Below are 288,358 nucleotides of genomic sequence, written 5' to 3' on the forward strand. Positions count from 1 at the left end.
ATTAAAAAGTCATAAAGTACAGAAGAAATGGCCAGCACTGAACCAAATTAATTTACCAGTAAACAACAGCAATAAAACTGCTAGCACACTTGCAAAGCTAAGGAGGGTCCTGTATGGTTTCAAAATAGGTGGGGGGGGAACCATGTGTTGACATTCCTGCATTGCAGGGGGTTGGACGAAATAACCCTCGGGGTCACCCCCCCCCCAACTCAACAATTCTATGGTTCTAATCTTCACTATTACGGATGTTTTATGGTAAATGTGGTAGATGCTTTAGGTAGCTCTGTGAGATGATTTAGGACTGTTTTGCACACAAAGCACATTTGCCACTAAGTACATGGTCTACAGGGAGCCAATCACAGTTCTCCGTGGAAGGCACCCATTTGAAACAAGTTTTTTTTGTTGCCATCACACATTATGTTTTAGATGTAGGCTCAATGGCTCACACGGTAATGTGTGGAAAGGACATCACCTCTGTTAAACTGCACTGAGGTGTCAGTGAGGAACTGCAAGGAGTCAGGGTTTTTTTGTAACTAGCAAGCACTACAGTGGTACTTGGGGTTAAAAACTTAATTAGTTCTGGAGGTCCGTTCTTAACCTGAAACTGTTCTTAACCTGAGGTACCACTTTAGCTAATGGGGCCTACCACTGCCACTGCGCCATCGCCACTCAATTTGTGTTCTCATCCTGAAGCAAAGTTCTTAACCCGAGGTACTATTTCTGGGTTAGCGGAGTCGGTAACCTGAAGCGTCTGTAACCCGAGGTACCACTGTATTTTTTAAACTATGCTATATTTTAATAATCATAGAATTGTAGAGTTGGATGGGACCAATCTTAAATGCAGCTCACATTTCAATATCTGTTCACATTTTTAAAAAATGTTCACACCAGCATTTATTGTATACAAATTTTGTTTGCAATTCTGTCTAATATGCACATTTTTTTTGCAATTTTCCCAATCAAATGTATTTTTGTATACTATTTGAACTAATATATGCATTTTATGCATGCATTTTTTGTAATAAAATTTTGGAGAACTGCATTACAAATTTCAGAGAAATGTGAATTTTAATGGATGATGGTGTTTCATTCCACATCTTGTTTTGGAAACTGCAAACTAGGTAGTTTCACTTTTAAATGTCAGTCCTGCATCCTATCTGCCATGTGCACAGCTGTCTCCAATAATAAAATACCACTCAAGTTAGCATCTTGCAAAACAATGCTTTCAGGGACATAAATATTGATTATGCCATTCTATTTACCTCCAGCTCTTTTAGCACACTGATGATCGGGCTCACATATATTACCATATGACAAATCTGATGTTTCTATATACATCATGTTAAATTACTTCTCATTCTCATTACAGATTGCTAATATTGCTACTGGATATTGCAGGGTATCAAATATTGATGGCAAATGTCTTCTGTATATTCAACATCAAAATCTAAAAGGATTAGCAGGGGTGTGTGTGCATATGGACTCAGCTATACAGCTGCAAATTAAGCGTTTTAAATGTGTTGTAAAGTGCAGTATACAAATGTGACACTGGATGGCGATTGTGAGCTATGGCATATTAAATATATTTTTCAAAACTTTTATTTTTTTATTTTTTTTTAAAAAAAACATTTTCACAACGTTTTTAATATGTGTGTAGATTCCACCCCAGACTCAGGTGTGCTAAACATCAACTGTATTAACTATTTCCAGCTGCTAGGTGTAGAGGATCCTCACTTACTGAACTGGAGACTGCATCCATTTCTTCAAACAGTTTGGATTAATGGGACATTACATGGAGTAGTTTTGCTTGTGGGACAGGAACCACATATCTCTCCTGCCTGCTGTTGATGAATGTTGTGCCCTCACTGCAGTAGGTGGGCAAGAGGGCAGGCAGTGATGGCGGGACACCCCACCCACAACGCTGCAGAAGAACACAACAAGAAAAGAACCTCAGGGTCGTGAGCTTGAGCTCCAGGTTGGGCAAATGATTCCTGCATTTCAGGGGGTTGGACTGGATGACCCTCATGGTCCCAACTCTACAGGTCTATGATCCTAAATATACTTTCTCTGAAGGGCATCCTGGTGACTTTATCAAGTTTACTTTCAAATAAGCATAGAACTGCAGCTGTATTTTAATTTGGCATTACGATTGAGTTACTATTTGTGTCTGGAAAGTACCTTTCCTTCAAATAACCACAGGGGTCAAGAAATCTGAGTGGCTGACTGCCCCCCTTTCACCCCACCTATTTGTTAAAATGCAATTCATTGCAGGGCTGAGGTTTTTGCTATTACAAATTGCTGACAGTTTATTTTGTGCCCCCCCCCATTGTGCAGTCTGTAACATGCTAGAACAAATGTTTTCAGTCTTGCCGTTCTGCCCCCATCAGACATGATAGCACTGTGTGCTTTCTTTCCTTTCCTTTTTCTTTGTGCTGTTTCTTCTGTATTATGCGCCCAGCCAGTTGCAACACTTAACATTTAATGCTGCACCATAAAACTACTGATTAGCAGGAGATAAATGCTGCACTCTCATTTGACCTTTGGTTGTGTTGCTTTGTAAACAGAATGCACCTCAAATGCCTCAACTTACAAAAATTGATCCCCCCCTCCCAAAAAAATCAAACTGCTTTTAATCCTTTACGCCCAGGAAAATTCCATCTGATAGCAATCATTTCCTTCAGATTAGAGTTTTACAGTGGCCTTGTACAATTAAGGAGGGGGGGTGCACCATGGCAAAAGAAATGTTGATCAGAGGAACAAGAGTGAAATTTGTATGACAATGTAACATTTTATAGTTGTTGTTTTTTTTTAAATAGCCTTGACAGCATGGGAAAGAGGATATAATATTACTGAAATGTGGAAACTCTTACATCTCTGGTCTTTCATAATTGCATGCACATTTTGCTTATGAGCTCAGCAATGGCTGGGGCCCGTTTATCAAATGACAACATACTGGAGGGCTAAGGTCATCAGAAATGCTGTCAAGAAAAGGTAATAATGGGAGCTACTGGGCATTTTTCAAAATCTGGTGAGATGTGCCGCTTATTCAGAGTGATTGATAGCTGGATTGTTTGAGTGGGTGTTGTGCAGTTTGCTCTTTGTAGCGACTGCTTCGTACTGAGTCAGACCATTAGTCCATCGAGCTCAGTACTGCCTACACTAACTGCCAGCAGCTGTCCAAGATTTCAGACTAGCGTCTCTCCTAGCCCTATCTGGAGATTCCAGAATCTGAGCTTGGACCATCTGCATGCCAGGAGGAGGGTCTTCTGCTGAGCTGCGGCCTTCCCCCTAAGGGAATTTTGTTACCAACATTATTTCTCTCAATTAACTCTCGCAGTTCCATCACAGGCTCCTCTCCTCTCTTGGTGAGCCCATGGGGCAAAGGCACCCCCAGCAGCAGTATGTGTGTATCATTGCAATTGTCCCGAAATCCTTCCTTATGTGATTGCAGAGCCTAATGCTTGGCTGTTGGGCATCACCTGTAAGGCCCTCTAGGTGACAAATTATGGGTCACTCTATTTGGCTTCCTTCCCACATTTCCCTTCATCTCGGAGCTCTGCTGCCAGAGGATTCACATTCACAAACTATTCAAGCTCTGCTTAAAACCACTGCCTTCTTTAATAAAGCGGTGATTACCAACAGACGAAGCACAGGAGACAGCTTCTTTTGGGTAGAGTCAGCTGAAGATGGGTATTGGCTTACAAGCTGTCTTTTTTCCAAGAATGGGAAGAACATGGCTTCCAAATATATTTCCTTAACAGGACACAGCTCTGCTCCACTTTGGGTTTCATTTGCTTAAGCCTTGCTTTGCATGAAGTACCGTACTTACTTTGCCAGCTGTAGTGTAACCTGTAACTGAAAAAACAACAACAGGGCCATAGGGTTGGAGAGGCCATGTAGCCCAACTCCCTGCAGAAAACCCAGATTCAGAGCATCTACAAGAGAGAGCTGTCCAAGTTCTGCCTGAAAACCCCTTGAGGCATCTGGTTCCAAATGCTCCTATGGTCAAGACAGCTAATGTTCAACCAAAATCTACCCTCTTGTAATTTAACCCCATTCAATCTAATCCTGCAGTCTGGAGCACCAGATAAGAAGTCTTTGTCATCTTCCAGATAACAGTCCTTCAGGAATTTGAAGAGTGCTGTTTTCATTTCCTCCCTGAGTCTTTTCTTTCTCCAGGCTAAAGACACCTGGTTCCTTCTACCTTTCCTAACAGAATGTGCTTTCCACGCTGCTGGCCAACTCTGTTGTCTGTTCCAATTTGTCTATGTCAGGAGTGGAAAATCTTCCCACCTACCCCCCCCTCAAGGGCTGTCTTTGCTTGGAGGTACTGTGTTATGGACTACATGCTGGCAGACAGATTGCCCACACCTGATTTTGGTGGGGGTTTTTTGGAAAATTTATTTATTTGGTTTTTCAAATTAAAATTTCACAGAGATATATCAAACATAAATAATAAAAACAAGAGTCCAGTGAATCTCCTGGACTTCCATCCTCCCATTTGTGGGTCCTATTATTAATCGTTTCCTCATGAATCTTTTAAGATAATCCAAATCCTTTACATCTTCCATTATGTCCAGAATTCAACCTTAAACTACAAGTGATATTCCAATGCTACGAATGATTTTAACTGTTTACAATGGTATTTAAGATAAATTATAAATTTTCTCCATTCCTTATTATAATTTTGGCCTTCCTGATTTCTGACTCTTCTGGTCATTTTCACTATTTCAGCATAGTCCATTAACTTCATCTGCCATTCTTCTCTCGTAGGAACTGTGTTCTCACTCACTGTCTTATGGCTTATTGATTGACATTGATTGAGCATTGATTGAGTGACCTTCTCAGCGTGAACTCTGGCGCCCCCTCTGACCTACTAGGGCCAGCAACACTATCCTCTGCTACCTGTGGTAGCACCACCTCCCCTGTGGTGCTACCACAGAAACTTTACCTTCTTTCCATCTCTGGGCCAGTAACATCCGTGCAGCCATGGTCATGTACATAAATAGTATTTTCTGCTCCTTTAGGACTCCAGCACCTAGCCCACACCTGGCCCACACCTCCTGAAAATGCAGTGCTCAAACCTGCACACAGCACTCCAGATGCTGACTAGGGGAGCATCAAACCTCACCTGAAGTACAATGTCCAGTTCTGCATACTGTATTCATCCTCATTCATCCTCCATTCATCCTCATTCACTCCTGCCTCCACTCTCGCCTCCTGCTGAATTTTAGATTGTAAGCTCCTAGGGGCAGGGGCCTGTTCTCTTGCTATGTGTAAAGTCTTATGGACATTGATTGAGCTATATAATATGCTGTCATACAACAGTTATGACCAAGTGGAATTTCTATAAACAGGCTCCCAAGCAAACAGCGACACAAATGTGATAAATTCTCCTGTATCGCAAATAGAGCTTCCCTGTCAATAGTATTACTTTCCTTTCTTTCCTTTTCAATTGTCTTTTACATAGTTGGGGTGCAGGGCAGGTTAATGATGATGATTTTAAAAATCAAAATTAAATCAAATTGACCCGGGGAATTTTGCATGGCATGGTTAGCCTGCTAGTGTGGTGTAGTGGTTAGTGTGTCAGACTAGGACCTGGGAGCCCAGGTTTCATGTCCCCACTCAGCCATGAAACTCACTGGGTGAACTGGGCCACTCACTCACTTTCAGCCTAGCCTTCCTTGCAGGGTTGGTGGGACGATAAAACAGGGAGGAAGAGACCCATGGCACGTCACCTTGAGCTCTTTGGGGGATAGAAACCAAATAATAAACAAATAACTTGGGCTCCTTTAAGAAAACAACTAGGATGCTCAGCACAGCCGGCTCTCTTAGTACTGCAAAGCACAACAGTGTTATTGTTCCAGTGTGTGCGTCCCATCTCTGCATTCGGCTGCTGAAAGGAACGAGCCTTTCTGGTCTGTTCCTTGCGAAGAAGATGCTGTAGCCTCTCTTGGGAGAAGATGCAGGCTGAGAGCGGAAAGAGGGACAGACCTGACCCACCTCTTTCCCTTTCATGCCAGAGTGAAACAGTTCCAGATCCGCGGCCCCCCCGCACTTTGCTTTCACTTTCCCCACAATTCTGCCCCCCCCCCCCCGCCGAACAATCAATGCGGGGGCGTGGGTGGAATCGGTCTGCTGGAGAAATTCATATATATATATATATGTGCATTTCGTGTTTCTCCCTCTCACGCACAAAGTCCTGCGTACGTCTCCGTCCCCATAAAACTTATCCCGCGAAACAGAACAGGAGCGAGGCGTTATCCCCTGATAACTCAACCAATACAGCAACGCTGGCTTTTCATGGAAAGGTGATGGGGCGGAGGAGGGCGGGGTGTGTGTGGAGAGATCAAGGGGTCTCCGAAGGCTTTGGCATCAGGGTGTAATTATCGATGATTGATGGGCCACTGCCTCCGGGTTTCAGGTTAAATAAACAATTCGTGCAGTTGGTCAACTTCCCTGTAACTTTTTTTTTGGTGTTAAAAGTCCCTCCTCCTCCTCCTCCCCTCCTCCTCCTCCTCCTGGTTTCCAAAATATCCCCCTTTTACAAGGCAGTGGAGGTGGCGGCAACAGCACACGCCGATTGCGCCTGCATTGGGGGGGTAAGTCTTTTTTTGTGGAGCAGCTAAGCGACCAAAGGGGTGGGCGTGGGGAGAGACCAGTTTGTGCAATTGACGAGAGAGGGGGCGGCCAAGGTGGTGGGAGCCCCTGATGAGGGACAGATGGACCTTCAGCAGATCCGCGCAGGCTTTAGAGCAAAGATCAATTCCAGACCCAAAGTTATGTCTCCTGATCGCCCTGCTGTTCTCCATTCCTCCTCTCCGCCTCCTATCCAAGGCTGGAAACACACTCCCTGGCACTGTGTCTCAGAGCTCCTTTGCTCGGCTTCTCCCTGTAAAGTTATTGGTTTTATTTTTTTTCCAACCCAGGTGTAACGAACAGAATTGGAGCACCAAAAATCCTCATTGTGGCGCCTCGGGTGCGAAATTGGGCTCTCCTTTGTAACCCTTTAAAGAGGTGCCTAACGTAGCACGCTCTGAACTCGTGAGGCTCTGAGCCTCATAACTTGTAGCACCGTTAAAGCGATTGGCCCTCCCTGAAGTGATGGAAACCCCATTGGCACGTAGAAAGTCTGCTGCAGAGCGGCAGAATGTATGAAATTACACGAGCCAGGAAAAGATTGTTTCAGGGTTCTAAACCGGGGGAGGGGAGGATGTGCAGCAATATTCCCTGACGTTATTTAGGAAATACATGCACAAAAAAAAGGGCGGGGAGAAAGAAGGGAACAAAACAAAACAAGAGCACTTCAAAATGTTTCTGAGCTGTTGCTTTGCTGCAAACAATTCCCTGGGTGGAGACAGATTGGTGGATACGGCATTTGTAAATCGAGCGATGCTTCAGAGCTGGGGGCAGGGCAGGGTTGGGGGGGAAATAAAGCTCCCTTCTTTGTTTCCAGCCTGATTAGAGGTTAGGGTGGAAAACTAAGGGGGAAAGGGGACTCACCCCTGAACTTGGAGGAAATGGCATGGCGACCAGTCAGCTGCAGGGTTCCTCATCCTGTAATGTACTGTGTGCTATCCATGTCACTTGTGAGTGGTCTCCAACACAGAAGTGACCCAGAGACCCCGGAGATGACATCTCTTTTCTTTACTTACTTACTTACTTTATATTCTGCTTTTCCTGCAAGGAGCTCAAGGTCAGGTGTGTTGAGATATGAATCTATAATCTTTTCCTACTATTCTTCTGAGCAGAGCAGGGAAGACAAGGGCAAAAGGTATGCTTGAGAATCCCACTTTGTGATATAATCCCTCCCATTTGTGATATAAGTGATAATGCCACTGGTCTACCTAACAGGGTTGTTGTAAGGATTACAATATCCAGGAAGCACCAGGTAATTCTATGTAGCAGTATTACACAGGAGCATGGGCCATTGTGAAGACAAAAAGATGATATTTTTTACCTTCCTCTAGCTACGTTACTCTTCCAGGAAGCTTCTCGTCTCTCCCTCACTGTCATAAAAAGTATTCTTTTAACCGGAACTTCTTCTGGTGAATATATCAGGGAAATCTGAGGAGAGAAAGCCAAGGATGCCAGTTTGATCTCAGTTGTTGACTTCCTGGCCAATTCTTACATTTTGGCCTTTGATATAGAGCTGGCTCTGCCTCAAAATAGGGTGGTGTTGTGATCGTTCAAGTGTGTGTGTTTTGCTATACACAGGTAGAATGGGACATCAGTATAGGCAGTGGTTCTCCAAACCATGCGCAAGAGACTAGTGCCCAGTTAACAGAAGGCCACTTCTAATACCACCAATATAGCTTGCTACTTCTCAGAAGTCCTTCCTGAAATAATACATCCCAAAAGACACCTTCTCTAGCATTTGGGGCTGAGGAATTCACCTGGGGGAATCCAACAGATGCTGAGAAAGTCCTGGGTGGGGATGAGTCACCCCTTAGGCATTAGGTTCTAAATGTGCACCGCAGAGACAGATAGGAGCTGACAACAAACACAGCGACATGAAAGGCAGTCATTGAAAAATACAAACATGGTGTAAGTAGCACTCGTAATGCACTCTTGCATACACAAACACACATAATATTTAAAGAGAGGTACTATATGGTCTATTGAAAAGTTACAGTAGCCCCAAAGCCAAGATGAGTGAATATGAGTACCATAAAAAAAAGACAACAGATCATGGTGAGCCAGGTAAAATAACAGAAATACAGCTAGATACAAAGTGTGTGTGTGTATCAAGAGTTGGTTACACAGAAACTAGCATTGTACAGTGCTGTATGTCACAAATCACTGATAATGTCCTCCTTGCTGAAAGCCTGTATTGGACCCACATTCCTGACCTTTACACAGCCTTTGATATAGTTAACTACTCTCTCCTCCTTGATTCCTTTTGGGTGTCTGTGACTCTGTCCTTATCTGGTTCTCCTCCTACCTGTCTACTCATTCTTTCAATGTCTCCACAGGTGGAAACTCTTCCTCTGCTTTCCCTCTCTGTTATTCTCTTCTCTCTCTGCACGCTGTCCCTGGATGACCTCATCAGATCCCAGAAACCCCTAAAACACTGATGACAACCAACCCTCTCCCCCTCTGAACCGCCCTCCTCACCCCACATCTTGAAGTGCCTCTCTGATCTTATTGCTGGAATACTCAATATGTCAAAGATCAAATGTCTGGTCTTTCATCTCAAGCCGCCTTCTTCATGCATTCTTGGCTTTTTCTTTGACAATGTTACCATTCACCCTTAATATGTCCTGTCCTTGTTGTTCTTCTGGCCCATGCTCTAGTTATCTCTCACCTAGACCTCTACAGTATTTTCCTTTCTAGTCCTCTGCAGGGTCAGCCTCATCTCCTCATACAGGCAAAATAAAACCCTTTCTTATCACTCTTATCATGTGATGCCCCTACACTGGCTTCTCATCTACTCTAAGACTAATGTGATTGCCTTCACGGCCCTCCATGGCTTCACCCCCTAATCTCCCTGCACATCCCAGCTGGTGATCTTCATTCCTCTGGTTAATGATGTTAGGTGTGCAAACATGATCATTCTGTGTCGTAGTGTTTCTGTCCCACCTCTGCTGTGAACATGGTACCCACCCACCCATATATATAGATCCCACATCGATTTAGGGGTATAAAAATGAATGAGCAAACTCAAAACCATTTCATGAGAGTGGACTTCTTTGAACTGTATCAGATACTCCAAAGTTAAGATTTTGCTGAGAAATCTACGAAGCTTTCCAACCTCTGCAAATTGGGCTGGCCTGGAACGCAATGGAGCTAGTAATTGCTGGTCCAGAGTTCCCCCAGGTATCTTTAATTTATTTTATTATAACCAAGTGTAATAAAAACCACTGCAATTCTCCTGGTGTGGTTCTTTTGTCTTTAGCTGATGCTAATTTTAGTTCCTGTGAACCAGAAATGTACTTTGTGCTCCTTCCTCTCCTAGGCTTTTCTTATGCCTGGTGAATGTGCAACAAACCAAGCATCAATATGTAGACATGGATCCTGAGAACATGCAGAATGAAGGGGGAAAGGTTGCAGCTCAGCAGTAGAGAATGTGCTTTGTATGTAAAAGGCCCCAGGTTCATTCTGCGACATCCAGGTAGGGCAGTTATTGCCCCCCTCTGAAACCCTGAAGAGCCCTTACCAGTCAGGGTTGACAAAACTGAATGATACAGATAAATGCCAGTTCCTATGAAGAACTTCCCCTTCATTGTGAAGGGGTTCCCCCTTCCTTCCCATTACTACGGCTCCCTGTGTAGTATCTAGCAGAAGCATTGCAAGGGGTCTTCCCTAATGCTAGGAAGCCACAGGAGTGGAGAGAACTGCAGTAGTTGCATTTATTGATAAGCAACAGAACAGCAACTCAACATAGCAACCAGAACTTGCTAAACAGGAAAGACTAAGGTCCCAGCTGGTGGCACTGGATAAAAGCCTTAGTCATGGCTGGAGGTTGTATGCCTTACCTGCTCCTCCAAGGATTGGGGTATCCCATTAAAGGGATCCTGGAAGAGGTGTTTCTCTCTGGATGCCCAGGCAGTGGCTAGGGCCATAGCACTCCTCAAGACAATCTCTGTGGGGTTGCACCTCTTCGATGCATGTTATAGACTCCCTCAACATGTGTTCAATGACACTTGAGAGAACTGAGCTTCAGGTGGGTTGGTTGATAATGGTTGTACCCAATGCTTAAGCCTAAGCCACTCCCATCTGTAATCAATAAAGTTGTGGCCTAATTTGAACCAAATGAATGTCTGTAGTGTGGCTATTTTATTCTAAGTGCAGATGGAGGTGGTACATGGCTCCTGGGCATGCAATTGGTTCCCATTTGGCTATAGAGGGAACCGCAACCAGAGAGGGGAGAGGAGTTTCTGAATCTAAAGCACACACTCTACTAAGCTTTGGCTCTTTGCCGATTTAAAAGAAACAGAAGGAAAAATAATATTTTTGTTATTTTAATGCTAAAAAGAAATTAGTATGTTTGTGTGGTTGTGTGTAAGAGAGAGCGAGCGATGAAGAATGAAATGTGACCAGGAATCAAGAGCATTTTTATCTTTAAAAATTCATCTTATTTGAAGATGGAGATAACTGAAGCATCCCTAATGAAAGAAAGGCAGGCTATAAATATGCTTAATTAATTAACACTAGGCTATGGGCATATGTGTAGCTCCACTAATATCTTATCAGTATTGTAAACTACATTTCCCCAGCTAGACGGTACAAAGAACATTGTTAGTGAACATCATTTTAGAGTTTCTGTGCTACCAGATGACTTGTGACACATCCGGAAGAGGATCTGTGCTCAGAACGAGAAAAGGGCAAGCGCTCTGCTATGTATGCAGGAACCTTTTGAGGGGTCCAAGTGAGTTTTTAATAAATAAACAAACTGTTGCCAGATATCTAATGTAAAATTGGTTCAAAATATTTTTATTTTATTTTCTTCCCTCTTTTCCTGATACTGATAATCTTCTGAATTGCCTGCCTGCTCAATTGCACAACACTAGATATTTAGCAGGGACGTGGGTGGCCTAGGACTTGCCGATCAGAAGGTCAGCGGTTTGAATCCCCGCGATGGGGTGAGCTCCCGTTGCTCGGTCCCTGCTCCTGCCAACCTAGCAGTTTGAAAGCACATCAAAGTGCAAGTAGATAAATAGGTACCGCTCTGGCGGGAAGGTAAACGGCGTTTCCGTGCGCTGATGTGGCTCACCAGAAGCGGCTTAGTCATGCTGGCCACATGACTTGGAAGCTGTACGCCAGCTCCCTCGGCCAATAAAGCAAGATGAGCGCCGCAACCCCAGAGTCAGCTACGACTGGACCTAATGGTCAGGGGTCCCTTTACCTTTACCTAGATAATTGCCTAGACTATATTGTGAGTGCGTTTATGTTTTTCAGGAGATGGTTGCTCAGTGAACTAATTTATATGAAAGTATAAAAATTTGAAAGAGACTATAGCCCTTTTCTTGATCTATTAGCCTTGTGCTGAGAGTGCTGGGAGGAAGAAATGTTTTTCTGAGTTGTATTTATCCGTTGGTTACCTGTGTTGCATGCATCCTTTTGTGTTCTCTAACACGAAGCTGTTCCAATTTACAGTAATCTCCTGTTTTAGAGGGCTTGAACATTTCCTTTTTTTAAAAAAAATAATCTACTTGCTAATGATTGCTGTTCCTGGATTGAATCCAGAAGCACAGCGAAAATATAAACAGCCCTGATTCCATGCTGCTAGTGATGAAATGTGACTAGAAGAATTTAATTGATATTGGGAATAATTGTTCAAAAAAACACCCTACTTCTGAACAAACTTTGATTTTTATGAATGAAAGTAGGTATCGGAAGCTGTGCGGGTCCCATTAGTGGCAAGTAGCAGAAGGACATGTACTGAACTGTAACCTTGAGATGGATGGTTGAATGAGTTCTAGACACCAAGCGCATAGCCCAAAACTCCCAGCAGTAATACCAAGCAGAGAAAAAGAGCTGATATTTTCCTTTTGGCCGAGATGAGAATAATCTATCACGAGACGGGTGTCCCTGTAGTTTGATGACAAAGTGCACCAGTGCTGAGTTGCACAGGATTAAGTACTGTTGCTTTTGAGACATCTTGTACTGTGTGAGGCCCCAGGCAACTCTTTTGCTGATTACCTCCTGAACCTGTGGAGAACCGTTAACTCTTTCAGCCCTCTTTGATCACAATGGCCATAAAGTTTGAATGGTTATTAGACCCACACAGAGGTCATTCAAATCTACCCAATTACTTTAGAATCTTGGTTAAGCTTTAAGTTCGACCCAATGTACATAGGAACATAAATTAATAATAATAATAATTGTATTTTTATCTCAGTTTTGCCCAGGTGCTCAGAATACTTCACATAAGTTGAAGCAAGATGCCTTTTGATGCAATCATAATATAGGTCAGGATCAGTGTTATTTTTCTAGAAAAAGAGGTGTCAGAACTCACCATGAATGCCTCCCTTGTTCTCTTATGTGTTGTGAACTGGCAGGACAATGGGGAGGAGGAGGAAGAGGAAGAGGATCCCAGCAAGGGGTATAGCTGGGACTGGGACACACTGGGGCAAGCTGGGGAAGGTGATGTTGGTGCAGGAAGTGCTCACAGGAGGTCGGAGGATGTTGAGGGGGTGGGGGTCAGTGCACAGGAACCAGAGCAGCAGGACCCATCACCAGAGCTAGAGGGGTCCCTGTCCCCATGAACACGGTGAGTTCTGAGGCATAGGGAGCAGTCGGAGCAGCACTCTAGGAAGCTGATGCAGGCAAGGGCCCACAGCCCAGCTCCCTAGCTGGCCAGGTGGGGTTTGCTAGCTCTGGACAGAGGTGTGTGATTCCTCAGCTGGTGTAGCCTTGGGGCAGGTGAGGGTCCCATGCCTCATGGAGCCCAGATGCTGCAATAGTATAAAAGGGCAGCAGAGCTGAGGGACTGTGGCTGCTTATCTGCCCATGTTTATGAGCTTCAACTCGGATGCTCCAGGATCTCTGCAGGACTGTGCTTTGGTTTGGACTTTGGACATGTAGATTGACCTTGAACTGGGGACTTGATATACTGACTTGCTGCCAGGTAGGCCAGGGGTTCAGGACATAACGCCAATAGCACTCACCTATGAGGTGCCAGAACTGAGTTCTGGTGAGTTCCAGCTAAAAAAAAGCCCTGGTCAGGATTATCATTCCTGGTGAGAGAAGAAGAAGAAGAGTTTGGATTTGATATCCCGCTTTATCACTACCCGAAGGAGTCTCAAAGCAGCTAACATTCTCCTTTCCCTTCCTCCCCCACAACAAACACTCTGTGAGGTGAGTGGGGCTGAGAGACTTCAAAGAAGTGTGACTGGCCCAAGGTCACCCAGCAGCTGCATGTGGAGGAGCGGAGACACGAACCCAGTTCCCCAGATTACGTGACTACCGCTCTTAACCACTACACCACACTGGCTCTCTATGATATCAAGAGGGATGATATCAACATTACGTGGTCCACAACTCTGTTGATATTTGAACTTAAGGCTTGTAATAATTCATACCCTTAGCAGGGGTAGGGGAGCCTTAGGCCTGGCAACCAAATGTGCCTGGCTTTTGGAACCCTGCCCAGGTCATATCCCTCACTGGCCCCGCTGTGCACCATCCTCTAGTGCACTGTAACCTTGCTTGCCTGGATGGAAGATGGAGAGTAGTGTGTTTCTGGCCACACCTTTTGCTACACCCACAATTGGTAAGCGATCCCTGGAAGAAGGTTGATGCAGGAAGGTCCCCGTTCCCTGTTCTTAGCCATGTTCATCTTCCTCTTTTTTGGGAAGTGGGGAAAGCGGAGTGGCAAGAAGGGGCAGCAATTTTCCTGGAATTAACTGAAATCACAGCAAACTGCCTGTGAAACAGCTTCATACAAATGACTTGCCATGCAGGGTTGCGATGTTGTGTCATAAAGTATATAAATGAATCGGTGCTTGGTCATTCATATTGATTGCTGTAGCAGACCCTCTTTTCCAGGTACAGTTCCAGATTTACAGAAGCCATCCTGTTTTCTGATTTGATCCCAGTATGTCCCGCTTTTCCTTAGGATGTCTGTATTTTCATCGAAGAATTGTTGGAGGGTATGGAGTTATGCAGCCCCTGAGACAAGAATATAAGTAACTATATAACTTTTAGAAAACATCTGAAGGCAGCCCTGTATAGGGATGTTTTTAAATGTTTAATGGGTGGCATTTAAATAAAATTATTATTATTATTATTATATTGAATAGGAGTCCCTATTTCCATTAGAGAAATGTTGGAGGCTGTGCTGTAGTGCTTTTGGTTCAGGTTTAGGTGTCAGAGCAAGGTATTAATAGCTATATACATGAAAGTTGCACTCATGTGTTTAGGATATCTGAGTATTTCCGTCTTGCCTTTTTCTCATTCACTCTCATAAGTAACAACATTGACTTCATAAACCATATTTAACAAAGCCAGGTTTATTAATAAACCATAGTTTATTAAGAATGAGCAAGGGGCCCTGTGTGTTTCTCCCTCACTCCTCCTTTTTGGTGCTTCTATAACCACCACCATCATCATTGTATTTGATAGCTCAGCCAATAGAGCATGAGACTCTTAATCTCAGGGTTATGGTTTTGAGCCCGAAGTTGGACAAAAAGATTCCTGCATTGCAGAGGGTTGGAACTGATGACCCTCACAGGCACTTCCTACTCTACATTTCTATGATCCTATACCCTGCCTTTCCCCCCAGAACCAGGAACTCAAGTTTACAAAAACCATGGTTAGTTTAACCGAGGGGTGGCTTAGTCTTTTTATCCATGGGATGCATTAATCTTTGGCCAACTCTCCTAGGACCACACACACCAGCAAAGGTGGGTGGAGACACCTATCACACTCTTTCCTTTCATCAGCTGATCTGCTCATCAAATGATCAGTTTGAAAATCAGGAAGAGAGCAATTTTCATTACCATCAGGCTACTGCACTCTACTGATCCTAGCACTATTTCACCCCCCCCCCCTTTTTGCTGCTTGTTCCAAATTCATTGTGATCTTGTGTCCAGATCAGGTCTCTGAACTGTGGGATAGTCACCCTGAATTTAAACCACCATTTCCCAGAAAACTGTGGCTTATAGCCTATTGATGGATTCTCTCCATACATATTTAGTATTTATTAAATATCTATCCTGGCCTTCTCCCCAAAGAGCCCAGAGATCCTTAAGATCAGAAATAAACTATTATAGTAGGGTATTTCTTAATTGCCTGAATAAGCTTGGTGGCGTATTTGCCTAATTAGCTGGAGGGTGTTGATGTGCATATAAATATACCTGACAAATGAGGAAATGTGACTTGTGTGATGTAATTTGTATATTTCTACATGAAAACCAAATGATCAAAGCCTACAGGTATTTTTTGAAGAGGTTGTGAAGGGTCTGGAAGCACTTTGCACGCATTTGTGTAAGGCACACCTCAAATGCCAGGCTGAGTTTACAGGGCTGGCAATAAACTGAGCCATTTCCTTATATCCTAAGTGCATTCAATATGGATCTATGTGAAACACAATAAATACTGAACATCTACTACGTTGTTACAACACAGGAAAGAAATGTCTTTAAAGCATGGCAATAAATACTCTGCATTTGAAGGTGTGCAGCTAAGAAATAAAAAAAAAATGACTGGATGTGTTTTAAAAAGATGAAATGCTCTGATACTTTAAGAATCTTGTCTATTTGCAGAGGCATGACAAATGACTACGCTTCAGAATACTTAGAATATTGATACAAGCTTTACTTTTGCTCTGCTCTCAGATGTAATGCCACCCATTCCAGATTACTTGTGTAACTTCCTTTGAAATCTGCAGGGATTTCTTTTCTCCTTATTTTTGCATGTGGAAGGGATTTTATATTTGATACCAAATAGGCTTTTCTGCCTTTAATGTTCTTTATCTGCTCTTTACTTTGTATGTTTTTGGTTTAATGTAAGTATCAGAAAATACAGAACAGGCTTCCTGCCTATGATGATCAATCCAACGTTATCAGCAGAATTGATGTGCTAATGTTTTCTGGCAAGATAGGAATGTGTTCTTATTGAATCTCAACAGTATTGCTGCTTTGTCCTTCCATTCAAAACCTGTAACAGTGTTCTCAGCATACCAAGCAACCTCAGAGTTGCTTGGCAAATTCAAGCAGGTAGAGGCATTTGTTTTCTCTCCTTGCCAGCTTTAGCTATGCAGTTCAAGCCATGGTTTCCACCATAATTTGGGCAAATGATGAATGGAGACTACCAAAAAATATTTTAAAAATACAGGCAGCAACTATTTTAGGTGCATCCAATTGATGTGTGGCTTTTGCTCGCTCCACCAACGGATGCGGGGCCCAGAAATGGAACCCCCATGCAAAATGGTCCCTACCTATACCTTAGATGTAGACAACACACTTGAGGGTTCTCTGTAACTTCTGTTCCCCATGTGCCTCTTTCTCAGTCTAAGCTACATCACATCATTGTTGTGAGGATTAAATGGAGATGGGAGAGAACAATGGATGCCTCCTTGAGCTTCTTGGTGGAAAAACTGAATATAAATATGAGGGCTACTTTGTGAATGCATCCCATTGCATATGTGGACCCGGCTGCCTCTTCTGTCAATGTAAATGTGGATTATTGTGTGTTTGTATATGAGTGAGACATGGGAAACTGGCCTATACTGAGGTAGACCATTGGTTTATATACCTCAGTATGGCTCACACTCGGAAGGGATGCGGGTGGTGCTGTGGTCTAAACCACTGAGCCTCTTGGGCTTGCCGATCAGAAGGCTGGCAGTTCAAATTCCCCTGAGTGAGTGAGCTCCCGTTCCTCTGACCCAGCTGCTGCCAACCTAGCAGTTTGAAAGCACCCCAGTGCAAGTAAATAAATAGGTACTGCTGTGGCAGGAAGGTAAATGGCGTTTCCATGCACTCTGGTTTCCATCATGGGTTCCGTTGCACCAGAAGTGGTTTCGTCATTCTGGCCACATGACCCAGAAAGCTGTCTGTGGACAAACACTGGCTCCTTTGGCCTGAAAGCGACATGAGTGCCGCAACCCCATAGTCTCCTTTGACTGGACTTAACCATCCAGATGTCCTTTATCTGTTAGCTACACTCAGAATCATAGAACTATAGAGTTGGAAGGGACCTCAAACCCAACCCCCTGACTAGCATCCCTCTGTCTTGGGAGACAATGGAGGAGTGCACCTTCAGGGGTGAAGTCAAACTTTTGGAAAGTTACAGCGCCTGCTGTGGCAGTAGAGGCCAATATGGGAGAGACATGTTTTATTGCAGCTGGGGCTGATGAAAGCACCCAGTTTCACTGTTATAGATGCACCATGATGTTTCTTCTCTCTGCACTCCTCTCAGTTGTCATTTCTCCTCTGGTCACTGATATATACCCTGACTGACTGTCTCCAGGCACTGTGGGTCATCTGCAAGGGATTCCCACACAGTGGGATTAATGTTGCCAGCCTTCATGTCACATATGCAGACACCTTTATAATGCAGAGTTGGTCCACCAACAAGCCTGGTGCCTGAAGCCAGCTCCCCATAGAGCATGTCCTTGGGGATCCTGCCATCTTCCATTCTGCGGACATGACCAAGCCAGTGTAAACATTGCTGAGACAGGAGTTTGAACATGCTGGGAATGTGGGCATGGGAGAGCACATCTTCGTTTGAGACCCCTCAAACAGCAATCTCAACAGCAGCTCTTTCAGGATTCTTTATTTCCCCAAGAATCTTTTCACAGCTCCATCTGCAGATACTGGGGATTAATAGCGTGTTCTCCACTTTTGTGCTCTCCCCAGTGTAAAATCAGAGGCATTCAGGGAACATAAAATGGACAAGCATTAGGGATGGCCACTGAAATCAGTTCATTTGCTGTGGTCAAAGGGGGGTTATGCTGCTTCCTCATCACTGAATGAGTGACAAGTGTGTGTGAGAGAGTCAGAGAGAGAAAACTGTCTTTTGCACATATTCAAACTTTTTATGGAAGCAACTGGAGCATGCATGTGCCCACTGTAGAATGACTGACATCAGCTTGGTAGATAAAAAATGCAACTTTATCAAAATTCATAGATGCAATTTTTCTGTAGCAGTTTTTCAAAGTTCACATTCTTTAATTTTTTATTATTAAAGATTTCTTGGTTTACAAAAGTATGTGCTATGTCTCTTTTTTCAAGTTACATTTTCTACAAATCAGTTTCATGACATTAGTGTTATATTAGGAAGAAAAGGGGGGGAGAGGTGGAGGGGGGCATGGTGAGTGGGGCTGGGGTTGGGTGGCGATGTTTCTATTTTACTTAGTGTATGTGTGGGGTTTTGTGTCAGCGTCGCTTGTGCAGGTTCTCCTTACTATCCGCTTGTGTTGCTTTGGTGGTGAGAGAGGTTGGGGTTGGCCTAGGGGGTGGTTGTTTGTTTGTGGTTGGCTGTGGCGGTCTTTGTTTTCATGTGTGAGTGGGGTAGGTGGGTGTTTTTGTATCAGGTTAGCCATATTGATTTGTATGCTGTTGGTGGCTTCTTGTTGTTGTCTTGTTGGGCTGTGTATGTGATAAAGGGGAGCCATACCAGGGTGAAGGTGTCTTCTTCTATTTGTCCACATGTTAGTTTCAGTTTATTGGTTAATTTTTCTAGTAAGGCTGTTTCCCATACTATTTGGTACCATTGCTCCATGCTTTCTCCTGATAGGTCTCTCTAGTGTCTGATTGTGATGTTTCTGGCTGCTGAAAGTAGGTGGGTTATGAGTTCTTTGTGGTATGAGTGGGCATGCATAGTCTGCTCCTCCAAAACAACATTATACATTAATTATCTAGATTCATTTTATATTATGTATATTTTCTCATAAGCAGATTGCTATTATAGCTTTCATTGGTTATCAAGGATTTTGAATGGAAAGAGCAACCACAGTTAGCTAAACCTGCTTTTCTTCTGGCTGTTGAAAATTATATGAGAGCAGAGAGACATCTCTCACTGCTGGCAACAGAGATGGAAAATCAAATTTTAAAGGTTTAGTTTGAGCATTTAGTGGTTTTTCCTATTCTTTACCATTTCCCCTTTAAAACAAAGGATGTTGTTTCCTTTCCTTTCCTTTTCTTCTTAACCAGTGTAAAAAGGGGTTATTTCCACTAAGGTTGCTGATTTCCCCTTGTGAAGTTTGGAATAATTTATAAGGTAAAGGTTAGCTAGTTCACTGAGGACCTGAAGTGAAGAAAGTTTCAGAAAGACACACTGGTCACTATGTTTGCCTTGGCAAGAAAGTATCTGTGGACATCTTGCTTGTAACCCCCCCCCCTTTGCAAATACAGTGGTACCTCGGGTTATGTATGCTTCAGGTAACACATGCTTCAGGTTACAGACTCCGCTAACCAGAAATATTACCTCGGGTTAAGAACTTTGCTTCAGGATGAGAACAGAAATCGTGCTCCGGCGGCGCGGCATCAGTGGGAGGCTCCATTAGCTAAAGTGGTGCTTCAGGTTAAGAACAGTTTCAGGTTAAGAACGGACCTCCGGAACGAATTAAGTACAGTGGTACCTTGGTTCTCAAACTTAATCCATACCGGGAGTCCATTCCAAAACCAAAGTGTTCCAAAACCAAGGTGCGCTTTCCCATAGAAAGTAATACAAAATGGATTAAGCCAACTCTTAAAAACAACCCCTAAAACAGCAATTTAACATGAATTTTACTCTCTAATGAGACCATTGATCCATAAAATGAAATCAATAAACAATGTACTGCAGATACACAATCAATCAGTAGCTGAACTGGGTTCCACACAGTCACAAAAACAAAACAAAAAGAGCCACAAAAAAGAAAAATGCAAAATAAATAGCATAAACATACAGACCTCAGCATAACACTCAAAACAGAACTGTAGCACTCAAATCGGAAGCGTAAAACTCAAAACAGAGCATGTTTGGCTTCCGAAAAAAGTTTGCAAACTGGAACACTTACTTCCGGGTTTGCAGTGTTTGGGTTCCAAGTTGTTTGAGTACCAAGGTGTTTGAGAACCAAGGTACCACTGTAGTGAGGAATAGACATAGGGCCATTGCCAAAAATGCACGATACTGTAGGTAGCTTCCCTTTAACAGCTGAGTGGGGGTTGAATTCATTTGAAAATGAATGATAAGAATTAACCAATTGGAGCTTGCTTGATGAAATTTCTATTTGTTCTGAAATTAATGTCACGAGTAATGAATCCCAATGGATGAGTTTGTTATTTTGTACCAGGTGTGCCCGCCTCTCATTCATTTGGGGATAGAGGAGCCACAGAGCATATTTGGGTGGCTGTTCCTGATGGCCTTCCTTTTATTTTTCCAGAATGCGCTAGGTGTGTAGTTCTGAAGCAGGCAAGTAGGCAGAAGAGAATTTACCTAGATTATCCATTAGCCCATCTGCTAGCACTTTGACTAATTTGGTCTTTGGATTGGGGTGGTATAATGCTGCTTTTATCCCGCTTATTATTATTTTTCTGCCATTTATTTCAATAGAATTGAGCTGTACCCATTATGTACCTCCTGAAGCGAGTCTACCAGTTCTATTTGAGTTGGAAGTCTCTGGCTTACTAATTGGCTAACATACTTCTGTAGCTTGGCGTCCGGGAGCATAAGGTTAATTGGAACAATTTGGGACCAAGAATGTTTAAAGGAATAATTTCAGAAACACTCCATTAATGGATTTATGAACTAGATTAATAGGCTGGAATGTTTATTTTAATTTCATCAGGATGCCTGTAGTCTACAAATTGCACAGTGCTTTTAAATGCTCAAGAAAGGTGTACCATAAGATGAAATATTTTTGTCAGAAACAATGCAATTAATAGTTAAGTTTTATTTATTTGATTTATAACAATATGTTCTTAAAAAAACATCAGAGCATTTATATTCTTTAAAAAAACATCACAACAATCATGCATAAACTATACTATAAAAACCACATAAAAAGTTAGTCAGAAATATATTAACTGTTATGGAAAGATGTATTCTTAATTGCCTGCATAAAGCTGATGGAATAGAAAAGCAGGTGTTTGTAAGTTGAAACAGAAGGTGTCTGCTGAATCTATATTCCACTGATGACACTAAAGTCTTGGCTTCTTGCTGTTGCGTGGCGAATTCCCGCCCCCCCCCAGTGGAAATAAAGGCACATGACACAATTATTAAGGTTAATGGGCTAAATAAGGCACAACTTTATTGGTTACAGGTGGGGCTTAGGTATTGGTCCTAACTGACTATATCCAACTCCAGCCCGTCTTGGAAGGGTTAACCACCTAGTAGGGGGAGCCCTGCTGATGCACATCAACTAGGAACTCCCCCGGGGTCACTGCTCGGGGGTGTGCCTTAGGCCCTCACCTCCATAGGCTTCAGACAGGGCCACGCCCCCCGGAATCCTTTATTGGACTACCCTTCAATATGCGGGGCAGGTGATGGAGCTTCCTCCCCTCTTTCAACTACAAAACAATACCAATGCCTAACCGCCAATACCAAGAAAGTTCTGACGATTTGCTACGAGGTAGGCAAAAACCAAGTGGCTGGTGCCAATTTGCCAAGTGAAAAAATTTCTACCAGGCCCCTCAACAGCGACCAACCAAGGTACATAGCAAGGTCAAGGAATGGAAACCTTATAGGGTGGGAAAATCAGGAACAGCTGGCAGGCGGGGAAAGAGGGAGATCCCCGGCCGCATCCTGCATTAAATAGGGCAGGCCACGCCCCCAGAGCTAGGCTCCAACTCCCATCAGCCCCAGCCATCATGGCCAATGATAATGATTCCTGCATGCTGAATCTTGGACCATGCATTGCCCTTTGAGGAGGGGGCCTTTATCCAGTAGAGATTCCTATTGGTGGAGAAGAGGGGGAGACATTTGCCACCAATCTTCTTTCCCCTGCAGTGCCCAGTGGTACTTTCAGTGCTCTCTTCCACCTTTCTAGAACAGATTTTCAGAAGTCATGGCTGGCTTCAAGGGAAGGGCGAACTGGCAAAAATGGCCTGCTCCACTTCTGCTGGTGGGCATGTTTCATGAGCAAAACGCAACTCACAAAACATTACTGTTTTAAGTACTGTTTGGGCTGTAAGTGTGGATGGCCAAGGAGACTAATGGGTGGAATCACAGCTGCCGAGTGTGCAGAGCTCTCAGGGCTCCAGCCCACACAACCTACCCCATTAAGAGGCAGGGCACCCACAATTTTTTTGCAGTGGGGCCACGCACACTGCGGGGGCATGTGTGCTTGACATCAGCATGACCAGCAGGGAGAACATATGCTCCCGCTGGGTGTGTCCCCAAGGGAGCCCGCTCCGCCCAGCTGAGGAGAGGGGCAGCTAAATCAAGAGGGCCCTGGAGTGGTTACGCGCACTGCCACTACCCCCCCCCAACCACATGCCTCCTTACTTTCTGGAGGCCTGTTGCAGCTTCCAGAAGGTCCTTCGGGGCCCACTGTGGCTGCAGGAAGGCATGATGATGCCCATTGCGGCCTGCCTCCAGCTATGACTGGCCCCGTCAGGCCTTCTGCAGACCACAATGGGCCTTGGCATGCATTCCCATGGCCACAATGGGCCCCGTTGGGTTTTCCAGAGACTGCAACAAGCCCCATTAGGCTTTCTGGAGGCCTCCTCCTACCATGTGCCATGTGCGCAGTGGAGGAGTGGTGGTGGTGGGCAGCTGCGATGGCACCTTGGAGATCACACAGCCGGGGGTGGTGCGCTCCCCCTGCACGCCTCTTCCTCCGCCAGTTCACGTGCATGACATCACAGATCTGTGCCAAGCACACAATGTGGAGCAGGACCCGGAGCCCATGTGTGGAATGGCTTTGTAGATGGCAGAGAAGGTTTTCTGCCTCTAGTAGCTGAAAAATAAGAGATGCCTATAGGAAGTCCCAAAGCACGGCATGAGGACGACAGTTCTTGTCGTTGATTGCCAGCAACTGGTATTCAGAGGCACCATCTCTTTGATCCTGGAGGTAACCTTGTATTCTATTATTTTGAGAGAAGGAGAAAAGCTCTTGAATCAGCCTAGCTAACAGGACCAGTGGTCAGGGATGATGGGAATTGTAGTCCCAAAACATCTGAAGGGCCGAGTTCGCCTATGCCTGGCCTAGCTAGTAGTAGACTGAATGACTGAAGGTTTCAAAAACAAATATGGAGTTGCAGAATGATTGTTTCTCTCTATACACATAGAGAGCAAAATTTCAGGAAAAAACGCCAGAAGAAATGAGGGCTAAAATACAACCCTGCTGAACTATTTGGAGGATGCTAACCCAACTCAAGACATTTCAGAATTGTGCATGATCCTGTGGGGGAGACAGCATGGACACCTGTGAAGGAAGGGTGGACTCTTTCCATTCCTTTTATCGGGGACATATATTAGCAGTGTCTGCCCTTCCACAATTACCATACTTATCAGCTAAATCTTATTTTCCATGAATCTTCACAATGGACTAAGAACTGATTTCCCATATCCTGTGTCTGCCTAGCTATTGGAGCAAGCTGCTGTAATGTCATGGAATATTCACAAACATTATGATGACTCAGTGGAAATCCTCTGAGGGAAGCAGAGAGGGGTAGGTCTATGGGACTCTTAAAAACAACAACACACATTCAAAATACAGGGACCGGAAGGGATGTATGCTGTTTATGTGAGAGAAGGTTGACTGAGTCTCATTACAGCTGTCTTGCGATAACAGAAGTAGGGGAAAAAACCATGAATTCTAGCATGACCTAGAAGTGCAATGTCTTTAAATATCCCATTCCACAAGCCAATTAAAGAAAAATTGCTTACTTCTAAGGAGTCCAGCTTAACTAGCACACTAATTTTAACGAAACCATTTGTGTTTCCTGTGTGCTCTAGTTTTATATCTATTTCCTCTTATTCTGAATTGCCTTGCTGTTGCTTATCTTTAATCTCCTCTTGCAGCTGTTTGTCATGTAGCTTTCCCTTCCAGGTGTCTCTCTGGGCTATCTGGGAAGACAACGGAAGTGTCTTCATCAAATTCTGTTTCACTTACATTTTCATTCCAGACTCAACTGTAGATATGGGAGGCAACAGGGGGGGGGGGGAGCCACAAAGAGTTGTGAATCTGCATCATTCCATGATATGGATGAGAGTTCATGGGAAAGAAAAGGGTTCAGAAAAGAAAAAGCAAATCAAGATATGAGGGCAGAATGCCCATTATTATTGCTTACATTGATAGCCAATTAGGGAACTTTAGTGAAGAAATAAATTTCATACATCTCCAGATGACTTTAAGCAGCACATAACCCAACTAGCATGCAGTCGTAAAGATTAAATAGTGGGAGAAACTAGCCATTATATTTTTAGTCTATTCTTCGCACAGGCACTGCTGGCAAGTCTGTGCTTCTGCACAATGTATGACTGTTACTTTGAGTATGATTGATCTCCTCAGTCCTCTCAACTCCCTCCAGAGCCTCTAGAAAAAGTTAGCAAAAAGATCTGTACCAAGCAGGCAGGATTAGAGCTGGTCTGCATGAAAGCCAAGTGGTGGTATTTCAAGGCAGTGAATCTATTTAAATGCACAATAAAACACACACAAAAAATTCCAAAATGGCCACATATAAATATGCTGCTGTTAATTTCTAAATGCTGCTGAACAGAAAAACAGTATTTCCATTTTTGTGCTCTCCCCTCACCCCGTTGCACATCAGAGGGAGGTAAAAAGTGAATTAACCGTATCATAGGCACATGGTACTTCCCTGCTCAGATTACACCACAAAATCTAGGCAGTTCCTTTGGAATGGATGTGAGTTGAAAGCAGCACTTGGAAACAGAGGACCAGTAATATGACTGGAGACAAAAGGTTATAAGAAACTGTAACTATAGCCACAGGTCTGTAAATCTACCCACATGTGCATTGTAATAGTTAACTAAATGCATCTATTAGGTTTATTATTGCATAAGAATTTTAAAAATCTTTTGGTTTAGCTGTGGTTTTGCTACATATTGTGATTTGCTAGTTCTAAAAGTATATATTGCTGTCCTCTTTATTCCTAGGCTTTGTTCTTAAGATTTACCTCTCAGCATTTAAAGTTATTGTTAAGTTTGTTCTGTCTGACAAGGTTTGAAAACTTTTAGCAGATGTAAAATGATTTAGTGGGTATTTTTAGCTATTGACTGTAAAAACTATGGTGAAGGTTGCATACAGAGTTTTTGCATTCTACTTTTCTGCAAGGTATCTCAGATGCAGAAAGAAGTATTTGTATTATTAATTACATCTTAAATTGGTTTATGCATTCTTTTTAATGAGAAGCAATTGCTTTAGATGCTACGTCTGGGCTTTGGGCTGAATTAAGCAATGTCTTTTAAACTTTGCATTCTTAGAGAAAGTTAAGTTTGCTTTTGTTGGTACAAATCAAGGAGGAGTTGTGATTCAGTGTGACAGGTTGAATGTGAGCCATATGAGACTGACAGGGTCAGGCCCTTATAAAAGCTGATTGCGTGTGTTACAAAATATCAGAGAATAATTTAGATTCTGACAGTGTCGAGTGCTTCATGAGCTTTTTTCCTTTCCTCATTCCATTGGCTTGTGTGATGAAAAATGCTTGGGAGCAGTCATTTCTTTGCAGAATTTCTTGTGATGTGAATTCTTAAGGAATCACAACAGCTACAAAGAGTGCAGAGTAAGCAAGGGGTAGTATATTCAGTTGATGGTCATAGCTGAATCACTTCAGATCAATCAAAATTAGCTATGTTTAGGTTTTCCCCCCCTGCATTAGGAAACATGCTATGAGACACAGCATACTCCAAGCACCAGTCTTCTCTTAATAAGGATTACATTTTCACTGTGGCATGTGATGAAATGTAACTCGCACGACTCTCATTAACACTGCTTACAGAACTTGCATGTTCACTCTGATGAACAGTTGTCCCTAAGAAGACCATAACAATGAATCAATTTGCTGCCTCCCTTTTGCTTTTAGCAAAGAGAGTGTATGTGTATTTGCAATCTTTTGATGAATAGATTCTCTTCCAATCTGATATTTCTTTTTTAGAATGGAGTAATTGTCTTCATTATGTAGAAGACAAATGAAAGACATAATTGTTTTGCAAGTCCTGTTGCTGGTTAATCATGAGGTCTCTTGATACAATGTGTATGAGCACATTTTTTTTCTTTTAAACTTCACCTAATTCTCCAGGAGCTGAGAGCCGATTGTGAATGGAGGATAGTGTGTGTGTGTGTGTGTGTGTGTGTGTGTGTGTCTACACTAGTGAGAAGCAGAAAAAGGAGCATTTTTGTGCATTCACACGTGTTTCTTGCATACAATATAACAGATGCATCAGAATATAAGAGAATTAATCATCTATATTATAAGGCATTAAAGAGTTTTATAGGGGAAGTGAAGCTTTTGTCAGCAATTGCCTGAGCTGTCCTTGTGTTAAATGTGTGTTGGGCAGACAGCAGCTGCCCTAATCTTAGAGAAGGGCAGCGGCGTAGCGTGGGTTGTCAGCACCCGGGGCAAGGCAAGTAATTTGCGCCCCCTAACCCGTGGATTTGCGCCCCCTAACCTGTGGATTTGCGCCCCCTAACCCATGGATTTGCCCTAACCCCAGATGTTGCGCCCGGTGCGGCCGGCCCCCCCTGCACCCCCCACGCTACGCCACTGGAGAAGGGCAAAGGAAATCAGGGTCTGGGGAAAGGGGGTTTCAAAGGAGACCCTAAGAAAGAAGGAGGCAGTGGGTTCATAAAGCAGCATATCCAGGATGGAGTTGAATAAGATAGTTGGAATGCTAAGAAACATAAAAGAATGAGAAAAAATAAGGTCAGAGCTAGAAGAATCAGGTGGGAGAAAATCTGTAAGAGAGAATGGACACTGAAGATAGGACCATGCAGCCAATTCATGAGAAAAGGTGAGACAGGCCAAAGTTCACATACTGATCTGAAATAGGTGTCCAGCTCTTTGACTCCAGTATTTAACCAAAGTTCTAAACCAGGCTTCCTCAACCTCGGCCCTCCAGATGTTTTTGGCCTACAACTCCCATGATCCCTAGTTACCAGGACCAGTGGTCAGGAATGATGGGAATTGTAGTCTCAAAACATCTGGAGGGTCAAGGCTGAGGAAGCCTGATATAAACAGTAGTGTTACATACTAATAAATCTCTACCTACCTACAATATACTATCATAATGCATAACAGATTGAGGGTCAGCTAGAGAACTGGCCAATTTGTATCTCTGTGCACCTTAAGCAGTACAGTATATGAATTCTTAACCAACAGACAAAAAGACAACTCCTGATATTGGTTTATTATGAAGGATGTGCTAGCAGAAGTCATCCGATTCATTCTTACCTCATCTTTGTAAGAAGCTGTCCAAATTCTGTTCTTAATTTATGGAATGGTAAATAGTTCCTGGTCCTATTGTGCCCATCTAGAAAGAACAGATGGTAGTTTAAACAAGTTCTGCTATGGGATAAAATGTTCCAAGTCTTTGACAGATCGTATCCATCTGTATGGAAGAAACAGGGTTTGTGTAAAGTAAACAAGATAAATTCAAAGAATTTAAATTCTGTCTTGAAAAAGGGCTGTTTGTGGTTCTGTACCTCAAACATTACCCTTTCCAAAGGCATTATGTACACTTAAATGTGCTATTTTTGTCAGATAGGCACAAACAGCAAGGTGCAAAACACCAAGAACCTATAGAACAGTGGAGAACAGTGATCACTGCCCAAGATAATAAGCTCAGAAACTAATGATCTATTACAAGCAGCCAAAATAACAGATGTTCTTTATTTATAGAAGTACATCTGTATATGAGGCTAATTGTTGCATTTGTTGACCCAACTGGCTAGAGTTTAGCCCTAGCTGGCCCAATATATATCAGCTGAGTTAAAAATATACAAAAATAGAAGAAGTGCCCTACTAGATTGGACCAAAGACCTAGGAGGTTGGTTTCTTCAAAGATAGGAATAAGGGCCACCTGTTTACTCTCTTGTGTAGAAGCTGACCTCCAGAAGTTACTGAACTAAAGCTCCCATTTTCCCTCAACACTGGCCAGGCTGGCTGGGCTGATGGAGGATGGAGTCCAATCACATTGGGAGAGCATCGTATTGACTACTGCTGCCTGGTGGGTGCTCATAAACTGGGGTCTTACTGGGTGCTGACATTTCCTCAACATCTAGTTAGCAGCTTGTCAGTAGGTCTATCCCAATTTGGTCTTCGGCTTTTTGTACATTTGTGTTCCAGAAATGCTACACTGGGCAAGAATGGTATTGCAGCTAAGGGTTTAAAATAATGTAATATTTAACATTTTATAGGCAAGTATGACCCCCCCCCCCCGGGTCTGCGTACCCCAGGCTATGCATGGACCCCATCAAACAATTTATATATTTATGTAATATGTGAAAGTGTCCACTTAGGCCTTCCACTTCCACTAAAGAGCTACATCAGGTCCTCAGAGGGCTTTTCCTACCATTAGCTAGAGTGCTTTGAGGTGTTGTGGAAGGGCAGCAAACTCTGAGTTATATATATTGGGGCCCGCCCTGGGCTCCCTCCTTCCCTGTCAGTGATCACTGTCTATACTGTGATTCTAATAAATCAAAATGTAATCTAGAACAAATGTCCGATTCTTATCACTGGGGAAGAAGATGTGTTGCAGACATATATAGAGCATTAATTTTATTGATAACATATGGTGCTTTCTATCAGATTGAAACTGCGTCTTCTTGAAGGCCTTTCTTTTCATGTCAGTTGTTTCTTCATGTTTCCTTCTGTTGCATTAATTTTTACTGGCTCTGTTATCTGTTGTCTACGGACTGTGGGCAACGTGAGTGGATTGCTTGAGCATTAGCTCATTTTCTTGCTTCCTTGTAATAATGAGTTATATTCCCTTGCTTAATCCCGCTTGCGTTTATAATTTTCCTTTACTGGAAAACGAATAAGAAGTTGCTTGTTTTCAAAGGAATGAAGAATTGACAAAAGTAGAACATTTCACGCCGTGGCTACCATGCTCAGATGACTTGCCTTCACCCATTTATGCCAAGCGGTAGGGATATTGTATCATACATTTGGGCTTGTACTTGTCTAGGAGACTTTAACTAAATAGGACAGTAAAATGCATGTGTGGAAGTTGCTCCAGAGACCAACTTGCTTGCATGCCTCATAGCTTTCCTGGCAGCTGTGTAGTAAAGGGCCTCAGAATGACCAATAACTGCATCTCCCTTCTATCCTGAATGGATGCTAGCAGTCAGACTTGGAAAACCTTACTGGCCCATGACCGATTTTACACAGGAGTTTCTCTTCTAGTTTCTCTCACAGGAGTTTCTCTCTCTTGTCAATCTCTGTCCCTTGACCACACCCAAACCCTATGATATTAATGGGTCAGCCTAACCACAGTTGACTGAGGCATGTGAGGCTCATCTCGGCCAGCTGACCTCTGGTTGAATGTTACTGCTGTGGATTTGCTGTGTAGGCCTGTCACTTAGGACCAACCTTGAGTTTAAGCTTTGACAAAATGACATGAAGGTTCCTTGGTGATGAGTTAAAATCTGTTGGAGCAAACTGTTGTTGGAAGATGGCTTTTTGATACACAGTTCTCTGTGGACTGTTCGGATCTGTAAAGTCAACAAGGGTCAAGCTAGATGAGGACTTAGGCACAATGGTCCTGCCCCAGAAAAGCAAAAACTGTCAGATAAAGATTCAGGTAGGTAGCCATGTTGGTCTGATGCAGTCGAAATAAATTAAAAAATTTAAAAAATTGTCCAGTAGCACCTTAGAGACCAACTAAGATTGTTCTGGGTATAAGCTTGAAGAAGTGTGCATGCACATGAAAGTTTATATCCAGAACAAACTTAGTTGGTCTCTAAGGTGCTACTGGACAATTTTAGTAGGATAAGGAAGGCATCTAAGAGAATATTCCTGGCTATAAGGGCATACAAGATAGTGCAAGATTCCTAAAACAGCCAGTTTCATCTTAAAAAAGGTTTTGTGATATTAGGGGGTGCTTGGGACCACTTTTCTGGCTCCAGGAGAAGAAATAAGGATAAATATAGAAGGTAAAGCTTTTTGGGCAGCACAGACCAAGTGATTAAGAAATGGGTGTTGGATATGAGTCATATTTCTTCATGTAGTGAAATGTTTAAGAATTGCTCTGCAGTTAGGTTCTAGAAATAGGTATTGCACAGAACATTTGGACCCATGCTCAGACTTGTGCTTAAGTGCTCGTTCCTTCCTTTCAGTCTGTTTCATCTGGTATTTATGTTTGAGCAGGAAATAATGCAACTTGGGGCAATGAGACTAGCCACAGTAATACAACATTTGATGGACAAGGGCCTTCACTTTAGCCTTTTCTTTTTATTTGTTAATAAAGTACAGCACAACCCATTTGGTACAGGACTGGTTTGCAAGCCACATGTTACTTATGGAAAAGACCACAATAACTTCCTGTGGTAATAAGGGAACATAATATATAATTTACAAAAGAAACCAAAACAGATATTCTAATGTGATTCTGGTTTATGGGGGAAATCTGGTATGAAGCTCCAAGCTCATTAAGATCCTGAGAACCACACAAATACATCAAGGGCATAATGTGACTGTAAGTATTTCCCCCAAATTCCCAGAAAGACTGGCCTTTGCAATTATTGTGCATAGATTCCATGTAGTATACAAAAACCCAGACCTCAAGGGTTTGCAAATTGAATTAAGATAATAATGCAACCTATATATATTGGCTTTTTTCCAAAGGTTAGTTACAATGCATACCTAACCTGTCTACCCAGAAGTAAGTCCTATTGAAGTCAATGGGGCTTACTCCCAAGAAACTGGGGTTAGAATTACAGTCTTAGCCACCAGACAAACCCACAATTTTGTAGCTTGTAATTCACAAGCATTACCGTACTTCCTTACCCCCATGTGTCACGTGGCACCCCGCTTTGAAGACTAACTTTCAAAAGCAGTTTATTGTAAGTGATTGAAGCCTGATGTTCTGTGAATAGTAAATCTGCTAGGCATCTCTAAGCACATCTAAAATAGCATACTGGTTTCCAACATGTGTCCTGGTCTGCAATAGCCCCATGTAAGATAGATCTGGTAAATAACATAGATTTTCATTAAATTCACATTTTGCTGCTGGTGCTGGTCCAATTTCAACTGCTTGGAGATCTCTGAATGCCACATTGGCGACTGACATCTCCAACTAGCTGAGCCCTCCAGCTTTCTTAAGCAGCTAAGCAGAAGGGCTTATTTAATGTATTTAATATACTACCTTTTTCTCCAAGGAGTACATGGTTCACCCCACTCCTCAGTTAATCCCTAGAATGACCCTGTGAGGTAGTTTAAGAGACTATGACTGGCCCAAGGTCACCCAGTGAGCTTCATGACTGAGTGGGGATTTGAACCCAGTCTCCCAGGCCATAGGCTAACGCTCTAACCACTATATCACCCTGGCTTCCTAGAGTACGTCTGTTATGTGGCAGCTTTATCATTGTAGGTAAATAAATATAGGAAAAGAAAATGTTACTTAGAGAATGATCTATATATTTTCCTTGAAGCTTGAATTTGATTTATTCTGGACTGTTTTGTTTGTTTATTGTTTTATTTACTTTTTGTTTATTTTATTTAATGTGCTGTAAACCGCTTTCAGGTTTTTTCTTTAGAATACAAAGTGGTATAGAAATGAAATTAATAGTAATAATAATATTAAATTCCACACCTAGACATTCCGTTGTGGTGACCATAGCCTAGGTTTAAGGAGCCATTTGGTGATTAGCTTATATATCTGAGTTTCTAACACTGCCATTAAAACCCTTTCCCCAAAGCATATATACACAATATAGGGGGGAAACAATATTTTAAATTCCAGTAAAGTTAAGCAGCTTAAAAATAAAATTTGTCACCAAGATCTGCCCACTCAGTCATGCCCTACACTTCCCATCCCAGAAGCAAGTTGGTTGTAGAATGGTTGTGGGTTGTAGAATGCTTCCAAAGGTTCTTCAATTGGTTGCTTTCCAAGGAGAGGTACTCCCACTATAAAGCACATAACATTTTGATCTTTTCTACCTGTATACTTTGAGTTAAGGCACTCCTTTCATCAGTCTTACCCTCAAAAAGCATGTGAGATGAGGGAAAGAAAAGTGAACATGATAACATGATTGTGTAGAAGGTTTCCACCATACAAAAGTTGAAGAAACAACTGCACCCTTCAATCACTTCTAAATAAACATGATTAGGAAGAAAGTCCCACTTCAAAGGGGGAAAGGTTTGTTGTTTTTTTAAACCCCCTGTTTGGTATATCCAAACCCTTGTGCACTTCTAAAGTTGCTCTGTTATGGTAGAAAATGTCTGTTAAAGAACTGGGAAGAATCTTCAAAGTGGGGAAGAATGGAGAGCAACAGACCCACAAAGATTGATCCAGTGGTCACACATGTCTCCACAATTCCTGAATAAATATTACAATGTTATGCCCACCATACTACTTCCATTACTTTATGGAGAGAATACCATTTCACAAGATTCTCTCCAGATGTTCCCTGTGTGCCAGCCTTTTTCATACATTCATCAAAATGTGCCGATATCTGGGACTATGTCCAGAGCACAAATAATAGTAACAATAGTAACAACACTACCTACAACAACTTCTTCTCCCTCCTCCTCTTCTTCCTCTTCTTCTTCTCCTCTGTTTAATTTGTATACTGCCCTTCATCTGACTATCTCAAAGTGATTCACAGCATAAAATGTCTGGGATGTAGCTAGCTGGTGTTCTCCATGTACATTAGAGACACGGAGGAGAATATATGAAAGGGGTGGAGTCCAGAGTGTTTAGAATTCAGATCAGTTCTCATAATGGGAAATTTCTGGATTGTAGTGTAGGATTCTACTGTAGCTAATGGATAGTGTAGCAAAGAATCCTTCTTGGGCCCATTACATACTGCGCAACTGTCCCATTTAAAGTGGGACATTCCAGATTTACAGAAGCCACCCTGGCTTCTGACCCCAATCCCAGGTGTCCTGTGCTGTGGCACAAGTAAATTGGCTCACACCAGAGTGTAGGACCAAAAGACCAAAAGACAGAAGCAAAACTTACCTTGCCCCCCCCCCCCGTCACCAGTGTTCTTCCTCCTTCCACCGTGCCTTTCCAGCCAGAAGCCAGCACCACACTGGCCACACTGGTGGCAGTGACCATGGCAGTGGTGGCTGAAGGCAGTGCACAAATATCAAGGGAGGGAGCTAGAGTGAGAGGAGGGATGTCCTCCATCAAGGTTGTGTCCCAATTTTCCTCACTCCAGTGTTGGAAGGTATGCCATTAATTTTGGGTCTATTAATTTTGGTAGGTCTACTCTGAGCAGGACTTTATTGACTGAGCAACCTTTATTTGCTATCCCACATTCAGCCTCCCCCCCCCCCCAGCTTCTAAACCCTTCTTAAGGTTTCACACTGCCTCCTTGGCATCTGATGGAAAAGAGAGAGAGAACTGGGAGATGTTTGCATATTGTTGACTCCGTAGTTTAAATCCCTCATGACAGCTTCACACAGTTCTTTATTCAAAGTACAGCACACTTAAAAGCAAACATGAGTTACATGGGAGAATCTGCTGGAGAAACCTCTACAGCTGGTGATATTGTTATTTCTGAATGGCAGCATTTTACATCAAAGAGAAAGGCATGCATCTATGTATCTTAACGAATCAAATTAATTTCATTATCTTTTATGGAGAGATTTTGTACAAGCTTTTGACTGATGGTTAATGGTTGCAGACTCATTAACAGCATGACAGATTTAAGCTTCAGTTTCAAAGATTTTGCTTCCATTCCTGGAGAAAAACTAGAAAGTACTGTTTCTCAGCATGTTTGGGTTTTGTGTCATTAAAAACTCCCCTCTTCCTGAAACATTTGTCTGAATTCAATTTGTTTGAAATCTGTGGTAGTGATTAACATTTCAGTCTGAGTATTTCAAAGACGTGCTTCAGCTTGTCCTGCATTAAAACAATAATTTTTCGCCTCCAGCTAAATGACATTAATTGGTATTTATATATTATTATTAGGAAAGTTTGTTTTGTCAATTGAGTTTCATAGTAAACTAAACAAGCTGCTGGTGTGAGTGGAAAAGCCAGATGCATTTATGCCACATCTTAATTTCCAAGAAATAATTTAACCCATTCAGCTGTTATGCCAACTCATCCAATGCAGTTAAACTGTGGAATTTAACTATGTATTGGCAAGATGGCCACCAACTTGGATCACTTTAAAAGGAGATTAGATAAATTCATGGATGATGACTGTCAGTGGCTACTAGCCATGATGACTTTGTGCTACCTCCAGTATCAGAGGCAGAATGCTTCGAAACATCAGTTGCTGGGGATCATGAGTAAGGTAAAGGTAAAGGTACCCGTGCCCGTACGGGCCAGTCTTGCCAGACTCTGGGGTTGTGCGCCCATCTCACTCAAGAGGCCGGGGGCCAGCGCTGTCCGGAGACACTTCCGGGTCACGTGGCCAGCGTGACATCACTGCTCTGGCGAGCCAGAGCCGCACACGGAAACGCGTTTACCTTCCCGCTACAAAGCGATCCCTATTTATCTACTTGCACCCGGGGGTGCTTTCGAACTGCTAGGTTGGCAGGCGCTGGGACCGAGCAACGGGAGCGCACCCCACCGCGGGGATTCGAACCGCCGACCTTTCGATCGGCAAGCCCTAGGTGCTGATGCTTTTACCCACAGCGGTTGTGTCCTGCTTGCTTACTGCGAGACTAGAATGCAGGACTTCGAAGGATCCTTCTTGTGTTATTAAGTAAAGGCTCAGTATCTATGTTTAGTGCCAGAGCTCGCTGTCTAATGGAGAACAGAGACTGTCAAGGAAAGTAGGCTGGAAGGTGCACAGCTCAAGTTACTTGCTCCTTGAAGCAGAGCAGCAATAGTCTCCCCATCTCCAAGTCATGGTGCATAATGCCCAAGGCCAGCCAAGTCATTTTGGCTCCTGAGACAGATCATTCCACTTAGCAGCAAATTGCTGGTTATTTAATTTACTATTGCATGACATCTGAAATCAGATGCCTTAGGGGTGGCTGCCTCACTATATCTAATGGTAGGACTGGTCCCAGCTATAAGGGTAAGCAGAGATGTGAAGTCTAGGAGTTGTACTATATCTATATTTGTCATTCAGAAGCCAAATGCATCTTTTCTCTAAAAAGAAATAACAGGTTGAAGATTTCACCTTTCTAAGGATGACCATACACAAGGAGAGTAGTTAATTGGTTGTTAAATGCAACCTTTTATCTAAGGAAGTGTAACAGGTATGTGAGTGCAGGACAGAAAAGGAACCAGTTTAATGCATTTAAATTGCTCTGAAAAGTGTTATTTGAAAAGCAGCAGGGGTCATTCTTTGTGAAACACAATTTTTTTTTAAAAAAATGTTTTAAAAAAGCCTGATGTGTATATGCCCACATTACAAGACCACCAGCCAGGCTAGAAAAATGGTATGACTGGCATCTTATCCTCTGGAGAACTGGAGTTCTTAGATACTTCATGAGTATTTTGAAGATCAAAGCATCAGCACATTAACAGACTCCAGTTTTATCTGCCGCAATCAGTCTCTTGCTGTCAGAGTGTGGAAAATCATAGAAAGGCTGCAACCAAAACATGCTGGAGATTGATATGGAGAAAGCAAAATATGGTGCAATTAACATGTTACTGTATATTGCAATCAAATTTGACTGTTAATCATGGAAAATGGCATTGTCTAGACAACTTTGACGGACAATTTATTACAATAAATAGCAAATACTCTTGTGGTGAGATTTATTGTGATTCAAATGTCCCATGATTTTTTCAGAGTTCATTATCAGACTTGAACCAAATCTTATCTGTTATTTTGGAGATATGGCTATAGCAGAAGGTGAAACCACTAAGTATAATTGACAATTCAGGGTGCACTACCAAGACTGACATACTATGGAAGATTTCTGGATGCTGGGCTTTGATGCTGGTATTTCCCAACATGAAATTCAACAGTTTCAGGAACAGTCTTGGTTTGCTGAAAACAGCTGATAAACATATTTCTATCTTCCTATTTTTACCTGAAGTGGAAGGCTTTTTACCCTGTGGTATACCATGACTCTAGAACCAAAATCTTGAGAAATACATGTCTCTGTGGTGATGTGTTTGCATGCATGTTTCTGTGTAATGTGTGAGCTTGGTTACAACAGATACTTGCAATTTATCTAGAGAAAATTCAACAGCAAAATTGCCTGCAGTGAATTGAGCCTTCATAAATTCACATTCTGCTTAATATTTTAAATACCCAAGCCCCTTTGGAAAACATGCAAAGAAACATTAAACTTTGGGTAGTTCTTGTATTTCTGAGGGATAACCTGTGTATGCCTTGGAGGACAGAGTGGGAAAGGAAAGTATGAGAGGCAGCCTGTGGAAAAGACACAAGTAACCTTTTATACATGCAGAAGGGAAGGTCAGTGTATGTATATGTGAATGCATTTATTCATTCTGGCTTGTGGCCTGTCTTATCCCAAAGGTGGATAACATCATATATAATATATACAGCCGACAAAAATGGAGGAAAATGCAAGCAAAATATAATCCCCTGTCCTTGCCACAGCCCCTATCCTGCTACTCCTGTTGCCTCCCTGCCCAACCCGCTTGCTCCTATTCCCAGCCAATATTCCCTAGTACAGAGGTCAGCAAACTTTTTCAGCAGGGGGCCGGTCCACTCTCCCTCAGACATTGTGGGGGGCCGGACTATATTTTTTGGGGGGGAAATATCAACTTTATCATATAAATATCATTTTATATGCCCCCAACTAACCCAGAAATGCATTTTAAATAAAAGCACACATTCTACTCATATAAAAACACCAGGCAGGCCCCACAAATAACCCAGAGATGCATCTTAAATAAAAGGACACATTTTACTAATGTAAAAACACACTGATTCCCGGACCGTCTGTGGGCCGGTTTGAGAAGGCGATTGGGCCGCATCCGGCCCACAGACCTTAGGTTGCCATGTCCTAGTATATGGACCAGTTCAATTAAACCAAATTCTTTCCCAAATGCATTCCTACAGGCTGCAACTCAGGCCCCCCTCCCCCATTTTTGATTGGTTGCAAATCTGTCTCCTTTTTACAAAGTACTATAATCGATTTCATGGGATGCGGGTGGCGCTGTGGGTAAAAGCCTCAGCGCCTAGGGCTTGCCGATCGAAAGGTCGGCAGTTCGAATCCCCGCGGCGGGGTGCGCTCCCGCTGTTCGGTCCCAGCGCCTGCCAACCTAGCAGTTCGAAAGCACCCCCGGGGGCAAGTAGATAAATAGGGACCGCTTACTAGCGGGAAGGTAAACGGCGTTTCCGTGTGCGGCTCTGGCTCGCCAGATGCAGCTTTGTCACGCTGGCCACGTGACCCGGAAGTGTCTCCGGACAGCGCTGGCCCCTGGCCTCTTAAGTGAGATGGGCGCACAACCCTAGAGTCTGTCAAGACTGGCCCGTACGGGCAGGGGTACCTTTACTTTTACCTTTATAATCGATTTGACCCCTATGATGACCTTTGACTACAGGTTTTCTTGCATGTTAACATTGTTTCACTATTTTTTACTTGGTTCAGCATGTAAAATTGTTGAAAAATTGTGCCAGTTGTGAGCATGGAGATCTCTATGTTGGCTGCATCTTCCTATGCATATTGTAGAATTTTCCGTCCCACCCTTGTAAATGTTGCATGTGATGTATTTTTATGTAATTATGGGCACCAGGAATATGCTGAACTACATAATTTGTTTTTTGTTTCAGTTACAAAGATGAATAATGAACTTGGAGACTCTAAGTAAGTAAATAAGTTCCCAGGCTGTATGCTGATTTGTTTCAGCATATGATATGCTAATATATACAATCGGGATATTGAAGGAATTTTAATTAGTTCGTAATCCATCATGGCCTCAGTACATAATGACGAAGGCTGGTGTTTATTCGTCCCCATCTAAATTTACCATGTCCTAGCCAGGGGGAATCTTGATAACAAAAAAAGTGTGGTTTAAAGAGATCAGATAGTCATGGGGGAGGGGTCCTACAGCTTTGACATATTCCTAGCATTCAGCCTGGGCAGCTTGTCGAGCCAGGATAACTGGGATCAAAACTGAGATTTCCCGTGGCTCATTGACTGATCACTAATATCCTCATCATTTGCAACTAATAATGTAAAGGATTAGCATTAGTTCCAGAGGTTTTTGTTTTTTGATCAGGCTGATGGTAAACAGCAATGGAAGGGCTGCTGGTGTTGAAGCCATTGAGTTTGCACTTGGTCACCATGTGGAATCCAAAAATGTCCTTTAGGGAATATACAGGAATCATGTTTAAGCAAAGCTTGCTTCGAAAAAGAGGATTAATGATGGCTGGGTCCCCATCTCCAACAACTCAAGAACTGGCTGTTCCTTGATAGGTGGAAGTTCCTCTATCAACAGGACTCTAGGTTCTCCTTGAATTAGCCAAGGTGCTAGGCAAAAACTTAATAGAAAGCCAAACTATGGTTAATATGATTAGCCACTGTTCAGGGTTCTGATGAAATGCAGAAATTCCTATACTTTGTGGCTGCACCAGAGGCAGAAAGGGAAATTCATGGAACCTCAGGTTAGCCTAGCCTTATCCTCATAATGCTAAACCATGGCTTTGTGCTATGTGAGCTAGAACGTTTTCCAGAACCGTCCCTCAACACCACCCCCAAAACCTGTCTCCCCCGCCTCCCCCTGGCATGATCTGCGTGTCATTTTAGAACCAACTAGAAATGCTGACATCAAAATAGAAAGGATCCCAATATTTTACTTCAAAAGTCAAATTCTGAGCAAGCTCCTTTGAAAATGGCAGGTTTCAATGGGCCTGTTTGACAGTTGATCTTAATCCAGATTTGTACGTCCAAGATTTTGTCTGTTTCCAGTGAGAGAATGCCGTGAAATCTTGGATTTAGACTGGAAATGCAGCTCTTACCTTCAGTTGTAGGGTATCCTGCACACTGCACAAGGAAATTTATATGCCGTTTGGCAGGACTACAACTCAGCCCTTCTGTTTCTACATCTCTCACCTTCACAATCCATTGACTAATTTGTGGCTTTTCAAAACTTAGCAGTGAATATCTATAGCATCTATTATTAATATCTATATAGCTATATCTATCTTCCATGCAGTTTTATTCATTTCAGTAAGAACCCACCAGGTAAAATCCTACCAGAACAGTGCTAAGGATAACAGCATGTCCACATGAGTGCGAGAGGCCCAGTCAAAACACAAACTTGATTTTTCTGTGGCTGAAAATATGTGTTTAATTAGAATAGTGCAAGGGAGAGGAAAAGGAAGGGTCTCATGAGAATAGCCCAGGTGTATGATCTTTCCAGTGACACATTCCCCCAACCAACCCTGGTATAACAACTGGCTATTCATAGATGCTGGAGTAACATTCAAATAATATATTACCAAGTTAAGCACTAAAAGAAAGGGGGGGGGGGAAAGATTTATTTAAAAGCCGGCTCTAAAGATAATATTTCTAGTGGCAGAAGAATGCTATTTATTTTACATTTACGTTTTCCATTCTCTTCAGAAGTTCCCAGCAGAAAAAGAATGTAGGCCGCACTCTGAACTGAAGGCACGGCAGGCAAGTTCACAGATAGCAAGCAGGCGTGTAAGTCCTGAAGGAGAAATAAGGAGGATAATGAAATTAGATGAACATTGTATTTTAAGGTCATAATTACTAAATGGCTCCATTTTTCTACTCAAAATTTGCCACATAAGCCTGAAATACTGGAACTAAGCACATTCATACTCCCTTGCATACTCAAGTTGTCCATGATATTTATCTTTTCTATATATGCAGGTAAAAAGGTAAAAGGCAAAGGGACCTCTGGACAACTAAGTCCAGTCGAATTTGGCTATGGGGTGCAGCACTCATCTCTGCTTTCAGGCTGAGGGGGCTGGCATTTGTCCACAGACAGCTTTTCTGGGTCATGTGGCCAGCATGATTAAACTGCTTCTGGTGCATGGAACACCATGATGAGTGCCAGAGCACATGGAAACACTGGGAGGGGGGTTGCGTGTGTATGATATTGAACGTGTGTGTGTGTGTGTGTGTGTGTGTATTTCTGGAAAACTGTAAACCTAACAGGATTACCAGCATACTTCCTTAAAACTCTTTCACATAAATTTGCATGTGCATCCAGACAAGCAAACACCTATTTACTTACCATTCTCGTATAAACCCCAATTATAAAATTAAAGTGAACATATTTGTAAGCCACATAATCACAACAGACACATAAACAAAAGATGCAGAATCAGCCCCTATTGTGTGTGTTTCAAAAATTATTACTGCCATGAAAGCAGTTTTGTTTCTACTGTCTAGGACAGCAAGCCCATATGCCAATTTCTTCCATTGTTTTTCAGCCTTCCTTTCCCTCCTCCTTTTAGATTGCTATACTTTTCTGCTTTGCTCACCAATCAGTGTTCTTCGCTTCAAAAGAATGTTTTCCCCACAGCTGGTGGTTTCTTTTGTTTTTCAGATTTCCTTATCACTATGAATGTTCTGTTTAATTGTGATGGGCTATACAATTTTTAAGTGGGCATGGAAATAGAGGTCTCTGTTCACTGTTAGCATAGTCACAAAGTTAGGCTGACAAGATAATGAGTGAGTTTGCATATAATTCTAAGCCACGTTTTGTTTAACCCATGGTTTATTGAATAAACCTCAGAGCTGTCTCACAGATGATCAAACAAGCCATAGTTTGTTTCTTCAAAGTTACTTTGTTTTCCAGCTGTTCTTGCCTCATGCCTCTGTAGATTTGCAAGTACAGTGGTACCTCGGGTTACATACGCTTCAGGTTACATACGCTTCAGGTTACAGACTCCGCTAACCCAGAAACAGTGCTTTAGGTTAAGAACTTTGCCTCAGGATGAGAACAGAAATCGTGCTCTGGCGGTGTGGCGGCAGCGGGAGGCCCCATTAGCTAAAGTGGTCTTCAAGTTAAGAACAGTTTCAGGTTAAGAACGGACCTCCGTAACAAATTAAGTACTTAACCCGAGGTACCACTGTATGTGCAGTGGGGTACTCAAAACAGACCATGGTTAACAAGGTTCCTGGGTTGGGATGTAATGCTGAACCATAGTTAAAATAAGCCATGATTCATAAGCCAACAGGAAATTATGGCTTCACATCATGGATTATTGCTGGAAACAAACTGTGGTTTGTCTGTCAGACAGGGTTCAGATATTCAAACAAATCACACCTTCACTAAATGAACAATGTTTCAGTGTTAAGTGTGAACCCAGGTCAATAAATATATAGAATAGAAAGTGTTCTACAACATATAATTATTTGAAAAATATATAGTGTATAGCACAAGTATTATATTCTCTGTTTTTACCACCATAGAATTGCCCAAACTTGCTAGTTTCATTTGACTTTGGTACAAAAAGCAACCTCAAAATTTCAAAGCACAAAGGGAATTGAGGTGGGCCAGATCAGTATGAAAACATGTTTTGAACAAAAAGAAGTAATAGGGGAATCATGTTCAAAATATATAAAACCTACAACTTCAGAAAGTCTGTTCCTACCATTAGATAAGTGCTTCCTTTCACACCCTCACAATCCGGAAATGTGTGAGCTCATCATAAATTAGTGTGAGAATATTCTTGGCATTTTTACCAAACCACACTGTCAGAGGTAACTGAAGTGCTTTTCAGAACATGAACGAACAACTGGCAACTGCAATAATTATGCAGTAATTATCCTATATAATGTAGAGGATAAACTGCTTGCTTGAGATGGATCAGAATTAGACTCCTGACAAAGACAGCAGAAGATTCTAAGCAGGAATAGCAAGCATTGTTTGAGGGCAAAAAATGGCATAAACTGACATCATTTAAATCCAAAGATCCCCTTCATGGATCACTGCCTTGCCGTGGCGAAGGGGCTTGAAGAACTCAGAGAAGCTATGAACTATGCCGAGCAGGGCACACAAGATGAACAGGTCATAGTGGAGAGTTTTGACCAAACGTGATCCACCTGGAGGAGGAACCGGCAAGCCACTCCAGTATCCTTGCCAAGAAAACTCCATGGACAAAGACAACAGGCATATAAAAGTTATGACGCTGGAAGATGAGCCCCTCAGGTCGGAAGGCGTCCAACATGCTACTGGGGAAGAGCGGAGGGCAAGTACAAGTAGATCCAGAGCTGATGAAGCGGCTGGGCCAAAGCCGAAAGGACGCTCAGTTGCGGATATGCCTGGAAGCGAAAGGAAAGTCCAATGCTGTAAAGAAAAATATTGCATAGGAACCTGGAATGTAAGAACCATGAATCTGGGTAAGTTGGAGGTGGTCAAAAATGAGATGGCAAGAATAAATATTGACATCCTGGGCATCAGTGAACTAAAATGGACGGGAATGGGCGAATTCAGTTCGGATGACCATCACATCTACTACTGTGGGCAAGAAACCCGTAAAAGAAATGGAGTGGCCCTCATAGTCAACAAAAGAGTGGCGAAAGCTGTACTGGGATGCAATCTCAAAAATGATAGAATGATCTCGATACGAATCCAAGGCAGACCTTTTAACATCACAGTAATCCAAGTTTATGCCCCAACTACTGGTGCTGAAGAAACTGAAATTGACCAATTCTATGAAGACTTACAACACCTTATAGAAGTGACACCAAAGAAGGATGTTCTTCTCATTATAGGGGACTGGAATGCTAAAGTAGGGAATCAAGAGATAAAAGGAACAACTGGCAAGTTTGGCCTTGGAAATCAAAACGAAGCAGGGCAAAGGCTAATAGAGTTCTGTCAAGAGAACAAGCTGGTCATCACAAACACGCTTTTCCAACAACACAAGAGACGACTCTACACATGGACATCACCAGATGGGCAGCATCGAAATCAGATTGATTATATTCTCTGCAGCCAAAGATGGAGAAGCTCTATACAGTCAGCAAAAACAAGACCTGGAGCTGACTGTGGCTCAGATCATCAGCTTCTTATAGCAAAATTCAAGCTTAAATTGAAGAAAGTAGGAAAAACCACTGGGCCGGTAAGATACAATCTAAGTCAAATCCCTTATGAATACACAGTGGAAGTGACGAACAGGTTTAAGGATTTAGATTTGGTGGACAGAGTGCCTGAAGAACTATGGATGGAGGCTCGTAACATTGTACAGGAGGCAGCAACGAAAACCATCCCAATGAAAAGGAAATGCAAGAAAGCAAAGTGGCTGTCCAACGAGGCCTTACAAATAGCGGAGGAGAGAAGGCAAGCAAAATGTGAGGGAGATAGTGAAAGATACAGGAAATTGAATGCAGATTTCCAAAGAACAGCAAGGAGAGACAAGAAGGCCTTCTTAAATGAGCAATGCAAACAAATAGAGGAAAACAACAGAATGGGAAGAACCAGAGATCTGTTCAAGAAAATTGGAGATATGAAAGGAACATTTCGTACAAAGATTACCATAATAAAAGACAAAAGTGGAAAGGACCTAACAGAAGCAGAAGACATCAAGAAGAGGTGGCAAGAATACACAGAGGAACTATACCAGAAAGAAATGGATGCCTCGTACACCCCAGGTAGTGTGGTTGCTGACCTTGAGCCAGACATCCTGGAAAGTGAAGTCAAATGGGCCTTAGAAAGCACTGCAAATAACAAGGCCAGTGGAAGTGATGGTATTCCAGCTGAACTATTTAAAATTTTAAAAGATGATGCTGTTAAGGTGCTACACTCAATATGCCAGCAAATTTGGAAAACTCAGCAGTGGCCAGAAGATTGGAGAAGATCAGTCTACATCCCAATCCCAAAGAAGGGCAGTGCAAAAGAATGCTCCAACTACCGCACAATTGCACTCATTTCACACGCTAGCAAGGTTATGCTTAAAATTCTACAAGGAAGGCTCAAGCAGTATGTGGATCGAGAACTCCCAGAAGCGCAAGCTGGATTTAGAAGAGGCAGAGGAACCAGAGACCAAATTGCAAACATGCGCTGGATTATGGAGAAAGCTAGAGAGTTCCAGAAAGACATCTACTTCTGCTTCATTGACTATGCAAAAGCCTTTGACTGTGTCGACCACAGCAAACTATGGCAAGTACTTAAAGAAATGGGAGTGCCTGATCACCTCATCTGTCTCCTGAGAAATCTCTATGTGGGACAAGAAGCTACAGTTAGAACTGGATATGGAACAACTGATTGGTTCAAAATTGGGAAAGGAGTACGACAAGGCTGTATTTTGTCTCCCTGCTTATTTAATTTATATGCAGAATACATCATGCGAAAGGCTGGGCTGGATGAATCCCAAACTGGAATTAAGATTGCCGGAAGAAATATCAACAACCTCAGATATGCAGATGACACAACCTTGATGGCAGAAAGTGAGGAGGAATTAAAGAACCTTTTAATGAGGGTGAAAGAGGAGAGCGCAAAATATGGTCTGAAGCTCAATATCAAAAAAACGAAGATCATGGCCACTGGTCCCATCACCTCCTGGCAAATAGAAGGGGAAGAAATGGAGGCAGTGAGAGATTTTACTTTCTTGGGCTCCATGATCACTGCAGATGGTGACAGCAGCCACGAAATTAAAAGACGCCTGCTTCTTGGGAGAAGGGCAATGACAGGCCTAGACAGCATCTTGAGAAGTAGAGATGTCACCTTGCCAACAAAGGTCCGTATAGTTAAAGCCATGGTCTTCCCAGTAGTGATGTATGGAAGTGAGAGCTGGACCATAAAGAAGGCTGATCGCCGAAGAATTGATGCTTTTGAATTATGGTGCTGGAGGAGACTCTTGAGAGTCCCATGGACGGCAAGAAGATCAAATGCATCCATTCTTAAGGAAATCAGACCTGAGTGCTCACTGGAAGGACAGATCGTGAAGCTGAGGCTCCAGTACTTTGGCCACCTCATGAGAAGAGAAGACTCCCTGGAGAAGACACTGATGCTGGGAAAGATGGAGGGCACAAGGAGAAGGGGGCGACAGAGGACGAGATGGTTGGATAGTGTTATCGAGGTTACCAGCACGAGTTTGACCAAATTGCGGGAGGTAGTGGAGGACAGAGGTGCCTGGCGTGCTCTGGTCCATGGGGTCACGAAGAGTCGGACACGACTAAACGACTAAACAACAACAACAACAAATCCAAAGACATGTTTCATATAATCACCCTATATTCAGACAACTCAGGAAATGTTTATGAAGAGGGAATCCTCTTGCCCTTAGGCTTCATGGAACAGTTTTTGTTCACCAGTATCATTTGAATAATTCAATAAGATGGCCACTGGAATATGGGCACTTGCACCAAAGAGTCTGTACAAATCAGATTCAGAATTACTTACTCCTATTATGGATTGTTGAAAATGAGAAAAGCAGGAAATGCTGCAAGAATTTGTAAGTCTGTTCAGTTCAAGCTCCAGTGTTGCAGTGGAGTAATGGCCTTCCCCAAGATATCTTGCATGTTCAGGTAAACAGAAGCAAAAACTGATAGTGAAAGGGGAAGCATCAGACGTTGCACTGATGTTGGATGAACATGTTGAGGCAGCCCAAGTGGTCAGTGTGCCTACTTTCTTTCTCAAACACATTGTATTTTAATTCCAAGCATACTTTCAGCTGTTGCCTTTCTATACAACAGTGGAAAACATGGCTCATAGCAAAATTACAATGTATTGTTACAAGGTTTTGGCGTTTCCATTTTTATTTTCTTCTTCGTTTTATTTGAGTCAAACCCTTAGAATAAGTTCCAGATCTACTTATTACATTCCTACTCCACCCTTTCTGTAAAATGATGAGGTTGACACCAAGAAAAGCCACATATAATTAACAAGAGAACAATGTAACAATAAAACCAAAGAATGAATATATACAAAAAATCTGCAGCTAATTAAAAATAAAAAACAGATTAGAAACACATATTAAAAGAAAGAGAAGCAGAAGGAGGGGAATTAGCCCTGTAAACCAACATGGCTCTTAGGTTCTATGTCTTGTTGCCTGTGTGTCTTCTGGAATTCCCCAGAGGGATCTGGCTAGGCACTTTGGGAAACAGGATGCAGGGATGGGTGGCTTTTGGGGTGTGTGGTGTGATAGGATTGGGGAAGGGCACAGGCCAGGATGGAGAGGCTGCATTGAATCTGTAGGGAGAAGTAGGATGGTTTAAAGAAGATAGAGGGGTGTGTATAGCAGAGAGAAGAATTATGTGCGATAAGCAGCATGCAGGCAACTCCTAATCTTCCCACCCTGACTCACCTCCATGTCCAAACACCCCATGAGCACCCTACAAGCTACAGACTTGCCCTTTCCATTGGGTGTACAACCCCGTCCAGAAGAGGTCACCCAGGTCTCAAGACTTGCAACACATAACACCTCTTGGAGGTTTAAAAGCAGAGGCGGGATGCCCATCTGCCATGGATGCTTTTGTTGAGATTCCTGCATTGCAGGGAGTTGGGCTAGATGACCCTTCCAACTCTACAATTCTATGATTCTATTAAATGGATTGCGTGCCCAAAACATTATTTCATAATGTTGTATTGCTGGTCAAGTTGCTGAAAAAGACAACAGCTCTTTCTGGCAATAAGATGGAGCAGGGTTTGAAATGATTAATGCAACCTGGACTCATTTCATCAAATGATGAATACTGCTGTGGTGAATTCAGTATTTTTAAGGTAAAAAAGAAAGACTAATGCAAACTTCTTGAAGAAGTAGTTCAAAATTTATGGCGAATCAGGGGAAGCAGTTGTGCAGTTAACTCCTGCTTCTGCTGTCTATGGTGAGACTGTAACACCTAAAGGAGGCTGGCTTTTCTTGCACTTGAGTTGCAGATGTTGTGAGCTCCAGGAGCTCTTGTTTGGAATTCATAGTCCGCATGGACAACCCTCTTCTCCTTGTTTCTCCTTGTTTTGAGCTGCTCTGGGAACACATTGTGACACTGTTGTTTCATTTCTAGGGCTGTAGTTACTTTCCTTTCCCATTAGTGCAGAAACTCATAATATCAAATATATTTATAAACACAACGTATGGCTGCTAAACATCTCCCAGTAAGATTCTGAATAGACTCAAGAAAAATGATTAGTTTTCACCGTGGAAAACATTGTTTTTGGGGTGAGACCATTACAGTTGTGGTTTGGGAAGTATGGTACCATTCCTGGGTCATGACAGATGCTTTGCTACTGTATTTCTCTACTTAGTACCTTTCCTGTTGAGCTCCAGTGCAACAGTGGCATCCCACCTCACACACTGCAATCATCCCTTTCTAGGACTGGAGTTCACTGTGCTCTCAGTGATGCCACTGGGAGAATTATTATTGATTTCATTTCAACAGTTAATATGCAGCTTAATTCCATACTCTATAAGCAGTGTACAGTAAGGTTGCAAAAGATGCAATATAGATAAAATCAGTTAAAATAAACCATAAAAACTTTCTTGAGGTGCCTTTTGAAATACAAAGGTCTCCACCAAGTGCCAGAAGTTCAGCTAAGAGGTGGTCTATCTTAACTCAGCCAGGAAGGAGTTCCTCAGCACTAGACCAATAATAATGAATGTGTGGTTCCTGGTGGATATGAGTTGCATGTCTGTGCCATGGGAGGCCTACTGACAGGGAACTAAGGAATCAAGCAGTCCTTAAGACTGTCAAATTCAGATTCCAAAGGGATCAAAATATAGTATGTTCACCCCTCCCCCATCTGAAGTTTAATTTGAAATTTAATGTGTGTGTGTATCAACTTGAGAAACTGCTTCAAATTGATACACACACACACACACACACACACACACACACACACAGGCAGCCTTCCAGGGCAAAAGCCTTCACACACAAGGCAGTTTCCACAAAGTAAAATACAGTATACAAAAGCAAAATTATAGACACCATAAATACATTCCATGATCAAATATAGGAATGTTAAAACTGAAGAAGAAAGAACTGTGTATTTGTCTGCCAACTATTATTTTTTTTTAAAAAAAAACCCAAGGCTTCTAAAATAAATAAATAAATACCAAATGTTTTCAAAATATTGTCTTTTATTTTACTATGTGTATATTTTATGAATAGATAAAAAGGCCACTTTCTTGTTTCTTCTTTTTTTAAGGGGTAGTGAGGGGAGGCAAAAGACAGAGAAATGAAAAACATGCATCTTGGAATTGGGTGTCTATAGCGCTTGGACGAGATATTATGATTAATTTTATATGTAGCTTTCCAGATGTTGGAATTTTATCCCATTTTAAAACTATCTCTAATGTCTAACAGGATATGTGCAGAGTATAGCCTTTAACAAAGTTCTCTTTCATAAACCTAGGCTCTAGTTGCAAAACAGAATCCAGGGAAATATTTCTGACCAGGAGCTGAGTGAGCAGAAATTCCAAAGGGGGAAAACGCACGAGAGAGAAAGAACGAACACAATAAAAGGCTGGATTTTTGCCGCACTTGTTTTGGAAGATTATGGATAGGCACCGAGTGCTACATTTCTGCTCGCTGAACACAGCCCTCTTGCTGCTTATTTGGATTGGCATCTCCAAAGCTCAGAAGGATTGCACAGGTGTGGAGTGTAAGCAGCTGGAAAATTGCATTGAGGAAGTGCTTGAGCCGGACGAGTGCTGCGCCTCTTGTCTCCAGCATGGCTGCACCTGTGAAGGCTATCAGTACTATGACTGCGTGAATGTCGGTTTTATCAACGGCAAGGTCCCCGAAGGGCAGTCTTACTATGTCGACTTTGGAAGCACAGAATGTTCCTGTCCCAAAGGGGGCGGCAAAATCAGCTGCCAGTTTATGCTCTGTCCAGACCTTCCGCCCAACTGCATCGATGCCGTGCTGCCCGCGGACGGGTGCCCTCAGTGCGGGAGAATCGGCTGCCTCCATGAAGAGCAGAAATACGCAGCAGGACACACGTTCCACATGCCTCCGTGCAAGGTTTGCCACTGCCCCAATTCGGGAGGGGATCTCATGTGCTACCTGCTCCCAGACTGTAATGAATCCACATTAAACCCTCATAGCCCATCCGATACCGGGGACACCGAACCAGAACGGCACTATGATGATTCCTACAGTTATGACCAGGAGGCACCAGAAGGAGACACCACTCAGGTAGAGCCACCTAAGAAGTTCTACAGTTATTCGGCTCATACAGAGCAAGAGAGCATGGGCCAAGAGCAAAGTGAGGATTATGATTACCTCGCAAGCAGCAGTGTTACTCCTCCGTCATTAACTCATCCTGCTTCAACGACAGAAGCTCTGCCACCCACGACCACAGTTGCTCGTGTTCTGCAGTACCCTGAAACTAGTCGCGCCACTGAAAAGAGTGAGGAAAGGATTTATACGACAAGCACAGTATCAACCCCCAAAGCACGGCAAAGGCATCATCGAACAACCATTGCAAACAGCGTTAGAAAGGAACAAGCTGCGGTTACAACTGAGAGGCCCAGAAATATGGCAGATGTGGAAAGGAGAAAGCCAGCCAACAAGGAGAGGAATGAACAAGAAGAAAATGCCCGCTTCAAAATCAAGTTAAACATGAAGAAAGACAACAAGCAGAAAGAAAACAGGTTGTTGGTCTTACAAGAGTCCAATATGACTCAATCGCATGGGCTAAACTCTTTGCAGGAGGAAAATGAGGAAATTCAGTTCCCCAAGGTCAAGTTCAATCCAACACAACCATCTCCCATTGCACTGAAAGAAGACAACAATAGGATATCCTTAAAACAGCCTCAGACTCTTTATCATTACACATCTGAAGAGGACATAGATCCCAACTCTGTTCAGACTTCCCCCAAGTTATCAGAAGGTAAGATTTTGTATTCAAAACCGATAAATCAGATTTTGTATTCATAACATTAAATGTTTCAAAAGAAATAGAGCAGAATATTGGTTTTGCCTGCCTTGTATGATGTCAAACATAGCTCTAATCTTCAAAACTATCGACTCAATTCTCAGTGAGTGGCCTCAATCAATGGTCAAGTCTTTGTTCCATTGTGGCCTATTGTTTTATTAGAACTATTTCTCAGAGTGAGAAGTTTAACGTCTGCATTATATATATATTTTAAAAAACAAGCATGAATAATTGTTTGTTTTTGTAGAACTTTCATTATTGTATTCCTATCCACTCTACTTTCCTTCATAGATTGTTCACAGTGGCCCAGTTCACACATCATCCTAGTAAAACCACCAGAGGAGGGTGCAGAGTATGGCCTATGAGTGGGGTATGGCCTGGGCAGAGTCCTGATGGCTGGATAGTGAGGCATGGTGGGGCACATTTGGTCCCTGAGCATGATGTACAGTAAACCATGGCTTATGTCTTACCATAGAGGTTGCTAATATGTGGCCCTCCAGAGGTTGGAGGTTTGACTACAAGTCCCATCTACCCTTGACCACTGCTTATGCTGACTGGGACTGATGGAAGTTGGAGCCACCAACATCTGTAGGGCTATAGGTTAGCCATACTGTTGTATGGAATCTGGCCAGTGCTATACATCTTCATTAGAGATGTTCAGTCTGAGAAACTATTCACCTGGTTATAAATATCTGGTCAAAATGCTAAATGATGGCCTTTTAAAAATAATGTTGCTAGTAAACCTAGTGACAAGCAAGTTGCTTATAGAAAGTTAAGTCAATCTCCATATACTGTTGAATTTGGAACATACTATCTGTTGTGACATTTCTATGCATTATGGGATATCCTCTCAATATATAACACAATTTCTCATGAACTGTGTAGAGGGAGTATCTGACAGATATGCAGATCTGTTCATGAGCTATTTGTTACCATATTTTTCGTCCCATAGGACGCTCCGTCCCATAGGACGCAGCTAGTTTTTTTGGGGGGAAATAAAGGAAATTCCCCCCTTTATTTCCCCCCAAAAAACCAGGTCGGGGAAACCAAACCAGGTCAGGGAACAGCGGTATGGCGGCGCTCCACCTCCCCGCTGTCCCCCGAGCTTGTGGGGCTGGTGCTGGGGAGAAGCACGCTTCTCCCCAGCGCTAGCCTCTAAACCAGGTCGAGGAACAGCGGGATGGCGGCGCTGCGCCTCCCCACTGTCCCCCGAGCTTGTGGGGCTGGCCGATGTCTGTCCGGCGCACGGGGCACTCTGCTTCAGGGCGCCCTGCGCGCTGGGCGGCAGGCTGCTATCCGCAGCGTAGGGAGCCCTGCGGGAACTCCCGCAGGCTCCCCAGGCTTGCTGATAGCTTCCTGAAGCCTGGAGAGCGAGAGGGGTCGGTGCGCACCGACTCCTCTCGCTCTCCAAGCTTCAGCGAAAGCCTGTATTCACCCCATAGAACGCACACAGATTTCCCCTTCATTTTTGGAGGGGGAAAAGTGCGTCCTATAGGGCGAAAAATACGGTAATTAATGTTAGCTAAATGGTTACAATTCTAAGTGGTTACAATGTTTTGTGATTAGCCTCTACAGTGTGTCAGTCAAAATGACCATTTGCCGTAGTGGCTTACCATAGTACACACATTACTCCCTGTTATCTGTAGCATCTAGCCATGAGCTGGTGGGTATTTTCTTTTGTTAGTGATATGAAGTGTGGCAAAGTAGAAAAGAGGTAAAGGTTGCCTTATTACTACATGACTGTGCACTGATGACGATCTGTTACTGATACGGCTGTAGATAACCTCCACCCAGTGCATTTGAATAAAGTAAAGTGCATATACATACGTCTGTGCTATAGAATACTTTGTGGAACTGCAAAAATAATTTATCAGTGGTAATCCACGGTAATCTAATTTTCCTTAGAGTAGTGAAAGCTAAGGCCACTGATGTGAATAGTGACCAATATGTGACACAGTTCAGGTTCATTTTCTGTCAGACTTTATGTCACCTTTATCATGGCATTAACATATTTCTTAATAAGCACACTACCATGTTTATTTGTACCTCCATTTAATATCTGAAAAACGTCCAGGAAGCCCTGATTATTTTGGAGGCTTGTCTTTGCGTTGCATTTCTTCACAGTAACAATAAGCCATAAAGTGATCCCTTCCTGTTCCCACTCTGATAAGATGAGAACTGAGATCAGATCACAATGGCTCTTGTCCAAAATAAACCATATCCATGATCTAAAGATTGGGACGTCTGCCTCTCCCTTTCCTGCCAATCTGAGAGTCCCCATGCTTGTGTTTCTCATTTGTTTTGTTGCCAATGCTGACTTAATCAGTCACGATTGCCACCCTAATCAGACCGAGACCTTATATGTTCCAAACTGTGGTAAAATAATATCCTGAACTAGGTCAAATAGCCTAGTGCCAAAAAGATAAAATGCATTCATTTGTACAGTAAATGGGCTGTATTTCTGGCTGGTGTTAAAGTTGGGAAGTTGCCACTTAACGACTTACTGGAAATCAACACACGCAAGTAAAGGAAAGTAAAGATTCAGGTTTGTATCCAACTGAGGTTGGAACTAGATATAGTTTGGAACATGTTATTGCCACCAAAGCAGCAGCCTTGTTTGTCCTGTACTTCTCATTCTGTGCTATTATAAAAGACATGATGGCATGTCACAACACTGTGAGTGTCCCTACCCCTGCAAGCAGCATCCCGTGTAGCATGAGGGGATGGGGTATAGCATGATGACATCATGTCAGACATTACTTTGGTGTTCCCAGGGGAGGGGAGGAGCAGGAGGAGAAGACACGGAGAAGGAAATCATCAGGGTTGAGGCATAGTTGGCCACTGAGTAGAGGTCAGGAACCAAGAGTCAAGCAGAAGATCAGAGATGAGAATTCAGAGCAGTAGAACAAGTTGAGAGTCAGAACTAGACAGGCATAATATAGACTACTGTTGTCTAAACAAAGCCCCAGCCTAAACAGGAAGTCTCTATAGCAGTGTTTCCCAACCTTGTGCCTCCAGCTGTTTTTGGACTACAATTCCCATCATCCCTTGCCACTGGTCTTGCTAGTCAGGGATGATGGGAGTTGTAGTTCAAAAACAGCTGGAGGCACAAGGTTGGGAAACACTGCTCTATAGCATGGGTAGGCAAACTAAAGCCCAGGGGCCGGATGCGGCCCAATCGCCTTCGAAATTCGGCCCTCGGACGGTCTGGGAATCAGTGTGTTTTTACATGAGTAGAATGTGTCCTTTTATTCAAAATGCATCTCTGGGTTATTTGTGAGGCATAGGAATTCGTTCATTCCCCCCCCCCCAAATATAGTCCAGCCCCCCAACAAGGTCTGAGGGACAGTGGACCGGCCCCCTGCTGAAAAAGTTTGCTGACCCCTGCTTTATAGCCTCTTTCTGGCAAAGAAATCAGTGGCAAGCCTGTTACTCCAGCACCTTGAGATGCTTTCTTCCTTGGCTAGGTGTAGCCAACCTGGTGCCCTTCAGATGTTTTGTTGGCCTGCAACTCTCATCAACCCCAGCCAACATGGTCAAGGATGATGGGAGCTGTACCCCATGGACAACTGGAGGGCACCAAATTGGCTACTCCTACCCCAGGGAGACACTCTCTGGTCTGTAACCCTTCTGGCTCACCACACAGGGTAGCTGTGCATAGAACTGCATGTCAGCATCTGACTTGATTTTGGGGGTAGTTTTGTTTAGTCTTTACCATGAAAACTTCTTCTACAGCACTGTTTTGTCATCAGCATGTTAAAAAGGTGTTTGTTTCATACGCACAGTATGTATACACTCAATCTTAAGCAGCACTGCCATGTGACGAACAGTGTAAAGCCCTCCCTGCTGCCACACAGCCCCCCAAGTGAAGCAGCCTGCCTACAGTCATGTATACCTAAGTGTGCAAGGGGCCTGGTTCATGTTATTCTTGACCCACAAAAAAGTGGGGGGATTTATGTGAACTAGGCCTCTGCCTGATGGGTATCTCATAGAGGTTCATAGTGGGTGTAAGATACACACATGGCTTTCCCACTTAGACATAGTAGCGCAGTTCTGGAGTGACTGCATTAACCAAAGTAAACACATGGTTATTTTTCTGGATAGCACGGAAGGAAAACAGCAAATGTAGTTGGGTATAAAGTGTTAGCAAATCTCAGTGAATCTAAAGTTCACCGAGAAATATAAATTGGTACATTAGGAAGAAATGGATGCACATTCTGGCACTGAAAACATCCATTACCACTCTCACATTTACAGGATCTTGAAATAGCTCTGAGCGCTAGAACTAAGTCATTCAACTCTTTCAGTTTCCTCCATTATATTACAATCATGGCTCCAAGGTAGCCGCGATGACTAATTTTGGCATCATTTGAAAAGTATCTGGTGATGTTTTGTGGATATTACTTTTGCTGACACAGACTGGATAGGTTTTGTGACAGCACCAGCAAATTTTCTAAACCATAGACTTGAACCATATGTTTTTTTAAAAGGAAGGCGGAGGTTGCCAGTGCCTGAAAAAGTGGGAGTTCTGTAAGTCCCACCTAACCGATCAAGCTATCATGTTTTCTGTCAGTTCTATACACTCAAACTTAGTCATAAAGCTATCCTTCACCTGTATTCTACTTACATGGGTCCTGCCAGCCATGATAGCTAAATAGAATATTGGGTGCCGAAAACACAACAGTGGAGGACCATCACCCCATTTTAAAGTTCTGTAGATGAAGGTAGGAGGACAAAAGTTCGGTGGTAGAACATCAGCCTTGCATACAGAAGGTTCCAGGTTCAAATCCTGGGGCTAGGAATGTCCCCTGTCTGAAATCCTGGTATAGACACAGATTGGAATAGATAATATTGAGCTAGATGGACTGGTGGTCTGCCTTAGAATCATAGAACTGTAGAGTTTGAGGGGACACTGAGAGTCATCTAGTCCAATCCCCTGGAATGAAGGAATCCTACTCACAGCCTTCCCTGGGTGGGCTCGAACCACCAGCCTTCTGGCTACCAGCCAGATGCACAAACCAATTGTGCCACCTGAGGCCTAGATATAAGGCAGCTTTCTATATTCCTATATGTTTGGCTGACCTCTGTTCACAGTGTACTGTATGGAGACAAGTGTAGGGCTGCCATACGTCCAGAATTTCCCAGATATATCGGGATTCGCCCATTGAAAATAGCGTAGAGGCGGAATTTTCAGAATTCAGTGGGGGTTTTTTTTGTTTTGGTTTTTTTTAAAAAAAATCTCAACTTTTTGAAATATGGCAACACTTCTTCAAAACCATGGAATACAGGATCCAGGTTTGGCCCTTAGGCAGAGAAGACTTTATATTTGAACATCAGCACTTTGAACCATGCTTAGTAGCGAACCAGCAGCCAGCAAAACTGGTGAGATATGCTCTCACCATCCCATTCCAGTTAAAATTGTATCAACAGCAGCAATCTTGAAAATTCCGGGCAATCTTCAAGGGCAGTCCCATGCCGTAGTCTAAATGGGCCACTAGCACAGCATGGATAGCTATGGCTAGACTTTGTATGTAACCCTTCTTATTCAGATAGACATGAAACTAGTGCAGCAGCTGCAAAAGACCGATGGTCAGAGCTGCACAAATGACAGGAATCAAGGCATTTGTTTTCCATTTTCCCTTTGAAAATAGGTGATATTTACACACTTTTAAAACAAGCAGACTGCAAAGGATCTAAAAAAGCATCTCATAATTAGGAATGTCTTCTGTCATTGTTGGGAGTGGGACCAAATTACTGCCTGGTAATGATAGTCGCTTTAATTGGGGGTAATAGTGACTCATATGAGTGCATCCATATGTGTTTCATGATTAAACACACATGTTGAGGGTTTTTTCCTTGGTAACTCCTTGAGCTAGTATGAGTGGTGAGTTTGAAAGAAAATTGACAAGCTGGGAATGGGGGGGGGGGGAATGGGATTGTTAAGACCACATCTAATGCAAAAGTTAGTGCAGATGCTGGAATTGCCTTCCAGTGCCTTCCAGAAACCCACAGTTACTCACTGACAAAAAGCAATGAGATAATTGTTTTAAAGAGGGCAGTTGTTAAGCTCTCTCTTTCTCTCTGTTGGTTTAAGCAAGGTGAAATTAATTAGCCACTTCTAAATTAATGGTTTCTAAAGTCAGTGAAGAAGGTGGTCTGTTTAATAATTCTGATGACAATACAACCATGCAGGGGGCTTTGAAATTTCTCAGTTTCACAGACATCTAATGGGTGGATACATTTTTCAGCTCAAAGGTTTGCGATGGAAATGTACAGTATTAGCAACCACAGAGCAGTGTGGTGTAGTCATTAGTGTCAGAGAAGGTTCTGAGAAATCAGGAGTCATAGCCCCACTCAGACAAGAAGTTCACTGGGTGACCTAGGGCCAGTCACTGGACTCCACTAGATTGGTAAAGAAAAAGCATTTTATATGTGTTGTATATGCGATACAACATTGTGACACCAGATAGCGCTGTGGAGTCCCATCTTTCTCTACCGGATTTTCCTGTATGAGCTTGTTGACATGTCTGGATCCACCCACTGTCTCTCAGCCTAAACTATCTCACAGGGTTGTTGTGAAAATAAAATGGAGGTTGGAGTGGGCAGGGGAGAGAGAAGGACGCCTGCCACCTTGGAGGAAAGGTAGGCTATATAAATGTAAATATAAATTTAAATCACCTAATAACTGAACTTCTGTTAAATCTTATTAATATCATGAGTATAAGCTGTATCAGTATGGGATAGTTCAGTCGGTAGAGCCTGAGATTCTTAAGAGGGTCACGGATTTGAGCCCCACATTGGGCAAAAGACTCTTGTATTGTGGGGGTTGGACTAGATGACCCTGCTGGTCCCTTCCTGCTTTTGATTCTATGAGAGGACATCAGGGTCGGCCATTTGCCCTAGCTGCAGTTCTGTGCAACCCAGTATGATTTATCATGTATACGTCAGGTTGTGTTGCTTATGCATATACAGTATACCACTTTTAAGGGTTATTTAATGGAGTACAACTTGCTTTTGAGTAGACATGGCTAGGATTGCCCTTGGTGGAGTTTTAAATGTTGCATGACTGGTCTCTGCACACACTTATCTGTTTCTGTAATTTTATTCTTGTTTATAGAGCTTGAAAAATCCATGCATGTATTGAAAGTTTACAGAAGAGCTAATCTACATAAATATATAAAGATAAGTTGTATAAGTATGCGTGCATGCATGAGGAGACTCTTTTCACAGCAGAAACTTTGCAAAGGTTCAAACAGATGATTATATTTCTCCTAAAGTGGGAAGCAATGCTGATCTTTCTGTTCTTATTATTAAGTTTCCTGGCAAATAATGATAATAATAATTCAGATGTGGTTGATTCCTTCATGCCTTTGGTTAAACATCTGGCTTTACTACTTAAGTTTTTGTTTTTTTTAATGTCTCCGCTTTGGTATTCAGTTTTCATCTTCTGAATCATGTGAGCTTTTAACCTGTAGAGTGTCACACCATAACATAATGCAGCTTGGGTTTCCCCTCCTTCTTTTTGTTTCCTCAATTTCCATTTTTCTTTTAATTTGGTATTTTAGTATGGTAAAAGCACACTGTATTATCTCTCTGGAAAGAATAACACTGATGGGCACGGAATAAGTTAAGAGATAATGATTGAAGTAACACTCAGAAAAGGCAAACACAATGCAAACTTTCAAGCAATGCAGGAAGCTAATCACCAAAACCAGTGAATGCAAATTGCCCTTTGTTTGTTCAGGTGGGCTGATCTGAGACAATAGAGACAAATCAAAGCAAGAAGTTCTGAAGATAATGGGGATGATCTGCATTCCAGCGAAGTCAGTGGCGAAGCTGCCATTGATGGATGACACCCAATGGAATCAGTGCCAATGCTTGTAGCAAGGAAGGGTGAAAGAACCTGGTGACCACCTGCCACATCCTAGCCAAAGGATGGCCCCTTTGCCCTTGGAAAAAGGAGCATTGGAAGTTGCCTATTACTGAGTCAAATCAGTGGTCCATCTAGTGCAGTATTATCAATACAATACAATTATGACTGACAATAGTTCTCCAAGGTTTCAGGCTGGGATTGTACTAAGGACCATCTGATTGCAAAGTGGATGCTCTGTCCCTGAGCTACAACTCTTCCCTTAGGTCAGGTACCAGCGATGAAAGGAAATGCAAGATATCAACATAAAACCCATGTTTTATGTCACACTCACACATTAGCCAAAGATAACATTGAGATACCATCCCTGCCCCACCAAAATCCATAGATGACAAAAAGTACCAAAGGTTGTTTTCCATAAAATATACATTTAGACTCTTAAATACACATGCAAAGTAGATTTGGGCAAGATTATAGCTAGCTATGGACAAGGGTGGCGCTGTGGGTTAAACCACTGAGCCTAGGACTTACTGATCAGAAGGTCAGTGGTTCGAATCCCCATGATGGGGTGAGCTCCCGTTGCTTGGTCCCTGCTCCTGCCAACCTAGCAGTTCAAAAGCACGTCAAAGTGCAAGTAGATAAATAGGTACCGCTCTGGTGGGAAGGTAAACGGCGTTTCCATGCGCTGCTCTGGTTCGCCAGAAGCAGCTTAGTCATGCTGGCCACATGACCCGGAAGCTGTATGCCAGCTCCCTCGGCCAATAAAGCGAGATGAGCGTCGCAACCCCAGAGTCGGCCACGACTGGACCTAATGGTCAGGGGTCCCTTTACCTTTACCTATAGCTAGCTATAAGTGACAGCAAAGTTTCCTGGTGACCTATACAAACCTCCTCATTTCAAGGATTTGGCTGCTCCAAAACAAATACACCTGATCTCTCTTATTCTGGGAGGCAGGCAAGTCAGAAAAGGAAGCAGGATGACAAGAGCCTGTGGCATGACTTAAGGAGCTGAGAAGAAACACCCCACAGTGGCTTTATAAAGACTGTCTAAAAATAAGTATTGCCTCCCAGGGCTGTCAGTCAGGGGGGAAAGTGGTTAGGCAGGCACTGCAACATGCCTGAATTGTTTTACTTTTGCATGAGTTTTGAATGCATGAGTTTTGAATGCATTTTCCTCCAACCATCCTGTCCACCCCGACTGTCTTACTCTGCAACTGTAGGTAGTAGCATCCAGTGGTGGCTGCTCAGTGCTTTCTGTAGCTCCCTTCTTCGTTTTCCTCCTGATACATCTCCTGCTCTCCCTATCCCACCTGAGCTTAAGGGGCAAAGGTTGCAGTCCCTATCCCACTGCTGTGATTTTTTTTTAAACACCAGTAGGACAGTGTGGTACCTTCCTGGGAAATGTGGTCTTTGCAGGATGCCTGACATATTTTAAGAACCACGTGAAAGCTACATTTGCTAGAGCATGCATCTCTTCATTAATGATGTTTCTCACCCCAGGGATGAGAAGATGAGGAAGGGTGCGAGAAAGACAGCAAGAGAGAGAAAGCTCCTTCTTTTCTGCAACACAAAGTCCTTTATGTGGGAGAGAGGTGGAGAGTTCTTTCGTGGCTTAGGTAAAAAGGAACTGAGTTTAGGACAGAACTGATCACCCTTATACTGAAGGCCAACTTTGCAAACCAACAACATTCATATTCATAGGCGCCGACTCCAAGGGGCTTGAGGGGGCCGGAGCCCCCCCAATAATCTCCGGCGTCCCTCCAGCAGAGCGCCATCGCCGCCCCTCCCCCAGCCCAAAATGCACAGGGAGGGGCGGGCTGCATGCCTCCTGCCCTCCCTCCCGAGCAAAAGCTCCACCCAATTTCCTTTGGAGCTGATTAATAGGCGCAGCACGCTCTCCCCTATTCGCTCATGAGGAGGCGGCGCCACTTTATTTGCATATTCATGAGCTTATTTATTATTCATGAGCTTTCCCGGGCCCCCCCAATATTTTTTATAAGTCCGCGTCCCTGTTCATATTAGGAGCCTAACTGTTGCAAAACTTTGTCAGCCTCACTAGTTCTCAGTGTAAAAAGGACATGAACATACAGCTAGAAACAGAAAGTTATGTTAGATGAGGAAAACTATGTCTTGTTCTTCAGGAAGGTGAATGGATTGACTTTTTAGTACCAAGGATCTAGTTGATTTTGACCTATTTGCCAACAAAATATTTCCCCCCATTTGGTAGTGTTCTTGGCTTGGTATTTGGCCAGGTTCACATGAACCTTGCAGATTGCTTAAATCAACTACTCTTTGCTTGCAGATCCTTATGACATGGCGTATCTCTAGGTTTTCAAAATGTTCTTTAGCTATGGCCATAGATGTAAGCAGAAAACATGTGTGATTTGTTGAAGGTATGAATTCCTATAGTTATGGCCCTTGTAATTGGCAGGCCCTCTCCCTTTCTCCATACCGATCCATCCAGTAAATACAAGATCATTGACTTTTATGGGGAAAGTAAAAAGGAAACCAATATGTGCATGAGGGGCACATTTAGCTCCAAAGTCCTGGGTTAGAAAGAATGCTCCCCATCAATGCTACAATTTTTAAAACAAAGGAAAAAACAAAACACTCCATCCGCTTCCTCCAGCTGATCTTATTTCTACTCCTTCCCAATATTTCCATCTCCCTCTTTTCTTCCAATCTGTGCCCAGTTTCACCTCCATGCCTTGGTGGCCATGTTTGGGCAGGTGAGCTTTGCTGTGTTACATTCCTGGAAGATATGTCTACCTAGAAAGGGCATTGCTTAGAGCATGGGGCTGCCATCATATATCCTGACAGTTTGATTATTTTGTTTTCTACTGCTCTACCTTCTAAGAGAACTAACTTTCTTTCTTTCTTTCTTTCTTTCTTTCTTTCTTTCTTTCTTTCTTTCTTTCTTTCTTTCTTTCTTTCTTCAAATTCTTGCCTGTGTTGCTGTATCACTCGTGGAAACGTTTTAAATACTTCTGTTTTGCCTATATTCAGACCCATCCTTTCCACCCCAGCAATACATTAGCCTTTCTGCCGTTCCCAGAAGGAAAAAATGCTAATTAGTACATTCCATGAGGATTTGTTGGGAACATTCAGAGTGAAGTACAAGTAGCTCCTCAGCTCAGAAGGCATAAATTAATTACTTGAGCACGTTTACAACCAAAAGGGTGGGAGGCAAGACTGACTTTGGCTTTATTCAGTTCCTTGCTTGGTGCATTAGTATTGCTCCAACCTTGTAAGTGTCACAAGAGTAACAAAAAGGGGTAGTTATTGCCATGCCATTTGTCCTCTTTCTCCATCCTAAAAAAGTCATGAACAAAGTTGGGAAGATAGAACAGCTTAGAATTGTTCTCAAGTTTTATTACAGCTTTCCCATCATTTCCTATATGTTTTCCCACAAGACAATGGGTGTTTGTTTGTTTTGATCAGCAGAACTTGTTTACTCTGCTTGGTTATATTGCTTTAATTTAGGATTGCATGTACTTGGAACAATCTTAAAAGCAACCAGCTAATTTTACTTGAATTGCATTCATTACAATGGAAGAAAATACTGTTTGCACATCATGGTGAGCCATAAAGAAATGGTCTACCATGGATGAGCAGCATGCAAAACCTCTGCTAAATCACCCCTGTTTTACTCCATCCTTTCTGGAGCTGCGCGCAACAAACTGAGAGCCTCGATGTGCAAACCAGCACTCGTTGTTTATCCCAATCTGCAATTTGAAAGTACAAAGCAAAACTCTTCCCCATCACCAAACAAAGTGTGAGTACTGGTTTGTATGTTGCAGTAAGCCAAATTTGGTTAGTTGCTACTGGCTCCAGGAGCAAAAGGATGGAGTTGATTCACCAGCATTAACTAGCATGCTGTCCAATCACAGAAAGCCATGGTGTATGTACTGTATTTATGGCTTATTGGGATGTGTGAATGTGTTCCATGGTTCAAAGAGCTCATCCACACATTGCATCAGTATATTTCCCCTGTATCAGAAAGAGTGAAAATGAAAAATAAAATAAAAATTGATTCCCACAAATGTCTGCAAGAGTTGAAATGCAGTCCTTGCATATCTCTGACCATCCCACTCCCTGTGCTGGTATAGAGTACCCACACAGCACGACAGACACGTCTTCCATTACTCCTGAAATATGTTCAGTATGAGACTTGGATAGGCTATATGGGAAAAGAATATACTATGAATGCGGAAAATGCCTTCCTGGGTGCCTTTTGTTTTGTTTGTGGATGGCAATCAATTTAGAGATGGAACATAGACAATCCCTCAGTAAAGGAGATGTTTAATTTAATTAACCACCCGCTGTCAAAAACTCTTCCAGCAAAACCAAACATAATACTGGCAGGAAGACATTATGTAAAATATTTACTCCTGCGTGGCTATGTTTTTGTTTTTGTTTTTTTAAAAATCGATTCAGTGCTTATTCATGTGGTGGATAAAAGCCATACCACATCTATACCAAGGCTGAAATCCTGTGCCACAAATCCTGAATTTGTGGAATTGTGCCAAACCGATAGCAGGACTACACCTTCAGCATTTAAACCCATAGTGGGAGGGAGCTGAACTGTTATTATTTCTTCCCCCAAACACTGGGAAATGCAGTTCCACAGCTGCAGTTGTGTAGCCAATAATGCATGGTTGTGTTTCATCGAACAAATGAGATTTGAGTGCACATAGCTGAGGGCAGGAACTGTGTAACACATGCTCACTCATGAACAAAATAGGCTGGATCTTGCCATAGACAATATCTCTTACCTCTTGAGGGATTCTTAAATGGCAAGCCAAAAGTATCTGATGGTTTTACAAAGGCTTTCAGGTGGGGGAAAGGCTTTGTATTTCATTGACTATCACCAGACTGTCTGCTTTCTCCAAGATGAGTTGTCGCCCCCTCCGGTGCCACGTATGGCTCTTAGCCAATGCTCTTTGGAGAGATAGGAGTCATTACGTTATCATTCCAAACAGCAAACCTCTATAGCATGTTGACCCCTTCCTGCCTTTGTCAAAAACTCCTGAGGAACCATTGTTTGTAGGGCATTTTTTTTATCGTTGATTGTGGAGTGCATGCTTTGAGCCTTTCGTTATTGAATTATGTTACATATAAAATGGCAAAGACTCAAGAGCTCAAACTTGGCTGTGTATTTTGCATTGTGACTGCAGAAACCACAAACAGGAATGACAAAGAATTTCCATGTTTTAAGGCTTTTCCTATTTTCTTTTTCAAATTGAAACTTGAAACTTAATTAGGTTGGAGGGAAACTTTCTGCCCCCAAGCATGACTTTAAGTGGTATATTTAGTTGTATAATGCTTAGGAACTTTTTTTTTTTTGGTAAATTACTTTAATTTGTGCAGCAAGCTAATTTGAGAGTGATAATTTGAAGTCCTTAAGATCCCAAAATAAGAGAGTTTCTGAAATGGAAGCCAGTGATGGTTTGAGGCTCCTTCAACATTAAAAGCGACTGTTGCTCTTTGTACGAACAATGGCCAGGACTTTGTGCGGGTGCCATGTTAATAAACCATTGTCATGTATAAAATTGTGCAGACTTGTTCGAATAGGGTCTGGTTTCTTGTTTAAACTTTACATGTTGTAATCTAGGAAAATGAGGTGGGATGCGTCATATCTGTTGGCTCTGTGTCTGGCCCCATACAGGGACGCGGACTTATAAAAAATATTGGGGGGGCCCGGGAAAGCTCATGAATAATAAATAAGCTCATGAATATGCAAATAAAGTGGCGCCGCCTCCTCGTGAGCGAATAGGGGAGAGCGTGCTGCGCCTATTAATCAGCTCCAAAGGAAATTGGGTGGAGCTTTTGCTCGGGAGGGAGGGCAGGAGGCATGCAGCCCGCCCCTCCCTGTGCATTTTGGGCTGGGGGAGGGGCGGCGATGGCGCTCTGCTGGAGGGGCGCCGGAGATTATTGGGGGGGCGGAGCCCCCCCCCAAATGAATTTTTGAGGGGGCTCGGGCCCCCTCAAGCCCCATGGAGTCGGCGCCTATGGCCCCATACATTAATCTAAATCAGTGATAGGGAATATTTTTTTCATCTCTAGGGGCCCATTTGCTTGCAGATAGTCTTCTGAGACCATAGACCATTGCTGGAAGGGCCAGAGGCAAAGTTTTGCAGAGCAATGGATGTAGCCTGTACACAGTAGGCTAAATTCCAGCCATGTGAATGTTAGAGGTTTCTACAAACATCTCCGCCTCTCTATTCAGGCAGGCAAAAGGCATTATCTTAGTTTTAAAACACACTCTAGCTAGGCAAAAGTCCTCCTAGAGGGTTTTGGCCTGACTGGTGATGGAGGTGGTGTGAGAGTTATTATGGGCCAGATTGAGAGGGCTGGAGGGCCATATGAGGCCTCTGGGTCTGAAATTCCCTACTGGTGATTTAAACCCCTATAGACACCATCCACATGTATAGACAAGCTGCACCAAGATTGTTGCTAGGTACTTAAAATACTAAGGGGCAAAAACAGTGTTGCCAAGTTGAATGAAATATTGGGGGGGGCAGGTAAGCACCTTCCCGCATAATTAACCACATGATGCAGTGCATGCACACCATTTGAATAGCAGTGCTCATCAACTTGGGGGGGGGGTGTCGAATATTTTATTGGAGGGCCTTCGGCCTCTAGGAGTTGGCTCCTAAGGGCACAAACCTATAGGGCACAATTTTGTATCACATTAGCATAAAATCAGAAGTAAGTCCCATTGAGTTCAATGGGGCTCACTCCCAGGTAAGTGGCTGTAGTCTATATTAGGGCTAAAGGTTGAGGAATGGATAATCTTATCCATGCATTTGAACAGATCCCAGTTAAAACACCTCAAAATATTAAACTGTATTTAGGCCATCTTTCCTCCTTTCTAGCCCCCTTCCTTTAAAATGTTTATTTCTCATGACACATATTATTTTTGCTAAGAGTGCAGAGGGGATGAAAGATGAGAAATTCAATAAGATTAATTCCACTGCTCCCCACCCCCAAGTCTTTAAAATGCCAAGCAACATTCCACCCTCTCCCCACTTCTCCATTGGCCCAAATTGCTAATAAATCACCGCAGACAGCCTTTAATTTCCCAGCAACATCACCATCTCATCTCATTTGATCTTGTTGTCTCTTCAAATAAAAGCGGCACACAAAAACAGCAACAAGCCCATTGGCAGGTCAGAGCATTGCATAGTGGCATTTTCAGTTCCTGTGGCAAGCTGTCTTTATTTCTGGGCATGCCAGACAAAGGCAAGTGACAAGGGAAGGGAGGGTGTGTGTGGACAGGAGAACATTATAGAGCACTGCAGAGCTCCCCAGGCAGTGGATGATTGATGAAAGATGACTCCCACCAGGAAGGGAGGGTGGGGCCCCTATGCCGGAGACCATTTATTCCTTGAGCAAACTGAAGTTGCAGCTGCTGCCCTTCCTGGTTGTCATGTGCTCCAGTGGCTCCTGACCACATGACTAGGCAGCTGATTAGTGGTCAGACTGGGGCTGGGTAGGCAGCAGTGGCAGCTGTGAGTTAGGCTCTTGGACCCCAGGCTTGGAAAAGCAGGTGTGGCTATATTGCAACCACCAAGCTACAGTTGGATGTTTCTTGGGGTAGTAAAATGTGGTAGTAAAACCACAAGGATGTAGTGTCAGAAGAGGTAGGCTTCCTTGGGTCAGTTTCTTGCTCAAAAAGCCATGCGGCATTCTTTAAATCTCATCATATTAATATTTTGGCTGGGCGAACAGACACTCCAGTGGTAAATACAACAACAAACAAATAAATTTCTTCAGAAAAGACTTTCTGGTCACTTAAATTGCATCACTGGATCATTTTTATTTGGTGTGGGGGGAATAGCCCCAAATGCATTACCTTGGCTAGGGCCAAAAGCAAAACACACCTACCTGTAAAATTAAGCTGGGGATATTTTGTGCCCCAGACACTTTTTGTGTATAAAAAGAAAATTGTAAATGGGAAATGGCTGAACCCTGAAGATAATGTTTCCTACTGTGCAGGTGACAATGTCCTTGAAAGTTTGTTGCAAGTCTACCTCTGTGCAAATTCTGCAACAAAAAGTGCACTGGTGTGGAATTTTACCCCCCAGACACCTGGGTTAGATTTTGGGATTTGCTATCACAAGATTTGTCAACACTGCCGACATGGGTTGCCATACGTCCAGATTTTCCTGGACATTTCAGCGATTTCTGCCCAGACACTGCTTACAATATGTCTGGGAAATTCCAGACGTATGGCAGCCTTAATACCCACTATCTCAGATGCCAAAAAAGGGAATTGATGTGTGTGATGGATAGGACAGTCCATGGATAGGGCTACCAGTGATTTGTCTTTGCTCGGAAAGGAGCAGCAGCAGGAGAGGGCTGTTGCCTTCATTTCCTGCTTGTGGACTTCCCAGCAGTATGCTGTGGGAAACAGATGCTGAACTCACTGGACTGGTCTGATCCAGTTATGTTCTTAACCTTAGATGTCAGAGCCAGCCCTAGGTAGGAAAACCTTATTTCCTCAAGGATTCTAAAAGCCAGGAGTCCATGTCCTCTTTTATCTCTGTCATATTTTGGAAGAGAGGCAGAAAACAGATGGGAGTAAACCATGGGAACTGAGTTTCTCAGCCTTGGGATGTGATGCTGGGAATGGCAAGGACTATGAGAGCTGGGTTTGTTGCAGAGTTGGTGAGCATGCTTCTTAGGTTGAGAAATGGGAGGAGATATTGTATTAGAGATACATAGAAATGTTGGGGGCTCCTGCAGTGTTTCCTTGAAGCTCAGTTTGTCTAATTACACTAGAGTGGTGCCCTCCAATTACCACCATTCTTGACTGTTGGATGATGTTGGACTGATGGGAGTTGGAGTCCAACACCATCTGGAAGGCACCACAATGGGGCCCCTTGAGTTTCATTCTTCAATCTCCATAGCAAGTCATTTTTAATTCTTCCCATGTCCATGAACCAACATTGTTTGCTTGCTAAGCACACGTGGAATCAGTGGGCTGATTTAGAAGTACATCACATTTGTCCCTTGTTTTGGGGAGATCTTGATCTTTGGAAATTTTGAATGGAAGAAGAAGAAAAAAACTTTGTTAATCTGAAATATATAGCATATTAATAGTATGAGCACCCTGATCCACTTAAATTTAATATTGAAACAAGAAGCAAATGCTGTCTAAGAGAAGGCATAATGATGTCATCAGAGAAGCTCCTTATAATTCTTGATTCTCAGTCAAATCAGATACATCAAGAAACAGAGCTCTGTCTAAACCCATTATTTGGTTAAGATGCTGGATCGAAATTGAGATCTTTATTTGCTCTGGCATGATCCTGAGTGACAGGCAAGGTGGGCTGTCTGGTCAACCGGAATGAATTATCAAATACTCTCTCATTGGAAACTTAGCTTTATTGCTGAATTTTGCAACCTGAGTTCAGGCACCACATTGCTGTGAATTTAGCCAGGTTAATGAGCCTTTCAGATTTTGTCAGTTCTTTAGTCATTTCCAACTTATTTAGACTGCATCTTGGACCAAATATTTAGTGGCTTCCACCTCTTGTTTCAAAAACATCAAAGCTCCATGGATGATATTATTGTAAGATGTTGATACTGTGTACCCAATATGGAATGATTTCCCATTGAAATCACTTGAATGGCAGGTAATGCCCGATCCTGCAGATAACAACATTTGCTCTTTCCTTGGTTCTGAATCAAAGCCTAGAAATAGTCCCTTTATGCAATTTATGGTAGTTTTATTTTTTAAAAATGAGGCATTAAAGATGTGGGAGACTGCCAAGTTTCTAAAGCCATCAATTACAGTAACAAGTGAACATGCTGTTATCAGTGTGGATTAGTTCAGGTCAGTACTTGGTCTATGATAACAGTTTCGCAAGCTCATTTTTCATTTAAAGACAACATTATCAAGGCTTCATCATCCAGTCATTTATCATGGACAGTAATCAGGGAGATACGATCCATTATTTCATCAGCATACCTTCAAGTAGAGGTTAACAGTATCAATCTCTTGCTAGTTCAAACATTTCCTGTAAGGTATGTTTAGTGCAATAAATTTATTAGTACACAATAAAGCCACATTTATAAGGACCGGGTTGTTGTTTTTAGTTACTCAGTTTAGTTCATTATTGGGCCATGGGTGGCGCTGTGGGTGAAACCACAGAGCCTAGGACTTGCTGATCGGAAGGTTGGCGGTTCGAATCCCTGCAACGGGGTGAGCTCCCGTTGCTCGGTCCCTGCTCCTGCCAACCTAGCAGTTCAAAAGCACGTCAAAGTGCAAGTAGATAAATAGGTACCGCTCTGGCAGGAAGGTAAATGGCATTTATGTGGGCTGCTCTGGTTTACCAGAAGCGGCTTATTCATGCTGGACACATGACCCGGAAGCTGTACGCCAGCTCCCTCGGCCAATAAAGCAAGATGAGCACCGCAACCCCAGAGTCGGCCATGACTGGACCTAATGGTCAGGGGTCCCTTTACCTTTACCTTTACTTAGTTCATTATTTGTGTCCCCTTTTGTCTATTACAACAATAAAAGTTGCTTACAATATTAAAAAATAAAGCAAGGGCAATTTAGACAACAACAACTTATTTATACCCCACCCATCGAAACAGTAAAATAACAAGAATTTAATACATCAGTAAGAGAGCAGAACTAAAGCTTCTACCAAATGACAAGATTAAAATTGTAAAGCAAGTACTGTAGATCAGGTTAAAAACTAGATGGGATTAAAAAGACTTTACCAGCTGTCTATGGATAGAAAGAGAATCATAACCAGGAGGGAGTTTGCTGCTTAAATTTTTTGGTGATTAAGTGGGATATAAATAATTTAAATAAATAAATCACAGCACCGCCACTGAGAAATCGCTCTCTCTTGTTCCTTCGTGTCCTGTGAGTGACAGAAAGAGATGGTTTCTGAAGCTGGCTTTAAAGTCCTGGTGTGCTCAAACAGTTTCTGAGAGCAAACAGTTTCTGAGAGGACATGTTTATTCTGTAAACAGATATGTAGGTGGGATAGGTCAATTAACAGAGCAATTCCCACAGTTACATTTCCCTGCATGCAAGCAGGGAAGCTTGATGATGTCAGGAAACAAGAAGGTGTAGTAGATCTGCAGACCCTCTTATAGTCCTCATGGCTGCATTTTAGGAAATAGCTATATTAATGCATAACATGGGTCGCATGAACATGCTCACGTGTTCCTGCTGAAAGAGAGACTTAGCTGCTCTTAAGTAGTGGGGAAATGGCTGTGTGAACTGTCTAGAACAGGGAATGAGACTCTTCTGGAGTCCAAGGGCTGCATTCCCTAGTGGATTCCCTTCTAAGGGCCACAGGGCGATGGCTTTGACGTATCTTTGACAGGAGGCTATATCCAGCTGTGCAAAACCATGTACATCTTACAATCTAGGCAAGCAAGAGGCATTATTCTAGTTCCATCCCGACAAAAGAACTGAAGGGGTGTGTGGCACAGAGCCAGTGAGGGTAAAGCCCTGAGGACTGGCTAGAGATGCCTAGAGAGCTGTATTTGGTTCCTGGGCCTGAAGTGCCAAGCATTTTGTCACATGGTGGACTCAGTGTATAGTTGGAATGCTTGCTGCAATACTTCAGTTGTCTTGCAGCTGTTGCTAGAGAAACCTCTTTGCTTCTTGGTTCCCTTGCCTTGTCTCTGGTGATCACAATCTGCTCCCCATCTTTCTGCCTGTGTGACATCTAGCCAGAAGATCTCCAACTTCTGCTCTTCAGCATCCATTTCATGCTGTTGCTGCTGATGTTGCATTTACAGTGGTACCTCGAGTTGCAAACGCCTCAGGTTACAAACGCCTCAGGTTACACACACCGCTAACCTGGAAGAGTTACCTCGAGTTGAGAACTTTGCCCCAGGAGGAGAACAGAAATCGTGTGCCAGCAGTGCAGTGGCAGTAAGAGGCCCCATTAGCAAAAGCACGCCTCTAGTTAAGAACAGTTTCAGGTTAAGAATGGACCTCCAGAACAAATTAAGTTCATAACTAGAGGTACCACTGTACTTCTTCAGATATGCACATCCGAGACAGAGCACAATCAAATAATCAAATTCTGCCTTCCAAGTCCTTATACTTAATTTATTTAAAAAACATACCTCATAGAAATGTACAATAATTATTCTCAAATGTTGCTGTAGCTATTTACCTTGGCTTTGCAAATTCCATAAGGGAATTTCTGTCTTCTGGGCAGAAATAATTTACATGAAGATGCATAAAGCAATGACAAGAAATTAATCCTGTGGTCACACTTTCAGAGTGCGAACACGGGCTGAATTTAATGAACCAAACTTTGCTTTGAAAAACAGAGTGTTTCTCACACATCCCGTGACAGAAGTCCTTTTCAGTTGTTCTCTCACATGTAATTCCCACCCTCACAGGAGTCTGCTGCAGTCATTGGCTGTGCAGAGTTCTAAATTACAAGAGGACAGCAGAGACCCAGCTGCAAAGGTTTTGCATGACTATATGGTAGTCACTTTCCTGTTTTATACTCTGTCAACTGCTCTGAGGTGTGGTTTTTTTTAACAATAAATTTTATGAAATAAATAAATACTAAAGAAATTACAAATATTAAATAAGTAATTTTAAAACATACTATAATCATGTGACTAAAATTACACGCCTGGGTAGCCTTACTGGAACAACAACAACAACAAAAAGTCTTCGAAGGCACTAAAAATAATCCAATGAAAGCATTTGTCTAATATCATTGGCCAGGGAGTTAATGGTTTTTAGCCATGATAAGTCATTGCAACCTCCAGATTCAAGTTTCTGGAAGGGTGCAAAGATCAGTGGGGAGTTCTGACCACCAACTGAGGGGGTTTCCAAAGGCATCTGGTGGTCCATCATTGCAAAGAGGATGGACTAGTTTAAAATTTCATAGAATTATAGAATCCTAGAATTGTAGAGTTGAAAGGGACCCTGAGGATCATCTAGCAATGCAGAAATACACAGCTGTCAGACTGAACTTCCAACCTTGGCATTATCAGCACCATGCTCTAACCAACTGAGCTATTCAGGCCTTGGCTAAATACAGGCAGAGCTTTCCTTGTATTTTAATACAGGTGCAAAAAAAAGCAACATTCCTTGTCCCATTAGGAAGAGAAGGTACAAAGGGGTCCCAGGGCTCAAAGTATAAAAGAGGTGTTAGTGGCAGCACACACAACCTTTTATGTGTTTGGGTTACACATGTACCATCTTAAAGAAATTGTGAAAACAGGATTCTGAATGGGGCTCTCAAACATATTGCAAGCCAGATTATCGACATCTCAGGAGGCATGAAGTCATGCTGAAGCCTGTTTTATCACGGTCAGGGATTCAGCTTTGCTGTGGAAAGAGTAGATAAGGCTTGCTGATGTCATTCTGCAGCTACTGCAGAAAGAGTTCACACTGGCAGAGTCTCTGGAAAGAAAGAAAAAACAATAATCTTCACACTTCAAGGGCTTTCTTGTCTCTTACCCCAGGAGGTCTGTCAAGCTCCAGTATCCCTGTGGTGTGCTGCTTCCTTACAAAAAAAGGGTGGGGGCCCTGACTCTCAGATTTAAAGGGTGTTTTTTTTCAGCCAAAGGGCATTAGATTATTAATGCTGAAAAGAGGCATTCTTCTCAAATAATTTATTTCCTTAAGAATATTTCCAATGTTAGAAATCATGCCAACTTTGCCTTCATCCCCTTCCAGAATGTGCAAAGAAAACATGAAAATGGTTTGGCTTTGTGCGCGGGAAGCTTTTCCAAAAGTTTTGGTTGCCACAAATGAATTTAGCTCTGGGGACTTGGAAATATTCAACTGTTACCCTATATGCTTTGAGTCGTTCACATGTGAATGCTTTTGTGGTATGATGACATTCTCAGTGATCTCTGGCTCATCCTGAGAAAAGCAAAATAATGGCTTTTCCGCATTGGGTCTGTTGCAGAGGATGTAGTATGTATGATGCTGGCTTGCGTCTATATAGAATGAGAATATGTCTATGTTGATTCTTCTGGGCACCTTGGTTGCTTTTGATCAGCTCATTGTCAAGGCTTGCAAAGCACTGGGCAAGAGGCTTTGTAGGTAGCATTGATCGGCCTGCAATACCCATTTGTCTTCAACTGTGTTTTTACCTGTCCCACACCTGATAGGTCAGGTGGGTGTAGCTTGACCAAAATGACCTCATGAGTCAAATGGGGAGGATCTGCTGGTTCCCCACTGTTGAATGAGAGTATTCTTTCTGGCAATCTGTATGGAGAAGAATTTAGAGACATCACACTGGACGTTCTAGAATCTAATGCTGGGATTTATGTTTATTTGTTCACTGTATCCCAATGACATGGAGTGCTTAAAGATTTCTGCTGCTGTTCAACTTAGTCACCTGTTTGTTTGAGACAAAAGTGCTATCAACATGCTGATGGCACTTAGCTCTGTTTCTCTTCTTTATCTCATCCAGGCATAGGCCAACTCGGCCCTCCAGATGTTTTGGGACTACAACTCCCATCATCCTTGACCACTGGTCCTGTTAGCTAGGGATGATGGGAGTTGTAGTCCCAAAACATCTGGAGGGCCGAGTTGGCCTATGCCTGATCTCATCCAAGTGTGGCAGCTGATGTTCTGATCCTCACAAGGCATTTGATGAGACCAGTTATTTAAGTAACTTCTACTGTATATGATTCGTATCATCAAGCACAACTCAGGCTGCTGACTGTGCCCTTTGAAACCCGACACTATAAATTGATTTTGAGCATGATATCTGAATTGCCTTATCTCAAATTTATTTAGAAGATTTCCGTGCTGCCCCCCTTTAAAAAAAAAATCAACATGCATGTATGCTGCCTGATCACTGGAGACCTTGTACTGTGTACCAAATTGTCAAAAGAGACATGGGGGGGGGGGGCTAGAATGCCCTCCACAGAAAAGTCTTCTTGGCCACCTCCCTCCTGTTTAGATGATAAGTGAAAGAAATACCCACTTTGAAGCAGAAAGGAGATTAAATGTTTCTTTGTTCTTCTGACACTGGGTTGAATCCAGCTAAATCATTGTTGTTGTTTAGTCGTTTAGTCGTGTCCGACTCTTCGTGACCCCATGGACCAAAGCACGCCAGGCACGCCTGTCTTCTAAATCATTACAAGAATGGAATGACATCTGCAGACACAGTGGAACTTCCCCTCCCTCTTCTCCTGTCATGTGTCCCCCATTTACACCCCAAATCTGCTCCAGAGGTTTGGGGGAGCCCCCAGAGCAGATTTGGCGACACAGTGCAGAAGGAGAGGAAGTTCCATCGCACTCTCAGAAGTGATTCTGGGCAGGCAAAACCTATCTGCATTACTCTGTGTAGACTGACAGCATTCTTTATTGGCATTAATTGTTTGCTCTTTTGCAATATACTGTGTGTGTGTGTGTGTGTGTGTGTGTGTGTGTGTGTGTGTGGTTTGGTCAGAACTTAGACCACAGTATTCAGGGAGTGTTGCTTCTGACTAAGCACGCATAGCTATAATGCTGTTGGCGATCATGGGTACATTCTAGTGGAAAGGCAGGATGTAAATATTTTTAAATCTATATATCTTTGCACACATTCACGATCTGTGGCCAGTTTCTCAGCTGGCATAAGTCAAAACAGAATTTCAGTGTCTCTCGCTGCTGTGGATGTAGCTCTGCCAATTTACACAAGTCAAAAGGCTGGTCCTTGGATTGTATAGTCTGCCTTTTGTGTTTTATTTCCTTTCCAGTCCCTCCGCCCCTTGGTAGGTGGTATGGAATAGGCATTTAATTAGTTGCAGGCTGCAAATGACAACCAACCCCCTCACATTGTTTACATTTCTGAACCAGACTCTTTCTGGAATGTGCTCTGTGGTTGAATATATTTGGAGTCTCCATAGGCCACATTACAGTTTGTATTTATGAGACGATAGCAATCTTTTCTACTGTACTGAGAAAAAAGGAATTCCGTTCCAAATAATAGACTTGACTGCATATCTTGCTAATTTTATGGTAATAAAAATCTTTGACATGATACAGTTTCCTGAAGCGCCGGCTGCGTGTAGCTGTGAGAGGTCTCCTTTGCTCCCTCCTTACCACAAATAGTGTGTAGTGCCAGCCAGGTGATGCATTGCTGCATGTGCTTGCCCTGGGTGCTAGGAATGGAAAAACTATGATGCCCAGAGGCAAGGTATATCCTGACCATTTCAGAGACAGTGTGGTATAGTGGTTAGAGTGTCAGATTAGGGACCTGGGAGACCAGGGCTCCAATCTGCCCTCAGTCATAAAACTCACTGGGCCAATCATTCTCTCTCAGCCTAACCTACCTCACAGGTCGTTGTGGAGATTAGATGAGACGGGGAGAAACCTGTATACCATCCTGAGCTCTTTGGAGAAAAATGTGGGATCTAAATGTAATAAATAAGTCAAAAAGTCAGCTGTTCTAAGATTTGCGGACTGGATGTTTATGTATTACAGTGGTACCTCGGGTTAAGAACTTAATTCGTTTTGGAGGCCCATTCTTAGCCTGAAACCGTTCTTAACCTGAAGCACCACTTTAGCTAATGGGGCCTCCTGCTGCTGCCACGTGATTTCTGTTCTCATCCTGAAGCAAAGTTCTTAACCCGAGGTAATATTTCCGGGTTAGCGGAGTCTGTAACCTGAAGTGCATGTAACCTGAAGCATATGTAACCTGAGGTACCACTGTATTATTTTTTTACTTCTCCGAAGAGCTTAGGATGCTGTACCTGGTTCTCCAAGTACACTTAGGCTGGATCTAGACACATCAAAGAAGTGTTTCAGTTCAACGTGTTTTAGTATGAGAAATTGTGTTGGCAAAAATGGAACTCCACAGCACCCTCCGGTGTCACAGTGTTAAAATGCAAATATGAAACGCTTTTTCTTTACCAATCTAGCTGAGGCCTTAGTAATATGGATGGAGCAGCTTACTTGTTTCTGTCTGATGAGTCACTGGGGCAAAACGCCTGGCTAACAGCTTGTGGCTAAGTCTTGTAGTTAAGTTTAACCAGCAGTACAACCTTGGGAGGTTGTGGACTCTCCTTCCTTGGAGGCTGGATGGCCATCTGTCATGGATGCTTTAACTGAGATTCCTGCATTGCAGGGGGTTGGACTAGATGACCATTGAGGTCCCTTCCAATTCTATGAGTCTAAACAAAGTAAACAGTCCTCATCCTTAAACCAGGGAAATCTAGACGCTCAAACTAATCATATCTAACTATGAAATTTGTAATATAATAATAATAATAATATGATGTAGGAATAACTTTTGCTCTGGATCACGGATAGCATTTCAGAGCAAAGGGACTCCTTTATGGCAAAAATGTGTACTATGTACATTTTGTAACCATCTGGTTTACATAAACTACATTGGATCCAAGGACCTTTTCTTGAGACATGTCGAAATAAATATTTTTTATTATTATTTGGCTTAGCTTTTGGTGCCTCATGTTAAGCTGGCAAAGGTGGGAATGTTTGTGTCATAATAAACATTCTGGGTTTTATCCAACTACAGTGGTACCTCGGCTTACAGACGCTTCAGGTTACAGACACTTCAGGTTACAGACTCCGCTAACCCAGAAATAGTACCTCGGGTTAAGAACTTTGCTTCAGGATGAGAACAGAAATCGCACGGTGGCAGTGCGGTGGCAGCGGGAGGCCCCATTAGCTAAAGTGGTGTCTCAGGTTAAGAACAGTTTCAGGTTAAGAACAGACCTCCAGAACAAATTAAGTTCTTAACTTGAGGTACCACTGTATGTCCTACACAGAGGAGACCCGTTGAAATTAACAAACCTGTTAGCTATGCCCAATAACTTCAAGGGGTCTACTCTGAGTAGGACCAGCATTGGCTACAACCCACAGTGATTCCAAGGCTTTGGGGACAAAGCAGGCTAGAACTCTTGCCACTGATTGATTTTTTTGAAAGGAGGAATAATACAAATACAAAAACTCAAAGCAAAAGCAAACAAGGAAAGCAAAAAAGCAATTCAACAAGCAGTTAAATGACCCACTTTGGGGGAAGAGAAGGGAACAGTAGCTGCTAAGCATGTTGCTTCAGTTACTGTGTCCAATCTCTTTTCCAGCAATGACTACATCACAAAGAACCAACTTACTTGCATTTCAATTTCCCTCCTCAAAACTTGTTCCCATTCTGAAGTCATATATGATACTTTTTTAAAACAACAATCTCTGCTTTTGTCACCATTGGCTATTGCTGCCATCGTTACGTGGGCTTGTATCTAACAAAATCATTTTGCCTGGGGAATAACTTCAGCAAGAATTACCTCTCCTCCTCCTCATGTGTATTGCCCTTCCCAATCTGCTCCAGGTTTCCCCACAACTCCCCACCGCAGACTTGGGGATGATGTAGGGTGGCGTGCAAGGGGGGAAGAGAGAGGGGGGAAGTCCTGTTGCACTCACAGAAGTTGAAAACCAGTTGCTGGGAAACACATGAGGGGAGAGTGCTCTTGTGTTCGAATCCTGCTTGCAGGTTTCCCACATGCACCTGGTTGGCCACTGTGAGAACAGGATGCTAAGAATACATGGGTTACCAGTGGCTTGATCCAGCAGGCTCTTCTTATGTTCTTAAGGTTGGATTCTGTTACTACTAGATTTCTGTTATTATCTGTTTTTTTATGGTACAGTGGTACCTTGGTTCTTGAACTTACTCCATTCCAGGAGTCCGTTCGACTCCCGAAACCATTCAAAAACCAAGATGCGGCTTCTGATGGGCTGCAGGAGCTTCCTGAACTCAAGCAGAAGCCACGTCAGATGTTCATCTTCTGAAAAACGTTCGCAAACCAGAACACTTACTTCCAGGTAAAAACACTTACTTCCTGGGCCAAAACAAACAAGATGAACTTTAACAGGGAGAAATGTAAAGTATTGCACTTGGGCAAAAAAAATGAGAGGCACAAATACAAGATGGGGGACACCTGGCTTGAGAGCAGTACATGTGAAAAGGATCTAGGAGTCTTGGTTGACCACAAACTTGACATGAGCCAACAATGTGACGCGGCAGCTAAAAAAGCCAATGCAATTCTGGGCCTCATCAATAGGAGTATAGCATCTAGATCAAGGGAAGTAATAGTGCCACTGTATTCTGCTCTGGTCAGACCTCACCTGGAGTACTGTGTCCAGTTCTGGGCACCACAGTTCAAGAAGGACAGTGACAAACTCGAACGTGTCCAGAGGAGGGCAACCAAAATGGTCAAAGGCCTGGAAACGATGCCTTATGAGGAACGGCTAAGGGAGCTGGGCATGTTTAGCCTGGAGAAGAGGAGGTTAAGGGGTGATATGATAGCCATGTACAAATATATAAAAGGATGTCACATAGAGGAGGGAGAAAGGCTGTTTTCTGCTGCTCCAGAGAAGCGGACACGGAGCAATGGATCCAAACTACAAGAAAGAAGATTCCACCTAAACATTAGGAAGAACTTCCTGACAGTAAGAGCTGTTCGACAGTGGAATTTGCTGCCAAGGAGTGTGGTGGAGTCTCCTTCTTTGGAGGTCTTTAAGCAGAGGCTTGACAACCATATGTCAGGAGTGCTCTGATGGTGTTTCCTGCTTGGCAGGGGGTTGGACTCGATGGCCCTTGTGGTCTCTTCCAACTCTATGATTCTATGATTCTATGATTCTAGGTTTGCGGCGTTCGGGAGCCGATTTGTTCAACAACTAAGCCATTCGGGAACCAAGGTTCTGTTATCATTTACCTTTTTCTACCCTGCTTAGACGTTTGAAGCAGTTTTGAAATACTTTTGAAATAAATAAAAATTGTTTTATCTTGTTTTCTGGTATCAGCTGGAGCTGTTTCCTTTCCCTTTCTTTGACGCTGCACATCTGCTCTCTTCCTCGCGGTGCATTGTAGTTTGGCTTGAGTGGGTTGACTTGTGGAAAGCTGATCAATGGGTGGCAGTAGAATTGTGGCAAGGCTGGATGGTGTTTCGATCTCTTCTAACTCTGTGATATATTTGTACAGGTGGGGTGGGGGGAGCATGAAGAAGAGGGCAAGGATTATATGAAAGAGCCTTGGGAATTGGACAGGATTATCTTCATAGTCATTCCACTTGAAGCCACTTGGAGCTGTCATTCTGTTAGCATTGCTTCTGAGAGAGAGAGAAATCTAGCACATTCTTGGTTTCCTAGGACAGCCACTTCTCATACACACTAATTGGGTCTGAACTGGCAGTGACTGACCAGGAAAATGAACTGGGGGTGGGGAGTGATGGAAATGTTAGTCATTAGGAAATGGATCCGAAATAAAACTGCTACTGTCATAATGCTTTCATACAAATCTCTGCATTTATTCCACCTGGAATAATGTGTACAGCATTTCAGAAATGGGGAAAGGGCAGAAGAGAGCAACCAAAATAATTGGGGGGCAGGAGCTACTTGAGGAAAGGTTGTAATGTTTGAAGCTTTCTAGCTTAGGAGAAAAGCAATTAAAGAGGGAACAAAATAGAGGTGTATAAAATTATGCGTGGTGTCATGAAAACTGATGGGGATAAGTTTTTCTTCTCTCATACTCTTAGGACCCAGGAGGCAGCAATGCTTCTGAATTCAGTGCCTCATGTTCCCTTACTGCTACAGTGCCTCCCAAATGTCACAACTTCCATTCCACATTGAGGACTCAGCTATAGAGCTGTAAATAAAACATTTTAAGTGTGCTGCAAAGTGTATTATACCAATGTGGCACTAGATGGCGATTGTGAGCTATGGCAAATTCAATGTATTTTTCAAAACTTTTTTAAAAAGCATTTTCACAGTGTTTTTTTATATGTGTGTAGATTTGATCCCAGACCCTGATGCGCTAAACATCAACTGTTTAAATAATTTTTATGTTTTTCCACAAATAGTAAATTTGAGACTAAACTGTAAAGCGGAGATCCATTTTATATGTTAAGTATGTTCCCAAGTGTTGTTTTATGTCTTGCAGACTATGGTTGGGGTTTTGGAATTCTTGATATGGCTGATCCTCAGGCTAATTTGTCATTTGAAGTGGTTACCCTCAATTGGTTTCCTCTTGTGGGGAATACAATTTTAAAATATCCTCCTCTTCATGTGGCCAAAAAAATGAATCATTAGGTTATTGTATTACTTCAGATGTCTGGTATTTATTATGCATACAGTCAAGGAACAAAGGGTCTGAGAGTCTACCAAGATTCCCTTTGCAATATTTACCTAGAAACTTGATTGACCAGTGCAATCTTATACACACGCACTTAGGAATAAGTTCCACTGAGTTCAATAGGGCTTACTACTATGTAAGTGGATATAGAATTGCAGCCTTAGATGTATTTCTTTAGTACAGAACTGTAGCTCTACAGATGTTCCTAGACTGCAGTTCCATTATCCCTGACTGTTGACCCTGCTGATGGAGTCCAAAAACATCTGAAGAGCCACCAGTTTCCTATCCCTTCTTTACTTGCTTTGATGTACAACTATGATCCACGTTTCTCTAGATAACTATCTGGTTCGTTATTTCTTTACCCATTTCTGCAAATTAAGGGCAGAATTCCCCCAAAGATAAACACCTGAAGTGTCACGGATTTCAAATGGAGAAAGTTCAGCAGCAACTCTCCTGCTGTAAATAATTAGTGCTTAAAAGAGCTTAAGTTTTGGATGAGTAAGGTCTATAATATCTATCCTTACTTTTTAGCAGATAGAAAGAAAGCTCCACTGTTATTAAAGTCTGGCAAAACTTCCCTAATGAGAAATTAACAGGGCACCACTTGAAGGAGTTCTCCTGGCACCACTTTTCGAGAACAGCAAATTAGCCCTAGCATACTACTGAGTATACAGAACAAAATATTGCAGCTAGACTGGAGACTGGGAGTGGCCACTGCAACCATACAACACCAGTCCTGAAAGACCTACATTGGCTCCCAGTACATTTCCAAGCACAATTCAAAGTGTTGGTGCTGACCTTTAAAGCCCTAAAGAACGTCTCCACCCCCATCATTCAGCCCGGACACTGAGGTCCAGCTCCGAGGGCCTTCTGGCATTTCCCTTGCTGCGAAAAGTGAAGTTACAGGGAACCAGGCAGAGGGCCTTCTTGGTAGTGGCGCCCGCCCTGTGGAACACCTTTCCATCAGATATCAAGGAAATAAACAACTATCTGACTTTTAGAAGACATCTGAAGGCAGCCCGGTTTAGGGAAGTTTTTAATGTTTGATGTTTTATCGTGTTTTTAATATTCTGTTGGGAGCCACCCAGAGTGGATGGGAAAACCCAGCCAGATGGGTGGGGTATAAATAAATGATGGTGATAATGATGCTTCACCAAATTTCCCTGCGAGAAATGGTTTCTCAGGAGTGAGGCCCACTATTAGGAGCTGGAGCAGCATTGGCTTCACAGATGAGGTGGGATGAAGCAGCTTCCTCATGCGGTGGGCACCCCACATGTCCTGCCTTCTCTTCTGCTGTGGAGAGGTGGCGTTGGTATTGGTGCTGATTTCTGGCGAGATCTCATGAGATCCCGCTTGGAATCTGCCACCTCTGCTTTGCACCACTGCCATGCGGCCTTGATAAGGGATGATGGCAGGGCAGGGCAACACTTCCTGTTTGGTCTCAAGAGGTGAAATGGGAAGTGCCGCCCCTGAGTGCGAGCAGCACAGCTTTTTCTTTTTCTTTTTTAAAGTGTTCATTTTGTTTTGTTTTCTGCTGTCGCTGCAAGCAGCTACAGCGGCAACTGTGTTGGCAGCCTGCCAATTTGCTTCTTTGCAACACACTGTTACATTGTAAGGGAAAAGCAGCAGTTCGCCACAAAACATGATGGTGGATATCTAGTGAAAACACAAAAAGTGGCCTCCTTTTGCTAGGGTTGGGGGATGAGAAAAAGAAACCACTGAGAAATGTGTTTTCTAAAGTGACTTGTACGTATTCAGCCAAGTCCTACTCGGAGTAGAACCACTGAAATTCATGAACTGTTCTGAATAGGACTAGCATTGCATGCCAACCTGACTTCCACAATCTCTTTGCATTAGTATATGTAAGTCGTTGCCGTCAGTTATCCCTCCACATGTTTTTAGTTCTTGATGTGTAGAGCTGGAACATAAATAAACATTCCTTAGTGTGGTTCCTCTTCAATTTTGCCCCCATGCCTTTAGACACAATCCGCTTACTGTTTGGGGGCATAGCTGTCAACCTTTCCTTTTTTTGCGGGAAATTCCCTTATTCCAGCGCCATTTCCCACTGCTTCCTGCTGCTATCCCGGATTGTTAGATATCCCGTAGACTGTCCCCGGGACAGGTGAGGCTGCTGATCCCTTATTTTCAAATCTGAAAGTTGACAGCTATGGTTGGGGGCAATCCTTTTCTAAAAAAATGAAGGCAAGGACCATATATCCAGCTGCAAATATTTGGGACATGACCCAGCCAAAGTTGAGAACATTTAATTCCCAATACTTCCTAATGGATAGTAACAGTGCAGTCATATCCATATCTACTCGGAAGTAACTGCCATTGAACTCATTGAACTCGCAGGTAATTGGTTACAGCAGGGGTCGCCAACATGGTGCCTTCTAAAGGTTGCTTAGCTACAACTCCCAACACCAATGGCATTGCTGAATGGGGTGGATGGGAGTTGTAGTCCAAAGCAACTGAAATGTGCCACCTTAGCTATCCCTTGGGTATAGAATTGCAACATTGAGCATCTCCATCACTCTCTCCCATTGAAATCAATAGGACTTAATGGGTCCTTGATTGTGATTTGATTGTGTCCTTTACTGTCCACTTTTTAATCCTTCCAGCAGTGTCTAAAGAGGGCATGAATTGATCATTCTGAGAATGCATTAGTTTTTAATAATGTGGAAATTACTATTTTGTAGGGGGAAATACTTATGCAGCACCGATTTATTTTATTTTAATGACTTGAGGTCTGCTACTGAGCATCATGTCACACTGTGTGTTGTGGTGGCCCTGCTCCCAAAATGTAAACAATGTTAGAATCAGTGCTTTGGAGGCAAGATGTTACATGCCAGAAATGTTACTATTTTGCACAATTTATCTGACAGCTCCCCTGGATGATTATATTTTACCAGGCATTGCCCACACAATTTGTATCTTTGCAGTCATAAGTATGAAAAAACTTTCAAAAGCTGAGATTCTGTGTCTAGTACCTCATTCGGTGGAGGGTTTTGTTATGAAATCACAGCATATACACTGGGTATTTTTAGGGATATGTTCTTGAACTGCAAATTATATATATGGAGCGATTCCAGTTTATTTTTGCAAAGTGTACTGTAGGGAAAGTAGTCGTTATTTTGGAAGAAAACATCTTTATGACTTAGCCAGACATCTTTGCTATATCCCACATGTTTTAAATATGTCCAAAAACAAACTCCCCCCCCTTTAAAATTCCTGCATCCCCTCTTAAGTATGAGCAAACCATTTCAAGATAATTTTTAAAATAATACAAGAGATTTGGTGCATTAAAAAAATATCTCGGCCAATTCACATGAAATAAAGTAACTGTGGTTTTATGGTGACTTCATCATGCATTATAATAAGTTGTGGTGAAATTGCAGTGGTGAAATAACTTTGTGGGTATGATACATGCTATGAATGCAGGTGGCTTCAGGCTAGATGATCTGGTGACCTGCATGGACTTATGGGGCAGCTCAGGCTCCCTTGTGCCCCTGAGAAGAGGGAAGCGGTGGTGTTAGGCCTCTGAAGATAGCCCCCAAACTGGGTGCTCTAGCATTTTAGCTTTAGAGATCAGGAGGGAGGAGTTCTGGCATGGAAGTGACCACAAGATTCACCTTTGTAAAATTTGGAAGCAGCCCCTTCTGTTTGCAACCCACTTTATGTCATTCTGATTCAAATTGTTCAATCTGAGCTCTCCCTTCTCTTCTGAAAAACAAAACAAAAAAACCTGCTAGAATTAGATGCAGATGGCAGGTGTGGTTGTCTCTCCTGTGGTGCCAATTTGAATAAATTATTGTGGGGGCCCAGGAATGTCCCACCTAGCATAATCAATCACACACACACACCATTTGAATGGCAGTGCCCATCAACTTTGGGGGGCTCAGCCCCCACAAATGCTTTCTTGGGGGGTGAAGCCCCCATGGCCCCTAGGAGTTGGCTCCTATGGTCTCTCCTCTGGGGATGAAGCCTGAAAGATAGGTGGAGTGGTTCTGCTGCAATACCAGACTTTACCATTTGGGGGTTGGAAAACAGAAATCATGTTCCCTCCTCTAGTTTTTTGTGGGTGGGGGACAACCACATGAAGACTGGGGGCAAGATGAAGGTGCTTCCGAAAATCAAGTCAAAGAGTGGCGCAGAAGCTATCATGCTTAGGTGATTAAAACTGGAAAAGTCAGTTTTCCTTGCACAATCATGCAAAGTTCATGACTGAATATAAAGATAACATTTATGACTATGGTTCTTATAGTTCCTGGTGATTTCCTCGGCTTGCTCATAACATAAGCAGACAGTCATTTCAGATGATATTTCCCAGTCATCCTACAAACACATACAAAAGTATTTCAATATTGGGAGGCAGGGGAATGTTGACTAATCCCATCTCTCTCGACCACCTCTCTCACAATGAATTTTAACAGCAATTATAGCTCCAAGTGCAGACATTTCCTAGGGACTTCAGAGCTGGCCAAGTTTAATGGATCAAGGCATAGCTTTGGACTATCAACTTTTTCCTTAATCCAGGAAATACCTTGGACCGCAATCTTAATTGCTGACATTCTTCTGCAAGCTCTGATTATGACAGCTAATAAAGTGACAAAAGTAGGAAGCCATAAGGAGCAACGGTGCTTGACCTTTTGTAAATGTTATGTTTACTTGGCCCAGAACATAGTAAGCAGACACCATCATCTGTAATTGTAAAGATGGTTCTACAGACTGGTAGATGTCTATCCTCAGCCTTTGAGCTTGTGTCCCTTCCCCCACCCCCAAAAAGAGGTTTTGACATCTTCATGTCTATTGAGAATCTGAAGCATTTCCTTCCTATTAATAGCCAGTGGCCTCTGGCCAAACACCCTGTCAAAACCTCTCTTATCTAGAAGGAACTGGGCTTTTGAGGTGTTTGGGATTTGAAAGCAAATGCTCGACTCACAACACCACATTATCTTGCCTTTGGCTCTGGCTCTCATCAGTGCAGATCATGACAGCTGAGATAGGGCACCCAAATTGCAACCCACAGATCCTGCCCACACCTTGGCTATTTTCAAGGCAGCAAGAAAAGATGCTACACTTTCTGCCATATCCCTTCACATGCTCTGCTTGTTCATCTACATTGATGCCCTAAGGCATTCTGGGCAGATAAAGGTGGCAGGAGGTGGCAGCCTTGGATGGTGATTTGCAGTGTACCTGCACCTCAACTAAAATCAGGTTAAAGGCAGATGAGAGGGGATAAAATGGATGTTGACAACTGGTGTCAGTCCTGGTGAGCCTACCTGGCCTCATGCGCCCCAGCATTTGGCAGCCATGATGACTGCTGGTGGTGGCCCTGCTCTGAGCCCTGTTGTCTTGATGCAAAGCAGCTTCCAGCACCATGCTGAGAGGCAGAAGGAGAGCAGATCTAAGCAATGTAGTGGTGCTGTCCTAAGTAATGCAGCCTCTGAAGTTGCAACCCACTGGAGTAGGTGACTGAGCCTTGTCCAGTTGCCAAGGGAAAGTGAGGGCTCCTAGCCTGGCTTCCTCCACTGTGCTGCCTAGCATGGCCAGCCTCAAACATTTTGCTGCCCAAGAGAAAAGTTTGAGGTGATGATGATGATGATGATTACTATATTTAAAAAATCTAAGTGGTGTACAAAAAAGAAGCAACAACAGATAACTTAAAACAAAATATTACAAAAGTACACAACATTTTGATTTCACCCCCTGAGGCACATTCCACTATCTCTCGAGACAGATGGATGCCAACAACAGAAGCCTGCAGCCAATGGATGCCATCTGTTGGCTGCAGAGACAGCTAACTCATAACTGCTGCCTCCTATGTTGTTTTTGCTGCATTAACTGCACTGAAGTGACCTCTCTGAGTCACAAGCTTTTGTGTAGTGTGTATGGAGGTCCTGGGTTGCCCAGACAATAAGACCCCACTCTTGGTCTCCCTGTTGTGTTCCAAAGGAAAGCAGAGCAATACATTTGGCACCAGCTTGGCTGCAGGTGTTGACAGAAGAAGGCGTACAAGGAGCCACCCAACCTTCTTAGGGACAGCACTCCAGACCATTTACTCCTTAGCCTTTTCTTCTCCAGAAGATGTCCCGCAGAGCAGGACAGGTACAGATTTTTTCCCTTGGGGTTTCATCCTGAAGCCTTTCTCATGAATGAACATAGCTGCAAGGTAGTGTAGGTTTAGGATCAGAGTTTCCTTCTCCCAGGTCGATGAGCCCCATCTGCCCTCATTTTTTCTCTACAGAGTGTGCAGTAAGCACTGCTCAATCATATATATACTCTGTGTTCAGGTAGGTAGCAGTGTTGGTCTGATGCAGTCAATATATTTTCCAGTAGCACCTATATAGTAGCACCTATGTTGTCCAAACATCACCCTGGGTAGAAAACACTTTAATGTTTGGGAAAATCCAATCATATGGCAACTCATGTTGGAAGTGTGGATTTTGGTGAATATCCTTAAAAATAGCTCAAAAACTTCATTGGTTGTGGGGGTTTTTGTTTTTTGAGATTTTGCAAACACACACACACCGTTGACCAAAGAAAGCTCAACAACTTTTGTGTCCAGATTTCACTTTTTTGCCAGCCAGCCTCCTTATTCAAAACAGTCAGATCCAAAAGCCTGCAGGAATAAAAAAGTATCCATCTGCAGTGGAAGAACAACAAGGAGTGAGCCAATCTAACATCTCTCGGGAGGGAGTTCCAAAGTCTGAGAGCAGCCACCAAGAAGATCCTCTCCCACATCCCCATCAAGCGTGCCTTTGAGGATGGTGGAACCAAGAGAAGGGCCTCTTATTTTCCTGGCACCACTGTTGGTATTGTGTGAAGTAGTAATGTATGCATTAAGCTACCAAGTTGAGGCACTGAGCATGAAGACAGGATGTAATTTATTTGAATAGAACTTTCAAGTCTGAAGGATCTTTGAGTATCAAAAGAGAGCCTTTACCTTTTCTCCATGAAAACCCGGAGCTAATAAATTATGCTTTCATGGAAACGTTATAGATTAAGCATGCTAAATTAGTTGACCTCTGTCTCAGATGGTTCAAAGTTCAAAGTAGGAGGATTATCCTACACTCTGGCCAGAGGGAATATTAACTTGCCTGTTCATTTGCATTAGGAGCAAAGTCAACCAAATCATTCAGGCTTATGGTTATGTGCATATGCTCATGGGGTGAGGAGATAGCTCTATTTATCTGCTTTTTCTAGTTGTCTTTTTTTCAGACTAACTGGATTTTTAACCTGAGAAATCAAGCCAAAGAACATTTATGCAGCAAAGTGTAAGCTATGAACAAAGAGAGCATTATTGGAATCATATCAAAGACCCAAATTTTAAAAAAATTAAAAATGAACAAGCCATTTATGAAAGCATGACTTTGGAAGCAGATATGGCAATAGCTTTAGAAGGAAAAATAAATTTAAACACAAACCATTTCTCTATATAAGATATCTTATAGATAATTTTGTATACGTGAGCAGAGGTGCTCTCAGGACAGAGAAATTACTTGCCTGTCTTAGTAATGCAAGTTATGTGATTCCGAAATATGAGACACTGTTCACAATGCTGTCCTTACAGTTTAAGGCATGGGTAGGCAAACTAAGGCCCAGATCTGGCCCAATCACCTTCTAAATCCGGCCCGCGGACAGTCCAGGAATCAGCGTGTTTTTACATGAGTAGAATGTGTGCTTTTATTTAAAATGCATCTATGGGTTATTTGTGGGGCATAGGAATTCGTTCTCCACCCCCCCAAAAAAATATAGTCGGGCCCCCCACAAGGTCTGAGGGACAGTGAACCAGCCCCCTGCTGAAAAAGTTTGCTGACTTCTGGTTTAAGGCAATGAACTTGTATACCTCTGTTATGCAAGCCTTAGAGGACAAGGCAAGAAGCTAGGCAAGAACTTTATTGTCACTAATAAAGAAAAATAGATAGTAATGGGAAACTCTTGACTCCACCCAGAAACAGCCACCTAATGTCCATTATTACACTTTCCACACAATATAGTTTCCTTCACAATTCAATCTATTATTATTTGAAATCAAATAATTATTCCATATTCACAGTGGGTTCAATGGAATGATGGTATTGTTATGAGTGTTTCAATATTGTTTTATTCTTGTGTTTTGACCATCTTCGTCGTATCAACCACAGTATGTATGTCTGTCTGTTTGTGTGTGGATATATATGCACTAATGCAATACTGAGGAACAAGTTTGTGTTACCGTCATTCCAATTCATTTTAGAAACATTGTAATTATTCTGGGTGGTATTTGACTAAGTGATACACAAAGTTGATCCACTGAAATCAGATACAGTATATAAATATAGGTACAGTATATTTAGAAAAATTCCAGGACTATGACAGGTTCATAATCAAATAAATTGTCAGAACCTGATAATTTTAGTTTCTTGGTTCTGCATATAAATATTTAGTTTCAAATGCCTGAAAGTGCGTGTCTCTATGTGTGTATGTATACAGTATGTAGGTCAAATCCACTTTACCTGATTCTGTTTCAGAACCTCCATTTGATTGCATGGAGGCTGACATGAGACATAATACAGATAAAAACTATGAGTTGGCAAGGATACTAACAGCCTCAGTTCACTAATGCAACTGTCTTACTGTCCTTGGAGTTTTTTGTCTAGATAGAAAAGTAGATCTGTATTAGTAGTCCATATATTTCAGGAGAGGCTACTCATAACTGATCTAGACACTAATGTGATCTAGACATCTGCTCCAAAAAGGATGCAGGCCACTTCAAGCAGGGCAGGATCTGGGATAGCCCCTGGCAGGTGCACCAACTCTAGGGGGTGGAGGTGTCTTCGGCCCCCTTAATTTTTGTTGGAAGCGGGCAGGGCCTCCTCAATGCGGAGGGAGCAGAGGAGGCCAAGTGTGGCGCTCAATGCAGCACAGTTTCAGTGGCCAGCTGCTCCAGAGCGCTCAGCCTTCAGAAAATGTGATGTCATACATGTGAGCTGCGTGCAGGGCCCCCTCAATTTTTTTTGGGGGGGGGGACTTGACCCCTTGTGTTAACTTCCAGGAGCAATGGAATTAGCTTTGGTAAGGGTCTGAGCTTAACTGAGCAATTAATGTGGTAACTAGGCAGCTTCCATTATCATCATGTTCTCTGCTACTTGTTAGAGCTTACGAAGGAGGGAGGGCAAGAAGATGATGAGAAACTGGAGAATTTGATTCTTTGATTGAAGTCTGAATTCCTGGGTTTGGGGAACAGCCAAGTGATGAATCCTCTAACTCTGGTCTCCTGCGTAGTGCTCTTCCTTAGACTGCATCTGAGGCCAGCTTGAAGTTGTAGGATTCTTGAGGCAAGGACCCAGTAATCCACCTCCAAGTTTGACTGAGTCATCTGGTGTCCGCTAGATTATACCTTATAGAATACATGTTCCATAGCACAGGTCTCTCTCTAATTCCAATACCAAATACACACTGTGGTGGTAGAAGGGCTGCAGTTTTATATTTTCACAATATGTACTAGCAAATGAGAAATTTCCTGTAATTTAGATGCTGTTTCTGACACTGAGATTTATAAGTTTCCTACAAAAAAATTCCTCCTGAACTTCAAACCTTCCTGCAAAAGTTCATATTACCACAAATTATCTGTAATTTGTGTGAAATCAGAATTCATCTGGCCACTTCATTTGCAAACACTGCCCAGCCAAATCAAGCAAAGATGTTAAAACCATATATATATATATATATATATATATATATATATATATATAGTTCCAACATCAGCAAGTATTTTTACTCTTCCATTATTTTCACTGTGATAGCTGATCTGTGAGTCCCTTTTGGATATTCCTGCAGAAAAAAGTTCAAAGGCCATGTAGGACCAAACATTTTCTATAATTGCCTTTGTGCTTGCAACCTACACTTGAAATAGAGGCTGAAAAAATGCCATATTGCCCCCAAAGATCAATAGTGGACAGGCGGAGTCCCCCCAACCCCAGGTGACCCCCGAGCGGAATAATGACTCAAGACATGGGAGGGGTATAAATGGGAGGGGTATAAATGATGACGATGATGCTGATGCTGATGCTGATGATGAACTGACCCCTGGCCTCACCCCAGTGTGTCTGCTTAGACAGACACCATTCCTTGGATCTACTAACCCTATTCTAGAAATCCTACAGTATGGGAAGCATGCTTCTTCTGCTTGCCTGGGCTATGAACATCATTCTGCCTCCACCCCCAACCCTGAGGTAACATCCAATTGTTTCCAGAAGCTGCACTGTGGACAACAGAAGAAACTGGTTTTCTTTCTTTCTTTCTTTTAGCTTGCGGAACAAGCTTTTACCTGTGAGAGTTTAAACATACATGAACAATGAAAGCGGATAGTGTTCAGCCTGTCTGTCATATGCTTTGTTTGCTGACAGCACTGGATTCTTAAATGGTTCACCAGCTGCATCTGTCTTGTAAATTGGGCTGGTAATTGAGCTTGCCTAAAGCTACTGGCCACAAACCACTCATTTTGGAGTCATCCCATTGACCTTCTGTACTGAACCCGAGCACTGAGGGTCTCTCGACAAGCAAAGTTCAGCTTCTTTTTCTTGGAGTCCTTAAGGCCCCGAGGAGTCTGTTCTTCACTGAATATGGTCAATACTTGACTAATGATAATTCAATAAAAGACATGGCCTTTTAATGCAATATTACTCACATGAATATTGATCAAAACCAGTAACATTTGTTAAATCCTTGCTAGATAGTTATTCCTCTTGTATGCTACATTGTTGCTTCTGCCATCAGCAATATAGAAGATTAATCAAAATTGGTGTTATGTAGAAACACCACAATCAAACATGTATTTTGTGAGTGACACAACAAAAAGAAAATAATCCATATGGCCGCTAGGAAAGATAAAACACCAAATTCTGGAATTTAAGTTTCCAATGTGTATATGAGTTTTGGTCCCTTCTGGCATTGGCTTTAGTGGTGTGGAAGCTGCTCCTCATCATTCTGTCATCTTGGAGAGTCGAAGTCACACCACAGTTCATTTCCATGATTGTGTTGCTCCTGCTCTGGTGTGGTAGGAGCCACAGAGAAAGCTCCTTCTATAATAATAATAATAATAATAATAATAATAATAATAATAATAATAATAATAATAATAATAATATCTTTATTGTCATTACCCCCTCTCGGGGACAACGAAATTACTTGACTGCTCCATAAAGACACTAATTAAAACAATACAGTATAGTACAGCAAGGAAGATTAGATGACTTTCAAAGTCCAGGCTTCCCATTCAGGGCCGAGATCGCTCTGGAGAAGAAGCTGTTCTTAAGACGGCTCGTTCTTGTCTTCATCGTCCTGTATCTCCGTCCCGACGGCAGGAGCTCAAAGAGACAGTGACCAGGATGCGATGGATCTTTTACTATGTCCAGTGCCTTCCTATGGCACCTTGTGGCATAAATCTGCTCTAAGGTGGAGAGTGGGCAGCCAACAATGCTCTCTGCTGCCTTAACAACTCTGCACAACCCCATCCTGTCCTGGGTAGTACAGCTTCCGTACCACACACATAAGCCATAAGTGAGCACGCTCTCAATGGCACAGTGATAGAAGGCAAGCAGCAGTTTCTGCGGAAGATGGTTTTTCCTTAGAATTCTCAAAAAGTACAGTCTCTGCTGCGCCTTCTTCACAAGCCCCCTTGTGTTGACACTCCAGGACAGATCCTCTTGTAACTCAATGCCCAAAAATCTGAACGTATACAACCTTGGTTCTCCAATTATACCAAGTAGTATTCAAAGCAATGGCGTTGCATGGGTTCCTGTGCCCTCAAAAGCTGGAAGGGGGTCTTGGGAAGCAGGCTTCTTTTCGAGAAGTAAAATCTGGTTAACGGATCTTAACTAACACTTGAAGAAAAATGCATTGCAGAAGTGAAAATGCAAGTGGTACCTGTATACAAAATGTTGCAGTAAGGTGTGGCAGACATCCATGCCCTTTTACAGGATACTCCATTCCACCCCCCTTCCTTGCTTTCCATTTCTCTCCCTTCCAATAATCAGCCAGCATTCTGTGACCACGGAGTATGCTCAGTCCCCATAGGGCTATTTTGGGGTTTTTTTAAAAAAAAAAAAAAATCCCCTTAACGTTTTGGTACTTCTGAAAACCTTGGCATTCCCCTAAGCCTGCTGATACATCTACCTTGTCTGTGGAAGGTGTCATTTGGCTATATAAGGATCAATTATTAAGACAATGAGCTCATTGTATAGGATGGATGACAAGGTGGGTGAAGCTATTCATAGGTTATATGTTGTTAATAGTAAATATTCGGACAGGATCTGTATCCCTCAGCTGAAACAGCTGTTCAAGAGAAGCTTAAAGGCTGCAATCCCATGTACACTTACCTGGCAGTAACTCCCATTGGACTCAGTTGGGCTTACTTCTAAGTAGACAGAAGTGTAAGAAGCAGTACAGTTGTACCTTGGTTTTCAAACAGCTTAGTTCTCGAACATTTTGGCTCCTGAATGCTGCAAACCCAGAAGTGACTGTTCTGGTTTGCGAACTATTTTTGGAAGCCGAACGTCCAACGGGGCTTCTGCGGCTTCCGATTGGCTGCAGGAGCTTCCTGCAGCCAATCAGAAGCTGTGCTTTGGTTTCTGAATGTTTTGGAAATCGGACAGACTTCCAGAACGGATTCCATTCGACTTCCAAGGTACGACTGTGCTGTAATTGTAAGCTTCTGCACAATGGAATTTTCACAGATATACCCAGGTGTGTCCCTTTGTACAAAATCCGGACACCAGGTTGCAGAACTCATCCTAGCATACAAAAATCTGTTTTCCCAAAGCGTATTTTATATAGTTGTATATCTGCTATTTTTCAGGTTCAACAAAAGATTTAATTGAAACTTGCTGTGCTGCTGGACAACAGTGGGCTATTGACAACAATGAATGCACAGAAATCCCTGTAAGTGGAGCTGATGGCGATATCTGCAGGTATGTAAACTAAAGTTAAGAAGCTGAAAAATCACAAGCAGCCTGCATTTTATAATCTGACATATGATCCATGTTACACACATACAGGGATTATCCACTCTTACCATTTGCCCTGCTCTTTCAACCTAGAGCTCCATGCTTTAACACTCCATGTCCAAGTGTGCCTTTTCTCTCTTTTTTGGCCCCAAGCTTTTCTCACAAAAACCCGTTCTTTAAAACTTAAATTAGACCAAACACCAATTCAGGTTTTCTGCAGATTGACGTTTGTTCTGATTGAGCTATAAAGAGCTAGTTTTCACCAAGAAAGCTCTGGAGGGGTGCACGCTGTCACAGAGCTTTAAATTGTGGACCATGCCTGGAAAGTGCAGAAGAAAGATATGGATAAGCCCATCTGCGCACATGCTGCATAAACTTACTGAAGTGTGGCAAGACGGCCTGACATATATATAAGGAACATTTCTCTCCCAAAATATAGAGCCTTAATGAACTTGAACCTTTTAATATGCACATTCCTCCAATTACAGGAGAACAATTATTTTGGCTTATCGCAGATCATATGATGATTTTTTTAATGCTATAGATGAATAAGATAAGGCCTTTAATTTTGCCTGATAAAAATCAAGCTCCCTGCTGAGAATCTGTGCTAAGTGCAAAAGTCTGTTTCTCATAAACGGCACACATAAAGTGCACTATGCATACGGAACTGAGTTAATGGGATGCTTACTTTCCGTCACTGCCACCTGAATCTCGGCCTTTAGTAAGTCTGTTTCCCCAGCGTAATCTCACAGAATTTGATATGACCCATTTGCTAAGAAGTGCACTATTATAGTTACATAAAGGAATCAAGACCCTTGGTCTAAAATAGCAGGAATACTGCAATTAAGAAAATGTGAGCCAGTTTCTCTCTCATTTGTGGGGGGAAATGTCTAGCACAAATGGAAACTAAATAAATAAAGATCAAATTTTAAGTAAATGAGCTCCTTACAAAGGGATTTAGAATTTAATTAATGGGTCTTTCTTCTCATTCCATATGTAAATATCAGACTGAACTCCTGCTCAAAAGATTATACTCATTTCACTGCAACTTTCTATAGCAAGTTTACAAATAACCAAAGTAGATCTGATATTGGTGGAGTACAGGAGCTTAGCGAGGAGAAAAAAGTGCGCTTGGTGATAGAAGCATGATATTTGGTATGTATTTATACGAAGAGGAGCATGTCAAGCCTCCTCATTTTATGCTTTTATAGCAGCTGCACAATCCCACCTCTTATCATGGCCTGAGCATTGTACCAATGGAAGGTGTGGACTGGATGTATACTGAGCCAATAAATAAATATGTATAAATAAATATGTATAAATATGTATTATATGTATATTATATGTATAAATAAATATGTATAAATAAATATGTATACTGAGCCAATAAATAAATAATGAGAATGACTGAATCCATGTTTGCCATGGATGGAATGGTAATGCTTGTATCTGGCAGAATAATATAACATAGGAGCCAACCCCTAGGGGCTAAGGTCCCTTTGGCCCCCTGAATAAAATATTTGAGGGGGCTGGTCCTCCCCAAGGTTGATGAGCATTGCCATTCAAATAGTGTGTGTGCACTGTGTCATGTGATCTATTACGTTGGGACATGGTTTACCTTCCCCCAATATTTTATTCAAGTTGGCACCCTGCAATATATAATATTTCTATGTTGATCAAGACCTGGAATGTATGTTCCTGCATAGGGACCATAGGAAAGTGCCTTATATTAAATCAGACTTGTTGGTCCATCTAGAACCGAACTCTCCAGGATTTCAGAACAGGGACTTACTCACAAGTCAGCATCCAGTGGATTGCAAGGCATCTTGCAGAAAACCCCCCCAGAGATGGACAGTACTAATAGTCATGTTGTTATGGATGCATTTTAAGGGCATGGAGAAACTGATTTGAGACCCACCACTTGGCCCCTAGATCCTTTTGAATCATGGTTGCTAAAATCACGGTCAACTCTAGGCAGTTGGATCATGCAAGACCAAGATTGCATCAGTTGCGCTAGTTACCAATGCATTCCCAAGCCAAATGTAAAGTGCTGGAGGGGCGGGGGGGGGGGAATCTCCGGGTTTGGTCCTGCTGGGTGTGGTGAAGCAAACCACTGCAGTCGTCAGCATTGAACCAGCTGGCAAGCAGATGGTTTAAACCTGCTGGGTGCTGCATTGCCAGCACAAAGCAGCCCCTTGCAGCCAGCAAGCCAGCAGGATGGAGTGGAGAAGTGCAATCCTGTGGGAAACATGCTGGCCAAGCAGCCTGCAGGATTGATCCCTGTAGGACAACAGTGCCATGAACCTAGAGCTCCACTAACATCATTCCACAACCTTCCTGTTGTGGCAAACACAGTACTGCCCCTACACACACACACACACACACACACACACACACACACACACACACACACACCTTTGACCCTGCTGACCTCTTGATTCAGCATTTTGAGCTGCAAAATAGTGATGCCAATGAAAGGGCAAGAAAACATGCAGAACATCTATTTGGCGTGTCCAGTGGTGTCAGTTCTTACTGAATAATGGCATTTGCAAGTAGAAACCTGCCTTTTGAGAGCAACATGTGTTTTATTTGTTGTAGAATTGCTCAGAAGCAGTGTTGTGTCTCGTATTTAAAGGAAAACAGCTGCATTGCTGGCATGATTGCTGCCAGAGAAGGTGAATTGTGTGGCCCGGATGAAAGTGAGACCTGCGGAGGATCGTTTTATAAGGCAAGGCACAATGCTGAAACCTTTGTGGCACCATTACTAATTCAAATCAGGTTAAGCTTTGGCACTTTTAAGGGTTTGGCATTTGTTCTCTCTCTCTCTCTCAATCTCTCTCTCTCTCTCTCTCTCTCTCTCTCTCTCTCTCTCTCTCTCTCCTTAATTGCAAAGCATCATGGACCAGGAATGAAAATTTCACTTAGCTAAGCATTTTGACTGCTCATATTTATTTCTCTGCTTCAGCCAGATGCACAATCTTGAATTTCAGGGCCTTCATTTTAATTTGCATTTCCATATATCTAATAGATAAGAATTTCATTAGTGCATAGCTCAAGAAGTCTATCTCCAGTATTATACTTAACAGCATGTTACTTGCTTTTTAAAAATCATATTATAGATAGGGAAGTAGATTACATCAGCCCCCTCCCCCTCCTTGCTTAACCACTTATTGGATTGAAGCTGAACTGAGCAGTTGAACAGAACACTTGACTTAGAAGAAGAAATGTTTCACTCCAGAAACTTTAGCTCATAAATAAAGATCGATGCAGATGCTAAATTAGGGGGGGAGGGGGATTTGCCCTGGCAAAAAAAATTGCACAGCTTCATTCACTTCATTGATTCCCATACAATGGAGCCTTGCCAGTTTCTGCCTGCTTAGGATCTGACTCCTTATTTATTATGTCCTTTCTTCCAGATTGTAGCCAAACTGAAGGTTTCAGAATTCATTAAACATTGATCACCATTTACAAAGTTGTTTGATACTCCCGAGTGTAATTTTCCATTGCCTCAGCAGGAAATGCATTAATCCTGCCAAGTCTTGTAATATCAAAGTGTCTTACGAATAACTTCTGTTAGTATGAAAAATGTAAGGTCATTCTTGGTGCAACACAGGGGTTAATTGGTTGGTGAGGCTTATTATTCCTACTGAATAATCTAATTTTCAGGACATTATTACAGTATTTGATTATTTCTGAAAATGAGTAAAAATGCTATGCTGAGATTTGTGTTATGGATCATTTATCTGCAATGGATGTTGCTATGATATAAACTGTACAGCCCAGTTGCCATAAAATTCCTAGTGAGTGAACAGGGAGAACTGCTTGTCAAGGACGCCTCCAAATTTCGGGAATTACTTCTTTGTGCAGTGAAGTCTTGTTCCATGCGCATTATTTCAGAGAATGGGGCTGTGATTTCATGCATGCTTACCTGGGAGCAAGTCCCGTAAAAAGGTTTGATGGGACTTGCTTGTGAGAAGATATGCACCCAATTGCATTGTAAGCAGCATTGTAAATCAGGGTGGTATTACTGGTGCACCTACACCTGATCACCTATTAAATAATGTTGAATGGTGAGCTGTTTGAAATAGGAAATCCATGCTGTGTTTGCTAGCATTCAGCCTCCTGCTGTTGGCAGTGGTGGCTGGTCCCCATTGGGACTGGGGGTGGAGGAGGTGGAGCCAGAGCCAATGACAGGTAAAGCCAATGACATCGCTTGTCCCCATCCTCCTGCTTGCATTGTTCAACAAGCGTGGCATTGAGATGATAGATCAGTCAGTAGAGCATGAGATTCTTAATCTCAGGGTTGTGGGTTCTAGCTACACATTGAGCAAAAGATTCCTGCACTGCAGTAGGTTGGAAATAATAATAATAATAATAATAATAATAATAATAATAATAATAATAATAATAATAATAATTTAATATTTATACCCTGCCCATCTGGAAACCCAGCCACTCTGGGCGGCTTCCAACAGAATATTAAAATCATGATAAAACATCAAACATCAAAAACTTCCCTAAACAGGGCTGCCTTCAGATGTCTTCTAAAAGTCAGCTAGTTGTTATTTACTTGACATCTGATGGGAGGGAATTCCATAGGGTGGGTGCCACTACCGAGAAGGCCCTCTGCTTAGTTCCCTGTAACCTCACTTCTCGCAGTGAGGGAACCACCAGAAGGCCCTCGGAGGTGGACCTCAGTGTCCAGGCAGAACGATGGAGGTGGAGACGCTCCTTCAGGTTGATGGCCCTTGTGGTCCCTTCCAACTCTACAACTCTGTCACACTAAGGAGAAGGAGGAAGTTGAGGGCCAGGGCCAGCACTGGGGCTGGTTGTCACTAAGAAGGCAGGCAGCTGGGGGCCAGCTGAGGGCAGGCTGATGTTGGCAGTCCAGGGCTTAATTTGCCCTAATGGGCCAGCCTTCACTGGCTGATGGTTCAAGGAAGATGCCTTCAAAAGAACAGTTAATAGTAAGACTGCAAAGAGTATTTCTGAGGCATAGAGAAAATGGGATTGGGTTTCCCAACTACAAATGTGCACTGTGGGGCATTGGCAAGAATGAGCAAACAAGATGAATGGGAAAGGGAGGCATATTATCATATCTGTATTCCTGGATTGGTTTGTGGTGAATGTCACTAAGACAGGGTAACACTTAGTCCTGAGGACATTCTGTTTTTTTCTGAGACAACCCAATCAGCCTTACAGCCTTAATTGTGCTTGATAAGCTTCGTACAATGCTGTAATTCTGCTTCTCATTCCTTTGATTAAGGGTAGTGTATCTATAAAAAAAGAAATAAAATAACAGATTCCTTTTATTGAGCCAATTAATGTTGGTTTAAAAGCATGCATGCTCTTAAACATCATTTAGTATTCTGTGGCAGGCTACAGAGATATGAATATGAAAGCATCCAACACACTGAAAAGATAAAACCTCAAGCCCAGATGGAGGGAAGTACAATAAAGATGACATCTGTAAGAGAAGAAGGAAGTTAGAAGAAAAGAATAAAAGCAGGCGTGGAAAACATAAAAATGCTGCAGGACACTCTGCTCATTAAAGATTCCAAGTTTAGTCCATAATGACTCTCTAGTCTACGGAAGACTCTAGGAGGAATATAAAATGTATTTATGTACATTTGAATTTGTTTACTACATTTTGACTACTAGGGTCCTCAAAGTAGCAGCTTATAAGAAAAATAAAACATCAACAATGCAAAACATTATAATATCAGTTCATAAGAACAACACAGATGCAAGATGTTAACAATATTCCATCTTCTTAAACACAAATGAACCAATCCTGTCTTCTTAAGACGTCAAAGTAAGTAGCCCTACTTCTTAGACACCCCAGTGGAATAAAGCCATCCTGACAGATCTCACAAAAACCGCAGTGGGAAGGGTCTGGTCAGTTTCTCTAGGGAGCAAACTCACAGTGCAGGTCCTGCTATGTTTCAGGTAGAGGCTAATTTTATCTCAGAAGTTTGATAAAACATGACCTTTGCTCCATGGAGACATATATATCAGAGGTGTGCATCAGATTCAGATAAATTCTAAATCCCAAACTGAAGAAGACGGCTTTTGAAAGGTTTAGGGCTTGCCAAAGGTGAACTGAGATATCTTCAAGGCAGTATGTGTTGAAGCACCTCTGAAGTGCTTCATGGCTCCAAGGCAATCCAGATTTTTAAAAAATGCTTCAGACAGGCATCTATTAAAAGCAAAAAATACTGTCTCTAAGCCTGCCATAATACCATAATGCTAGGGAGGAGTGATGGGCAATAGCAAGGAAACACCACAGTGGGGAGAAGGCAATGCAAAAGTTCCATTGTGCCTGACAAGTCAGGCTTGTAATCATCAGAGGGGGTTACTTTACCTGGAAAATGAATTATTTTTAGTTTGCACCTGATTTATTTATTACCAGGCAAATTCTTATAGGGTTGCAGCTTTAAAGTTAAAAATCAATACCTTGAAAGCAGCCTGTAATCAAAACAGCAACCAGTGAAATTTTCAGAAAATGGGTATGAACTCTGCAGGGCAGTTGTGAAGATGCCTAGCCTTTGGTGCTATTTCCTCTTTGAATTCAGGAGCACTATCCCCTTCACCACTTCCCTCATATGCAATGGGGGCAATTTTGCTGCAGACATTATGAGGCCCAGAGAGAAATGGGCCTGAGATTAAAATAATACATTTCTTGTGACTGGCTGCTTACACTGTCAATCAGCCAGCCTGCCAATGAAGGAATAGGGCGAAGTATTTTGGCACCAGCTCAAAATACACATGAGCACTTTGTTGCAGCATTAAATTAATATAAAAACACATTAAAATGTCTCTTTTAGTTGTCTTCTCTGTATTGCACCTAGGAAAGAAAGAGCTGTGGGGTGGAAAATCCAGCTCTTTTTAGTTGTTTTTGTTTGTTGGGAAATTATGTGCAGTTTTATTGTTTGTTGTGGCTTGATGTTAACAGTTTGAAAATGGAATCATAAATTGGATGCCGTAGGGGTAATTATAATTACCTGCTGCGATAAATTAAGTTTCTCAGTAAGAAAGAACAGGTCTATTATACTTGAATTTTCAGCTTTGAAACTTCTTGTTGTGGGTGATTGCAACATTTACTAGTAGGTACGGATCGACTGTTGTGTTCGTTAATGTGAATTTTGTCACAAATCATAAAGAAACATATGGGGAGGGAGGAGATCTGATATATGATCCTGAAACCTTTGTGTTGAAAACAAGGATTTGCAGAATTATGAAGTCCACCACAAAGATGCCATTTTAGCTGCTGAAGCCCAAGCACAATAGGTCTTGTGCAGCTGTATTGAAAAGCTGGTTCACACGTGAGCCTGATATATTAAATATCACATGAATTTGTTACAGTTAGTCACTGGGTGACTCAGGGCAGCCCTGCACAGATTCCAGTGCCCCTGATTCTGGTGCAGGTGAAACAAATGCACCCCTGCCTCCCTAATTTTCTTAGATTCGGGGTGATGGCTAGGGCAGCTCAGAAGCATAGCTGTCAACCTTCCCTTTTTTTGCGGGAGATTCCCTCATTCCAGTGCCATTTCTGCTGCTTCCTGCTGTTATCCCGGATTGTTAGATATCCTGTAGACTGTCCCTGGGACAGATGAGGCTGCTGATCCCTTATTTTCCAATCTGAAAGTTGACAGCTATGCTCAGAAGGGCCCTCGTGCAAACGTGTGTGTGCAATGGTAGAGGCCTAGCTGGAAAGCTTAAAGCCTGCTGCCACTACAAGGGAGACAGATTGAAGAAAATGTGAACTGGCTCCACCCCTTTGCTAGACCAACTGCAGCTAGAAGGTGGGTGGAGTCATAGATCTTAAAAAAGTGTAGACTCGCACACGCTGGCCAGCTTCCATTTTGACATGCATTGTTTGTTTTGGGCTTTTCAGAAGTACATAAAGGCAAGAAGTGAGGTGGGGGGAGAGTGCCAGCCAGCAATGGTGCCCACCTGAGAGGTGCCAGGACTGCACTCTGGCACACTCCGACTGAAAAAAATAGCACTAGGAAGTGCACATTTCTTAGGATGGCCATGCTTCAGTTCATGTATTATTGGGGGAAGTTAGTAGGTTCACTTTCAATATGAATTGAACTGAATTCCTCTCAAGTTCCTGCCCACTAGAAGAAGAAGAAGAGTTTGGATTTGATATCCCGCTTTATCACTACCCAAAGGAGTCTCAAAGCTGCTAATATTCTCCTTTCCCTTCCTCCCCCACAACAAACACTCTGTGAGGTGAGTGGGGCTGAGAGACTTCAGAGAAGTGTGACTGGCCCAAGGTCACCCAGCAGCTGCATGTGGAGGAGCGGAGACGCGAACCCGGTTCACCAGATTACGAGTCCACCGCTCTTAACCACTACACCACATCATCATGCTAGAAGCCATTTTGGCTTACAAGTGATATATAAATTAGTAAATAAGAATAATATATAGCGGTTATTTGGTGATACTGCCAGAGTTGCCATGCTAACAGTCCCCTTCTCTTGCAGCAATGCTGCGATTGCTGTGCGTTGGGCCTACGAGTGAAAAGTGAAGGTCAAAGCTGTGAGTCCAACCCCAATCTTGGCTACCCTTGCAGCCATGTAATGCTTTCCTGCTGCGAAGGAGAAGACCACCTCATCCCTCCAGAGCTAAAGAGGCACCCTGAACCACTGCCAACAGTGACACCAGAGAAACGTAAGTGCTGCATTGTTAGCTACAGGAAGCAGATATGTGAGGCATCTTCACACTCCATAAAAACCATCAACCTGGAGGTAACTTGCATTCTCTAGGCAAACCATTTCCAAGAAATTTAGGTGACTCTCAACTGCAATAGCAATTACTTGCCTCTGCACAATGCCTGGTTCTGCTCCTGTCTCTTCTGTTTATTGCTTATTGCAGTATTTGTGAGAAGTGCCACATTTTACCATGAGGCCAGGCAGGTTTTATAAGGGGTTGTTAAGGACAATGTATGTATACCTGTTTTTCCAGCTCACAGAGATGGAGGTTATTAGCATAGAGTTTTTGTTATCCACACATATTGAGGGACATGAAATCTCCTTGCTGCAGTAGTACATTTCTGGAATCAAAGTTTTCATAAACCATATCAATATATAGGTGCTATGGGACAGAGGTATTTGGAATGTGTGCTTCAATAACATTATACTTTGTATTTCCTGGTATTTTCCCATCCCTTGAGTCTATGTTCATCAAAAGCATAACTGGGGATCTGTCTGTTGTCTGTCTGCCTCCCCCTGCTTTCTCGATCAGCAGCCTTTAATATTAAACAAACACAAAAAACCCCACATATTGGAATAAGATACATTCAGCTACCATTATGAAACAAGACACTATGAAATTTATCCCCAATATACTCAAATGTAAGAGAATCTGCACCAATCATGCAACCATACTTATGATATGGTATGGGAATTTCAGTTATCAAACTACATTGTTTGAGTGGGAAATGGCTATCAAAGATTAGCTAATATCAACAGACATTTCTTACAATGCAATTACGACACATATATATATACATGAGAAATAATGTTACCAAGTGATAACCGTGTTGCCCAGAAGAAGGGGATAATCAGCCGTCTATGAATGTTGAAATAAGATAAAATAAATTGTTGCAAGAGTTGCCAAGGGAACCTTTAGACAAAAAACAAAATTCATATTCAAGGAATCTTACTTCCTGCAGCAGATGAAAGGACACAAAACAACCACTTGGACATAAATCTTAGCAATGAACTCAAATTGGGATTTATTTGAATTTCCTGGGAGGTAATGACTGAGAGGTGAGATGCTTCGCCCTTGGCAAATGTGGATTCTGGCTACATGCAGAAACTAAAATATGTTTCACAATAATACCGTTTTATTAGATCATTTCAAGTTGTTAGTACTAACATGCACAGTCCTGAACAAGCTTGCCCTAGTACCAACCAAACAAAGTTTTGAGTTCTGTAGTGGGGGTGCTGGTGCTGGTTGTGGATCCCCTGGTGAATGTAACGCAAGGCTTTTTCAGTGGTGGCATCCTCTGTGGAAATTCCTGTTGTCGCCCTGCTATTTTCATTAAGGAATCACTTCCAGATCTATTTATTTTTGCAGCCCTTTGTGACATAGTAAGAGAGACCCGATTGCTGTAACTGTATCACTGGTTGTTCTACACTTCGATTACTATATATTTTTTTTAGGTTGTGGTTTTAATTATGTTGTTTAAGCCTTTGTTTTTAGATGATGTAAGCCACCCTGGGCTCTATGAGAAAGGGGAGATTATAAGAAATAAAACTTAATAAGAAAATAATAATAATTTGATTTAAATCAGGTTTTAAAATCAGCTGCATCACATCCCTCCTGTTTTCTCATTGTAATTTTGCACAACTCATTTGAATCAACTTCTTGGGTATGATTCATTCATCTCCAGCTACTTCTCATGTGTCCAGCAGTTCCGGTCCTTCAACTGATATATTTATTAATTTTTCACATGATCAGGTGGAAAGCTACTTCATTCGGAACACAAACAGAATTATTGTGGGGAGGGAACCTGAATTGCAGCTGTTGGATTTGGAACTCCTGCTTTGTTCATTCCAGAAAACAAGTATCAAGAGCGGAGAGAAATGGAGCTTCATGAACTAGTGAAGTGACAGTGCTCCATCTAACAAGCTGGTGTCAGGGAAGGGGGTGTCCGGGGAATTCAGAGGTAACTGGAGAATACCCTGAATCCAAATAATCTCACAGCTCAAAAAAAGGCTTGGTAAAATGTAGGAATTCATATAAACACTAGTTTTCATCATTGTTGTTTTTCCAAGTCTCTCCTTGGCACAGATAAAGGGGAAAGATGGATGCTTCTGGGACACAGCCCATCCTCTGTGGACAATGATCCTATTGTGTGGACGCAGGGAGCGGGGTGAGGGGAGGATTTGCATCTCCGTGTACCACCCACATAGAATTGCATTATTCCTTTCTGCCCTTTTTTAGGGACTCTGTGGTCCGCAATCCCTCTTTGCTCCCATCCTCGGCCTGCCTAAATGACAGGCACTCCACAAAATCAATAACATTTGCTACTTGGTTTACAGCATAAAAGCTATTATAAAAGAAATTAGTCCATTGATCTGCCCAAACAATCATTTCGAGCAGATCCTCCCGGACTGTGTGCACGCACCCCCTTTCTTCTCCTCTGACTTCTGTTGAGAGTGCTCCCTGTAATTGCTAGTAATTGTAAGCAATTTCATTCTTGGCTGGAAGTAGCAAGAGAGCTAGCTGAGAAACAGAAGCATTTGCACAAGGCAGCTGGTGGCATGGGACCTTCCAAATGCCCAGTGCCTGGGGGGGGGGCAGGGAGGGCAAGAGGAGATTTGCCTTATGAGTATGTTGGACGTTGTTAAAACATGGGGTTGATGAGCTGAAAGGTTTCATCATCCCAGGTGAAATTATGTCTCCTCCAGTCATTTGCAGATGTCATTTTTCCAGCTGTCACTATGGAGATTCTGACCCTTTCCCTTTCCTGTTCTTTTTACCTTCAGGGTGTAAATTCAGTTACTTTATGGGTGTAACTGAATTATTTTGCTTTAATGTTTCATAAATTACGCTTTTGGAGATCATAAAGTAATTAATGCAGCACACTATTATTTTTGATGTTTAATTAGGTTTTACATAAAACAGAGCACAGTAATATATTACAGCAAAATTCATGTCAGGGAGTAATGCAGTAAAGAGAGAATAATATTTAATGAAACGATTTTTTTTTTAAGAGAAGGAGGTTAGCAGATTGAAACTCACATAGATTCATAATAAAGCCTTTCTTAAGTGTGTAATGTGGTTTTATTGCAGTCACACCTATTAGGGAAAATAAGTCTTCAATTAAAGCACAGAGGAAGCAGATTAGTCTACACAGTGTTTCCCAAACTTGGGTCGCCAGTTATTTTGGGACTACAACTCCCACCATCCCTAGTTGCAGGACCAGTGGTCATAGATGATGGGAACTGTAGTCCAATACAGCTGAAGACCCAATTTTGGAAACACGGGTTTACAGAATGGGTGTGGGGAACCTGTGGCCCTCCATATGCTGGAGAACTACAACTTTCATGATCCCTTACCATTGCCCATGTTCGCTGGGGATGATGGGAGTCTTCAGATGACAGCAGGACACAGATAAAGATGAAGGTTGGCCTGACTTGCTGGTTCAGGGAGTTCCATATGTGGAGTGGTGCTCCATAGAAAGCCCTCTCACAAATTGCCACCAGAAGCCAATGGCATGCTTTAGAGGGCCACATCAACTGATCTTAAAGGACCAGCAGATTCACATGGAAAGAGGGCATTCTTTGGGAAACTTGGTCCTAAGCTATTTGGGGCTTCAAAGGATACAGCCAGCACCTTGAATTGCACATAGAAAGGAACCAGCAGCCAGTCAGCTGATAAAATAAAGGGGTCACATGATCCCAACACATGGTCCCAATCAAGAGTCTAGCAGCAGTAATCGGCACCGATTGAAGTTTTCAAAAGCAACCCCTTATAGAGCATAGGATAATAGTCCAGCGAAGATAATAGTTCAGCTGTTCAAGAGTGGAATGGACTCCCTCGGGAGGTTGTGGACTGTCCTTCCTTGGAGGTTTTTAAGCAGAGGTTGGATGGCCATCTGCCAGGGATGCTTTAGCTGAGATTCCTGCATTGCAGGGTCTTGGACTACCCTCAGGGTCCCTTCCGACTCTACAATTCTATGATTCTATGAGATTTAAATAATACATGTCAGATCATGGCCAGGACTGACCATACCAGGAATGTGCACAGCTGGTATATTGGTCTGAGTTGGGCAACAGGATACTTGATTATTTTCTGCAACTAATGACTTTTTGCCCTTTAACCACCAGTCAGTCAATCTCAATTCCTCATCTCAGTGGTCATGGAGATTAAGTTAACTGGCCAGGAGTAAAGACATCTGATTTGCATTTAACTGTGAAGTTTTTCATAGGACCTTTTAGAGGGTGGAAGGAATATTTGCATTTAAAATAATATTTCTTGCCAGTTGCTTTGCTTGACTCCCAGTGAGATGTTGTGCCTCTATGGTCACCACTGAGGATTTATAGCTTCACCATAAGGTGATAAGGTGATGTAGATCAAGATTTTAGAGGGTTGTACATAGCCTTTGAGACATCGTGTCAGGGAACTGCCATCGGAAAGACAGGAGGTGGAAGGGCTCCCTGAGGTTGAGACAGACTTAGCAGCTGAAGAGGGAACCAGCAGGGGGAGAGGAGGGGCTCCAGGGGAAAGTGAGTCGGAGGGATGGCTCAGAGACACTTCCAGCGAAAACAGTGGGGAGGTTTCAAGATCTCCTATAGGGACACCCACTCCTCGCCGGAAACTGTCACGCCGAGAGTCCAGAAGACGTGTTTCCGTTAAGGAGCTTTTATGCTGGAAGAGATTCCGTAAGAGACCACTTTCGGATTCTGCTAGCGACTGATGGAGCCATGCTGGAGGGGCTCCGTCGTAGGCAGAGGTTTGAGGACTTGACCAAACTCTGAGGGACTTGCATTTTACGCACAAGCAGCTCATCATCCCTTTACAGCAATCCGAAAGTCTTTGAAAGCAGCTTGTGCAAGGGGAGGCATCATGAGCAACCCAGCCGAAACCGGAGAAGCAGGAGGAGCTGGAGCGGGTCCAAGCCTGGAAGAAAGGTACAGGGTGTTGGAGGTCCAGCTAGCGCTGCAGACGGCGAGGCTCGAGGAGAGGAGGGCTCAGGATGCAGAAAAGGGAAAAACCACCCCGCTCGCACGAAAGGTGCCAGGATTGGTGCAGAAGTTTGGGGGGGATCCCAGGAACTATCACGCCTTTAGGACAGAGATGCAATATGCTCTCAATCTGCAGTTTGATGACTTTCCCGACGAGGAGTCGTGAGTGGCTTTTGTGATTGGCCATCTCGAATCGGGGGCGAAGGACTGGGTTAGACCCCTGATGGCAGTGAATAATGAGATCCTAAAGGACACGAGGAAGTTTTTTCGCGCCATGGACCTGATGTTTTCCAGCGACATTGAGCAGGGAGTGGTGCGCAGACAGTTAATGGCTTGCAAACAGGGGAGCCGATCTGTCCATGAGTACTGGACTGGTTTACCATGTTGATCCATAAATTGGGGTGGGATCTATCGGCAGAGCCCATTCAAATGCTTTTCGAAGAAGGGCTTTCTTCGGCGGTGAAAGACGAACTTTCCCGGGCGCCCAGGGCGGAGTCTATGGAACAGCTGACCAAATCCGCGCTGACCATAGGAGCACGCCAGGAGGCGAGAGCGTTGGAAAAGCGGGAAGGGAAAGGGGAGCGCTGGAGGGATTTCCACATTCCAGAGATTCCAGAGCCACCTTTCCCGCCGGCAGAGCCGATGGAAATTGGTACAGCGCGCGCGCGCGCAGTTTCAAATCCCAGTGAAGGGCGGAAGAAGGAGGGGAAGAGCGCCAAGAAATGTTATCTCTGCCAACAGCCAGGTCACTTTGCCAGAGTTTGCCCACAAAGAAAGGAATGGCAAGGGATGGCGGGAGCTGTTGGGGAGAAGGAGGAGGAAGGCAAGGAGCTAGTAAAAGCCAACGCCTGGCTGCCACCGTCGGGGCACAGCAGCCAGGCCAAAGAGCAGTGAAAGTGCCCACGCCGGAACCTCCAAGACCTGCTTTAGTGATAGAGGTGTTACTAGAGCTGCCAAACGGACACCCACTGAAGATAAAGGCGCTATTGGACTCAGGCAGCTCCTGTAATTTCATGAGTAAGGAGTTTGCAGCTGAGCACCGGATACAAACTGTCCCTTTAAGTAACCCCTTGCAGGTGACCACGATCGATGGGCGGGAGCTACTGGGAGGAGAAGTCAGCCAACAGACGGTTCCAATGATAATGAGAGTGGCAAGGCACACCGAACGAATAGCGTTCAATGTGGCCACCTTGGGAGGAGCGCCCATTATTTTGGGGATGAGCTGGCTGGCGCTGCACGATCCGCTAGTGGGCTGGCATCAGAGAGTGGTCTCCTTTGGGTCAGCGCATTGCCTAGAACACTGCAAGGAGGGGAGGGCTCCGGAAGGGACCAGAGTCGCCCTGGCAGGGATGGAAGTAATGGACAAAGGGAAGGTGCCCCCACAATACGCCGATCTAAGCAACGTATTCCGCGAAAGGGAAGCAGACAAACTGCCGCCGCATAGACCCTTTGACTGTCAAATCAATCTACTCCCTGGGGCCCAACTCCCAGTGGGCAAGCTGTATGCCATGTCAGACAGGGAGATGCAGGAGTTAAGGGAGTTCATTGACAAAAACCTGAAGCGAGGTTTCATCAGAGAGTCCAGAGCGGTGGGGGGCAGCCCAGTGTTTTTGTGGACAAAAAAAACACAGATAAACCGAGGCTTGTAGTGGACTTTCGGGCCCTAAATGCAGTATCAGAACCTCTGGCTTTCCCTATGCCCCGAATTGATGACATTTTGACTAGGGTGAGGAAGGGAAAGATTTTTACAAAACTGGACTTGCGGGGGGCGTATAACCTGATACGAATAAGGAAGGGGGATGAATGGAAAACTACCATGTTCACCCCTTTGGGGGCCTTTGAATATCTCGTTATGCCCTTCGGTCTACAAGCGGGCTCGGCGTGCTTTCAAGCTTTTATGAACCACGTCCTGGGGCCTTTGCTCTACAAGAATTGTGTAGCCTTCTTAGACGACGTGTTGGTATATTCAGAGAATGAGGAGCAACATGTGAGGGACGTCCGCGAGGTGTTGGGCAAGCTGCAAGCCAACCAGCTGTGGGTGAAACTGGAGAAGTGTCAGTTTCATACCAAGAAGGTGGAATTCCTGGGGTACCGCTTGTCAGACAAGGGATTGTCCATGGATCCAGGCAAGGTCCAAGCGGTACTGGAATGGAAAACATCGAAAACGAAGAAGGATGTGCAAAGATTCTTAGGGTTTGGAAACTTTTATCGGAAGTTCATAAAGAACTTTGCCCACCTGACGGCTCCCATCACTGACTGTCTCAGCAGCAAGAAGAAATTTGTTTGGACGGCGGAGGCGGAGCGAGCATTTGAAGCACTGAAAAGGGCGTTCGCTTCGGAAGAACAACTCCTGCATGTGGATTTACAAAAACCTATGAGAGTGGAAACAGATGCATCAGACCGGGCGGTAGGGGCGGTGCTTCTACAACCGGGGAAGAGTAAGTCGGAGTGGAGACCGTGTGCCTTCTTCTCGCGGAAGCTGAATAAGTCCGAGAGGAACTACACGGTGTATGACCGAGAACTACTCGCCATTCACGAAGCGTTCCGGAGATGGAGGCATTTATTGATTGGTGCACAACATAAGGTGCAAGTGTGCACAGACCACAATAATTTAGAGTATTGGAGAACGGCACGAGTGCTCAACCAACGACAAGTGAGATGGGCCGAGGAGTTCTCCAAATTCCACTTTGAAATTTGTTACGTGCCAGGCCCAGAAAACATCAGGGCGGACGCTCTCTCACGCAAACCTGAGTATTTGGAGGGGGAGGGGGCAACCGAAGAGAGACATGTCATCCCAGAGGACCGCTGGGTGTGTGGGGCGGCACTGGTGGGGCAAAGAGAACTGGTAGAGGAAACGGGGAATGATGAATACACCCAGGATAAGCTCAGAGGTCTCAGGGGGGAGGGAGAGAGCCCCGGAGGCTTTGAGGAAAGAAATGGGGCATTGTATTACAAAGGGGCACTGTATATACCCGAAGGAGAATTGAGGGGGAGAGTACTCAAGCAGCTGCACGACAGCCCCACAGCGGGGCATTTTGGGCAACACAAGACCATGTGGTTGGTTACCAGGGAATTTTGGTGGCCCAAGGTGAGGGAAGATGTAAGGGAATATGTAAGAGGGTGTGACCAATGCCAGCGAGCTAAAGGGGAAAGGCGGGCGCCGGCAGGGTTATTAGAACCCTTACCCACCCCAGAACGGCCATGGGAGGCGGTATCGATAGATTTTATGACGGATCCAAGGGGAAAACAGCCATCATGGTAGTAGTAGACCTGTTAACTAAGATGTGCCACTTTGTAGCATGCTCACATGCAGTCACAGCGGAAGAGACAGCGAAATTGTTTGTAGAACACATTTTTCGGTTGCATGGCGCCCCCTTGAGGGTGGTCTCAGACAGAGGCAAACAATTTACTTCCAGGTTCTGGAGGAAGCTCATGAGCTTACTGCACGTGGAGGTCAATTTTTCGACTGCCCGGCACCCTGAAACCAACGGGCAGGCGGAAAGAGCAAACGGTATCCTCCAGCAGTACCTGAGGTGTTATGTCAATGACAGAGAGAACGATTGGGTCGAAAAGTTGGTGCTGGCAGAGTTTGCCTACAATAATGCGGAGAATGTGTCTACAGGGATGAGCCCCTTTTTGGCCAATTATGGGTGTCACCCCAGGGCATTTCCAGGGGGAGGAGGGGAGAGATGGAGCGTCCCGGCGGCCGAACATTTTGTAGAAGAGATGGAAGCGATCCATCGTCAGCTCCAGCTCAACTTAGAAAGGGCCAAAGCAGAATATAAGAGGCAGGCAGACAAGAACAGAAGGGAAGGTGAAGCCGTAAGGGTGGGGGATCAGGTGTGGCTGTCAACCCAAGGGTTGCCGTTCAAAGGGGGTTGCAAGAAGTTAAGACCCAAAAGGTTGGGACCCTTTGAGGTCATTCAGCAGGTCAACCCAGTGGCTTTCAAACTCCGGTTACCCAACCACATGAAATTGCACCCAGTATTCCATAGGTCCTTACTGTCACCGTATGGGGGGGACGTGAAGGGGAGTCCACCAGGGGACCTGCCTTAGAAGAAAGGGAACGCAGCAGCCATGTTGCGGAAATCATCGATTCCAGGTGGAAGGGGAATCAGGTGGAGTATTTGGTGGCGTGGGAAGGGGAACCGGAGTCAGAAAACACCTGGGTAACTGCAGAGGAGGTCAATGACGAGGTCTTAATAGAAACGTTCCACCAAAGGTTCCCGAGGAAAACTCAGCCTGTAGCAAGGTTCAGGAGGGAGTACTTCGGCACCACCGACGAGGAGGAGGAACTGGAAGGATTCACGGAATCGGAGTTGGAAGAAGGAATTGACTCCGATGACGAGGAGTACTTGGGGACCAGGAACAGCAACCGGTGGAGGGAAGTGTTCGAGACTTCGGAAGATGAGGGAGGTTCTTTCAGGGGCTTTGCCTCCTCACCGCCCATAGAGGAGGGGACGGGAGGGGGTGAAGGGGGCCCTGGAGGGGAGGTGGATGTCAGGGAACTGCCATCGGAAAGACAGGAGGTGGAAGGGCTCCCTGAGGTTGAGACAGACTTAGCAGCTGAAGAGGGAACCAGCAGGGGGAGAGGAGGGGCTCCAGGGGAAAGTGAGTCGGAGGGATGGCTCAGGGACACTTCCAGCGAAAACAGTGGGGAGGTTTCAAGACCTCCTATAGGGACACCCACTCCTCGCCGGAAACTGTCACGCAGAGAGTCCAGAAGACGTGTTTCCGTTAAGGAGCTTTTATGCTGGAAGAGATTCCGTAAGAGACCACTTTCGGATTCTGCTAGCGACTGACGGAGCCATGCTGGAGGGGCTCCGTCGTAGGCAGAGGTTTGAGGACTTGACCAAACTCTGAGGGACTTGCATTTTACGCACAAGCAGCTCATCATCCCTTTACACATCGATTATTGGGTCTTCTGCTATATTGTATACACATACAAAAAAATAGATAAACAAGCTACTTGCTTCTTTTAATTTTCTGGAAAAAATACTGTCAAAGTTACAAAAATATATTCTTTTATAACATCTTATAATTCCTTTGTGGGTGCCAATAACAAATGAATGGAGTCCATTGGAACGAAGTTGCCTGATGGCATCAATCCAATTCTTCCGTGAATTGTGGCTCTCCATTTCAGCAACCCCCAGAATTTTAATCACACATTCTTTGACCAAATCAGATGCAGGTCTTTTTCAATGCTGAACTCAAAACTATCATAGCAGCAAATAACTTCCTAATGCTTAAGTCTGTGGAATATTTTCCACAACCATATGAAACAATACATAGGGGCATCAACAGATATCTTAAAAATGATCCCAGAAGCTGGCAGTGGGAGATTATCTAGAATACGACTACTCACAGAGATGGAAAGAAGAAACAGTTCCAACCAAGGAAGATTGGCAACAAAAACTGATGGTGCATGCAGAAAAGGCGAAACTTACCAGAAGATTAAGAGACCAAGAAGAGAGATGTTTTAATGTAGAACAGGGAAATTTTTTAGATTATATGAAGAATTTTTGTAAACACCTTAAATCATTAGCAGGACTGACATAAAAGTGCACAATGAGAATAACCTAAATAGAGTATAAAGGATAACCAGTTAATAGATTTGAATTGGATATGTGGTGGTAAAAGATATAATATAAGTAATGCCGTAAAAACCTCCAAGGAAGGAGAGTCTGCCATCTCTTGCGGGAATCTGTTCTATTGTCAATCAGCTCTTACCATCAGAAAGTTCTTCCTGGTGTTTAGTCAGAAACTCATTTCTTGTAACTTGAATCCATTGGTTGAGGTCCACAGGACAAAACATGCTTGTTCCATCCTCCATGTGGCATGTTCCTCTGCACATGTTCCAGCTTATCAATAAGTTTCTTAAACTATGGTGCCCAGAACTGGAAACAGTATTCCAGGTGTAGTCTGAACAAGGAACTTTGTCAACAACATTACTGAAATAAAGATATACTATGTCCACGGCATTCCCCTGATCTACCAACTTTTCAACTTTATCAAAATAAGAAAAGAGATTCATTTGGCATGACTTGTTTGTGGAAAAACCCATGCTGGTTTTTGGAATCACAGCATCATTTCCCAAGTGCTCACAGACTGACTTTAATTATCTGTTCTGGAACCTTTCCTAGTATCAGAGTCAAGTTCACCAGCTGTTAGTTACTTGGGTATTCTTTTTTTCTCCTTGTTGAAGATGGGGACAACATTTGCCCACCTCTAGTCTACAGGGACCTCACCTGTTCTCCAGAAATTCTCAAAAAAATATAGACAAAGACTGTGAGTAGGAAGAGAAGAGAAGGAAGCATTTTTAAAATCTTTTTTTGGGTGGGTTATATTTATATGAATGATGGTGCAGGTGAATGCATAGGTGATATTTGGTAAGCTGATGGCATTTCCTGAGCAGATAACAATATTTTTTATTTGCTAATGTTCCCACACTTACGTGTGTTATGGAGCTATGTGCTTTTTCTAAAAGAGATGCTTCTTGTGCAGCTGCACAGCCTGACCCATCTTTTATTATAATACAACATTTTTGTCCATTGTACTTAGGCAGAGTCCACAGGAATAAAAGAAATCTCAAATCAGCTGAGACCTGCCTTAACTCTCCAGGTCAAAATGTAAATTGATACCTGCCTCTTTATTCTTGCTATTTCTCTGCTCAACTTCAAACCACTGGTAAGCCACAAAAAAGAATTGAATAGGAAAAAGGTAACAAAACACTGATTAGTCACTTACACTGGCAATGCTGAGCTTATCAGAAGCAAACACATTCCTCCCTCCTGGATTGTAGCTGCTTTGGGGAAATGCGAACAATTTCTGCCTAATATAGCACTACCCTTCAGAAGCTGATATTTATTTATTTATTATTAGCAACTTGTACAATGTCTGTCGTTACTGGGTCCCCCCCCCTCATTTTTTCCTTTATTAACATGTTCTTAGCTTCTTGTTTCTGTTTCCTTTAAAAAGCCATTTTCAAAAACTTAGAAATATTAATGGATTTTCAAACATTGCACTGAAAACAAAACCATGAAGGTGACTCACGCTTGAAAGAGCTACTGTGCTTCTTTGTGGACAAGTGGCAAAGGAAAGGCTCTCCAGTCATGTAGAAATGCATTAAAATATTTATGGGAAATGCAGTAAAATGATAGGGAACGTTGAAGTCTTCTCACTAGTGTTCCATAGCTAAAGGGGCACTCCTAATCTCAGTGCCACCACCAGTGGAAACTTGGTAAGAAATGAGAACATCACAACATTGGTAGCCCTGCTACCCAAGTGGTGGAAGGTTGGGGTGCAGGATGATCAGGCCTGATGCTGACACAAGAAGGCAGTGAGACTGACGTGAGCTGGCTCAGCTCTGCCCTGTTTCAGGGCTTTGTGTTGGCTCCCACCAGCATGGAACCTGCCAGTGGAACTCACCACCACCACCCTATCTGCACATGTGGTGGTCCAAAGGGGGAGTGCAGTGCCAATAGAGTAGCACTTGCATTGCTCTAATGGTAACGGCTGGTGGGAGGCCAGTTTAGCCAGCATTGGGAAGGTTTGGATTGCAGTGTAAAGTTGAAGTTTATAGCTTGGCTCCTCAGTTGTGTGCAATAGCACTCCATGAAATGGATGCTCCTACTGGTGGAAGCGGGGATGCTGTTTTCTCCAATCCCTCCTCCTCCTTAACCCCCTCTGTCCCTGAAATCCTTCTCCAGGAGTTGAAGGGCCATCTGGAATAGCAAGGGAGGCGTTGCTGGGGGGTTTTAGGGAAGAAGCAGAGTTGGCAAGTTCCACCTATGAGAACATCCAGTTTGTGGAGCAGGAACCTCTGCTGGATCCAGCTCACTTCCATGAATGGGAGGAGCCCTTCCATTTATAGCAGTAGTTCTCAAAGGCTGTGGCAGGAGAGGACGGCAAGAGTTGTAGGCAGATTAAAGGACACGCAACATTACATTTTGGGAATGGTTCATGTTACTGTGCAGCTGCATTGTTTTATACTTTCTGGGTGTCCCATGATCATATTATGAAGTAGTTGTGTTCTATGTTATGAATCAATCACTGCTAGGAGTGTTTTCCAATGTATTTCTTATCCATAAAAATATATGGTGTGGTGTGAGTAACTTTTTATTCTGAAAGTGTGGTCCAGAGAAACTACTGATTTATAGAATGGCAGGTGTGAGTCCAGCTCTGTTGTTGTTTTATTTCTTGTGTACAAAGGAACATCAGCATACATGGCACTTCCCCTGAATGACGCAAGAAAGGCAATTCCCTGCCTGGGGAACGAATCTAAATTTAGACAAAGGAGAGAAGGGAAAAAAGAGGGGGAGAGGAACAATGAGATCAGATGCTGTGTACTTCAGGAGAAGTGGTGCAAAGGAGATATTCACCCACCCTGTGCTTCTGATTAAAATGTGAATGGAGTGACTTGTGTTCTGATAGCAGCATCCCAAGAGGAGAGCTTTCCAAACTGTATCCCGTCCCCTTTCTGGGCAAAGTAATCACTGCCCCAAAGCACCCATTTTTGAAGTTTACCTGCACAGGTGACCGGCCTCATGTTGCCCCAGGTCCTCTCCCCTTTGGTTGGGCCTCCCCCATCCACTTATCTGCCAGCTCAAATATAGGGATGGTGGTTTTTATGAGTTTTTATTAGAGCATCTTGAAGATTGATTTATTTATATGCCAAGCATAACAGTTGAACTTTGTACCTTGCTCAAAGGTAGTAGGCGAGCTGGGTGTCAAGTTAGTTCTATATTATCTTGTACTCTGCTTATCTCTCCCTTAAAATTCATTCTCTCTCTCTCTCTCCTTCTCTCTCTCTCTCACACACACCCACACACCCACAGTGCTTTTTTCTGAAAAAAAATGTTTAGGGGTACTCTCATTTTGACTCCAGAAAATCACCATTTTATAGTTCAAATCGGGGGAAATAAATACAGTAAATGGACAAAAGTACAAAGATTCACAAAATGTTTAGGGGTATGCATACCCCTGCATCCCCCCCATAAAAAAGCACTGTATAGATATAGATATATAAACTTTAGTCATGAATCTAAAAGAATGACTTTTGGACACCAGTAGAATGATCGTGATTCCTTTTTGGTCATCTGTTTTCACTTGGCGTTTCCTATTTAATGGTCAAAGAACCAGGTCAGAATTTAATCAGCTCTGGCTACATCCATCATGCTCCAGGATTATTCTCTTAGATCATAGTCACTAACAATACAGAAGCGTAAGGAAAAAGCACCCCCTCTCCCCCTCCTTCCCCAGTGCTACTAGTAGTACTAGAAGCTGACGATCTCTGTGGAATAAACATATGTTAATCACAGGCATCTGACAAAGGGGACCGTATTTCATCCAAGCTCATGCCAAAATTGATTGGTTAGTTTTTAAGGTGCCACAAGGTTCTTTGTTGTTTTTGCTGCAAGAGACCAACATGGCTAACGCTCTGGAAATGGTTGCATTTTGCATCATCATCTGTTATGCATTATAAAGTCCATTTCTTGATAAATGGCACAGTGCAACGGAATCTGTCTCTAGACAACTGAAGTTTACACCAGCCACTGCCTATTCTGCATGACCTCCGGCAAATAGGTTTTCCTTTATTTCCTCTGTTTGCCCTCCACATTTGCTGACCAAATGAGCTGTGCACTAAGAGCTAAAGCAATTCCTTTTAATCAATGGCCATTTTAAAGTTCAATTCTCCCTCTCTCTGAGCTCTCCCTCCTCCCAGGTTTGTGATCAATTGCATTTAACCTTTAGGCTTCCTCTCTGCCCAGCCTCCTCCCCTCCTCCTCGTGGCAGGGACAGCAGAGCGGAGGAGGGCTAAGTTGTCCAATATGCTAATGTGGATGTATGCTTAGAGCTTGCCCAGAGGCAAGGCTCTAGATAGAACTTGAAACAAGATGTTCACCATTAAAAACAGATCCCCTCTCCTGGGTTTTAATATGTTCTTCATCTTCATTCTGTGGACTTTGCATGCATACACTGTGAATGAGGGAAATCCTCTGGATTTGCCTCGTTCATGGCACATGTCTTTCTTCAGCCTTTGTAAGCCACATCTGCTGCTTCTGTACGCTCTTGTCATCTTGAAGACGGTACTGTGCATTCACAAAATCTCTGAAGCTCAGGAAATGTATTACTTTTATTTCCATCCATACCCCACTCTTCTTAGTGTCGTTCCATCTCTTTGCATTTTTCTGCAGTGTTACACATTTAAATATGGCTTCCCAGAGGCCTGCACCCTTCTGTCCTCTACTGTCAGGTGTGGAGAGTCCTCCCCTCCCTTCAGTAACTTCACAGATAAGAATTAATGAGTGGTTGATAGATTTATAGGCTTTTTATTACAGCATCATGTTGCAAGCACAAGTACACAGCTCTCCGCAAGGAGGGCAGTTGGCTACTCTAAACCTTCCTTCTGACAGCATATTGGGCACCAGTGGGAAGTTCCTTCCTCCCTCTGGTACGTTCAGGCACCAGTGGGAAGTTCCTCCCTCCCTCTGAGTCCGTGGTGAGGGGGGGGTCCCCCACACTCTCAAGCAGCGTCTCAACTAGCTGCCCCCTCCCTTCTGGTTCTCTTGTCATTATCTCAAAACTGGGTAACTCCTCCCTAAGCTGTTCAGCTTCTCTCTCTCTCTCTCTGCTTCTGAACATGCTGTGGACAAGGAGGGGACGACTCTTCCCCCTTCAGCTCTCCATCTGAAAGAAGCTGTTCTGCCATAGAATGCATTCCCCAGTCCTTGTCTTCAGACCATTCCCTGATATCTGCAGGGCTAACTAGAAGGCTCAAAAGAAGTGATCAAAGCGTAGGAAGCCTATTATGATGTGTCTACAGGGCTCTTGTCAGGAGAAATGCTCCCCTTTCTGCCACCATGGCACTTAGTGACAGGAACCCTGGCGAAGAGGTATGCGTCCCCCAAAGTTTACCTGTCAGTTGAATTACTGCTACCATCGTCATTCAGAGACAAGTCAAGGTATGGGAGTAAGGCTATTCCTGCTCTCCCAGTTACAGCCTGTCAGACTAATGGGTTTTTCACTAATATATAGCAGTGCTCAAAGTCATGTAATCTGCATATAAAGAACATGTATTTCCCCTTGTCTTTACTAATGGCTTGGGCATGTTGACAGTTTCAGAGTTTGAGGAGCACCATGAAGCCTTGTCGATCAGTAATGAAGCTGAATTGTCAAACAGTTTACCTGGAGATGACCTGGACGAGTGTCTTGCCTATCCTGGAGAGCTCTGCCAACACCTTTGCATCAACACAGTGGGATCCTACAAGTGCTCATGTTTCCCAAGATTTACTCTGCAGGATGATGGACTCAGCTGCAATCCAGGTGAGAAGAAGAAACACTGGGAAAATGTGTATTGGGTCCGACTACAATAGGTTTGCTCTCATATTTAGCTCTCATAATTTGAATCCCCGCGATGGGGTGATACCCGTTGCTCGGTCCCAGCTCCTGCCAACCTAGCAATTCGAAAGCACACCAAAAAAGTGCAAGTAGATAAATACCGTATTTTTTGCTCTATAAGACTCACTTTTTTCCTCCTAAAAAGTAAGGGGAAATGTGTGTGCATCTTATGGAGCGAATGCAGGCTGCGCAGCTATCCCAGAAGCCAGAACAGCAAGAGGGATTGTTGCTTTTACTGCACAGCGATCCCTCTTGCTGTTCTGGCTTCTGAGATTCAGAATATTTTTTTTCTTGTTTTCCTCCTCCAAAAACTTGTGGTTTGGTGCATCTTATAGAGCGAAAAATACGGTAGGTACCAGTCCAGCAGGAAGGTAAACAGTGTTTCCGTGCGCTGCTCTGGTTTTGATGTTCCATTGCTCCAGAAGCGGCTTAGTCATGCTGGCCACACGCCTCGGAAAAACTGTCTGCGGACAAACACTGGATCCCTCGGTCTGTAAAGTGAGATGAGTGCCGCAACCCCAGAGTTGTCTGCGACTGGATTTAACTGCCAGGGGTCCTTTACCTTTTCCTTTTAATTTGCCAGCACACATGTACATATGCATCAGCTGTTACTGTAATCATCATCATCATCATCAACATCATCATTTTTAATTTATATACCGTCTTTCTATCTTTCAATACTCAAGGTGGTTTGCAAGCTGAAGAAACAAAAAATGTACATCTTATAACAATCTAATGCAATACAAAAATGTGATAATAAAACATAACTTTAAAATAAGCAACCTACATCAAAAAAGTAACATTCAACAATCATTAGAATAGTATAAAATAACAATATCAGCATATAAAAGTTAAACAGAAATTCACCCTTAACAGTTACGATAAATAATTTCTAAACTATAATCAATAAAACAATGGCTAGCCACAGTACATAAAATAATACAATAGAAATTGAGAAGCAGAGACTAGAGGTTGGAGCAAGGCAGGTGGAAGAAAGCCTTGCCTGATGAAGTCTCTCCCCTCACAGTTCTTCCTCCAGGCACAGCTTCCTTATGAGGAGTCCCAGGGCCAGGGGGTGGGGTAAGGCAGGTGGAAGGAGGCCTACTGTAATGATCTTCAACCAAATGTATGAAATGCGTCCATTGAAGAGTCTTGTGTGTGAGGTACTATGAAACCTTTATCTGTGCAGGCTGATATGTGATGGCTCTTTCACATGTGCCGGCCATCACATGAAAGGTGTGTGGGGATGCCCTGTACACCCAGTGTCTTCCAGCCCCATCCAGCACAGCAAACAGCTCTTGGGCTGGCTGAAGAGAGTACGGTTTCCCTGGGTATGGTGGCACATGACAATCACTCGAGAGGAGGGATCGTTGGCAAATGACTAAGGTCTCATGAGACATCAAATATGCATTGGAGGTATTGTTGTTGTTGTTGTTTAGTCGTTTAGTCATGTCCGACTCTTCGTGACCCCATGGACCAGAGCACGCCAGGCACCTCTGTCCTCCACTACCTCCCGCAGTTTGGTCAAACTCATGCTGGTAACCTCGAAAACACTATCCAACCATCTCGTCCTCTGTCGCCCCCTTCTCCTTGTGCCCTCCATCTTTCCCAGCATCAGTGTCTTCTCCAGGGAGTCTTCTCTTCTCATGAGGTGGCCAAAGTATTGGAGCCTCAGCTTCACGATCTGTCCTTCCAGTGAGCACTCAGGGCTGATTTCCTTAAGAATGGATGCGTTTGATCTTCTTGCAGTCCATGGGACTCTCAAGAGTCTTCTCCAGCACCATAATTCAAAAGCATCAATTCTTCGGCGATCAGCCTTCTTTATGGTCCAGCTCTCACTTCCATACATCACTACTGGGAAAACCATGGCTTTTACTATACAGACCTTTGTTGGCAAGGTGATGTCTCTACTTCTCAAGATGCTGTCTAGGCCTGTCATTGCCCTTCTCCCAAGAAGCAGGCATCTTTTAATTTTGTGGCTGCTGTCACCTGTTGGTAATATACCTGTAACCCTATTGGAGGTATATTTAGCCTTATTGAAGACTTCTTCATTGGGGGTGTGAATTTGACAATGGCAGTAGCTTGTTTACCTGCAGTAGTATGCATGGGGGTGCTCCAGGCTCCAGAGGATTAAATTCCTCAGCAAGCATAACTCCAGGGGCTTCTGCGGGAATGGGAGGCCAATAATATTTCCTCATCCAGGGTTCCAAAATACTTGGTGCCACAACAGTCCTTGATTACAACTCAAGTTGATTCAAAAATCTTTTCGCTTGTACTGCTTCCAGTCTTACATTTTCTTTTTCATAAGTTATTCCAGTCATTTATTTTCTTCTTGGCAAAAAACCCTTATGTTTTCCTCTCCACCCTCCCTTTCTCTTTCTTATTCTCCCTTTGCAAAACTCCAACAGAATCACTACAAAAAAGTCGTGATTTTTCTTAGAAAAAATTCGTGTTTCATTAGCATTTCAGGAGGATAACCAGCAGGATTTAGGTGCAGTCCCTCCAGCAGTGATGCTGCATTCATAAAAAACATGTGTTGCAGCATTGTGGTTCAGATTTTTGTGCTTACTCTGTCCACTGTTGGGAAACAATTTTTTCATTCAAATGTTTGCGGTGTGTAATTTCCTCACCCATCACCAAAAATAAGAATGTGGTTGGAAGGTGGGGGTTGGGCAGAGATGTGGAAAGTACAATTAACTTTCAATTTGTTTAATTTGTATAGACAGTCCTAATTAGGAAACCATGACTATATGAACCTCTCTCCCTCCTTGTGGGATGTGGGCATTCTCTTTGGCTAGAACTGCATCATGTTATCCTGCCTTTTCATTGTGCTTCATCCTCACTAGAGCTTTGGGACTTCTTAACTACTTGGCAAACTTGATTGAAAATCCTCTTATAGTAATGACAGCCCCATATTTTCACAATCAGACATATAGATCATATCCATGGATGGAAGTAAGTCACAGCTTTAAATCTATAGCAGGGAGCAGAGTCGTATTCTGTATGAAGCCGGACACACACTTAATTAAAGTGAAACAGTTCACATTTCTATGACAAATAGAAGTAACTAAATCAAAATATGAAACTCATCCAGCCCCTGCCCCACAACCACCTCTTGTTATCTTTTTAGCAGATGCTGTTCTTACTGTTTTGCAAACAAAACTAAATTGCAGCAAGAGATCCAATGTATCAAATACAGTTTTCATACTTGTAAGCTGCCCTCTAAATGTCAAATAGGACAACTTGATTTATACAAATCATATCAATTATTCTTGTGGACTTACACTGCAATTCCTTCTCTTAGTGATGACTAGCTATTCATAGTCATCTATGTCTAATATATGTGTATGCTTTCAAATAGAAGAAAAATACACTTTTGAGATGCTAAAATATGGGTAGCATCCACCCAAAGTTAAGAACCTTGATTAACAGTTGTAAATGGAAGAGGTTTAATCACTTCCTGGATCACTCCAAATAACTCAATGAGACTTTCCAGTGCTCCCCTTCAAATGGACCGTACCCACCATTTGATCAGAAAACAAATTTGTCAGCATCCATAATGACAAATATCTTCAAAATATCATTACACATCACAAATGTATCCTTACATTTTATTTTTGTATCCTTACAAAGAATTGTTTATCCCTCCCTTCTCAAATACAACTGTAGTTGTCTTTAGCCAATTTTCAATGAGCAGGTGAGGAACGGCTGAAGCTTCACCCACTGGTGTGGATCGCAAGCAATGGAACAACTGTGAATATGATTACTGAAAAAGCAGGAGTGTGTGGGACCTTGGACCTAAACAATCCGTTTATGATATCAGCTCTCTGTCTGGAAGCATTCTGTGTTTTCTTATAAGCCACAAATAATAGTTTAGTTACTGTTCATGTCCCTGTGGCTACTGAGATATATGAAGCAAATTAAAGTTGATTTCCTCCATTTTTATATAATATAAATGTATAGATTTTGAAGAAGATGGACCAAATACTGCCTTACAGGACAAAGCCACTATTGCTCCAGAAGCCTTGAATATCCAGCCCGCAACCATCAACGAAGAGGAAGAGAAGTGTAAAGGTATGTCTAAATAGGCAAGGTGGAGACATGAGATGGTTTTTACAAGTCTGCAATACATTCAAAAGCATCTTCGGCTGTTTTGATTTCAACACACGTCCACACATTGCTTGCCTCTGGTATTAGCCTGAAGAGAGCGAGAGACGGACAGAATCTCAGAAGGTAACGTGCTGAGGTAATTCGAGGTTAGCTTCTGAATTCAAGGTTATTTCATGCTATCTATTTAGGGCTGTTGAGGCAACACAGCTGTACATGGTAATTTCAAATGCACAGATGAGAATGAATGACACAGGTGTGTTTGCCTATAAAAGAAGGCTTGTACATAGTGATTAAGGTTACGAGAATAGATTGTTTGTTTCCACATTTTACATCCTGGTGCAATGACAGGGGTTATAATTAGAGGAAGGAATTCTTGGGACTTGGAAGGAATTTTGCTTTGCACAGGAATTTCATGCATTTTTCAAACACTGTGTTTCCTAGATAATGGTCCCTGCAAGCACATATGTAATACTTTGGAAGGGGCAGTTGTGTGCTCTTGCTCACCTGGATATGCTCTGATGTCAGACGGGGTTTCGTGTGAAGGTATGTGAATGCTGAAATTCTATCTACTCCGTTTCATACCTGGAAATGTATCAGGGAAGCTTCCTAGCAGCTTGTTTGCAAGAGTTGTTCATGAGAACATTAGCTAACTGGTGCAGGCCATGACACAGGAGGTGTTGGGCAGCCCAGTTGCTCAGTTCATTGTTGTTGGAGGCAAGTCGCAAACATGGATGGCCTGTTTTATACATCATGCTAAATAGCTGTCACCCTGTTGGGTGAAGGGTTGTAGATGATCTTGAACAGCATTTGCTGTCTCAGAAACAGGGAGAGTGTGTCTAGGGTCACATTCCCTTGTGGGGTTTCTGTTGAGGACCATGTGTCAACAGGGCTGAAGGCCAAACGTTAGTACAACGTGTGTGTGTGTATTCCCCCCTCCCCAGTTTTCTCTTTCTGTGCCATCTTTCCCCCACCTTTTCTCTCCTCTATGAAATTAGGGTGAACCCCATATGTGGCTGTGAGGCCACAGGCTTTGCAGCCCTGCTTTAAAATCTGATATATAAAACTGCCATTCATTATTTTCAGTGCCCTATGAAGCCCACTCCCACTGATGTTTCTGTCTTAGAGATACATATCGCTGGGTGGAAAATTAATTAATTTAAGTGCCAATTAAGAGTCAAACACCTCCTTCATTGCCTTCCTCATGATCAGACCAAAGTTCTCATTTTTGCCCATGACCTAAGTGCTGGTGTATGACCCACAGTGTGAAAACTGCATTGAAAGTCGCCTGTGGTTGCTTCTTTTATGCAAGAAGGTCTTGCTTAAGCAAGAGCATACCACAGGAATTGGGGCATTTCCTTCATGCCACCGCAAACTAAAAGAGAGCGAGCAAGCGATTTGATAGTATGGAGAAAACGTTCTGTTTCTCGCAGTAAAATGAATAGGAAACCACTCTGGCTGAGGGCCAATGAAAGTCACTTAAAGACTGTCATATGTGCTACTCTTGGGCAATGACTTTGCCATTCAGTTCAATATGTCAAAGATAGTATTGTGCAAAGCGACCTCACATGTGTATTGTGTGACTAGTCTGCTAGAACTAATAGCAGAAGCAAATATGTTTCTGTTGGGAAGGACCTCCCTCACCCTGATGACTTCAGTGTTTCACCTTCTACCTCTTTGGCATGTAAGAAGTAAGAGAAAGCACCACTAAATCCAAGGAAGCTGAAGGAGAAGTTTGCAGAAGCAATCCATAGAGATTGAAGTCAACAGCGCAAAAGGGCCCAGCTGAAGATCCAGAGACCTTCAATTCTTGAACGAGTTCAACGATTTGAAAATTTAGCACAAGAAAATTATAGCACCATAACTCAGGCACATTGTTAATTAGATTGTTTCAGTGTGGAACAAATGTTATTTCATCCCCGGAGTAATTCTAATACAATTTTGTTTTTCCCCTCCCTTTTGACTGCAATGTGTTGATAAAGACCTGGATGAGTGCCTTACAGGTATTCACAGTTGCTCCAGAAGACAATTATGTGTGAACACATGGGGATCATTCTACTGTGTCAACCACAGTGTTATCTGTGCAGAGGGCTTTGTACTCAACATGCATAGAAAATGTGTTGGTAAGAGGATATGATAGGTGGCACCATAATTCTTCATGCTACGCAATGTGCTCAGCTTCATATCTTGGGTGCTATAATCCTCCCTTCCCTCTCTGTATTTAAGTCCATGAAAAGGCATGCCCTGTTATCTGGGTTGTGTTTAACATTGTCCATTTTCTGTTGCGTGGCTTTTGCCCAAGCAAAATCTCTATATAGTCCTAAACATCCATAGCTGTGATGGCTCCATTCTGGTAGAGGAGAGGCAACCATTTCAATCACCTACCTTTGTATGAACATGATAACATCTGTGGCTTTTGTCTTGTTATACCAGCTTCATGTGTTTGTCTCATGACCACAGTGAAAGATAGTGCAACCAGGAAGGACTGTGGGAACTGGGAGGAACTGAAATGGTTATATTTTACCCATCCCTAATAGGAAGCCATGGAGCTGCATAGTCCATGGTGGGCCAGTGAGCCAGTGGAAGGATTTGCCAAACCTGGGCTGTGTTGCTGTCCTTTATGCCACTTTGATAGCATCCTGAAAATTCATGTTACCCTCAGCTGGTTCCACTCCAAGCCTACATTTGAACACAGTTGAAACCAGAGCTTTTTTTCAGCTGGAACTCACCGGAACTCAGTTCCAGCACCTCTAAGGTGGGCGCCATTACCATTATAATAGGCGTTCATGGTGAGTTCTGGCACCTCTTTTTTATATAGAAAAAGAGCACTGGTTGTAACTGATGCCAATATTCCTTATTAGTGTGAGATGTAATGCATACAATTTTAACACATACCAAAAGGTGGCTGTTCTTTCACAACGAGACATGCCCCTCCTAGTTAAGTTTTGTCTGAGCTATACTACAGCACAAATGGTTCTAGATAAATGTTGTTTCTGACACATATTCCATACGCACGTGTTTCCTGTCTTTGCATTTGATTTTGCTGTACGTGTGGTACATGGAGTACTCATTTGCCGTTATTAACATTTTCTTGACTTTTTAAGGAGGCAGGGGAAACCACAGATATATGATGGTTTTTAATTTATTGAGTTGCTGTCCCTCGAAAGAACCATAAAGAATCCTTGGCCAGCTCAACTGCTTTCGTGCTCCGTCTTGAACTATTTTGGGGGGAAATGTAAATGATTTTGAACTTAATGCCTGCAAATTATACATTTCTAATGTCTGAAGTTGTTAATAACATCAGTATGTGTAAACTTACCAGTAAGGGAGCCATCTTCTCTGGTTCCAAAATGGATCACTTAAGAAGAATATTGTCTCTTGAATTTCCTGTAGTTAAATAATGAAAGATTGAAATTCCAGCTGCATTCCTAAGTGGGTTTCCAGAATTCCTGATAGTCAGACATGCTGTAAAAGTCACTGTCTATTAATGCAGCATAGAGACACCTCTTTGGTGTTGTTCCATGAATAAGAACTGCATTTTTTTCTCTCCTAAAAGTTTCATGTTTACCACAAAAATGGATTCACTGCCCTAGTTCACACAACACAGTAAGCTCCTCTCCAACATTTTTTATTCCCACTCCTTGGTCGCAACTTGTGGTGAGTAGTGAGCATAAGTTTGGACAACACACTAAGCCAAACTTTGATTTAGTTCGCTGTGCAGTTGGAATAAAGAGCAAAGCAGCTGTGAGCCTGCCTCTGAGGTCCTGCACATTTGCACAATCCTGGAAAGCCATACATCCCAGCTGCACTATACATATACGATAGTAGAAGACCACTTTAAACAGTCCTGGGCTTTACCCAAAGTATCCTGGAAAGTGTAGTTTGTTAAAGGTGCTGAGAGTTGTTAGGAGACCCCTATTTCCCTAACAGAGCTACAATTCTCAGAGTGGTTTAATAGTCAGTTCTTCTACAAACATTGGGAACTTTAGCTCTGCATGTTTATCCCAGTTTGGATGTCTAGGCAGCAATCTTTAGGTAGCACCCTTCAACACCCCCTCCCCCCGTATATGGCCACAACAGCATCTATTTAAGCTAATGAGCAACAGGAACAAGAGACTGGTAGCAAACAAAACCCAAATTCCTCCCAAGGTCTAGATGTGTTAATGAAAATCATTTGGCTGTACTTATGGTTAATTTGAAGATGCAGCCGGTAAGGTGGTGTTCCTTTTGTGCTACATCAAGATGCAAAAATGTAATAGGCTGCAACATAAACTGTCCATCGGTTTATGTTCTTATAAATTCTTTCAACCAACAGGTGGCAGCAAAAACGATGCTGTAGATCCTTTTGGTCTCTGCCACTTTAGCCAAGAGGAAGTGCAAGCAAGACCCCAGCTACAAGTGTGGCTCACAAACCTCTCACCCTAGTAGTGGTTTCAGGCAGGAAGGACTTACAGTACTGGTGACTTCTGCCAAAGGGGATCGCAGGAAGGTTAGCAAACCTCTGTGTTTAGCATTCAGCTCAGCAATGTTTCAATGTACAGACTTAGTTGTGACTGAGTCTGTTTTTCTATACAGGTCTACACTGCCCTTTTATACTCCTTAACCGTTGATCAGTTTCATTAACCAACCTTGAGTTTTAGCGTCATGGGTGTTTTTGTGTGGGATGGCAGATTCCCTGTGTTCCTGGATGGGAATGCCGAGCGCAGTCATGAACACCTGAGGCCCTCCCCAAACTACCCTTTGTTTACTGGTGGTAGTCAGCTCTGTGCTCTGCAGAGCCTCAGGAACAGCAGAGGCTGATGCATTACATCACAAGTGTGCAGAGGTGACTCATTGGGTGGAGCAGGTGGGTCGCTATTACTTGCCAGGAGGGAGAGAGGCAAGGTGGTGGGGAGGTTGGCATGGTGCTAGTGTTGCCATTCCATAGTTCCTGCTTACCAGTTTGCACAGCACTGACCTTCCTGTGGTCTCACCACTTTCCCTTTCTCTCTGGGTAAGCAACAGTGGCCTGCCTGCCAGGAAACTAGCATAGTGGCTCCACCTCCATCTGCCAAGCCGCTTCTGCAAGTTTGCGTACATGGATACTTGCCAAGAAATGACTGCAGACAGTCGTTTTGTGATGGATAGACTGGCTAGGAGTCCACCCTTGAAGGATGGCCATTGGAGTAAAATCAAGCAGTTTACAGTGGGAGTCTTGCAAGCTCTCAGAAAATCTTTGACTCATGTCATTGCAGCAACTTTTTCTAAAGCTACCCAAATATTCACGGAAGGCAATGATGAAATGTAGCAGATATTAGAAAAGTAATTCATCTAAAAAGCATGAAAGATTCCATTAAAATCCCCACTCAGGTTTCAGTATATTAATGCAACCATATGCTGTACATATTTGGAAAGCTGACTCTGAACTGAACATGAGATTAACGTTGTTGCTTGTTGTAAAAAAACAAACAAAAGGCAGGATCAGCTGAACATTTCCGTGATAACATTTCCGTGATACTTCAAGGAGATTTTTAGGCCACGTATTTTAGGAGTGTTGAAGATATGCTATGCAGAAGATATATTCAGAAGCACTCCCCACTGAGTTTCTTTGGGCTCACTCCCAAGTAAGTATCTTGAGGATTACAACCTTGGTATTCTGAGATATGCTAACTTGGAAGTAAGTCTCATTGAGTAAACATCAGTAGAATTGGGCCACAAGTAAACTTTTCTGTGAATGTTTCCTTAGACTCAGTGAGTTATTTAATTTTTGTTGGCATTCATCAAATTTCATGATTTCACATTACAAATAAGACAATGCTGAAAATATTTGTTTCGCAGTGTGATTCAGTTTGTTTCCAGACAGGTCAGTATTTCCCAAAGAATATAGATTGCATTTTCTTCTCTCAACTAAGTTTTCACATTCAACTGAAATCAATCAGCATGCAAGTCAAACCTGTGAAATTTATTTCACTGGTATAAATTCCAGGGAGGGAGCTATTTATACATCTTGGAGATGGTGAAAATAATTGGAGTCTTCTCTGTTTTCATGTTTCCATATCATTCTAGTTTTAATTAAATGTTCAAGGTCGCTTAGGGATTCCAATTACATTCTGTTTCCTTCCATCTTTAATCTCTGACAGCTTTTTGAGAACCATCGAGAGTTGGAAGAGGCCTTGTACACCATCTCTCAGCCCCTTTGCTTGATACAGGAAATGGAGAGAGCAAGAGCATACCCTGCTCCTCTCCCAACAGATGACTTCCCAACCTCAGCTTGGGAACTTTAGTGAGTGTCCAATGAGGACATTGGATTGGAAGTTTAGTTCTTTATAAGCACAGTGCTCTATTACAACAGCTGCTAAGGTGCAAGAATCACATGCACTGTTGTTGTTGTTTACTCGTTTAGTCATGTCCGACTCTTCGTGACCCCATGGACCAGAGCACGCCAGGCACTCCTGTCTTCCACTGCCTCCCGCAGTTTGGTCAGAAATCACATGCACAGCTCCTGTTAAATAGCTGGACCTGGAGCAAATGTGCATCATGCCTCCATCAGCACATTTAAACACCACCTTCTGATGTAGTGTGTGCAAGCAACCGGTGGCTTCTCCTGTGCAGCAGCAGAGTAGAGGACAGAGGAAATTCTAACAGCCCAGTTCTCTTTGAGGCTATGTCTTCCATCTCTATGCATTCCTGCACTTCTTCTCCTGCCTCCTTTTCTCCCATCCCTGACCACCCGAACCCTGCCTCACGGGTGGTGTAGAAACCCAGAAATCACTGGCCCCTTCCCCTGGATCATCCTCCTGTTCCTCTTCGCACCCTTTGGCCCCCTTCCTGTCCCTGACAGTGAGAGAGAGGCAATTTGTTTTGTTGACAAACAGCTCTCATAATTGAGAAGTTTCTCATAATGTACAGCTGAAATCCACCCTCCTATTCCTTGAGGAGTCATCTGGAGAGTTGGAGTGTGCTGTCACCTCTGTGCAGACGACACTCAGTTCGATCTCTCCTTTCCATCTTCATCAGGAGATGTTGTGAAAGTGCTGGAACAGTGTCTGGAGTCTTTGTCCTCTTCTATATGAAGGCCCTTCAGGTATTCTTCCTCAGCCTTCTCTTCACCATGCTAAACATACCCAGGATCTTCAGACTTCTCTCATATGACTTATTTCCCATACCACCAACCAACTTCATTGGACAGGATTCAGCTAACTTAGTCCTGCTATCAGAAGCCCATGCAAGCTCTTCTGTTAGTTCAATGGTACTTTTGCCCCCTCTTCTCCTCCCACACCTTGCCCTTCCCCAAATTGTCTCAGGGAATCTGAGAACCTCTAGATCAGGTCATTATCATCATCATACTGTTGATTCGTCCCTCAGCTAGTGATTAACTGCAATCCTCAGATCATTTTCACATGCAGTACTGCCAAGTCAGGTATTCTTCCATTATATTACTTTACTGTAATACAATGTACTGTAGAACATCTGTCTTGTATGCAGAAGGCCCCAGGTTCAGTCCCTGGCATCTCCAGGTAGGGCTAGAAGAGACTCCTGACTGATGCCATAGAGTGCCACTGCCAGTCAGTAGAGGGAAATTCTAAGCTAGATGGACCATTGGTCTGACTCAGTATGTGGCTGCTTTTATAATGGCTGTCAGCCTGGCTTATTCTGTGGCTCCCAGTAGGATTTCTACACCCTTTCTGCCTTTGACATTTAAAAAAAAATCCCCTGATTTATTTTTGAGATGCATCATTCTTGCTTATGAGACGTAACTGGCTTGTTGGTTGTATTTCTATCACATAAAGCGTGTATATTACGGATGGACTGTCTGGCTGAGGATATTTTTATTTCAGGATTTATTTTATCTGAACACATTGCTAGTGTAGTTGCTCTTTTCTCAAGAGGACTGGATTCTAGTGGGGTGTACCTCAAACGATGAGGCAAATTGGGGTGATTCAGGGAAAGGTCTCACATTTCTGAGTAGGATTGTGCCATTGACAACAACAACAACAACAACAACAACAACAACAACAACAACAACTATATTATTTATACCCCATCCATCTGGCTGGGTTGCCAGACATTTCAAGACATCTCAAGGTAAATCAGGGACTACCTAAGCTTTTGGGTGGGTCTGTGGCTTCAGCTGTCTGAAGAATGCATGGCCATATTGTTTCTGAGAAACAAAACCAAGCTGGGGTAACGGTCCATGCTGCTAGAGTTACATTTCCCCACCCCAGACTTTCAGGGATATTTTTTTTCACCACTCGCTTCTCCGGTGGAAATAAATATGGAATTATATCTCTTCCAGGGATAAGATGCTGTATTTCCCAAAATCCATGAGAGGCAGAAGACCACCCACCACCACCACCAAACCTTGGAGTAACAGGGTCCCAGCTGGGTGGTGACATTTCCCCCATCTCAGTCTTTCCATGTTCTTTCCCCACCACCAATACTACCCCACCTGTCCCAAATTCTGTTGTATCCACACCAAAATGTTCTTTGCTGCTGGGAGAACCACTGCAACTATCATTCTGAATTTGACAGCCTCAGAAGGGATGGCCATGCCTGCAAACTGCACCAATTTGGATAGAAAACAAAAAAGTTACAGATTTTCCTTTGTTTAAAGATTTTTTAAAAAAACGTGTCCTGCATGAAAATCTCCAGATATACTCAGCCTGCACTGGGCAGGCTTAATTCATTTGTGGAGGAGGGAGGCTCATGTACCTGTAAATTTCATCCACTTTGGCCAAAAAGGGAGAAAGCTATGCATATTTTTAAGATTCTCTATTATAGCAAATGGGGGACACAGAACTTCATTTTAATTCGGCTCAGAAGCTGAATCACAGATCAAAATGGAGACAGCATGGACACCCACACCCACACAAGAAATCTTGGGACCTGTGAACACTCCTAGCGAACACTGCCTTCCGTAAGATCTGGTGAATAAGTCGATATACAACTGGTTGAGGATATGGAACTGATTGAGGATATGGCTATATTAGGAATTCCTGGACCTTCTCACAAAACAAGTGAAGGGATTTCACTCTGCTACAGCCTCTTGCTATGTATGTCCCTGTCACCATTACTATACCCAGTAGCATACAGTGCCTTCCCTCTGGCTGAGATGCTGCTGCATACCAGGATGGAGAAAAGAAGAAGTGAACTAGTGGTGTGGTCAGCATGGTGCAAATGCACCAGTGGAACCAATCTAGTGCTCTTGCCAGAACATCTGCTGTACCCCAGCCTTGCTGCTTCCTCACTCCTCCCCCTCTCTGTCCTAGTTTGCAGCAGTAACTCAGCCAGAGGGAGGTCAGATGAACACAGCTCCACCACAACATCTGTTACGGACTATATCTGTATTACTGTCACAGTTGAATTAGAAATGGCAAGAATCAGCTTCTGGCTTAAATCCTAGGACCTCCACAGCCCAACTGTCAACCATAGGTCCTCTTTACAGCCCTAGAGCAAACTCCTATTGTGTAGCATGAACTAGTCTTACTTAAGTGCTGGCAAAGATACCTGTCCTTCTTTGTGGTTCTTACTCCTGGTTGCATTGCTGTTCTACTCATGTTTGTCCTTTGTGCCCTGTTGCACCTAAGTGGTTTAATCTCTCTGAAAATGTTTTAATGAACATGAAATCTAAATTATATGTGCTGTCTTAACTGGGGTCATCCTGCGCATGAGATGTAAAGCTTTCCATCAAAGCCTTCCTAACTTCTGTGTCTAATCAATTCTTTCCACTGTGACCTTGATGAATGCATCATTCAGTGCAAAATCAAAAGAAGGAATATGTCTCATAACTCTACCTATAAAATGAAAGTGTTTTAAGCTTCTCTACCTTGGCAGGAAACTCTGGAAATAGCACCATGTAAACCTTTCCTTTTGGACAAAATAACTTCTACTAAATCTTTTAAGATGTTTGGTTTCCTGTAGTGAACTTAAAAGAGGTAAGTTCTTTGGTGTGTGCTATACTGACATCTGTTTCCTCTCATAGATATTAATGAATGTATAACAGACGCTCATACCTGCAAGAGAGGGGAGCACTGTGTTAACACAATTGGATCCTTTACATGTCTTCAGCAACTCAACTGTGAATCAGGTTATGAGCTGAAGGATGGTGAATGTGTTGGTGAGTTTACTTATTTTAGTATGAGTGGTGATTTGTGTGCTGGGGGTAGTATATTTTTAATTTTCAAAATAAATATAAGCACAACACACTATAACAACAACCTAAATGCAATGAGATGGGTCTTCCAAAAGAATCTTGGGTTGCAGTTAATACTTTAGAAAATGAGAGAGCCTCCTAGTAGAAGCAGATGTACCTAGTACATGAATCCGAGTGCAACTCAAATCTTAAATATGCTACACTGGGGAAGGATTGGATGTGGCGGAGATCTCCTGCCACCCAGCCCAGAACAGGTGCCTATAAAGTGGTGCTAGCACCATTCCATCAGGTTACAAGGTCTCTTCTACCTGCTGAAAGTGCAGGGTGTTCCATGGGCAGGGATGGACTGAGCTAGCATGGGATCCACTGCTGCTGCTGCTGCTTTGGTGATCACTCATAGCTGAGTAAGATTGTCTTCCATAAACACGGTTTTAACAGTGAGTCTGTAAGTGACTGTGGAGGCCAGTTCTGGATCCACGCATCCTTCCACAGTGGGGACATAGGTTTCCAGGCAGGAGCTGATCGTGGTGATGGTTTGCCAAGCATGCCTTCCTCTTAGCGCATTTCACCCTTTTATCCTGAGTTCGGGCATCTTCAAAACCCATGACACCTTTGGTAAAGGCTGTTCTCCAATTGGAGCGCTTGCAGGCCAGTGTTTCCCAGTTGCCTGTGTTAATACCACATTAGGTTCATTGCTGTCACTTGGTGTCATTGGGTCTAATCCAGTCCCGCTTGCTGCACCAGCTCTGATTGCCCTGCCAATGCCTAGAAAAGGTGTTCATATGGAAGAAATCCAAGCACCAGGCAGTAATTTACTTCCCTGATTTACTTACATTCTGCTCAGGGCTGGAGCAGGATCATCAGTTGAACACGGGTTCACTGTGGGTCCAGCAGCTACTATCTCTCTTCACTCCACGCGTTTATTGGATACATGAAGGGGAGCGTGATAACAATTGTCAAGTAAACTCTCTAACTTTGAATTGCTTACAGACATTCCAGTTTATGTTAGCTGGTTTCAAATATTTGTCATCATTACCATTTACAGATGCTTATGAATTTAACAGTGTTAGGGGTGGGGTGAAGCCCCTGATTTTAGCAAACTGATACATAAAATTGTTGCCATAAAATTGAATGGGAGACAATCTAGGAACACTGAGTTGCATTCAACTAAGCCCTACTCAGAGTAGACCCATTGAAATGAATGAATCTTAAGTTAATCGTGTCCATTAACTTCAATGGATCTACTCTGAGTAGGACTAGCATGGAAGACAACCCCCTGTGCATGCTACCTTGAGCAGGAAATTGATGTGATGAATAAATTAATTTTAATTATGAACTTGGCTGTGAAATTTTCTTTCATTTGGTAGGCGGCTGGACCTGCTGCATGATGGGAAATGTCTTGCAGTGTGACCTGCTGAGGAACATCTCTCCACACATAGTCTATGCAGCATCTTATGCCAAATTTAATATGCTAGTTCATTTGAAAGCTAATGTATTAAAAATTACAAAGCAGGTGCCTAAGTGGCCCTCAGATAAGTAAGTGCCCCTATGATAAGTAATGCCTGATTACTTGCTGTCATTTCCATGCGTTTGCATGTGGTGTAGATGCATCTTTATTATTTTTAAGATGCTTCATCCTGTTTTCTTGGCAGAATGACTAGGCAATGTGGGCAACATTTGAAAGAGTGTAGCATATGAGTCTGATACTTAACAGCAGGAAACATCTGTCTTTGGATTTCTTCATCCATGAATTTTGCTACAGATTGGAATTGTTGGCAGCCCGAGTTGGTTTTCTTTCCGTAAATATTCTTCAGATGGCTTATCTGACATGAAATGAAGATCCATGTTGTGTTTTAGAATATTTAATAAGAAAAGGTTAGCCACCATATAGCCTGTGTGAATTTTGCTCTGCCGTTACACATCCGTAATACACAGAGTAATACATTCTCCGGTTAAGTTGGATTAGTTAATAAAGGAATGCCATAAATGATCTTAGATTAAATTGTGATGCTGTACATTATTGCAGCTTCACATTGTAGAGTCACCCTCTAAAAACTTCTTTTGAGCTAATCTACATTAACGAACAAATGGAAGACATCAGAGAAGCCAAGACAACAAAATTAGGAAAGCTATCATTAGATTAATCCACTTTTACTTTTTAATTTCCTTTAAGACATTGATGAATGTGAACGAGGAACTCACAGCTGCAAGATAAACTTTGTATGTCAAAATACAAAAGGATCGTTCTATTGTGAATCAAAGCAGCAGTGCATGGATGGATTTTTACAAGATCCAGAGGGTAACTGTGTTGGTGAGTTCAACTCGAACAATATAGTTGTAGATGAATGAGCTCCACATACTCTTATATTACCCATAATTGTTCAAGTTTAATGGTCTTTCAAATTTTACTGTTCTCCCCCCTAAAACCTATCTCACTATTTTAATTTTTTTTATTAAATATATAAACGTTGGCTTTATAGAATTCCAGCAACCTAGAATTTCTTGAATAATAAATCAAAACCAAATGAATAGAAAAGAAATGACAGCTGGAAGATGGCTCCCTGATTAATTTACTAGCTGAAAGCTTAATGTATATTCTCGTCCACAGATATTAATGAATGTACATCACTTACGGAGCCATGCAAGGCTGGTTTCAACTGCATCAATACTGTTGGGTCTTATACTTGTCAGAGGAACCTCTTAATATGTAGCAGAGGGTATCATTCGAGTGAAGATGGAGCCAGATGTGTCGGTAAGACAGACTAAGTAACCTGGCTAAATTTGCTGGATATCCCCCATCCTTAAATGCCAATAATTACATTCAAATAGGGGTTTGTTTGTTTTTTGACAGTTTTCTATACATATGCACATCCCAGATTCCCATAACACATAGAAGCATTTGTTGCAAACAGTGTTTAAAGCTGGTGATGACTTATTTAAACACTTTTTAAAGCTTAAACCATTTCCCCTCTCCTCAAATCGCAGAGGTGGTGCAGGCCCTCTCCTGGCTACTTCCCCCATGAGGCCTTGTTCTGAGGGAGAACCTCCTTCGCCTTTCCTCAGAACAAGGCAAGTGGAAGTAGCAGTGGAGACGGTAGCCATGCTGGGTGGTGGTTGTTGGTGCAGCAGCAGCAAGAGGTCTGAACAATAAGGAAGCAAAGGCCCTTGGGGGGGTGTCAGTTTTCTGTACTCACTGCCTGCAGTGATTGTCTCATTCTGCCTCATGTGAAAGCCATCCCTGCACATTGCTCTTGGAGACATTTCCACCTCCACTGCCAAGCACACCACTCAATCCTGTCAATCCAGACCATTGCTCAGAGGTGTCCTCTCTTTCCTGCCTCTGCCCAACTGCAATTCATTTAGAAATTTGGCAAGTACAGAGGTCAGCCTTGTGGCACACTCAATGAAAGCACTGCGCCTCTCTCTAGAGACAGGTAAGTGATGCACCTCTGCTTAGAGTCTAAATGTTCTACTGTGTGCTCTTTTTTAAAAAGGGAGGAGCATAAACAACAGAACCAGGAGATTTTGTGGTTTGACTTTTCTCTCCTTTTTTCGTAAGAGGCATCTTTCTGGATAATTAGCTTTCAGATTGGATTAACATATGGTAATATAAATAGATCATCTGGACAAGCCTCCGCAGCAAAACTGAGTCTGTGTGGTCGCTTTCTTTTGTTTAGAAAATTCATCTTCTCAGTGATGTTCGTTCTCTCTAATTCAGTAGATTGGTTAGCAGCACCTTTATCCTATATTTAATTGAAAAATACTGTAGCTATCGTGAAATATGGTGCACTTCTGACTGAATAATGTTCTGGACATAATTAAAGCTGAATGCACTGGAACACACAATTTCACAGAAGCTAATCAAAGGGCTGGACCAATGAATTAATGGCAACTAAAGTTGCTAATTTGCAGATTTAAATCTATATTAAAATTTACTTTTCATGCTTGCCGCGATACAAAGACAGAACCAAAGGGACAGTGCTTTAATGAAAAATATCCATCCTTTCCAATATTGATTCATATATTTATTTAAAACACGACTGATTAGATAATGGATAAAACAGGAAATATTTCTAACTGTACCCAAGTTTCCCTATGGATTTCTACACTAGAGATATTTTATTTATATCATTTATTATTTGGAACAGTTTCTAGTCATGCTTCAATGCAAAATTAGATGAAGCCTTTTAGTGAACTTTGCACAATGACCGCTCCCCGCTTAAAACGGGGACGCGTGCAGCCCCTAGATCTGGAGCGGCTCCAACAGCATAGGCTTGGCCTTGCCTTCCCTCAGGTGGGATACCTGGAGGTCTCCGCCTACCTGTGGGATTACCTGCCCACACAATAGAGGGAGGATCTTACCTGGGAATCCTCAATTGTTCGGCCCGATGGCGTGCACCTATCGGACCTTGGTAACGAGCGTTGGCTGAGCGACATCAGGCATGGCCTGATTGACTGGTTGGAGGATGGCAAAGGCGCTTTTCAGATGTAGGTAGTCTTGGCGGCGAGACCGCAATCTTTGCGGTCTCGGGTGGCGGTATCAGGCCTTGGGCGGAATCCTTTAGTCCATCTTCCTCTTTGTGGCGGCGATACCAGGGTTCCCCGTTAAAGGGGTTTCTGAAGGGAGGCTTTGGCCGTGCGCCGAAAGGTTGTCATTGCTCTCCCCTGCGGCGGCGGCGGCGTAACGGGGGCGGCTATCTCTGCTTGAACATATGTTCTCCAGAGCCGGCCCATCCCCCCCCACACACTGGATAACCCTGATGCTCCCTAGGTCCCCGGCTGGGGACTGGGGAGGGAGAACGCCCAATGCCTGAGCCAAGGTCTACCCACATTTGAAATTTAATAAAGTTGTGGCCAATTTAATCCCATAGCACGTTGTCTCGAGTCGTTATTCCACATGACGGGGGGACCGCGGGGGATCTGGGGACTCCGCCTGTCCACGTAATAGACATATAAGTATTGTGGCTATTGTGCCTAAAATTTGTCCTGGATTTTTAAAAACCATTCTACATCAGAATTTTTTTTGGCTGGCCTGCTGGTTCTTGTTGTACTTGCCTACTTTTGATGTTGCCAAGGGGTGTTTCTGGGCATCCTTTCATTCATTCTCCAAATAATCTCTTCAACGGTCTGTGATGTCCAGCCTTTCTGGATGCAACACCTCCTGAAAACCCCATGACATCTTAGGTAGTTCCTATTGTGTGCCTAACAGCAGAGGCGCCATCTCCCAAAGTACATTGCAGGGCCTGTATTCAGTCTTACCAATGGGGCCCCCCCTCAAAACCTCCTCTGGTGTCTGCATCTATCTCATGTGTTTTGAACCTGCTACCCTGGCTTTCTGCACTTCAATTTAAACCCAGGGAAGGACATCATGAGGTGGGGCTTTTTCAGATCAGGAAGTTTCATGCAGCCTGGGAGGCTAAGCCTAAACTTATGCCTAGCACAACAGTGATTGGACAAGGACCTATTTTAGCTGAGAAAAAAGGAAAGGGGAAAGATGGTAAGTTGTCCAGAAGCATGTGATATTAGTTATCACTGTATAAATGGTCCAAAAAGATGTCTGTGTAGCATCCAAGTTAAGGGGGTGTGGAAACCAGAAAACAATCTTAAAGAAGGAAAGCAGTCTGGCAGACCTCACAGTGTGGGGCCTTACAGTCAACATTTATATACAAATATCATTCACCAGAGATTCCAACTAAAATGTGATGGTCTTGGTTACTTCTTAATTCTGAGTGTTAAGTACATGACTGATGTCTATCACTGAGGGTTGTTATTTGATGCTCTGTATAATTTCCATATACAGTCGTACCTCCTTTTGCGTCCGGGATCCATTCCGGAGCCCCGGACACTCGACGAAAGGGACGCTCGACAAAGCGCTGCTCTGTGCATGCGCAAAGCAACGCTTCTGCGTGTACGTGAGTGGCAAACCCGGAAGTAACCCGTTCTGGTTCTTCCGGGTTTGCTCCGGACGTTGGATGAAATGGACCCTAAACGGGGGCGGACTCAAAATGAGGTACCACTGTACCCAACTATATTTGTTTGCAGGTAAATCCCTTAGTCCATTTTATAGGAAAGCTATGCATGTGTCATTCCGCCATCACTCCCTCATCTTACAGAGTTGGTAGCTGGGTGGGACTCCAGCACTTTGTAGATTCCATACATCATGGGAAATGTGTGAGTATAGGAAATTTACGGTGGATTGTATCAAAAGGCTACAACCCTCTGTGCGATCAAATCCTCAGACTGTGTGTTGTTGTTTTTTAATAGGTGAGAAGGGGAGAAAACAGATATCAATTGTGATTATGTCAAACTATTATTGTTTGCCTAACTCGTCCATTCTCAGAAAATCCTGTTTTAATGAATCAAAGCATCACAAACCAGACAGGAGAATGTCAGATAAATGTAGATGTTATTACAATGTCAAGGGCACATCTCTTTTTATTTTGATAATCTTTTTGTTTGGAACCAACCACAGAGGGCATTCTAAGACCTTGCCAGCTGCATCTCCATTTTCATTTTGAAACACTGGCCTCTGGAAGCATAGACCTGCATGAAACCAGCTTTGGGAGACAGGGATTGCTGATCACTAATCACTTTTCCTGCAGTGTCAGGAAAAAGTTAACCGTGCTTCTGCTCCAGGTTGACTCTCATGATGCAAGCCTCTTCATTCAGTACAGCTGCCTGCAAACTGTGATATTTGGAGAATGACCATCAGCTTGGCCCTCTGCGGTGAGAGTAATTGCTACCTTTTGCTTCGGTAGATGTTGATGAATGTCAAACCGGCGTACACCGCTGTGGCGAGGGACAGATTTGTCACAATCTACCTGGAGCTTACCGCTGTGATTGCAAGACGGGATATCAGTATGATTCATTCAGCAGGACCTGCATTGGTATGTGTGGCACAGGAGGAGATGATATTGCTGATTGATGAAACATGGACCTCAGGCCAGTGCGCAGTGCTGCCGTTTCCAGCACAATTATTAATTCCATAGCACTAGAACTCAAACAAGATAATAGAATTGCTTCTGAAACCACCTTCACTCGCAGTGAACTGCTTGTCTCTTAATCAGAAGCACTAGTGAGAATATGTTCTAATTTTATTTCAAGTATAAGCAATTGATTGGATAAGAACTGAATTAGGAGGATTCCATAGGTGAAAAACCTTTCTGCTGTAAATATATCACAAATTGTGGACCAGAGAGTAGTTCAGTTTCTGACACAAGTATGGTTGGAGGAGAAATTCTATTCAATTCCCATTTAAAGGGAAATCTACTCAAGTCACACTTTCTGAAACAGCATATGAACTGAAATACGGCCATCCTTTGAAACTGGAACTTCTCTGAATTTTGCAATGCAGTTCTCCAGCCAAGTGAGGAGTACAAAAATGAATATACTGGGGTTAAGTGTGCACATAAATAGCATACAAAAATACAATATATCATGTATGTATTCTGGACCCTCCTCATGTCAAATTCTATCCAATTTAATTTTCATTGGGAGAAAAATGTTTGGCAGCTGGATATGAAAATGTGTGCATGCTAGTTGGGGGACAGACGGACAGTGGATACTCTAAAGTTTGTGCACAGTATTTTGAAAGTGCAAATGTGCAATATCTTCTGATATTGCAAGAGTTCGTAACCATCAATCCCAAGAACTGTAGCTCTGTTACATCATATGTTAATACAAAGTTAGGAAAATAAAAAATGAAATCAAAGCAATTAATCAATGCAGTCCTAAACATTTTTCCTGTTCTCTCTCTCTCTCTCGATTTATATTTTTGTTTACTGTGCATTTGTGGCAGACATAAATGAATGCTGGAATTATCCTGGCCGACTCTGTCAACACTCATGTGAAAATACTCCTGGATCCTATCATTGTTCCTGTTCTACGGGCTTTCGCTTGGCATACGATGGGAAGCATTGTGAAGGTATTGGGCTAAACATCTATTTGTTAAATCTTTATTAATTTGAATTTTAAAATATCAAAACACAAGAACATTTAATACAGACACAAAGTGAGAAAATGAAGAAATAAAGAAAAAAGAGAAAAAAAGAGAAGGGGAAAAGTAATACTATAAGTTTCATATATGTAAATGCCATATCATATTTACAAACCCACAAAAAAGAACGAAAACATTACTATGAATTAGCTAAAAAAGGCTTCCAAATATTTTCATTTACTATATCTATTCTTTCCTTTATAATGTACAGTCTCAAATGAACTTAATTCTTTTTGTACTTCCAAACATAATATCATTTCCACCTTTTATTTACATGAATCACTCTAGTTCTGCCAGGAGATTCTTATTCTTACAATAATTTTTTAGATATTCTTTAAATATTCTCCATTCTTTATATACATTCTGTTTTGATTGAACTCTTACTCTCCCTGTCATCTTTGCTAGCTGTAGATATTCTATCATTAGGGCTTGCCACTCTGCTATTGTAGGTATTGCTTCATTTTTCCAATTTCTTGCCACTAATATTCTGGCTGCTGTCGTTGCATACATGAACAATGTTTTTATATTTTTTTCCCTATTTCTATTGGCAATATGCCTAGAAGGAGGGTTTCTGGTCTTTTTTTTTTAATTAAATTTAAATATCTTTTTAAGTTCATCATAAATATTGTTCCAGAAGTCTCGGATAACTATGCAGTTCCACCACATATGCAAATAAGACCCTATCTCTTTTTTACATCTCCAGCAGATAGGTGATCTATTTTTGTACATTTTTGCCAATCTTGCTGGAGTAAGGTGCTATCCCTCCATAGTCTCTCCCATTGTTCCATTTAAATATTATACCCAAGGTCTTGCACCCATCTCACCATTACTGACTTAACTTGCTTTTTTTTCACTTCCCATTCTAATAGGAGATCGTACGTTCGTGAGATATATTTTCATTTTTTTTAATTAGATCCCTTTCAAATATAGATGTTTCTTTTGCAATACCTTCTTTCCTATCCAAATTTAGTCTTTGATTTATCTGAAAATATAGGAGCCAGCTTGTCATATACTTTTTAATTTCCTCATATTTTTTCAGTTGTCTTGTCTTGGTTTTCCTCTAGTAATATTTTATATGTGGCCCATTCACCTTCCATTTTCTTTTTTTTTAACAGCCAAGGCTTCTGTGGGTGAGGTCCACAGGGCTATTTTTTGCTCTAAAATTCCCTTAAAATTATCCCAGATCTTATATAATGACTTTCTAATTATATGATTTAGAAAACCCCTAACACTAACCAACACAGATGTGTTAGATCTAGAGGGCCACGATAACCGATATGGGTGGCACGGATACCTGATATATGATAAGGTGAGGATTCACAGGGGTATTTGGCTAAACATCTAAATCTAAACATTTCTAGGTTTTGTATGTCCTGAGGCCACAAAAAATCCAGAGATTCACATGTGCTTGACTGAGATTAATAAATTATTTTTATCTGTGTTGGTGAGCAGATGGTTGCATGAACAAATACTGATGACACCAAACTTGATATTGAATGGGGAGGTTAGGGAGTTGGTTGTGTAAAAACCTATGAAGGCAATGCAAATGTATATCTGAAAGTGCATCCCATTCAAAGCAATACTCTGTATCCTCCCTTGTATATACATTTAGATGTGCCACCAAATCTAGGTTTTATTTGTGCCGCTGATCAAGCAAGTGATTTTGTTGCATTATGTATGTGTTGATCTTCTTAGCTAGGTACATAATGAAACGACTGTTATAAGAATTATTTCTACTGTTTTAGACACAGTCAGCTCAATATGACTTTACTTTCCCTTGTTTTGCTAATTATTAAACTTTTCTTCATCAAGCATTTCCATGTGCTCATTGTTACGTGTCATTGTGAATGAAATATGTAAAAAACAGAGAATCCAACCAGCTCAATCAACAAAAATTGTAGCTGATGAATCAAATATATCATCATGCTTCAAGACACAAGACGTTTCTGCAACAGTCAATACATTTTCAATGACTAAAATGGGCCTTTTCTTTAACCTTTCTGCTCTTTGTTTGATAACAGACAATGACTGACATGGCAGTGGCTGGACTGATTAAATGTTATTTCTATACTTCTTATACAGATATCAATGAATGTGACAACAATCCATGCAGTCAAGAATGTGCTAATATATATGGTTCCTATCAGTGTTACTGCAGGCAAGGCTATCAATTAGCAGAAGACGGCCATTCTTGCAAAGGTATGTTTTGACCTTTCCATTGGGATTACTATTGCACGTTCCTACTGGAGAGCAACTTTGTTGTCCTCACATGTCTATACATTCTTCTTTTTCCTCAGATATTGATGAATGTGCACAGAGTGCAGGTATTCTGTGCACTTTCCGCTGCATGAATGTGCCTGGAAGCTATCAGTGTGCTTGTCCCGATCAAGGATATACCATGGCAACAAATGGAAGGACTTGTCAAGGTAAGAAGGAGATGGAAGTGCTTCAGATTCTACCTGCTCAGCCATCAGGTCAAACATTCTTATCGCACTGTTTGCTGTTATTACGATTGCAATAAAAATCACAGTTAGTCCAGTTATTATTGAGGTTGCACAAGGGGGGAAGGAAAGATAGCATTTGAAGGGCAGGCTCTATTTCTCTTATGTGGTTTGTGGGGGGCAAAAATACAGAAGGCTCTTTTGCTTGTTTTTCAAGTGCAAGCAGGGCTCTCATCACAATACTCCACCAGGTAGAGAGAGTTTGGCAGAGGGGAGAGATCATTTTGGACACCTTCATAGTGGGATAGGATAGCTGCCCTGATCGCTGCCATGCCCAGCACCACTCTCACTCCTGGGACACCACGCCACCCTCCTCACCAAGCTCCCAGAGCCATTTCAGAGTTGGTGTCCCTTTCGAATATGAGCCAAGCTTGGCTTCCACCCATGATGACTGCCGACGATGTTTAATTATCCAAACTGCAGTGCCCCAGCCTATAGAACTATGAAATCTATAGACTTAGTAAATCTACAGTGGTGGTATTTATAAATGAATAGAATGAGCAGCTAGTTTATTTTTTGTTTCACAGTCATCTTGAATTACAAGAATGTATACAGGTGATAAGAAAATAGCAGTGGTAACCAAGTCCTAATGGTTGCATACACACCACTAGCATTATTCTCATGTCCCAGGAGTGATATCATAGGCATGTAAATAATACTCTGCTGTCTCTGAAACGAAACACCAGCATTTTTGTTTGATTTTCCTAAAACAATTTGACAACAGTGGTAGCATATCAGTGCTTCTGAGATTACAGCATCAAAACTGGTACAAGTCGAAAGCAGCCTAGCTGAGGATCCTTGGATGGATTACTGGCCCAGTCACCTGGATGATATCTTAACCCCAAATTATCCTACTTTTGAAGGCAGAGTAAGATCATCATCATTCTGCCTTTTGAAGGCCATGCATGGGCATAAAAACCAAGCAGGACACCCAATGGTCATGAACCTGAGTCACGTAGCTGCTTCCCAGATTTGGGGGAGATACTGGCTACATGATTTATCACCGTTGGATTTTCAGCACAGGAAGCCTATTTAAACAATAAGCTCCAAAGATCTTAGACATGAGATGGGTGAGCTCACTTCCACACCATGGGGAGAATGTAGGAAAAAAATATTTTTGTATCGGGGACATATTCGCCCATGAGTCATTCCACCCCCTTCCTTCCATTTCATTCATGGCCTTTTTATAGTTGAGTGAATTCAAGCTGATCTGTTTGAACTGGCATGCTGGAGTTTTATGTTATGGATCATTGTTTTTAAAGCTATGTGGTAAAGCTTCAGACAGCCAAGATGGAGAAGTAAATCTTTTTGCAACATCGGGTTCCATATGGAAACAATTTAACCTTTTCACCTAGTTTTAAGAAACAGTGAGGAGGGGGCTTAATTTACTTTAATTTTCTTTGACTTCCTATTAAATTTTTTGCCCTTTGGGCTTTTAAACCAAGCCATGCTCCACGCAAGAGCAATTTTTGACCCTCCGGGAAGGCTATGGTATTTCTTTAAGAGCCTGCCTCCTGCATGACAACGGGCAAATTTCACCACAGGATTTTGCCACATGGTTTGTCTGTTAACATTTATTTTATTTGCAAACCTCTGAATGCTGTCTAGACATCTGAGAGTTTTCTGTGTGGCTACACACAGTCCTCAGCCAGTTTCCCCCCTCCCTCCTTGAACTGGATCCATCGCATCTGGTATCCCATATCTTCAGAACCACAATTGAACATTTTGTCATCTTATTGTTCAAAAAACCGTTATTGTGCTCAGTAACAAAAGGAGTCTTTCATTCTGATCTTAAGCACATTTTGTGGAAATAAACTTCTCTGAATGCAGGGGAAATACAGGAAGTCTGCAATCTTTTTTTTAAGCTTAATGCAACTATAAGTGCAGAAGAGGGTTCTGTTGCTGGTTTTGTTTTTTTAGTAACGTGTCCTAATAAGATGATAATCAAGTCCAAATCTGCATATGTTAATTTATCATTTTATCTTCCTACTTGTATGAAAAAATACTGATTTGGTTCTCCCTTTCCACTGTTATTGCAGAGTACACAGAGTACACAGGTGTACAGGCCAAGTATCCCAGTAGATACCTATTGAGTGATAGACAAATACTGTCACACACCATTTGCATAGCCTTGCTAAGGGCCAACCAATGAGATAGGGCTATTTGCTTCATGCTGTGCTTGTGAGCTCCCTGGGGTCTTCCAGCTGGCCACTGCTGGAATCAGGTTGCTAGACTTTAGATGAGCCCAAGCTTGTGTGATCCAACTGGGCTTTTCTCAAATTCCTATTGCAAAACATACAAAAGTGTAGCACCCAGAGTGTCACCCTGGAGGCTATTTGTGTGCAGAAGTGGAGAGGTTGGCATGGATTCCCCACCACATAACTGTTGTACTGTCCATAACTGTTGTACTGTTGTGTGGAAGAAGCAAAGCTTCAAGTCTAAGGCTGAGGTCCTGTGCATGCTCACTTGGTCTTAAGCCTTACTGATCTCAGGAGGTCTGACCACAATAAACATGCACAGCATTCAGATGCCTGAGTCAGCACTCTAAAGCTGCAGTTGTGTGCTCAATTACTTGGGATCAAGCCTGTTTAAATCACTTAGACTTCTCTGTAAGCATGACAGGTTTCCCTACTGGCGGTTAGTATTTTCCAAAGAAGCAGATGTACTTGAACCTTAAAAATGGTTACATCAAAGCAAATTTAATGCACTCTCTGCTGCTCTTAGCATAAAGTAGCACAGCAATAGTTCCCATACCTACATGTGAGTGATATTTCTTGCATAGTTTTGGAATAAAGCTGCATCTTGTGATTTGGAATAAGGCTGCAACTACACTGTTTTGTGAATATGTTACGTGATCGTTCTTATGTGTTTCATTCCCAGATATTGATGAATGTGCAATGGGAACCCACAATTGTTCCTCAACCGAATCTTGCTACAATGTTCAGGGCAGCTTCCGGTGTCTTTTGTTTGAGTGCCCAGCGAACTACAGAAAAGTGTCTGAAATGTAAGTCCAATAAGAAAGCCACTAAATCAGATGATATTTATAAAGTTCTCCTCAGTAGCTATATCTTAGAGAGTTTGTTGAACCCCTACTGTCCCTGGCCAAAAGCATAAAACAGATGCAAAAAGATATGAATGAGAGAGTTTGGGGTATACTTTGGACCCCTCCTCTTGAAAGCTCTCGTACCAAAATGTTTGCCTACAAACATTTCATCCTGACCTAATTTAATTTTAATTACTTTTACAGCGTGCAGAAGTGTGGTAATTGGCACTAGTTGAAACAAGAATGGAAACAGAAGAAAATAATGACTTTTTAAAAAGGGGATTCCAGAGCCTCCTTTCAAAAGGAAAATCACCATTAACTGCAGATAATAAGATAATAAAATTAGTTTTTACTGGACCAATATCTTTTAATTGCAATTTTTTCAACAGCTCAGTGGTTTGCTGGTAGTTTGGTTTCTTTTTTTAAAAAACCTGTATATCTTGAATTCTCTTCCCCCACCCCAAATATCAAAGTGGCTTACAACACCAAAATATGCAAACATAAATTGCATTAAACATCCATCAGAACATACCAATATTATTAAAACAAAAAATGAAAATCACCAAAAACAGTAAATTGTTTACCCCACACCCAAATTATGAACTCTGACAATCAAGGCAGGCCTAGTCCCTCATCTCTCTGGAGCGGGGGGGGGGGGGGTGCTGCAAGGGAAGGGAGAATGGGCAATCATGATCTCTCCCTCTCTGCCGCCAATGGATTTTCTACAATAGCGCAGAGTTGAAAAACCATGTTGTAACAGTATAGGAAGAGGTCTGTTAGATCTAGTCCAGGACATTGTTCTTGCAGTGGCTAACCCAATGCCTATGGGAAGCCACGGCAGCATAATGTCAAGATGTTTCCCTGGCAGAAGTGCATCCACTACAGTCATCTGGAGGTTCTGCTTGAGAATTTGCAGAGCTGTCAGGCTTGTGGGTCCTGGGACATTTGAGGTGACTTTGCATAAGGCAGCTCTTTATCCTCGATCTGTACTGCTTTAAATGAAAGCAGAAAAGGCACTCCTGGGCTGCCTTTGTAAGCATGATTCTCTGGGATTTTGTATATAGCCTGATCAGAGCACTGCACTTTGATGGTTCACAGATTCCTTTTGCAGGCAAACGGCACAGTACGATTTTGTCTGTTTTCCTCTATGCGCTCATTGTGGTGCTTCCAGAGGGGGCTTTCAGGGTTCATGATCTTTTGATACTTGGCTGTTATGCTGACAATTGCATCAGTGTAAAGAGTGTTGTAAAAGAAGAGTGAGCAGCTGTTAATTGCACAAAGTTTGCAGCTCTGTGGTGCATCTGCCTAACACATGAGAGAGGTTTTTCTGGGACTTTGCAAATTGCCCAGATGTGTATCTTTTCGAATCACAGTTTCTGCAGTGCTAACTATTTCCCTTTTCTCCTCTCTCTCTCAGGAGATGTGAGCGTATCAACTGCTTTAACTATGTGGACTGCCAAAACACTCCTTTGCGAATTACTTACTATCAGCTTAACTTCCAAACTAACATTGTCATCCCTGCGCATATTTTCCGAATTGGTCCCTCGCCTGCTTATGCTGGAGACAACATAATCCTCACAATCAACAAAGGAAATGAAGAGAACTACTTCAGCACCAGGAAGCTGAATTCCTACACAGGCATTGTCTACCTTCAGCGGCAAGTGAAGGAACCCCAAGACTTTTTGTTAGATGTTGAAATGAAGCTTTGGCGTCAAGGAACCTATACGACCTTCCTGGCTAAAATTTACATCTTTATCTCTTCTCATGCCTACTGAGGCATATGTACTCTAATGGGAGTTTATTGGTGCTATCGCCTTTGTGTTTTCTACCAAAGCTTATTATGATGCCTAGTTATAGATTTTTTTAAATAATAATCATTTTCCCCCTTATTATTTTTCTAAAAACATCTTTGTTTTTTGTAAAATTAACTTAAAACGCACAACCCGTTTCTCTTATAACTCTGGATTTTTAACTGAGCAGAAGAAGGCATTGTGGTTTAAAGCAAATATATATGTACAGTATTTACGTGATGCTCTAAAATCTTCTGTTTGTATTGCACCAGTGACAACTTCAGAATGAATTGCTGGGGGGGGGGGGAGACAATCTATCCAAACTTAAGCACTTAAAGGTCCTGTTGATTTCCCAGAGAATTAATCATGCGGCCACTGAAATTAGTTTGACTTTGTGCTTAAGTACAGTTGGATTGGGCTGCTTGGCAGGCAGGACGTCAGTCCCTGCCCATGGCAATGTCTGATGGAAGTGATCTCTTTACACCTGCGGAGCTTCTTCCGGTGCAGCTTTTAAAAAGACCTGAAGCCCTTAAAGTCTCTTTAATGTATTTACACTTATTTACATGTAATATACAAAGAGAGTTCACTATGCTTGGACTGTGTAGCAAAAAAATGCTGCGTTCTGACATGCCAGCAAATCAGATGGGGACATGTTAGTCTCGCACCTCCTCATGCAATTGCCTGCTCAGTAACTTTAGCTGCCTCGTTCTCTTCCTCCAGGCAGGAGGAAGACAAAAGGTTAATATGAGAACTAATGCACAGCACAGCAAGCTCTCCTTATAGAGTTACATGCATTTTCAGCTTTGGAGGACAAGAGGTGGAAATCCAAAGGGTTGGATGAAATCCAGCCTCCTTAGGCACTTGGGTCTTGTCCAGTGTCCAGGAAGCTTGAACATTTTTTGGGTGGGAGGGGGGAGCGGGTCAAATCCAATGTTCATCATACTCAGAATAACCCACTGAAATCAATGAACTTAACCCTAAGTCCATGGATTTCATTGGATGTGCGCTGAGTGTGACAACCAGCAAAATTGTAACCATGTCTACTCAGAAATAAATCCTATTGAATTAAATGAGAATTGCTCCCAGGCAATGCTTTCATGCATTCTCTTATGGTGCCATGGAATTACACCTTCTGGTATATCAGAGATACTGCACCAGTAGTGCCAGATCAGTGCCACACTTTACATGGGAATTGCACTTGCTGAGGGCAAACCACCCACCCATCATGGGAAATACATATAGCCAGTGTCAGCACACTGTACTCTCAGGCAAATGCTGCAGGCCTGTTGCTTCTGATCTCTGCCTCTTCATTGGGCTGGGTATGAATTTTTCTTCTCCTTGGTCCCGCATGCCATACAGCCACAGCAAATCAGCAAGGGATACAGCCTTTCAATCCACAGGTGAGCAGCATGTGGCCACCTCCTATATAGATAGGCCCATCCTCTTTCTCTCTGCAGTGGAGAAAAGATTAGTGTTGCTGCAATGCTATTTACAGCATGGGGAAATTGAAGCCCGCTGAAACCTGGAGCCAGTGTTTACATGTCTGAGGGCTCAAATTGTACATCCTGTGACCATGCAGCAATCACGTTTGCTATGTGCGGCAGTTTTTAAATGTGCAAGCTGTGGTGCTAGAGTAGGAGTGGGGAACCTCTGGCCTCCCAGATGTTCCTGGGCTGCAGCTCCCATTAGCCCTAGCAAGCATTGTCAATGGCCAGAGATCATGGGAGCTGTAATTCATCTGGAGGGCCAAGGATTCCACACTTCTATATTAGGTAACATTCAGGCTGACATCATATACACAATTGCCTGGAATCAATGGGATTTACTTCTTATTAGACATGCATAGTGCTGTCAGTCACTTACTATTAGATGTCTTTTCTTTTTTGTCCTCATAATTTATGTCTACTTATCTGCAAACACAGGTCCCTTAACAAAAGAACACAATTTGAGTGGCAGTTAATCCATGCTTACACTTAAACAAAGCCGAATAATTTTCAGATCCAGTGGAAGAGAGAGATGTGTTGTGCTTTCTTGCTGAAATTGACATTGCAGTTCGCATTACTTGCCTGGTTTTGTATTTAAATTCAGTACTGAAGGTGCCCATTCTTTTTGGGGTGCATACAAGATGTATTATATTTTTTAAGGACATGCCAAAAATGAAGCATGACAGACCAAAGATGCAAAACCGTTGTTAACACCTTATTGAATGTCATGGCTATCCAATTAGACTGTTAAGATAAAACTTGAAATCGATCAGATTTATTTTCTGCTTTTCTGGCCTAAATGACATGGCAGAAGTAGGAATCTAGTTAATTTGGCAGCTTGAATAAACCATATACTATACGAATAGGACAATGCAAGGTTTAAATTCTTTTCAAGTTCTCTTATTTTATAGAAAACTGGATAAGGCCCAAATCAAGCAGCCATGTGTACTGATGAGTAGTTTAATCAAAATAATTTTTAAAAGTTTTTTTGCAAGTGAATAGCAGAATTTTAAAATAAATATGGTGTGTTGTTGTTGTTTTTTTAAAAAAAGATAGAGCAGTCTAGTACAAATCTTTTACTTAATTTTTTTAGCACAGCTATACATAAATAACATATGAAATGTTGTTGATCAAAACCATAACTGCAACATATAGATTTTTTTGTGATATGGTTTAATCCTTTCCTTATATTGTAGTGGATCTTATTTTGTATATAAAACAAGGAAGAAGCCAAGCCTTAGGGCCTTTTTATACAGTAGTATAAAAAGTATTATAAAATGCTGCAGTATTATGACATGTAAAATACTAATTTGTACTGTGGATTAAACATGTAAATGCTTTTTATGTTTAACGGGAGCGAGGGGAGAGGGGAAAGATGTGCTGTCATCAGATTCATTGAATGTTGTTTTCCCTGCTATTTCTGTTGAGACTTCAGTCCATAGTAAAGCATAAGTATGGTTTTAGCTAATGTTATACATAGTTGTGCTTCTATAAATTCTTTTCTTGGTCTCTTAGTGCATATTTGCTTCCATTCTAATAAATAGACTCTTAGAGCTGAAAGTGAAATTGCTAGGTACTAACCTGGAGACTTTTGCTGTCACTCCAAATAGCTTATTGGCAGAAAATGCAGCAGGAATGTCTCCCACCACAATTCTCTGGTCATTTCTTCATCCATCTGTCTCAGTGAACCTGTTGGTTCCTGAAACTAGATTTTTCCTTCACAGAGCAATGGGAAAGGGATCACTGGACACATGGGGAAGGAGAGAGCGTCGAGGAACTCTAATTACTAGGAACTAGGAAACCTTACTTAGAAGGGTATAGGAACATAGGAAGCTGGCATTATCCTGAGCCAGATCATTGATCCGTCTAGTTCAGTATTGTCCACCCTGACAGGCAGAGTGTCTCCCAGCCCTACTTAGAGATGCCAGGAGTTGAACCTGAAAGCCTTCTGCATGTAAAACAGATGTTCTACCACTGAATTACAGCCCTTCCCCCAGAAAGGCATCTCACTACACCACTCAAAGGCTATCCATATACAGTGGAACCTCGGTTTTCAAATGCCTCCGTTGACAAACGTTTCGCCTTTCGAATGCCAAAAACCCGGAAGTAGCTGCTCTGGTTTCTGAACGATTTTCGGAAGCCAAACATGCCACATGGCTTCTGTTTCGAGTTTCCCTATGATATTGAAGCTTCCACTTTCAGTTTCAGAAGTCAAACGGTCTTCTGGAACAGATTACGTTCAAAAACCAAGATTCTACTGTATCATATATCATAGCAGAGTTGCAGAAGATCATGTGATACAAGCAGATTAACTACAGAAAATGTGTCATGGGTATAAACAGCCTCAGACCTAACAACTACACATTTCCTACTGCACAGCATCTTGAGAAATGAGCAATAAAAGAGCAGGTGGAAATAGGTTTACTAGAGAAGTTCTCAAATTCCACCAGAGATGGCAGGGTAGGGCTGTAGCTTCAACTGCGGAGGAATCACATTGGAACAGACTGGAAGCCTATTTGATTCAGTTATGGTCCCAGAGTCCAGTAAATTAAAAGCCAAAAGTGTCCCAAACTATGACATGAATTCCATAAGTAATGTGGAATGGTCTGCCCATCTCCAAGGCATATGCAGTACAATTAAGCACATCTTTCTGCAGGGAAGAGGAGCAGGGCAGTATGCAGTTATGAGACCTGAAAGCTTTTTTAAAAGCTCTGTGCAATAAACACATGATGGAGCGGTGGAGTTCTCCTTGCCCCGGCAGGGCACATCAAGAAACCATGAAACCCAGCATTTTCAATCAACATTAGCATTTGATTGAGTATAAATGCCATTCAAGCTCCACTGGTCTGTCCTGTCAGAGAAATAATGGACAAGCAATTTGTAATGTAGAGACCTTCCGCTGACTAGAAGCAACCGCAGTCAATCATTTTGTTAAGTCACTGGCAGGCAGTTTCCAATGACGACTCTTCATTTTCTAACAGAGGTAATTGATAAAGTCCAGTGTGAGAGTGGGGTCCCAAACAGACTCTTCTGCAAAGACTTTCTTTGGCATACCCACTCTCCTTTTCCCAACACTGAAAGCACCATTTTAGCTTTTGTGGAAATGCTAGAGCATTTTCTCCTCTAATTGAACAGAAATCTCTGCAGACATGGCTACTGTTGTCAGCTGAAGCGAGTCCCAAGATTACAATGTAACCTTGATATCCCAGTGGGCAGATCAGAATGTTACGGCTTTCATGTTATTTTACAGCTAAAATTTCAATGTCAACATTGGTTTAACAAAGGCCTCAAGCGTCTTTACTCTAGCCACCTTAACAATGCAATCCTATACATGTATACTGAAGTAAATTCTATAGGTCTGACATCCAAGAAACTGTATGTAGGATTGCAAACTGAGGATCTTGCTCATTTTAGGAGCCTTTATTTTATGCTGTAACCAAATGGGTTTAATTGATTAACTGAATGAATGAATGAATAAATGAATGAATGGTTATCAGCAGCTGACAGCCATTTTATAGTTAGACAGTTCCTCTGACTGTGGTGTGTGATGTATCCTTGAAGTCAGTATAATGTAATTTATGCCAATTTCAAAGCTCTTTCATAGAGCCACATGAGAGTCTAAATGTGAATTTGACTCACTAGTCTTGCTAGATACTCAAAAGCTTTAAGGAAGTTTGAAACTGGCTTTAGCTTTACCTTAAAATAATCCCAGATTAAGTTGCTTTGAAGAAAGCTACTGCCAAAGTGATAAATGGGTGATGGTTGCACTCCATCAATGATGAAAGCTTTTAATAAATTTGGACAATCTAAGAAAATGTTTAAGGCTCACTTCCCTATCAGTCTTCTCAGAACTATTGAGATGCTCAAAAGAATGTGAGGGAGCTTAAACTGAGGATGCTGAAGAAGCTGTCCTCACCTCCAATATCCACATGCAGCAGGTATGAGGTGTTAGGAGATGGGTAGTCCCTCTGGTGGGGGACATATCATACTCCTTCTGGGGTAGTTTGCTCACTTTTGGTCCCCACCCTGCACTCAGCTCTCACCTGTGACTCCTAGAAGCTGCTAGCATGCGTCAGCAGCCACACTCTGGAAGCAGCTTTGACTGGCTAAACCAGGTGAGCCTAGCAGATGAGTCTCTATGTGTACAAGTTGGCTTTTTGATGAAAGCAGCTTCAAAGCTAAGGAAATGATATTTTATTCGCATTATATTAGTGCCGTTGCAACAGAGGGAGAGAAGAGAAGCTAAGGAAAGCAGGCCCACTCTACCAGCTCTGCTGAAATACCAGCTCCTTGTAGCTCCTCTTTTCCCTGAACTGCTTCCACCCCAGCTGGTTATTATGAAAACCCTGTGACTGGAATAAAGGGTGCCTGAGTTTTCTTCCCTCCCCCCTCTGCAGCCCCCCTCCTCTAATTCTTTTTGTTTCATTTCCTCACATTTTTATTGATCTCATTTAAGATGCTTTGGGAGTCTGGACAGAAAAAATAAATAAATGTTAGCTTTAACCTAGCTTTTAAAATTAATATAGTTAACCTAGTTTAACATAGTTTTAAATACAGAACAATTGCTGCAACACCAAATAAATTAGAAGAATATCTTGCAAACTTTTTACCTTGAGAAAAGAAAATTCTCCACATAGACATATTTACCAAGTAAGCCCTCAGCATATATCACAAGACCCCTTGTTGTTGCAAAAGATTCTGGGAAATAGTCTCAGTTATGCACATAGTTCACCTTGGGCTTTTTGAGCAATCCTAGTTATTTTGGCTGCTTCGAGTCTTGTTGCTTGTTGTTGCTTCTTGATTTACATAAAAGGTAAAGGTAAAGGACCCCTGGACGGTTAAGTCCAGTTAAAGGTGACTATAGGGTATGGCACTCATCTTGTTTTCAGGCCTAGGGAGCTGGCGTTTGTCCACAGACAGCTTTCCGGGTCATGTGACCAGGATGACTAAACTGCTTCTGGCACAACGGGACACCATGACGGAAGCCAGAGCACACAGAAACGTTGTTTAGCTTCCTGCCACAGCGGTACCTATTTATGTACTTGCATGGGCGTGCTTTCGAACTTCTAGGTTGGCAGGAGCAGGGACAGAAGAACGGGAACTCACCCCATTGTGGGGATTCGAACTGCCGACCTTCCAATCGGCAAGCCCAAGTTTCCTGCTTGGCAGGGGGTTGGACTCGATGGCCCTTGTGGTCTATTCCAACTCTATTATTCTATGATTCTAAGAGGCTCAGTGGTTTAGACCACAGCGCCACCCATGTCTTTATGTAGTAATTGGTAATTTCAGAGTCAAGCATTCTCTTCAGTTATGGGCTGGAGTTAAGACTCCACCCTTTAGCTTGTTCTTGTGCGTACTCTCAATTTCTTATGCAGCTGTGTGCTAGCCTGTTCATCAACAAACAATCTGTTGCTCTGCAGCAACTTTGTTTAATGTTAAATAAGTAAGAACTTTACAGCAGCAACAAGTAAATTAATATCATATTATCCTATGGTATGTGCCACATGATTTATGTGCTTTATGTGTTTTTTATCTTATACTGGTTTGTTGTAATTGAGAGAATGAGTATGTGTATCCACTACTTCTACCATTGCCCTATTGCCTGTTTAGCATGCTCTATGTATGTATGTATGTATGTAGGTGCTTTTACCTTACCTTATGGCCGTAGTAAAGATTCTTCTTCTCCTATGGGAAAATCGAGGGATTTAATTCAGAAACAGCGGAATGGCAGCAATATGTGGAAAGACACTATTTTCATGCTAATGAAATCACTGAGGGTGAGAAACAAAAGGCAACAATGCTGATGGTTTCTGGCAGTGAAGCTTACTCTCTTTTTAGAACCTTAGTGCAACCACAAAAGCCAGGGGACAAAAGTTTAGCAACCACAAAAGCCAAGGGACAAAAGTTTAGCAGAGTTGCACAAGATCTTGTCTGACCACTATATTCCAAGGCCAAGCATAACAGTGGAATGCTTCAAATGCCATTTTAGGAGGAGGAAGGAAGGTGAATGTATACTGCTGGTTGCAAAAGGCTTGCCGAACGCTGTTCTTTTGCAAATGTTCTGGAGTGTGGAGTTGGTGATATTAAAATTCAAAATCAATGACTGACCTGGGACAAAGCTTTATAGGGGGTGACAGCCATGGAAGCAGCAGTGAGAAATCTACAGGATATGGAACTTAACAATAAGGACAAAATACAGACAAAATGAGTCAATAAATCCAAGCGCACAGCCCACAGGAGAAGCCTAGAGATCTAGAGATGCGTTGTCATTGTAGAGGAATGCATTCATCCTGTATAATCACAGAATGTCTTGGTGCCACAAATGCAGAAAAATTGGGCATTTAGCAAGAAATTGCAAGAGGAGCTATTTAGCGGGACAACCAAGCCAGGCCAAGGAATGGGCAAGAAAATAAGGGGAGAGAAAGCAGATCAGGGGGTTCACAATGTGCAGCTGAGGGGGTGGAGAGAGAAAGTGGAGCCTACAATTCCACAATCATCTAGTAGGCATGGAATTAGATACAGGAGATTCTGTTACAGTAGCCAGTGAAGAGACTTACCAACAATGTAAAGGAGACCTAGGACTATTGGCCAAGACAAGGGTGAATCATCATCATCATCATCATCATCATTTATATCCCACACCTCTGGCTGGGTTTCCCCAGCCACTCTGGGTGGCTCCCAACAGAATATTAAAAACATGACAAAACATCAAACATTAAAACTTCCCTAAACAGGGCTGCTTGTCTTCTAAAAGTCAGATAGCTGTTTATTTCCTTGACATTTGATGGGAGGGCGTTCCACAGGGTGGGTACCACCACCAAGAAGGCCCTCTGCTGGTTACCTGCAACCAAAATGCTTGTTTACAAAGCTATTGTACTACCAACCTTACTATATGCTTGTGAAACATGGACCACTTATAAACGCCATCTCCAACTCCTCGAAAGATTCCATCAATGGTGTCTCCAAAAAATTTTACACATCACTTGGGAAGACAGGCGAACTAATATCAGTGTACTGGAAGAAGCAAAGATCACCAGTGTTGAAGTAATGATTCTTCAACATCAACTTTGTTGGACTGGTCATGTTGTGTGGATGCCTGATGATCGTCTTCCAAAGCAACTACTCTATTCCGAACCACTGTATATAGATATACATATACATATAGGTATATACAGTCATACCTCATGTTACGTCCACTTCATGTTACGTTCTTTCAGGTCCATCCTGCAGCGACCCGGAAGTACCGGAAAGGGTTACTTCCAGGTTTCGCCACTCATGCATGTGTAGGAGCGCAAAATGACATCACGCGCATGCGCAGAAGCAGCGAATCGCAACCCTCGTGTGTGCAGACACGCTGCTGCAGGTTGCGTTCTTTTCATGTTGCGAACGGGCCTCCGGAACGGATCCCGTTCGCAACCAGAGGTACCACTGCATACTCAATGAAACAAACTTGAATTGACATATGGGAAGTAACAATTAGAATTGAAGGCACTGTTATTAATCACCATTTTTAAAAGAATTATGTAGCCTGACTAAGCTTTCGCAGCTTTAGAGACCATGGATAGGTTTAGAATATTTATTTCATTAATACAATTACTTCGTTTCTGACTTATTTAACAAAGCACCGCCTTCTTCATGCATGATGAAGTTTGTTATTCCTAGTTTCTCCAGGTACATTTATATAAAAGTAATGATGGGGAAATGTCACAAGAAGATGGCATTTTCTGTTCATACATTCAGATTTATTCATCCTTATATAGATGAGTCCTCTGTGGTAGAATTGAGGCATGAGAACATCAAATACCACATTAATTTTCCATTGCTGTATCACAGTTGGTTGCATATTGATTTTACTGGCTGGTAACAAACTGTGGGGAAATTATGGAGCAATGCCATTTCAGTGACAGTTGCCCATAAAAATGTGCAACCTCACTTGACAATGCACTACTATTTACAGTGACTCCACCAACTTTCACAAGTGCCACTATCTTTATATAATACAGGGCACTTGAGTTCCTTTCATACCACAAATGTTCCAGGTTTTGTTTTTGGAGTTTTTTTGGATCTGTTTTCATTGTGTCATAGTGCCATGATGCCTTGGCAATGCATCAAATTAACTTTGCTTCTTTGCGACGTACCGTACTTCCTATTGATGCTGGATACTGGCATTCCTGGGGTGGTGGAACCAAGCACAGCAATCACAAACTTTAAAATGTCTTAGAAGTGTAATGTGGTGACCTGGTGTTGGCATGATGTCATAGCACAAATAACCACCCTTGAAGAGGGACCAGGAAGGCGGAGATATTTGTGCTTGGATGCCCTGGCAATTTGGTGAGTTAAAATTGCTCCAAAAAAGAGGTAGCAGGCATGTGGGCACACGTACAACAAGGCACTCCATTGGCCCTACCCACTGCTTGCTTTTCTACCTGCCTGCTCCATGCCAGCTAGCCCATTCTCCCCCCCCCCCCGCTCGCCATTTGCTTGCCCCCTGTCCATTTGTATGTATTAAATAGTGGGTGGACATAGCAGACGACACAGAGATTTCTCCAAGTAGTTCTTTATAAGTAAGCTGGAACTGAACTGAACAGCAAACCGCTCAGCTGGCCGGCTTTTACAGTGGTACCTTGGGTTACATACGCTTCAGGTTACAGACTCCGCTAACCCAGAAACAGTACCTCGTGTTAAGAACTTTGCTTCAGGATGAGAACAGAAATTGCGTGGAAGTGGGAGGCCCCATTAGCTAAAGTGGTACCTCAGGTTAAGAACAGTTTCAGGTTAAGAACGGACCTCCGGAACGAATTAAGTACAGTACTTAACCTGAGGTACCACTGTATAGGCAGCTGGCTGTCAACATTGTAACAACAACAACCCAGGGTTTCCCGCCTAAATTAACTGACGTGGACCTGAGTGAAAACTATATACATGGTGGTCTGGGTGATAACTTCAATACATAACAGTATGTATTTGCCTTTCTCCACCTGTCTGTTTTGCATATTTCCCTCCTTTCCTCAGCTACCTCCGGGAGCCATCTTGTGGGCCCTGCTCTCTGGCCTCAGGTGTGTCATGATAGTGCAGCTACCTTGCAGCTTAAAAACTGGGGGATAGTGGGCAGTAATTGTATGAATGTTGCAGTCAGTCATGCTGACCTAAGAGTGGGAAAGAGAAAACACTGCCATGCAGGATTCCAACCATTCCTTTCAGCAAGGGATGGGGGGGGGATTGAGACAAGGTGTGAAGACCTCACAACTCTAATTAATGCCTCTTTTGTGGGGAGGGGTGTTTCTTTGTCCCTTTTGAAGGATTTACAAATACTGGCTGAATCTTGCTGAATACCAGGCCAGGAGATAATAGCATCATGTGACAGTCTAAATACCATGCAAGGTGATATGCCTTCATAGCGCAACTAACCCCTGCTGTTAAAAAGGGGGAAATGGAGGCAAGAGAGGATGGCAGGGATGGAAACGAAAGACTGAGAGGAGTCAAAGGACAACAGTGAGGAGTCAATAGTGCAGCAGTACAGAAAACCATTTTTGAAGGAGGAGCACCAAGTACAGAACAGAACCCCTTAAAAATACACATGAATTGGCATGACTAGTCTGATATCAGTGATGCTATAGTGCCTGACATCAGTTAAATATGTAGCCGAAATTCTTAATCCAAGCATTACAGCACAGAATTACTTCATTAAAAGATATGCATTGGATTAGATGTGAAGATTTTGATCAAATCAATGTGTATCTAAAATAAAATCATTACAGGAAACCATAACAGTACAGTATTATATTGTAACATAAAGGTTATTTCTGTGGGATCAGTCCAGAGGCTCAGTTCTCTCTTATCTTGCAAGAAAAAAACCTCATCTGCCTTAGCGGAACAAAATCAAAGGTGACATTTTGAAATACAAATGGGGATTTATGTTTCTATGAGAGCCTGATATCACATCCCAATTCGCCAGAAAAATCAAGCCAGGCAAATGAAATGAGACCAGTTAAGTCATTCTCAAGAAAGAGAAAAATGAACCGAAAGGTTCTTGAAACTGTTCTAAAATGAGGTATTAGTCTCCAAAGTTTTCATTTGATGTGTAACAAGGACTGCCCCGCAGGGTTCACAGACAGAAGAAAAATGTACAAATGCTGAGCTTTTTGAAATGTAATGAGGACAAAAGAAAGGATAATTTCCCCATTCCTTTAAAAAAAAGCCCAACCACAGTCATTTACTGTTCATGGCTTTAGACATTTTTCAACCCAGGGGATACATTCTGTCATAGAGAATCTTCTGTGGATCACATGCCAATGGTGGGTGGGGTCAGAGACAAAAATGGGCAGAGCAATGGATGTGACTTTGTATAATAGGCTGCATCCAGCCATGCAAAGTCAGAGGTTTTGACACACGCAGCCCACTGCATCCAGGTAATCAAGAGGCTTATCACAGTTCAAAGATGCATTTCAGGCAGGTAAAATTGCTCAAGAAGGACATGCAACAGGATGTGGGGAGACTCCCATGGATCAGATAAAATGGCCAGGGCCTCCATTTTTGCTTTAAACTTGGGGTCACCAGTGTGGTCAACGGTACCTCCTATGCCTTTCATGAAATATCTCAGTATCCCCTCAAACAGTTCCGGTTTGCACTGATTTGTACTGTTCTGCATTAAACACATCCCCTTAAACATGCCCACATTTCATTGGATGACAGAACAGGACACCCCACACCCTTCAGTTATGAACAGAGGAGAGGGACAAAGATTTACTCTATGAGCAAGATCAACAATGGTGCATTTGTTGCAATGGTGCAACATAGGTGCATTTTTGCATTTAAGAAGAGGCATGTGTTATGTACTGAAGTTCTCACCCTGGGCCAGCAGGGGGATACTGTAGATAGTTTTCACTCAGGTCCACATATGCAAATAAGGAATTGAAAGTGACATTCAGTGATTGGATAGTTACAGAAAGTTGTTACTGTTGCCTTGTAGTTGAGCTCTATATAAGCAGGTTGGCTGAAACCTTCAGCTCAGTTCTGTTCTGGCCTGTGAATAAACAAAAGCTGTTTGAAGAATCGCTGTGTCGTCTGATATGTTCACCCACAATTTAATAACTTGTGGGTGGGGAGGAGTTATCTGTACAATTTTGTGGCCCTGACTCTTTTTCTATTCTCTTAGATATGGCAGCCATTTTGTACTATGCTGTGCCACCATGGCAGCCATTTTTGTTATGCCAACCCCCACAGTCAGTGCTCCCCCCCCAGAGGGTACTCAAGGGTACGCAGTACTAGCATAGCTGTTAACTTTTCCCTTTTCTTGCGAGAAATCCTATTCGGAATAAGGGAGTTTCCCTTAAAAAATGGGAAACGTTGACAGCTATGAGTACTGGCGCCTCTTTTGATGTTGTTAAAAAGTGTGGCACTTATTGTAAACTTCATTGTGAGTACCAGCACCTATTTTTCTAGAAAAGAGCACTGCTCACATCTTGTGAAAAAAGCACTGCCATTTTGTGTTATTCCATACCCATGGCAGCCATGTTGTGACTGTCTCAAAATTCCAAAATGCCTACTGCCGCCTGCCCGCCCCCCCCCAAAAAAATGTTGGCGCCCTCTGCTTTAAACTGCCTCAGGAAATTATGGCTGGGGTGGACTGACTCTAATTTTGTGTAGCCAGTGGAACAGGAATTCAGAGTTACGTACATCTGCAGAGAACCTTCTGAAAACACAGAGATTTAAAAATATTTAATTTTTCTACCAAGTAAATGCAAATAGGATTGGAGAGGCACTTCTTTCAGGCATTGCAAAATTTTGTCATTGTTTAAAACTATTGGGGTTAGGGGGAAACGAACAAAAATTTAACTCAGATCAGTGCATGTTTCCTCCTCTCTTTCCCCCCACCCTTTCCTGAAACACGGCATTTGGCATGATTTTCTGGCTTGAGAGGCAAACCAATCACAATAGTCGCTTGTAGAGCTTCAATTCCCAGGGAGAGTTATGCCTGATACGACTAGTTCAAAAGAACAGGATCTCACACGGCCACAGGCCGAAGTGCCAGCCTCTAAGCTGCAAGAGTATTTTCCTTGTCATTTCACGGCATTCCACAAACACTTCTTTCACTGAGGGCCTGGCATCTCTCTTAGCTCTCGCTTTTCATTTTGACACTGAGACAAAAGATTATGTTCAAACTAAAATAAGCTCTGGCTTTCGGATGCATCTGGCAAACCAAGTGCTTTCATTTCCCCGAATGCTATGTTCCTTATCGGAACAATTCTTATGGCCTAAGAAACATGTCATTCCCCTATATTCCCCCCGCTACACACACATATTGACAATTCACCAAGGAAAGGTACTCAGAACATGAAGATAGTACTGTATTAGTCATTTTTCTGTCTGCTATGTTTTGAATGCACTGTGAAGATCAGACACAAATTGCACAGCCCTAGAACATTTCTGAACATAGGATGTCAGGACAGCAACTTCCTTCATCTATATTTTGGATAGCTTGTATTGCCAGTTAAAATACTGTGCATGGTAATAAAAGAAAGAAAGAAAGAAAGAAAGAAAGAAAGAAAGAAAGAAAGAAAGAAAGAAAGAACTCCTGGAATTCCAATATGTATATATTAATTTGTTGCTAGAAAATGTAAGGTTCATAGAAAATTATGGCAAGAAACATAAGAAGTGTATACAACTGTCACCACAACCAGAAAACTGCCATACATTTTAAAAAAGTAAAAACAACAACATAAAATATTGTGTGTGGTGCTTATTGTGCAGCCAGTGAAATTTCAGGGCACAATTTACTTGGTCTTTCAAGAGTGTGCATGTATTCACAGCCATTGGTGAGGCGTTCATGTTTCTTTCTGTTATTTTATTTTCTGTGCATATTGTTTTGTGGCTTTGAATATACAGTGTGATTATTGGGATGCTTCCATCATTTATTGTGTGCAGATCCTCCTTCCTTTTTTCTGTCGATTTTGCTCAAGTTTGTCAGTAGCTGTGGCCTACTACTGCCTAGAAATTGAGTGATGACCTTCCCCACCAAGAAATTTGTAGTGAGTAAAAATATAGGTAAGAGAAAACGTTGACAGAGTTGTGTCTAACTGGCAGATGCCATCATGTTACCTTCTGGTATGTCTTCCTGCCATGGTGTTACTGGGGGAAGGAGACCTAGCCTCTGCACTCTAGCTGAGTCCTCTGCAAGACCAATGTGGGTGAAAAAAGGTCACCAAAAGGTGAGCACCCCAGCCCACCTCTCAAACCTGGCCTGCAAGGGATGAGGAAGAGAACTACCTGGCTCACCAGACAAGTCCTGTTCCCCACCCCGACCTACAAGAGCTAGTGATAGGAATGACCCTTTGCACATAGGCCTTCCTTGGTAAGAAGAGTATCGGGGGCAGAACTAAAGGCATTTCCTTTCTCATTCTCAGTTCCTTTAATTCTATCTAGGGCAGCAAAATAAAGGGGAGGGGGAATCAACCTCCCTGCCTTTCCTCCTACTCTCAGAGTTCATCCAAATGGCTGCAATTTTCAGTTAATAAATCAAAGTTTTACAGCAGATTTACCGCAAAGTCTGAGCTGAGGTGAAATATGAATACTTTCATAGAGTCATATTCCAGAATAAGCGAGCAGCAAAGGTACACAGCAGCCCTGCAATAAGAACCAGAAGGTAGGCCATTGGCAGGGCAAACTAGATCCTCGTCAAATTTGTTAGTCCTTCTATACCTTTAGAATAAACAGTAATATAACACTTTGGGGATATGCACAACCCTTTTTCAGCCTTACATGTAAAGTTCAGCCATATATTAAAAAGCCAGCTGTGCGTTTCCACTAGGCTCCAGTGCTTCCCTGGAATGTGATGACAATGGAGAATGAGGGGAGAAGTGATACGCACAGAACATCTCTGTCAGAAAAAGGTGGAAACCCTCCCTGATATTCAAGCCCATCTTCATGAGCACTACACAATATTTCTTGGTTTGACAGGATTATTCTGCTTTGTTCTATAGCCCTATTGACTAGTCCAAGCTGAAGGAACACAAAACCTAAGTACCCCAGAGCTGGGGAACCTTTGGCTCTCTAAATGTTAAAGGACTCCAACTCCCCTTAGCCCCGGCCAGCATGAGCAAAGGTCAGAGATTATGGAAGTTGTGGTCCAACAATACAGTGGTGCCTCGCAAGACGAAATTAATCCGTTCCGCGTGTTTCTTCATCTTGCAGTTTTTTTTGTCTTGCGAAGCACGGCTATTAGCGGGTTAGCGGCTATTAGCGGCTTAGTGGGTTAGCGGCTATTAACGGCTTAGCGGCTTTAAGAAAAAGGAAACAGAACTCGCAAGACGTTTCGTCTTGCGAAGCAAGCCCATAGGTAAATTCATCTTGTGGAACGACTCAAAAAACGGAAAACTCTTTCGTCTAGCGAGTTTTTCGTCTTGCGAGGCATTCGTCTTGCGGGGCACCACTGTAGGACAAAGGTTTCCCCATTCCTAGTCTACCCTAATTGCCTATATTAATAGTATACAGTTTGTCATCAGGGCTTGTTCCATGTGACATAGGATGGTTTCTCTGTAGAACTCTATGGTGTTCATTAATTCCAAATGTCATCTTCCACTATCACTTTCAGAGTTTCAGCAGATATAGTGGCTCAGGGTGAAAGGAAATTGAGAACCACTAAAGAGTGAACTCATTATTAGCTGGACTGGGCAGTTAGGATTGTGGCCTTTCCTAGTTCAGTGATACCTCAGTTTACAGATGCTTCAGGTTACAGAAGCTTCAGGTTACAGACTCCGCTAACCCAGAAATAGTACCTCGGGTTAAGAACTTTGCTTCAGGATGAGAACAGAAATTGTGTGGCGGCGGCGCTGCAGCAGTGGGAGACCCCATTAGCTAAAGTGGTACCCTCAGGTTAAGAACAGTTTCAAGTTAAGAACGGACCTCCGGAACGAATTAAGTTCTTCACCTGAGATACCACTGTATGTCTTTTCTTAACAAGGGAATATGCTGATGGGGAAATGGCCCCCATGCTAAATTTCTGTTTGTCTGTTGTTAAAAGCAAAGGTGCAGGGAAATGACTGGATAAAAAAGGTTGGGAACCTATGGGTAATAGACAGGTGATCCACTTCACTGCCCAAGAATGCGGCTAACTGATCTCAAGTGATGTTTAGAAATGAAAACTGGATGAGTTCAGGTGCTGGGGGAATCTCCATCCAGACAACTGTCAGACTGACAACAGTTTATTTTGGAAGCTGTCTTCTCTTCTTATATTGCAGTATGATAGCTGAATTCGTAATTGCATATGTGGGCTGACCAACTGGCAGAGTGCTTATCAGGTTCACTTTCAGATTAGTATGAATTCCAGGCTGTGATTTATCAGTCTTCCGGAAACTATTTTAAAGCTCATCTTTCCATTCTTGGAGAAGGGATGACTTGGAAGTTGAAAGGGCTAAGATTGGCTTGGCTTTGCCATCCTCATTAGTTTGACCGCTGGAGGTTTATTTATTCATTTCAAGTGATGCACTGGCATCTAGAGTATATCTTCACGTTTATGATGGACATTATTCAAACATGCAGGACGCAACTTTGCAGGGATTCCTTGACTAAATTTTAACCATCTATAGTTGTATTTCTGACTTGCAGGAAACAAAACAATGCACAGAGTAATCCATGTGTCACCTTGCATTTTTAAAATATCAGCTAAAAGATACGGGACCCCACTTCTCCTACAGGTGCACACATGTGCTACAAGAAAGCAAGGCATGATTCTTCAGTATTTAAAGTCAAATAGGCTGCACTTTTTGCTTAGATCTGTAGGCTCTCTGCTGGGAAAATTTCACAGTTTCACTACTTAGTAATACCACTTCTACAAGGTTGTGATCCTGGGCATGTTATTTACCTGAGAATGGTCCTGACTGAAAACAGTGGGACGTACTTCTAAGAAAGCATGCATAAGTTGGGTTTGTCAGGCGGAAAATGGCTGGTGCTCATACACGTGTATAATTGTGGCACATTTAATTTGGTTTATTTAATAGGATTAAGGCTGCAGTCATATACTTATTTACCTGGGAGAAAGCCTCATTGAATTTAATGTTACTTACTTCTGAGTAAACATGATATGTTCGTGCTGTACGTTGACTATGCAGAAAAGGGTGGAAGAGAGGTTTGTGAGCCTTGTCATGCAAAGGTGAGAATAACCACACCTCCTGAAATTTCTTCTTGTGTAGATCTATGAAATGTACACCCCGGTCGTCTGCTGAATCTGATTTGTCTAATGCATTTGAACTACATTCTAAAAACCTTTTTCTATATGAGGTCCTTCCAACAGTTAAATAACTCTGAGTCATCCAGTGAAGCACAATGGCAGAGAAATCAGAACAAAAAAGTACAAAAACTACTAATATTTACACAACAGAACTGATGTATGAAATCCACTGCCACAAGACGTAATGATGACCCTAATTTGGATGGCTTTAAAAGATGGTTAGACAAATTCCTAGAGGACACCTCTGGTATTTCTTCTATCATGGAGAATTTTATATACTTATATGCTGCTTAATTCCAATATAGTCTCAAACAAAACCATACCAGCACATTATGAAGTCCTATTAGGAGTCAGGGATCCCTTCGCTCTTAGAATCTGCATTATTTCACAATTTGTGAAACACATTTTAAAATTTTGTTTATATTTTGTTGCATTTGATACATTCTTGAGGTTCCAAAAAGGAAACTGGAGGGGGAAAAAGAGCTTTAAAGTGAACTTTAGCACTATAATAAGGCAATTTTATGCACACTTACTTGAGCTCAGGGTGATTGCACAACACATGTATATTGGGTTTACTCTAGAAACAGGCTGGTGTTTGATAAACCAAAGCAGGACATGAACACAGATGTTGCACATGAGCTGTGAAAATAAGAGGGAGATGTCCATTGCAGCAAATAGATTGAAGGGGACTGGAAACTGGTTTCACTTTTCAAATGGTGTATTTAATGTGACCTGGACGTCAGGGAATCATTTGGCAAACAAATCCAGATAAAAGCAGGCAGTGTTGGTATCAAACAGAGAAAAGAAAGAAATCATATAGTCCTCTATTATTGCATGGCAGGTGTAGCTGTGAGATGAGTTAAAACTGCCACAGCCAAATTTGATCTATAAATGACTCAATCGCTGTGATTATCACACCTTTGCTGCCATGCAAAGTAATGTGATTCATTATCTCCAAAGTGCATTAATGATCATCTTTGCATTCATCAGCTTTCTGATTAAGGATGTGAGGTTCATTAATGTAAAACGAGAACCATCCACACCAGCGACAAATTGTTAGCACTCTTCCAGGAATGTTGCCCAGGAACCGTTTATCGAATTGAGCTCAGCACTGAGAAGCATTGTTGATTCTTGAAGAAACTGAATTTGGAACAAGACAACACTAGCCATATTTTTACCTTTGATTCTCTACGCCAGGCACCAAGAAACATGTAGAAATTAATAAAGACACCTTATACGCCATCTGTTATAGATGCTTTAGTTGAGATTTCTGCATTGCAGAGGGTTGGACTATATGGATTTGTAGCTGGCTGGCTGACCGAACCCAACGAGTACTCATTAATGGTTCCTCGTCATCCTGGAAAAAAGTGACAAGTGGGGTGCCTCAGGGTTCTGTCCTGGGTTCGTTGTTGATCAATGTCTTTATAAAGGACTTCGAATGAAGGAATTGAGGGGATGCTCATCAAATCTGCAGATGACTGGGAGGGATAGCTAATGACGCAGAAGACAGAATCAGAATTCAAAATGACCTTAACAGATTGGAGAACTGGGTGCAAGCTAACAAAATAAATTTCAATAGGGACAAATGTAAGGCTTAGCATTTAGGCAGGAAGAACCAGATGCACAAACATAGGATGGGGGACACCTGGCTTACTAGCAGTACATGTGAAAGGGATCTAGGGGTCTTGGTGAACCACAAGCTTAACGTGAGTCAACAGTGTGATGCAGAATCAAAAAACAACAACAACAAACAAACAAACAAACAAAAACAAGAAGGGAAAAAAAGCTAATACTATTCTAGGCTGCATCAACAGAAGTATAGTGTCCAGATCAAGTGAAGTAATAGTACTGCTCTATTCTGCCTTGGTCAGACCACACCTGGAATACTGTGTCCAATTCTGGGCACCACAATTTAAGAAGGAAGCTGACAACTGGAACGTGTGCAGACGACAGCAACCAAGATGATCAAGGGTCTGGAAACAGTGGCGGAGGAAGCGACTTGGGCACCTGGGGTGGCGCGCCCAGGGGTGGGGTGAGCTGCCCATAGGGATGGGGCACACTGCAGGGCCTCCAGAGTCTGTCTGCCTCCTCCCACGCAGCCACCCTACAGCTGCGGGGGAGGCAGCAGGTGGACCGTTTGGGCAGCGCGGCGCCTGTGCGTGCCCAAGCCACCGTACCTCTCCCAGGAGAGATGTGTGGCTCGGGCATGCTGCAGGCCCCACGGTGAGTGCCGCCCAGCATTTTGTCACCCCCCTCAGTGGTGACACCCGGGGCGACCGGCCCCTAATGTGGCATCTGAATATAGACTGCATTTTTAATCAAGGTCTATATTGACTTATATTTTGATCAGGTTCCTAAAATTCTAAAAATAATGTTTCTTCCAAGGTAGAAAACCAGCAAGCAGCAAGCAGCAAAGGGCCCCCTGGTTTATTGCGGTCATAAAAAAAAAGCTGGAATTACAGGTTAAAGAGCAAGGTTACGGACCCAACATAATTAAGAGTGGGTAAACAGTAAAATGATACCATGGGCCTCTCTTAAACTTGAGCCACAGGACAAAAGGCCAAGGGCACACGGAAAACAAGCAACTGGCTGGAGAAGGAGGGGAGTGTAAACAGGGGAATAGACTTTTTTCTTCACTTTTATTTTGAGGCTGTAAACTGTTCCTTCCTTTTACTTTGAGGAGATTTATCCTTCTAAAAAGCTATATATGTTATGTATGAAATATGCTGGCTTAAATGTAATTATGCAAAGGATTTAAGAAATGCTAAATTCTTATTTCATATAGTTGTAAGAGTTGTATTTAAGTCAGCCCCCCTGCCAGAAATGAGACGCCATCCGAGCAGTTCTGATATATATGGTTGTCAGACATTTGTTTAGAAACCTTCATATGAAGTAGATCTTTCAATGTTGATGTGAAACTCAAGATCCTTGACATATGTTTAAGATAAAAATTTAAGATTAACCATTTGTTTTAGAAGGCAGTAGGGCAAGGAGGGCAGGAGGTGAGCTGGTAATTAAGATTCCTTGTTGAGACACATGTAAAGATATATTAATACTTGTTTGTCAATTATAAATGGAAGGAAATATAGCTCTTTGTCTCCCATAAAAGGCAATAGGAAATGAGTGTATTTTTGTGATTGGTCATACCAATCAGCCAATAGGAATTTCAACCAGGCTGATGGGACAGATGCAGCCCAAGGAGGAGCAAAGGGGGCTGGATTAAGGGAATATAAGTGCTGGCCATAATGGCAGGAGGCCAGGCCAGAGCTTGGTAATGATATACCACTGTGCCTCACATTTATTTGTCTGACAAATAAATTATTATTTTAATTTCTCTGTTGCTGCGTTGAATATTTCATTCCAGCTAAGCGTTAACCACAAGCAGGGTGCTACATTTTATGGTGCCTGCGACTCGGATCAGTGGTCTGCTGGAACGCAGCCCCTTCGCCTTACTGGACGGGGTACAAGACAGAGGACCACACTGCCTACCCAGCGCGCAATGGAAAAATTTTTTCCAGGGGAACGCAGCAGTCTCGTCTGTCTGATACCCTGCCCACCGACGGCGACGGACCGGGGGGAAACGGAACCAGCTAAGGGTAAGTGCACTAAGGGGTTTTGGCCCTCCAATTAATTGGGAGGAAGAGAAGTCCTGATCAAACTTCTGCGTCTCAGTAAAGGGGAACTGAGTACGCTAGGTGGCTGGGTACATCAGATGGTGATCTGGTGTAGGGCAAAAGGGAAGATTGGGAGGTAGAGTGTGGTTGAAGTATCTAGCGCATTGCATGTGTGAGAAAGTACAATGTGTAACTGACCTAAGTGTGGAGTGAGTACTACTTCGTTTCCCAGTAAGGTGTGTGTGTGAGTGACTGAGTGGATACTTCACAGGGCCATACAATGGGAGTTGGGGGTTCAAAGGGGGGAAATACACCTCTTGAATGTATGTTAAATAATTTTAAGAAAGCCTTCTCAGGGGCATATGGAGTCAAAATGACGCCAGAGCGCTTGAGAACGTTATGTGAACTAGAATGGCCAAAACAAAATACTGAATGGCCATCTCAAGGAACCTTTGATATAAATTTAGTAAGCAAACTTTGGTCTAACATCACCAAAGAAACTGGAGGGTGCCCAGAACAATTTTCATATATAGATTCTTGGCTGAGCACATTAAATAAAAATCCTCCATGGATAAGAGAATGCAAAGTCCAACGATGCAAATTATTGGCTGTAAAAGCCGAAGCTAGGAAAGGAATCTTGCCAAATAAACTCAAACCCATTTTTGAGGGACCAGAGGAAGAGGTGTTTCCACCTCCACCCTATGCTCCACATTGAAGGGAGCCTAATTCAAACCCTCCACCAGTTGTAACCCCAAGGCAAGAAAGTGGAACGAATAATGGGGGTAGAGACACAGAACTTGACTCCTTGATAGATTATGATAAATATCTTCAGGAGGCATTGGAGTCCTATAATGAAGCCCAAGCAGAAGTGGTTATTCCACCTGTGAGTCCCAGTAGAACTCCATCTACAGTCTCTTGTAGTGGAACAACTGATTGCCTACCCCAAACCCCTGTACATCCAAGTCCTAGAGAATTATTACAGAAGTTACAGGGAGACCTTAATCGGTCAGCAAGCAATACAGCTAGGCGTATAGAGCTGCCAAAAGAACGCCTTGGGACAGATACCATCCCCTATGATTTGAGGCCCCTAGAGCAAAGCGAAGAGAAAGGTCACGTAGTAGCCCCTCTTAGAAGAGTATTTGATGCACTTGAGGAGCCTGTGCTGGTTAATGGGCAACCTGGACCACGGCCACCTCGAACTTCGACCCTGCAATGTATTCCATTCACAACTACAGTCTGATGAATTGGAAAACGCCCCATCTTTCGCAGAAAAACCTCAGGCTATGATGGACTTGGTGACTTCAATAGTAATACTCTCTTCACCACTGAGGAAAGAAGAGACATAATTGAAAAGGCACAGATATATTTGCGTGAGCAGGCCAGAGTGGGAAATATTTTTAATATTGACCGTCATCTCCAAGATAACTTTCCCTTGGAAGATCCTAATTGGGATCCAAACAATGCAATTCATCTGGCCAGACTTACCACTTACCGCCAGACGCTTGTGCAAGGTATCCGCAGGGCATGCCAGAAGCCCACTAATATGTCTAAAGTCTCAGGAGGGTAGATGTGTTACCCATAACACTGTTTCGTGTTCGGTGTGCACCCACAAAAAGACTTAAGTTGTCACCTTTTGAGCTCCTGTATGGGAGGCCGCCCTCCTTTGTTCAGGATATTCCAACTGACCTCAAACAAATAGGAGACCATGTGACACAGGGACAAGTGCAATCTCTCTCCCGTGTTTTTTTCTCTCTCCCGTGTTTGTTTGTTTGTTTGTTTGTTTTTCTTAACAGGTGGGCCCTCAAGCACACGCCGTGCAGCATTGCCAAGCCGATTCATCAGCTCCAGGCTGGCATAGCATATGGGTGAAAGAGTGGAAAACGTGATCCACTTGCACCTAAGTGGCGTGGACCTTACACCGTCTTGCTTTCTACTCCAACAGCGGTGAAGGTAGCTGAGGTGACCCCCTGGATTCATCACTCTCGTTTGAAGAAGTCTGAAGGCAGTTGGACGTGCAAAGGTGACCCCTCTAATCCTTTAAAACTGACTCTTTCTAAAAACCCCTGTATCTAGCCCTACCGGGAACGGGTTAGGTCACGGGCAACATTAGACGACCGGCCTGCTGCAGCCACAACTTGGAAGCTGGCTGACCTGCGCACGCCTGAAGCTTGAGGAGCGTCTGAACCAGCGACTGTGAGCGGGAAGATTCTCTTATACAATTGATTGACTGCCCCCTTGTGGAACAATTATCAGAGATATTACACATTGGGGATCCTTGGGATATATGTTTTGGTCTTGGTGGTTCCCCATTTCTGTCACTGGGGGAATTATATCGGGACTAATAGTTTTATGCTATCACAATAAGGTAATCTTTTGTGGAAGGAATGCATATGCTAGACATCAACATGATTTTATTATTAATCCTGATCCCTTGGGAAGGGGAAGGGTCCTTGAATCTGACCAAATTTGTTAAATATGGATTCAGCCATGACCACAATATGTGGGTAGGTTTAGCTGAAATGGTAGCCAATGTTGCAAATAGGACCAATTGCCTTGTTTGCTCTCTTGGGCCAGATGATTCAGAGGGAGGTATGCCCTTATTACTGATACCATTAAATGCCATTGGTATGGTAAGCGAAATGCCACACCAAACAGAAATACAGAATTTCCCCGGATGGAACTCAACTAAACCATTACGAGTTATACCTGTACAAGGGGAATTCTGTGTACATAAATCATCAGATGCAGCTGATTCTATCATGATAGGCTCTTCTCATTGTCACTATACTTGGGATTATTTTAAGAATAGTCATACCTGGGCACACGGTACTACCTATCGAACTCGGAATACCTTGCCCTGTGCACCTCCTTTTATTCATGCATGGAAAGTGGTATGGAACACAACTGTGACAGAAAAAGGCAATCTAACATACTGCACTGTGAACTCTCTGCCTCTTTTGATATTTTCGCCTTCTGTACTCCACGTACCAAAAACCTCAGACCCGATGGTTGTGGTGGATATGTGGAGAATGGGCATACAAGAAACTCCCTTCCAAATGGAGTGGGACTTGTTTCCTGGGATGGGTATTACCACCAATGTGGATTTTTGCCCACTAGTTCAGCTAAGCGAACACAAAGAAATGCTGATATTTCTCGTATAGCAGGAGGAAGTACCCAAAGTTGGAGCGGTACTAATGATTGGCCACCAGAGCGCATTATAGCCTATTATGATCCTGCCTCCTGGAATCCTGGTGAGCTCATACAAGGGGCACGGGATCCTATTTATAATCTAAACAGAATAATTCAATTACAAGCAGTAGTGGAACTTGTAACCAATGCAACGGCCCAGAGTTTGAGACTTATTGCACAACAGTTGGATGAAAGTAGAGCCCCATTTTGCAGCTGAAAATGGGAATGGATTATGTACTTGCCAGGCAGGGAGGCCTATGTGGAGTCTTGAACTTGACAGGGAATGCCTGTTGCTTTAACATTTCAGATAATGGTGAGGCAATCCGTGTGTTGGCTACAAAGATGGAGAATATAGCACATGTCCCCATTTCATGTTTTAGATCAAGCTATCAAGGACGCTTGGTAAGCAAGGTCCTTGAGCTTGAAAGGGGGGAATGTGGCATCTGAATATAGACTGCATTTTTAATCAAGGTCTATATTGACTTATATTTTGATCAGGTTCCTAAAATTCTAAAAATAATGTTTCTTCCAAGGTAGAAAACCAGCAAGCAGCAAGCAGCAAAGGGCCCCCTGGTTTATTGCGGTCATAAAAAAAAAGCTGGAATTACAGGTTAAAGAGCAAGGTTACGGACCCAACATAATTAAGAGTGGGTAAACAGTAAAATGATACCATGGGCCTCTCTTAAACTTGAGCCACAGGACAAAAGGCCAAGGGCACACGGAAAACAAGCAACTGGCTGGAGAAGGAGGGGAGTGTAAACAGGGGAATAGACTTTTTTCTTCACTTTTATTTTGAGGCTGTAAACTGTTCCTTCCTTTTACTTTGAGGAGATTTATCCTTCTAAAAAGCTATATATGTTATGTATGAAATATGCTGGCTTAAATGTAATTATGCAAAGGATTTAAGAAATGCTAAATTCTTATTTCATATAGTTGTAAGAGTTGTATTTAAGTCAGCCCCCCTGCCAGAAATGAGACGCCATCCGAGCAGTTCTGATATATATGGTTGTCAGACATTTGTTTAGAAACCTTCATATGAAGTAGATCTTTCAATGTTGATGTGAAACTCAAGATCCTTGACATATGTTTAAGATAAAAATTTAAGATTAACCATTTGTTTTAGAAGGCAGTAGGGCAAGGAGGGCAGGAGGTGAGCTGGTAATTAAGATTCCTTGTTGAGACACATGTAAAGATATATTAATACTTGTTTGTCAATTATAAATGGAAGGAAATATAGCTCTTTGTCTCCCATAAAAGGCAATAGGAAATGAGTGTATTTTTGTGATTGGTCATACCAATCAGCCAATAGGAATTTCAACCAGGCTGATGGGACAGATGCAGCCCAAGGAGGAGCAAAGGGGGCTGGATTAAGGGAATATAAGTGCTGGCCATAATGGCAGGAGGCCAGGCCAGAGCTTGGTAATGATATACCACTGTGCCTCACATTTATTTGTCTGACAAATAAATTATTATTTTAATTTCTCTGTTGCTGCGTTGAATATTTCATTCCAGCTAAGCGTTAACCACAAGCAGGGTGCTACACTACTTCACCCCCTTCTTCCGCCCCTGTCTGGAAAGTAAGCCTTCTGAGGAGCGCTTGAAGGAGCTGGGTATATTTAGCCTGGAAAAGAGGAAACTGAGAGGAAATATGATAGCCATCTTCAAATAACTTAAGAGCTGTCACATGGAGGAGGGAGCATGCTTGTTTTCTCCTGCTCCGGAGCGTAGGACTCGAACCAATGGCTTCAAGTTACAAGAAAGGAGATTCCGACTAAACATTCGGAAAAACTTTCTGACAGGAAGAGCTGTTCAGCAGTGGAACAGACTCCGATGAGACGTGGTGGACTCTCCTTCCTTGGAGGTTTTTAAACAGAGGTTGGATGGCCACCTATCATGGATGCTTTAGCTGAGATTCCTGCATTGCAGGGGGTTGGACTAGATGACCATTGAGGTCCCTTCCAACTCCAAGATTCTATGATTCTACAACAAATGTTAGCATATTAGTTACTAGTTCTCTTACAGCAGTGTTTGCCTAGGAGGTAAGGGCTGCATATACACCACTTTCCCATTTCTGGTTGCATCCTTTCCTAGTTGCTCAGCAAAGCTCATTGTATCCTGTCCCCAAAACTGAACGGCACATAGGGTTACTTTCTATTATGCTCACTGGCTTCTCTAGCAGTGTCCCCGCAGTGCTTTCACATATGCTGCTTATTAAAATGAAAGTCAGAGCTAGCTTTTCTCATTAAATTTCATCACTTCATTATGACACTGACAAATACGTTTGATTTCTCAAGTCAACATAACGACTTAGATGGTGGAAGCGGCTTTTTGCAAAGGAAATGCTTCACAATGCTAAGACGCGGCACAAAGGAATTCATTAGTTTACATCTCAAGAAAGTTCTGAAGTAAAAAAAAGCCATTCATTCACAGGAGATGCAAAGTGCACACTGGAGCATTTTCTGAACCTTATTAGCCTGCATTAGCGTATATTAAGCCACTTTGGCTTGTGTTCCCAGCAAGGGCAATGCTAGCTTGGGAAGGGGCCATGTCATTTACGCACGTAGTTCCTGTACCCAGACATTACAGGAATGAAGCACTGTGGAATCGCGCTGCGGGTAGCTGTGTGAGCTGAGTCTTCAAAGGGCAAATGCGAATAAGTAAAAATAAATCCAGTTTTCAGAAAGGGAAAAGAGACAACTTTACAAAGTGGGGCAAGGAGGGAACTTACCCCTAAATCAAATTGGGTTTTGGGTTGTAAGGTAGGGTTACCAGACATCCCTGGTTCCCGGGGACAGTCCCCGGATTTGCAAATCTGTCCCTGGACAAATTCTGTCCCCGGAATGTCTCCAGATTTGCAAATCTGTCCCTGGGAAACGTGGCAGTGGCAGCCTCAGCAGCCCGGAGCCAGCCTGGTAGCGCACTTGCCTCTGGCTGGCTGCAGGAGCTGCTCACTGCCGTGGCGGCCGCCATTTTTCCTGCACCATGGCAGCGAGCAGCTCCTGCAGCCAGCCAGAGGTAACTGCACTACCAGGCTGGCCCCTTCTGGGCAACGGCCGCCTGCCCGTGACTCCCGAGCCTCCCCTGATCTGTCAAAACAAAGCGGGAAGGAGATCGGGGAAAGCTCAGGAGTCACTGTTGCCCAGGTTTTTTTTAAAAAAAACCTCTGCGTATTTATGTTTCACAGGGTGCGAAAGAAGGGCTTTGCACCTTTATACAATATGCATGTGTGCTTGGGCCCAGGTTCTTTTGCCTCACCATCCCCACTACTGACTCCCTTTTGCTACTCAGCTTCAAAAAAAAAAAAAAGGGGGGGAGTGTCCCCGGATTCATTGAAAAAAATCTGGTAACCATATTGTAAGGGGCTGAGCTGCTTTGATGTTGCCAGGGCTAAACAACTTATTTGTATCCATGCTCTTTTCTGTTTCCAAATTCTGATTTGCTGATAAACCTTTCCAAGGATTGTCTTACTATTAGTGGAGATTTCGGAGATGCTGAGATACTGCAAAGATCTCCGTTGCCCCAAAGTTTCACAAAGCTTATTTCGCATAACTGAACCCTGCATTGTTCCAGAAAATATATCTGAGCCAAGTTGCTCAGCAAAACTTATCATCCCATAAAGGATAAAAAAAATTGTTGGCCTATGCCAGTGGAGGTGAACCTATGGCATGTGTGCCAGAGGGGGCACTCAGAGCCCTCTCTGTGGGCATGCACGACATCGCCCCTTCCAACTACCCACAATCCTATGATTCGATGGTTAGCTGGCCAGGCTGCACTTCTGAACCCCGCTCATGCAGGAGGGAGCAAAATGCTGCCAGGCTTACTGACAGTTCTGCACCAAGGCGCTTTAAGACAGCAGAATGGAATGTTCACGTTTCAGCTGCAGCCCATGGGCAGAAAACTGGCTACTCGCACATGTGTGGCTCTACTTGGTGCACTGCCCCTACAAACTCTGTGCTGGGGCGCCTCCCTTCAACCGATGTCAGCAGAGTGCTGAACCACTGCCCGTCTCTGGGCTCCACTCCAGGATTTCCTTTCGCCTACTTGGCCAGGCCAGGAAGCAAACTTTCGAGATGAACTCTCTCCCATCGCCATGGGTAAGTGCAAGATCCTCCCTGCTAGGGGATACACAGCAGAGGGCAAAGGAGACTGTTTTGTTTTTTTCATAGGATTGTGGGGAGTTGAAAGGTAACCCGAGGGCCATCTAAGTCCAACCCCTCTGAGATGCAGGGATCACAACTATAGCATCCATGGCAGACGGCCATTCAGCTTCTGCTTTGAAATCACCCAAAGAAGAGTTTCTTGAAGGGAATTATCAAAACGGCCATGTTGTCTGGGAGTAATCCCTTTTTCATGATTTCCCAAACAAGGATAATGCAAACTTTTACCTTTCAATACAAAAGTTGTTTGTATCATTGAAAGCTCTGCTATTGTGTTTTTCTTTTAAGACAAAAGATGTTAATGTATGAGTTGTTTTTTTCAAAGTGAAAACCTCAGTATTCAGGTTAAAATGCCATGTTGGCACTTTGCAATAAATAAGTGGGTTTGGGTTGTAGTTTGGGCATTTGTTCTCTAAAAGATTCACCATCACTGGCTTGTACAGATTTTGTCTTCATCTGCTCACTCCCAAAAAGTCAATGTGAAAAAACATTCTGTGTGACCAAAAGGTTGGTGGCAGTTGCCTTGATCAAAACAGCTCTTTTTCTGTATTGCATAAACAATTGCTTGAATTCATATATTACTAATCTAATCACACATTAGATTACTTGGTGTGAGTGTCTTCCCTCCAAAGGTCTCTCCTGCTTAGGGGCAGGGAATCCATACTGTGTTAACCTGCCTTTTGTCATTATTTTCTTCCATTGAGATTTTCTAAGCAAACAAGATTTAAAAATCTTTCAGTCAGTAAACTGATGCTCAAAGCAGTTTTGCTGCCAACTTCCGCATAATCATCAAACAATCACAAAGCACCTTCTAAAAAATAATAATAATAACAGTGTGATACCAAATACAATCCATCTTTTAAGAGATGTGCTGTTTTTAAATGGTTTGCCCCTGGTTGTTTTATTTCCGAAAGGTGAGGAGTTTTGTATTTGAGTTAAGAATATTCATGAAATAATCCTTTTTGCATCATTTATTTCCTTTGCATTTACGCCAAGGTAGGGCTTTCTGCAGAGCATCCCATTAACTGCCATTGCCAGAGTGAGAAGATAAGTGTAACCTTTCACTCCCTTGACAGTGAGGAAATCAATGACTTTATTAGGACCTCAGTGTGCTTTACTGTAAAGCTCAGCAGTTGTTTAGGCTATCTGTACAAAGATGGACTCAGCTGTGCCTTCCTCATACCAAAATAGCCGTACTTGATCACTAAAGGGCACAGAGTATTTTACTAGAGGGCAGAAAAGGAAATTACTTTGCACTAAAAATATTGCAGATTGCTATCTTTTTTAGACAGAAGGGTTGTACACAAGCCTTTCCTGTTACTTTCACTCTGTAGCATTCCGGCTTCTGAGAGGCTAGAATTCAAGTTTTAAGTTTTAACTTAACCTATTTCAGGTGCCTTACAGTAGCTTATCTCCCCACCATTAGAAAGTTTGTTGACGGAAATACCAAGATAAATTAAACACAATGTTTTTCACTGAAATCTGAAGATCCTCTATAGATAAACCATCTGAGAAATTTCAAAAGAACATGTGGCGGTATTTCCATAAGATTTCTGACCTTTAGCGGGAAGAATTTCACACAATCCATTCTTTTCCATGCTGACTCAGTTCATAAACAAATGAATAAAAATCCTCCTTGTGCACAAAGCCTTTATATGTGAACAGCTCTTTAGCTCCATTCAGGTGTTCATTATCTTTGGGTAGTGAATGCACGTGGGAAGGGAAGATTGCCCTTTCAACCTATTTGTGTTCATTTGGAAGTCTGCCTAGGCCTAAACAAGGGCTTATTTTTCTTTTTAATGTAAAGTTGTTTGAGCTGATTAATTAGGAATTTCCCCTGCAACACTACCACAAACCCTGCAAATACTTATTCATCTCTTGTAATGAATCTGTTTGGTCTATGCAGCTATCTCTCCAGGGTTTGGGCTCCATTAATATTTTAACATTCATCCATTACAGTGCTAATGATCTTAATTAGACCTATTGCTTTTATTTAAATGTGCAGAGACAGAGCCAGGGAAACATGAAGCATTTTGCTTCTCTACTCCTGGTTCCCAGTGAAAATACATACAGAGTAGTGATGTAATTCAAGCTCTTGTCATTCATTGTCTCTCCCAGGCCTCTGTTACAGCTAAACTGCCAATTCCCTGCTCCCCGCCACACACGTTCAGTTAACTATTCACAAATCAAACCATTTTATATAGCAGAACAAGAAGAAACTTATATTTACATTTATACTTCTCTGCAGCATTACAAATAATAAAATAAATATGAAATCAACCAATCAGTGGAAATAATTAGGTGGTATAAATCGTGTCCTCCCTAAAAGAGGGCATGTGTTGCAGTGAGACCTGGAGACTGATCTCCTGGTTGTGGGTGGGCCTATTGGATAGCCACAACACCCGATTGGTAGGTCCCTCGTTGCTAGGTGTAATCTGGCCAATGAGGTGCAGTCTAAACAGATTGAGGGACCTATATATACCCATGCACGTGTCCCAGAGCTTCCTCTTTCGGCTCGTGCATCGGAACACCCGCCCACCTCTCCCTAATTTTAGGGCCTTTTGCAATTGACCTTGCTATGCCGTCGTGTGTCGTCTGTCGTTGGGACAGGGGCACGGCAGGAATTTTCCCCACTTGGCTGATTGGCTGTGGCCATTTAGGTTTGGCCTGCCACGTAGCAATTCGTCACAACTTGTAAGGTTGTGGATAGGCACTGGTTCATGTGATAGGGATGGGAGAACGGTCTCGCCTTCCCTATGTGAAGGGTATTCCGTTAAAGGAATCCAGGGACTCAACTTGTTTCAGTCAACCCCCGAGAGGGGGTTGTGCCCATGCCTGAGTCCAGGGGAGCATCTGGGAGTGAATAGTGTCTGCTCCCAGGCTTTTCACCGTCCTCAGGTGTTCACCCTTGGCTGACTATGATAGAGCTCTGGGTCAGCGCTACCTGCAAGGGTGTAGGGAGCTAGTCAAACCAGAGCCTATGCAACCACTCACTTTTCTGTTATCAATAAAGTTGTGGCCTAAATTGTGCCAAAAACCAAAACTAAAATTTGAGTCAAATGTGTCTTTATTTAAGGGGGAGGTCTCTGGGTCTGAACACGCAAATGATGGCATTCATCATTGCCAGATTTCTGGGTTCACTGAAAAAATGAAAGTGTCTGGATTACTCAGCATGCCTTTGTGCTATTAAACTGTGTTATATTAAAGAGTGGAGCTGCTGCAGCACCCAGTCTGCTGCGATAACATATGAGAAGCCTTAGGCCACAAGGGAGGAGCTGCAGAATGTGGAACACATTGCAGTAGGCCAAGTAGGAGGTAACCAGAGCATGTTTCGCTGCAGGCAGGTAGGGTCTCAGCTAGCATACTAGATGGAGTTGGTAGACAGCTGCCCTGGATGCAGAGTTAACGTGTGCCTTTGTGGACAGTTGTAAGTCCAAAATGACCCCCAGGCTGTGCACCTAGTCCTTTAGGGGCACAATACCCTGTCCAGGACCAGGGAGTCCCTCACACCTGTCTACCCTCTGTCCCTCAGAAACAGTACTTCTGTCAGGATTCAACTTCAATCTGTTGACTGCCATCCATCCTCCAACCTCCTCCAGACACAGAGGAAGTTCACCACCTTCACTGGTTTCAATTCAAATGAGAGGTAGAGCTGGGTATCATTTGCATATCGGTGAACATTGCTGATGATCTCTCCCAGCGGCTTCATATGGATGTTAAAAAACATGAGCATAAGCTACTGAGTACACTCACAAATGGACCTGCACACACATAATTATGCATCCTCTGTCAAAGACCAAATTATGAGCTCAAATAATATCACATGTACAACTACCAAATATTCCGAGAACGTACTGCTTCTATTTAAGCAACCAGGGAGCACAAAGTGAAATATCAGCATAAAAAGTCACAGAAGGATAAAGGTGGGGAGCAAATTTATTTTAGCTCTGCTTTGTGATAGACTTGGCTTTATTTGTATGAAATGCTGCTTCACACCTGGCAATTTGCCTCTTCTGAGATCATGTATCAGCATGGACAGTATCGTGGTTGGGTGTGGAGTGCAATTCTGGTTTTGGTATTGCGAGTGGCGACGTTGGGAAGCCAATTCATGAATGCTACATTAAGACTCCCCCCCCCCCCATTTTGACCTGTCATGGCATACATATTTTGTACAGTTCTGTTCTACATGGATTTGATCTTTGCGGACAGAAAGGCTGCAAGTGAAGCAAGCCTCACACATTGTGTCATTCCCGGCTTATCCCTTGACCTTCAACTTCACTTGGATCTTTAACGAGATAGTGGAGGCTTAAAGCGAACCAGGCTGATTGTTTTGCTCCTCTTCATCTCACTGCCTGTTTCTTTGAAGAAACCTGACTCTATTTTTAACTGTGGGATAATAATAAAAAATGTCCTAGAGAAAGAGTGCTTACGAAAGCAACATTGCTTTTGATAAGGTATGAGGTTTTTCTTTTGTGTTAATGAGCACCTTTTTGTCACAGAGTCTATGTTAAATGTCAACTGGGCAGATCTGTGAGAAGCAAAGGAAAACAAGATATGCTTTTCTTCTTCTGAACCAACAGCCATTTTTGAAAACAGCTTATCCAAAGGATTTGGACGCAGGCATGAAGAATCCACAGAGGTGTGGGCCTTGATGTATTGCTGCCTGACTGCTGTTGATTTGGGTAGATTGCTAGTTCAAAATAGCCTTCTCTGTTGCTTTGGTAATCTAGGAAGATGATTTTTCAAAGCTGACATGCAAACATGCACACCTTTCTGTCATGCAGTGATACCCTAGCTGAGGTGGCAGAGCTCCTTTTTCAGATAGTTCAAGGGTGCCACCCTGTGGACATTATTGCTTAAGTTTTGTATTTGTTTCGGAAGAACCACAAGACCTCAAGGCTTTTCAGCTATACCTGTGTGTGCAGCCAGTATTCATTATTCGTATTTGCAGTTGTGACACAGGTAGATTGAAGATAGCAGGAGTTATCTTGTTGCTGGTTGTGAAGGGGGCTCCGTGACAGTTCAGGCTTCAGGGCTCCAAAAATGTAGGTCTGCCCAGAGGTGGAGCTAGCTGCTCCAGCACCCGTAGCAGCGCACATGCTATGCACCCTGGGGTGGGGCTAGCATCCCGGGGGGCGCTGCTTGCAGCGAGTGTCCCAGAGGGGCAGAGGGCAATGTCATCCCCCTCAGGGATGACACCCAGGGCAGACTACACCCACCACATCTCCTTCTTCTGTCAGTGGGTCTGCCACTGCCCACTTCCCTACAGAAGGCCCACCATCAACCCTCTACTGATCCTCTTCTGTGTTGTCACTGCCTGCTCAACTGCCCTCTCTGAGCAAGCCAGCAGCGACAAGATTGAAAAGATGGAGCAGTTGTCTTCTGGACAGATGTAGGGCTTTAGCCCAGAGGGAGAGGGCAGGTGAATGGGCAGCAGGGACTGAAAGGAGGAGGACCCAGAGGACCAAACCTGGAGCATGCACTTGGTAGAACCTGCAGCGAATTATAAAAGGACTACTGGAATACAAATAACCATAACAACAACAACTTATTATTTATACCCCGCCCATCTGGCTGGGTTTCCCCAGCCACTCTAGGGATCTTCCACAGAAGATCAGTAAAGTATAACAACAACAACAACAACAACAACAACAACAACAACAAATAATAATAATAATAATAATAATAATAATAATAATAATAATAATACCCTGCCCATCTGGCTGGGCTTCCCCAGCCACTCTGGGCGGCTCCCCGCAGAATATTAAATAAACAATAAAATATCAAACATCAAAGACTTCCCTAAACAGGGCTGCCTTCAGATGTCTTCTAAAAGTCACATAGTTGTTTATTTCCTTGACATCTGATGAGAGGGCGTTTCACAGGGTGGGTGCCACTACCGAGAAGGCCCTCTGCCTCGTTCTCGCAGGGAGGGAACCGCCAGAAGGCCCTCGGAGCTGGACCTCAGTGTCCGGGCTGAATGATGGGGGTGGAGACGCTCCTTCAGGTATACAGGACCGAGGCCGTTTAAGGCTTTAAAGGTCAGCACCAACACTTTGAATTGTGCTCAGAAACGTACCGGGAGTCCATGTAGGTCTTTAAGGACCAGTGTTCTATGGTCTCAGCGGCCACTCCCAGCCACCAGTCTAGCTGCTGCAGTTGCTTGGAACATGGTCTGATAATGCCAAGGTCACAGGTTTGATCCCCATATGAGTGCATATTCCTGTATTGCAGGGGGGTTGGACTAGATGGTCCATGGGGTCCCTTCCAACTCTATGATTCTATGTTACTTTATTTATTTATGTTACTTTAGTTATTCACATCAATTAACACTCAAGAACAAAAGCACACATAAACCTCCACCAGGGGGTGGAGACGCTCCTTCAGGTATCCTGGGCTGAGGTAATATCAATATATAATCTTACTACTACCTACTGAGCTTAAAGCACCTCAGATGCATTATCTAAAAATCCCTACAAACCATAGAGACAGAGGAAGGCACCTCTGTAAGGTGCCATGGAGGAGGCAGGATTGGCATCTCTGTAATTTCAGATGGGAGGCAATGCAAGGAGAATCCCAAAGGGTCCCATTGTACAATGTGATTCAGGTAGACAAGCAGATCATTGATCAAATAATCTGTTTAATGCTTTGTATTTTGGTTCTCTCCCCCCCCCCCCGCCGCCGCCGCCATCCCCACCCTCTACTAGAATTCCAGCTCAGATGAGGGCTGAGTCAGGCCCTGGTCCTGGGAGTATCATTACTGAAGGAAGACTTTTCTGGTCCTTCCTCCATTTCTCCACCTTCAGGTACATCTTACATCTACTGCCTAGCTTCATTAATTCTTCAATAAGCAGTCAATAGTCTTGATTGAGCTCTCATTGTAAAGGGGCATTAGATTGTCCATCCTATTAAAAACAACATTACATGGCTAGAGGACATCTACTGGTCCTGAATGGGGCAACTGTGTCCAGGGCAGCTGTCTACCAGCTCCATCAGGTACGCAGGCTGAGACCCTATCTGCCCACGGACTGTCTCGCCAGAGTGGTGCATGCTCTAGTTTTCTCTCACTTGGATTACTGCAATGCGCTCTACGTGGGGCTACCTTTGAAGGTGACCCAGAAACTACAACTAATTCAGAATGCAGCAGCTAGACTGGCGTCTGGGAGTGGCCGCCGAGACCACATAACACCAGTCTTGAAAGATCTACATTGGCTCCCAGTACGTTTCCGAGCACCATTCAAAGTGTTGGTGCTGACCTTTAAAGCCCTAAACAGTCTCAGTCCTGTATACCTGAAGAAGCGTCTCCACCCCCATTGTTCTGCCCGGAAACTGAGGTCCATCTCCGAGGGCCTTCTGGCAGTTCCCTCACTGCGAGAAGCGAAGTTACAGGGAACCAGGCAGAGGGCCTTCTTGGTAGTAGCACCCACCCTGTGGAACATCCTCCCATCAGATGAAATAAACAACTATCTGATGTTTAGAAGACATCTGAAGGCAGCCCTGTTTAGGAAAGTTTTTAATGACCGATGTTTTAATGTATTTTAAATCTTTTGTTAGAAGCCGCCCAGAGTGGCTGGGGAAACCCAGCCAGGTGGGTGGGGTATAAATATATTATTTTTATTTTATTTTATTTTATTATTATATTTTATTTTTATTTTTATTACTTTGATGTGTATATTCTGATGACACTGGAGTGCGCATCAATTTTACATCCCCAGTTTTGCATTTTTGTCCTCCCTCCCCCAACCCCAGCATGTGGAAGTTTTTTCTGGTGAGCGTGGATCTATGTCACAATGAGAAATAATTTCACGTGACCAGACAAATTGTGCTTGTATGCCTGTGCAACTGACCAACACGGTCACAGTCCTCCCTAAATGTCTGGTCTACACTTCTCCCTGTGTGCAGAGATATTTAATTTGGAGAATTCAGGTTTACATCTAAAGAGCTTTGGGCTCGTATTGGGAGACTTACGTAGCCCTATTGAATTTGAAGGGGTTTATTTTTGAACTCCAGAAACCCTATTAGAACATAAGAAAGCCATGTGAGATTTTGCACAATATGATCTAAGCTGTCAGAGAAGACATATTTGAGAATTTCAGGGAAAGCTATTTCTCATTTTCCCCTGGTATGAAGGGAGCGGCGAACAGGGGATACTGTGAGTATAGCATGCCTTTTAAGTTGAAAATCAAATGTTTCCAATAAAGTGAAAGATGAATTAAGCCAACGCTATCGGCGCCTAACTTAGACTGGCGCTACTGGAATGCAATGGTGCATCTGAACACGGAAAGATTACTAACATACTGTGCATAGCGTCCATTGACTTACCGGGCCATTATTTTAAAATAAACACTTGAAAATCTCAGTACACACTGCAAGCGCCTCTAAAGTTTCCTTTATATTTGTGAACCTCTGTGTTTGCACATTCTTATAATTTAAGGAGCACTAAATGGATTTTTTGTTTTTAAACATTTTTAAAGTGTTTCTGGGCTGGCAGCCAGATGTCAAGTTCCTACCAGCATGGTTTTCTTTTTGTTCGGGAAAATAAATATATAAGCAAAGCTCCTGAATCAGGCGCTCATAATGAAAATGCTGATCCCCAGTTCTACTTCTGGCACTATGAATACTGATTTGCCAATTTGGAAAGAGGCCTTTGAATTAAAGACAACAATTACATAAATTTCAAATAATGCAAAATAATAATAATGCATTGCAGAAACCACTACAAAGTCTCTGAATCAGCTAGCTTCTGAGATCATCATTTTTCATACCTATTTTCCATGGAGCTTGATTGGTTATTATGCACTAATAGTTGGAGATGGACTGATCCTCTCTGTGTGAGAAGTGCTTGCACATCATTATATTCAGAGTATGACCTGCAAGGCAGCAACTTAAAAAAAAATAATAATCTTAGGCCCCGTAATGTTAGATTCATAATTAGGACTAACTGGATGTCCTTCCTCTTCATGGTCTTCCCAATTAAAGGCAGAATGATGTGGCCAAAAATGGTAGGTTATCAATGTTGGCAAAACCCAGAGCTAAATGAATCTAGTTCATTCAAAGACAAACGTTGATAACCTCTGGAGATTTTATTTTATTTTCATGTGGTGCCAGCAATGTACTACATCACAGGCGGTGGGGAACCTCTGGGTCTGCAAATCTAATTAGCCTACCGGCTCTCCTCGATTTAGCCCTATGTGACCATTTTCCCTGGACACCCTTCCCCACTGTCACTCAGTTGACATCAGATGACATCAGGTGTGGAACAAGCAGTGCTTTTTTCCTGGCGGTATGCAGTACCGGCAGCTGAGGGAAGAGAAAGCGGGTTGGCACAGGGGTTTGGGTAGAGAGAGGGCCTAGAAAGAGAATAAAGTGATATGAGTTTCAGAAGAGGAAAGTTCTTTGGATCCTTGCTTTCGTGTAAGTGCCCATAACCCTGTTGTTGACATGCAACCAAGGAAATGGGGGCAATTGGCAGGCCCCCAGCTGGCTCCAGCCCACCGGCCGGTGTGCCAGGCAAACTCCAGTCCTTGGTACAGCATGAATCTGCAACCCAAGCTTCAGAAGCTAAGGCACGCTACTCAGCAGAGTAAACGCTACGCAACAGAAGTGGCAGGAGAGGCGGCGTGAGCATATTTACAAGCAGTTTATTCAGCGTACATCAGGACAAAAGGAAACATGTCTGATCCCCTTCGTGTCCAAAGCAAGACAGCTAAAGCAAAAGCTATACACAAACGGAAGTTCCCAGCAAGCTGTGCTGGAGTGTAAACAGGCATGTGACACACAACAATAAAATGTGCTGGTAGTGTATGTTTTATCATGTTTCCCCAGCCACTCTGGACAGCTCCCAACAGATTAAAAACATGATAAAACATCAAACATTAAAAACTTCCCTAAACAGGACTGCCTTCAGATGTCTTCTAAAAGCTTGTCCCTTCCAAAGCTTGGAGACTCCTGCCATAGACAAAAGCAGCTTGATAAACATACCCTACCAGCACATTTCATATTTTCAAGGACGGAATTTTAACAGCTTGCAACAAGAATTGTTGCCCTTTAAAATGAAAGCAGAATACTGAGTGCTCCTCTTTAGAAGAGATCTCTGCCGGACGTTTACGGGAAAAGGAGAGCTAGTCAAAGGGGTTAAGTGGAGATGACAGCGCTGGCCTTGTGTTCACTCCTAGGCTACACTTGTCATTTCTGAGCCCTCTGCTAATTTCATTACTCAGCAAGCTGTTGGGATTGATTTTTGTTTCCCAGCTGTTAGCAAGAGGAAATTTACATTTTTACTAGATTTCTGCCTTTCAGCAAAGAAAAATGAGCCAATCAGGATTCATGGTTGGCAAAGTTGCTCTGGAAATGTAAATGTAATTGGCAGTTTCTACATCAGCTATCTGTGAGGGAGCAGGATGGGAGGGGGTGCATGAGAGAGAGTTATAGTTGCTGAGTCCTTGTTATTAGGTTATAAATGGAGAAGACTGCTTACCTCTCTCTCCCCCCACAAAGATCTACACCAGTGTGCAACTACTGACATCTTCAGTTCAAATACAGGAAAATAAAGTCAGCCGTGACTCATACATAAATCTTGAAGGATGTATTAAATGATAAAAATGGGGTTGCTGTCTGGTTAGTAAGAAGAAAGTTAGCCTTGTGGATTAGAAATGAGCTGGATTTATAACACTCTCAGCTTCTAGAAAAAGGTCCAGATAAAGCAGAGCTAGAGCACGCTGAATGAAAAATGTCTGGCCAGCCTTAGGCACCTGTAAGTAACTCAAAAGAAGGGCTGAGAAAAGAAAGAGGCTATAGATAGCTGAGCCAGAAAAGCAGCGACAAGGAGTCAAGTTGGCATTGGGGTTGGGTTATATTGGCCTTGGACACTTTGCCAAGAGGAAATTTTAAGCGAAAGCATGGATATATCATATTGTATATTTTGTTTTTAAAAAATATTCTTGCAACCCCCAGACATTTCAGTTTATTGTAGGACGTCCAGTGGTTTAAAAATACAAGGTGGAAGGATAAATTACTTCAGTAGTATACAGTGGTACCTCGGGTTAAGTACTTAATTCGTTCCAGAGGTCCGTTCTTAACCTGAAACTGTTCTTAACCTGAAGCACCACTTTAGCTAATGGGGCCTCCTGCTGCTGCCGCGCTGCCAGAGCACGATTTCTGTTCTCATCCTGAAGCAAAGTTCTTAACCTGAAGCACTATTTCTGAGTTAGCGGAGTCTGTAACCTGAAGCGTATGTAACCTGAAGTGTATGTAACCCGAGGTACCACTGTATATGTATATTCAAAACAATAATGCAAATATCACTCTTCCTGTTGGTAAAGTGGGATTGACTGTACGGATGAGATGGGCCCCAAAAGGGAGTCAGCAGGAGTGGCTCACTGCAAAAACCTGGTCCACTTGGTTGTCAGGGAAATCTGGACTTTTTCTCCTCTCCCCAACTCCCAGCCCCGTATCCTAGCTGGAAATGAGGGCTGCTCTTGTCCCCCCATTAAACCCAGGCAGCACACAGGAAAACAGAAGGTTCTGATTTTGTGTTGATAACATCCCACCTTTAGTCTCTTCTGCTTTGATATAAAACCAAAGATATCAGCAGCAGGCAACGATTTCCTTAGACTGCCATATGTTGTTTACAGCAACTGAGGACAGAGGTTGAAGATAAGAAATGGAGAGGAAGATGAAAAGCTAAGGTGAGTAAGAACATGTTGATGGAGGGAAGAAGATGCCAAAATACTGGAATGAAGAAACAAATCAGAAAGGGGAAAAGGTACATGAATGAAAACTGCATTGTGTGCAACAATGCTGACATCTACTGGCTTGTTCTGTTAGTTACACATTCTGATTGTGCTCTCTTTTATCACATTCATTCAAATTCCTCATAAATTTCTGGTCCTGCACCATAATCATAATAATATTTTATTTATACCCCACCCATCTGGCTGGGCTTCCCCAGCCACTCTGGGCAGCTCCCAACAGAATATTAAAAACACAATAAAACATCAAACATTAAAAACTTCCCTAAACAGGGTTGCCTTCAGATGTCTTCTAAAAGTCTAAAAGCTGTTTATTTCCTTGACATCTGATGGGAGGGCGTTCCAGAGGGCAGGTGCCACTACCGAGAAGGCCCTCTGCCTGGTTCCCTGTTACCTCACTTCTTGCAGTGAGGGAACTGCCAGAAGGCCCTCGGCGCTGGACCTCAGTGTCTGGGCAGAACGATGGGGATGGAGACGCTTTTTCAGGTATACTGGACCGAACTTGATGATCAAGAGAGCCACCCAGCCAGATGGGTGGGGCGTTATTATTATTATTATTATTATTATTATTATTATTATTATTATTATTAGCAAATATGCAAGAAGCTATCTAGAAGCCATGCTAAAGGTTTCCCCACAATCTTTCTATCTAACTGAGGTTAGTCATTCTTGGATTTCCCCATTCTTTTTATATCCCAGGCCAAGCATTTATCTCACTCTTGCCAAATGCATAGCAGGCAGGAGGAATGGCTAGTGGGCAGATTAGGGAAGGGCCTGCATGATCCCATGATCCCTTCCCATGCTCTTTAAGCACATGTGCGGGTCTGAATGAGTTCTCTATCCTGTTTTGGCTGAATGGACTTAATCCTTTCTTTCTGTCAAGTCAGTTGTTAAATCCCTTTGCGCTCCCTACAAGCCTGCTAAACCATAGAAATCACAGCCGTCTCCCGTGCACGCTCCTAACATTTATTCATTTTGACTTGCAAAATATAATCCAGTAGAATGATCAGAAATGTGAATATCAGCCGCTATGGACAACTGTCCTCCTCAGCAATGGGAAAAAATGAATCCTAGACAATCAGGAAATAAACTTCTGCAGTGTCGTTTCACAGCAAGCCACTGCCAGCATATTTTCAGTACTGGCATTAGAATCACAGCACAGGAATGCACTCTGAGCTATAGCCCTTCTGCTGAGCTCTGTAGGTCAAGGTTGAATATAGAAGTCCAGAAAGTTGTCATTGTTTGCAATTGTTCAGACGCCATGACGATTAGAATTTTGGCTGCGTCGTTTTGAAAAAGATGTCCTTGATAAGCTGCAGCATTTCAGATTTCCTTCATAGATAATGAAGTGTACAATAACTGATATCACTGGCTATGGAGGGTTTGCAAACATTGTGTCAGCATTCCAGAAATACAAGTCACCTCTTTTGCATAACTTAAGATGACTGGTGCAAATGATTTATTCCTGTTACTCAGCATGAATCACCTTGCCACTTTCTTTAACAAAAATGGTATGAAAACTTTTTTTTGCCAGTCATGTATTTTCCTCATAGATGACGTAAGAAAAAGGGTAGATAGGGCTATTTAACACTATTAAATATCTCACTTGGCCATTCATGTGATTGTGATAATATGTTTTATGTGGCTGTACACCACCTTACTCCTTTATAATAGTGCAGTATATAAATAGCTTTTTGAAATAAATAAATAAATAAATAAATAAATAAATAAATAAATAAAATAACAGATGATAGATAGATAGATAGATAGATAGATAGATAGATAGATAGATAGATAGATAGACAGAGATGATATAGATACAGATACAGATATAGATGATATATATAGATATAGATATAGATATAGATATAGATATAGATATAGATATAGATATAGATATAGATATAGATATAGATATAGATATACAGTGGTGCCTCGCAAGATGAAATTAATTTGTTCCGCAAGTTTTTTCGTCTAGCGAATTTTTCGTCTTGCGAAAATCAATTAATGCGTTCCTATGGTCAAAAAAAGTCCAAACAAAGCCAAATTTGGTACAACAAGAGTTTATTAAGTGCTCTTTAAAGTCACACATACTGTAAAGAGCATTTCAAAAATTGAAGGAACAATAATTTAAGTTTCTAAACATGACAGAAAAACATTTAAAAATCAACGAAGTGTACAGTACATTTTCTAAGACTCTGAGGGACAACTCGAAGAAGGTTCCTCTTCCACTTTTTGCTTCTTGCTGAAGAACCTGTCCATGGTCTGCTGCTTCATCCGCCTTTTCAGCACCTCCCTGAAAGGCGACATGACCCTCGTATCAAAAGTGTTCACAAGGTCATGTGCCACGTGCTTGTCAGGGTGGTGCCGCTGTGCAAAAGCCTGCACATCCTTCCACTTCAGGCAAATGTCCCTCAGTTCTTTGGTGGTCAGTCGTTCCTCAGTTGCTTCCTCCGCTTCCAGCGAGGCCTGCTCCTGCGCAGCCTCTGCCTGCAGTTCGACCAGCTCCTGGGTGGTCAGCTCGTGGTCGTGCTCCTCCACCAGCTCGCTGATGTCCTCCTCTGTGACCTCCAGGCCCATGGTCCTCCCCAAGGCAACAATGTGCTGCACCACTGTTGACTCTGGTGCATCAGAGTCACTTGGTGCCACACAGTCCGGCCACAGGCTGCGCCAAGCGCAATTCAAATTTCTCTGGCTGATCCCGTTCTAGGCCGTGGTGATCATCTTCAAGCAGGTGACGATGTCGAAGTGGTCCTTCCAGAATTCCCACAGGGTGATGGTGGTGCAATCAGCCACCTCAAAGCATCACCTGAAAAGCTCCTTGGTGTAGAGTTTTTTGAAATTGGCGATGAGCTGCTGATCCATTGGCTGGAGCAGTGGTGTGGTGTTAGGCGGCAGGAACATGATGCTGATGAAGCTGAACTCCTCCAGCAAGTCCACCTCAAGGCCTTTAGGATGAGCAGGAGCATTGTCCATCAGAAGCAAAGCCTTCAGCGGCAGGTCGTTGTCCAGCAGGTACTGTTTGACAGCAGGACCAAAAGCAAGATTGACCCAGTCCACAAACAGCACACGTGTGACCCAAGCCTTACTGTTGGATCGCCACATGACACTCAGCTGCTCCTTGTCGACCTTGTGTTTCTTGAAGGCCCGTGGGTTCTCCGAGTGGTACACCAGCAGGGACTTGATCTTCAGGTCGCCGCTTGCGTTGGCACAGAAGAGCAGGGTCAGACGGTCCTTCATGGGCTTGTGGCCAGGCAACTTGGCCTCCTCCTGTGTGATGAAAGTCCTTTTGGGCATCCTCTTCCAAAACAGCCCAGTCTCGTCGCAGTTGAAGACCTGCTGTGGAACGTAGCCCTCCGTCTTCACAACCTCCAGGAACTCCACTGCAAAGTCTTCAGCCGCAGAAACATCAGAACTGGCAGCCTCTCCATGCCAGAAAAACACACACAAGCTTCCAGATTCTTGCAAACCCCTCCCCAACTGTTCCCCCAGCCACCCAGCACACAAAAATTCAAATCCAGAATTTTTTTTAAAAAACAGCAGAGTGGCCCAATGGTCACAAAAAATCATAAAAATGCAGGGGGGGAAACACACAAGCTTCCAGATTCTTGCAAACCCCTCCCCAACACCAAGTCCTTGAATTCCAAACACCCCAACCCAAAATCCAAAACCCCCCAAAAAAGTTTTAGAAGTTTAACTTACCAAATGGCTGCAAAAGAAGTTTTGGAAAAGCTTCAAAAAATCACCAAAGTCTTTAAAATCCTCAAAAAAGGCTACTATGTACACTGCGTTCTATGAGTTGCTCCTCGAAGTCAAGTCGCAACTGTATTAACGGTGTTAAGAAAAAGGAAACAAACTTGCAAGACGTTTCCGTCTTGCGAAGCAAGCCCATAGGGAAAATCGTCTTGCGAAGCAGCTCAAAAACGGAAAACTCTTTCGTCTAGCGAGTTTTTCGTCTTGCGAGGCATTCGTCTTGCGGGGCACCAGTGTATAGATAGAGATAGAGATAGAGATAGAGATAGAGATAGAGATAGAGATAGAGATAGAGATAGAGAGAGAGAGAGATAGAGAGAGAGAGAGAGAGAGAGAGACAGATATATTGATATAGATATATATGAGAGTTTTACGTGTCGTGAACCAGCAGCCATTTCTACAAGAACAGATCAGTGCAAGAGCACATGGCATGTCCAAATAAATAAATAAATGATATTTGGTTGGACTTTTGTACAAGGATCGACTGCTCTTCAGATTGGACACCTACAGGTGTAAGGTAATCCTGTTTCTAGGTTCTTGCCTGGATTCTGGGCACGCCATACATTGCCTCAACCCACGGCTGGATAAGCCATTGATAGCACTGTAGGTTTCTGGGCAGATTATTTTTGGATCTCAATATGGTTTTGTCTTTCAGCAGGAGTGAATGACCTTCTTCTCTGTGAAAGGTTATTGCCATGCAGGAAATGTCAGCTGTAGGCTGTGTCCAGTGGTGGGTACAGCAAGAGGCAAATGCAAACAGAGATTGCAGAACACACACTCTCTAGTCTCATTTTTCTTGCTCTCCGCCACCCCATCTCTCTCCTCCTTTCTTTCTGCTTTCCTCCTCCTCCTCCTCTCCATCTATTTCACTACCACCCACTGCAGCCAACTCCAGGGCGCCCTGGATGCCTGGGCAACCACAAAAATTTCACTGTTGGTGCCCATCCACCACCACCTGCTGCCTTACCTCTGACTCTCCAGCAGTGGCTGGGCCGGGGTCTACTTCTCCACCGCAGGGCCTCTGTTTGGGCCCACAGGGAGCAGCAGTGTCAGGTGGAGGCTGAGCAGCACACGTGAGACATGACGTGACGTCGTGATGTTATGTCTCGCACGCCACTGGGCACCCACAGTCTGGGGCCCAAGTTGGCCCCTCTGCTACCACCCCATTTGCCCCTCCATTAATGCAGGTATGAGCTGATTGTTTGCAGAGGGCCACATTAAATTAACCAAAGGCTACATGCAACCCTTAGCCCACAGATTCCTATCCCAGCCTTAATGCTGGTCAGTGTCTGGAAACTGACAAAATAATGTTGATATTTCTTAATAGCTCAGCAAAACCAACATAGAGTTGGTTGGCAGCTAAAGATTAACAGATTTACTGTAGCATAGGCTTCTGTGGACGAAAGTCCAGTAGATGATCTGATAATATAAATCCATGCCACTTGCTTTCATACTAAAACTAAGGCCCAGCTGCCTGAGAGTTTGCACCTAACTGAGGCGTCCTTCTTCCACATTCCCTGGCATCAAATGAGAACAGCCCTCAGCTGCCATCACCTAGTTTCGGGCAGGGGGTGTAGAGGTCATCCCAACCCTTATGCCGTAATGCTGCATTATCACCAATTACTTTACCTTTCACGAGTCACTTCACAAATTTTTGCATACATTTAAGCTCTAATGTCTAATTAAATTGACACAGACTGTACGTTCTGCATTTCATTGCCATTTAAGCCAACCTTTACGGTTTTCCCCTTTATATTCATGTGTTTAGATAACTCTAGTGGGTTTTACACAGTGCTGCCGTAATCAATGTGTTGGTCTTTTAAGGTGCTACAAAACTCTTGTTGCTTTTTATGCAACAAACTAACATGGGTGCCAATCTTAGAAAATGTATATATTTCTGAGCAGTGGTGTGTGTGTGTGTGTGTGTGTGTGTGTGTGTGTGTGTGTGTGTTGAGGTACTCTCGTTTTGACTCAAGAAAATCACCAAGAAAGGAAATGAAGCCACCACCGGAGGTGGTAACAACAAAACTGGCCAATCACCGTTCTAGATTCCAACTCCTACTTCACACATTAAACGCCCGCTTCCGTCTGAGACTCAGGAAACACCATGACAGGAAATGAGGCCACCATCAGGGGTAGCAACGGAATTGACGATTCACTGTGCTATTTAACGGAACTGACGATTCACCATGCTAGAGAAGAAACTATTTTTTAAATTAAAAAAAAAAGTTTCTTCTTCCGTTAGATTCACAAAATGTTTAGGGGTATGTGTACCCCTGTGTCCCCCCAGAAAAAAACACTATTTCTGAGAGTAGATGGCCCAGGCACATCTGCAGTGGCAGACCCTTGTTGTTGGCATTCACAAGGCTGGGTTCAAGTAGTAGTTGCTGTAGCAGGAGCTGCTGCAATGAATCCTGTTAATGTGGTGAAGATTTGCCCCCTCGCCTCCCCCCATGCCCCCCAAATAGCTCTGAGGGGTTGGGAGAGCCCCCAGAGCAGCACGTGGGGGGAGGAAAGGTGAGCTCATTCCAGCTTGGCAGGGGGTTGGACTAGATGACGCTTAGGGTCTCTTCCAACTCTGCAATTATATAATCTGGCAAGCAGAAATGGTTGCACTAAGGGAATTATTGTATTAGTGTTACGTTGAAATCCATCCATTATATCTATTGTCTTGTTTGGTGAATAGCTCCAAGATCAAGTGCTTCCCAGTAGTATGTTTGTGTACATGCTGTTCATTAGTGTCTAGCTTTGTAGGCTTTCTCTCTGATGAATAATCTCTGAATAAAAGAAATTACCTCATTCATCCCTTTAATTTAGCAGTTGGAGTTTCTTCATGGTGTATTGATTAAAACAAAGGCATGCATTAGAATGATTCAAGAAAAGAGTTACAAATAAAAGTGGAAGGTATTCCACTGATAGATTCTTTAAAAAGCAATAGAAAATGATTAGGATGAGTCAGAAATAATCTAATTTCTACTGTAGGGTGGAAATAACATTTTTCAAAGGACATTTATTGTTCTCTTCAAAAAGTATCTATGCTTGAAAGGATTGCAAAACTGTATACTTAAAAACTTGAACGAGTTTTAAAAATGCATATATTTTCCTAATCCCAATATTATAGTGCTGTTTTTTTCTGCCAGTGATTTTCATATACAGTATTTCTTACATCTTTTCTAAACGTATTGTTGCTTGGTGAGAGACACCAGAGGTTTCAGCACTTACCCAGCGTTCAGTTTCCTTGGAAAGAAGGTCAGTGGAAACTGTGGTGTCTTTAGGATAAATGGTTTTATTTACACATATATACAACCTGATAATAGGATGGAAGTGCCCTCTGCATTGACACTCCAACAGATCTTGCCAAGCCATTAGGTTCCCAGGGAGATCCCCAAACCAAACCAAATATTTGGGTCCATCATAGTGCAAGAGAAACCTCTGTGTCTGTAGCTTTTAGCATCAGCCAGATATCCCATAACAGACACTTGCTATTGTTCTTCTAACTTGCAAGGTGATGTTGCTTCCAACTAAGTGAGGGTAGGGGGATGGCTACTCCCATTTGTCTCTAGGGCAACAGGGAAACCTCTTTGGACATAAAAATGCCAGGACTTGACTAGCCTTCTGTGGCCATTATCTTACAAAGAAACTGGTCTGACTGGTTCAGAGGCCTCTTCTATTAGATTTGAAATCTCCATGATACAGAATCGCAGAAGGGACTCACAGACTGACACCACCAGTCCAAAAAACATCAACCCTATAACAATATAGCTGGAATTTGTTGGCTCTGAAAATAGGCTGTTTAGGTAGAGAGGCTGGAAACCAAGTTCATGAGAAACCTAGGAATGAAGTATATCCTGAAGTGTGAAGTAGCAGCAGGTGAACACCCACTTGAGAGTTTGATAGTGTCTCTGAAGTATCTTGGCTGTTTCCTGTAGCAGTTTCCAGAGAGAAAAAGCACACATACAGTGGGTTTCTGTCATGCTAAGTGCCGCACTCTTAAAGTTTACTCTAAAACTGCTAAGTGCCTCTTGTTCATTTTTGTAATTGTTAAAACCCTCCTTCTGGAGCAGTTGGCGGCTCTCATAAGCTCCCGGCTTATTGCACTGGGTGTTAGTCTATCTGAACTATATCTATGCATATTGGCCTGAATATAAGCCTCACTTTTTTAAAACAAATTCTGACCATGAAAAGTTAAAGTGCGGCTTAAATTCGCAACCTTACAAAAATTGGCTTTTATGATATCGCTGCTGAAATAGACATATGGTAAAACAGAACGGGTGTGAGTGCCTGTGGAATTTTAAGGGAGTGGCTTATATTCAGGTATTCCCCCCCTCCCCTTGAATTTTAAAGGTGTGGCTTATATTTGGGCCAATATGGTACATGTGAAAGGAAGGAAAGTGCACAGCTCATTGACAAAATGGCTACTGTTTATCTGCCCTGATAGCTGAATTATGAAGTGTATGGTTATGCTATAACGCCCCAGATTCCTTTTTTACCTTTGGCTCAGCACCTGCCTGCTCACCCTGCATACAATATGTTGTGACGTGGGGTTTGTGATTTCAGCTCTCTTGACATAATATGCTGGAGTCAGTTCTCTAGTAACACTTCTTTATTAAAGCAAACAAGACTAAGACTTGAGGAGGGAAGAGCTACATTTATAGGGACAGGGAACTAGCTAGAAAGGATACATTTTGGAGGGAACAATATCAGGCAATCACAGTCCTGCCTTTTGGAGGAAACCAATAAGACAGAGGATCCAAATGCAGCAGCTTAAATGAACCAATAGTAGCTGTACCCTCTGGAACCAAAAGACAGTTACTTTACCCTAATGCAAATACAGACAATAATAATAATACAGATATAAAATCCTTTGACTCAATACACAACACCCCTCCCCCCCTAGTGAGCACAGCAGACGTAATCTCTCAGGTACTGTGGGGTCCTACAACTTCTACTTGATCTCCTGACAACAGGTGTTGCCGGTTCTGGATTGGGTGTTACCTGTGGTAGGGGGCTGCTATAGGGGTTTCGTCAGGAACAGATGGAGTCCCAGACATCTCAGGGTCCCCTACCTGTACCTCGTCATCCTGAGGACTAGCAGACCCTGGTTCATTTGCTGAAGCCCCTGGTGACTGCACCTCTGGGCCATTTTCACTCTGGTCTTGCAGCTCTGCGTCGTTAGCCAGGGATGAATTATCTGACTCCTCCCTGCTAAGCGCCCGGCGCCTCAGCTGATCTATATGTCTCTTCCAAACTTGCCCATTTTCCAAGGTCACATAATAGGACACAGGTCCACTAGTCCGGGTGACCACACCAGCCACCCACTGCGAACCTCGTGAATAGTTCCACACCCAGACCAGATCTTCAGGGGCGAGATACCTTGTTGTGTCAGTCTCAGCCTGGGGGGTTGCTCTTGAATTACGGTTTGGCATTTTATCCGGGTGGACATAATCCAGCACCGTTACCAGTCTTCTACCCAAGAGCAGCTCAGCTGGCGACTTGCCTGTTGCAGTACACAGCGTCGCATGCTGCAAAAATAACATTCGCGCGATGCGAGCTGACCAGTTACCCTCCATTAAGCGCACAATGGATTCTTTGGCTGTTCTTACCATGCACTCAGCCTGCCCATTGGCGGATGGGTGAAAGGGCGCGGATGTGACCCCTCTTATGAAGTTATCAGCCAAGAATGCCCTGAATTCTTGGGATACAAAAGCTGCCCCATTATCTGATACAATGGTCTCAGGTAACCTGTGGGTTGCAAACAGCTGCCTCAACACCTTGATTACGGCAGCTGATGTCATGCTAGGGACCATCGCCACTTCTAACCATTTGGAATATGCATCGACGATAACCAAAAAGACCTTCCCCTGGAATGGCCCAGCAAAATCTAAGTGCAGCCGGCTCCAGGGAGATCTGGACTGCTCCCACCAGTGAACTGGTGCTCTGGCCACTTCTGGCCGCACCTCTTGGCATGCCTTGCATGTTCGTACCCATTGTTCTATGTTCTGGTCCATTCCAGGCCACCACACATAACATCGGGCTAGTGACTTCATCCTGACCATTCCCGGGTGTCCCATGTGAAGCGTCTCAAGAACCCTGTTTCTCAGTGGTGCTGGGATGATCACCCTATCTCCCCACAGGAGACAACCCTTATGCATGGACAACTCGTGCTGCCTTGTCGCATAAGGCCTGAATTTGTCTTCATGCGGACCCCCTGGCCACCCCCTCCCCACCCAAGTGAGCACACGGGAGAGAACAGCATCTTTCCTCGTTTTCTCAGCTATATCAGTAGCTGTTACAGGAGCCCCCGGAAGTGTTTCCAGCATCATTATGTGCTCCGCTGGAGCAGGATCCTCATTGCTCCCGCCAGGAAGGGGCAATCGACTCAGCGCATCAGCGTGGCACAACCGTTTCCCCGGCACATGGGTCAAGGTGTACTGGAACCCGTTCAGGAATATAGACCAACGCAACATTCTGGGGGAGAGAATTTGTGGCGTTTGTTTGTTCGGGTTGAACAACCCTAACAGTGGTTTGTGGTCCGTTTCAATGGAGAAATGGCAACCGTACACATAATCATGGAACTTTTTGATTCCTGCCACAATTGCAAGCGCCTCTTTGTCAATTTGAGCATAGTTGCGCTCCGTGGGCGACAACGTACGGGAATAGAAAGAGATGGGCTTTTCCGACCCATCCGGTTCTCTATGACTCAGCACTGCCCCCAGGCCGTATTGAGAGGCATCACATGCCAGGACCAGCGGCTTTGACTCATCATAATGAGCAAGGACGCTCCTACTACTCAGCATTCCTTGCAAGGAGTCAAAAGCCTTCTGCTGCCCCTGCCCCCATCGCCACACATTCTTTTTCTGCAACAGTCTATGTAATGGTTCAGCTACCGAAGCTTTCTGGGGTAAGAACGAATGATAAAAGTTAATAAGTCCCAGGAATGACTGCAGCTCCGTCTTGTTCTGTGGTCGTGGTGCCTCGCTGATGGCCTTAATCTTAGCATCTGTGGGGTGGATGCCTGATGCATCAATTTTAAACCCCAAGAAATCCACAGTTGGCACCCCAAAACTGCATTTTTCCTTTTTCAGTTGCAACCCCACCTCCTTGAACTTGAGCAACACTGCACGGACACGCGCAACCAGTTCCTGTGGGTCTTTTCCAGCAATCAAAACGTCGTCAAAAAATGGCAAGACCCCCGGCAGACCTCTTAACAGGCGTTCCATGAGCCCTTGAAAAATCCCTGGGGCCACACAAACTCCAAATTGTAATCTGTTAACTCTGAACGCCCCTTTATGTGTGACAATAGTCTGTGCTTCCGCTGATTGTGGGGTTACTGGCAGCTCTTGGTAAGCTTGTGCCAGGTCAATTTGGCGAACACCTTGCCCCCAGCCAGTTTAGCCAACAGATGTGATATGACTGGAATGGGGTATGAGTTTCCCCTGAGTGCCTTATTGATAGTACATTTGTAATCTGCACAGATCCTGACTTCTCCATTTGCTTTAAGGGGCGTGACGATTGGAGTCTCCCACTTAGCAGAGTCCACGGGTGAGAGAACTCCCTGCTTGACCAATTTATCCAGCTCTGCTTCGATCTTGGGTTGCAGTGCAAATGGCACTCGCCTTGGTTTGAGTCGGATTGGGGCCACCCCAGGGTCCAATTCGAAGTCAACTGGGGGCCCTTTATAACAACCCAGTTTTCCATTAAAGAGACCAGCAAATTCTTTGCATAATGCCTCACTCATCTCAGGGCAGGTTTGGATTGAATTAAGCCCTGATATACTCAGTCCCAGGGCGGGGAACCAGTCAGTGCCCAGGAGACTGGGGCGACTGCCCTTCGCAATCTCCAGTTTGAGTACCGCCTGTTTGTCCCGGAACTGTACTCTCACGGCACACATTCCCATGACATGGATGCGGCCCACTGAGTATGACTGCAAAATTGCCGGGAAGGGCTCCAGAGGGGGCAACTTACCCCTGGGGAAGAATGTCCTCGCGGTCTGGTCCGACACGATAGTGAATCCAGATCCGGAGTCCACCTCCATGTCGCACAGCTGACCGTCAATCTTCACCTTGACGTGTGCCTTGCCTTGCGCTGGAAACTGCACGACCCTCCCGTTGATCTCCGTTACGTAGTGGCAGTCCGTTAGGACCTGGTTTGCTGTGGGCGGTCTGCGATGCTCCAGTCTAGGTGCTCCTGTCGCTCCCAACGTCACCGATCTACAGACCCTGGCGATGTGACCTGTCTTCCCGCACGTCCGGCACATAGCATCCCGGAAACGACAACTCTTCCGCTCATGGTTTCCGCCACAACCAGGGCACCTGCCTCGGTGATCTTTGTGCACTGTGCAGGCCTGACGCACTGACTCGACCCCACGGACTGGGCTCTGGCTCGGAGTAGCCTCTAGCTCGTCCATGGCATGCACAACTTCTATCTGTGGCTTAGGGGCCTTGCGACTGGCATCAAGCTCCTCTCTTTCATAATTCTCCGTGGCGGTGGCCTCCTTCAAGGCTGAAGCAAGGGTAACCTCTTCTTTAGCCACGATGCGTCTTCTGGCTTTCTTGCTGCTCAGACCACCGATAAACCGATCCAGGAGAGTCTCTTCCAGATCTTGGAAGTCGCAGTGCTGAGCAAGCTTCCGCAGTCCAACTAGAAATGCAGATACAGACTCCCCAGCACGCTGCTGCCTCTTATGAAACTCCATCCGCTGGGCCATCTTGGTCTCAGTAGGCGCCAAATGGCTTGTTAGGCAGGCAAGAATATCTTTGAGAGGTGTCTCACTTAGCTTCGCTGGAGCAAGCAATGCCTTGGCCAGCTTGAAGATCTCAGGCCCACAGTAGCTCAGGAATGTGGCCCTTCTTTTGCTGGCATCGGTGATCCCTTGAGCCACTGCGAAGAACTCGAAGCGTTCGACGTAGTCTTCCCACGTGTGGGGCTCTGATGGCTGGAAGGGCTCCAATACCCTTGGACTCTCCATTGTCCTGTGGGCAGGGTCGTCTTCTCAGCTGGCCAGTGAGTCTTGTTCTTAGCTACAATCCGGACTCTGAGGCAGGGCTACGTTTAACCGCTCCTCAGCATTCCGGATCCCACCTTCGTCGCCAGTTGTTGTGACGTGGGGTTTGTGATTTCAGCTCTCTTGATATAATATGCTGGAGTCAGTTCTCTAGTAACACTTCTTTATTAAAGCAAACAAGACTAAGACTTGAGGAGGGAAGAGCTACATTTATAGGGACAGGGAACTAGCTAGAAAGGATACATTTTGGAGGGAACAATATCAGGCAATCACAGTCCTGCCTTTTGGAGGAAACCAAAAAGACAGAGGATCCAAATACAGCAGCTTAAATGAACCAATAGTAGCTGTACCCTCTGGAACCAAAAGACAGTTACTTTACCCTAATGCAAATACAGACAATAATAATAATACAGATATAAAATCCTTTGACTCAATACACAACACAATGGGAGTTAAACTTGTGGACATCACAGTGGCAAAGTTTGGCAGGTGCAGTTCAAGAGGAACAAAACTGAAGACAACGACCATTTGGTGAGCACCCTGAGGGCATCTGTCAAGGCTTCCTCTGACCTGCCCCTTCAGGTCTATGGGACTAGAAAGGATAGGGACAGGGTCTTCCCTTGGAGCCTGCCTCCCTCATTTACACCCAAGGCCCAAGGCCCAGGGGTGGGGTGGTACTGCCAGCCGCTCCTTAGCAGGGTCAACTCTCCATTTTGGGCAGAAGCAAGCGGGGGGAGGAACAGCAGCCACCCCCACCCAATCCTGAGCCCCCCAGCCATTCCCCTCAGTTGGAGATCGGAGCTATGGGTGCCACAGGCTTGTCATAAACGCCCTAGCCTGGCCTCCTGCCCCAAGTACACAGGAGGCCAGTATTAAGGTAGGATTGAACTGCTGCTCCAGTCAGTTTCTGTATATAGAATGTAGGTGGGGGATCTTTGCCCCAGGCAGGAAAAAATGTCTTGGGCCAGACCTGTTCTTCCGTACCTCAGTGTGAAAGCCCTGGGAGGCCATGATAAGAAAATGACTAGCCTTTGGCCCTGAGCCAAAGGAAGCTCACCCTGAAAGAGCTGAGAGAGAAGGATGAAAAGTCAACCTGATCGTGCACCTGCACCGGAGGTAGGAATTCAGTTACATCAGGCATAGGCAAACTCGGCCCTCCAGATGCTTTGGGGCTACAACTCCCATGATCCCTAGCTAAGAGGACCAGTGGTCAGGGATGATGGGAGTTGTAGTCCCAAAACATCTGGAGGGCCGAGTTTGCCTATGCCTGAGTTACATTAATCATAATAACTGTTGCAGGTCCCTTTAATGTTTGCTAACGTCATTTCTCATTCAGACACCAAGACGTGAGTCTTGTCTCTTCAGTCCTTGAATGTGGGAATATCTGTGACCGGGAGCGTACATTTACCCAGCCTCATCCAGCACTGATTCCTCTCATGAAAGAGAAGTTGGGATTAGGTCCTACTTTCATTACCCGTAACCTTTTCCCTGCCAGGCTCCTACAACACCCTAATCTCCCCCTTGACTCCCACCATTTCCTACAGAGTGTGTCCTTGCTCAGAGCCTGAAAAAATATCTTGGGAATGTTCCCTCCTTTATACCGTGTTGTCTAATCATTCAGCTGCAGTTCTCTGAGTCATAGTATAGCACTAGGAATGAATCAATTTAATCCCTTAACCTTGATGTTTGTATCTCAGAAGTTTCTCTGTAACGGTTGGACCGTTCATTTTCATGGCAGAATGTTTGCAGAGAGGTTTCTGGCTTTATCTTCCTATTAAGAAAAATAAAATCAATACTGGCAATTAAGCCAAAACCCACAAAACAGTAAGCACCCCCCCACCTCCTTAAAGCAGTGGCACTTTGTGATTTAAGGGACGTCCCTCAATTCTCTTCCCTCCTCTTCCAGCTCCAGGTTGCAACTGAACATGGTATCTTCTTCATTTCCTTTCTGCTAATGAGTAGATAGGGAAAGTGCACTCTTGCCACTCATATAACTCGGAGACAGTGAACATGAGGCTGACCCTTTCCTTTCTGCACTCAAAATCTAACAGAAACTGACTGGGAACTCTTCCGTATATTATTTTGTAGCTGTCTGTATGTTTAAGGATAGCAAGGTTTGACAAATTACTTGTTTCCACCAGTCACTTTATCAGAAAGAAAAAAAAAGGTCATTGTTTGACAAAATGCCAGTTCATTTTTCGGAATACCCAGGCATAGGAAATGAGCCAGAGTTATTTTCTGCAGAATTTTAAAGCAGCAGCAAATATAGAAGAGATGTTTATATTGGGGATCAGGGTGAACCTTGTCCTCTGAGATCATGTTTAAGACATTTTCATCATCTTTTCAACACAAAAATAATGGCGTTAACAAATCTCTCTGTACAGACAAGGCTTTTCCTGAGGAAACAATAGAAATATGAGGATTGCTTTTATGGGGTAGAATGTGGATAATATTACACACATGCCACCTTTTGAAATACGGCCTGCTGAATTTTTCCCTCTATGTACACTGAACACAACAAGCCAAATCAGCTTCTTAATGGCAGAAAACCCTTCAATAAAAATTGATGTGCTTTTTTCCCCATTTTATTTTTTTGTCCTCAAGATGGTGATAAGGATCTAATAAAGAGACTAGGAAGCTCTGGTACCAGAGCATTCGTGCAAATATTTCGCAATCTATGTGCTCCTGCAAACAATGGCAAAGCCCTACCTGGATAAGTTCTGTACATTCTGGAGAAAGAGCAGGGCACTTCTGTTTGAAGACTGGACCAACAACTGTCATGGGTGGCTGCTGAGTGGGCACCAGCTGCTGGTCACATCTTTTAAACTTTCAAAGAGTTTGCCTTCATTGGCGTCCCACTTATATGGTAGAGAAAGGTTTTTGGTGGAGAGGAGTACTGGGCTAGGCTGGTGTCCTGCCCATCTCTTGTAGCTGCCTAGGCTTTCCCTCCCTGCGGGAGCTCACTCACAACCTTGTGCTCAGCCTTCATTCTTAAAGTCTGCTGATATGATGACAGACATAGACATATAACTTCCTACACTGTCAAACTGTGTCACAGAATCATAGAAAGCAACCCCATGTGCCATTCAGTTTTGGGGACAGGATACAATGAGCTTTGCTGAGCAACTAGGAAAGGATGCAACCAGAAATGGGAAAGTGGTGTATATGCAGCCCTTACCTCCTGGGCAAACACTGCTGTAAGAGAACTAGTAACTAATGTGCTAACATTTGTTGTAGAATCATAGAATCTTGGAGTTGGAAGGGACCTCAATGGTAATCTAGTCCAACCCCCTGCAATGCAGGAATCTCAGCTAAAGCATCCATGACAGGTGGCCATCCAACCTCTGCTTAAAAACCTCCAAGGAAGAGGAATCTGCCACCTCCTGGGGGAGTCCATTCCACTGTTAACAGCTCTTCTTGTCAGAAAGCTGTTCCTGATGTTTAGTCAGAATCTCCTTTCTTGTAACTTGAAGCTATTGGTTCGAGTCCTATCCTCCAGAGCCGAAGAAAACAAGGTTGCTCCATCTTCCATGTGACAGCCCTTTGGATGTTTAATTATAACTATCAGATCTTTGCTTGGTGTGCTCTTTTCCTGGCTAAACATACCATACTCCCTCAACCGTTCCTCCCTAAAGCTTAGTTTCCAGACCCTTGATTTTGACTAGGAAAAAATAGTCTTCCCTGTCTATTTTGGCATTTTACAGGCCTGTGTGAATGTACCCCTCTGCTGGTTAAAAGATACATAAGATATTACCTTGCATGCCATTTATTGATCTATTGCCTATTGACATTGCATGGTACGGTGACCTTATTTAATTCATACCAAAGTAATTTTTGAATTCAGAGCCCATTGGTTTCATACTTGGGGGTGCAGTAGAACCAGTTGCTGAAGAATAAATAGTTGGGATCTGATGACGGTAGCTCAGGTTTTGCAATGCTGTATGTATGTAACATGATCCAGTCCTGAAAGAAATAAAAAGCATTCACGGAGGACATACAGGTTCCTTTGTTTTAGTTTATGTCATTGTACAACACTAGGGGGCAGACTAAAGATGCAGACTAGAGACTAGGAAGACCTTGGTCGTGCAATTATTTACTCTTTCACATCTTTCCTTTAAATATGCTGCAGTTTTGTCTCTCTTCATTATGATGGATAAACTGTACTGATCCTGCAATCATGTGCATACCAAAAATATCTCTAAACTCATATGGCTGCCTGATCAAGGCAACCTTAGGTATTTCCTTAACTGACAAGAGTAAGCCTAAAAAGAGAGTTGTAAAAGAAACTAATGGCCAGGGAAAGAAAACCATTTTATAATAAGTTTAAAATATGCCAGGTGTCAGCTTCTGGAATGAGCCATTTTTAGCCTCGGGGTTACAGCTCCCTTCCCGTCTAGTTTCAAATTGTTAGAGGGGGAGGAAAGTGGATATGCAACTCTCCATTTATTTATTTATTTCTATCCCCCCCCCCCCATGGGGGAGATGCACAAAGCCACTGGAGACACTCTATAATATTCTTCAGTTCAGGTTCAGTACCTTGACAGCGTTAAAGCGAACATGCCCTTATGTAACCATTGTAGTATCCTTTCTATATATTTCTATATATTTTTAAATTAATTTTCACATTTTCACATTATCATCATATAAACCATAACAAAAAAATACAATTAAAAAGAAAAGAAAACATTTTCACACCATATTTAATATATATTTTGGGAGTACTCAGATCCCTTGACTTCCCTCCAATTGCTCCCCTTGTTCTTTTATAATATCTTATATTGTACATGTCTACAATTTCCTTATCCTTAATTATTACAAATTTTAAACATTATCGTAGTATCCTTTCTATATTTACCATATACGCCAGTGTGGTGTAGTGGTTAAGAGCGGTAGTCTGCTAATCTGGGGAACCGGGTTCGCGTCTCCGCTCCTCCACTTGCAGCTGCTGGGTGACCTTGGGCCAGTCACACTTCCTTGAAGTCTCTCAGCCTCACTCACCTCACAGAGTGTTTGTTGTGGGGGAGGAAGGGAAAGGAGAATGTTAGCCGCTTTGAGACTCCTTAAAGGGAGTGAAAGGCGGGATATCAAATCCAAACTCTTCTTCTTCTTCTTCTTCTTTTTAAATTTGATTACATTTATGAAAGATTCGTATAAATATTCTATGTAAACCACTCAGAGATATTTTTTAAAAATTAAGCGGGCTATACATTTTGTTAAATAAATATATTGGTACCTAGTACTTATAGAATTTTTTCCTGGTCTTTCCTTGAGTTTCTTATTTTCAGTTTGATTTCATTTTAGCTTTGTCTCTGCTATTCCCAAGTGCTGATTTTGCAAAGTAAGGTTGGCTGGAAATGGCTTTCCAAAACTGACTTGCAAACTGTACCTGGTGCGAAATACAGCAGCTAAGTAGTTCCGCAGGACTTCCTTCTATGCATATACAGTGGTACCTTGGTTCTCGAATTTAATCCATTCCAGGAGTTCGTTCGACTCCCGAAACCATTCAGAAACCAAGGCACGACTTCCGATTGGCTGCAGGAGCTTCCTGCACTCAATCGGAACCCGTGTCGGATGTTTGGCTTCCGAAAAAGTTCACAAACCGGCATTTGAGAACCGATTTGTTCGACAACTAAGCTGTTCGAGAACCGAGAAGCTGCCCAGACTGCCTGTCGGCTACTGAGGCATTCGTTTGGGGCTATAAGGCTCTACACAGCTCAGGACCAGGTTATGTAAGAAAACACCTCCTACTGTAAGAAGAATCTGTGGAGGAGGCCTATTTAACCACACCACAGTCTACAGGCGTTTGTCTTGTTTTTGGTATCAAGGCAGGCCTTCCGTGTGGGCACCAACTCTAGGGTGCTTCCACAGACACTGAAATGCATCTATTTACTCAGTTGTCTCCTTGGTTCCCATGTCAGTCCCTGACACACTATGGTTATTGTACTGATAATTTGCTAATGATCTGACTTTATGGTGTACTTTGATGAGGTGTTGTTGCTGTGCACCACTCTGCATCTCTTCCTTGGCATGAAAAACAGTAGATAAATTATTTTAATATAAATACATAAAATGGTGAGGGATATACAGTGGTACCTCAGGTTACATACGCTTCAGGTTACAGACTCCGCTAACCCAGAAATAGTGCTTCAGGTTAAGAACTTTGCTTCAGGGTGAGAACAGAAATCGTGCTCCAGCGGCGTGGCAGCAGCAGGAGGCCCCATTAGCTAAAGTGGTGCTTCAGGTTAAGAACAGTTTCAGGTTAAGAACGGACCTCCGGAATGAATTAAGTACTTAACCCGAGGTACCACTGTATCTATCTGTTGGGTGGAGGAGGTCTGGGAAACTCTGCCATGGTGTATTGAGGTTTGGAAGCAAAGTATTTAAAAGTGTAGTGTATATTTCTGTGGTAGTCAGTCAGAAAGTGATTAACACCTTCTCCCATCTAGGTGGCTGCCTCAACCGCTGTGAGTTATAACTTTGTCATGAGCAAACAGATGCTGATATACTGCATGGGAAAATAGTTAGCTGATTGTGGCAATAACAAAATTGACATCCACACTCTCTGCAGACATAACTAAAGCTTGCCTGTGTGTTAAATAGGACTGTAAGGTGTTTATTTTAACTCATTTTTACAAAAAAAGATAATAATAATCAAAGGTCCTATCATAGTTTATTTCTTTTCAGTGCTTACTGATATAAAAACAGTAGATGGCTGTTTTTATTCCGCCTTCAGTTCATGCCCATTCTATAGGCTCATGATTGAGGACAGTGTGAATCATGGGGATTGTAAGGTCAAGATAAGAAGTCATATAAATAGGAGCGACCTTTTCAGGCAATCTGTGACACATTTCCCCTCAAATGTTTATAGCCATTCAGTTCCTTTCCAAATCACATTAAGTGCCATTTTTGTACTGTCTTGGGTTGGTCATCCATCTCATTTGTGTAAGACAAAAACCTGCCACCTTCTCATTTTATCTTCTCTTGCGGATAATAGAAAAAGGAACAAAAGTGTACACGATAGCCTTGAACTCGTAGGAGGGGGCAGTGAAAGTGAAGCTTAAGGAAAGCTGCCTCATCCTTCTTATTGATCCATGTCCCTCAGAGTGTCTTGCATAAGACTGAAGTTAAAGTTTGTTTATAAATATGCTGCCATTGAAATAATGTTGTCCAGAAATGAAAGTGAGATAATATTCCATTTTGCCACTGTTATTTGGAGTGCCACCAGTGGTCTTTGTATTTTGCCTTGGATGCTACTTTTAGCCCTGATTTAACCTATTTCCTAGAGGGCAAATTGTCCCGTCCTGCCATTCCACTTGTAGGTTGCTCCTCATCCATAGTATACATACATGGAGTGCCACTATTTACCTCAAAATACCTGAAACCACAGTTATTGCAGTCCCTTTAACTGGGAATTTGGATTAGCTGGGGAGAAATTGAAAGCTTAGTCTTATATAGTTGTTTTCTTACGTTAAAATGGAATTAATTAAGTCTTTGATTCTTTGGGGAAAGTGGAAGGTAATGTAGTTAATCATGTAACAGGGACAGACAATTCTTGGTATTGTAAATTTCTTTCTTGGTTTAAATTTATCTCTTCAAAGGAAAAGCAAATTACTTTTTTGACTAGCAGACTTTCTGCCTCTGGAAATTGTACTTCCAGAATTAGCAAACGGATTGTTTTTATCCTGAATACAGAATACCAGTGGTATTTATAATGTATTTTGCTTGTGGTTAAAACTGTCTTTACTGCAAAGAGCAATCACTGAATCATATCACCAATACAATTCTAATGTTTATTTTTCAATGTGGCAGACAGGTAGCGTCTTGTCAGAGGCAAGCATATCTGCAAGTGAAATAATGACTCTTTAATTAAGATAATTATAAAATAGGAATGTAAATACTTAAGGTGCAGTATGTCTGCACTTTTTTTCTTTCTTTCACATTATTCAGACACTTACCTTGCATTCCTGAATCCCTCCTGACCCCCTCCCCTCTCAGTCCCGGATGATGATAGCAGTATAGACAAAAGGCAATCTCAGCTACTAAACTCTGTTTAGAATGGGTGGCTCATTTGATCTCAGATAGAGCGGTGGAGTACATTTTTTCATAATGTCATGTGGCCTTTCCATTGCTTTCTCTTTCCATGTCCTCTCCTGTTTGTTTCCTCTGCACTGATAATAATAATAAAAAGTCAGTGACACCCACTGACACCGGAGCCAACTCCCTAGAATTCCTTTTCAGAGTTATTTTTTTCAAGCTCATGGATAGATACTGGCTGCATGTGGCTACAACCAGGCTTTAAACTTAATCTCTGTGACTTGCAGTGGGGATCTTGACTCGAGCCATCTATTCACAGTCAGATGGCAAGCACCCTCTTCAGAGTCCAAGCAACACTGGAAGGGCAGGAAGGGCAGGGGAACCCATAGGCTGGCCCTGGCCCCAATCCTGCTTGTGGTGCCCCAGCCTTCAGGCATTAAGCAGGAAGGTCTGAAGGGGACTTTGGCAAGGGCATATCAGATGAATGCGCTTAGAAGCCACCCCTGGCATTGGGAGCCCTGAGAATGCAGAAGCTTCTAACTGCATTCAGCTGGATGTGGTGAGATGCCTCCTCCAGACCTTTCTGTTCAATACACAAAGTTATGGGATGGGAAAGTTGACAGTGGGGCTTGCACACGCAGTGGCATAGCATGTGGGCAGGGGCACAGGGGCATTTGTCCCTAGCTCAGAATTGTTAGGAGTGCAAAATTTCAACACCTGATGCCGCCTCCGTCACTGGGCTCCACTGAAAACAGCTTCTCCCTGCGAACCAGGAAGTGACCTCTCCAGATAATGGAACAACTCTTCTTCTCTTATCTCTGTGGCTGCGATTTCTTGGGTGTGATGCAGATGCCGTTAGGCAGTTGAATGTGTATGCGCACACCGTCCGTTTCCCTCCCTCTCTCCCACCCACCCACTTCTCTGTGCAGTCCCAAGTTCTGCCAGCCCATGACACTCCACGGACCATGTGTGATTCTGCTGCATGTTCTTTGCATGTTCCCTTGAACACCCGAAGAGCGTGATTGCCTTAAACAATTATGTGAGAACTTCAATGTATGTCCATTGCGTAACTGATCTTGCTTTTGCCAGGCCAACTTTTTTCAGTCCGGAATCAAATCATCTGGAGTATTTCATACTTACCTGCAGCTCCAACTAACAGTTCCCCCCAGTCTGCAGAAGTGAAGAGAAGTACACTCTGGCCTCTGCCTCCAACCAGAAGGCAAGGGCTGCTGTGTCACCTGTGGCAGCTCCAACCAAGCAAGTCAGATCAACCTGACACCACCACCCTCCCAGCCCAGTGGATATAAATGCCTGTTAACACCTCAACTCTTTTTCCTGGCCTTCAAAGACTGGCCCGCCTGCTCTGCCTTTTCCCTCCACATCCCTTTCCTTGTGTTTCTTGTGTTTTTTGGTTTGTAAGCCTGTCTCTATTATTATTGATGTAAATTGCTTTTGGGAGACCACATTTGCCTGCACATTGGAATGAAGATACCATACACTGTATAATATAATCTTTGTGATGCAAACAAAACTTTTGAGGCTGGATTCAATGATATGGATGTTAGTTTTTCAATCTTTTTAAAATTATCTTCTAAAGGGGGGGGGCATGTTGTATTCAATATAATCTGACTTAGAGCAGGCCCATTAAAGTGAATAGACATGACTAACTTAGCATCATTAATGTCAGTGGGCCAAACTCTGAGTAGAACTTAGCTGGTTACATTCCAATAATTTTTGTGCGCTTGTTACCCCAAAATGGGAAGTACAATATTTCAAATCTTCCTTGCAAGTGTCTCCCTTCTGGAAGATTTCCAAGCATGATTTGCAGGGGCTAGCATGTACAGAAGGGGTGTGCATGTTTTTAGATGTTCCTATTTTATCTGGAAGCCGCTCTGAGTGCCTGTCAGGGAAAAAGGTGTGTGTGTGTGTGTGTGTAGGTAGGTAAGTGGTGGATAAAAGCATCCAAGCAGAATCACCACAGCGCTCTCTCTCTCTCTCTCTCTCTCTCTCTCTCTCTCACACACACACACACACACACAAATATTCACAAATATTCCTCCTGCTTTTGGAGCTCTGCCCACTTCTAAAGTATGAATGATGATCGGACCCCCTGTTGGTAGAAAACACTCTGCCTTGGTCTACTAGAGGTTGACCTAGCAGTGCAGCACATCCCTAAATACTATTTGTGTAACTCCTGAGAAAATGAAATGAATTTATCATATTCTGACAGCCATTAAATCATTAGACTCACTGCTTGTCCATGAACCAACGCGCTCATAATTTATACTTTTATCTCCTGTGTTTCCACATCTTTAAAAGCATGAAATAATAATGCCTACCTAATTAGGGATGTAGTGACAATTATTTAATTCCTGTCTGTAATTTTCTTTGAAGTGAAAACACCTGCTTCTCCTTTGTCTTGTCTGGTCATTTATAAGTATCCTGCATTGTGGGCTAGAAGAATTTCAGCTATGCCTCACAGTTCATTTGTGCCAAAGTGGAAAACCCATAAACTGAAGTACCCCAAATAGTTTAAACAAGGGTAGGCACAATATAGAACACACTAATCATGAGTGAATGAGAAGGGGTTTTGTCTGAGGTGCCAAGGGTAGATTAATTTCTTTTAGCTGCTCTGCAGTTGCAATCCTCATGGGAAGATCAGAACTGCCCCTAAGGCAGTATTGCTGGAGGTTTAGAGGAGTCAAGACTGCCTATGATGTGTGTTGTATCTCTAGGTAGTGAAAGGGGATCAGGGTCAGCTGTAAACAGCAGCAAGAACAGCGTGGATAGCCTTGGTGTCAGTCTGTGCCAAGGACAACAGAGTTTCATACAATGATGAAGAATAGCCAGGATGTTTTGAACTACAACTCCCATCAGCATAGCCCATTAGTCAAGAATGATGGAAGTTGTAGTCCACAACATCTGGAGGACACCATATTAGCTATCTTCCAGAAAGCTTGCACATCCTGGATGGTTCAAATGGAGAGTGCCCTTAGATACCTATTCTATTTATTTTTCTTGCCCACCTTTTGAGGCAACTACACACAACTGAAGAAAAAACGTAAAATAAAAACAACATCAGATAACATCACGTACACATGAGCCTGGATTCATACACCGCTGATTCATGTTTGTTAGTATCTCTTGGTGGTTTCCAGCAGTTCCCCGTTCCCTTTGTCCTGTGTTTTCCTTTTCCATGTTCCATTTCCTACATGAGTATACATTTATATTCCTAGTCTGACATAATGTTGCAATGGAATGCAGTGGGCAGAAGGTGGCAATCAAGTCTATAACTCAGGCTACCAAGTGATCAGCAGAGGATGGAGAAGAAAATAGGAAGAGAAACTATTTATATTAAGTGACCTAAGAGCTGGATTCCCGTTAAGAAGACAAAGAAGTCCCATGGACAAGGGCTGTGTGATGTATGTGATCATTACTAGAGGGCCTGGCTGTGTGCAGCTTTTGCCACATAAACAAGTCGAATCAAATTGTAGTCTTCAGCAGGAGCCATTTCAGATGCAGTCATGAAGCTCATCGACTTTCACCAGCATGACTGCATCAAACTCTTTTTATTATCATTATTTATTTACCTGTGATGCAGATTTCCCAGAAAAATTTGGACTGGAAAATTTGTACATTTTCTGTTTTCATTGGAAAATTTCTGATGCCCTAAAGGTAAAGGACCCCTGACAATTAACTCCAGTCGCGATGGGCTTTCAAACTGCTAGGTTGGCAGGAGCTGGGACCGAGCAACAGGAGCTCACCCTGTTGTGGGGATTCGAACCGCTGAACTTTTGATCAGAAGGCCCTATGCTCAGTGGTTTAGACCACAGCACTACAGTGGTGCCTCGCAAGACGAAAAGAATCCATTCCGCGATTCTCTTCGTCTAGCGGTTTTTTGTCTTGCGAAGCAACCCTATTAGCGGCTAAGCGGCTTAGCGCTATTAGCGGTTTAGCGGCTTAGCGGCTATTAAGGGCTTAGCGGCTTAGCTGCTAAAAGGCTATTAGCGGCTTAGCGGCTTAGAAAAAGGGGGGGAGCAGGGGGGGGGAAACCGCGAGACTAGCAAGACGTTTCGTCTTGCGAAGCAAGCCTATAGGGAAAATCATCTTGCGAAGCAACTCAAAAATGGAAAACCCTTTTGTCTAGTGGGTTTTCCGTCTTGTGAGGCATTCGTCTTGTGGGGCACCACTGTACCTGCGTCTGATGCCCTGAAGAGTGATCTAATTTAGCATGTTTGCTTTTCTTGAATTTAGCAAAGCTAAAAGTGTTGAAACTGCAAAGCTCGTATGAGTAATTTGTAATCTAATCATTGTTACTAATATTCAATTTCAGTGATCATTGTAAGGTGAGTCAGGACTATTTGTGCCTTGTTCCTCACTCTCACCACCCCTGTGGCTCAGTTCTTGTATGCTTGTCTTCTCTGTCCACTAGCCTGTGTATGCTGTCGTTTAATACCACACTCATGTTTGATTTGATCATGGATGAGGGTGCTGCTTTGACATGACGCCTGGGGATTTATCTGACCCAGGTGTGCCAGCCCAGAGGCTGCAGTGACAGGAGCCAAGGGAGTTGCTATGGTCCAAAGGACACCCAGGAAACTCCTATATCTGAATGCTGTCTGTGAGGGCCTCCACCTGGTGTTCAGCAATAGAGATAGTAAACTAGGATTACTGCTGATGTACCATCCACCTTGTTGTTCAGCAGCTTCTCTGACCGAGCTGAAGGAGACAGTCTTGGGTGTGGCTTTAGGGAAACCCATAGTGATTTCAACATCCATGCTGTGGCGTTCCTCTAGCGTTTGAACTCAAGACCTCATGGCTTCCATGACAAACATGGGGCTGTCTTAAGTCGTCATCAGTCTGATACACAGGGTAGGGGACACCTCTGTCAAGGCTTCGGGAATTTTATTCCTCCCCCAGTGGCAGCAAGAAGCAGAGAAAACAAGGTAGAGTCCTTTTTAATGAGTTTATTCATTCCTACAAGCAAGAGACAAAAGAACGCAGTCAGCCCTGACAGTGGTATTGCTCCAACTGAGCCCCTCCTCCCTCTTTCCTAGCAACAGCATTTCCCTTTACGGTGGCCACTCGTGGCCAATTGTCACTGACTCCTTTGTTCCTGCACTCTTAACAAACACTGAGTTCTGGCAGAAGGGGGGTCAGAAATACTCTCCAGTGGCAATGTGTCAGCTGGCTGCTCTACCTCTGTCTCCCCTCCCCTTCTCCTAACACTTCCCAACTCTTCTGTTCGTCTGTCACTGAGCTGTGACCTTCCTCAAACCCCTGCTGTAAATCAAGGCTGCATTCCTCTTCTCCTGCAGCATCAGGAGAATGGGTGTGTGATCTCCGCCATTCCTCCTCTATCTCGTCCCCTTGAGTCCAGTCCCTGAGAACCCTCAGCTGTGCTCCAGTTGGAGGAAAGGTGGTCTGGAAATAGCAGGGTTTGATCCCTTACTGGTTAAATTTGGACACACGGCTCCAATCTCCCGCTCAGGTATAGTGGACTGATTTGGATGGTCCACCTCCAGAGATGAATGGAATCCAATATATTCCAGAATGCCCTGGCATTTCTGCCACTCACACCACACACACATCCCTGCAAATGATAGACCAGTCAACTCTGTTGTTGTTTTGTGCAATAATGAGACATGATGGGCTCTTGACACAGTCGCCCTCTCTGGCACTGTAGAACCCATTTTGTACCTTAGTGTAACAGAGGGTTACCTAAGGGTAATGGAGCGGGCTGGATGGTGCCTAGAACACGTTGCAAAAGACATGCTGCAAAGCTGACCAAGCACAAAATAAAGCTCATAATGGAGCCTACTGTGTGGTAGTGAGTGCGTCACTTCTCTTCTGCCAGGGATGCGGGTGGTGCTGTGGTCTAAACCACTGAGCCTCTTGGGCTTGCCGATCGGAAGGTCAGCAGTTCAAATCCCCTTGACGGAGTGAGCTCCCGTTGCTCTGTCCCAGCTCCTGCCAACCTAGCAGTTCAAAAGCACACCAGTGTGAGTAGATAAATAGGTACCGCTGTGGCAGGAAGGTAAACAGCATTTCCGTGCGCTCTGGTTTCTGTCACAGTGTTCCATTGTGCCAGAAATAGTTTAGTCATGCTGGCCACATGACCCAGAAAGCTGTCTGTGGACAAACACCAGCTCCCTTGGCCTGAAAGCGAGATGAGTGCCCCATAGTTGCCTTTGGCTGGACTTAACCATCCAGGGGTCCTTTACCTTTACCTTAATTCTCTTCTGCCATTGCATCCTCAACCACCCATCCAATGGAGCTTTTTTTTTTTTTTTGTAATGTTCAGGGTCTGTTAAAATATACTCACAGAAATTGAGTTTTGGACCCTTTGGAAGCCCAGTGTGACTTATTTGCAAGGCACTTGGAAGTTAAGTTGCTGTGTCTCACTCCCACAATGACTGCATAAACAGAGTGGATAGATCTGGGAGTAAGGCAAGAAAGCTGACATTCTTCAACTCAAAGGGGTTCACTGGGAGGATGCTATCTACTAAATAAGGAAAGTTATGTTTCTATATTCACTGCTGTGCACAAATAAAATATTGAACTTGGGTTCAATACCCCTATCATTTTTAGATTTTTTTAAAATAAAAACCCTAATTTTGTGCATATTCATATGGAAGTAAATCCCAAATTGTGCCATATTATGTACAGCTCAGATGGGTCCCCAAATATACTTACATTTCTACAGCACTAAGTTGGTATTAATTAGTAATATTACTTGGGTCTCACTATACTTAAAGCAAACAAAACCCAACAGTAAAACTAACCCTAGCACATAGAGTTCTCCAGATCCTTTCTCTCTCTCTCTCTCTCTCTCTCTCTCTCTCTCTCTCTCTCTCTCTCACACACACACACACACACACACACACACACACACAACCTAATGCCACCCTCAGTTTCTTTAAGAATAATCTTCATTCAGCCTCCATCCTGGACCATATATTTTTTGCACTTGGAATATGGAAACATTTCCCTTGGAATATGAAAACATTTCCCCCTTCCTTTCAAATTGGTAGTCGGCACTGCGAGAGTACATTTTAACCCTTTGCAGCAGGTTCACTTTCAGTTCAACAGGATAATTGATCAGCAATTATGTAGCAGGCAGGTGGAAAATGGGAATAGGGTGGAATTTGCCTGAAAGGAAAAAAAGGATTAAAGAGACCTGGATGCATGTGTCAGGCTCTAGGTCCTTTCCTGTTTCTAACCTTGTGGTGGTGAAGTGATTGGTATCTAATTGCTTCAGGGGTTCCTCCTTGTCGTCTTCTTCTTCTTCTTCTTCTTCTTCTTCTTCTTCTTCTTCTTCTTCTTCTTCTTCTTCTTCTTCATTTATGAACAGGTCCTGTAATTCTTTTTCCTAGTACTATCAGTGGGAAAATTTGTTTTAGTTTTTCTTGTACGGGGCACCAGTTCTGATTCTTTGTGTGTAAGAAACGAAAAGGGTTCAAGGTGTCGGTGACGTTATTTAGTTTGCTAATTGTGATTTTGTTTTTGCAGCATCATACGTAGACAATTCTGGCTGACTCTTGGGTTTACAAGGTAAAATCCAGTTAGTTTCACTTAACTCCTATTGATTTCAATGGAGCTTAGGTTAGTCATCATGTTGGCACCTTGAGCTCCTCATTTTCTTATTTGCCCCATCTTTAACAGACAGCAGTAGAACGTCTCTTTTTTAAAAAAACAACACACAACTGTCTTTGACCTGAATGTGTATGGAATTTGTGAAACTGCGAAGAAGAAATAATGATGGACGATGACTGATCAGCAACCTTCCATGACATGCTGACTTTATATCTGTACATGAGGGAAACAAAGTTTCGTAGATGTTTAATCTAGGCTTGCCAGATATGTCTTACTTGAGGAAAATATCTCTAATTCCTAAACACTGCATTTAATACATTTCCCTCATTCCAAAGCACAGCACTGCTGTAATCCTGTATGGAAAAGGAACCCAGGGAAGCCAAATGGCATTTATCATTAAAGCCTGATCTAGCCACTGAAGAATGTCTTGGCTACAACCACCTCTGTTCTGCTAGGAGAAGAAGGGGGTGGCAGCACCAAAAACCAAGAGAGAAGCAGAGGGAGAGGTGGCAATTCAAAATGGTGGCAAGAACTTTTTGTGTTTTGATAAATCCTGAACATAAAATCAATTAAAGGTAAAGGGTAAAGGACCCCTGACCATTAGGTCCAGTCGTGGCCGACTCTGGGGTTGCGGCCCTCATCTCGCTTTATTGGCCAAGGGAGCCGGCATACAGCTTCCAAGTCATGTGGCCAGCTTGACTAAGCCACTTCTGGAGAACAAGAGCAGGATGTGATGGACTGGGATTCCGAGTCTGAGAGCGATCCGGAGGAATCCCAGCCGGCACAGGAGTCCCCGCCTCCAGGGCCGGCTGAACTGGGGCAAGGCCTAGATGCTGAGGAAACTCAAGAGCAGGCACCAGGTGAAATCATTCAGGCCCCAGAGGTGCTGGAAGACTCAGTGGCTACAGGTGAGCCTCCCCCGGGGCCCAGTAACCCTTCGGCCTCTCCTGATCTGCAGAGGCTTAGGGCAGAGAGGCGAAGGGAACTGGTGTCTCCCAGGAGGAGTGCTTGCCTTAAGGCCAAGAGAGGCGGGGCTTCTGGGGGCCGGGACCGCCCCCGGCCTTAGAAGAAGATAAAGGTCAGGCAGCCCGGTCCCAGGTTGCGGGAGCAACGTCGTTGTGGAGTACCTGTTTTACCCAGTCCTTGTTCGGCACTCCCAGTGTGCCTATTCCTCGCCCGGCTTCCTGTTTCTGACTCTCCGGTGTTCCTGTTCCTCGCCTGGATTCCTGCTTCTGCCCTACCAGTGTTCCTGTTCCTCGCCTGGACTTCTGCTTCTGCCCTACCAGTGTTCCTGTTCCTCGCCTGGCTTCCTGCTTCTGCCCTACCATCGTTCCTGTTACCCCGCCCGGCTCCCTGTCTCGGACCTCGCGTCTCATCTAGTGATCATCTACCCTGCTAGAGACTCTGAACTGATCTTGGCCTACGGTAATAGTACCTTATTCCCCCTGGGACCAGCACACAGGAGCAGGGACCGAGCAACGGGAGCTCACCCCATCACAGGGATTTGAACCACCGACCTTCAAATCGGCAAGTCCTAGGCTCTGTGGTTTAACCCACAGTGCCACCCTCGTCCCTTAAAATCAATTAGTCAATAACAATAATTGACATAAGTATGTTGAATAATCATATAATAAGGGGAGGATGAAAACAAAAATGAATAGTCCCGTTTCCCCCCACACAAAAAAATCACCAAAAGCCAAAAAATAGATATACAGTAATTTTCAGGGTCAATCTTTATGAAATGCTAAAATGTCCAACCCTGTTTCATTTAAAAACAACCTTCTTTGAGTGTACTGGGGGGGGGGATAACTAAGTAAACCAAAGTGCAGGCATTAATTTATAGAACAAATAATAATAATAATTAATAATAATAATAATAATATAACCTGCCAATCTGACTGGGTTGCCCCAACCACTTTAAAACACTCTTATACATGGGGACATGGGGCATATGTTAAAACTTGGTTGGCACTCATGTATCTTGGGAGACAATGCAGGAGTGTACCTTTGGGATGAAGTCAAACCATTGCAGAGTTACAGCTGTGACTGTAGAGATTGATACAGGAGACACATGCTTTGTTTCAGCTGAGGCAGATGAAGGCACCCAGTTGTTGTGCTGCTGCAGGTGCACCAGGGTGTTTCTTCTCTCTGTGCTCCTCCCAGTGTTCACTCCTCCTCCGGTCACTTCTATGGATGCATGACCTGTCTGTCTGTCTCCAGGCACTGCAGTCATCCACAAGGGATTTCTACATGGTGGGGTTAATGTTGCCAGCTTTCGTGTCATGTTTGCGAGCTAAAACTGAAACTAAATCATAATGCAAATGAGTATCACAGAAATATCCAACCACAAATCCGTGTACATTCCATGGACCACCTGAATGAAGCTCGTGGACCACTGGTGGCCCATAGGTTACAATCTGGGAACCTCAGGTGTTGACAGTACTGAGGTAGATGGATCAATGGTCTGACTCAGTACGTCAGGCTTCCGGGAATCAGCTTCCTCCCCGCTGTGGCAGTAGATAAGCAGAACAAGGGAAAAGGAGCCTTCTTACCAGTTAGAAACTTTAATAATCACAGTGAGAGAACAAAGAACACACCTTCTGGAAATGGCAGTGTTTCCAATTAAGTTCCCTCCCCCCCTCCATCCCTATTAAACTAAGTCACTCCTATGTCTTGTAATTGAGCTTGGAGCTGCTGTTTTTTTCTGTTCTGCCACTTTCTGAGCTCTCCTGGACTTTAGGAAAGGGGGGTGGACACTCTCCAGAGACTGTGAATCTGTTAGCTCTCTCTCTTCTAGTGATTCTTCTGCTAGCTGTTCCCCATCCAATATTTCCCAGCTTCTGCCTTCTGAACTATGCCCCTTTGCAAACCACTCTTCCAAATCTATACTGTCCTCCAGCTCCTGGGAAGATTCAGGATCAGGACGAGGGGGTGGCTCCCACCATCCCTGCTCAGTACTGCCCTCCTCAGCATGGTCCCTGACACAGTATAAGGCAACTTCCTATGTTAGTATTAATATATGAGAAATTATTAATAATAATAACTAATCATATAGACTTAAACCAACTTATTGAAAACATTATTGTGATATAAAGCCCCATATTTGATCATGATTTGATTCTTAGCAACACTTTGATGTTTCTCCTCCTCCTTTACTACAATTCTGCTGTGCTAGAAATATCCAGGTTTGGTGTGGAGACACTGAACATTACAGCCATGATCCCTGTGGTAAGTTGTTTATGACAGCATCTTTTTGAAAGTGTGACATGTAGGCTGGCCCTACACAAGAGGAAAGGAGAAGCCTGAGTGAATGATCCTTCATTTGGGCACTAGTGTCGAGCATTTCGTAGTTGTGACACAGCTTAAAAGTGGAGCCAGTGTAGTGAATTAAAATAGGTTGCTTTAGACCAGGTATGAGCATGTTTCAGGCTTGTGGTATTGCTAGAACTCCAAGGTCTGCCAGGTCAAAAGTGGCATCTATGGGCTGGAGCCATTATGTACTGAATCCCATAAGTCAAATATTGGAAAGCACAAAATATAGCCACATGCACAAAGGTCTTAAACTGGCTACTAGAACTGCACATAGACCTGCTCAAAAGCAACGAAAGAATATTCATATTTTACTGTAGAGAAACACAAAGGCTGATAAGCTATTAGCAAAAAAAAAAAAAAAAAAAGCCAGACCTGACACAACAGTATTTTATTTTCCTTCTGATTATACAAGCTATTGTTGAGTTATTGAGAGTCATGGACCCTTGCTGCAAATCCTTCAGCAATCTACCATATGCCCATTCCTGCCTTAGATTAGGAACATAGGAGGGTGCACTATCCTGAGTCAGACTATTGGTTCAGTATCATCTACACTGACTGCTAGCAGCTCTCCGGAGTTTCAGGCAGGGAACTTTTCTAAACCAACCTGGAGATGCCAGAGTTTGAACCCAGCGCCTTTTGCATTCAAAGCAAATACTCCATCACTGAACTACGCCCCTTGCCCATAAACTGACAAGTGATGTGTGGTCTCTCTCATAGGGTTGCTGTGAAGATAAAACAGAAAAAGCCACCTTGAGCTTCACTGAGGAAGAGCATGGCATATGTAGAAAATAAATAAGGTGGAACACACAGGCATTTCCTCTTCCTCACTGTCCTCAGCCTGACATTTAGCCCCCACCATCTTTCTGAAATGTGTTTCAGATTGATTTCCCCCCACCCCACCCTCAAAAAATTCATTTACAGATTTGTCTCCTTTGCCACCTGTTGTTCCAGTAACTAATATTTTAATAGAAGCTGGTATTGATTTATAGCTTTTGGTTTCCCTTCCCCGCTTTGTTCTATGGAACAGCAATGACTTCACTTAGCTAGTATGATGACAATAATAATAATAATAAAAATCTTCGCAGATAATTAAATGCACAAACTCCCTAAGGCAATGCTTCCTTCTGGCCTAAACCACTTAAACTTTAAAAGGAGCTGGAAAGTGTTAAAGCCTCTATCATTTCAATACTGGAACATGAAATTTGTGACCAGATGCATTAAATACCATTCCTTTAATAGGAAAAAAAAAGGCTTTCATTTTAACAATCAGTGACTTTTTTCTTTTCTTTTCTTTTTTTACTAATTGTGCTTATTATGCAAGTCCTTTAATATAATTGTGTCGATTGAATAAGAGATCTGATTTAAGACACTCTATTAAATTACTGGCAGTGGTGGCCAGAGGCTAGGAGTGTTCTTCTTTCATTCCATTCATATTGCAGATCAAGGATCCAGTTCCAAGAGTAGTAAAAGGATACATGTTACAGAATACACCTCCACCTTTTGCTGGTTCTCTTAAACTTTTTTTTAAAAAAATTCTGTAAGCTTAATAAGGAAGAATTAATAAGATGCATTCCTTCCAGGTATGTTACTGACATCAGTCTTTCGCATTTCTGCCGTATGACAGAGAGATAAAGGCGGTAATTTTATGCACACATACCTGGGAGTAAGACCAGTGAGGCTTACTTCTGACTAGACACAGTAGGACTGTGCTGGGTTTGATCCAGGCTTAGTCGTCCTTAATATAGACCCATTGCAACCATTGTGATTTAACTGGACTAACCTAATCTGGCTTGCTCTGAGCATGACTAAATCTGGATCAAACCCAACAGATTTAATGTGCATTTAAAAGGAGCAAAATTCTACTTTCAGTTGCGGACTTCACTCTGCTCCAACAGCAGAACACATCTTACACTGGGGTACATTCAATATGTATACAGTGGGTGAGATTCACCTAATGAGCTCCTTCAGCAGAAGCCCTGCACAAGGACTTCTGGTTGTGCAATGGGGCTTCCTTCCTTCGCACCCCTGTGTGCCCTCTGAGTCCCCCAAAATTGGCTCGGCATGGAGGGGTTAGAAGAACATCAAAAACATAACAAGGTTGGTCTTGCTTCAGTTCCAGGGAAACTGAAGCCCAACCTCTGGGATTCAGCTTCAGTTAGTTGGCTCAGATTATCCAAGAGATGGTGCTACAAAGCTGAAAGCATGTGCTCAAGCCACAGCATGCATTACTGCATCAGTGTGTGGATCCATAAGCAAACCTTTATTCATAGATCTAAGTGACTGGGGTGGGATAGAGAGAAGTGGCTTCTCGGAGACCTTGGTCCAGAAGCATATGAGGATTCACACCCAAGTGTTAGAAACTTGAATCTAACCCAGTAGAAAAAATGGTAGCCAGTGCATGCTTTCAACAGAGGCGCCACATGCAGAAGCATTCTGCACTAGCTGCAGCTTCTGGACCAAATTCAAGGGCAACTGCATGTTAAGTGTAGCTATTCCTGTCCAACAATGGCCATTGCTGGTGACAAAGCTGCTCAAAGGCACCCCTGAGCCTCCAGTGATAATGCTAGATCAAGAAACAGCCCTAAGCTCCTCACCTGTTCTTTCTGAAGGTGTGTAACCCCATCCCAGCAGGCAACCGAAAAACAACTCACTCACAGAGCCTCCAACCTCTGGGATTCAGCTGCAGTTTGTTGGCTCTGATTACCTCCTGATTCAGATGCTCCAGAGAAATGGAGCTGTCCTTATGCTCCAAATCTAGTGAGTGGTCAAAACAATCTCATGTAGGTGTTGAACTAAACACCTATGGTAGCAACTGAGATTAATTTAAGGCATGATTTATAGTCTCATGTTGACCACATAATTTTTAGTTAATCATTGTGCAATCAACGCCCCATTTTAACTATTCTATCAATGTTGAATATGTATTTACTGAGAAATGGTATTTACTGAGGGATGCGGGTGGCGTTGTGGTCTAAACCACTGAACCTCTTGGGCTTGCCAATCAGAAGGTCAGCGGTTTGAATCCCTGCAACGGGGTGAGCTCCCATTGCTCTGTCCCAGCTCCTGCCAACCTAGCAGTTTGAAAGCACGCCAGTGTGAGTAGATAAATAGGTACTGCTCTATGCAGTCAATGGCATTTCTGTGCGCTCTGGTTTTCATTACGGTGTTCTGTTGCACCAGAAGCAGTTTAGTCATGCTGATCACATGACCTGGAAAGCTGTCTGTGGACAAACCTGTGGACTCAGCCTGAAAGCGAGATGAGCGCTGCAACCCCATAGTCACCTTTGACTGGACTTAACTGTCCTGGGGTCCTTTACCTTTTTAACTTACTGAGAAATATTTTGTTTACAAGTATTTCCCTTGCACAGGCAGAGAATTTGTTTCAAGGTCAAGACCAGAAATGTCCAGGGGGCGGGAGGATGGTGTTAAGAAGCAAAGCAAAGGAGATGTGGGAAGTGAAAGCAAGGACAAACATTAAGGGCAAGTGTTAAGAAAGAAACCCAGTTGCCACAGAGAACATTTGCAATTCTAAGCACGGGCCCTTGGGCCCTTGTTGATGTTCTGTAATGAGTGAGTAAGAATGACGCAGGCAGCTAAAAGTGGAGGACGGGGTTCTTCGCTCTATTAGAAAGGCCAAATGCTGTCTTCATTTCAGATTGCTCAGCTTCATTACATTCAGAGCAGGTTGCACATGTATGTGATGGCAGACTTTGGCCTCCATCCAGGAGACATTGATTACACGGTCACCAGAGCTAATCACAATCAATGGTGCCAAGAAATTAGGTCATCCTAGTCCAAAACCCAGTAGTATGTGTACTGCAGTATGATAACAGGGACACCAGCAAAATGACTCTGAAAAAGGCAAACATTAGCCCAGTGCTTTGAACTCAGTAGTCAGGTGGCAAGACACACAAAGGAGGGAGTCTGTGACCAGGACTCTACAATTCCATCCCCTTCGGATTCAATAGGACTTACTTCTGCATAGACATGGTTAGGTTTGTGCTCACAGCTCCTATGCAAGAGTTAACCTTGGCATCTGCTTATCCAGAAAAACAGAAGCTTCAGTTGTTGCAGAAGAAGAAATGAGCTTCTCGAAGCTATTTAAGCTCATTTCATTTATGGAGCCTTGCTTTTCATGTTTGGTTAAAGCCTGCCATATGAAGGAATTCGCTGGACATCCCATGGTGCTCTGGGGCTATGGGTGTCCTATGCCATTGGAAAACTGCCTGAACATTGCCCCCTAAAATTGACTCTTGCTTACATTTGCCAAAATGTTTTCATTATGTCTCCTAGTGTAGCCAATGTTTCAAGAGGTGTGAATCTGTGTTTATGGCCAGCTGTGTACCTGAGGGAGCAGTTTTGAAAAAGATCTCTACAGTAGCAACCCCCCCCCCCAATCCTTGCTTCCACAATTCAGGCAATGTAAGGGACTGTGCCAGAAGCCATGCCTGAACTGGGGGACTCTGGGAACTCTGGCCATCAGTCAAGACATCGGTGAGCCTTCACAACAATCAGGCATAATGGAAGATATATTGGGTAAAAACTAGTCCAGTTGACATTAGTGTGGGAGGTTTCTCATCTTGGTTTTTATCAGGCTTTTGACCGAAATCCTGTGCTTCCTTTTTCATTAAACTTATAAACAATCTTCCCTAGTAAAGGGGTTAATTTTAAGCTCATTCATCTTACACAGACGTGAAATATTTTCTCCAGCACATAAATTACAAATTTTAATAAACCAGGACTTTGATTGCTCTATGTGGTTTGACCTGCATTGTAATCTAGGAGAGACGACTTGACACGGTTCCAAAAGTCAGTTTCTGTTTTGCATGTTAGAAGATCTACAAATTTGGGCATGTACAGGTTTTCATGGCCTATGAGCAAACAATATTGTTGCTGGAAAATTATTTGACCAGCTCGTGAAAATAATTGCTTTTGCCAGAAAGTGATCATTATTCGCTTAGAAAAAAGTTCAATTCATTGTTAACATGGATTATCTTTAATTTATGTTCATATACCCTACAATCATTTCCCCACTCAAATTAAACTGGGTTTGTAATTGGAAACAAGGCTTCAATTTCACCCTACAGCCATGATCACTGAATTTCTTTCAACTGAGAATGCACGATCCAAAATCTGGAAATGTTTCAAGGTCAAGTTCAGTTCCTTGGTGTTCCGAGTTACTAAATCCAAGCTTCTGTGCAATGCAAAATCTTTGTGTATATTTTCTGCAAATTCAAAAGAATTTAGCAGAGATTGTATGGTTGTGATATATATGAATATATGAATCAGTGACCGTGTGGTTTTTTTTATTATATTTATACCCCACATTTCCCCCCAAGACCTCACAACAGCCCTATGAGGTAAAATAGGCTGAATAGTCCCAGGTCACCTGGTAAGATTACTGAGTGAGCAGGGATTTGAACCTGGGTCTCCCTGGTGCCCTAGTGCAACACTCTAACCACTACACCACACTGGCTATCCATTTTATTTCATAGCATATTTATTTAGTATTATTTTATATATTTATCTGCTACATTCCTATCCCGCCTCTCCTCCCATGAGCTCAAGGAGGTGCATGTGGCTTTCCTTGCTTCCATTTTATCCTCACAACAATGCTGCAGCTAGGCTGGGATAACAACTGGCCCAAGGTCACCCAATGAGCTTCATGGTTCAGTGGGGAATTGACCCTGGGCCTCCATAGTCCTAGTCTGATGCCTTAATCGCTACACTACACTGACATATGATATTCAAGCATACTCTAAGTTGACCATGACTAATTCAGATATTTAGCTGTTGTGAATAAACAGTTATCTACATGACTGTTGTGTTTTCTTCCAAGTGATTTTTCTTCTACTGTCATGTTTCAGAGTAACAGTGGTCAAGGTTCTCCATTTAAATTAGTGGTTTGGAATGAGCAAAATATAGATGAGAAATGATATCCTCTGTATTTAGATAGCCCTTTTGCCTAGACCCTCTCAGATATTCAGGGAGGCTTGAGCCACTGCCAGCTTTTGGGAGCCCTAGCCAGATAATCAGATAAGACATGTTAATCACATAGAACATCATGGGGTTGGGTGGGTATCTGCAGTTGTGGAGAATTGGTATGATCTAGGGTACTGATTCTGAAGAGTGTTGGTTGGTGGAGGACAGCACTAACTTAGCAAAAAGATGAAGCATGCTGCAAAGAACTCCCATTTCTCTATGAAGCCTTCTCTAGATCTACACAGCACCTTCCAGAGCCCAGATTTCACAGGCATTTCTGTTAAAGTCATTCTCTTCTACTGTCTTTGCAGTAAAGAGAGAGTAAGTACATTGATGCCTTTTGTTTGTTTGAATACTAGTCTCTTCAATGAGCCTGAAGAGTCTATAACCAATCCATTGGAGGGTCATACTGAGTCTCAGTTATGATGACACAGTCCATTCACACCACATTTCAGGGAATCCTCATTTTCACACTGCAGATGGCTCAGTCAAATAAGTAGTGCTCGTTTGCGCCACAGGATCCCATATTCAAGTATATCACTATGTGGTAAAAAACATAGGTGCTTACATAGAGACAGCATCAGCTACTCTCTTGACAGATTGAACTGAGGTAACCATAAACATCTAACGATCCTTCTATATATCTTTCTCTGTAGCATCATGTACATGTATTAAACATTCCTTGTTTGTGTGAACTGAAAGTTCCCTGAAGAAATGGTCACATTCCTAACCGGTGACTTGACCTAACCCCATAAGGTTGGCATTGTTCATTTAGGAATGTGTTCATAACCACTTGGTTAGGTGCTGAACATGTTGTGTTCATGTAATCCAGGAATTACACAGCTGATGAAGATGCCATGATAATGATGCCCTAGTAATTTGGATCTAAAGTCCTCAAACCCTTAAATGGTGGTGACTAATGCTATGACTATAGTGTTTCTTTGAGAATATAACAATACTTTCCAATAAATCCCATTGTTAGAGCTGACAGCTCGTCTTTAAACTTCTGAATATTTATGGCTTAGTTGAGTTTGGCTTGTCTGCTTTTAGCACTGTGTCATTTTCCAGGGACTTTTGCACATGATTAACAATTAACTCTGTTTGCTACCCATTGGGATGATTAATGTTCTTATATGAAACAAATTTCTGCAGAGCAAAACACCTTGTGTTTTTGCTAGGCTAAAATACAGAACGTATTTGTGTTTGTTACAAAATGATTTATTATTGAACTTTCATCAGTGGGTTTGCTCTCTGATATTGTATCTCCCCCCATGCACACATCATCTCCTGTTATTGATTAAAACTGAATGTTGCCTACCTCACCGCTACAATGCTACTTTCCCACATTTATTATCAAAAAGTACACAATTCATAGGGGATATGTTGAAGTATTTGAAATTATGCAGCATAAGAGAACAGTAGGTAATAGATAAATAAACAGGATTTTGAATAGCCTTGTAAATAACCCCACAGAAGTCACGAGCCTGCAGAAATTATGACTACCCTGTCAGAAGCAAGAAGCCGACATTTTCATACTGGACCATGCACGGAAATAATTTCAGATTGGTAACTCCTGAGAAAGTTGCCACTATCAGTCATTCTTGATTTAAAAAAATTATATGCCCCAATCAGGAGACCCTTTTATGCTCCGATGTACAAACAGATCATCTGCATGTGCCAGTTCCCAGTTGCCTTGTTCCATTAGAGGGTTTTGGTCTCGATTGTTGTGTCAGCTCACAGCCTGCACTTCCTCAAGGCACTTAGGGACCATGTATGGTGGCCATTTATATTTAATGGTTCTTTAACTTGTTTGGCTCTATTGTTTAGGCTGAAGTAAGTTCTCGGTGCAGTGCATACTAAAAAGAGCATGTAAAGGTCATCAGTAAAGATTTTACTCTAGGAGCTCAGCCAAGACTAGTATGAAAACTCATTTGTTCATGGATTTGGCAGCAAAGACTGACATGAGCATTTAACCATGGAGATTGTGTACATTCCTTACAGTGTGCTAAATCTCAACATACAATGCCATTCAATAGCATATTTTGTTCAATTAAGTGGATCCTTGACACTTAGTTTAATGAATGCCTTTTTATGTGTATCCAATTATTTTTTTGATATGTTTTCCCCTTTTGCTGCAAGTTGTTAAAGCTTTGCTATGCTCAGTTCTTTTCTCTACTTCAACTCCATACCCTTCTTAAGGTTACATATATTTATTTCTAATCACAAATCTTACATCTTTAATATTAATTGTCTCTTGCTAGCTATCCTGTCCTGGAATCCCTGGGCTTGGGCATCACCAATGCAGCAGCCAAAAGAAGGGCCTGGAATTTGCATACACAGTAGTACACCATGTGACAGAAGAGGTCAGTAGGAACTAACCTGACAGCTGTTCTTTAGCAAGAAGGCCAAATTATCACTGTCAAAGTCTCGACATACATGCACGCTTACCCATCTGCCTATCCTGCTTCATCTCACATAGCTTTCCTCCTTAGTAGCTACTGGCCTTTTGCCTTGATTGTGTGCGGACAACCACTGCCCCCTACATGGTCTTCCAGCCATGGTCCTGTGTTCAGGCTTTCCATAGGCATAGGATGCTGAACTAGATGGGTCATTGGCCTGATTCAACAGGCCATTACATTTTAATGTTGGGTTTTCCATTGGGTTGTGGGGTTGTGGTGTGGTTGGGAGGATAAATATAAATTCTAAGCCCAAAACAGATGGATTCTGCATCCAGCACATTTACATATTCATAATTTATTCTGCTGCATCCAATTATGAGAAAAGGTCAAGGAGTTCTGCAGATCTCTGACGTTCCCCCAACCAGTGGAGATCTTTATTCATGACTCTTGAGCTTTCCTGATGCCTAGCTCCATAAGCCATCAAACCTACAAAGGTGTTTTTTTAATAAACCATGTGCTCACTGGAAGGACAGATCGTGAAGCTGAGGCTCCAATACTTTGGCCACCTCATGAGAAGAGAAGACTCCCTGGAAAAGACCCTGATGCTGGGAAAGATTGAGGGCACAAGGAGAAGGGGACAACAGAGGACGAGATGGTTGGATAGTGTTCTCGAAGCTACCAGGATGAGTTTGACCAAACTGCAGGAGGCAGTGGAAGACAGAAGTGCCTGGCGTGCTCTGGTCCATGGGGTCACGAAGAGTCGGACACGACTTAATGACTAAACAACAACAACCAATCAATAGCTTGCAGGATTTTCATGCTAAGGATTGCATTTGGTTCTTTTTTTCCATGTACTTGCAAGAAATGTTGGAATACATACAACCCTCCTAAATGGGGTTCTGTCAAATGGGGAACGGTCAAATATTGTAGCATTCCTATCATTTCCTTGTGCAATCATAGCAATAATGCATTTTAGTCTATAAAGCTCATGCAAGCTATATTGCCACAGATATCTAAGTGTTGCTTATCATATTTCCTTCTGATCATTTGTCAACAGTAGAGCAGTGGGTAGCAATGTCTTTTGCATTGGTAACATTAGGAATTGGAACAGAACCATTATTTTAAGCTAGGCGCGCAAACACAGTTTTGTTAAATGTGTCTTTTAACTCTGCTCCAAGATAACAAGTATCCAGCTTAGGCATGACATCATTGACTGGAAAAGCAAAACCCAGACTTTCAATACAAGCTGGCCTGCAATATAAATCCTTGAAACATTCATCCTGTAGGTGATATTTTATCCTGCATGCAACCTGGATTTGTAAGGCTAGCCATCCCTTCTTGAGTCACTTCTGTACAATTTGAAAGCACTGGTGCACAGCTAACTGCTAGTGCATTGTGTTCAGTTCCAGCAGCCAGTGAATGATTTCCAGGAGTTGATTATTCTTGGATGAATTGTTTTCTGACAAAAAGTATGTGCAGTATTGCCAAACTGTATTTTGTATTTGCTGTTACAAATGTGTAACTGTTAACCAACTGTTATACTCCATTGATAAATTAGTCTACATTGGTGGACTTCATTTTGTACATTCCATTGGCTATGTTCTTTGATATTTAACAATACAGTCTTCACGCTTAAATGATAGATGTGCTCTTGAAGTATTTGAATGGGGGAGGGGAGTCAGCTTGGTCAACAGGGGCAGCAGCCTCCCAAGAATCCTAGGACCCCCCCCCCCCCAGATCCCTGAATCTAGAAAATAGACTGCATTCAAAATTATCAAAGTGGAGAGAAAATGTTGCTGAATTTTCAATTTTGTTGCACTTACCTTACTTCCATGTTGTTGGGGCTGAATTTCTATATTTTGAACTAACAAGCTCATCTTCATAGCCAATAACAAAGGGTCACTTATTACTCTTTCAAAATCTTCCGTATGGCGCAACCCAATAGGTACAGTTATGAGGAAGTAACGTGTGAGCTGGCTGGACATGGTTCATGGGGTGGCTAAAACGGTGCTGCTGCAATCCTGTGAGTCATTGCTGGGAACTCAGGTGACAATGTGGAATCATACAAAGAGGATAATTTATCAAGACTGCCGCTTCATGTGGAGGATTTTAGATAACATTGTTACCTTTTAGCCCGGGAAATGATTGGCAGTTCAGCCATTTGCTATATCAATGGGGCAATATAATTTGGATGTCAAGAAGCCTACTGCTGCCACAGTGTAAGCATAAGAGCCAAGTCACATTATTTGATTCATTTACAATCCTATATGTGTCTACTCAGAATGAAGTCCCATTTAACTCAATGAGGCTCACTTCGAAGAAGAAGAAGAAGAAGAGGAGGAGGAGGAGGAGGAGGAGGAGGAGTTTGGATTTGATATCCCACTTTATCACTACCCGAAGGAGTCTCAAAGTGGCTAACATTCTCCTTTCCCTTCCTCCCCCACAACAAACACTCTGTGAGATGAGTGGGGCTGAGAGACTTCAAAGAAGTGTGACTAGCCCAAGGTCACCCAGCAGCTGCATGTGGAGGAGCGGAGACACGAACCCGGTTCACCAGCTTATGAGTCTACCACTCTTAACCACTACACCACACTGGCATGTAGAATTTCACTCCTGGTGGTTGAATGTGGAATTGGAAAACATGTAGCATTTCACTGCTGGTGGTTGAATGTGGAAAACAGATCACCTTTGACTGGTGCCTTTAAGCCTTCTTACTGTCATATATATCATTTTCTGTTCTCAGGATGGGTATATCACTATATTTTTCATATCCCCACACAACATCTTACTTTTATTATTTTTAAGCATACTTATATTTTTGTTTTCCACCTCAAAAGACTTCCTTTTTTTACTCAAAGGCATAGCTTTGAAACTTGATTGAAATTTGTTGATACATGCAATTTTCTGCCTTTATGAAACCATAGACAAACTCTGTCTGAAACAATTTTACCACTTTTTGTAGACACAGCTAAAAATATATTAAAAATGAGAAAGGGGTTATAATCCGGAATTTAGATGGCATGAACTGGCCTGCATTAAAGAAAAACTTCAGGAAATGTGAAAATGAACCAGAACCAAGACAAAAATGGCAGATCCAAATTCCCAGTGTCAAGGGCAGAAACTATGCCTAAAGTAGGGTGTGTTCTCTTCCTAATGGGAATTTGGCAGATCTGGTATATATGTGCAATTCCATGAATTTTCATTTTATCAGTAGCCATAATGAGCACATTTGTTATTAGTTATTTTTGAATAGTATCTTATAACAAATCTGTACGGTTTTTTTTAACTGAAACAGAAATGTTCTCATATCAGATCATTTTATTTCAAAATTATGTTAACTGCTTACACCCCGGAAATTGCATAATCTTAAGCCATTTCCTTTGTGGGGGTCGCCTTTCTAATTCCCATTATGAAACCATGAAGACGCAGGGTAGGCCTAAACAAATCTGGGGAGTAGGCCTACAAAGAAGGAAATACCTGCCCTTTTTTGAGATTGCTCTCATGGAAAGAAAAGTAATATATACAGAAAGATACCACAATGCAGGCAGTTAAAACAATTAGAGGCAAGAATAATTAGTTGTAGGGTTAAGGATCTTTTATTCATTGCTTTCCACATCACAGTTCAGAACAAGATGTAAATGCAGCCAAGTGCAATATTGTGATTTGCACATATATATTAATGCAAAAATGGTTTTAGCTTCGCATGATGTTGATTTAATGCTCATGACACCACTGCAAGTGAAAATAAACAGCATTGTGCTCATCCTACAGAGCGAAACAGGAGAAATGAGGAGCTTTTTCCCTAGGAAGATTGAAACTCATTCCAGTAGTGACTTCTACAAAACTGCCTTCCGTTCTCTTGCGGCCTGCTCAGATTCTCAGCCTGAAAACAGTTGTGGTTCTCATAATCAGGACATGTGGGAAAGCAGACTGTTCCAAATAAATAATGAGTTGCCAAAATGTGCGTAGTCTTTCCCCAAATTAAAAGGTAAAGGTACCCCTGCCCGTACGGGCCAGTCTTGACAGACTCTAGGGTTGTGCGCCCATCTCACTCAAGAGGCCGGGGGCCAGCGCTGTCCGGAGACACTTCCGGGTCACGTGGCCAGCGTGACAAAACTGCATCTGGTGAGCCAGCGCAGCACACGGAAACGCCGTTTACCTTCCCGCTAGTAAGCGGTCCCTATTTATCTACTTGCACCCGGGGGTGCTTTTGAACTGCTAGGTTGGCAGGCGCTGGGACCGAGCAACGGGAGCGCACCCTGCCGCGGGGATTCAAACCACCGACCTTTCGATCGGCAAGCCCTAGGCGCTGAGGCTTTTACCCACAGCGCCACCTGCGTCCCTCTTTCCCCAAATTAGGATAATACATTTCCTGGTAGGATGGTCTCCACCTGGATATGGATCCAATAGACCAGCAGAGTATATGGTAAGGACCCTGTGTGGGAAGGGCAACATCTTAGTGGTACAGCATCTGCTTTGCATCCAGAAGGTCCCAGGTTCAATCCCCAGCATCTCCAAGTAAGGGCTAGAAGAAACACCTAGCTGAAGCCCTGATGAGCTGCTGTTGGTCAAGGTCAGGCATCCCCAAACTCAGCCCTCCAGATGTTTTGGGACTACAATTCCCATCATCCCTGACCACTGGTCCTGTTAGCTAGGGATGATGGGAGTTATACTCCCAAAACATCTGGAGGGCCAAGTTTGGGGGTGCCTGGTCAAGGTAGACAATACTGAGCATGATGGACCAATGTTCTGACTTGGTATAAGGCAGTGTCCTATTTTCCTAGAATGGTCTCGTCAACAGCTGCTTGGTCAGTGACATGGTCCATCTCTCAAAGGCTCTATGCACCCATTCATATAGTGGCTCTTAGACATATTCTGCTCACCCCAAGGGAAAAAAATTGTGAGGCAGTTAAGATGATGACTGGAGTGGAAATGTTAGGAGATTCCTGGTAAATCTGATCAAAAAGTCTATGATGTGGTGGTATAAGAAGGTCAAGGTGTTATTTTCTCTTACCACTGTATTGTCGGTGTGTCAACTATATCTCTTCTAGGTGGTGGATGTGGTTGTTACTGCTTTCCCATTCATATCCTGAGAATGAATCATCGACAGGTCATTGTGAACATTGCTTGCCAGTCATCTGGCTGATAAAATCATCCATATCTTGGATGCCACAATTAAGAATGAGTCCATATGTCTGGAGTGTTAGTAATGTCTGCGTATCATTTCTTCAGCTGATGAATTTCAGTCCTTTGCTGTCAAAGACGCTGACAGGATGCAATATGGAAGACCATATGAAGATTTTATCCATGTTTCTGTCTGTTGACTGAAGTTTCTGGAAGGACCTGCAGGACATGGTGGGTTTTTATTATTATTCAGGAAGTGTGGGATACTACTGCTATTCACTGGAATTTAAGCTATTCTTGGTTTTTAGAAGGAATATCTTAGCTCAGGCTTCCCTAACCTGGTGCCTTCCAGGTGTTTTGGACTACAACTCCCATCATCCTTGACCATTAGCCATGCTAGCAACATCTGGAGATCAGCAGGTTGGGGAAGGCTGCCATAGCTGCATGTTTGGTGTTCCTACTACAGTTGAAATAAAACTGAAGTGACCGTACTCATTCAGAATCTTAATTTGTATATTCAGAGTTTCATGTTTCATATGTATTCATGTTCTAGCTACAAAATTTGGACTGGCAGCTCTTCTTACTGCCAGTCCAAATGAAGCCAGGTCATGTCTTCATCTGGACCCAGCCATCTTGTGCTTGCTATGCCACGTTTGCTGCACAGATTTATAGGCATCATTTGGCTCCTGTTCAAAAATTCCCCAATGTTGGAAGACACCAAATTCTGGCTTGGAGGAACTTAGCTGCAGTCTGGCTCCTTCTTCATCAGATCATAGGCAAGCGAAAACTTGCAAGCAGTTACTCATTTAAGTGTGGTTCTCCATCTCCCGCTGATTTTGCTGGAATCCCTGTGGCAAGTATGCTATTTTTTTTTCAGTCCTTAAAAGTGCTTACAATATGAATCAGCAGCAACATGCTGAGCATCTACATACTGGCAAGGGCTACAAACATCCCATGGGGTGTGGAGACTCTCTATGTGATGAAAGTGCTCTCTGTGGCAAGCCTGTCTACAAGATGGGGCTCATGAGAAGCAGAGTCCCACTGCTTGGGTAATGAGTTTATGAGCCCTATTAATAGAGCAATGCAAGGCTTCATAGACTTCGTGCTCATCTTATTTAGTAGTTATGCTGTTTCATGCTCAATTCAAAGTAGCACACACATTCCATTGACTCCCCAGTTATAGATTCCAGGAGTAAATAAAATAGCATTATTAGCACTTAATTAGGTTCTCGCGGCACAGTGATTTATGGTGAGTGTAGCAACCTATTTGCTTCTAAGCCAGGTACAAGATTCTGGCTGCTACTATGCCAGACTCAAGGTATGTGTACTGACATCCAAAGACTTAAAAGAGCTTGGGACCCAGATACTTGGCAGAGTGCCTGCTCCTATATAGACTTGCCCCAAGTTGCTCTCTTGGCAGTGTCACCCTGTCCTCAAATTCATTAATACAGCTATGCGGGCAAGGGCATTCTCAGTGCAAACATTCCTCATGAATTTCCTTCCCCTCTCAAATAAGGCTGGCACTGACCATTATGTGATTTGGGGTCCAGTTACATACACTCCAATATAAACACCGACAACATTGGCCTGCGAGCACTCCAACTGGAGGTGTCATGGGCTTTGAAGACACTCGAACTCAGGAGGAAAGGGAGAAATGCGCTAAGAGGAAAGCATGCTTGGCAAACCCTCAGCATGTCCCCACTGTGGAAGGACGTGTGGATCCAGAATTGGCTTCCACAGTCACTTACGGACTCACTGCTAAAACCATGATCATGGAAGACAATCTTACTTGGATACGAGTGACCGCTAAAGAACACACACACACCAACATTTGTCAGATGAAAATGGGACATTTCTCACTCCCCCCACCCACTGACCCTCCTCAAACCCGCCCCCCATTTTTGTCTCCCCCAGCAGGGACTTTCCTATCAGAAGGAGAAGGTCAAGTGCCAGCACCATTACACCAACAGGACACAGCACACATGTCATCCACCGCCCTGAGAGAACCTCTTAATCCTGATATTATTTTGTTTTATGGTAGATTGGCAAAGCAGCAAGAGTAGATGCAGAAACACAAAGCATTTTTAAAAATAAAAATCAAGACTCATTATGTTCTGCTCTGCTCTCCCTTTCTTCCCTCCCAGGGTAGCCCTGTCCTCTGCCTGCCCCTCAGAGTAGTGCATCACACGGGGATGGGCCTCAGGGGCAGCAGCCTCTGTTCCTCACCAAAGCAGGAGCCCAGCAGCGGCGGACATGGAGAGGCAATGGGATGCTTCCTTGCAGCAAGTGCAGCTCACCCTCCTCCCTGAGCTTGGCAACGGCAGCACTGGCGGGGGAACTAGGGGCAAATCACAAGCAAGGATGGTTTTCCAAATACCAGGACTGTCCCTGTAAGATCGGAACACTTGGGGGGGGGGTATGCAGTTAAAACCCACCTATTTGGTCAGGCTTTTGCTCTGAGGAAATTTTATTGGTTTTGTTGCTGCACATGTTATTTTATTGTTGTCTTTGAAGGATTTAATGCTGCAGCTCACGGTGGGTTGCCTTTTCAGTAATGAAGAGTGGGCTATAAATATTTTAAATAAATAAAAACCCTTTACTGCTTTTACAGAAACACAATGAGTTCAATAGTTTTCACCCAATGCTACAAGACAGCTCAGGTAGCTTTTCATTATACTTCTGCAAAGAAGCTGTGTATGACCATGTTGGATCTAGTTGAAACATAATTTTTCAATTCATTACTACAGGCAGTGTAAATAATATCTGGGATATGGTTTTCACAGTCATAGCAGAAATGAGCAATGGAGATATTTACTATTGCTATTCCCTTGAGCATTTTCCTCCCATAGATGTGTACTTTCTCACAGTAGCCTGTCTGCACTTTATAATTATATAAGAAAGTAAATTCATTCATTATTTTTGGTAGATATAGCTTCTTATCCATTTGTAATTAAAGCAACACCCATAAACTAAATTATATTTATAGGCACAGATCGCATAGTCTTCAAACCAAAGTGTTCTATAAACAAAGTCCTTAAGAGAGCAATCCTATGATGCTCCAAAGGGTAGAGACAGAAGTCCACAGGTGTAGAAGGAAGTCCTTCACAAGTCCCTCACAGGTATAGAAGGAAGTCCACACATTATGGGCCTAGAAATCACCCTGTGTTGTGGTCTGATAGATGTCATGGGATGTGGCAGAAATTTGGTTCATATCACTTTTAAAGGCAAACTTACCTAATCTGCACTTTCCATGACAAGATGCAAACTGAAGCACAGAAATCCTTTGAAATTCACACTTTTCAAAATATAAATGCATATGTTAGGGGGGGGGGGAGACATATTAAGAGAAATTGTTTTGCAAAGTGGTGTCTGTTAGGAGAGATTTGAAGTAAAATGCTGATGAATTTTACTGTGGACTTTAAAAAATCAAATTCGCAAACTCATGTTGGAAATGTGGAAAAGTGAATTTAAGATTGGGAAAAAGACACCATACGTATTTGCCTGTCAAAGCCCCAAGCGACCCCCATGAGAATAAAGACACAAGGACACAGAATTTTAGGTTAATGTGAATGGGCAAAATTTAGGCCACAACTTTACTGCTTACAGAATGTGAGCGGTATTGGTTTAGGCATTGGCATCAACAGACTATATCTGAATCCTGCCCGCCATGCAGGAAGTCTGGTAAGGGTAAACCACCAGTAGGGGGTGCCCCGCCAATGTGGATCGACTCAAGCATCCCCTAGGTCAGTGTTTCCCAACCGGTGTTCCGCGGCACACTAGTGTGCCGCGAGACGTTGCCTGGTGTGCCGCGGGAAAAATTAAAAAATTCGAAAGATATCCGGAGAGGCGGCCTTCAGGCGAGTTTTAATTTTAATTTTCCTTCTCCCACTTAATGCCCCACGCTCGCCCGAGCAGCTTGCAGTCCTCGGTAACCACGGCGACCCGAGGGAGGGGAGGGAACAGGGAAGTCGAGGGCGGCGGCGAGCCGCGATGACGTCAGTGGGCCGCGCCGCCTCGTCCTGGCACGGTGTGAGAGCCCCGGCTAGTGGCGCGAGCTTCAGAATAAGTGGGATCCGCGTGTGCGAGACTGAGATCGCGGGTAAGGAGCTCAGCCCTGGGCAGGAGGAAGCGGGGCCGCGCGTGCGGGCCACATCCCCACAGAGAGCGAGCCTCCCCCGGCCCACCACTCCGGGCAGGTCCACTCGCATGAGGGGGCGGCGATGGCGACGGCCGGCAGCTTGCCTGCAATGCCATCCCTCGAGCAGGCGAGGAGCCCGGAGGCTACCAGATGCGAGTCCTCTTTCCCACCCTGCTCGGGAGTCCAGAGCACTTGGTCGCATTCAGGATCTAGAGTGGGGAAGCGGGGCTTGTGTCTGGGCTGGACACATTGGGCTGCCTGTGCCGCTCGACCTGCGGGGAGAAATCAGGGTGGGAGTCACGACCGTGAGGCAGGGCTGCCAAGTGTGGCAGAAGAGGACACGGCCGTCGCACCTGTCCTTAGGTAGGAGCTTCTTCCGTGTCGACCTGCTGCCCTAAAGTCTTGGCTTTTTTCTTGGCTTTTTGGCGGTTGGCACAGAAGGAAGGCAAGGGGGAGGGGGGAAATTGAAACTTACACTTTTGTGCGTCCCTCCCGGCGTGACGCTGTGCGCTGACGTCACGGGGCTGTAATGGTGGTGTGCCTCGAGATTTTTTTCATGAAACAAGTGTGCCTTTGCCCAAAAAAGGTTGGGAAACACTGCCCTAGGTTCCTGCCAGGGTTGTGGCATGGCCCTAGCCCCTCCCCAGGCTTCAGTCAAGATCCACACCCCAGGATTCCTTTAACGGAATACCCTTGAGCAGGAGGAGCAGGTGATGGCCGCACCTCCCCTCCCCCCACATTGCTATTCCAGTGCCTAACCACCAAACCTTACAAAATTGTGATGATTGCAACAAGATAGGCAAAACCAAGTGGCCAGTGCCAATTTGCCAAGCGGAATAAGTCCTACCAGGCCCCACAACGGCAACCAACTGAAGTCCATAGCAAGGCCAATGGCACAAGCTGAACAAAAGGTGGGAGGGATCCACGGCATGAGGCTGAAAAGGGGCGATTCAGTGTCATGCAGTGATTTAAATTGGCCCCGGCCACGCCCCCAATCTGCCTGATTGGCCGCTTGGCTAACTGGCATGGCCGGGCCTCCCCAGCATAAGGTGGGACGCAGTCGTCGTCCCCACACCGAGGGGGGAGGCTTGGTGGCTCACCCACAATGCATCCCCACAAAGAGGTGGAGCCGATTTGCCCACCGCGATGTGAACCACAAACCAAGTAATTACAGAGAAAGTTTTGGCTTTGGGTGTAAGAAAGACCAAGTGTCTACTGGTGGGCTTTGGGTAAGCTACTCTCTCTATATCCAGCCCCAATTCATCTAACCTAGGGAATTCTTGAAAGAGTAAAGGGTAGAGTCCAACATAGAACAGTAGAGACTGAAATTGTGCATTAATTTGTGACACTAGCCTTTAAATAAAGATCTAAAACTTGGCAATGTGACATCCTTTGTTATGCTTTCGCTTACTACACATTTTACTAATGTTTGCTTGAGAATGTAATGGAGATTGCACAACATACAGATTTTCTGATAATACTAAAAGCTGGTGCAGGATCAACTTTGCTCTATTTCAAGGCATAGAGTATATTCTCTAATTCTGCTGATACTGAGCGATACATCTCTTCATGGGCCAAACAATGAAAGCAACTGCAAAAAAGGGGCTAGTTTCTTGCATTCAAACATATGAGAGTGAGGTCACTTCTGTTCATATTTGATTTTCTGTGCTTTTACCATGTGGCTCTAATATAGACATCTATGTAGATAATTTAATATTTGCTTTATGAGGAGCGTGTGATACTTTGATTCTCTTTTCACACATCTAGAAACATTTCATCATTTTCTTACCATTTACAAAGATACTTCCTTGACACAGCAAGTCATCTGTGAGTTCCCTGTCTCACATTATTTGAAATAAAACATATTGAGGATTTATATATTTGGTTTACAGTATAGTTTCCTTCTCATTCACAACTCTTTCAGCACATTTACACTTTTTATTAAAACATGTTAAAGCACTTCCATTATTAAACAGTGCTTGAGGGAACCAGTGAATGATAACAAAACTGGCATAAATCCCAGAGTGTTCTGGGGAGACGAAGGGCTAAGGATGCTAACTACCAAACAGAATGACAGTAATTAAAATTAATGAAAAAAATTACCACATAACACACACTGTTTTGACATACTTCCCTAGGTTATTCAATACTTTTCAGAATCTCAAGAGATAGCCATCATAGGTGAAGTTTGGGAACATCTCAACACATTTTATAAACAAAATCATAGCTAAATTAATATGTCAATAAAAACTGAGGTAAAAGTAGCTTTTAAAAAACATTAGAAAATCTGTAATTGTGAGATTGTGAAACTGAGAGGCTATTGTACAGTGCACAGTCTGGTAAAAGTCTATCTTCTCTTAGCCAACTAAGTTCTATGCAAAGTAGACCTAGTGAAATTAATGAACCTAAGTTAGTCATGCCTATTAACTTTGGTGAGTCCAGTTTGTGTAGGACTAGCATTGGATTCAACCCTAAGACTACATTTGAGGCATTGAGCTCAGTTGTTTTAGTATGTTCTAGAATCATAGAATCATAGAATGACTTTTCATAGAATCATAGAAGTTCAAACATGCATGCCAAGGAAGCCCATGTAAGAACAATTTATAAAATGCCTGTGGTAGGGTTGTTAATACTACAATTTCATTCCCTCTTCCCATTAACTACAAGGAATCCAGACTTTGAGGGAAGAGATGGACACTCTGAGCTTGCCTTTGCCAACACACTTCCAGCCACAAGTGATCCAGGACCAATGAAGCCAAATGATGGAAGATTTGGGACAGATAAAAGAAAGTATTACTTCATGCAGCACATAATTAAGTTATGGAGGCAATGGTGCCTTGGACTGCTTGGGGGAAAAGACTCAACAAATTCAGGGAGGACAAGGCTATCCATGGTACTTGTCACAATGGCTATGTTCTACCTCCACTGTCAGAGGCCTTATGCCTCTGAATACCAGAGGCTGGGAATCACAGGTGGGCAGAATGCTGGAGTCCAGCTTGCAGGCTTCCCAAAGGCATCTGGTCAGTCACTGTGAGAACAGGATGCTGATCTAGATGGGCCATTTCCTGATCCAGCAGGTCCTGGAGGCGGTTGGAGGATGGATGGCAGCTAACAGATTGAGGTTGAATCCTGACAAAACAGAAGTACTGTTTTTGGGGGACAGGGGGCGGGCGGGTGTGGGGGATTCCCTGGTCCTGAGTGGGGTAACTGTGCCCCTGAAGGACCAGGTGCGCAGCCTGGGAGTCATTTGGACTCACAGCTGTCCATGGAGGCGCAGGTTAATTCTGTGTCCAGGGCAGCTGTCTACCAGCTCCATCTGGTACGCAGGTTGAGACCCTACCTGCCCGCGGACTGTCTCGCCAGAGTGGTGCATGCTCTAGCTATCTCCCGCTTGGACTACCGCAACGCGCTCTACGTGGGGCTACCTTTGAAGGTGACCTGGAAACTGCAATTAATCCAGAATGCGGCAACTAGACTGGTGACTGGGAGTGGCTGCTGGGACCACATAACACCGGTTCTGAGAGATCTGTATTGGCTCCCAGTACGTTTCCGAGCACAATTCAAAGTGTTGGTGCTGACCTTTAAAGCCTTAAATGGCCTCGGTCCTGTATACCTGAAGGAGCGTCTCCACCCCTATCGTTCAGCCCGGACACTGAGATCCAGCGCTGAGGGCCTTCTGGCAGTTCCCTCATTGCGAGAAGTGAGGTTACAGGGAACCAGACAAAGGGCCTTCTCGGTAGTGGCGCCCACCCTGTGGAACACCCTCCCTTCAGATGTGAAGGAAATAAGCAGCTATCCTATCTTTAAAAGACATCTGAAGGCAGCCCTGTTCAGGGAAGTTTTTAATATTTAACGTTGTACTGTTTTTAACACTTGATTGGGAGCCGCCCAAAGTGGCTGGGGAAACTCAGCCAGATGGGCAGGGTATAAATAAATTATTATTATTATTATTATTATTATTATTATTATTATTATTATTATTATTATTATGTCTCCTTGTGAGTCAACAACAAAGACAAGACCATAGTATTGTTACCTACATTTGTTCCAGAAGCCTCCAGTTAAACTGATATGCCTTGAACATCCGTTTAATAAACATGAGGAATATAATAAAGATAGTTTTTCTTTTCCTAAGCAGAAAGAGGTAGGTCTGTTTTTTCAAAATATTAAGTTGTCTTGTAAAGGGAAACTCTTCTGTTGTTCAATATTACAAAAAAAAAAGTTATTGAGATGTTGCGGTATGTAGCATGTATGGAAATGTAATTAACGAATTAAGCAGCTACAATATCCTTCATCAGTAGGCAGCCTTTGTCCAGTTTTTGTGCTTCAGAATGGTCCTTTCTGTTGGAATAGAATACAGCGGTACCTCGGGTTAAGTACTTAATTTGTTTCGGAGGTCCGTTCTTAACCTGAAACTGTTCTTAACTTGAAGCACCACTTTAGCTAATGGTGCTGCTGTGCTGTCGGAGCACGATTTCTCTTCTGATCCTGAAGCAAAGTTCTTAACCCGAGGTACTATTTCTGGGTTAGCGGAGTCTGTAACCTGAAGCGTATGTAACCTGAGGTACTACTGTAGAGTGTTTTTGTTGTTTGGTCTCTATTTAACCAACACCTTTGGTTTCAGAAGACATGTTGGATGCCTTAAATGTTAAGGATCTATAGATTAGTAGCATTGTTGTGTCATGATTTTGTAGCTGGGATATCGCAGAACAGGTCAAGACAGTGGCATAAAATATTCTGACAACCTAAGAACATTGCATATAAATATTGGGCATACTTTCTTAAAGAGAAACATAGAACCTAAATAGCATTAACTCATATATTTGTTTCTTATCGAGTGTCAGACATTCTTGAGGACTTGGCAGAGTTCCCTAATCCCTCAAGCTCTGGATGATTTATTGCTCTCCATAATGTTCAGTGAAGTAATGATATGCCAGCTGCACAGCCTGCTCACTGGTGGCAGTTCTCCTACTCCCTAATCCAAATCTATATGCGCAGAGAGAAGATCCATGCCAGCGGCTCCATAATTATAAGTTTGTGTAAGGCTTTTATCCCTCTGAATAATGTCCTGCAGCCGGACACACACTGATCTATAGGCAGACTCCCCTTTTACGCCAAAAGGAACTGGCGTACCCATTCCTCTTCTGTGCTGGTTTCTCTAAAATGGCTTGTCCAGCCAGATTTACCTGTTTCATTGAATTATTGTTGTGTCCTGTTGTATATTTGTGCTTGCAATTCCCTGTGATAGCTATTTCACAGAAGACAGGTGGAATGTGTTACAGGGTTTCTGGTGTTAATGGCTCTGTGAGATGTTTTTATTTCCAAATATCTGCAGCACTTGCCATTTCTGTGTGAATTTAATGTGACACAATCCTGTGTTACAACAGAAGAAAGATGCATAATAACACTTTCCTCCCAACATGAACTGCAGACCCACCCCAACATGGCACTTTATCATTTGGCCTTCATCATGAATGCATGGAGATGGTAGGATCAAGATCAAAAGTACCAATTAGCATTGCTTCAAAACGTCAGAAGTGCAGGAAGACATAATCTGCATTCCTAGATGTTCTCTGAACTCCCACTGGAATGCCTGTTTGACTGAGGCTATACCATTTTGTAACAGTATAGTTGAGTTATTTACTATATGTCTTAAAGAGATGTCCTGGGGTGTGTGGCTCTGTGTATTTTAATTGCAGCCACATGAAATTAAATACCGTTAAAGTGAATTTAATTTGAATGATAAATTGCAATTAAGCTATAGTTTAAATAATTATAGATTCATTCTAGAAATATTAGCAGAGGTAAACTGCGGTCTGTAAAAGATGGTGCACATTGTAGAGGAGATAATAAAGGAAAATGAGCACTTGATAACCAAAGCCCTCATTTTCCTATTTTCTAAGTAAGTCCACAGGAACAATTAATTTTTCTCTTTCATAATTAACAGCAGAACTAACAATTCCAGTAGTTGCACAGATGATCAGCCTGTCTTGTGAATGGTTCAACACAAGTTCAAAGCACGCCAGAACATGTTCTGAAAAAAATGTTTTAAAAGTACAGTATTCCGTGCAAGGACACCTTGTTTTGCAAACAATGCTGAACGACTGACAAGACTTCCATTGCAAATCTGAGAAAGTGCAAGGGTTTTATGAACTGGACCTAAGGAGCAAACTATGTGTGACAGATGTTATAGGACTGGGCTGAAATGACCCTCCATGCTAACTGGGTCGTGGAACAGGAAGGACCATTCAAGGTGGGGAGAACATTTCAGGGGCTGCTTATCTTTCTGACTGTCCTTTTTTCTAAGTACTCCAAGGTAGTGCTAAAGCACTCTCTCCTCACACTCTTGCAGGAGAGGGGACTGCCAGCTTCCATTTTATTTACCCCAAAAGGAAGAGGCCCTATGTACTGCTTCTTCTGTTGCTTTCTGGAGGAAAAGCAGGTGGGGACAGCCAACAACCCTCTCTTTCAGTCTACAGAAGAGGGTGGGGTGATTTTAATACTCTCTCTTGGGCTGCTTTCAAAAAGCTGCTAGGTAAGCCCCGTGTTCACAAAAATGTTTCAGCCATTTCCCCTGTCCTCAAAAACATCCTTCCTGTTTTGATGACTATTTTGGCTCCCCCCTACATTAGGCACTTTGTTGAATTGAGTTAAATTCATGTTTGGTGGTTGACAAAGCAGCTGCAGAGAACCATCAAAATTGGAGTCATGGCACCAGGGGAGAGGAGTTGAACCCTTCCCCACAGGCAGAGTGAGAGAGACAGAGAGAAACTAGTTCACAACTTGATCCAGTGAAGATCTCCACTATCAAAATAAAAGGGAAGGCGTTTTTTGTTGATAGCTCCTCCTCCTCCCTGAAGCCTCTAGCACCTCAAAAAATCATCTCCAAAGAGCTGGGGGCCCTTCAAAGTAACATAAGAACAACCCTGCTGGATCAAGCCAGAGGCCTATCTAGTCCATCATTTTGTTCTCGCAGTGGGAAGCCCAAAATAATGACCTGAGTGCAACAACCACTCTTCCACCATGTGATTCCTAGTAACTGACATTCAGAGGCATACTATCTATTACATTTCCTTCTTATTTATCTATAAATAATGAGACTCAGGCTCAGAACATTGTGGCAATCCCTTCCTGATTTTTCATTAACAATCCAAATAATGACATGCACTTGTTGATGTTGTCAGGCAACTTTTTACAGATTAACTGATACAGTACAACCACACAGTACTGCTTCTCTACATTAATATATTCTAGCCTACAAAGGGACTAATTAATTTTGATTGCTGGCAGGCAGCTGCCAGAACTCCACCTTTCTGCATGAAGCCGATGTCAGAAGCCCCAGTGACAATTTATATCTCGTTACTGGGCATACGTTATTAATTTCACAACAGAGGAGTGTGAAGCCTTGGGGGAAGTGTTTTGGTGTTGCTTCCAAGATCTCATTTGCATTTCAGGGATTTCTGATGCCACTTATGCAATGTTTGCCCCTAACCTCTCCTCTGTTTGCAAAGGCCTTAAATGTACTGCTTAATAGGCGGTATGCCAAGTTGCTTGGTTTCAGTGGTTTCTGAAAACTCGTCTAAAGGCCAACAGAGAGAAATAGCAAGTCACAGTTTTTCTTGTTCAGAGAAGTAAACATAAAAGCAATGTAGTGAAGAATAACACATTAAGCTACCCTTAAATATTCTAGTGAAAAACAAGAGTTCAGAACTGTTCACTGTTGTGCTTATTGTGCTTATAGAGCCAGTCCTGACAGACCTGAATAATTGGCCAATACTATATTAAAAACAGGGCCGGATCCCGCTTTCAGGGGGCCGTGGCCCAAGTGTCCTCTGATGGGACTTCTCCTACATCAGGGGTCCCCTTGGGCTTACCTGGCAGCAGTAACAGCACTCTAAAGGTGCTTGGGAGATGCCCTTTCTTTTCCTTCCACAGTGCCCAGGGCACCCAAAGTAGTGTCAGTCTGGAGTATTGTGGGAAAATTACAATTGACACTAGCAGATCTAGTTACCCAGCATGGAGGCCTGAGGCAAGTGTCAGCACTGATGGGCCCCAGCAGCTGCCTTAGGAAGGGTGGTGCTGACCCCACCAGGGCCTGATTAGGATTGGACCAAAGGACCACCTGGTCCAATGTTTTGCTCCCATCAGTAGACAGGCAGGTGCTTTTAGGAGACTTACAAAGCAAGGCATGTTGAAAATAACCATCCTCTATCCTTGTCCCCGACATCTGGTAAGATGTAATCAGAGCTGTACTGCCTCTGCACATGAAACCTCCATTTTTGTCCTTTTCTTATTCAAATATTTATTTGATGAAATATTCCATAAACAACATTCTACAGATATCAAGAGTGGGATAATGATCTAAGTTCCAGAAAGAATTTTTCTGTGGATTTGTTGTGCAATCCTGTGCATGTCTACTCAGAAGCAAGTTTCCTTGAGTTCAGTGGGACTAACTTCCAAGCTAAATGTGCATAGGGTTGCAGCCTTAGTGTGTTCAGAATCTCAGGTTTTCATCTGTCTTCCGATGTACTGAGTTGCTGGAAACTTAAATGGGAGAGTAGGGGAGAGAGATTGCAGGCCTTTAAGAGCCTGCCCTTCCAACCACACTTTCAACACCTGGCTGAGGAAGGCTTTGGTGTAACAAAGGTTGATGACAGATCCTTATGCTGACATTCTGTGTGGTGCTGCCTGTCTGTCTGTTAGCACACTGCTACTTTGTAAAAGCAGAAGCGCTTTATAGCTTGCTTGTTTTGAGAACTAGAAACACATCCTTTTGAACTTAAACCTATAAACTGCAGCCTCATATTAGTCACCTTGTGACAATGAGTTTGGGAAGCAAATGATATGTTCTAAAGATAAAACAAGACTTGCAATCCTGTCATTCTGCATGAAATTGTTTTTTAACAAAAGTCTTTCCCCCCTCTCACCTTTGTAGCCTTAGAAATTTGAGGGTGAATGGGTTCAAATTCATGATATTTATTCACTTAAAATATAGTTAAGCAATTAGCTTAGTAGGAAACATACCCTCCAATTTTATCCAAGAGTGACTCACCTGGTTGGGCAAAGCTGCTATGCTAGGCTCAGGGCAGGTGGGAAGAGGCGAATGGGGAGATACTATATTGGTTCAACCACACCTAGCAAGCCATTTCTGATTTAACAGGAATATAGTCTGTTTTACACTGGATGTAACATAAGTGGTAGGTAGCTTGGATGTTCGTAATGGATTGTATTCAACATAGTGTGACGCAGTTCGTTCCAGTAGTGCAAGGATGTCCCCTTACACAGTGGAATGATGGGATAAACCCCTCGCACTAACGCTAATCTTTGCACCAGCAAGAAATGTAGTTGAATATTGCCCTATATCTATTTATTTCTACATAGGAGTTAAGTTATACATCACCCCAAGAGAGAGAAAGCATCATCAAAAAGGGGAGGTAGTGGCTAAAGTGGAAATAGGTTTGCACAGAATTTGCCTGTGCTAGTGTATTTGCATAGCTTCGGTTTCATAGTTCTAAAAAGTGCAAGATTAAGGGATTAGACAGGGATGACACAATGCTAAAATATGCAAGTTTATGACATATAGATGTATATAGATATATGACTCCTGAATGATAGGGAAATGCATGCAACTAACTTGAGCCTCCAGAAACAACAGAACTGGCTTGCTTTCAAATCTACTGTGAAGAGCTCCTCTCTGGCATAATATAAAGAAACTTTGCCTGGTTTCATTCATGAAAAGCTATGTGCAGGGTTGCAGATGGGGAATAACAATACACTCCTAAACAGGTCTACTCAGAAGTAAGGCCCATCAAGTTCAATGGCTCTTACTTCCAGGTAAGTGGTATAGGATTGCAGACTTAATTGATTCCTTCACAGGAATTCATACATTTATTGTCTGTGGATTATTATTGGTATTATTACCACTGCAGGAAAAAAATCATTTATAGATGGTTGAATAAATGAGATTTTCTGTTTTTATTCACCTATCCTTACTGTTTGTTTTGATTTCTTCCTCTCATGGGAGTGGTCCTTTTGTGTGAGCAGTATAACAGGTGAGCTTAGAATCCCTCCAATATTAAAAGTATCACCTTCCTTTATCTGAAGTTGTCCTCTCTTTGAAGGGCTGCACAATCTAGACCAAGAGCCACAAGAAGGGAGAATAGCAGGGGCCTTGAAGTTGCATACCCTCCAGCATCTTGAGTCCCAAAACAAGAATGCGCCTCTTCCCAACCGTGTTCATGCGTGAGTCTTGCGACCCACATGAGATCCTGGAGCCCAAAAGATGCACTTTGGGGGGGTGAGGCTGTGCTCACACAGTGGATGATATCAGCAATCAATCTAGGATATAAGGCAGTCCTTAAGATATCCTGGACCCAAGTCGTTGAGACGTTGCATGTGTTACAGAGGTGTTGCATGCTGTTGGCCCTCTGCTCCCATCAGCAGCCTAGCTGCTTCATTCTGTACTTCTGGAGCTTATCAGTCAGGTCCGAGAGCAGCCCTAACTTGACTGCATGACAATAATCAAGTCACAAGGTCACCAATGCATGGATGGTCTTAGTAGACCATTTGTACCTCAGTAGGGACCTGGGTGGCGCTGTGGTCTAAACCACAGAGCCTAGGGTTTGCCAATCAGAAGGTCAGCGGTTCAAATCCCCACGACGGAGTGAGCTCCCATTGCTCGGTCCTTCTCCCGCCAACCTAGCAATTCAAAAGCACGTCAAAGTGCAAGTAGATAAATAGGTACCGCTCTGGCAGGAAGGTAAACAGTGTTTCCGTGCGCTGCTCTAGTTCGCCAGAAGCGGCTTAGTCATGCTGGCCACATGACCTGGAAGCTGTACGCCGGCTCCCTCGGCCAGTAAAGCAAGATGAGCGCCGCAACCCCAGAGTCGTCCACGACTGGGCCTAACGGTCAGGGGTCCCTTTACCTTTAGGTACAAATAATACATTATTATTATTATTATTAATCCATAGATACTTTCTTTCGATCATACTACTCCATATTTCTGGAAAAGTTATCCCTCCTCTCATTTTTTAAATATCTCCTCCAAACCCCCTTTTTGACAAACCTTTCCTTAGGCACCATATCATAACATGTCAATCCCAAAGTCTTGAAAGCCAGGGTTTTGGAATGGTTAGTCTTGAACCTGGACTCGGGATCCACTTATCTGTGAAGCTCACTGAGGGACCTCAGGCCAATCACTACATCTGAACCTAAACTACCATTTTGTGGATAAAATGGGTAGGAAGAGAACAGTGTACACCACATTCGCCTTTTTGGAGGAAACGTGGACTATATAAATTAATAAATAATGTAAATTGTTTATTTACATTATTTGAAGCTTCATGTAACTAAACAATGCCCTCTGTTGTGTGGTCCTTATAGAAATGCCATCCCTACCTATGTGTGCAAAGTAGGGACAGCATCAATTTTTTTGCAGATTTGTCAGAGTAACCCTATAGTGTTAATAACTAAATGGAATAAATGAGAGGATTGGCCAGTGGATCCAAGGCCTGTTTTATATTAATTCTAGTGTACCAGAAATCTTTTTGCCAAATTATAGACAAGACTTCAGCTTGTCTGAACTGAAGCTGCATACATTAGAGAAGATGTTCATTAAAATCTGGTTCCAGTGAGTTGTTTCATTCACGCTCTTCCTGCTGTACAATATAATGAATTCTTTAGACTTTGAAAGTGAGTTGTTGTGGCCTAAAGTAACAAATCAGTTTTGGAATGCATGCTGTCTGTTGTAAATGATTTGGGGGTAATAAATTTTCTGTTACAAAGCAATAGGCAGAGTTTTCATAATGTTGAACAGTTTGGACTTGTCTTGAAGTGAACAATGTCACTAAAGCAATGCATCGGTTCCAACTATTTGTTATTATAAAAGGTGAATATTTTTTTTGTCCTTAAGGTAGAATCCTCATCAAATTTCATTCTTTGCTGTAACATGTTTTATTTCATATGTAGAACAAATAAAAAAATATATCTGAGTGTACTGGGTATCTGTTGCATTCTTCAATGTAAACCACCTCTGGCTACTTTGTAAAATATATTTCTTATTAATTAACAGAGAAATGTTTAATATGAGCCCTAAATCTGTTGAACAGTCCTCAAGATTACATACATTTCTAACTATACAATATAGGTAGCTTATGGTTATATGTAATAATAAGAGATTCTTCCAATGTATTTCCTCAAATTAACTTTATAATGATTTATTGGACATCTTATTTTATTTCAGTTATTTAGCACCTCTTTTAAAGATGATTTTCCCAAAGCAGCTTACAAGGAACAGACACGTAAGCAAAGTGACCAGAACACAAAGATTAAAAATAAATTAAAGAGAATAAATGCAAATCATAAATATATGGCCATTTTTACTGTTTGATTTAATTTCCTTTCAGAAAATGATTCTCTGCCCTAAAACTTGGAGTGTCTTTAAGAATTACAAATATTGACATGGTTTTGCTGGTACCCTCACATCACTGCTCAATCCATTCTGCTTTTCCCTTTCTTTTCTGTTTGTTTGAAATGTGTGAACCACATTCACTAGAATCAATTCAGCTTGGTTTTAGGTATGCAACCACACACATGAAGGATAAGGACATAATATATGTGTAAACAGCCAGCATTATTGAAACACCAAAAGTTGCGAGTTAAGAGGAAAGGAGAATTCTTCAACAACCTTCAAGCACCTCAACAAGTCACATTCCTTTACTGACATTTGTTTCCCAGCAAGCCCTAATACTTCAGGGCAAGTCAGCCTAGAGGAAGAAGTCAGTATACCTCTTAATTATAAACAAGACAGAATGTCTCTTTAAACTTCTTTGTCAGAGTACATCCATGCAGGTTCTTCGGGTTATTTCTGGTCAACGGGGACAGCAGCAAGTGGTCTAATTGCTAACATCTGTAAATGTATTGCAGATAATGTATTATTTTTTCACTCATTTTGAAAAGAAAGTTACCGTACATGTCAGAGAACCCACCTTCCAACAGAACTTATTTATCCAGAGGTCTTGGCTGTTTCTCACCGACAGGAAGGAATACATTAAAATATTCTCTGTCAATTGCTCTTTTGAATGTCAGTAAGATACCAAAGTTGCATCTGGAATTTTGACAGTTTCTCACCATCATTACCAGTCGCTTATTTGTGAACAGTCATGTGGTGCAGGGTATAAGACTTCCCTTCACAATACCTTTAAGGCAGGATTGCCTAACCTGTAGCTCTGCAGGTGTTGCTGGGCTAAAACTCCCCAAATATCAGGCCATGCTGCCTGGGGCTGATGGGAGTTGGGAATCCCACATCATCTTGAGAGCCCCTGCTTTAATGTGCAGCAATTGGTCTTGCGTGATGGATAATGGTTTGTCTGTGTGTGCAAACACTAGAGAGGGAGAAAAGTAACAGTTTATACGTAGTAGCTGAGTTGAATTGCAAATAGAAAGGTTCATCACCATAAGCTCAAAGCTCCATTGCCCTCTGGCCATATCCTGAACCTTGCCTTCATCTCTCTCACTCCATGACAGAGCTACAATTCCCAGAGTTCCTTGTGAAGGAATATTATTTGTTAAACCATCTGGGAATTGTAGCTTTGTGAGGGGAGTAGAGGGTCTCCTACCAACTTCAGCTCCAGCACATCTTCTGAATATTCTTTATTTTGACTTCTGCCTGACTCTTACACACTTTCTGTCTATCCTGGCCACCGAAGTCTGTGCTTGTGGATTATCTCTGTGGTCAGACTGGGATACAGTGGAACCTCGGCTGTCAAACGTAATCTGTTCCAGAACACTGTTCGACTTCCAAAAGTTTCGACAACTGAGGCACAATTGCCAGTCAGCAAAATCCATTGAAAAAATGGAGAAACGCACCTTGGAAGCTGTTCAACTTCCAAGGCGCATTCTAAAATGGAAGCATTCACTTCTGGGTTGTCGGTATTTGAAAGCCGAAATGTTTGACTTCTGAAGTGTTTGACAACCGAGGTTCCACTGTATAAGGGTTCAGGCAGTCCCCAAGGTACCCTGGACCTAAGTTGTTTGGGCCTTTGTAAATGAATGCACAGGGACGCGGGTGACGCTGTGGTCTAAACAGAAGGTTGGCAGTTCAAATCCCTGTGACGGGGTGAGCTCCCGCTGCTCTGTCCCTGCTCCTGCCAACCTAGCAGTTCACAAGCTCATCAAAGTGCAAGTAGATAAATAGATACTGCTCCAGCGGGAAGGTAAACAGCATTTCCGTGCACTGCTCTGGTTTTGCCAGAAGCGGCTTAGTCATGCTGGCCACATGACCTGGAAAAACAGTCTGTGGACAAACATTGGCTCCCTCAGCCAGTAAAGCAAGATGAGCGCTGCAACCCCAGAGTCGTTCATGACTGGACTTAACTGTCAGGGGTCCTTTACCTTTTTAAATTAATGCAAGGACTTTGGAAGTGGCTTGGTAATAGATGAACAGCCAGTGCAGAAGTTTTAACAATTGTGTCACATGTTGTCGGTCATAGGTTCAGCCACTTGTTCACAACTGTCATGCGTACAGGACTCAACCTTGTCCACATCTTCAGGTTCCAAAGACTACACTTGTTTACTACAGCCAATGACCGGGTTGAACACTTGTAAATGGAAAAGCAGCTTGTCCCTTCTGCTAGCTAATCCCCCCTCCTCAGCGGTTCCAGTTGTTTAGGCTCCCCCCCACCCCACCTGCACTATGACTGCCTAACTCTGCAACCATTGTAAGCAATGGCACAGGAAGAAAATCCCATACATTCACAGAACTCCATTTGCTATGATTATCTATTAAGTCCCATACCAGCATGTGCTCTGGATCACAGCCTGTGAATTGGGGGATTAATCCCATATCACAAAGATATGGGTTGTACTCTTGTACTCTAGACAGGGAGGATCCTAGTTCCCAATATGCCTCCTGAAATCTGCCTGGTGAGACATGCTTTGTAAATTTCATACATGCCCATCCCAGCTGCGGTGACATAATAGTGATATTTAGGGAGAGCCTCAAGGACGTAATGTGATACAGGGAAAGGCAATTAAAATATATTAGCCTTTTACTACTGTGTTTCGGTATAACCAGACAGAATATTGGTGGCAGTCCTCTGGTGCTTGACCAAGTGAAAGCAAAGTGAATACAACTTTTAGAAGACAGATGCTTAGGGCTGTTTGTGTGTGTGTTTTTGTTGTTGGTGTTACTAAGGCATTGCTGATGAACTTCTGAATGCTGTAAGTCTATCATGCAGCCTTCCATTTCAAGATTCAAATCTGGCAGCTCCTTTCAGTTCTCAATGGGAATTGCTTAAGGTGATAGCAGCGCATCCACCTACATAATCAAACAACATCAAAGCTGGTGATATATACTTTATAAAAACACAAATCACTGAATGCGTAACACTCACCTGACAGCCAAAATATTTCCCTAATTATGATATTAAATTTAAAATGCCAATTAAGATTAATTAGATTAATTAGGGTATATTGTAGTATGTGTGGAAATAATAATAGTGTGGAATGTTGAAGGATTAGTCACTTAAATTGCTTACATTTTAGATCTACCAAAATAGCAAATTGAAAACTTTGTTGCGTAACGTAGTCATAACGATTGCCATTGCAGGACAATAATTTTAGGAAGTGGGGTCAGGGAGTGATTTATGAAGACCCTTTCCCTCTCCCCCTTTTGACAAGCTTTTGGAAATTGCTGTGTTCAACTGGCTCAGGAGGAATTTGTTTGTCCTCAACTTTACGGATTGGTTAGGTTCACTCAGAAATATCAGCCTCACTACAGATCGAGGATATAGAATCAATATGAACACTGAATGAAGATCCTATAATCTACATTCATCCATTCCTCAGTGGTGCAGCATGCAGCCAAATCTGAGTAGCTACACAGTGCCACTGAGATTATCACATGCACTACTTAACTGTAATTAGCCAATGTCACAACTAGGGAAGTCTTAACCAGGGTGGGCAGTGTGTGGAATAGAAATATCCTTCTCACACCAAACCTCTGTGCATCAGCAGCTGCTTACACAAAGACTTCCTTTTTCAGATCTCTGCCCTGAACCTGCCAAAATCAGGGGCAGCACAGCAATAAGGATACGTCTTGCGTGTAGTTTGCCCAGAACTTCTTCCATACCTTCATGCTGCTCCTTTCTGAGGCTTAAATACTAAACTGACAACTTTCTCTCTCCTCACAAAGGTAGACTCCAAACTATTTGCTACCTTAACAACTGAACATTCTTTTTGCAACCAAATCAACTCAGTCAGTGCTTCCGGCTTTATAGCTCCAAATGAAATACAATATCAATGGTATTCAGCGATCTCACCTGTTAAGATGCTGTTTGTCATTGGTACAACCAATAATTTGGGGATAAGATTCGAATACCCACTATTCTGCTTCTTACAGGATTTGAGAACAAAATAGATAGGAAAGGGTGAACATTGTTTTAAGAGTCCCTTATGAGGGATGCAGGTGGCGCTGTGGGTTAAACCACAGAGCCTAGGACTTGCCGATCAGAAGGTTGGCGGTTCAAATCCCCACGACGGGGTGAGCTCCCGTTGCTCGGTCCCAGCTCCTGCCAACCAAGCAATTTGAAAGCACGTCAAAGTGCAAGTAGATAAATAGGTACCACTCCGGTGGGAAGGTAAACGGCCTTTCCGTGTGCTGCTCTGGTTTGCCAGAAGCGGCTTAGTCATGCTGGCCACATGACCCGGAAGCTGTACGCCGGCTCCCTCGGCCAATAAAGCGAGATGAGCGCCACAACCCCAGAGTCGGTCACGACTGGACCTAATGGTCAGGGGTCCCTTTACTTTACCTTTTATGTGGTAATATCTGAAACTTTTAAAATACCACATTAGGTAAGAAATATTTTTTTAAAAAAGAAATAAAAAGAGGGGGGAAGATTCCTCCCTTTATAATTTATATTTTAGTACAGGCCAATAGAAAACGCTTCCCATCCAATATGTCTGACCTACATTCATTTTTAAAATGGACTTTAGAGCCTTTTTTGGGTGAGAAAAAGCAGAAACCAGGATGTCACGTTGGCATTTTTGTTTCCACGTTTTCTTTATCGCCAACTGAAGAATGTGTTTTTCATTTATACCTACCTGGTACTTTACTGCAGCCTAACAAACACTTCACTGCATTTAAAGAAAAGAAGTGTCATGCTAATGATATGTTACTTTCCCCCACATGTGTGTGTGCACGCACACACATCACTTGAAGGGTAATTTAAATTGTCTTCTCAAGGCATGGTTTGCATTATTGTGCTAAAATGTGCAAGTTAAGTACTGTAAATGGGTAGTGTGGGAGGAAAAGAGTCCCCCCCCCATAAGATTTAGTAGTGAATTTTTTTCCTGTTCTGTATTGAAATATAATTGCTGTCTCTCTGCTAAATCTTAAAGAATGTGTCCTGCTTTTATTAACACAGCTTTTCATATTCAAATTGAATTCTCAGCACTTCAGAATTGCTTTTTAAGAAAGTAAAGCTGAAATTATTTCTGTAATTGTTTATAGTTTGTAGCTCTTCATGAAAGCAATCCTGAATGCATTTACTAGGGAATGAGCCCTAGTGAACTCAGTGGGTTCCTGAGTGAACATGTGTATTTCATTTTTGTCATTTCCAATGCTGGGATTTATCGCTGTGTATTTGCCCATCATATGCATTTCTTAGGATTAAAAGGCTCTAGAGCAGTCTAGGAATTAGAGGTTTTTTCGAACATTTATTTGTCTCAAATAAACTGAATTTGCTTTGTTTCAAATATGCTGACCTTTGGTCCCTAAAATGGTGTGTGTTACTGCGGTCATAATCCTGAAGTTGCTGGTTTTGAAGAACAGACATTGACTTCAGCTTGAAATTAGCCAATTAAATACTGGTACCCCATAGATGAGTGGGTTAATGGTATCAATTCTGCATTTTGAAGAAAGGTAGAAACAGTTCCAATGAAGAAAATGAAAAAATAAGAGCACAGGAAAAAGGCCAGAAGGAGGAACAGCATGAGAATCCTCTTTGGCCAGCTAGAATGTATGTGCCTCTTTAAAGTGGTGCCAGCTTTACTATGAGAAAACTCAGAAATTAAGCATGGATTTGCAAAAGGTGGATTGTAAGCAGTGGTGACTGCACTTATTCATCAGGGCCAAGCAACATTTCCAGTGGAGAAAGAAGCAAGAATCACAGCAATGGCCTCCTTTTTTGCTTGTAAAAAAACCGGTGTATTTGAAGAGCACTTGTTAAGGATATTTCATAAAGAATATAGGAGGAAGGTTTGCCTGCATTCTCCTCAAATGGTGTTGCTGCTGCTCCTTGCCTTGTTTTCAGTAGCAGGTCCAGAAGAGTGTGGCGCTTTGTGGGACCATATTTCATCACTCTGTGATACATGGAAGAGAAAAGAAACAAAACAGGATTTTAAAACGAAAATAAAAACTGAGCAGTATGTTGATGTATATAGATAATCCTATACTTTCATCTCACCTTTCCTGAAACCCGGGTAAATGTTGAGGGAAAAGATCAGGTGGGCTTGTTTTTTACTCAAACCCTTTTATTTCTTCATAAACGTAGCCACTTGACAGGGGCTTTTAAAAGTAAACTATCTGCAGATCGGCAACTGGAGACTTGAGTGGCATTTCTAACCTGCATGGATGTAGCACACTGCACGGCAGACCACTTTTCGTTGTCAAAATAGGGCACTGAAGCTTTAGAAGGGCACAATATTGTTAATTACCATTGAAGTGAGAGTCCACTGGCCATCAGCATGTATTTGATCCACTGAAAGGAACTGATGAAAGACTTACTGAACCCTCTTAAGTTCTGCCTGTTTCGCTTATGATGCAAGGTTTCCTTTCCAGCTTTTATTTAAAAGTCACTAAGCACACACACTTATGTGGAAGACTAAAATGTAAAGGGTTATGTATATATTTGCTTTATATTGCACAGTCCAGGGGCAAAGAAGGAAGGGGGAAATACGCCATCACATTGCCTGTGTATTCTGTGAAAAGGCTGTATTCCTTAAGCATGTTCTCCTTCACAGAGAGCACGTGTTGCGGTGGGGTCTGACAGGCCACCCCTCTGTTGCTGGGCAGGTTAGTATGGATGACCATCCGCAGTGATTGGGCAGTTAGGTTACTGGGCAAATTTTGGTGTTGCCATTTAGGGGGATAGACCAAAGGTTATAAAAGGTTATAAAATCAAGTCACACAGCACTGACTGGGCTCTTTTGCTGCATGCATCGGATCACTCGCCCACCCTCCCTAATCTAGGGCTATTGCGTTGACCTTGATATGCCTCTCATGGGGTCGTCTGCTTTTGGGGCAGGGGCCTGCTAGGAATTTTATCCATTTGGCTGATTGGTTGGTGCCATTTGGTTTTTGCCTACTGCGTAGCAAATCGTCACAATTTGTAAGGTTGCAGTTAGGCATTGGTTAAAAAAATAGTTGGTGGAGGGGTAAGGATTGGCGGTGCCTGGCCCTCCAATACTGCTGCTGCAAGGGAATTCTGTTAAAGGAATCCAGGGGCTTGCCATTCTTTCGTCCACACCCCTGAATGGGGCGTGGGCCACGCAAGCCCCTGGAAGTATGCAGTGGGGGGATGAGGGTCTGGTGCCCAGATCCATGCTCTCCCCAATATTGTTTTCCCTTACTGGCTTTTGTTGGCATCCAGAAGTCAGTTCTGTCCCTGGGCATGGGGACAGATAGTCATAACCAATACCTAAGCAACCACTCACATTTATGTATTTTAATAAAGTTGTGGCCAAAATTATGCCAAAAACCGTAAACAAAAATTACGTGTAAATTGTGAATTATTTAGGGGTGGCTTGAGGGATCTTGACACACAACTGAGTATTGCGGGTAACTTCAAAATTTTATGTATGGAACTACCATAAGGATGTCACAGGTTTGTCTCCCGTGCTGTGTCCATCGCTGGAAAAACAATGGTAGTAAATTCAGACTGACCATCTGTCCAAACACATAAGCTTTTTGTGACTGAAGGCTATTTTACTATTTACTTCATTTGTTACTGAATATTTGTCTGTGCACCTGCAGGTTACACAGAATAGTTTTCTTTATATAAATATTTACATAGCAAGTACTTGCCCTCAGTCTCTCTTCATTTCCACGGTAGCAAAAAAAGGGATAATGCCATTACAATGTAAAGTGACACGAGATGTATGCAGCATCTGCAGCAGGTTCCTAATGGCAATGTGTTCTTCATTACCCACCACAGAAGTTGGCTTTAGGCTAATAACTTACTGCATTGAAGTTTGGCCACCGTAGAAACATACGATGGGAATGGCCTGAATTATTTCCTGCCATGATGTGGGGGGAGGGGGCGGCGGCAATGAACTCATTTAATTATCCTGGAAATCTGCAATGCTTTCTACAGAGTTAGCTCCGCCCTCTCACAAAATTTTCCAATATGTTTATGATGTAGTCATTTCCACATCTCAGTGTGGTATATATTTATTTACAGAGTACTTGTTTTGATCTAATGCATTTTTTTTTCAGCAGCAACAATGGTTGAGGTCAGAAAACTTTGTGCCCACACTGACTGAATCTGAGCAATTGTGTGTTTCCTGTAATTTTTCTACATTTTCATTCAGTAAGAAGCAGTGTTTTCAAGGACTAGTCCATTGCTTGTTCAGTATTGTGAGGATTCAGAAGTAAACTAGGCCCAAAGAAAAGCTAAGTGTTGTTTTATATTGTATTCGTCTAAGGTTTTTAGCATGCTGTTGTTGTCTGCAGCCTATCTGAAAATTAGATCACAATCCTGTTTACAACTGGGCTTCTTTAGCCCTATTGAAATCCGTGGGGTTTATGATGTCCAACTGTAGTGCAAAACTGAAATCAAGTTCTCCACTCATAGTGTAGCTCTGATTGTATAGCTTTCTCACACTTTTTTCATTTTATGAATTTAGCTATTGCCTGTGACTTTGTGAAAGTAACGGGTAAATATTACATATCTTTTTATATACTGAAATAGTCTTCCACTCCAGCAAATCAGTTACAGAACTGTGTGACAGCAGTATAAAATATATTTTAACCTATATGATTTAGTGATCATATAATTGAAGTAAATTTTACTCATAGTTATTTATTTTGTTTACATTTAATGCTGCACTTCTTCAATTTCACAGGATTATCAGAGTAGCTCACCATACAAAATAAATGGCCACACCAACTGTTGCTTACTCTTCTTGACTAATTCTACATGCATACTGTCCGTGTTTTCAATATACGCTACCTCTTTTATTCGTATAAAGGTGAGACTTTCCTATTGTATTAAAACTGTCAACCTCTGACTGCCATTTTACCTTCCATTCTCTGCAATTTGTTTATAGATGATCCTTAATCTTCCCTTTTCCTCTTCCCTGTCATCTCCTCCTTATAGTGATTAGAAACCTTCCTCACCCTTGAGGAATGGCATGTCACAAACAATATATCCAGATGAAAGGGAAATACTTGACCAACATGTCTTGTCAGCTCTTTGATCTCCTTGTGGAAGGTCTGTGCATCTTCCAACATTTCCTTTTGTAAGGCGAACAAATGAAACACTGTCTTGTTTGGACAGAGAGATCTGCATGTTTTACACAGAAGGAAACACTGATCTCTTGCCACTCGCCTTATGGGAAGAAAAATTCTGAGCCTTGAGAAATGAAAGATGTGCTTGGAACAAACACTTCCAGGCAAGGGGACCAAACTGATTGCATGCTGTTTTTTACATCACCTTCTAGCATAGTATTCTAATGTTGTTATTGTCTGCTTGCTAGGACATTCCAGATATTTTAAATGTACCATATACTCAGACACTCTCTCTCTCTCTCTCTCTCTCTCTCTCTCTCTCTCTCTCTCTCTCTCATTCATTTGGAAATGTTTCAGTATGATGGCTAGTGTGGTGCAATAGCTAGAGAATTTGTTTGTGCTGCTACTGACAGTCTGAAGGAGTAATTTGGACTGAAAAGGAAAAGTATCCCAAGCAGGGCAGGAATATGAGGACGATCACTCATAGTTTTCTCTTTTCCCATCTAACAAGTGAATACCACTTACCGTATCCTGTAAGGCAGAGATTGGCAGGCTGTGGTCCTCAGATGCTGTTGACTTCCAAATCCCTAGATCTGCTGCCCGTCCCAGCTGTTCCCCAATCTGCAGAGTGAGGCAACTGCCTCATGGTACGCTATGTGCTGGCCAGCCCTGCCTACCCCACACCTGATGTCATCTCTGATGTCAGGTGTAGAGCAGGTGAGCATGACTTGACTGAAATGACCTTGCAAGGCCAAGTGGGAAGGCCCAGAGGCCCTAACTAGACCCATGAGCCAAAGGTTCCCCACCATTGGTCTGGGACCAGGGTATAAAAATATGCTCGTTTAGCCCACCATCTCCAGCTATTCTTACAGAAGGGAATCCTTCCTGACATTCTTCCTAATCTTGCTGCAACACAAACCAGCAAAGATGTTCCCTGAGGGCTTCTAGTAAACTACTGATCTCTCTCTGTTTATGTTATATGAAACTCAGTCCCATTACTCTTTCTGCCTTCAGGCTAAACATACTCAGCCTTTCCACATAAGTCACTTATCCCGAACTTTAATGATCTCCATTGTTGTCTCCCTGTATCTTCCTTGAAATGGCCACCATACTTCAGGCCTAACCTGTTCCAAACAGGCATACAGCATTACCTCTTCTCTTGGTTCCCCTTTGGTTAATATGGCTGCTGCCATCTCCATAGCTATTCCCAGGAATAACTCTGAGGAAGGTGCGGTTAGGCTTTCTTGGGTGTTTACATATCACCACACCAGTTCTCCAAAGTGAGCAGCCTTTGTGGATATATGAACATGCAAGAAAGCCAAACCACATGAGCAGAAGTTTTCATATTATTCGCAAAGTAATATGGGATCTGCAGTGAAGATGATGACCACCAGATAAGTGTGAAGGGGACTTATACAATTCCTTCCATCATAAAGCTCAAAATAGCATTTGTCATGAAGTAACATAATCACATTTATTAGGGCTATTGCAGTCTCCAGGTCTTTCTCAAGACTAATAGCAAACCCTTATTCTATATCCATACCTTTCTGTTTTCTTTTTCATTTTGTTGTTCACAGTGATACTGAATGCCACAGAATGCCACAAATTATAAATTGCTTTCATGATAAACATGGCATCAAAGTTCAGCAACTGCAGACTGAGTCTCTGAATGTTGTGTTACTTATTGTTATAGATCACTGCTGTAATACAGGAGGACAAAAAACCGAGTATAGGTTTAAGACAACCAACAAGTTCTGAAATATGAGAGAGATAAATCTTTAAAGAAGATCCGGAGGGAAATGATAGTAATAAGACATGTTAAACCCCAAAGCTGTCAGCAACTGCCAGTAATTCCCCCGCTCTAAAAATGAAGTTAGTTAAATGTAAAATTCATTTTCCTGTTTTACTTACTGCAGTTTCATTACTAAAGAAATTGAGTTCATCTGAAAGACAAGAGCACATAATTGACAAGAATATCCCTGGCTCACACATGTTGTGGCAAGCTTTACACAACTCTGTTGTGGTAATTATGGTATCCTGCTGATCAAGAATAATTATCATTGCTATAGCAACCTCTTATGGAAGAAACTATTGGGGAGAAGGCTTGAAGAAAACGAAGGGAAAAAAATAAGAGCACAGTTCCTGGAGAACACTGCACAGCATGTCTATTATTTTGTTTAGGAAGGCATTAAATGCTTTCCTACACTATTCACTGGTAAAAAAAATGTATTGAATCTCTCATCCATCTTGTGCTGTACATATTATTGTATGTGTTCTTAGTGCTTAAAAGAACAAGGTTGGATCACCTCCATTCTCCAGAACCACAAGTTGACTCAAGCATTAATTATTTGGCAGTAGGAGTTCTGTTCAGCAAGCTGGTGTGAGGTCTTACAGAGAATTCTGATCTCTGGGCACAGTTCAGAAGAAGTTAAGCTCACCTAAGTCGCGATGAAATCTACAGGAATTAAGCACTTAATTGTGCACTTGATTTCAATGGAACTTAGACACACCTTCCTTTTTCTGGGTTGTACCTTCCTATCTTACTGTGTTTTGACTCATTAAAAGTTTTATATATTGTTGTTGTTGTTTAGTCGTTTAGTCATGTCCGACTCTTCGTGACCCCATGGACCAGAGCACGCCAGGCATTCCTGTCTTATATATTATAGATATATGTAAAAAAAACCTTTATAAACTGATGTTTAAAAAGGTATAGATGTGTGATGAGGAAACATAAACATAAGCACACAAGAACGTATCTGCAGGAGCACCTTCTACACCCAGGGGCGGAGGAAGGGGGCGGTGGGGGTGGATCTCCCCAGGTGTCTTTACTGAGGGGGGTGACATTTGGCAGTCGCGGGGGGGGGGTGGCGTGCCGAATGTCCATCAGTGGCTCGCTCTGCCCTGGTGGGCAGCTTGCTCCGCCCCCAGCTGCAGGACACGTGTGCCGCTCTATGCACCTGAACGGCTATCCCGCGCCTGGGAGGGCACCCTCTGTGCCCCACCTCCCTCGGGAGTGCACCCACCCTGGGTAGCACAGGCATATGCTCCACTGCTGCCTACACCCCAGGTGTAGTTTGTTTTTTATTAGCACTAATTTCAAATGACTTTAGGCCCATAGATTTCAATGGGTCTACACTGAGTATGACTGAGTCAGGTACCACCCAGAGAACATCACCAGGATCCCAAGATGCCCTTCGCAGCATGCACGGGAGGCATGCTAATTTTCATTCTGCCAGCCCCTCTAACTACTCCATTAAAATGATGCCTTACATTTTAGGGGTGGCTTTGGATTGAGGAAAGGGATTAGTAGGAAGAGAGGTTGAAAAACTACTGTGTGCAGACAGTAGACCACATGCAGCTCTTTGGATCCCATCCTATGTTCTTTTGCTCAGAACTGATTTATTTACGCTCTGCATTTATCTTTCTTCTCCATGCCTTTTTGCATGAACTGTAGAGCATCCCATTGTAAATATTTACTCCTTCACTTCATGACTTCAACAATGGTGCCCAGTGCTTTGGTTTGGAGAAGTGAGGTAGAAATGTGTTTTTAAAGAATTAACTTAGTAAATAAATGCCTTGTTAAGAGTGAGGATGTATGATTTTATCATCACGGGTAGGATGCATGTTAGGCCTATCCTAGGGAGTATTCCGTGGAACAGTATACAATGCTTGCAGTTCAGAATGTGCAAAAATATTTGTAGCATCAAGGATGCCTCTCTTGACTCTTAAGAATGTCAAAGCAAAGACAGTTTTCATCAGAACGCTCTCTTTCCTTCATGTATGGCTATCCAGCTTCTCTTTAGTTAAACATTAACTAGTTTTTTAAAGGACGTGGAGCCTATTTTTATAACTGGAAGTCCCCTTGTCACTTTTTGTCTTTCATTTCCCTTGTACTTAAACCTAATTCCTGGTTGATGTATGGCATGATTCACACATGCAGTTCTGTTTGTGGTTGGCTACTTGAATTGCAGCAGTTCATACCTAGCTTAACAGCTCAACCTGGCAAGCTGTTTAAGCAGAGTTGCAGTGGTCTCAGCTAAAGTAGGCAATGACCTGCAGCCAAGTTGCATAGCTGCTTAATAGAAAAATGGCTTGCTATGGTGAGCTACAGGCACAAAGCTGCAAGTCGCTACAGACAGGTGGCTGTGTGTGTGAATTGGATCTGAATTTAAATATTCCCCCAAAGAAAGTAGCATTCTTATGATTTTGACTTAAAATCTGAAAGGCCCCAGATATGAATCTTGGGTAAGCTCTACTTGCCAAGAGGATTCAAGAAGTGAGCCCTGTACATTAGAGGCTCTGGGGGCATCTTTCAGTGATTCATATGCTACATGATTTGCACGAAGAACCAGTGGAATGGTCAAGGAGCTAGTGAAGAGATAGCCTCTGCTGGAGACCCACTGCCAACAATAATACTGGGCTCAACAGACAAATTATCTGACTCTTTGTAAGATAGCGTCACATGTCCATAAGTCAGAAGCAGGTTTAGGGTAGGCAACTGGTTCAGCTGCGCAAGGCGCTACAAGGCAGCACAACAATGCTGTAAAATGGAGCACAAGAGGCAAGGGGTGCTGAATTTTAGCATTGCACAGAGCACTACTGAAATTTGAGAGCCCAAAGTCTGCCACTGCATAGATCCACCTCCTATTTTCTCTGGGCTTTTTCTTTTTTAAGTTACTGATTCTGAAAAGCTCTTAGGGCTGTATCTAACAAATTTGTCCTGTTTGCACAAGTGCTTCTGCTTGCAAAGTGGAACTTTCCCTCCCCTGTGCACTCTGAAATCTGTTCTGAGGGTTCCCCCAACCCTATGGAGCAGGTGGGTGTGTAGAGGGGAGGGCATGAGAATAGGAGAGGGGGGGGAGTCGCATTGAACAACTAGAAGCCCTTGAGCAAATGACTTCGTTGGATTTGTTGTTGTTGTTTAGTCGTTTAGTCGTGTCCGACTCTTCGTGACCCCATGGACCAGAGCACGCCAGGCACTTCTGTCTTCCACCGCCTCTCGCAGTTTGGTCAGGCTCATGTTTGTAGCTTCAAGAACACTGTCCAACCATCTCGTCCTCTGTCGTCCCCTTCTCCTTGTGCCCTCCATCTTTCCCAGCATCAGGGTCTTCTCCAGGGAGTCTTCTCTTCTCATGAGGTGGCCAAAGTATTGGAGCCTCAGCTTCACGATCTGTCCTTCCAGTGAGCACTCAGGGCTGATTTCCTTCAGAATGGATAGGTTTGATCTTCTTGCAGTCCATGGGACTCTCAAGAGTCTCCTCTTCGTTGTATTCGTTGGATACAATCCACAATACTTTGATTAAGCTTACACTGAAGGGAAAATTTAAGTAAACTAGAAAGGACAAAATATGTGACCTCAGCTTCTGTTAGACTTACCATGGGCTGCAAGACCAATGTGCGCACTACAGTCTTAAGGTGCTCCATTAACCATGTCTACTCAGAAGTAGGCCCAAATGAATTCTTGACTTACTCCTTAGGAAGAATCTTTCGGACTGCAACTTTCAGGTGGCATGGCTATAAATGCGAGAGGTGGAACCCATCCCTCTCCATTTTTTAAATTTTAAAATGTGGGAGAGTTAAGTGCTTCGCCCTGCTCTGGTTGTTCCTTCAGCCTTATCCTTAGTCCTTCACTCATACGTGAAAGCTGGCACATGGATATTAATATTTGTAGATGGTATTCCTACATGTGTGCCAACAGCAGATATATTTAAGGCGCTTCAAATTGCCATGCTTCAGGCTAAACAGTAAAATAGAACATTACTTTTTAAATTATCATTTGTATCTTAGCTTTCTGGCAAAGAAGGTAATTAAGAAACTGGTTGTGAGTTAATTAATACATTTTGCTAAGTGTTTTAAGCAATTATTAGATCATAACTCAAATCTAAAGTTTTGCAAGGTAGGCGTTTTTGTGTGTGTTGGAAGCCGCTGTAGTTGGAACCAGAAACCTTTAGATCTATGCTGAGCTTTCCCCTATGGCATGTTAGTCAGGGCTGCATAAATGGTAAGTTCTGTTGCCTGAGCAGAACTTACTCCACAAATGCAATAAATGTTGGATTCAACTAAATAAAATGATCAATAATAATAATAATAATAATAATAATAATAATAATAATAAATTTTATTTATATCCCGCCCTCCCCAGCCGAAGCTGGGCTCAGGGCGGCTAACAACAATCAAATAACCAAATAGTTGAATAATCACACATTCTAAAATATTTCATTATAAAAATTAATTAAAATCAAATTGATGGCAACCAAAATACTGTGCAGGTTGCCAGAGGAGGGAGTCAGGCTGCGCCCTGACCAAAGGCCTGGTGGAACAACTCTGTCTTGCAGGCCCTGCGGAAAGATGTCAGGTCCCGCAGGGCCCTAGTCTCTTGTGACAGAGCATTCCACCAGATTGGAGCCGCAGCCGAGAAGGCCCTGGCTCTAGTTGAGGCCAGCCTAACCTCTCTGAGGCCTGGGACCTTGAGGATGTTTTTATTTACAGACCGTAGGTTTCTCTGTGGGGCATACCAGGAGGGCGGTCCCGTAGGTACGAGGGTCCTAGGCCGTATAGGGCTTTAAAGGTTAAAACCAGCACCTTAAACCTGATCCTATACTCCACCGGGAGCCAGTGCAGGTGGTATAGCACCGGGTGAATGTGATCTCGCAGCGAGGACCCCGTAAGGAGTCTCGCTGCGGCATTCTGTACCCGCTGGAGTTTCTGGGTCAGTCTCAAGGGCATCCCCACGTAGAGCGAGTTACAATAATCCAGTCTGGAGGTGACCGTCGCATGGATCACAGTGGCTAGGTCAGGGCGAGAGAGATAAGGGGCCAACTGCTTAGCTTGGCGGAGATGAAAAAATGCCGCCTTTGTTATAGCTGTAATCTGCGCCTCCATAGAGAGGGAGGTATCGAAGATTACACCCAGACTCTTAACGGACGGTGCTGGCACCAATTGCACCCCCGCAAGAGATGGGAGTTGCCCCCTCGATCCCATATCGTCCCGCCCCAGCCAGAGGACCTCTGTCTTCGCAGGATTTAACTTCAACCGGCTCCCACGTAACCATCCAGCCACAGCTTCCAGACATCTGGTCAGTGTGTCTGGGGCCGAGTCAGGATGGCCATCCATCAACAGATAGAGTTGGGTGTCATCAGCATACTGATGGCAACCCAGCCCAAAACTCCGGACAAGCTGGGCGAGGGGGCGCATAAAGATGTTAAAAAGCATCGGGGAGAGAATCGCACCCTGAGGCACTCCACACACCAAGGAGTGGCGCGATGACAATTCCCCCCCAAGCGCCACCCTCTGTCCCCGACCAGAGAGAAACGAGCGCAGCCATTGAAGGACTGTGCCCTGGATCCCCACGTCGGCAAGGCGGTGGTCCAGGAGTTCATGATCGACCATGTCAAAGGCTGCTGACAGATCTAGAAGAATCAGCAGCCCCAACCCACCTCGATCCAGCTGCCTGCGGAGATCATCTGTTAGGGCGACCAGAGCCATCTCGGTCCCATGACCAGCGCGGAAGCCGGACTGGAATGGATCCAGAGCAGATGTTTCATCCAGAAACCTACCAAGCTGTTCAGCAACCGCTCTCTCAATCACCTTACCCAGGAATGGAAGATTCGAGACCGGGCGGTAATTGGATAGATCTAAGGGATCTAATGATGTTTTCTTTAAGAGCGGACGCACCACCGCCTCCTTCAGTTCCCCTGGGAATGTCCCGGTGCCAAGGGACAGATTGATGATATCCCCCAGGGGGGCCCGCACCTCGTCTGGACACGCTCTAATCAGCCAGGACGGGCACGGGTCGAGAGGACAAGTGGTGGGCTTTCCAGCTCGGAGGAGTCTGTCCACATCGGCTGGGGATATCCGGTCAAAGTGGTCCAATACTGGACCCGAGGACAGTCGAGGGGCCTCCAGTTCCTTTATTGTATCGAAATTGGCGGGGAGGTCATGGCGGAGCAACAGGACCTTCTCCGCAAAAAAGCTCGCAAATGCCTCACAGCTGTGTGTCCAATTGTTATTTAAATTTGGCTGTCCTTCGAGGGACGTTAAAGATCGAATTATACTAAATAATTGCGCCGGGCGAGAGCTAGCGGATGCAATGGAGGCCGAGAAGTAGGACTTCTTAGTGGCCTTCACTGCCATCTCATAGGTTTTCATAAAAACTCTATAGGATGTTCTTGAAGCTCCGTCACGGGCACCCCGCCATACTCGCTCTAGCCGTCTGAGGTCCCGCTTCATTTTCCAGAGCTCCTCGGTAAACCAGGGAGCCCGGTTTCTGCGGGGACGCAGAGGGCGCTTAGGTGCGATCTCATTGATGGCTGCCAGGAGCTGGGTATTCCAGCCCTCAAAAAGCTCAGTCAATGAGTCGCCAGGGGGAGCAAGGTCCCGCAAGGCTTGACGGAATCTATCAGGGTCCATCAGCCTCCGCGGGCGAGCCCAAATCGGCTCGCCACCCAAGCAGGGTGGGGGTGGAACGTCAATCCTGGCTTTCAAAGCGTAGTGATCAGACCATGGCACCTTCATCGAAGGAAACATGATCACATCTATACCGACGCCAAAGATCAAATCCAGCGTGTGGCCTGCTTGATGTGTGGGGCCCAAAACAAACTGGGAGAGCCCTAGTGTCGCCATGGAAGACACCAGGTCCAGAGCCTGTGAGGAGGGAGTGGCATCAGCATGGATGTTGAAGTCCCCCAATACCAATAGGTTAGGGAACTCCAAGGCCCAGCCGGCCACCGCCTCCAGCAGGCCTGACAGGGTGGCTGCTGGTGCGCTAGGTGGCCGGTACACCAGCCAGACAGCCAAGCTCACCTCGGAGCCCCACACTAGGCCAACACATTCAATGCCAGGGATCGATGGCGATGGTAGAGCCCTGAAAGAACAATCTTCCCGGATTAATAATGCCACCCCTCCCCCCCGGCCCACAGTCCGCGACTGGTGGAGGACGGAGAAACCCGGGGGCGCCATCTCTCGTAAGGTAACAGTATCCCCTTCGCGCACCCAGGTCTCCGTCACACAAGCCAGGTCGGCCCCCTGAGAGATGAAGAAATCTCGCAGGGTGGCGGTTTTGTTGCCTATAGACCTGGCATTGCACAACACCAGTGACGGAGGTGAGTAATCCTTGCTCACCCTACCCTCGTCTCTCGGGATGGGGCGCAGATTGGAAGGGGTACGAGCATATCCGTATCTCGATCCCCTTCGCCTATAACATCTGCCCCCACCGCCATGCCTCCCTCGCCCCTCCACAGTAGGAATCCCAAGCCTCATATTCGCCTCCATGATGTTCCAGCTAAGTATTGGTAATGTCGGGGCCTTGTGCTGTCCCGGTAATTGTCACTTTGAGTTGTTTAATGGGTTCTTGGAGGTAGAACGAGGACCCATAAGGAAATCGGTAATTTTAGTTTGTGCGGATAGGGTCTTCTTCTGTGTTGATTGAATCCATGATTTGGTAGCATTAACAGGCAGGAAGGGTTTTGCCGGGGAGGAAGAATTAGGCAAAGTTGGTGAAGTCGGATGCTGTTCGTTGAGGTGAGTAGTAGCAAGTCTTTGATGGGCTATACTAGTAGATCCGTCAGAGTTGTCAGTCTTAACCAGGGTAGCGCTAAGAGGTGTTCCAGTCATCACTTGTAGTTGCTGCGCCGATGGGGAAGAATTATCACGCAGATGTATAGAAGGACGAGAACGTGGGAAGCACAGAAAAAAATCTGCAAAACTTAAAAAAAGTCTACAAAATAATTATCAACAAAACACAGATAAAAGCAGTAAAACGTTTAGAAGGAAATATAGAAAATGAAATTTTATGCCAAAATAATAGAATTTTCAGCCAGCATATAAAACAACAGGGCACTATATTGTTGCATGATTTTAGATTTTGAACATACACAGTAGAGACTTCCTATACGTTATGTGCTTTATAAACAATGAATGTTGTTGTTGTTTACATCAAAAAATGAGAAGAACAGCAAAGATGATTGCATTGTTTCTCTTTTTTGTTTTTTGTTTTTTTTTTAATAGACAGAAGCAAAAATCTTCAAAATCCAAAACCGAAAACAGTGCTGGTTGGTCTGTATTGATATATACATGTTCCAAATGTCGTCTCAGTTGTGAAAAACTGCAAGGGCCCAGGAAAGGTGAAACACATTGAGTAATGAATCACGTTCATGCAATTTGACAGAAGTATGCATTATATAAATTGTGCAAATAAATGTTTAGTCCCAATATACCAATTTCATCTGCTCAGCATAAGAATAAAGACATTACCATAGACATTGGTCATGCACATATATTATTTGTGTGCACTTAAACTGGGCAGATGGGATAATGAATGTGGGATATACCAGATGTTACATTTCCTGAAAATAGATATGTTAAAGGAGCTCACAAGTGGTTGTCAATGCCCCTTTCATTAGCCCATCAGTCTAAATTTATCCATTTGAAATCAACACATTACTTGGTCTGAACTACAGGTCTCACCTTAGAACCTTCTGTCACTGTACTATCAATTAACAGAAAGGAAGTACAAAGTGGCATTGTGTAAATATTGTGTAGTAACTGAGAATTTTCTGACAGGTTTAAAAGAAATTTAGTCCTGAGTAAACAGATAAAGGCAGTTTAAAACAACAGCAAAGGTTTGTATGTGTAGGATTAAATAAATATAGGGTTTCACTTTTAATGTTGTGCACATGGAAACAGCAACATCCCTAAATATAAGTTTACAGAAAATAGCCATTTATGCATTCAAATAGGTAATGGATCTGGGGTATGAACCCGTGAGTCACACAGAAAGCTGAATAATTTCCTGGGGACCATTTCATAGACCATGCTGCCTTTTGCTTCTTGCGCATTGTACGCTGAGGCAATCTCTGGGTCAGTTGGCTAGCATAATGTGCAGTGAACCACTTGAGGCTGCAAACCTCTTATTCATGGTTAGGCAAACTAAGGCCCACGGGCCGGATTAGGCCCAATTGCCTTCTGGATCCGGCCTGCAGGTGGTCTGGGAATTGCCGCGTGGATCGCCAGTGCACACATTATTTCTCCCTCCCTCTGCCTCTCCCTCACACAGTGGTGGCGCCTCCTCCCTCCCTCCCTCCTCCTGGCTTCTCCCCGCCCTGCCTAAAGGAGGAAGGGGGCTGGGCTTTGTTGGTGCCAGCAGCAGCAATGCTCGAGCGGCTGCCATTTAAAGCAGCCACTTTCCAGAGCCCTTTCGTGCACTGCTCATCGTCCCACCGCCGCTGCCAGCCCCTGCCGCTCGCAAGACACAGGTAAGCAGCCACTGGGGCTTGTGGTGCTCTTGCACCATTCCTCCCAAAAAAATATAGTCCGGCCCCCCACAAGGTCTGAGGGACAGTGGACCTGCTGAAGAAGTTTGCTGACCTCTGCTCTTATGAGACACACTGGTATTATTCCATCTGAGTAATTTAAAACCAGAAGACAATTGAATTTCATTTTTTTTATAATGGTCCTGTCCCCACCAATATAATTTTTCCCCTGAAATAAACTGCTTTCTTCTTGTGATGGAATTACTATCATGGTGCTAAAATTGTGCTTAGTGGCCCTTACAGGCATATGTTTTTCTTTCTTCTATTGACAAGCATTTGAGGAGCTTTTCTCTTTTTTTTTAACATTAGTCAACAAGCAGCAGTTATGCAATGCCACCACTTGAAAGCACCACAAGGACCCATTGATTGTGTGGCAGGAAAAACATGCACATAGGAGGCATCCTTGTCCCCTGTTTTCGGAAGACAACAAGATGAGAGGAATGCTCCGTCAAAGTTGGGAGCGGGCTATTTAAGTAAAGAGGGCTTTGAGAAGAAATGTATTTGGAGCCTAAGGAATGCACTTGTCAGCAGTTGCTTTTGTGCCAATAAGTTAGATAAGTATTACTGTTTACATACCGATTCATAGTGTTATTCAATAATTTGCATTGTAACCAGGACAACCTTGCCATCACATGGCACATTCATTATGACTGAGATATGTATCTTCATAAAGAAAATGCACACCTACAAGGCACATCGACACCTAGAGGATCACCTGTGTTGTTTTCAGCTGCCAATCAGTTTGCAGAAAAATAAAACACAACTGTGCTGAATTTTAGGGCCGCATGCTAAGATCACTAGAATACTCAAGGGTGCTTTATTTGACTTTATTTGGTGATTATGGGAAGAAGTTCACTGGTCCCAGGCAATAAACCAAACACTTGGGTCTGACTCAGTTACTTACATTACTATGAGTCAGAGCCTGATGTGTCTAAGCAGCAGGTATCCAGGGTGATAGGGGTATCTGGCTAGCAATGTATTTTCTTCCATCCCAAACTGACAATATGGCACAAAACTGCAAGTTCAGGTTATGAGGCAAATATACATTCCTGTGGCTTGTATAAATCAGATGTGCTGAATAAAAGTATCCAGATTCTGAAGGGAGGGGAACCCTGATTATCCGTAAAGCAACGCATTAATTGACTCCATAAAGCATTTATGGAGCATAAAAGAGAATCATATCACGTATAAAGAGAATCAGAAGTGGTTCTTGTTACAATGATGGCTGGAAAGTGTGTCAGGGTTTTTTTTATGAAAATGGAAGTTGGAAAGTTTCTGCTGTATCCATGGACAAGCCAGATCACACATGACATTCTCCATGAGAATGTGTCATTGAGAATATTTGGGATGCATCAAGTGGAAAAGATTCTGAATATCTGAACTAGTCCAAAGTTTATAAAAAAAAGAAATTTCAGATAAAGAATGATGATTGTAATTATGAATTTTATTGAATCCAGCAAAAAGAAACAGAAGGCAGGGTTCCCCTAATGACCCCTGTCAGCAGAACCCCTATGCAAGGATATCTGATTGCACAAGAAGGCTTCCTCCCCCTCTCTTCCCCAATGTGCCCCCCCAAAAAAAATTAGCCTTGTGGGGGTCTGGAGAAATATGTGCAGGGGGAAGAGAGAGCTAAAATGCTTGCACAGACAGAATGATTGAAAGAGTACAATGTTGACTTTCACCCACAGCTTTCCTACAGGGTGAAGTTAGTTAGACATGCTTGGTATATGGTCAGCCCTGGAAATATATTTTTGAAACCAGAATGGAGCTCATATTCCTTTCACAAAAATATATCTCCCTGGTTTGACACACAGACCCTCCTTGATTTCAGAAGTCTAATTTAGGATCATTTTGTTATTGTTATTGTTTAAATATTAGGAGTCAGAAAACCCTGGTTGGTCTGCTCCAAATCTTCCCAGAGATCTATCAGTAGATTCTGATCGATCTTTATCCTACCCCAATACAGAGCAGAAAATCCACCTTCCAGTCAAACCAAAATATTCACCGGTTCCAAGAGCTGGAATTGTTCTCTCAGCCTGCAGCCTATCTTGACAGGCCTCTTGGAAACCTACTCTCAGGTTACACTCAAAACTGCATAGACTGAGAAGAAATATGTCTCAATGACCATTGGACCAAAGGTTAGTGAGGGAGAGCTCTATAATTATTCAAGTCGGATAGTATGTCAACAACAAAGAAACAATTAGTGACGACTTTTGGTCAGTAGGTATTTCTCCTAAGTGATCCGTTTTACAGATATGTAATTAAAGCTCTGTAATGATAGGTTCTGCGTATCTCTCGCTCTCTGTCAAAAAAGAGAAATATCCATCCTATCAATAATTGTAGGGTTGTGAATATGTCTCTTTTCCCTTCTCCATTACTCTCTCTATAATCAAACTCTTTCCTATATCTTGGTTTGTTATGGACACAGTTCCTACTGTTTTGAGGGATAGATACTTTTTTTAAAAAATGAACTTGTTAACCTTTTCCAGGTATATTTTTGCTACGTGCCAACTACATTCTGGCTAGTGCTCAAAAATATTTTTTGGCGAATCTTTGAAAATTTTATTTTTCAAGCTCCTGAATATTTTATAATCACACTGAGGCCTAAAAAAATTAATCTATTGTTTTACCAGCACACCTGTGCTGAAATTGGCTGGTGAAATCAGTGGAGGTCTCTGCAGCCCAGAACCTCAGCCTCCCCTAGGTAACTGCCCCATCACAAATACTCAAAGCAAACAAGGAAATGGATCTGGAATTGCTCCTTTGGCTCTGTACTCCGGGTGCTAATTACAGCAAAAGAAAACTAAACAGAGCTACCAAAACTATGAAAGCTGAGCTGGCAAGTTCATAAGACAAAGACAAATGGCATGTTCCCCACTCAGCTTGGCCGCTTGCCTCCATTGATCGGCTGAGGGAATGTTTCACATTTCGTTTCAAGCTGGATTTTCACATGGATACAACATTGTTCTCTTTTGTGAAATGTGCCTGCTTTAAATGCACTAACAAATTACCCCAGTTTACCAGCACTTTGCACGGGACCCATTCCATGCAAGCCTGTCAAAATTTCTCCGCATCCATGTTGCTGCTTCCAATGCCAGAGAAAGAAGTCACTTATTTCTCCTCAGCAAACACATCCTCTGTAGAAACCCAGCAAAACAAAGTACCCGAAGACAGTAAGTTATTTAACTCCATTGATTTCAGTAGATCTGCCGGTATGACTAATATTGGGTATCAGGACTCCTTGGTAAACGTCTGGCAGGATGTTGCACTTTTAAGTAATTATAGCCACACAGAAATTCAAGGAATGCAGGAAGTAAACCCATCTCTTCTGGTGATCATAACTGATCATAATGGGAGTTTAAAGTCCTAAATTACATAGGCCCTAAATAGCTGGAAGACCAGCTCCTTTCTTGCAGGCTTTATCAGATGTTAAGATTGGCAGGAAAGCCATCTTGGTAGTTCCACCATCTTTAGATTTGGGGGGGGGGCTGGCCTAAGAGAAGCCTTTTTCCGTGGCAGCCCCTAAAGGTGTGAAATTCCCTCCCCAGAGACGTGCATCTGGCACCCTCATTGTATAGCTGTCAACATATGCTATATATATGTTATCCTGGCCTTTGACAACTGAGGTGAATGATTGGCTGTAAATTGCTTTAGCTGAGTTTAATGTTGTATTTCTGCATTGTTAGACTGAGCTGGAGATTATGATGAAGCGTGTGTGTGAAATTGAATTAATATTAATAATAATAATAATAATAATAATAATAATAATAATAAAGAATAAGGAGACTGCAACAACTAGTTGGTCGACAGCAGACATCTTTTGAACTTTTAATTCTTTTTTATTGAAAGAAAATTTCTACTCCACCTTTCCAAAGGAAGTTGACAAATTAAAAACAAAAAAGACAACAAAAAACAAACATGACATAACAATTAGTAGTAACATATGCATAACTACTCAGAATTCGGGGTGCACAAATTTCATGAAAATTTCATTTTCTCTCTCACACACTTTTCCAGTTTTAAGTTCACTTCTCTACATTTCTACATCAGTATGCACATATTTTTAAAGGCTTGCTGGAAAAGGTTACCAGCATTTTAGTGCCTGTTTCTTCTAAAGTAAACATTTCTGTATGCAATGTTGCATAGTATACACATTTTTACAAAGCATATTTTTCTTACTGTTTAGTTTTCCCCCAATACAATGCATTTTTGTATGCATTATTTTCAGTAGTATGTACACCTTAAAGGTAAAGGGACCCCTGACCGTTAAGTCCAGTTGCGAACGACTCTGGGGATGCAGCGCTCATCTCGCTTTACTGGGCGAGGGAGCTGACATTTGTCCACAGACAGTTTTTCCGGGTCATATGGCCAGCATGACTAAGCCGCTTCTGGCAAAACCAGAGCAGTGCACAGAAACACCGTTTACCTTCCTGCTAGTAAGCGGTCCCTATTTATCTACTTGCACTTTGATGTGCTTTTGAACTGCTAGGTTGGCAGGAGCAGGGACCGAGCAACGGGAGCTCACCCCGTTGTGGGGATTCGAACCTCCAACCTTCTGATCGGCAAGCCCAAGACTCAGTGGTTTACACCACAGCACCACCCGTGTCCTGTTTTGCTAACTTAGTAGGACTCATATACCACCAGTAGGTTTGCTATCTTCCTAAAACTCAGAAAAATAAGTGGGGAGCCAAACTTTTCACTCTCTTTTTAGGGGTGCTGCTATGTGCTGCTACTGAGCAGCAAACACACCTCTAAAGAAGATAGGCATGGGGCAAGGCCTCCTGTGTTGAATGCAGTGCACCATCAAGAGGTCCTTTGGATAACCTGTCCAGGCACTGAAGACTGCAATATCTCAGCATGGCTGCTCACTGCACACTTGTTCGGAATGCCTGAAAATAACGAGCCCTATTTCCCCACCATCCCAATAATATTCAGCAGAATCCCTTACCTCTAGATTTGCCTGATAATAGCATGGAGAATTTGGGGAGGTCTTTTTTATTCAGCCCTAGGCACAGCTTGATTAGTTGCTTTTTGATGCTAGTTAAACTCACTTTAATGCCAGTTAAACTCTTCACTTGGAATGAAGTCATAGCTTGTTTGCAGAGCATTGTCTTTTCTAGTTCCTGCCCAAGGTCTCGGAGGAAAGGAAACTGCATGACATGTGCTATCAGCTGTCGCAGTCATAGAAATGTGTGCAAAGTCCTCTGTGCTTGCACTTGTCCAAGCATCTGTTTTCAAGGCTCTTGCAGGTATTAGATCAGTGCAGACAATGAAGGCATCATGATCAGCTTTGCCAGGGCTAACCAGGAGGGAGGGGCAACACTGCACACCTGCCACCTCCTTCAATTGCATCAATTGTGCTTACTGGGAGGAGCAAGGTGGTGGATAAATTGGTGCAGTGTGGGCAGTGGCAGAAGAGCCCAAATGGTTCTGATCCTGTACAGAACCTGATCTCCTTTCTCCCTTCTCTCCCCACAGTGACAAGGGGGCACAGCAGCATCCCATTTTGAAGTGTGCTTTATAAATTTATTCATTTATTAACTAGAGCAGACACATCCAACTCCCAAGAGACTGCAATCTACTCCCAGTATTAAAAAACTGGCAGTGATCTACCCATTGTCATTGGAGGGAGGAGCAGCATGGGTGGTGTGGGTGGGTGGAAGGGGAGGACTGACCAGCGTTTCTGAGCTTTTTGGGGGGAGCACTGAAAAGAGTTGTTGAGCTTTCTTTAAGGAGAAATGCCATAAATCTCTCACCGAAAAATCAACAGCTAACAAACGCATGCACCGAAATAGACAATCATCGTATCCACAACCAAAATCAACAAACGCCAAACATCTGCCCAGTTGATGCAACAGAGGAACAGAAGGGGCGTGCCCCATTTTTTCAATCCCGCAATCAATAAGGATCCTGTGATCGACCAGGATCACCCAGGGATCTACCTGTTAATCGCAGACCACCGGTTGAACATGTCTGATCTAGAGGCATGAGTGACAAGGTTTCAAGGGCAGCCTTTAAAAGGCATAATGTAGAAATGAGTATCTGGTCTGATCTACCATTTTGCATATAAAAATCTAGGAGACAGCTCCAGAAAGTTATATCTGAATTTGATTACTGGGTAACAGAATGTGAAACAATAAAGAGGTATGGTTATTTGGGGGGATAGGATTGTAATCCTCACCTAATGTTCAAATAGATTGGTTACAAAGTGATTGTACTTATTCATGAAGAGGGAACTTAGGGGGTGGTCAACTGTAGCCCACCAGATTAGCCTTCAGGACTCTCCCTGCAGTACACCCCCTCCCCAAGCTACACCCTGTCTCCCCAGGCCACACCACTCCATACCTTCCTCAGGTACTTTTGCCCAGCTAGAGTGTTTCCTTGAACTGTGATCATGCTTCTTTCATGCTTGGATGGAGAATTGGGCAGGAGCTGTAAAAACCTCTGGCTCTTGTATGGCTGGAATGTAACCTAAGGTACAATGGTAAGAGTGAAATCCATTGATTCACCCGCCACCGACATTCGCACCCCCTGGAAGGTTTCCTAAGAAGGTTTTCCCTTGGGCTGAAAAAGGTTCCCCACCCAGGTATAATGAGTCACTGTGTTATAATACAGGAAAAAGGACAGAAGAGGCATAAAGCGCTCTGATATCATTGCATAAACATTTGGTGTGGAATGTTGTGTCCTGTTTTGGTTGCCTCGTTCCGACAGTTAGTGCAGAAAATTGCCCAGGGAAGGTACAGAGAGGGGCAGTTAAATGTTTAGGGATCTGAAACAGTTTGAAGTCCCTATCAGTTAAGTGGTCTGGAAAGGCAGCTGCCATGCTTCTTTACCATAATCCTCTGACCACCAGGTGCTGGGTATGAACTAAGGAGAGTGGCCAGCCTCATCTTGCCCTGGTTGTGAACTTTGAGGTGTCTGGTGGGCAGCTATAGCAGGCATAAGGCAGAAATTAATACCTGGTTTGCTCCAGCATGACAATACTGATATGCCTAACGTTTGTCTGTGGTTCTAAGAAGTGGTCAGACATTATGAGCGGCTTTCCAGTGCGACTGCAAAGTATGGCTATATTTTGTGGTCCAGATGTGTGTATTGCTTTGCAGTGTCCTTCCCTTTGGGCAGCCTCTGGAACATACAGGTTATCCAGCAGATTTTACCTAATGGCTAAATCAACAATTGCTTCTACCTGTTATTCCTGGGTGAACGTAAGATTTGAAAAGCTGATGGGTCACAGCAAGTTTAACTTGACTGTGCGTGCCAAGTCAAACAGAATAAAAGGTGAGTGCAATGGAATGTAAAAGAGAGTTGTACTTTTACTGAACAATCAGCTAAATAGCTGGCGATATAATTTATTCAAATGCTAACAACACCTGAATGATTCAGATCCTGGGTATTTTGAGAGTTATCAGGTGTCATTGGCCTTCTTCTGCTACACTTCAGAAAGGGTTGTAACGGACAAGAATTCAGATATAACTGCAATACAAAGATATTACATAAATCCAAAGATATTCTCTCTCTTGGGACTATTTTTAGCTTCTTTTTAAAATATTTAACTCTAAATGCTATGCCAGAGAAATGCTCAAGATGCCTTGCTCCAGATTAAGCAATGAACTGTAGGAACATCATTTAAAAGCAAGCAATTTATTATTTATCTTCAATTTAAATTGATTTTGAAATTTTGGTTAACTTATGTGAACTGGAATTTCTTTTTATGTGTGTCTCTTGGACTTCTTAATCCCAAATGCAGCCTTATTCCAAGTACTTATGCTGGATAGTCTTGCATTAAAGGGGAGGGAGCATTTCAAGACAAACATATTCTGAGACTGTTGATCCTCCCTTCCCTAAAGCCAAACAGCCATTTCATTTCAAGACTTAAAAAATTACCAGTCAAAAATCACCAGAAAAAACAACAACCCTATTCTCTGATCAGTGAACAGAAGAGAGACTACCTCAACTTCCATTAACATTAATAGGAGCAAGACTTATAAATCCCCCATGTATCAAGAAGAGAATAACCCCTTAAGGTAAATTTTCAAAGCAAGGCACAGTGATTTAGCTGAGTGAGTCATTGATGTTAATAGGAGTTGTGTGGCTAAATCTGCCATATATTGCTTTGAAAGTTTACCTTTATGTTTTCAAGGCTGAATACCTTTGTATATGATGGACTGCGTTTGGTCAAAATATACTTGTTGAAATTAATGAACATGATCAACCTGTTTTAAACTGTTTCTTAAAAAAATGACTTTGTGAGCTGTTCACTTGGCTCATTCAATCTTTTTTCCATTATTTATGAAGAAGCCGTGCTAACTTTTAATAGGATGTAATGTCAGACACTAGAATAAGCTATGAAATAAATATAATTGATAAGTCCTTTAGAGCAGACTAGAGATAATTAACAAATGCTTGATGAGTAGCCTGATTTTCAGTAGGCTGCAATGTGGGTGTATGACAGGGATTCACCCTGCGCCAGTGTTGCACAGCCACCCAGAGGTCACCAATAGCATTACACATATGCAGATGGGGATCCAAGGAGATTTTACCCCTCAATGAATGCAGAATGGTATAATTTGGGGAAGGAAGAATCACAGAGTGGAGCCAATTCTATGTAACCCCATCTGTTAAGAATGGCCATATGTCTTTGCAATGTACTTCCTTCTACTCAGAAGTTACTGAAACAACCTAGGGATAATTTCCAAATCCCTCCCCTCTTTTATGCATTGACAATGACCAATGGAATACAACATGCTGCTTAATGGCATCCCCTGATTAATTTCTCAAAAGGACTATTTTTGAATGATTGATATTGATCTATTATATTTCCATGCTGCTTTTCATTCACATGAATCACAGAGCAGTTTACAAACCATAAATGGCAATGACATAAGAGGACATCACACACATGACATAAATCATATAGAATAATTAACAGATCTTCATTAAAACAATTACAATCTACAAAACACTATTAACAAAGCTAAACAGCGCAATTACAACAAGAGTCATGCACTATTACAGGAGTCACAAAGTACTACAGCATTCATAATCTATAAAACAATATTAGCAACATTAACAAAATAGCAACCAAAACATAAACTAAGCGCTGTTGAATTAATGCAAACACTTTCCCCACCCCTGTGACTCATAATCTTCCACTCTTTTCAGTTCACTAAAAGACACCTACACATCATGCCCATGGCAGCAGCTCCTTCTGAAGGCTCCTAGGGCTGGAGGGTGGGGCAAGGTAGGTGGGGAAAGCCATTGCCTGGTGGCCAGCTCAAAGTCTCTCTCCCATCACCCAATGTGCTGTTCTTGAAGAAAATAAAACTTTAACATGTCTTTGGAAATCTGTCTAAATCACTGTGTGTATGTGTATGTGTGGCTCCCTGCATATCTGGTGTGTAAAAGTGTATGTGTGTTATTGCATGTATGTGTGTTTGAGACAGCGAGTGCTGTGTGCATATGCGTTTGTAGCAATGGAAGAAGGGATTTTTTATTTATTTATCTTGTCTCATTCATCATTGAAATGTGGTCCTCAGAAGGCTGGGCAAGTTCCAATCCAGACCTCGGGCTGAAACACTCTCCTTCCTCCGGTCCTCCTTCCTGCCGCCACCCCATGGGCTATACCAGATATCCAAAGCCACTCATGATACAGATGTTTTTGGGTTTCTCAGGCAGAGAAAATACAACTTTTTTTAAAAAAAAACACCTTTCCAGCATACAAGCATCATTAAAGAATATGTGACTCGTGAGCTGAAAATAGGAGCAGGAACGGGGGTGGGGGGTGGGGATGAAAATCTTGATTGCAAGTTGAACACCTTAAGGCGTTATAAAAGACAAGGGTGTAGATGTCTTCAGTTTCCCAGGAGAGGGGCTGGGCCAAATCTGGGGGAAGGTGGGTGCGGGCTTTTAAAAACTTTTAAAGCTTTCTTTCAGCAGGAAGCAACACCTGAAATCTTATGCATCCTAAACTGGAAGTGAACCAGTTGAATATAGTGGGACTTGCTTCCAAACTGACACAAACTTGCCTTCCAAAGCAATGTTTATCTGATCCTTAGCTGGGCTAGAATGTTTTAATCAATGTATAAGTTTCCCCCACACTTTTTCTCATAAAGGAGCAGAGCCATATTCAAATAGGATGAGAAGGAAATAGACCACTGTAAAGCTCTAACATTAAGTCTGCAATTCTATGTGTACTGGCACACATTGGTAGAATTCTTTCACTCCCAGTGTATTTCTTCTAAATGGTTCTCCTTGGATGAACTCATTAGCCATAACATTAAGATCCTCCTAAGAGCAATGTGATTGAGCTTGACTTGCCCAATGCTTGACTATAGACAAGCCTCTATTATACAAAGGCATGAGAATAATCTCGCTGGTGTACAATATAGGGTGTACAATTTTGGTGGTAGCTAATGCAGGTAAGCCTCAGCGCCTAGGGCTTGCCGATTGAAAGGTCGGCGGTTCGAATCCCCGCGGCGGGGTGCGCTCCCGTTGTTCAGTCCCAGCACCTGCCAACCTAGCAGTTTGAAAGCACCCCCGGGTGCAAGTAGATAAATAGGGACCCAACACCGCTTACTAGCGGGAAGGTAAACGGCGCTTCCGTGTGCTGTGCTGGCTTGCCAGATGCAGCTTTGTCACGCTGGCCACGTGACCCGGAAGTGTCTCTGGACAGCGCTGGCCCCCGGCCTCTTGAGTGAGATGGGCGCACAACCCCAGAGTCTGTCAAGACTGGCCCGTACAGGCAGGGGTACCTTTACCTTTACCTTTAATGCAGGTGTTTTCCTTGTTTCCTACTGAGAAAATCAGCCACATCCTGAACATTTAAATTTTTCCTTCCTTTGTGATATCAAACAGCCTATTTCAATGACTCTGTACTCACTCAAGAAGCATCCAGGTCGGTTTTGTAAAAGCCTAAAATGTATGTGCTATCATCTTCTCCTGGGCAAACTTTTCAGTAACAGGAAAAGTGGAAGGAGAAATTATTATGAATAGAGGGAAGGAAGGAAGGAAAAATGAGAAAAACAGAAAAAAATGGAGAAAATGTGAGGAACTCTGCCAATAGGAGGATGTTGTCTGCCTTCATAATCCATCAGAACCCAAGATTTGCCCTTTGTGAGTGTGACAAAATGGTTATTGTCTCAGTAAAACATGTTGAATTTTTACTGTTGGCATTTTCTGTTATGAAGGCTCCAGCTCAATCTGTATGGCCTTGCAATCTATTGGTCCGCCCTAGTGAGACCTTGTCACAGTCTCTCTGAGAGGTATTTCCCCTTGAAGAATCTTCAAGAAGTCTGGCTATAATAAAGGGGAAAACTCATACTGGAAAAGAGGAGCGAAGCCACAAAGAATCCTGGGAACTGTAACAAGACACAGTGGAGACCAGTCCTGTACTGTACCTGCTACTGTTGTAAGTGAAAGAAGATAGAAGAGCAGCACTGGTCCAACATGGGATAGGCCTGCCAGTGCCGCATGGTAGTTAATGACAAACAGCTGTACTGGAGCCTCACCTTTCACATTTATGCAGACAGTGTAGTATCTGACATAGGAAGAGGCAAAGGCTGTATTTGATGCCTTTGCACCCTCTCTGCATTAGTTCCCCTTTGGACACTAGCTTTGATGCATGCATGGGCTTGTCAGTGCATTTTATAATGTCTGAAACCACTCGGCGTTTACACCCTAACTTCTATACTGAGATACCTCTCAAGTATGTATTATTTAGCCTTGATCACACTGAAATAACACAATTCTTTGCCTTAGGGTTGGAAAACTAGAATTTGAGTCATCTCAGCGTGACTGGAGCTCATGTATATTACTGACCTAAGGGCATGCATTAACAGGCAAGAGTCAGCAAAGATGATACATTTGTTTTCTTTTTTTCCTAGCATATGTGTTCAGAAAAAGTAAAAAAATCTCTGATTTAGAGGTGTATGTGTAAACAGAATTAGAGGAACAGAACATATTTCAGATATCACTGATGGGTAAATCTCTCTGATATTGAGCCTTTTGCAGTATATAAACTGAGTCATATGCAGAAGTAAGCACAAATGAATATGCTGAGACCTACATGCAAGTAAATAATAGTCACAATTTTAAAGCAAAAGAAGAAGTCCAGTATGTGGTGGTTAGCCAATGGCAGGATGAAGTGGATCGTCTACATTTCAGTCTGACTTCAAACCTGGGTATGGTACCGACCCAACCTTGGTCACCATGGTTGCTTACCTTTTGGGGGAAAGAGATGGGGTTGGGCTAACCTGTTGATTCGGCTGGTGCTTGGCAGCATTTGATACAACTGACCATGGCATCCTCCTGTAAAGCTTGGGGGGGGGGGGTTGAGCCTATTCTGGTTCCATTCACACCTACAGGACCACTACTAGACAGTAAAGATTGAATGACTTCTGATCAGCCTTATGGCATTTATGCTTTGGGGTCTCACAAGATCTATCTTTTCCCCATGCTATTTAATAATGAAACAGAGTTACAGTGGAGCCTCGGTTTTCGGAAGCTGAATGTTTCGGTTTTTGAACATCAAAAACCCAGAAGTGAATGCTTCCGTTTTCAAACGCACCTCAGAAGTTGAACGGCTTCCGAGGCACGTTTTGGATCTGTGCTGCGATGGATGAGGGACAAAAAGGCTTAAACCAAATCCTAATGCGACGTAGGTGATGTGGATAGCTTCCAGATTCAAGAATTTGTGAGATGGCCTGTTCTCTCCACCCCAAAGTAGTAGGGGATGTGTAGCTTGGGATTATTTCTCGATTCTCAGCTGCTCTCAATGGCAATGAGTGCTCAGTTCCTGAACTAAGACAATCTGGCACCAGTGACCCACATGAACTACAGGATTGGTGGCATTTGACAATTTGCTGTTAAAGGGCAGGCACAGTCTTCTCTCCAATATTAGCATTAAGCACCACAGCACTAGGGCTGAAGATAAACTTCATCTCCAGTCTTAGTACTGTGGTGCTTGGTGCTAAGATCAGAGGTAACAGGTGTCCAAGTCTGATGGCAAAGATCTTAAGAGAACTGCTGACAGCCAGTGTCTCATAGTAGCATCCTCAATGAGGTGTCACCTTGCTTAGCAATTGAAAGCATCATGACACCTGGCTCCATGTTTTCCCAGTAAAACTTTGCTTCATCAGTGAAAAAGAGATAATTGCAACTGCCCTCTACCAAGTGCCAGCAGATGGCATTCAAAAGATGCTATTATCTTTAGGCGGGGGAAATCTTCCTTTCTCCTGAGACCGCAGAAATCCGAGATCAAAAGATTCTTAGGTGCAAATGCCATCTTGCTGAAAGGCTGACTATCAATAATTCATCATGAGCATACAAAATGCTATTTGCTTACTTCTCCATCCAACAAAGTTTTACATAACATTTCACATTTTTAAAACTCATCAGAGTAACCTGAAGCCAGTATTTATCTTTGCAAGCTCTAAAAGGAAGCATGCTTTGAGGTTGCCTGGACCTCGGCCTTTTTGGCGCGTGGGGGAGGGGATGTGTGTGTAGTTTTGCTTATTGATAGTGGTACTCCAAAAAAAGGAACAAAAAAGAAAGTGGGGGCAAAAAAACTACGAAGTACTTTGTTATGGCTCTGCCATTCCAAATTTTTGTGTGACAACAGGTCAACAGGCTGACTGCCACTGGCTACTCTGCTTGGTTGAAAGACAAAACTATTTTATTTTAATTTTTTTTGGTAGCCTTATTACAAATGTCTGGGTTTAAGAAACCTCTGCTTCTCCCACATTAGCACTCTAGACAAATCTTGAACCACCTTTGTGGCAAGCCCTAACAAACTCTGTCACTTTGACCTAATCCAGTTTTCTGCACAGCTGTGGTAAAGTCACCTTTAGTTTTATCACATTTTAATGCAAACAAGGCCGGAAGGGTACTTGTTTGGATTGAAGAAGCTGTGACAATTCATCTGAATGGGAACTTCAGTAACTGGGAAGAAAAATGTGACAGGGAGCTTTATCACTGCATTGTACACAACAATCTGAAAATTATTGCTTCTTTGGGAGGCTATTCTTTTATTGAGGCCTAGCATAGTCTATGCTAAGCAGCTAGACAGAACTCTGAATGGTTTGCCAGTCCCAAAGACAGATTTTTTAATTCTATTGTTTGTGGGTATCCCTGACTTTCCTAAGAGGATTCAAAGACAGAACAAGGCAGCCAGCACAGGACTTTGCTAAGGTCCACGATATGTGCTTTAAAATTCAAACGCCAAAGTTCATTTTCCTTCATGCTCGCTTTGAAAAAAAGTAGGAACTATCTGAAATATAAAATGAGCAGTAAGAGAAGACAGTGTTTTAGATGCTGAAAGAAGATAGCGAGGCATAATCTTTACTCTAGTAAACGAAGTATTAGATAAATGTCATAATAGCATAAGATACACAGATTGCACTTGTATGTACATGTAGGCAACAGATACAATATTATGAGCGAAGTCGTGATCTAAGGAATCAGCAATGGCAGCTAACCAATGCCATATTTAAAATGTGAAGTCGTTGCTGGGTTTTATCAAAACTGTTGTGTAAATGATTGGTTTGTACAAAGCTGTAAATCTGCTATTCAACTGTTATTTGAAAACACATGTTGATATTGATGACTGTGCCAATAATCTTTGTCATTTGGTGAAGACAATGTGCATCTTTAATTGTTTGGTTCCAGGGATGCCTTGTACTGGAGGAAAGGCACTTCCGCTTGTGAAAGACAGCTGCTGAATTCTCCCAATTTAGTTATTTAGTTATTTATTTTGGCCCACTGCAGGCCCCTATGCACTATACTGGAACGCCCCTCAATCCTCAGTGGTGACTTGGTGGGACACAGAGTGAGGAAGGAGAGGTCACAAAGGCCCCATTGCATGAGCAAAATTCTGTTTATGCTTCTGTGTGTCAGTTATTATATGTCCTGAAAGCATAACACAAGATTAATTTTGAATTGATTGACGAGGCAAGAGTGCCCCTGTAGTTTAGGCAAACAGCAAAAAAAGAAAAGAAAAGAAAGTTCTGCTGTCATAAGCTTCAAATTTCTATTGTTTATAAATATGGAAAAAGAACTTGAATCTTGGCACATGATCTACCTGTTGAGATCTACAAATGTGCCAAATTTCAAACCAACCCTGTAGAAATTGCAACTGGCATGGCACATTAAAATGTGCTCAGAATGGACACATTTATTTACTCATTTTCATTCAGTTTTTTATACAAGCCTATCATATATTTCTTTTAAATTTTGGTGAAAATAACTAGTGTATTTTATTCAGACTTGTTGAGAAAGGCACATTGGTTTCATGGGGTGCTGAGCAGCAGTTCGAAAGTAATTCAGCTTTTCCTGGCCCCTTAAAGTCTATGACAACAACTATTGCTAAAATAATATGGGGTGGAATTAGATTTTGAAACAAGATTTCTGTCACTACTTCAATGTTTGCAAAGGGAAGCACCTATCACCTATCTGGTGATACGTATAATGTCTATTTCTTTAGCGTTATGGTGAGGGGCGATCAACTTTTTTTGGATCCATGGTCACAATTGGAAACCAGAGAAAACTATTGTGGGAAATAATAGTCACAAAGCAAAACACAAAATTTTATTTTCAAAAATGCTCATAAACATAGGAAATACCCCCTGCTGCTTCTTTGGTCTTCAGGGAAACAGCTCTGAGCATGCTCAGAACCAATGTATGCCTCTGATAGGCTAATGCTACAATACAGGACTGTTTCCCCCCTGTTAAAGTTGATGTGCTGGACAGGCTTCATAAAAACAGGTAATAGCTTTCCTGATTTTCTGGCAGCTCAGGTAGTCACATGGTTTCCCTTTATTGAGAATTTGATAGTATCCTTAGAATTATGCAAGAGGCCAGTGTTCTTTACATTTCTAGATCAAAGTCTGATTATCAAGTTCCTAATAAACAACCTCAGGGGAAACTATAAAATATATGCTAAAAATGAGTTATAAAAATCATTAAACATACCACACTGGGGGAGGGGAATCCCCTCCAGTTTGAGAATTCATCCATCACTACTACCAATTTTGTCACTGGAGACTTAAGAAAGCAACAACTTTTCATGTGACTGATTTGTAGTTGTATTTGAAACTGCAATTTGGAATTGATATAATAAGTTCTGTAATTGAAAATTAATAAAAATTATTTAATAAAAAAAGCAAGCAACAGCTTTTCAAACCTGTCCAAATCCATATACTGAAATGTGATATTTGAATTTTAAGTTTTGCATCAATTGGCTTTATGCCTATAGCAGAGCGTTCATCTTTTTGCCCCTTCTTTCTAACAACGGTCCTCCAACAAAAGCTCCACTATTTACTACTAAGCACATGCAGTAATAATATTGCCTCCGAATTGATTAATGTAGCATTTGACTGAGCACACTGTATGTATAAGAGGGTCAGGAGTAGATATCTTTGCAAGTGCTTGTAACAAGCCTAACCGCACAGTGTTAAGACCCGTACTAGCAAATAAATACTCAAAATAGGATATGACAGGCACCAATCAGCTGTCAAATATCACTGGGTTGTGCTGCTGCTGTTAGATTGAATTTGAAACATCATATCCAGTGCAAAGGTTTGCAGCTAGAGGCAGTTGCAAGCTGGATCTTTGCACCATGCACAAAGACCGTATGCGGCACAGAACATATTTTGTGCGGAGAACTTTTTAAAGGATTGAACTGTTTGTTTCTCACTTCCTTAGAAATTGTCATCTGCTGAAAACAAAAATTGCAATTCACTCTGGCAAACAGGCCAGCAGAAGGAGAAATCAATAAAAGGGAAAAGGTGTAATAGAAAACCCACACACAACGTTGTCCAGATTGCAGAAATGTATCCTTGATGTGCAGGCAGCTTTGGAGTTATTCTAATCTTAGAAGCATCCACTTAAATTTAGTCAATTTCCAGTGGGGATGGTGGGGGTGTTTTGCCCACATAGCTTTCTCAGTAATTATGTTGGGTGGCCTATTAACTGCCTCTGCACAGGCTTGAGTACTACACGCTCTGTACTGTGTAACCTTAATAAATCCACAAGGTTTCTGTACATAAACCACTGCTGTGGACCCCAGAGAAAGATAATTGACCACAAAATGAGTTATATATCCCAAACTGAAAGTACTTATTATGCAGAAGGAGACAATGAGTCTCTTGCTAACAGGACTGCATTCTGACTGTAATCTTCTTTAAAACTTGCCATTTTTCACATTTTAAAAAGATGGAATGTTTCATTAACAGCAAACTTCAGATTAGCTAGATTGAACTCATCATTATTCAGTGGGGTTTCTTTCTTTTGTTAATCTGAATTTTAATTCCATCCGTCTGCAAGTCTCTGGCATTCCCTCTCTGAGGGAATGGTCTGCGAAGGGAAGGAATGTTGTTGCGCCACCTTTATTTCAGTGGTGTGTGTGGAGGAGCTCCTAGCAAACAGCAGCAAAAAGAAAAGAAAAGAAAAAAGAAATGACAAAGAATCCTGTATCACCTTGAAGACTTATAAATTCACTTATATGGCACGCCTTTCTGGACCAAAGCACATGAAGTAAAATCTTATTTGACAGGTAGAATTAATATACAAGGGTGTAAAGGAGAAACATAAGGTGGAGTTGAACGGCAACAAGACACAGGAAATACAATCAGTGGTAATTCCATCAGATCTGAAATGTATACTATATTGCTACAGCAACCAATTAGAGCAGTAGGTTGATAGTAATCTTGCTGGCATTGCTAAAAGGAAGTGTTAATACCTGTAGCGGGTCAAGAAATCACTAAATCTATTGAGACTCAAATGTATAGAGACTGACAAGATTTATTTATGGATAGTTTTTCTGCAAAATACTAACACAGATACCCTTCAGAAAATAGATGCATCCTGCACAGATAGGGGGATATCCAATGTTAGTCATTCTCAGAGTAGACTCATTGGAATTAATCAGCTTAAGTCTATTGATTCCCGTGGGTCTCCTCTTAGTTGGACCCATAGCACCCATATTTCATAAAATGGATTCAAGGACCACAAACCAAAGAGAGCCAGGCATAGCAAAACTCCACAAATGTCAGTGAAACTTGAATATAAAGCTCGGTTGCAATTTTACACGCACTTACCTGGGAGGAAGTTCCACTGAGCTCAGTCAAGTATAATTTTAAATTGATTTGCATAGGATTATGGAACTTCATCCCAGTATAGATCTGGTTGTCCTCCATGCTGTGCACAAGCAGGCAGTAATATTTATTTGTATTGGCCTCTGGAGAACAATGAGGTTGGTCCTATTGATATATTTATTTTTTAACTGTGCTGCCGATTCTTTTTGGCTTGTGTGCATTTTATGCTAATGAATTCATTTTTTAAAATTGTACTGATTTTACTGTGTTTTTTTATTGTTTTGCTTAAATGTGTTTTTGTGTCAAAAACTGCCTTGGGCATTCAGTGTCTTCAGTCCACCTCTGTTTTTTATAACACGAATGAACTCGGTCTTCATTCACTCTTATGGAAAGAGGGAGATAATTTCTACCTCAAATGAACAAATTTAAACAATGGGAGTGTCAGAATGAATATTGTCCCTCACATTCTGTTGTTCTGTGGGGTAAAAAGTGTACAACAAATACATCTGAGTGGATAGCTCAGTTGGTTAGAGCGTGGTGCTGATAACAGCAAAGGTTCAGGTTTGATCCCTTCATGGGGCAGCTGCATATTCCTGCAGGGAGTTGGGCTAGATGATGATAATGAAGATGATGATGATGATAATTTATTCCGTATACCCCGCCCATCTGGCCAGGCCTCCCCAGCCACTCTGGGCAGCTCCCAACAGAATACAGTGGTACCTCTGGTTATGAACTTAATCCATTCCGAAGGTCCGTTCTCAACCCAAAACCACTTGTAACATGAGGTGCGTTTTTGCTAATGGCGCCTCCCG

The 288,358-nt window shown here is 43.0% G+C and overlaps 1 protein-coding gene and 1 long non-coding RNA gene across 10 annotated transcripts; both read left to right on the forward strand.

Moving 5' to 3' along the window:
• The first annotated feature begins 6,469 nt into the window (after positions 1 to 6,469).
• FBLN2 (fibulin 2) lies at positions 6,470 to 149,835 on the forward strand. 9 transcript variants are annotated; one of them, XM_077924871.1, is made up of 20 exons: positions 6,532 to 6,602; positions 38,216 to 38,249; positions 40,011 to 40,091; positions 48,715 to 50,196; positions 92,056 to 92,167; positions 94,802 to 94,931; positions 100,696 to 100,882; positions 117,028 to 117,234; positions 121,273 to 121,383; positions 121,861 to 121,962; positions 123,399 to 123,539; positions 131,378 to 131,512; positions 133,722 to 133,859; positions 134,157 to 134,300; positions 138,307 to 138,435; positions 139,347 to 139,472; positions 141,627 to 141,743; positions 141,842 to 141,970; positions 144,926 to 145,049; positions 146,506 to 149,835. In XM_077924871.1, the coding sequence occupies exons 4-20, from the start codon at positions 48,858 to 48,860 to the stop codon at positions 146,861 to 146,863; spliced, it is 3,729 nt and encodes a 1,242-aa protein (XP_077780997.1). In that variant the 5' UTR covers positions 6,532 to 6,602; positions 38,216 to 38,249; positions 40,011 to 40,091; positions 48,715 to 48,857; the 3' UTR covers positions 146,864 to 149,835. The 9 variants fall into 9 exon arrangements, with proteins under 9 accessions (XP_077781003.1, XP_077780999.1, XP_077780997.1 ...); XM_077924875.1 differs by having other exon boundaries at positions 40,011 to 40,064; XM_077924874.1 differs by having other exon boundaries at positions 6,546 to 6,602; positions 40,014 to 40,091.
• A 17,047-nt stretch (positions 149,836 to 166,882) lies between these two features.
• On the forward strand, positions 166,883 to 172,872 carry LOC144327003 (uncharacterized). The gene is made up of 2 exons (XR_013391968.1): positions 166,883 to 168,183; positions 169,995 to 172,872. It is a non-coding gene; the product is annotated as an uncharacterized LOC144327003 (long non-coding RNA).
• The last annotated feature ends 115,486 nt before the right edge of the window (positions 172,873 to 288,358 follow it).

Source organism: Podarcis muralis, chromosome 2 (assembly GCF_964188315.1).
Source record: "Podarcis muralis chromosome 2, rPodMur119.hap1.1, whole genome shotgun sequence".
Taxonomy (NCBI): domain Eukaryota; kingdom Metazoa; phylum Chordata; class Lepidosauria; order Squamata; family Lacertidae; genus Podarcis; species Podarcis muralis.

What these genes read in the sequence shown, in the direction of transcription:
- FBLN2 (XM_077924877.1), top strand. Translation starts at nt 48,858, where the DNA reads ATGGATAGGCACCGAGTGCTACATTTCTGCTCGCTGAACACAGCCCTC. An exon ending in TTCCCCCAAGTTATCAGAAG is followed by an intron (nt 50,197 to 92,055) that starts GTAAGATTTTGT and finishes GCTATTTTTCAG; the next exon opens with GTTCAACAAAAGATTTAATT. An exon ending in TACAGAAAAGTGTCTGAAAT is followed by an intron (nt 145,050 to 146,505) that starts GTAAGTCCAATA and finishes TCTCTCTCTCAG; the next exon opens with GAGATGTGAGCGTATCAACT.